This window comes from Lepidochelys kempii, chromosome 7 (assembly GCF_965140265.1).
Source record: "Lepidochelys kempii isolate rLepKem1 chromosome 7, rLepKem1.hap2, whole genome shotgun sequence".
Lineage (NCBI taxonomy): Eukaryota > Metazoa > Chordata > Testudines > Cheloniidae > Lepidochelys > Lepidochelys kempii.
Window position 1 is genome coordinate 24059659 of NC_133262.1, and position 206803 is coordinate 24266461.

Here is a 206803-nt window from a genome sequence, read left to right on the forward strand (position 1 = left end):
TCTGCAGTCCCATTGTGGCCATTTCCTATTTTCTTTCTGTATAGGCCATTGGGACAGCCTGAGTTTTCTTTACAATCATACACGGTTCTGTTATTCTAGGCTTAAAAGCCAGCTGCTGATTTCACATGGTTATTTTTAAAGGCTTCATTTCAGGGGGTGCAGTTCCCCTCTGAGTAAAGCTTGCATTCCCATTCAAAGCTTAAAGGAGGAAATATGAATGTTTCACACTGTTGATGTATTTTTTTTAAAATGAATCCCTTCCCTCATGTTGAAAGTTGTAGTCCAGTGCATGAGCCACACCAAAGCAGTAAAGCGTTCCTGTCTCACAGAGCTCACCATAACTGTCTGAGTATAATATAGAAAAATAGAATACTCAACTAAGACAGGTGGTGGTGCTCATAGTTGGAATATTTTAGCTAGACACTCCAAACTGGAAATAAAACGCAAATTTTTAAAAGTGATGAGTTATTAACTATTGGAAGAATGTATCAGGGGATGTGGTGGATTCTCCATCATTTGAAATCTTTTAATCAGAACTGGATGTCTTTCTAAAAACCAGGCTCTAGTTCAACCCCAAGAGCTTTTCCATTCCTGCCTTGCCCAAGAAATACCACTACTGTTTCCTGGCATCATGAACCCATCTACGGCACACCCCCAAAATAGCAGTAATGCATCCCACAGATGACTTTGCTCCTCTTATCGACCTCTTGAATAGCTCTAACAGTCTTCTGGATTGTGTCAGGATTGTTGCAGGCAAGCAAGGACTAACTAGTAATACCTCACAGTTTGTTTATATTGCTCCTTTCCCCCAAAGCAGTTTACTAGGTTATGTACTGGGATTATCTCATCCACCACTAGGGTGCAACATGACAGCTGTTGAAGAGAGCACAGTAATACTAAACAATGTAGGAATATGAAAAAACATACTATATCCTATGTAAACTACAGGGGAAATTAAGGAAAGCAGAATGGAATTAATCAAGTCGAATTTGGCCAAGACTCTGCGGTTAGCAGACTGGCTCTTGTAAAAAAACACCATGGGATTGTTAATGACCAAACGAAATCATGACTTAATTTGTACATCTCATTCTAACAGATGGCACCAGCCATACAGCACAGCACCTCCTATCATGTTGGCACATTTGTTCAGTGCTGACTCAGAGACAAGGGCATTACTTACCGAACCACTGAAACTTTACACTACCTTTGCAGGTGAGTCATCAAGGACTAGTTCTGATCCAGCCCAGCCCTTCTTAACTTGTGAGATTCAAGATTTGACTGGGTCACAGCACCAGCTGATATGGCTATAAGTCAGACAGTGCTGGGTGGGATCATTTAGTCCTTTAAACAAATGGGGTGGTCAGCCACCCTGAGCTGTGGATTGCTTCATCATCTTCTGCAGTTATCCTAACTTGGATTCAAAGTGCTTTCAAAAAGAAGCCTGGTATGTTATGAATCTACCTACAGATCTTATTGTCAAAGTTAGTGGTGTTTTACCTGAAGTTGCCTCCCAATGGCATACTGTTTTGTTCACCTCCCTGATCCCCTAAATCAAGAAGTGCATAGGAAGTCTGTTCAAGGGCATGTAGCCTGACACCGTAGCTCTGCTTTAATGCCTGCTGAGAAAATATGTAATAAGAAATGTACTTACTGTAGAGTAAGTAGTCCTCAGAGAACATGGCAATGTCTGGGATAAACTCCAGCTAGTTTGAGTACAGTTTCTCTTTCTGGTCTGTCCTTTACTTGTTCTGTGTAAATGGCCTGTGTACTTTGTACCAGTGTGTCAGCCCCAGCTCTGTGCTGTTATCTCAAAACCTCACTGAAGAAGTTGGAGTCAGGGTCCAACAGGGAAACCGGACACTTCACAGTTACACACAGTTGCATTCATCACTTGTAAAAGCCAGCAATTCTGCTAGATCTCTTGCTGGTGTGGGGACCCAGACAAGACATCAGAGGCAGGGAGTCCGATCCATTGCTGATGTAAACTGGTGTAACTTCATTTCTTTCAATGGACCAGTGTTGAGTTGTCTCATTTTTTGAGATGATCCCTCTCTGTGAATTACCCTGCCTTTCATTTTTATTTCTGTACACTGACCCCTGAATTTGGTCAAGGAAGGCTGGGCACAGCTGCTTCTAAAGCTCATCAGTGCTGTACCTGGGTCAGCCAGGGAGCAGTGGTTCAAGGGCTTAGCACATTTTATCCATGTGGAACTAAAACAAACTCCATGGGGTACTGCAGTAACCTTAGGGACTCCTACCCCTCTTCCTCTCTCATCTCACCCTGGTCCATCAGTAAAACACCAAGGCCCATTTCCCTCTCCAGATGGTTGACTTCAGGGGTGACCTTGGGACAACTTCATTTTCTTAGGGTTCTATACATGGTAAGGTGTTCTGTGTTTGTAAGATTTGACGTGCTTGTACTAAGTGACTATAGAAATGCATGACCCCTTAGGGTGTAAGGGTCTTCCGGCCTATTAAAGATGTAGCAAGATGTGGAGTGACAGGATAGTCCAAAGTGTTGTAAAGAAATCAGATCGGATTTGAAAATGCCACTTTTTACTGTACATATCACACGTCTGTCTGTACATTCTCTGCAGAATTGTTCAGGGTGGTAAATAAAGCTTTATTTAAAGAAAAAAATGGTCTTTAACACAGACACAAATGGAGAGGGAAATATATTCAAGAAGTTTCATTTCAAATTTCTTGAAGATGTTATCTTTAAAACTTATCAGCAGTTTGCTGTATTGTCTAGAAAAAGCTCAGCTGTAGTTGAGTCACATGAAACTACGCTACACCTGCAGCTTAAGGGTTCACTGTAAAGAGAAAAAAGCAATGGGCCTATTTCTGATAGAACACTGATGTAAATCAGGAGTGACTCCTCTGAAGTTAATGGCGATACCCCGATATGATAAGAGAAAAATCAGACCTCCTCTATTTAAAAACAAACACTTTTCCCTCCATGGTCCTAACAACACCAAAGATTATTAAAACAAATAATTCCATTGTTTCTGTTTACTAACTTTTAGCCTTTCACTCAGATTGGCACAGTAAAACTCTCCCAGGCAGTTTCACTTTCTGATTCTTCACACTCCTGCACTAGTGTGGATGGCTTGAGTTTGTGTTTCCAAAACTACAGGGGAGAATGTTTAAATATAAAAATAACTTGTTCTCATTGAAATGAAGAGATCAGGAAATTTCTCTGTATACTAAGTTGTGTGAAATTCATAATTTTTTTGGTAGGGGGACCAAACTACCTGCTAGTGATCTTTTTACACATGAAACTATGGTTATGTTGACTATAAGGAACAGAGGGGTACTATTTATTTAATGTTACCTCTTTGCCTGTTCTGCATTGTCTAGTAACACTGATGCATCCCACATGTGTCATGTTCTGACAGAAGCCAAGATAATCACACAGAAGAAATACCTGCAGGAGCCGTTGGATTTGAAAAATGCTCTGTAAAACACTAACTACTCCAGAGACCCAGTTCCTCACTTTTTTATTTCTAGCTTTTTCTTGGGGCTCCATCATTGTAGCATCTGAACATATCAGATATTAATAATGTTATCCTCACAACACCCTGTGAGGTAGGGAAATATTATTATTGAAATTGACACACAAAGAAAGGGACTAAGGGTCTTTTCCAAGGTTGCTATGGAGGGAGTCTGTAGAACAGCTGGGAATAGACAGGAGGTCTCCTGAATTCCAGTGCAGAGCCTCAATAACAAGACCATTCTTCCTCTGGATACACCTAACTTAGATGCCAACTCGCTCAGTTCAACAAAATGCCATCACTAAATTAATAACAAGTCAAATTCTGAGACCCTTACACAGTTTTTACTGGGTTTTCCTGAACAAGGACAGAATAAAAGCCTCAGTATTTTGCACATTAATAATACACAATTACAAACTGGGTTTCATCCGTATATCAGCGCAGCATTTATAAAAGTGGGTCAGCATCTTTATCCCCGTATTACAGATGTGGAACTGAGGCAGAGAAGGGACATGACTTGACCAATGTCACACAGTGAGTTAATGGCAATTGCTTGCATGGACAAGTAAAATTAGGAAAGTATTTATGTATGTTTAAGAGTCCTGCTTGTGGCTTCAGTTCTTGAAAGTGACTCCCATTTCCTTGCATGTTCCTCCTCCTCCTCCTCTATAGTAGTGGCTGCTAGTAGACGTAACTAAGCTGTGCAACAAAGAGCCTGGGCATCTGTAGAAGCGGCTGAACAAAAAGAGGTGGTGCTGGCTCCATGTGAATAGCCAGCTTTCTGTGAACCACAGATCACAATGGGAGAATCCTTGTGCTAGACCACATCTGTGCTACAGAGATTTCCAAATTCAGCTGAATCTGACTGCTGTAGCTTTTCTGAATTGGAACGAGATTTATTTTCTGCGTCCAATTTGTGCCATGAGCTCTGCGTTGGCTGCTGCTTTGGCCCGCATCTGCTTAGCTTTGGCTAGGTCTATCAGGATTTTCAGGATATGGGTGGGGACATCAAGTGATAGGGAGAACTTGGTCCCAGGGCTGCTCTTTTTGACGATCATGGCTTTCTTGTGGCTGAGTGAAGGCAGCAAGGAAAGCGTCCTCTTGGCTGACTCCTCCAGTAATGCCCAACGTGTTTCCTTGTGGCTAGACCCAGCCTCGTCACCACTACTATGGCGACTTCCATTTGCTACTGAGAGGCCCTTAGCACCAAGCAGGTTCAGGATCTTGCTGTTTTCCATGGTTTCTCTGCTCACCGGGTTGTCTCTCTTCTCAGGGCCAGTTTGGTGAAAGTTTGTTTCAGCATCATAGATATTCTGAAGCATCTCACGCCCCATTTTCTTAGAGGCTCTTGCTGGAGCCCAGGACAGAATCAGGAAGCTCAGTAACACTAAGATTCTGTGGCAGGGCATCATCTAGGAAATCTGCAAATGAACATGCAGTGCACTTTCAGTAATGAGCAGGGGCCATTCCATGGAAAATCAACAGGCTGTGTACAGAAAGAAAGTGTCTTTACACATGTTATAGCTGCAAATCCTTGTCCCGTATCAGCCATGTAACATTCTGCAAAAGGGGGATTTTCTTTTAACTGACATTAACTTGTTTTGCTGCCAGCTGCACCCAAAATGTTTAGCAGCAGAGCAGTCACATTCTATCTGCATGCAGCTGGCAGGTGCATACTGTCTGGTTGTGCCTCAACAGATGCCTACTTGTTAGTGGTGAGTGAAGTGATTTGTGTGTGTTTTGTATATCGCTTTGTAAAGTGCATTGGGACCTCAGGAATAAAGGCACTAGAGCAATGTAAAATACCATGCAGGTAAGAAAGATATAGAAAGCCAAGGATGTGGTTGAGACAAGGCCCCTGCTCCATCTCTACATGTGCGGATTCCTGTCTGTTATGGGGGAAATCTTGGGGGAAGGTGCTCTTCAAAGCAGCTCTGTGGCTATTTTGTGTTGCTTCACCAGTGCAAAGCAGCTGGAGCTAAGGATCTGGCCCATTACCTACAACTTACATTGCTTCTCGTATAGTATGGAGAAAGGGGCGAAAAGCACCTTAGACAAATGGAGGGCCAAAAAATCATGTTTTGAGAATGACAAAGCCCAACATATTTAGGGCTGCAAATGAGTCCTTAGAGCTAGTGAGAAGTGCCGGGCACCCTGCGTCAATGGGTTGCAAATCCTCAGAGTTTGAGGGATACCTTTGGGTAAGTGGCTGGGGTTTTAAAAATATATTATTTCAAGTCTTTCTTCAAAATAAAGATTTGCCGTTTTTGTACCAAGATGTTTGATTGAGTTCATCTCTGCCGAAAGCTTGCCTAGCATTTCAAGGGAGTTTGAGGGACACTGATAGGGTGGAGGCAAATCCCTTTCAGTTTGCTGCCGTCTAGGAGGCAGGAATTAGCCTGTCTGTTTAATGTATGGTCACTGGGAATGCACTGATCTTCCTTTCCAGGTGGGAATGCTAGCAATGCCTAGGTCTGTCTGCATGGGAGTTGCTCACCACTGTTCTAGGTACATCCAGGCAAAATGCCCCTGCTTTGCTTCCAGACATGATAGGTGCATCCCAGATAGAACACACATACTGTCCTGCCCAGTGTACCAGGAACATCCAAGTAAAACACTTCTACTATGCTGGCAAACATACCAGGTATGCTCACATCTGGGATTTAGTCTGTTCATGGCCTAGGCCAAAAGTGACATAATCTGGGACTATCCCCTTAAACACAAATCTTATGGGGGACTAGTCCATCACCTCCCCCAGCTCCAAAGGGCAAACATTTTGCCCATTTAACACTTATTTTACAACTTTTATTTTCACCACAATCTTTTTAAAGGTTATTGGCTTGTTAATGGAGGAGACAGTTCCCTATTGTTTTTACGTATGTTGTTTAGGCAGTTAGTTCCTTTGCCCATTACTGATGCTTCCTCTTCTGACAAACCCCAGAATGCAGAGAACATCCCTCCCCCCACCCCCAAACAGACCTTTGGAAAGTCTTTTTCCTAGGCAGCCTCCGAGAATTTGCCAAAGTTATCTGCAATGATTTATTTCTAGGGGGAAAGGCAGAGAAATCCCTCCTCACTTCCAAACTGCCACCTCATTGTAAATGCTCTGTACCCGCCCACACTTTCCCCCAGCCACGGAACACCCTCTCCCCTTCCCCCACAGTTGACATTTTAATTTGTAGTTAGCGTGCAAGGTGCTATTTAGCCCAGTCTGCCTCCAGCCCTTTGTGGCCTCCTCCCATCAGCAATTTCACAGAGACCCTCCTGGGAATTTCTAGCCAAAGAGGGTTCGAAGCTTGATTTTTTGGCAGCATTAGAGAGGGGAGAATTGGAAGGTTCGCTGGTGAGGTGTATGCCACAACTTTACCTTTGGGCCCTAAATGCTGAGGAATGTAGTTAGGCTGGGCAGGACTTCTGGGATGAACGGGTTGGGGAGGTAATGGACAGTAAGGTAACATTTCAATGGATTGGGACATTCCAGTTACCATCCCTTTTCCTTGTGATGTTGTTAGCTGATCTTCATGGTATTTTTGCATTTTTTTTTTCCTGATTAAAATGTTAATTTCCTCTTGGTTTCATGCCCTTTATCTATTCCATTAGCCAAGGAAATAAGCTTGAAAAACCTTTTCAGATTGGATCATGTCAGTTTAGGGAATTTATCTCAGGGTGGCAAAATAACAAGCGGAAGGGGCTATTAGATATTTCCCATGACTAAAAACTTATGATCTTTCCTTTGAACATTAAATTGGAAATTAAAAATGCAAATCTAAAGATTTTTTTAGGCTCCCTTACCCTCATGCAATCTATTCTTGATACCCATTTCCCTATGATGCAATCATCTATGTTTTCTGGGGCACAACCTAACAGACTGGTTAACTAAGGCAACAAGAGATTAAGTAATTTACGTAAAATCATACGAGTCAGTGGCGGGAATAGAACTCAAGTCCTGTCTTCTAGGCACCTGCTATAACCACTGATCACAGTGTTTTGTATAGCCAAGTATAGAACCTGTCTCTTGATGTCCAGTCCCTTCTGTTCTAAACACCAGACCCCACTCCATACAAGTTAGTCACTTGTATCTCACAAGAAAGAGCTTAAATTGATCCTCCACAAACATAGCTACCCTCACCTTGAATTTCTCTAGTCATTGGCCCAGAACTACCCATGGCAGTTGCCACACATCCCCAAACTCATGTATCAGTCCCCCAAGTTTGAAAAAGAATTGAAGAGACCTTGTGCTATGGATGCAGCCATGGCCACACATATCATTGTATAAGTGATGGGATCAGGAAATATTCCAAAAAGGTGATTGCCTTATAAGCACCACATTGGGGAAAGATCACCTATCAGACTGACCTTCCCATCAAGACCTTTCCCTAATATCCAGGTTGCATTTGTTCTTCTTTTAACTTTAGTTCTTTATTCTTCATTTTAGCACCAGGGGGTCAGTGGGGTTAAATCTCCCTTGTGCTAGATTGTAATCCTGCAGGCATTTTTGTATCTTTAATTCTGTCACATTTTGCATAATTGGTTTTGCAGATTGAGTTCCCTCAATGTATCCTGTTCAGTCAGACACTCAAATCCCAGCACTGTTTTACTGAAGCTAGATGACTTGCTCGACTGTTAAGAATTCCTAGATCCCCAGGACAGGTTCGAACAAGTGGTTAGATGTCAGATTTCCATTTTCTGTATGGTCTCACGGGTACATTTGCCCAAGAAACAGGAGAAGGAGCTAAAAATCACATTTGCTGATTGTGTAAAACCAATTTCTCATAATCTCTCTCTCAATTCAATCTTAAGCATTTTAAATACATGGCAGGAGCCAGGTGCCAGAGACACAAATTAAAAGCATATATTCTCTCCCAGAGGATTATACTCTATCACTTAAATTAGACCCTTAATTTATTGTAAAGTTTGAAATCTCACCTTTCCCAGTAGAACCTTCTCCTGCCAGCCGTCTCCCGTTCAAATACAACTTTGTACAACGTCAACAAACTAGTCACACTCCACTGAAGTTAGCAGAGAGAATGGCTGAGTTAGGAGCCTCTTGCAAGTGCTGCCTCTGTGTAAGGGCAGCACACTCTCTTCATTCAGCTCCAGACTCCTGGGCTCTTATTGTCACCCCAGTGCTGTCTCCTCCTCCTCCTCCTCCTCCTGCCCTGAGGCTGGGTATGACATGGGGTGAAGACGGTGTTAATGAGAATTTTGCCTCAGTACAGATGAGATCATCTCAGAAGGGCAAGGGGGGCATGCTTGCCCCCTTCCCCGGCTCCCCAGCAGCACAATGAGAGTGTTTCAGGGTATTCTGGGAATGTGATGCAGCGGAGTATTAATTATTTCATGTTTGACTATCAAGATGATTTTTCCATTTAATTGAGCACTCCTGCTCCTATCATCCTTGTTTAATCATGTGAGGCGGGGGAAAAACACACATGCCAAAGCCTCAGGGAAGTATCAGTGACGCTTCTGGATAAGTGACAGTCTCAGACATCAAATATATATCATGCTGTAAAAGGTTTTCTGATTTTTAAATGTGCTGCTTTGGAGCCAGCAGCCTGGAGCCTCCTGGCTGCAGTGATGTTACTGTGATATGCTGGCAAGTGGTGCATATCACATCTCTGGGTGCTTATCCCTTGTAAGTAACAGTACTTTGCATGGCTATAGCATCTCAAAGCACTTTACAAACAATCCATTTACCCACACAACATGCCCCACCCCCCTTACATGGGTCTCATCTTCATTTGTTGATGGGGAAACTGAGGCCCAGAGAGGTGACAGGGCTTGCTGAGTGGGGCATGAGGACTCAGGAGTCATAGTCCCCAGTTCCCTGGTCTAATAATTATTAAGTCAAATTATTACTGCACTGGGCAGGAGACGGACTGGATAACCCAACAGGACTTTTCTAGCTCTTCTCTGGTTATTTGCACATTTCTAAGACACCTATCACTGTAATATGTAGGCACCATTATCTACGTTTAGAACAACAGGGCCTTCAAATTCCTATCCCCTCTCCACAGATTGCACTTACTGGCTCCTGAGCCGTTCAGCTGGCATAGTTAATTGCAGCAGCAGTGTTGCTGGGGCCCTTCCACAGCTTATTTGTCGGGCTGAAGTCTTCTGAAAGAGAGGAGTCTGTGAAGGTTGCAAGACTCATGCTTAGCTTGATTATTGGTGATGCAGAGTTTCACAGACAAGGGCCTCTACCAAAAACGCCAAGCTCTCATGAATTGAGACTTGCACTTGGTCAGCCACACATCATCCCCAGAGACCAATGCAATCACGGTTGGATATGTAGGGAGAGGTGTCTGTGAGTCAAGATACAGCCCAGAAAGACTTCAGAGAAAAGGGCTAGGAGCAGACACAAAATTGACTTGGAAGCCATCACAGAGCTTGGGTATGATGTGCCCTCATCTAGTCCTTATGCCTAGTGGGAGGAGTCTGCGTGCTGAAGCCCTGGCATTCCTAGGCAGCCTTCTGGGTCAGCCCAAGTTCAAGGTGAGTTCGTTAGCCCCCTAAGCAATGCTCTGTTTATCAGCTTTAGTGAGGAGGAAGGCTCAGATCAGCCTCTTTCACTGCTGAACTATGGATGGGGGAACGGACAACTGGGATCCTCCCTGCCAGTTACTGTATGAGCTTTAGGAGGGCACTTTACAAACAATACCACCACAGTCTGGCAAGGATAGAAAGCGGCTGGATGCCAGCCCCTGGCTTCTTATGTGAAATGAGTTGGTGTGTCTTCAGCCTAGTGTCAATTGGTGTTGCAGAATCACCACCACCACCACCAAGTTGGCATTAACTGGCACCTCTGTTAGCAGGCTCAGCCACCATCTGACCCCCAAAGAGCCCGTGTGACTGAACTCCCCTCTCACCACTAGAGGGGGCCCTGTTGAGGTTCAAGCTGAGACACACACACAGTGGTGGGGATAGATGGGGGAAGTTTGCCTTTTTGCTGCCCAAGCAAGTAAGCTATTCTTTTGATACGTGGGAATGAGTCTCTATCGCCATCAAGCCAGCACCATCCACTCCACCAGCAGAAATTCATATCCCCCCCGGCCCCAACCTATTTCAGCCTGCAGCCCTGCCTCCGCTGAGGTCAGCCAGTGAACACTGAGCACATCAGGAGCCCAGCAGAGGGTGAAGCCAGCTCCAGGGCATCAATTATGGGTAGGGCCCTACCAAATTCACAGTCCATTTTGGCCAAATTCAGGGTCATAGGACTTTAAAAATCATAAATTTCATGATTTCAGATATTTAAATCTGAACGTTCACGCTGTTGTAACTGGGAGGGGTCCTGACCCAACTCTGAAGGCAGCAGCGCATAAGGGTGGCATGGTATGGTATTGCTGACTGGCTACTGGTGGGGCGCCGCCTTCAGAGCTGAGCACCTGGCCAGCAGCCACTGCTCTCCGGCCACCCAGCTCTGAAGGCAGCGCAGTAGGAAGGGTGGCAATACCGTGACCCCCCCACAATAACCGTGCCACCCCACCAATCGTTTTTTTGGGTTGGGACCCTAGTTTGAAAAATGCTGGCCTCCCTCCTGAAATCAGTATCGTAGAGCGTAAAAACACACACAAGACCAGATCTCATGGGGAGACCAGATTTCACTGTCCAGGATGCATTTTTCACGGCCATGAATTTGGTAGGGCCCTAATTATGGGATGAGGCTGCTGACAGCAATCAGTCACAGTCACACTCATGCACAATGGGACAAAGCCAGTTGTGAATGAATGGATCTGCTTTGCCTGGCCAGTTACTCCTGCCACACGCACACGGGGGTCTTTGTTTGATGCTATTAATAACCGTGTTCTGCGGCTTAGGCCTGGCAGGCTTCGGGCTGTGTTAGGGACCACTGAACAGCGCCCAGGGCTCCCCACTCAGAGGCTGACTGGAAGTTGAGTTGATGGGATTGCAATGACGCATGCATTGGGATACCCCTTGCTGAGCCAGCTCTCGCCCAGGCCAGGCTGGAAGTGTGCCAGGCTCAGATATCCAGCAGCCAGAGTCACGCCCTAGGCCACACTGGGCAGAGATGGGTTATTTTTAGACATTTTCGGTTTAGTTTGGGTTTTGTTGAGTGGGGGCTGTGCCCAGCACGGGAGTGGAGTAGGGAGATGGTGGCTGCTAGAATGAGCCCAGTGCTGCTAGAATGAGTTGAGGTTGCATAGGACAGGCAGGTCCTTCGGTACAGTGGGTGCTAAAGCAGCAGGATCTGAGCCTCGGGTCCTGTGGAGTCTCCCTTTACTGGTAAACAAGTGCAAAGTGCTCTGACAGGACACGGAGCAAGAGACTCCTGCGTTATACTGCCATCTCTGATATTGCCCCCTTCTGTGGCTCTGGGCAAGTTACTTTCCCTTTCTATGCCTCGGTTTCCTCTTCTATAACAAGGGACAGCAGATACCTGTGGATGCCTCACAGTCGGGTGTTAGGGGCAATTTGTTCATGTCTGTAAAGTGCTCTGAAGATTAAGTCTACTATAGACTCAACCATTTGGTTGCAGAGTAAGCACTGCACAGAGGCCACGGAGTGGCTGGACTGGGGGAATTGTAGGGTAAGAGACCAGAACCTCACTCTGCTCCCATATGGGTTAAAGACTCTGCTGGAAGCACAGGGCAATGGGTGGATTCTTCCTTGGTGTGTCCAGGAACTGTTTGGGACCCTGTTTCATCCTTTGCACAGGCTGCTTTCCAGCTCTCCTCCCATTCTCAGTGCTGAGCCCAACACAGAAACCTGCCTCGTTGATGCCTCTCACCTCTGCAGGTAATAGAGAATCTTGTGTTGTCGCTTACAGGGTCTGTCATGGTCCTATGGCTTTCATTGTTGGCCTTTAGCGAGGGCTGGATTCATTTATGTACCAACAGCCTGTCCTGCTTTACTAGCTGAAGCCACAAAGAGGGCAGGAGAAACAATGCAGGGAACAGAGGCCTTCCTTATCAAGTGAAATCTGCCTGCCAGCTCGTCAGAGCAGCTGAAATTAGACTGAAGGCATGGATTCATATAAAGCATCGGGAACATTATGCAGAGCCACAATCGCAGTGACACAGCATGTGCTGGACACATTAGCATTGTAGCTCTCATGCCCTAGCCCTTGCTGATGACTAAGTTGCTGATGCGGGCAGAGTGTCACCCAGGAAGTCACATGCTTGGTCATGTGAGTGAGGTGCGCAGCACTGCTGAGTGGGGCCAGAGCGCAATACTAACCTTAGTGGGCTAGTTTCTGTAATTAGCTGGCTGCGACTGTAAAGACACGCCAAAGAGGCAGAAATGACCATCATCCACTCGACAGTTTGCTGGGTGAATGTCATTTGGCATGGCACCCGCTCTGGATTCCTCAGCAATAAACCCCACATGACAAGGGTCATGTCCTCACAGCCTTGGGGCCAAAGTGTGTGCACCAGGGAGGAGGTTACCAAGTGCAGCCTTCTCGGAGCTGCAGCGAAAGACCCTGCTTTTGCTCAGAAGATAAGACTGCACGAGTCTCACTACTGACTGCACCCTGGGCACCAGAAAATGAGTGGGGAGAGCTGGCACATTTTTCTGTTATTGTAGGGTTGCTCCCAGATGCTAGACTGCATTTACTGGTCAGTTATTGAAGGGAAAATTGCAAGAGTTGGATCATCTTAGTAGAGTTGCATGTGAGCACCAGGCACTTATGTTGGTTTGCTATCATCAGGTCACTTATGAGTCATGGCTTTTTATATAACAAGGAAAAAACAAATTTAAGTTTGTTTTTTTCAAAGAAATAAAAACAGAGCAACAAAGATTTAGATGGACTTTGTAAACAGACTTAAGAACAAAGATTAGGCGTATTTTGGGCCAACAAAACTTCAGTGGTTACTCTTTCAAAAATAATTTCAGCCTTGGTGAAAGGCCTTGAAAGAGAGCAGATCCTCTCCCATTTAGTTAACTTAAAATGGGGATGCTCGCCAGCAAAATGGACAATTAGCATTTGATTCTGGTGCTGTAATGCCCACTCCCTGGCCTGGGCATACTCCATGGAACTCTGAGGGATGACAGGCTATGTCGATCATTTCATTGCAGCTGACTGATGACAAGTGTATACTCCTGAACCCAGACAGATGGGTTTTGCTTCTTTTCAGCCAGTCGCAGTAGCAAGTTTAGGCTTGTGCATCAAATTGGGAACAATCCTCACATACTCTCTGTGGGGCTCTTTAATGGCAGCTGAGAGTCTTGGCACCAACTTGCTCCTCTCTATTAGAGGCCAGAAAGCAAAAGGGCTGGATAAAGTGATGGAGAGAGACACAAACATTTCTAAAGGCCCCAAAATTCCAGTAAGTGAAAAGTGCAGATACAGTGTGACGTAGCGATGAGCAAGAGGTTCTGGGGTGGGTAGGGAGAGGCACAGCATTAACAGACAGACTGGTAAGCCCAACAGAAATGAGGTATCACAAACTTTTATTTGCCAGATTTTGAGTTTTTGCACCATGTCACGAGAGGCACTTGACAGAAAAACAACAACCAAACATGACTTGCATCTAGATTCTGCAGGACCAGTTCAACATCAGGCTCAAGGACAAGCCTTGTACAGTGTGTACCTGAGCAACTGGAGTGACACAATGTAACACGCTCTGGATGGTGCTGCGAGCTGCCTGCTTTGCTTACATCGCAAGCAGATTGAGCAGCTACAAAAGCAACAGAGGGTGGGAGGCTGCGATTGTAGTGACCCTTCTCTGAATCTATCCAGACAAATCTTCCTAAAGTCACTGCCAGGCAGGGTGGTATTTTTGCCTCTTTCACAGCTGTTGAGAGGTGACACGGAAGTGAAACTTACCACTGGATGCTGACAAACACGTCCCCAAAAAAGATGCAGGGAACATGCTGATAAGTTAAGTTTATCTTTAGTAATGATCTACAGCAAGGCCACGCGGGCCCAGATGTAAGGAGGATGGTGGTTCTCCATTTCCAAGGGACCTTTATGGAAAAGCTGTAAGATTGTGCAAGAACGACAATGGAAACATTGCACAGTGCTGGATACCTGTGAAAGCACTGGGCACTGACTCAGGCATCCCACGGGAGTGAGCAATCCATGCAGGCTGGGAGAAGGTCTGTCCTCAACCGAGTCAGATGTTTTAGTGCCCATTACTGTAACAGGGGGCTTCTCACTCACACCCATGCTTTGAAGATCTAAGCCTGACAACTTCAGAGGAAGTTGCTGGAAGCATCACAGCACAATTCCGGCCAGCTGGGCAGGTGACATGACACGTCAGCAACTCTAAGATATTGCCGATTACTTAGGGCTGCGTCAGGAGCCAAGACCTCAGAACTGTACTCTCTTATTAAAAGAATATCACAAATAATGCCCTCACCAAGCCAATTGGTATTAGCATCACTAGGGTATATGGGCCATTACCAGAAAACACAGTAGTAGTAGTCGTCTTTAGAGAGGATCTGAACTGTAATCAAAATGGAGATCTACAGTCAATGCACTGAGATCACAACAGTGCTGCACACACACACATCTTCCCAGGCATAGTTCTTACTTTGTACTGTTCAACAGCAAGTCTCTCCCGCCACACGAAGCCAGGCACTTGAAACACCAGTCACATTTCCCTCAGCTACACCTGTTGCAAGCCACGCCACAGGAACATGACCCGATGACTACAGAAACAATCTTTTAGAGCCACAATGTGGCTCCCTAACTTCTGTCCAGCCAGTGAAATCTCTCTGTGCCTGTGTCTTAGCCCAGGATGTTTCCTCACTAGCGATCATTACAATAACTGCATCAGATTCAAATTACCGCAACTTTAAATGACACCTCCTTTGCATTCAGACACACAGACACATGTTGTATACATATATACACACACACACACTGCAGCAATATATAGATATCATATATACACCCACCCATTGGCATGGTTTCAGATGTGACGGTTACCCTCATTTCCCTTTTCAGAACAGCTGTGTAAAGATGGGAGGTTTGTATTGGCACTTTACATAACTGAAAGAGAGTGCGAGTATGTCCAACTGTGGGCACAGTGTTTTGGGTGGGGAAAAGGGCAATGGTATAAAACCGGGATTGCAAACAGTCTTTACAAAGCTTTTTAAAATGCCGTATGATGGCAGGAACTTACAAGAGCATAGCACCATCCTCAGTGTTTCCCTGATTATTCTCATAACAAGGTTCAGCACCACTGGGTTAAAGAAAAGCATTGTTAAAATGGGTGTGGATCAATGTGCATCATACAGACAAATCCACACACACACGTAGACTTAAACACGCTCTGGCCTTTGTTTAGGTTTCTCCCAGTGCTGTCACTCTTGCTTGAGAATATTGGTTACTGTTCAGGATTAAGGTGAAACTTTTTCAAATGAAATTTATTTTGGGCGGAGGCGGGGAATGTTTCCTTTAACGGGTCTGTTGCTCTTTCACAGCTGCCTATGCCTCCCCCAGTGGCATAACAAGCACAGACGTTACAGCCTTTACCGCTGTGAAGCCCCCGCCTGGAACCTGAGAGGTTAAGTCAATTAGTAATTAAATAAAAATCATGATTTTCCAAATCCCAAGTCTCTACATGATGTCAACTTTGCAAATGGTCCCGACTAGAGTTTTTCTGGAATCCAAAATTAAATTTTTTCAACATCCTGATTTCTTTTCTTTAATCGGAGGTCTTGGATATTCCCAGGGACCTCTGTAAAATCACCTTTGCCTGGGTACAAAATTGCACTGGCGGTCCAGGCCAGGTGTGAATTGCATTTCCCAGCTGTTTTATACCAACTGAATGTTTGCAGGCATCAAGCAGTACACAGTGCAGGGGAGCAGCGCACGGGAGATGTAGCTAACATCCAGGATTTGGTGGAGGCCAGCAGGAAAGTGCCTTGAACAAGCCCCACCCATCACCCTTAGTTACTATAAAATGGTTTGTTTTGATGATGGCGAATGGAGTGTGCAAACAGTCTGGTCCTACCGGAGCATGGAGGTCTGAGATACCAACCAGGTCCTTTCCTTTGGCAAATGCTGTTCTGGAGCAGAACAGATTTCTTGGGGATCCAGAGGGAAATGCATGGACCAGGAGAGAGAGGCTGATCTCCGCTGCCAAGCCGTAAGCCACATTTTGCTATTTGCCACGTGCTTGTCTGTGAGGGCTTCTGAGCATGGAGCTAAGAGAAGAGTTATGCTGAGAATGGTGGAATTGCCTAGAGAGAAGGTCCCTTCTGGCTCAGGCTCTCGCTGGGGCTCGAGGAGAACTGACACCTGGCCAGTTTCTTCCAAGCCATGAGATCACATCTCTAAGATTCAAGGGCTGCCCAACTGGGTTGTGTTTCCTCCTCTCTGATACAGTCCAATTGCCTGGGATATGCCAGGAGAGGAGGGCAGCCTGTATGTTCTGTTCCTTTGGCAGCCCCAAGGGCGGAATTGCCAACAGCCCAACGAGTCCCCCCAAAAGACAAACAGCAAGAGAAAAGAAAGCACAACGCTACAAACCACGAAGAAGTATTTCCAGTGCCTGGGGGATGGGAGGGGACAGTTTCCAGGCAGAAACCAAGAAGATTTTATCCTTTGGAGAATTGACATCATGCAAACTTTGGCACTGAATCCAGGGGCTTTGTGCCTTTATGCTGCCATTCACAGCTGTGCTCACTGAGTGAGTGGGTCGCCAATTCCACAGGAGCAGTTTGGCTAGGAGACAGTCAAGCTGGCTAGTCCATTTCACAAGCAGTGGCCCACAGGCCTGTGAACCAGAAATAAAGCAAGTGGCAATACGAACAGGTTTGGTCTGGCTAATGCATTCTGTGTGTTCTTAGTCAGCATCAAATAAATTAAAAAGCTCTAATTCAGAACTGTTGGCTTTTTAAAGAGGTTACAGCTATTTTTTTCCATTTGATAAAAATTTCACCTTAATTTAAAAATAATAAAAAAAAGTAAAACCACGAGCAACACAAATACTCATTATGAAATAGCACCAGGTCTCTGCTCCGGCAAGCTGGCATGCGGGGCAATGCTGCAGGGAGCAGAGATGGCAACAAGGAGAGTCTCAGACCAAACACACCATGTGTGGCCAGGACCTGGGGCAGGCCCAGGGTAGGTTCCCCTGTAAGAGTCTTTCACTCAGAGGGCAGGTGGGGTCTTCTCTCCCTTTGGTCAGTTTCCCCCCGGACGGGAAAACCCCACTAAAACAGGGCAGTTTATGCATTCCTCTTTCCATCAGACGTGTTGTCAGCAGCAATTTGGACATCTGCAGAAAAAGAGGAAAGGGTGGTGAAAGCAGACGACTGGGAGTCAGGACCCCTACACCCCAGCATCTAGACACACTGGTGTTACAGCCTGCCCGTTTTCACCGACATTCTGGGCTGAATCAGCACAAAGGGACATTTACTGTCCTAGATTTATTGGCAATGGAGAGGAGCGGCACTGCTGGTCCCCTACCTGAATCTGCCTGGTGCCTGCATTGGAGATCACAGTCCTCCTTGGTGTAGAAACGGTTGAGGTTCCCCCTGCAGCCGCTGTAGATGAAAGGCCGGCACTCTGCCACTTTTTGGTTATAATACCACCTGAGTGTGAATCTGCTGCAGTCTCCCTCGTCCAGGGGCAAGCTGCATGGGTCAGCTGGGAGGGGAAAAAAGTGAACAGAGTTGCTGGTTAGGTTCCCTGGGGCTGAGGGAAAAAAGAGATCAATGCTTAAAAATCTGCTCTGACATCATACCTAGCAAAACATCATCAGAAGACATTAGGATGCCTCTTGCCCTTCAGAACCCAAGGCGAACCCCCAGTAAGGTACCGCTAGAGAGAAATGGAAAGGAGCCAGATGGGATTGGCAGTTTTATATGTGAATGGAAGACACTTAAACATTTTGCATTGGTCAGACCTCTGTGGAAAGGAAAACGGAGGCATACCACCTCACTGATTTAATGGCTGAATGCCAAACTGATTCAACTCTGGAAAGCAATGGTATCTGCACTGTGTTCACACCCGCTGAAAGGGAAGACGTGTTGTCTGTGCTGCAAAACCACAATGTATTTTCTAACAAGCCACGAAAGTCACCCTTGGCTGACTCAAAATCATTACAGAAAGACCACAGCCACCTCCCAGCAGAGCTACAGGGCCACTGGCAAGGTTCAGGAACAAACTTGTACAGAAATACAAAGCATGTTAGACCTGGGAGTAATTAAAGAGTCTGACAGCTTTTGGGTACCACCTGTGGTCTTGGTCCCTAAGAAAGATATCACTGTAAGGTTTTGTGTTGATTACAGATAACTCAGGGTGGGCACAGTACTAGATGCTTATCCTATGTCTAGAATAGGTGATATGCTAGATATCTTAAGCAAAGCTAAAAGATCTCAGCTTTTTTGATTTGGCAGAGATTATTGAAATATTCCCTTAAATGAGGCTGCACAGAAGAACGCCACTTTCATCACTGACAGGGCTCTCTGAGTTCACAATGTTACCATTTGGGATAATTAATGCAGGGGCCACCTTTCAGAGGCTTTCAGCCAAGTGTTAAATGGTTCAGAGGTTTGCAAGGGCCTATGTCAATGACATTGCAGTGTTTGGCAACATTTGTGCTGAACACAAAAAACACTTACAAATGGTGCTGCCAAAGCTCAAAAAGGGAGGTCTACCCATAAAAGCCTCTTAAGTGTCAAATTGGAGCAGCCAGAGTTCCTTATTTGGGACACTGGGTAGGGAGAAGACAAATATCTCCTGAACCCTTGAAAGTTGAAACCACAGTAAATTGGTCTGTACCCAAACCAAAAAACAGGTTCAATCTTTCATAGGTCTGGTAAACTATTACAGAAGGTTTGTGTATCTGCAATCACAGGCCTATGTAAAAAGACAAAGCCTAACAAAGTTGTATGGACAAAGGCAGGTAAGAGAATTTTGATCAGCTAAAGAAAGTCTTGTCTGAAAAAGCCCCTTCTAGCTAGTCCAGATTTTGATAAAATGTTTGAACTGTGCACAGATGCATCAGACCCTGGGTTAAGGCCTATCCTGATGCAGACAGGGTAAACAACAAGAAACACCCCATTGCTTTCTTAAGCAAGAAATTATTCTGTCATAAAGAAAGTATGTTATGCAATTGTGTGAACAGTCAAGCAGTTTAGGCCCTATCTTCTTAACAGGAAGTTCAGAGTTTTAAGGAATCATTATCTGTTGATCTGGTTAAACAAAATTAAGGCTCAAATTCCAAGCTTCTGCACTAGAGATTTATACTACAAGAACTTGATATGAAGATTGTGCATACCAAGGGAGAAGAAAACATGGTGGTAGATGCCCTGTCCGGGAAAGAGGGCCCTGACCTGCTGCCTCCAGGTCAGCCAGTGGCTAACCCTACTGCAGCTTTGTAAGGATGGAGGTCTGATGAAATACACCCCTGTATTCACACCCTATGCACTATTGTAATCATCTTTGTATAAGGTATGCCTTGTAAGGTATCATTTCAAAACTCAATTTGCTGGTCAGTACTGTCCAGATAAAATATGTGTGGAAACACTGTATGTGAAGTTGTAAGTGTTACACTACACCCTATATTTGTCATAGTAATATTATGATGATACGATTATGGCATAATTATGATGCATTTTGTAAAAGATGGGTCATGTAAGGTGTCATTGGAAAAGTTATAATTTGCTGGTTATGATTATCCTATTTGTATGCATGTATCATTTTTGTATCTGAAGTGATGAATACTGACTATGGATCCGAATTTCAAATGGGATTACTCTGGAAGACACCCACAGCCAGCCTTTCAGGTACAACAATGAAGAAACATGACAGTTAATAGGTCATCAGCAAAGACAATGGGCTGTGGAATAGCTTAACCTTCCTGTGGATGTTTCAGCCAACCTGTAAGTAATGGCTGCTATGACTCTGCAAGGGCATGTGACCAGACCACATTTCTCTAGACTCCATTTTGGGTGCCTGTATTTTTCCACAAACTGGGCTGGGAACTGTTTTTGGCACAAAGGGTTCCTGCCATATGGAATAGCTATATAAGGCAGGGAGTGACATCATCTGTTGTTCTTCACTCCCCCACAACTCAATACCTGAGAGAAGCTCCAAAAGAAAAGGACTTGGAGCGGGGGTGGGGATCCCACGCTGCAAAGCAAGTGCAGCTTGTGCCTTGAGAATCTGTAAGACTGCTTGTATCATCAGTCAAGGTGAGAAATTGTTAATTCAAATCCTATTCTTCTAGTATGTTAATCTTAATTTGCTATAATTTATACGCACTTAAAATCTATCTTTTTGTAGTTAATAAACTTGTTTTATATTTTAACCTAAACCAGTGTGCCTTTAAGTGTCTGGGGAAAAACCTCCGCTTAGTTACCACAAGTGTGCATACTCCTCTCCCTACTGAGTGAGAGGCGAACTGAGTGAGAGGCGAACTGAGTAATAAATTCATATTGGTCGGGATTTTGGTCTGGGCAGAACAGCTCCTTCGTTCGAGGCTGGGAGAAATCTTGGCTGTAGCCTTTCTATTGTTGGTTCATGCAATGGCTGGTCAAAGCCTGCATGTAACTGCGGCTGGGTGTGTCCCTGCCTGTGGAAGTGTAAGACCCGGAGTTGTCTAGAGCTTGTCACAGCAGCAGTGTGAGAGGGAGCCCAGGCTGATCAGTCAGAGGGCTCAGTGGTACCCCAGTTCCAGGTGGCACTCTGGGGGGAACCCATCACAATAAGGTTCCCCTGTATCATGTTAAGAGTGCATGTTCAAGACCCACGTAGCAGCAAACTGGTCAAACAGGCCTGCTGGGAACAAATAAGTGTATGTTTGCCTTAATTTGCATTTAAGCAGTAAACAGAGTCATCAAGCAGGAAGGGAAAACAAAGGAAGCTTAAACATATAGGAAAAACAGCAGGGAACATCCTGCCCCACAGATGCCGTCTCCTACTTCTCACCTGGAAAATGTTTTTCAAGAGAGGGACAAACTATAAAAAGAAGGGTCAAACACCCCAGGACACCACCTCTTTCTCTCTCCCTCCGTCTGTCTCTAGCATTGCTCCTAAGATGACCAAAAAAACCAGCTGTTGGACTCTGGGGGTGGGGCATGTTAACATTGCTGGAAGCATGTGGTGAGAAATTTTGCTTGAATCTAATATAGTTTGTTAAGTTAGGCACTAGTAGGCGTTTTATCTTTATTTCTCTGGTAACCATTTCTGACTTTTATGACTCAATAGTTGTACTCACTTAAAATCTATCCCTTTGTAGTTTATAATCTTGATTTACTGTTTTATCTAATCCAGTGTGTTTAAATTGAAGTGTCTGGGTAACTCTATTTAAGATAATAAGCCAATATATTATTCCCTTAAAGGAATAACGGACTTAAAATATTTGTACAGTCCAGGAGAGGGTGGGCAGTACAGGACATACATTTATGGGGGGAAATCCAGGACTGAGGGCACGTTGGGGTCACTCCGCAGTAGAAGCAAAGCTGATGAGAGCCAGGGTGTAACTGGCAAGGTGTGGCTTGCATGCAGTTTGTGAGCAGCCCAGGTGGGAGCTACTTCAGCAAGGTATTGTAAGGCACGCAAGGTTGCATGGCAAGGATGACGCAGGCCCTCACTGGTCTGAATCGTTCCCCGATATGTCACAATACCGTCTCACCTAAACCTGAAGGTCAGTACCTGGATCCTATGGTGACTCGCACTACGTCAGCACTTTGGATAGCTTTCTCAGCCCTGAACCCTGATACTAAGATTCGCATCTGCTGGATAAACCACCAGCTCTTGAAAGCCTATGTGATCCATCCCTATGCTTCAAACCTTGTACTGGATTGGTAGCCAAAGCACTGTCAGAGAACCAAATGCAACTGCTGATCACCCTCACCTTTACTGTGGCTCTAAAACAGGGACAGGCAAACTTTTTGGCCCGAGGGCCACATCTGGATATGGAAATTGTACAGCGGACCACGAATGCTCACGAAATTGGGGCTTGGGGTCAGAAATGAGGAGTTCAGGATGCAGGTGGGGGCTCTGGGCTGGGGCAGAGGGTTCGGATGCAGGTGGAGGGTGAGGGCTCTGGCTGGGGATGCAGGCTCTGGGGTGCAGGAGGATGGGACAAAGGGGTTTGGAGGGCAGGAGGGGGATCAGGGCTGGGGTGCTGGAGGGGGTCAGGGGTGCAGACTCCGGGCAGCGTTTACCTCAAGCAGCTCCTGGAAGCAGTGGCATATCCCCACTCCGGCTCCTATGTGGCGGTGCGGCCAGGTGCGCACTGCCCCATCCACAGGCGCTGCCCCTGCAGCTCCCATTGGCCGCGGTTGCCAGCCAATGGGAGCTGCGGGGCGGTGCTTGGGGCAGGGTCAACATGCGGAACCCCCTGGCTGCTCCTATGCATAGGAGCCGGAGAGCGCACATGCCGCTGCTTCCAGGAGCCGCGCAGAGCCATGGCACACGTGGAATGGGGCAAGCCATGAACTCCGCTCACCGGCAGGAACTCAAGGGCCAGAATAAAATGTCTGGAGGGCCGGATGTGGCCCCTAGGCAGTAGTTTGCCCACGTCTGCTCTAACAGATGCCACAATGCAGTGCTGTGATCTGGATATTTGAAGCATTGCAGTTTGGGACCTGTAGTCTCTCTCTGGGTGGCTGCTATCTGCTCCATTTCATGCAAATTAAAAGAAACATTGCTTTTAGCAACGTGCCAATATGATCTTTGCTGTACTGTACTAGATGCTTAGTATTTAGGGCATTGCTGTTTCTGGGAGGGGTAAGAATCCTCTATAGAATCCTCATTAACAACATGGCAGGGCACAGAGACTATAAGAGGAGGATCTTTGTTTTCCACCCAAAGATTTCCTTTTTCTTCCTTCCTTCTGCACAGTACAAAGAGTTTTATTCACTCAGCCATGATTGGACACTTAACAGTTGGGAGACCGGCACCATCTCCTCCCTGCAAAAAAAATGCCAGATCTCTACCACACTACTCAGGGGTCACTGTTAGCACAGACCACTAAACTTATTAGTCACTTTACTGGGAGGTGGGAGAAAAAAATCAGATGAACAGTTTCAAAAGAGGGTGGAGGGGGAGAGTGGTGGCTCCCCCTTGTGATAGGAGAGTTATCAGGCAGGTCTGCTTCTTACCTGCCTCAGAGGTCTCTCTCCTCTGCTGGCCGTGCTCAGGAGCTGCCCTGGGGATGATCACTTTTACAAACAGAAGTAAAGTACTTGTTTAGGAAGTCCTTGTTTGCCAGAGGAGAAGCCTCCTAAACCTGACTTCCCATATGTGAAGAAGAAGTGGAAAGGCTAATGGATGGACTGTGGGTTCAGGAAAACCTCTGGGTTTATTTCACAGAGGCAGTGCAAGATAGGAGGATGAGTGGGTCATATTCCAGAGCTGGCTTGCCCACAAGTATCAGGAATGAAAGGCGGAAGATGCTGGCTCCCCTGAACTGTAACAAAGCCCTCTCCCTGGCCACACCATGCACAGGTCACCTGCCCTTTCACCTCAAGATCAGAAGTCACAAAAATGGGGTCCCAACTTGCATGGGGACAAATCGCAACACGTAAGCAGCAGAGTTGCTTGAAAATCCTTCAGAACTTAACTATTGTACATCATTACTATGCTATCTCCTCTCTTGGTGGCAACCTTGTGGTCCTCCTTTTTGCTGGAGCTTTCTGTTGGAATCTACTTTTCATGAGACAGGGAAGTCCTGGAACCCTTGTGAAATACCTTCAGGGACCAAATTTCCACACCCAAATAGCCTTAGAGAATATCAGCAGCTTCAGACCTTAGAGAGAAGTCTTTTTCTCCTGATTATCCAACACCATTCAGTGAGGTCTCCATAAATGGCAGTTTCAGAGTCATCACGCTTCCCATCAGATGTGGCATCTACAGTCCATGCCAAAATTATGGCTAAGTCCTGGGCTCATCTACAAGAATCTAGGCAACTAGCTCTTAAATCATATTTCTAACGTGTCCCAAAGCAGGGCATAAAGGCTTCCTTTCTTCCTCTTTCAGGTTACAAGGACTTCTTTTCTGCCCCATTGATTTGGGAGGTGTCCACCTTGTTGCTGTATTACAAGAGTTGATTTTACTAAATTGCAATTACAATGCACGCGGGTTTTGAATTTTAAATGCAGGATACATAAGCTAAGGTTTCACATAAAATACTACCACCGAGCATATTTAACAGGAGGATCCCGCCTTTTTTTCTGAAGAGGCCACTTCTGTTGTGCCTGAGAAGGAGTTCGGCCTCCATGGCCCAATGAGCCCTTGGCTTCTCCGTCACAAGTGAGATCAAGCTGGAAAATGTTTGCAGCTGTGCTGTGATTTTGTTTTGTGGATGCTTGTCCACTAAGAACTGGACAGAGATCCACCCACTCCTTTCACATAGGCTGCCAAACACCCTTCAGATGGTAACAACTTCCACTGGGCAGGCTGGGCACAGTGACTGAGAGGTGAAAGGCTCCGTATCCTGTTCCCACCTCACATGCCAGCCAGCCTCACTGCAGGAAGCAGTCACGCACATCGACTTTACCGACCCCTAATGACTAGGTTAGAAAGGCAGAGGACCACATAAAACCAAGTCTGCTTCTTTTTCTCTGCTCCCCCCTCCACCCCCACCCCCACCCCGAGAGTGCTGGAGGGTCTCATTTTCCTCAGAGCTGTCGGAAGGTTAAGGAAACTCACCATCACTCAGCATGGTGCTCTCTGTCCCATCAGCTTCCAGGCTCTCTTCATAGTCCTCCATTGCGTAGACATGCTCGTACTCAGGGTCATTTGTGTTCACAACATGCACCTCGTGCCCTGGAAAATAACACCGGCCATATCAGAAGGGCCACAGGACAGGAAAGTGCAGGGTGGGAAGGGCAGGTGGATGAGGTCACTGGGCTAGTTGCCCGAGCCATGTGGGAATTCATCCCTCATCATTCCTAGGATGACGACAATTAGCCTGCAGCTTTGATCCTGGGAGCAGATTCAGTAACAGGCCTGGTCAACATGCCACTGAGTTGCCTGGCTGGTGCACTGGCTTGTTTGCACAAAGGTAGCCGGAGGGAGAGGAGTTGGCTGCACTGCTCAGTAACTAACCGTGCCACAGGGGTCACTTCCCTGAAGGTGCAGCGTCACAGCACAGGGACCGGTGTGGCTACAGCTACACTAGAACATGTTGTGCTCATTTTACTGGGATGGACACTATGCCTGGAAAACAGATACAAAATGTTCTAGAGCAGACAAGGGGTGTGTGGGGGCAGGACACAGGGAAGCGAAGAGGCTGTCACCGAAAATGCTAACAATTAAATAAATGGGGAATGAACACCCTCTCTGGAGACTTATCTCTGCAAATCTCTCTGTGCCCTATCTCAACGGGACAACAGAGAAGCTGGAAAAGGAGCTAGAGGGAGGATTTGTGCCACCTTCACTTACTACTGGATGCAATTCAGGTTTAGATGTTTACCCACCAACCTATGCTGCTTTACCAGCCATGCTGTAGCATCTGGCCAATCAATCCTTCCAGTCATTCTACACACTTGCCTTCACATTCCCATCATTCTTCAGACATTCCCTCTTCCCATTCCTTTCACCCCCTCTACCTATGAGCCCATCCATTCATCTACTCTCCATCCATATTCACTCATCCACGCACCCGTCATCCTGGACATTCACACACCCATTACATTCACATACCCTTCCATAAGCCATGTGACCATCCTGCAGTATCTATCCAAGCCATACACTTACTCCTCTACTCAGTCACTGTTTATCTTTCCATGAACCTACCCATTCATCCTGAGCACCTTGTGCACTCCAGCTGTTTGATAAACAACACTCCCTTCATTCTGCACATCACTCTCACTCGCCTGTCCCTCTGATCAGTTGATCCAAAGGTGGTTGGGGTTTGACATCATAGCAAAGACATCCCTATATGTTCTGTGTCATTGTGAGAATGCAGATGCCCTTCATTAAGTCATAATACAATGGCCCATATCTAGGTGCATCTTAGCATTAAGGTAATAAATAGCCAGAACTCTACTTTTAAATGGCCTGCAGCTGCCTTAGGTTCTCTGAGTTACTGTTACAGAAGGTGGGTATTGCAATCCCTTGGTACCCGCAAGTGAAGGACATTGTAATGGCAGAGCTTCCATGCAGGACTCACAAAGTCAGCACTGGAGAACGATTATGATGACAGGGCACAAAGAGACAAGACTCACCCTCCTCTTCTTCAGCGTGTGACAACTTAAGCACAGGGACTAGATGAGCATTAACAGACAGGAATGGTTGGGTGGATGGATAGTTGGGGAGAAGACCTAAGAGAGGCAAGGACACAGCACAGACATCAAACAGGACATAAGAATGACTGACATGGCTCCCCTCCCCCCGACAAGTCACGGGCTAATGCTCAAGAGCAGCATCAGTACTGTCCACTTCCAAGACTGCTAACAGCCAGACAGACATGGTGCAAAACTAGCATTGCGTTGGAGACCTAAGGGAAGAAATAGGCATTATGGAGAGAAGCACCATAGACGGGCAGGTCTGGACCACCTCTTGCGGCTCGCCATTGGACACTGAACAGCAGCACTTTGTTTGCATCAGCCCTGGCCTGTGGCATAATCTATGTAATTGTATCCTCCTGCCTCTGATGGGACAGGACCTCCTGGGACAGAGGCTAAATAGAAAAATTCACCCTACTGACTTCACTGCAAGGTGATGGCAATATAGATGCTGGAAATACCAGCAGAAAGAGACCTATAGGCAGGATGCATGCACAAAGGGAGATATATTCTCTTCAGATTCCCTTCATCCTAATCCACCCAATCCCCTCAGCAGAACTGGGCTTCCTGGAGCGGGCAGACATGCTCTTGAACACAGCCCTTGGTGAGTTAGAGTTTGAACAATATACAAAAACAACAAGGCAGCTGTCAAACACCAGTGGAGGACAAGACAGGACACAGACGAGCACAGCAAAGGTCTTCCCAGATATGAGGCAGGCTCACTCATGGCTCTGGATGAGGCATGTGGTCACAGATTCTACACACAAATAGGAAGGTACTACAGGAATGCTGAGAAGCCTATGAACACTGTGCCCTGTACGAATGATGCCTCCAATACTAAACTCAGCCTTTCCCCAGCTTGGTACAGCCTGCTGGGTCTGGCTGGAAACAGTGTGGAATTATCTACTAGAAGATAATCTCTCTCACTCTCTCTTGCCATTCAAGGATGGAGTCTGCTTGGCTCTGCTCTGGACCGGTTTGGCATGGGTGGTTTAGAAAGATGCTCTGCTTTCTCAATCACCTGTTCTGCCGTGATCCTGATTTCCTCTGGTATTTCTTCTTCCTCTCCTGGAAGATTTATGTCTGTTCCTTGCATGTGTCCCCCATCCTCCTTTGAGAACAATCAGGCAAATAATTCATTTCATGTTTGCCCAAACATTACCTACCTCTGCGTCATAGCTCCTCCTTGCCAGGCTTACACTGCTGGCTGCCCTGCTGGCCTCCTCTTCCCTACAATCTTCAGCTGTTTTTTTACCATTTCTGGGAACCTGCTATGAAACCCTCCTTCCTCCTTCCCCTTCGCTTTCCTCACCAGCCCTCTCTTCCCTTCTCTTCCCTTCCCTTCCCCCACTCACCTCTCTCTTCCTCCCCTGATCCACACCAGGCTCAGCCCTTGTGCAGGAACAGATCTTACCCCGGATGAGTCTGTCAATGTCCTTGTCCCATCTTATTCTCCTTACTCTAGTGCAGGGGTCGGCAACCTTTCAGAAGTGATGTGCCGAGTCTTCATTTATTCACTTTCATTTAAGGTTTCACGTGCCGGTAATACATTTTAACGTTTTTTAGAAAGTCTCTCTCTGTAAGTCTATATATTATATAACTAAACTATTGTCGTATTGTAAAGTAAACAAGGTTTTCAAAATGTTTAAGAAGCTTCATTTAAAATTAAATTAAAATGTTGACCTTATGCTGCCGGCCAGCTCAGCCTGCTGATGGTCTGGGGTTCTGTTCACCTAGGCCAGCAGCGGGCTCAGGGGGGCTGGTGGCCGGGACCCCAGCTGGCAAGGGGCCGGCAGCCAGAACCCTAGACCGGCAGTGGGCTGAGTGTCTCAGCCCGCTGCCACTCAGGGGTTCCATCCGCTGGCTCCTGCCAGCCGGGATCCCAGCTGCAGGACCTGCTCAGCCTGCTGCCGGTCTGGGGTCCCGGCCCTGCCCACATACAGTGGGTACCTACCTTCTCCCTGGTTCTGGCCATTCTCTTCCTCTCTCTCTGCACTGAGCTGAGGGTGGGAGTGAAGGAGCAGGCTGGGGGTTGGGGTGTAGGGTCTGGCCAGGTGCTAGAATGAGGAAGGGGGCTCAGGGTTGGGGCAGGAGGTTTGGGTGTGGAGCACTTACCTGGACAGCTCCCATTTGGTGCGAGGGATGCAGGTGGGAATGTGGGGGGTGGGGAAGGTGCAGGAGCTCCCATTTGGTGCTCAGGGTGGGAATGTGGGGGTGCAAGAGTCAGGATGTGGGGGGGTGCATTGGGTGTGGGGGGCCTGGGTATGGGGGGGTACAAGAATCAGGGCATGGGGTGTGGGGGGCTTGGGTATGTGTGGGGGTGCCAGAGTTAGGGCTGGGGTTGTGGGGGGTGGATGAAGGAGTCAAGCAGAGGGCTGGGAGAGAGGGGCAGGAAGCCAGCACACTGCGGAAAGAGACAGGGGAGCCGGCAGGACCAAGCTTCTGCCCCCTGCCCCCGTGGGATGGGGTGGGGAGCAGAGAAGAGCGGGCCAGGCAGGGCCAGGCCGAATTGGATTTTTAATGGCACGTGTGCCATACGTTGCCGACCCCTGCTCTAGTGTATTTGCTATAGTGATTCCTCAGTCCTGGCTTGCACAATAATTGTTCTTTTACAGGCTTGTTACCATGTATTTGGTGCCTTGGTATCACAAGTATTGGCTTCTCCAGGCACGACTACCCATAAGTTACTCTGCCCACTGGCAGTCTGTTCAAAGTGAGTCGGGGAGAGCCGCATTAGACCCTGGGTCCAGAGAAGGGATGGCTGCTGTGACTCTCTGTTTGCTAATCTTGGCGTAGCATGTCAGATGCTGTCTCAGGTTGGTTGGGGACGCCCAGTGCAGCACTCTCCTTTTGCCATCAGATGCTTGGCCACGCATTCCTGTCCGGCCTCTGAAGTTTGGCTTTGAAACTGCCCTATTGGCAGTTCTAGGCTTGGAGTCTACTGAGTCCTCCTTGCCTATAGAGATTCGCTCCCTGGTGCTACCCCCTCAGAATCCCCACCGCACTCACTGACACCCCGAGTGCTGCCAGACGTGAGACCTTGCTGAGGAATGTTTCAAACTGCAGCATGTCACTCATCACCTCTTCTGCCCTTGCTACCCCAGTTTCCATTATCTCCTGCTCCTGGCCTAGTCAGTCACCCTCAAGGACAGCTCCCCTACCAACCCAGCCACTCTCGCCAAATCTCCTAGGGCTCAATGCCAAACCAGCATCTCCACAGGGCTGCCTCTTCTGTTGGCAATCTGCCAACGTGGCTGGTGCTACAGGGCTGAGCTAGCTGCATGTGACCTTCCAGGACGGGCCATGACCCGTTCGTGAAACCTGCTACATATCTGGGAGAATGGACCTGCTCGTCAATGACAGGGCTGCTGCTCAGCACTGCAAACTGTGCATCCTTTAATCCCAAAGGGGTTACAAGAAATCAGTGCTCACGTGGTTCAGAAGAGGAGAACTGCCCGCCGCAAGCTGTGTGGAGAGAAAGAGAGAAAAGAGGAGGTTAATCCATGGGGAAAGCCTTCTCTAGCATCCTGGCACTTGGCACAGACCTGCCCCACCACCAGGTATCAGGAAAGGGACATACTAGATTGATAGGCCCCTAACACTTGCACGGGGCTTGCACATTGTACTCTGAACACCTCCAGATGTGGGAGTCATGGTACATGCAACTTAACCAAAAGAAGGAGAGAGGAAGGAACAAAGGGACAGAGGGCAGAGTAGGAGACAGTGAAGGAGACAATTTTATTTACCAGTTTCTGCCCAAGGAGCCCTGGTAGTGATAAGAGATCAGAGCCGGGGTGCTGCTGAGAAGTCAGTCAGCCCCAAGTGGAAGGTGAAGCCTCACTTACCGCAGTGCTGACTCATTTCCTGCCTGACAAATGCACGGATCTCTTGTTCCTGCAGAGAAAACCAAGGGAATGAAGAGAGGGAAGAGATGCCTTCCGGCCCCCCCCAGCCCATCATGAGCCTGTCTCAGCTGCTTTGGGGATCACAGGGAAAAGAGCAGTCTCCCCCCACTCCAACAATCCAACATTTGAGCCAGACCTGGAGGGAAACCGTAAAGGGGAAAAAGGCCTCAAGCCTGCCATGCAGGAAGGCAGAACTCAAGGGCCAGTCCCAGCCCCTGGGAGAGGGAAGTATCCCACTTCTCTGACTGACTGCACAGTAGCACGGATGTGTTGTCATTGTGGGTCAGGGCTTTGCTCCAAGACCTCAGGGAGCTCTCTTCTCACCGTCATGCCAGGGTCCCCCTTCTCTCCTCTCGAGCCTTCGAGTCCTGGATTCCCCTGAAAACAAGCCAAATGGGAAATCAAGAGGCGTGCTACATGGTCAGCAACTCCCTGAGCCAGGAGACACCCACCCTCTGCAGAACCCTGTCAACCCCCTAGGAAGCTCTCCTCTTCACCTGACGGGGGCGGGGTTCAAGGTACAGCGAATACATCCAGGCAGAGCCAAGCATTCAGCCAGGCAATGCACATCCAATGGGTCAGAAACATGCTTACACACCTGATCTCCTCTCTCTCCTGGAATCCCAGGGACACCTCGGGTCCCTACAGTCGACTCCCCTGGGGGGCCTCTTTCACCCTGCAGCAGGAAAATACACACTGAGACACTGGCCGGCAAGGGGAGTTCTAGGATTGGGCCATCCAGAGAAGGGCAGTAACTACCATCCCCCACACGCCCCAGAGCTCCCTCTTGCAGGGAATGGGGCTGTTCCCTAGACGCGGCTCTAAACGAGCTGGTACACATGACAGTCTCACTTATTTCGAGAGAGATTTCTCAGCCGCTTCCAAAACATTAGACTCTTCTGCTTTCATCTCCCTATCCCCAGTGAGAAGCCCTCAAAGGCTGGTCCCCGTGCCCTTGTAGGTGAGAACTGTCCCCTAGGGGAGCAATCCAGCCTGATCAAAGATGCAGCTCTGGGGAGAGACATCACGCATGGTGACCTCGGGCTGGGTTCAGGGCAGCCCTGAAGCTGATCTTGTGGGTGAATGGGAGGTCATGAAATAGCAGTGCTCCAGAATACAGCCAGAATGAACACACTGCACCCCCACGGGGCACTTCCATCTCAGGGTCGGAGGCATGCTGCTAGCATTCATTAATGAACCCCACCGGCCCTGGGAGGCAAGGAAATCATCCCAGAGATACAGAGAGAGGTTACGAGACTGACCTGAGTCAACGCGTGAGCCAGTGACAGAGCTGGGAATAGACCTCAGGAGTCTGACTCCCAGCTCCCTGCTCTAACCAGTGAGTAACACTGCCGTCTAACCAGTGAGTAACACTGCCTGTCACTCTAACAGCCTCTGCACATCACTCGCGCGGCACCGTTCATCAATTCAGAAGGTGGATGGAGCTGATCCTGCTTGAACAGAGTCTAACTACCACCTCCTTGCTGCCTGCTAACTGCAGGCAGATCCGGGACCTGCTCACTGCCCTGGGATGGGGATATGACCAGGCAGAACTGAAACAGACGGGAGGGGAAGGGGAACTGCTTCCTCCATCCTGTGCCTGCCAAGGGACCCCTGCAAGCTCACTCTCGCCCTTCATGTGGTCTCTTGTTCCTGAATACTGCACGGAAAAGGGGTGGTTGCTCCCTCTCAGACACTGGTGCCTTTGCTGCCAGGGCTGGGAGTGCACTGGGGTTTGTCATCCAGTTTTGGTTTCCTTGTGGAGTTCCGGGGACAGGAGCTCGCCACCTGCTGGCCATTCAAGGGCAACACTGTCCTGGTCTGGAGGGGTGGGTAGAAGCTGTAGGGAAATGGCCATGCAGAGTGGGGAAGAGGTTCTTACCTTCTGCCCTTGAATCCCCTCAGGGCCCTTAGGGCCAACGCTACCTGGTGGGCCGGGTGGGCCAGGTGCTCCATCATTGCCCCTAGGGCCTGGGGAGCCAATAATGCCTCGAGCACCCTGAGAAAAGAGGCAGGGGTTAGGAAGGGCATGACCCACACTGGGCAGTACAAACTGGGAGTGTGACAGACTGGCACCTTGGCCCACGCCGAGTCAATCTCCCGCAGCACTGACCTGCTCTATACCCTTTGAGATAGGCGTCGTCTATTGACAGAGAAGTGTGGCCAACACTCACAACGTCATCACAAGACCCAGCATATCTGAGGGTTTTCTTAGAACCCCAGCTCCTGACATTCTGTGATTACGTGAGAATTTCAACTTGCTTTTTAAAAAGAGTGAGGGCCTCGCCCTCCTGGTTGCAGAGAGAAGCTGAAGAAGGTGTCCTGAGTGCGTCCTTAAGGCCCCCCAAACCAGAAGGTAAAGAACCCAACATTTAGTCATTTAAAAAAAAGCCAGTTTTTCAGCCAATCTTGGAATTTTTTTACGGCTTGACGCCTGATTTTTGAACCCTTGGGGATGGCCATACAGCATAGATGCTCTACCCCCACCCCCATCACCCCCGCCCCCCAAGCTGCAGGACAGCCATGGATCTGTGGGGAGGCACCAGACGGTGCCAGTTGTCAGTGGGAGAATTGCAGCTATTCTCCATCAGGCCTGTGACTGCTCTCACCAGCTGGGAGTTCTAACAGTGAACTGACCTTGCTCCACTCCCACTTTTGCTACAGCCTGAAGCACCGGTTCTGCCATGCCAGAATCCTCTGGAAGGGAGGATGTTGAGGAGTTTCAAGTCAGTGCTGAGACCCGTGTCTTGGTTAGAGAATCACGGTTCCCCAGCTGGCCAGGCATATCCTTACACCCTACTGGACACGTCAGTGTCCAGCTCTAGTTAACAGGCAACGAGCTACTGATGGTCAGCGTCTGAAAACTGTCCAGCAATTAGCAAGTCGGGGCACCAGAGCTTTGCCATCATGCTGGGGTTTGCCGCAGCAGCAGAGGGCTCCTGTGGGGAAGTTTCCAAACTCCTAAGCATTTAGGTATAAGCCCTGATCCCACCAACACAAGCTTCAAGGGCACTGAGTTTGGCCCTTAGTAAAGCACAACTCACCCGGTCTCCTTTCTCTCCCTGGTCTCCTTTGGCTCCCTGCTGACCATCAAATCCCCTGTCACCCTGGGAAGGCAAAGAACAAGGTGTTTTTTCTAGCGAGATTTGGGGTAGGGACACTGGCGGATTACAGTTTTGTGGGGCCAGAGCAGGGCACCATTTCTGGGACACTGCCCTGGGGAGCAGGGTCGGGGCCCAGGGGCTTGCCCCACTCTGCCAGCCTGATGCTCCAGCCGGGGAGTGGGGTCAGGGCTCAGGGGCTTACCCCGCTCCACCTGCCTGGCGCCCCAGCTAGGGAGTGCTGTCAGGGCACGGAGGCTTGCCCCACTCCGCAGGAGCGCTGGATGGGCGAAGCGGGTTGGGGCACAGGGTTGCTCATTTTCCAGGGCCCCCCAGTTGGCTGGGGTCCCTGGGATCAGGCCCCATGGGCCCAGTGGCTAACCCACAACTGGGTAGAGGTGCCATTGTCAGGTGATCTTGGGCCCCAAATGTCAGGTTTGTACAGAGTCTAACAGCAGTTAGGTTAGAAACATTATGTCCCAGCATCTAATTACTTCCCAATGCTCACTGAGTGCACTGGAAAGGGCTGCAGGGTCATCTTAATGCAGAGCCTCTGGCCGCTTTGGAGCCTCTATTAGCAGCACTGGAGAAATCCCACTGTCTGCACATAACATGGGCACGTGCTGTGGCGTGCTATTAATCAACAGTCAGTGAGGCAGCTCTGGCCAAGGAAGGCCATGATCTGAAGAGAGTGATCAGCAAGCCCCACAGCAGCCCCTCATCCACAGGCCTCACTCCACCACCCCAAACATTATTGCTCTTTAATCCCTACCTTGGGTCCCATGAGACCTTCTTTCCCGGGGATTCCTGGGGTTCCAGGCATGCCCAGCTCTCCCTAGGAAAACAAACCAGATGTTCATTCTGGCCAGTCCAGATGTGCTCGCATCACATTGCCCTTGGAGCCAGCTGGGTGCACTTACCAGCTCGCCCTTCCTTCCTGGAAGTCCCATTCGGCCTGGAATCCCTGGATCCCCCTAGAGCAGACAGAAGGAGACACAGGTCAGTGGGAGACAGCAGTGTAATGGAGAACCAGACTGGACAGTGCCCTAGCCCCTCCATACTGGGCTCATGTCTAGAGCACAGACTGCTTTACTGAGGGAGTTATATCTAGCCCGTGGCTTCCTGGCCCTCCTCTACTCCAAAGGAAGCCAGTCCACTGAGCAGTGCTCTGGGCGATGCCACACAGCTCCGCCCGCCCATGGACTCGCCCCTCCTGGGGTTCAGTTCCAGTTGGGGGTTGCTGCACCGTACAACCCCAGGGCTCCAAAGGGGTGGGGTTGAGGGTCCCCCCGCCTTCCTCAATCTCCTCAGTAGCCTCCACAGCATCCCGGGGGCCCTCCAGTGCTGCAGGGCAGGGCTGATACTTGGGGCTTCTCAAAGACCCCTCCCTCGTCGGCTACACAGACCCCCGCTGGTGGCTCAGAGGGCCAGTGCTGGTCTAACAGAGCTCAGTTCCATAGCACCCCAGCCCCTCAGCCAAGTGACACGACCAGGCTGCCCTGGGGCTGAGACTGGGCCCAGAATTAGCTCCACTGGGTTCTACCAGATGGGGATTGAACTGTCACCACTTCCCATAAGCCTCTTGGCCCCCAGGGCAGCCTTTATTCCCTTGGAAGCCCTTAAGCATCAGTCATTTCCCCAGGGATCCATTCAGCTCCGCAGGGAGCACAGGGCTCTTGGGCGGCTCCACTGGCAAGTCCCAACGCACTGTCGTCCCACCTTCCATTAGCGTGGTGGCTCTGCCGCCTCTGGAACCAAGCCTCCCCACCTCTGCTGTCTGGCTGGAGAAGGGGAGTCACCTGTGCAGACCCGTGAACACTCACCTTCTCCCCCTTATCTCCATCCTGGCCACAGGCGCCTTTCGGTCCCCGATCCCCCTGCAGTGAAGAGAGACGTCACAACACCGCTCCATGACCCGCTTCGACACTAACCCCTGGGGCAGTGGGCTGGTTTTGCAGACAGGGTCTATGCTGGGTGTCAGGTATCGGGGGGAGAAATTCAGGCTATCAAGGCCATCAATGTCTTGCAGCTGATGCCACTGAACCCATTCTTGGGAGGCTACGCTGCCCCCTTGGAAAGACCCCACTGCATCCGAGCCCATTCCCAGGGCCAATTAGGTGGCCTGGGGGTTCCCTGACATTGATCCTGAATGCACACGGGGGGTTCCTCTCTCCCCAAGGTGCTTGGTCCCAAGACACTGCCATGAGTGGGCTCAGTGTCCCTCTGGTCTGCCCTAGGGCTACGTTTGGCCCAGGCAGGCAGGCTCTCTCAGGGTCACAGGAGGACAGACAGACACAGGAAATGCCCACCTTAGGGCCTCGCATTCCCAGTGGCCCTATGTCCCCTTTCTCCCCTCTTGTTCCTGGGATTCCATCCTTTCCTGGCAGGCCCTGGAGAAAGAGGAAAACACAGAGTGACTCTCGGGCTTTGCTCTTGGACAATGGGCAAGAAACAGCAGCAAAGGACAGTTCCTCACCGACTCTCCGGGGTCTCCCGATTCGCCAACTTCACCCTGGAAAGGCAAACACACCAGGTCAGGGACGGAGGGGCTGAGTGCCTGAGTGACGCCCACGTGTACATGCCAGGATGGGGACAGCAGATGTTCTGGCAGGCCTGTGTGCACACGCACTTGCCGGCACACCTACATCTGCGCACAAGTGGCACATGCAGGGCTGTGCACACCTGTGGCTATTCTTACCTTCTGGCCCCCAGGGCCGCGTGCTCCTGGGAAGCCTGTAGAGCCCTTCTCCCCTTGCTCGCCTCTTCCTCCCTGCGGGTGAAAGCACACATCAGTGCACAGCCTGAGGAAAACTCCCCCTGCTCACAGCAGGCAGCTGGAGTGACAGAACCAGCTTTTGAAATTATATTAGGTTCTAAAAAAAGGTCCCCAAATGAGAGAAATAAAATGTCCCTGATTTGCTTCCCCCACCACAGTGACTCACTAGCCAACTCCCCTCCTGGTCAGACTGATGCACCTCCAGGAAAGCAGGTGTCCAGAGGCCACTCTCTGCTGAGCACCCCACCACTGCCAGTGGGATCGGGGAGCTGGCGCTGGCCAGTACAGGGTGCCCCTGAGCCATCAGCAGAGTATAATGCAGGTTGGGACCAAGCCTGTTCCGTCACATCTCGGCCCGTTCCCCTGTAGTCTCCAGTGACACGCCCCTCTCTCGTTCTCCTCCTTGCCAGTCTCCATTCCATAACCAGGGCCTGCAGCTCCCACTGCCGCCAGCCCAAAGCCCCTTCTCTCTCAATGGCTGCGCTCACAGCAAGCAAAGGGCACAAAGCATCCAGCTCCTAGCTCCTGGGGCCAGCTGTGCTCCACAGTGCCCAGTCATCACAGCACCTGCTCTCAGTCCTGCCAAGCCTTCAGTGCTCTCTGTGGCTTCTCCCAAGCCTCTGGGACAGCTTTCAGACAGGCATGCTCCCATACCTGCCTGTCCTCCAGCTGCTCGCTCACGTACCTTCTCTCCTGGGAGGCCCGGGTCACCCTTGTCACCTTTCTCCCCTTCCATCCCCTTCAGGCCACGGTCTCCCTGGGCAGGGAAAAGAGCGGAGGGTGCAGGGAGTCAGCCCCTGACAGCACAGGGAGGATGACCCATAGGTGGGATTCAGAGAACAGCAAGGCACACATTGGGACTGGAGGGGAGATTCCTGGGGTGGAGTCTGGTCTGTCTGGCTAAAGCGACATGGAGACTTGGGGGAGGAGGTACACAGGGGAAGTGTCTGCTGAGATCTGGGGTGTGAACCCCAAGGCAGGGGCAGGTCACGTGCAGTGCGGACTGAACCCCAAGGCAAGAGAGGATCATGGCAGGGGGATGCGAAGGGACGGACCTAGCAGCTACAGGTTCAATAGCAGGAAATACCTCCAGGCTGATGAATCTCAAAGCATCCTGGGAACAGCCCACTCTGGGCCCTGGGCAATGGGCCCCTTCAGTGGTTTTCAAACTTTCTGAGCCAACCCGCACTTGGAGTTATAATTTTTGGTTGCACCCCGCCAACCCAGACAAAAATAGTCCCAATGCATGCCCCTCCCCACGAGGGTTTTCAGGGTGGGGGAAGGCTCATGTGATGGTCTCTGGGGGTAGAGCCAGCGCTGGGCACAGAGGCTGCTGGGAACAGAAATCAGCGCAGCCGCGGTGGATGTTGACACTGACCTGTAGGCTGGGTGGCTCGCTGAGGTGCGTCAGGGGGTGGAGATGGTGTGGGGCTGGCTTGAGCCCCACTGTGCAGGGCTGGCCCAAGCCGCCTGGCGTCGCTGCTCACCCCCCCAAAACGTTCCTCCACACCCCCCTAGGGGGTGCACCCCACAGTTTGAAAACCTCTGCTCTATGGGGTAGGGCTCTTACCGGCTCCCCCTTGTTCCCCCGGACTCCAGCCGGCCCCTCCACAATGACAGTATCACCCTGCACATGGGGAAAAACAAACAAACCACACGGCAGCCAATGAGAGGTCAAAATAAACCACAGACCCACTGACCCATGCTGCAGTTTGCAATCCCATGGGTTTAAACAGGCTCATGTGCCCAAGGGCCATCAGCTGCTGCCCTCAAGCCAGTCAAGAGTCCAGCTCACACCCTACATGCACCACTGTGGTGCATGGCAGACGGCTTCCCACGCCGCCGGAGACCAAGGACCTACACAGCCCAGCAGTGAGAAACCCAGGGTTACGGGAGCAGCCCCAGGGCTAAGGACTGTCCAGTCAGGGCAAAGCCAAAGCTGGCCACTAGCACTGGAAGGGTTCACGTAGGTGGACCTGCTGTGGCAGCATTTGGGCAGGAGCACCTGGTGTGCAGGCGGCAGATGGAAAAGCTCTGTGCGCTGCAGCTTTGCCAGCACAGAATTACTTTTTCACCTTCCTCTGGGGACTGGCTCAGACAGTCCCAGGTCTGAAGGCAAGTGGGCCTTTCTGGTGTGGCAGTTGGGGCTAGAGGTCAGCCAATGAGCCCCTAGCAGCATGTAAATGGGGAACTCACCTTGTCTCCTTTGGGCCCCATAGCTCCAATGTCTCCCTAGAAGGGAAGAGAGCGTTGGTGAGAAACATGCCTCGCACAGGGACATGTGGGTCTCACGACTGTCAGGCCACTACCAAACCCGAGGGCCTCCCTCAGAGCATCAGGGAGACCAGCCAGAACCCAGACCCTCAGAGGGGAGGAGAGTGGTTGGAAGGAGCCCCAAACCTGGGGCCTTGGGGACCCCAAACCTAGGGAAGTTCATGGGGTCCTGAGAGGCATGAGTGGAGGGCTCAGGATCAGAGAGAAACGGGTTCATACCTGACTTTATTAGAACTAGGAACTGGGAGAAATGAGAGCAAGAGGGAGAACAGGCCATGAGCTCCCCTGGAGAGGAGACAGCCCCTGGTCAGGCAGCAGCCCAAGCAGGCTGGGGGGTGAAATCCAGGGGCAGCTCTGGGCAATACCCTGCCTGACCCCATCCCATCAGCGTGGGATTGTACCCCATGGGCAGGTGCTTGTACTTCAATAGCAGCCTGACGGAGGGGGAGGTGGGAGAAGACTCCCCTCCCCCGGCCCCACCGCTCCCCACCAGTAGGTTGCTTACTTTGTCACCTCGCTCCCCTCGGTTTCCGGGAGGCCCCTAAAGGGAAAAGAGAAGGGGAATCACTGGCGAGCGGGAGCCAATCCCAGCCCCTGGTTAAAGAGCAAGGCAAAGGGAGGAGGAAGGTATTTACCGCAGGCCCACGATCTCCCTCCAGCCCTGGGCGCCCGTCTTCACCCTGCCGAGGAGGAAAAGAGCACAGTGAGACAGAGCACAGGGCCGGGAATGGGAGAGCTGGGCCCTGAGGGCACAGCGGGTCAATTCCATAGCCTGCTATCCTGATCCATGGTGAGGGGGGTGAGAGGCAAAGCCCCAGAGCAGTGACCTCGGCCTTGGGGAGGGTCCTGGGCACAGGATGCCTCCAGGGTACCCATTTGTGGGCTTTCCGCAGCCCCAGCCAGGGTGTGCGCCAAGGGGGCGCTCTCCTCAGGGAGATGGGCTCAAAAGTGTCTTCTCCATCTCTAACCTCCAAGACTGCTCCACATACCCCTGGCCCATGAAGAGCCGTGTCAGTATCCCAAAGACACAAGGCCTGGTAGAGTCCCCAGTGCTGCAGGGGAGCACAGGCCGTGCTCCCCACTGCTGTACCGCAGGCTGGAAAGTCTTTCTGGCCCCATGGGATCGATGCGCTTGTCCCCTCACACACAGCAGTGCTGGGGAGAGGGGTGGGTTAGCGTGGTCTGCACTCACAGCTGGGGGAGGCTATAAGGGAGATACGTACCCGTGGCCCTGGGTCTCCTCGCTCACCTCTAGGGCCCGGCTGTCCAGCCCCCACGTTCCCCTACAGGGCAGAGAGACAGAGCATTAGTGATGCTGTAGCTAACAAGAGCATTCTCTGAATGAGCCGAGGTAAGCAGCAATCCTGCACACCTTGCCCAAAAGGCCAAGTCAGGCACTACCCGGGCCCTGCTGGATCCAGCCACTGGCTGCCCCTTTCCACGCCCTCTGCCTGCTCACTTTGTCCCAGCTCTGGGAATCTTCAGCATTATGGTCCATGGGACACTGCCCTGCACTAGGGTTGCCAACCCTCCAGGATTGGCCGGGAGTCTCCAGGAATTAAAGATGAATCTTTAATTAAAGATTATGCCATGTGATGAAACCTCCAGGAATACATCCAAACAAAATTGGCCACTCTACCCTGCACATACATGAGATTGCATGTCTTGACAACCAGACATGTGGCGAAGCCGGAAAGCCATGGCCTCTCCTCGCTGCTCCCTTGGTGCTCAGAGGTTTCCATGTGCGGGTCAGGATCCTCATCCCTGCACCCCTAGGGATGCTGCTGTCTGTTGGCTGCTTGAAGGGGATCCGGCTCTGCTTGCCCATGCCCTCAAACTGGGAAGTCAGGTCATGCAACAGGACAGGAGCTCATTTGCTCCTTGGTACCTGTACTGTAACAGCATTGCCAGCCCCAGGATCAACCGATGGGGCCTGGCACCACAGTCACACCCTACAACAGGCTTCTTCAGAGAAAAGCGACTGCACCAGAGGCCAGAGGAAGAGAGAAGAACGGCCTTTGCAAATGGGTCAGAGATACACTTGGCCCCAAGGACTCCCCCTGTAGGTAGCTCTGAGATGTCCCTGTACCTCCGTCTATCAACATCACAAGCCCAGAAGCCGCACTGGGGGAGAAAAGTCTGGATTCCTCCAGAGACCCATCCCCCAAAGGGGGACAGGTGTTATTTGAAGGCAATAGGGAACATCCACCAAGCAAGAAAAAGAACACTCTAGCTGTGGCCCTTGGAGAATACATGCCCTTCTCCCGCACTCCAGGAGCCACAGGAGGCTGGCGCAGTAAGGGTTAAAGCAGAGCCTACCTTGTCACCCTTCAGTCCTGGGATGCCTTGTGCCCCCTGAAACAAGAGAGACAGATCAGTGGACCAGGCCCAGCCTGGGGGCCTCTGAAGCAATCCCCGCGGGCTTGCTATATCACAGGATACAGAGATCAGTGCTGCCCTGGTCTAGGTGCCAACCACAATTACACCAAGGAGAGGGGTCAGACCTTGGCCATGTCACTTGTACGACTCACCTCACTTCCCTTTCATTTGTCTGGCCCTGGGTAGCACTAGTGGAACAGGAGGTTAACACAAGAGAACAAGCAGATGGAGGGAGTTTTAGTTGAAGAAATGCAGATAGTCATCTGTCCAGCCATCCCTCCCCAACCCCAACCCACTCAAGGGAATAGTTCAATGATACTCATGTAAGCCTCTCACCCAGCTCTGAATCTGGATGCAAAGCTGCTCTGGCTCCAGTCCACAGGGAGACCCCTAAGGGCGTCTGCACTGGGATAAGCAAGAGATTTTTCTGTCACCCAAAGGTGAACCCCATGCTTGGAGGTGAGGGCTGGAAGATCTCACACAATCCTTGGGACTGTGTGTGCAAGTGATGAGCAAGAGTCACAGCTATATGCGTAAGCTGACATCGTGCCCACACTGTGGCAGTGGCCCAGGTGAATTAGACACCCAGCCTGCCTGCTTTTGGGCACTTGACCTTTTAAATCCCTCCCTTTGCAGCTGTGCAAAGTGGCATTGGCTTGGGTTTCAGTGGCCTCTCTCCTGGCCCAGGGCAGCTGCCTGTCACCTCCTACACTATTCATTTGCTCCCCGGAGAGCTTGGCAGTTTGACTTCTCTTGCCTGCTGCTCTGTCAGGGCAGCAGGCTCTTTCCAGCACCCTGCCCAGTTCTCCCTCCCCGAGGCTGTGCAGGGCACCTTCAGAAAGACACAGGCAGAGGCTTAGTTAGGGGGAGCAATAGCTGCACCTCCTGGAAACCATCTTCCTCCTCCTGGCTACACACCCAGCACTCTAGGCCCCAGGTGCCCAACACTCACCGCTGGCCCTGGGGGCCCTGGGGGCCCTGGTGATCCAGAGGTACCATCTCTTCCAGGGAAGCCAATCAAACCCTAGCAAGAAAAATACATCAGTCAAGAGAGGCCTTAGCCATGATGAGGCCCCACTTCACAGCTAGCGACGGCCCAGGAGTGGCCTTGGCTGTAAAGGGAGCACAGTTAAGGCCTCTCCATGGCAGAGGTCAAGCCCCAGGGCCCTGGGGCATCTCTCTTCACCGAGCCCCCCATGGCAGAGCTCACACTCAGGGCACCAGGCAACTGCAAGTGCTCTCGTGGGAGGGGAACTGTGCAGCTCAGGGTAAACTCCGAGGTCCTGCCAGGAAAGAGAGCCCAGTTCAGTGCAGGGAGGAGTGAGTGGAGAAAGGACATTTAATCCTTCAAGGGGGGTGCTGCAGACTCTCTGCACGTCGCAGGAGGGAGCTGATGGAAGCTGCTTTGCTGGAGCATACTTCACACTGGGTCGGAGAAAGCGCTGCAGGGAAAAGTCTGTTGGGGGTAGCCAGGATGGTCCTACATGGGCTTTTCCCTTGCTTCTTTCATCGACCCCTTGCACTCCGGCAGCAGGAGGCCTGCCTGCCGGCACCAAGGAGTCCAGGACAGGAAGCCTCAGGGCTCTGGAACATCTCATGGACTCATCCAGTGGCCTCCCTTTGTAATCTGGCTCCCCTGCATGAACCTCCAGGGCCAGGCCCAGGGAAGAAGCTGAGGCAGCTGGACAGTCATGCTGCTGCACTGGCCCTTGGTGCTGAGCAGTATGTGCTGTTGGGGCGAGTGGTCCAAGTGGCTGTGCTTTAGCAGGGGTGAGATGGGCCAGAGCTCAGGGCCGGATGGTAACTGCACCTCTTACCCTCTCTCCTGGAGGTCCTGGTGGGCCTGGCTGTCCATTTTCTGCCCTCAGACCTGGCTGGCCGGGGGTCCCTGCAATGCCTGGCAAGCCCGGGGATCCTGGTGGGCCAGGTAAGCCAGTGTCGCCCTGGAGGGGAGAGAGAAGTGCTGCTGAGCCTGCTGCTGGGGAAGGACTCCCCCGATGCCAGACTGATGAGAAAGGAGCAGTGGGATGGGGCCCACGCTCCTCAGGGGACTTCAATTTCAGTCTGGAGGGAAATGCAGTACTCTAGCAGGGCAGAGCACTCAGCCCTGGGGGGAAGGAATGAAATGGAGGTGGGCTCAGCCAAACACCCACATGCTGAGGGTGGGCAGAAGCAGGGAAAAGGATCTCAGGCCTATACAGGTAGGCAGCACAAAAGTGAGGGGGTCAGGCCTGTATATGGAGGATGGCTGGCGTTGGAGTGGAGACATACTGATCCCAGCACTTGCCCGCTCTGCGGTTACACTGGGGTAGCTGGCTTTCCCTGGGTGTGCATAGCGGAGGGAGAGGCAGGTAATTTTCATTGGTAACTGGGCGCTGAAGATCTCTGCTGGGGGATTGGTTTGGAACCAGGAGTAGAGTGTCCCAGCTCTTCAGGGTCTCCAGGAGGAGCTGTCCAGCACCCGTGGTGCTGATGCCAAATGAGCTCTGTAAGCACCCGTGTCTCTCAGCCCTGAAGCTGTGAGGGGCAAGGTAGGCGGGGGGAGTGGGGGGATCCAGCCCTTCCTGTCCTGCTTCTAGAGTGGGTCCTGCCACCTCCCCATCTAGAGCTGTCCTGTGACTCACTCAAAGGGCCTGGAGAATCTACCAAATAATCAATTTCCCATGAAGGGGGAGATTATGGGTGTCTTGCTCGTGTTCACAGTATTCACAGTATTTCCTGGCTTGGCTGCGAGTCTGTGGGCTGGACAGGTCACACACAGCAGGAGACAGCAACGCTGAGCAGGGAGCAGTGCCAAGGCCAGCATGTGGCGTTTCACTCCATGTTTTAAGTTGATAACAATAATAATATGCACCTTCCAAGCAGGTGTTTAACAACAGAGGGCAAGTGTCATTAACCCCATTATACAAAAAGGGAGACAGGCACAGAGCCAGGGAAGAGGCTTGGCCCAAGTCACTCAGCAAGCCAGAAGCAGAAGCAGGAAGAGAACCCAGGAGTTCTGATTCCCAGACTCCCCGTATGACTAAGGAGAGATTCTCTGTGCTAACAAAGTCTTAGGAGATGTTACCTTCAAACCTTGAGGCCCATCTTGTCCAGGGGGTCCCTGCAGGCCAATGCCAACTGAACCCTGAATGGTGCAGATGGAATAGAAATGGTAAGTCATGCCCCATGGAGGGGCAGAGGGGTGGATACATAGGGACATACAGGAGTTAGGAGTGGATGGGAATGGGACAGAATTATCCTCCAGTTAGCTATGCCCAAGCTGGTGACTAAGCACGGTTGAAATCTATGGCTGTTCACTGGGAGGCCTCAGTCAGTCCCTAGTGGGAAAGTGGCCACATCACAAGAACCTCACCAGCACACCCTGTCAGTCACAGAACAGGGTGCGTTCAGCTTGTGGTCCCTGGAGAATAAACTCCCCTCTCAGCCTTGGGGGGGTCCCGCCAGGACAGGAATGAGACACACACACTGTGACAGCCATTTCCACAGCCATGAACACTACAGTCACTGTTAAACAATGCAAGAAGAGCTCTGATTAGCCCATTTACATCAGCCTTTCACCCAGCCAAACACCAAGCAGAGCAGGCCAGCTCGTCCCAGTAATTCTGAACACACAGCTGGCGGCTGCTCCTGCTCCCAAGAGCTCTCTCCCTGTCTCGTGCTGACTCAGAGACCTGCCCTTCTCACTGCTGCCACAATCTTCCCTGCTCCTCAGCCACCAGCACATGACAATCAAACTGCAAGGGAGATACCTCAGGTATATGAACCCGAATGCCATACGGAAGGTAACGAGTGACAGATGGGTGTTTGAGCCACCAAGTACTGCTAAACGCATCCCGTTCTGGGACTGACAGGGCATACCAGTGAGTTCTAGGCTCAGTACACTGGAGCCCAAGTTCCGGGGCTGCTACTTACCTTTTCCCCTTTGACTCCAGGGGATCCTCTGGCTCCCTGTTAAAATACAAGCACAGGAAACAATGAAGAAAAACCATGCTCTGCTCACGTACACATTTGAGGGCATGCACACACACTGTATACCATTTTTCAGAACTAGATTACAATACACCAAGGTAGCCTTTCCCTGGAGCCAGATCTCAGACACGCTGGAGCTGCCCCATGCTCAGAGGTTTACTATGGTAAAGGCCAGGGCTTCCCATTCAGGTGGGGCAATGAAACAAATCAAAACCGCTCATATACTCCAGTGCTGGGCCCAGGACAAGAACCTGAACAGTACCAAGGGGGGGTTGAGCAGGTGGGCAGGGGAAGAGCCTCCCCCAGCCTCTAACACTGGGCCTGGACTCAGCATTCCTACAGTGGGGATCCCAGCCATTCCCAACACCCCATCTACGTGGTACTTACATCTTCCCCAGGGTCTCCAGGCTCCCCCTGTCTTCCAGGCTCCCCCTGGCAGGAAGAAAGAGAGTGAGACTCACCAATGGGGATTGAAATGGATCAGGTCACAAAGGCACCATGAGCCATCACAGGAAGGTGGCTAAGAGTGGAAGCCCCTCCCTGCACTGGGGTGTGAGGAAGTTCCTCACCTTCTCTCCCCTGGGGCCCGGTAAGCCTCGCTCGCCCTTGGCACCCTGCAGGTAGAGAGCAGAGTTAGTGTTTGGCTTTGGGCACAGAGTCTGAGATATAACAGTGGGAAGGAACATGAAAGGCCAACTTACCGGTTCACCCAGCAGGTTCCCTTCAATCCCTCCGGGGGCGCCCTATACAGCAACACACAAAGGCTCAGCACGTCAGGCATCCCTCCTGTGCTCCCTGCATCCCAACCCCTTTCCCATCCTGAGCTGACATCTGGCCTCCCTTCTTCCACTGATCCTGGTCACCCCAAACCATCACTCCTGGTGCAGCCTGGGATCCCTGTGCTCCTGCTCAGACGCTGGAGTGGCTGAAGAGACACCGGGAAACTGGCACTGGACAAGCCAGAGCAGATGCAGCTCATGGCGCATGGGCAGCATGGCACTGAGAAAGCCCTGCACCAAAGGGCTGGTCACTCACTCCAGGCTGTTCCAGCCCCACCCTCTCCCTTTGTAGCTTTTACTGGGCTCTAACAACATTATTAGTAATGCAATTTCTGGGTCAGAGTTGGAAAAAGAACCCAGAAGTCCTGGCTCCTAGTCCCCACACTCCCCCTCTGAAGCTTTCTGTGCAGATTTCTCCTGAGCTAACCCCCAAGCCTCTTACCTTCTCGCCTTTCATCCCAGGAGGACCGACAATCGCCTAGAGACAGGGAAGGGGAAATATGGACATTTAACAAAAGAGTGACATCAGGGACTGAGGGAAGTTTCTCACTTCAAGGGCCAGGGTAGGAAGTGAGTGAATCACACAAAGGAGGACAGCAAGACAGCACAATGATAAGCATCGTTGCTTGGTCTATGGCTTAGGCAGGGGGATACAGACTCCCTACCCCCGTGTGGAAGGGCTGTCCAGCCCTGCTGAACCCCGGCTGCTGTCACCATTTCCTCACCGGGTAAGCTATAAAGTGATTAAAGGTCCCGACACCATCCCCATATGGGACCTGCGTTCAGAATTCCGGCAGCAGGGGATGTTGGGGTTGGGGGGGGGGCCTCTCCACAGCCCTGGAGAGGGGCCAGCTCAGCCCACCCCACCCAGCAGAGCTGGGCTTTGAATGCGTTACTCCCACCTTCAGAAGGAAAATCCACTGAAAGGAGCTAGTAACCTACCACAGCTGGCTCAGAAAATGAGCCAAGGGAGATAGGAGAACGTCTCACACACCTGTCCTGGGAGCCCGGCGTCCCCTGGCTCTCCTTTAGGTCCGGCAGGGCCTGCGGGTCCTGGCACACCCTGTCATGCAATCAACACAGCTGTTAGGCTTGGCCTGAGATGGACATGATGGGTGCTGCTCTGCCCCAACTCCATGCTCCCTTGGCTGCTCTGCCATCACCAGCTCCCTCAGGAGGTGGGGCCACCACAGAGGTAACCTGGCAGATCATACACGGCTGCTGACTTAGCTCTCTTCCATACCACACTCCCAGGGGTTGAATTTAACGTACTCTTCCACACACCATGCTGCCATGGAAAATCTAAACCATGCTGAATTCAAAGCCAAGCTTTCAGTGCCGATCAGAGGTGCCACATCCCCTGGAATTTGTGGTTTGATGAGACCTCCTGTGTCATCCAAACTGGGCTAGAGTCACTGGGGCATCCAGCTGCACAGACAGATGTAGAACAACTCCTGATCCACATGGTCTCCAGTGCCAGACACACAATGGGAGGGAAGGGCAGAGAGGCTCAGTGCAGCAGGATTGTGGCATTTCTAACTCCTCTGTCACCCAAGTATCTGGGGAATGCTGCCATTCCCCTTCCTGCTGGAGCTCACTGTAGCAGACACACATGCCCTGCCAGCGCCTGTGTGGGACATACCATTTTCCCAGGCAGCCCTGGTTCTCCCTCCTTCCCTGGCACTCCATCTCTCCCCGGCACTCCAGGCTTTCCAGTCTCACCCTAGAAAACAGGAATGGAACAGCTGGAATTATCACAGGGAGAGAGAAGTAGACAGCACTGCTGACAATCCACTCCACAGCTAGCATCTCTATCGGACTCCTCCTGCCACTTCCAGGCCTCGGAGAAGGGCTACCTGGATCCTGCCCACTCAGCTAAGGGAGGCCCTGCTCTGCCAAATGGATGTGTACACAAAGGCAAAAGTTGCCAAGAGAAGAGATGCCAGTGGCAGGACATTGGAAGGGCCATACGCAAAGCCAGGCAGGTTGGGAAAGGCAATTCATACCCCCCATGGCAGCAAGGGAGTTATCGGGCACTGTGAACAAGCAATGCTCACCACTTGTCCTGGCAATCCTTGGGTGCCCTGCGGCCCCTGTTGGAAAACAAACACAATCAGGAATCAAAGGCAATGAAGGAGGAATTGCAAATCTCCCACCCTGGGCAGCAGCACAGAGACCATTCAAACTCTGCTCCCTGATGGCACCCAAATGGGAGAGAACCACACCAACTACCTACCACAAGGCCAGGGGGGCCTGAGGGGCCTGGGAGGCCGACGCTTCCCTGGGGCCCAGGCAAGCCCTGCAATGGAACAAAGAGGCATGTGTTAGAGACCAGGGGAAGCCTCTCCCTAGGATAGTGGGTCTCCCACTGACAGCATCAACCCCCAGGCAGTCACTCTGCAGGCTCCCAGGCCTTGGCCTGACACGGAATCAGGACACACCAGTTGTCCCCTGAGGAAAGGGCCCAGCACTCCCTTTAGGGCAGGTGTGTACACACTGGGTAAGGTCCCAGAAGTGCCTAAGATCAGGCCAGAGCCAGCCTGACTGGGGACGGGGCACAGAGGGCAGGGCATGGCAGAGCTACTCACTCGAATGCCGGAGCCAGGCTCACCCACATCTCCCTGCAATAAGAGAGTCTGTTACAAACCCGCACTGGACAGGTAAAACAATCCCAGATTCAGCTGCAGGTGTCCATGAGGCCTCAAGCCAGCGTGCACGGGCATGTGGGTAAGTGGGTAGACGCCCACCCACGGACGGGGGCAGGTACCCCCCAGGGTGCTCTCTGCAAAGACACACTCAGTGTCTCCCAGCCCTGGACTGCTGCTCTTTCCCTTCCATGGGCTTTGTCCTCGCCATTACTTTCCTACATTCAGCCCTGGGCTCACTGCGCTGACTCCAGGAACATGTCCCAAGGTGAATTTGGTCCATTACTGTGACTCACGCTCCCCTCACCTACTTGGCTGGAGAAGTGGAGCCTCCCCTGCTGTCACCCCTTCCCCATGTCCCTTGTGCTATGGAGTGCCCAAAGGCTCCAGCCAGTCTCTCCTGCAAGCCTCCCCCTCACTCTTTCCATAATGTGGGACAACGCCATGTAGGCCTTCCAAACATGTGGCAACCCTTTAAGGGGACAGCCTGCATCTCACACACACTGTGACCACAGTGGCCAGGGGACGGTGTAACGCATAGGTGTGCAGTACTTGACCTGGAATCAGATCCTTGCAATCCCGGGTCTAAGCGGGGTAGCAAAGCCCTCCAGCTAGCACAGCATTCTGCATGCTCTGCAGCTCCACCCCCTCTGGCTTGCTCAGGGATGTGCCTATCACCCAAGCCTCATGCGTGGCCCTCTCTCAGCCCACATGCAGCTCTGCATGGAACCTGGTGCTCCCGGCAGCTGGAGGCCTTCCCCAGTGGATGCACAAGCCACGCTTGCGGGTTTCGTATCGATTCATTGATCTGCAGTGCTTCCTCCAGCTAACTCAGCCTCCTGGAGTCCCGAAGCCGAGCAAAGGCAGCAGGACTCCAGCTTCCTCTGGCCAGAGGTTCCAGCCTCCAGCGGGTTGGAAGCTGCTGCTGTCTGGGATGTACCTTTATTCCAGGTGGGCCCTGAGCGCCTGGTGCTCCAACAAGCCCCTGTAAGGAAAGAGAAGATGGTTATCCCAGGTACAGCTAGAGCTCAGCAGTGCAACTGAGCCGGTTCTGGAGCGCAGCACGAACAGCACTGAGGTGTTTCCTGTTTGGTTCACTGCCTTGTAATCTGCCACACACACAAAAGCCCTGTTTAACATCCTGGGCTCAGGGCTCCGCATCTCCCTAGCCCTGTAATACCACAGAGGGCTGTACCTCCGGCTCTGCAGGACATCATCTCTTGCAGGCCCCGTGGGGAGGGTTGGCAGGGAGGTGAATACTGAAAGAAAATGCTTTGTGTGCCTCTGGCAGCTCCAATGGATGTCACTGGGATTCTATTTTCTGTTCCCCTTTCTCAGTATAAGCTCTGTGCTGGGCTGACATCTCATGCCAGCAGGTTTCAGCCTCCAGGAACCATCTGGACTCTACTATGCATGTTGGGGTTGAGGCACTGGCAGATTCCCCCACGCCACCCGAGATGTGGCTCTGATACACACACGGCCATAGACAACAGAAGGTACAGCAGGCTGGTGTTACTTACAGCTGTGCCTGGTGGCCCTGGATCTCCCTGGTTGCCCTGCAGGACAGGAGAGAGATTGTTAGTGCTGGATGGGGGCTCTGATCACCTCTTGCCATTGCAGAGGCTAGATAGGCCAACTGACTTCTGGGTTTAACTGAGTTTTGGTTGGATCAGTATTCTTTAAAAAGGGTTGAGCTCTGGACTGAGTTATCCTCATGTGAAGTGTCCCTGCCACCATACCATAGCCCCCTCTCACGGCCCTGCCAAAGGAGGGAAGTTGCACTCAGCGGGCGACAGGGTTGCACCCACACTCTCCACACGCTGTTGTGCATGTCACACCGTGTCTGGGACGATATGGGCAGCAGTGCAAACCCAGCCTGCTTTAGGTGATTTACAACCAGGGCCAGGCACAGACAGACAGGATTTTAATCCTCTCACTTTATCTGCTGTCGGCACTTCTTAACCAGCTGTGCGCTACATAGTCCGTCATTCTGGGCCTTGCTCTAGCACCATTATCCAATGATCGCTGAGCTCTTTACACCTGTGAGGAGCCTCAGAGTCACTAGCCCCATTTTACAGATGGGGCAACTGAGGGCCAGGAGAGAGTAAGTGACTTGCCCGAAGTTGTGAGTCAGAACCAGGACTAGAACCCATATTTCTGGAATCCCAGTCCCTGCTCTAACCTCCAGATTCCCGATCTCTGCCTCCCTGTGAAAAGATTACAATGCAGACTGCTCCTGAAAGCAGAAACGCCCCAGACTCTGCAGGAGAAGGATGTACTTGCTACATGCAGAAGGGGCCCAAGACAAGAGGGGAAGGCAATCACCTACCGGTCGGCCTAGAATTCCGGGAAAGCCTGGCATACCCTGCAAAGAGGCAATTCAAAGCCGGAGAATTAGCGAAACCACAGCAGCCCCTGAAGCAGCCCCAGTTCGGGCCTGGCCTTCTACACAATATGATGCCAAGACAGAGCTGCTGCACAGGATAGACAGAGAGCTGGGGAAGCCAACCTCAGCCAGGGCCCAGAACCAAGGCCTACCATGAAGGGTTACTTACAGCTGGGCCGGGAGGCCCTCTAAAGCCCTGCGGGCCCTGGATGGAAGGGAAGGACACAAAATGACAACACGTGAGCTGGCAGCAAAACGTCACAGTGGGGAATGCTGCTCATGGGGGTGCAAAGGGACTGGAACAGCGATGCTGGCACCTTGTGCAGGAGGGTTTGCTGCACAGCTAGTGTCTCCCGCTGGTTAATGCCGGCAGACGTGTCCCAAGAACAAACTGGGGGCTGTCCGGGGTCCCCCACCAGCTCGATCACAGTCAGCACCGGGTACCTGTTCCAAACCCTCCCGGCACCGAGAGCACCAAGATACAGCACGACAAACAGAACAAAGGCAGCTGGTTTGGGGGCCCTTAGACATGTGCTGAGCCCTAGTCTCTCCTCCCTGCCTGAATCACATCCTGTCTCCCTGTGCTGGCAAAGGGCACCTCACCCACCTGCACGTGGGCCAGTGATGGTCTCAGCCATGCCCGCTCAGTATCCTGAATCCCTGCCGGCCCAGGGAATTGTCCCACAAACGTTCCAGAGAGCCCAGCTGTGGCACTGGGGAACTGGCAGTGTACTGGGGTGCTGGCATGTCTCGCGAGAGCCGCCCTGTGTCTGCAGCTGGGAATGACAACCTCCGCCCGCTAAACCCCCCGACACAGGGACTCTGGCTCCTGAGAAAACCCCAAGTGACCAACTCACTCCTCTCTGAGCAGCCTCCCAGCCAGCCTGTCACACACTCCTCCGGCCTCCCCATTTCCATGCGCTCCCTCCCACACCCCGCACTCCCAGGCTGACGCTTCCTTCCTTTACTCACCGGTTTCCCTTCCGGCCCAGCAAGGCCTCTTTCTCCTGGGAGGCCCTAAAGCAAACAAGGCAAGGAACAGACAGTAAAAAACAGGCACCGAGGGGTTAAAACTCTTGGAAGCACTGAGCCCCCAGCTCTGCTGAAGCACCTCATTCTAGCCCTGGCTGATCCAGCCTTAACACCACCCCCAGCCCTGCCAATGCACATTAACCCCCCCTGTGCTAGACCAGCCTCGCCCCCCCAGCTCTGCCAACACACGCCAGCCTGTCAGTGCAGCCTCGCCCCCCCGAGCTCTGCCAATGAACCTCAGTCCCAGCCCTGCTGCTGCTCCAGTGGTTCTGGTCCCACTAGCGGTACTCACCGGGCTGCCATCCCTGCCTTTCTCGCCAGCTTCTCCTCTCTCCCCCTTCTGCCCAGGTTCACCCTGCAATTGGGACATGCAGCACGTCACAAAGACCGGCAGGAAATCACCATGACCCATCCCAACCCAAGATCCTCTCCGGTCCAGGGCAGGGGGAGGCTCACCCGCTGGAATATTGATCTGTTTGCTCCCTGAGGGGAGGCCAGAGTCCCCCCATCTCCCTAGTGCTGCCCAGCTCTTTGGGGAGGGGGACCTCACATGGGGACATAAGGTCTCAGCACAGCCCAGCCTTGGGCATTTATTGGAAATCGGCAGGGGAACTAGCTCCTATGGCTGCATAGGGAGTGGGGCTCATGCCATAGTAAAGCGCAGGGTAACAGAAGCGCTCATGCTCCTTTGTTTATATGTAGGGCCTACAGGATAATGTGGACTTTTCCTTCTTTTTGAAAGAATAAATCCAGCATGATTGTGTGTGGAAGCTGCTGGCTTGACAGCCCTGGGGCTGAAGTCCACTGTTTATATGCTGAACAGGCAGTGGCCAGGCCAGCTTCCCCCGCACACCATCACCTGCTGACATGCTTTACACTTGCCCTGGAGGGCCCCCCTCGGGAGATGCAAGTTCTCTCTCCATGGACCACTCAGACTTAGCCTGAGGAGCTGCCATTGCCAGGAAAGAACCATTCCAATGGGATGATGAGCCACCAGTAATGCCTTGGCAGGGCACTGGAGCCTGGATTCCAACACAGAAGGGCCAGCTCCAGAGACCTGGGCCTGCTGAGCAGTGGTGCAGCCAGACAAAAGGATAGCGAGAGAGAAGCTGAGGGATCAAAGACAGAGTCAAGTGCCCCAGGCAGAGGAGATCCCCCGATGTGAGCGAGACAGAGTCAGAGAGGAAGCTGGTGAAGTGCAGGTGCCAGAAGACTTACTATACTCAGACCTTATCTCCTTTGGGTCCTCTCTCGCCATCCACAGCGGGCTCTCCCTGCACAGGAGAGAAGTTAGTATCAGAAAGCCCTGGCTCAAACCACAGACAGTCAGTCACCCGGCTCTAACCGTTGGACACACGCCCTCACAGAGCAGGGAATAGAACCCTGGAGCCTTGGCTCCAGACCACTCTCTCCCTACATCTCTCCTGAGTGGCAGCTGCCACCTCCTTCCCCAATCCAGAAGTACACAGCATTGCTGCCTCTGCTCCAAGCCCCACCATTGTTCCCACTTCGTGTTTCATTCACATTTTGTCCCATTTCACATTTTGTCCCATTTGCTGCTTTGTTCCCTTGAAAGTACATTGATGGTTGTGGCACCAATGATGTCACCAGGGTGGGCTGAGCTCACCGTACCACAGTGTCCGTTTCCAAACTGGGCTGAAGGGAGACCCTGGTTTGGGAAATAAGGAGCTTATGGGGTGATCCCTATAACATTATAAACAGGGATCATTTCACCCACCACTGAAATGCAGCCACCTCTGGGCCAGGGGGGCTGCTGAATATCACACAGCACATTCACAAGAGTCTATGAAGGAGAATCTCTTAGCCAACTGGAAGTACAGGAGGAATCTAGGCACGCCCTGCTCCACACAGGAGTCTGGCCAGGACACAACGGTTAAACCCACGCTTGTGCGGTAAGTGCCATTAGCTCTCTGACGACCACAAAGGACCTCGAACATCCCACCGGAAACGCAGCAACGCAGCACCTCTTAGCACCATGCTGGGGCACTGGGCCAAATTCAGGGAGAGGGAAGAGTTACCAGCTCCATGTCCTGCAGCACCCTGGGAGATCTGGGGAGACAGGGGTACTGTGCGGTGCTGGGTGAAGTTGGTGATGGTGACAGACAGAGGGTCTCGTGGTTCCTTTGGGCCTTAAACTCTGACTGAGACATGGGTACAGACAGGGCTCCTCTCTCCTCCTTGGCACTAACCTTGGCTCCCTTGGGTCCTGTGGGTCCACGCTCTCCCGGAAGACCAGAGAGGCTCCCTTCCACCACATCTGCCTGGAGACACAAGAGCACAGTGAGAGGCAGCAGCCCAGGGCCAGCAACTCTGCTGCCAACAGCACTGGGAACCCTCCATGGGAACCTGGTTTCTTACAGGGCACCTGCCAACCCCTCTCCCCACATGCCCTGGGTAAGATTCCTGTTTGTCCCCTGGAGCCACAGGAACTGCCAAACCAGATCGGACTGATGGGTCCTTCTTGTCCACGGGCCAATGGCCAGACCCAGCTGCTTCAGAGGAAGGTACAAGAAACCCCATAATGGGCAGCTCTGGAAGAACCTACCCAGCCTCTTCCAGCCCTGGGCATGGAGTGGCTGGCTGATGCTGTGAAGCAGCAGGGCTCGTACCTCCTCTATGTTCTGTACTAGATTAATAGACCTGGGTGCCCCTTAGACCCACTGGGTCTGGAACGTCCCTTTCGGGGCCACATCCAGAGTTCAGAGCTGACTGTCACTGGTGGCCTCCTCTAGAACCCATGCAGAGATGTGCTGATCCTGTTAGATGGGTCTGAGGGAGACCAATCCTGCCAGGTCTCAGGGGTCTTCCCATGGCACCTGCTAGCTAAAAGGACAGGTCCTGGGGCAATTTGCCCCAGCTGCTGTCTCCTAGTTCAACTGGGGCTGCGCAATGGCGAGGCCCCTGCTAAACAGAGTGATGTTAGTCACCTGGTTGCTGCCTGCAGTGGCTTCCCGACACCTGTGTCTGAGCTGCCTGAAGAGCAGGACCCCATGATAACACGGGACAGTAGGGACTCAAAGGCCCAAGGCCTGGGGAGGGTGGGGGTTGCATAGGAGCTGCCCTGTGTCACAGTGGCTCTGTCTCAGTTCTGGCCAAAGAGCGATGGACAAGGCTGTCTAGACCCAAGCATCTCCCAGGGGCAGGAGGCTGTGGGGCAGCATGGGGCACTCCCTTTCCCAACAGCTCAGCACATGGCCTTCACAGCTCTCCCGTCCCGGTCAGCCCAAGGAGCAGGGGAGTCAGGTCCTTTGCAGATGGCCCAGAGCCAAACAAGTCAAGAGGGTCATGTGCCACAACCTCCACGCACCCAAACCCCTCTGGTTCCAGTGGGCAGACCTGGACGACACTGCCAGGTGGGGACTTACTCACCTTGGGTCCTGGGGGCCCTGGAGGACCCTGCACACCATCTCTGCCCTGAGACAAGACAAACAGGACATGGATCAAAGTCCCAGATGATCCCCCAGAGGGCAGAGCGGAAGCCATCCCCGGGGGGAGACAGCCCCTCGCCCACAGTTCCAAGAGAAGGCAGCCCCTGTACACTGACCCTGCAGCAACACCCCAAGGGGGAAGGGTTGGGAGGAGGTGAAGGACTGTCCTTTATGCACCTCTTGGCCCGTTCTCCCCACCCTAGTTTGGGCCCAAGATCACAGGGACCTTCCATTCTGTGCCCCACAGTCAGTGCTGGGGCCTCCTCCCTTCAGGGCCGTGGGCACTGTCTCTGATCCCAGCCCTCCCAGGCGCCACCTGCTAGCCCAAAGCACAACACGTGTGGACGATGGTACTGCAGCACTGTCAAACACCTTCCCTGCTGGTGCACGTGCCAGCCAGCTGGGGGCTTCTCTGTGTGCCCTGCGGATTCCTGCTGGATTTAGGGTGGGGCTACACGAGGAGCCACTGGACTTTGAATCATCAGTAATATGCGTGGGGGGGTACAGAAGACAGCACCCCTGCCCCATGTCTTTGGAATCTAGCCCCATGGCCACAGGCTACATGCAACCGATGGCCTCTGTACCCCAATGGAATAATCCTGAGCCCCCTAAGTCAGAGGGTCAGTTTCCCCTACTGGCAATCTTGCATGCACGTGCAGGCACGGGCAGTAATAGCTGCCTCTGATCCCACAGAGATACAGATCGTGGCATGTTTTCCAGCTGTGGAGAGTGCATGATATGGAAAGGTGCAGCAGGCTGCGTGCCTGGTGGGTCCAGGCCTCACTCACCGGCTCTCCCCGATCGCCCTTCTCGCCCCGATCGCCCTGCAAAGCAAAGGTGGGGCCAGGTCAGCAGTGCTGTCTCAGGAGTTCGGTTCTGCTCCCTCCTCCCCTCCCCAGCAAGGGTCAGTAAATGCCACAGGAGGGCCCCAGCTGACAGCTTTCAGAGCAGTCTCACCGGGAGCCTGAGACAGGACTAGGGGCCCTCAAGCAGCTGAGGTCCTCGCCTGGAAACCAATAGTCTGGTCACTGTGCAGCAGAGTCCTCTCAAAAGGATCCTTTCCCCCTGCACAACCTCCTCAAAAAGGCTCCTAAATCCCTGGGCTGCTCCCACCCACAGAGGCACCAGTTGAGCCTGAGAGAACAGCCATGGCAGGCAGGTGTCGCCACATCCTTGGGTTTCAGGGGAGAGGGGTAGGGAGGGAAGCCCCCTCCATCCCTGTTCCATCCCCTAGCAGCTTCACGCACTGGGCCAGCTGCATAACTGGCCACCACTGACCTTCCAATCCTTGTTCCCTCTTTCCCACGTCTCACTCACCTTCTCGCCAGGCCTGCCAGCCTCTCCAAGCTCCCCGGCCCGGCCCGGCACCCCTGGGATTCCAGGCTTGCCAGGCTCCCCTGCCTGGCCAGGTGGCCCCTCTGGACCTCGCTCTCCGATGGCACGTCCCATGGGGCCTTGAGGGCCAGCAGGGCCTTGGTCTCCTTTGTCGCCCTTGGGCCCTCTCTCTCCAGGAAAGCCCATCACACCCTGAAAGAAACACACCACAACTCAGCTAGTCCGAGGACTGGCGCCAGCAGGTGAGATGAAATGATGGGGAAGCTCATGGTCTGAGAATGGATGGACAGCATTGGAGATGGAGTGCTGCTAGTGGATAGACAGGCTTCCTTCATGTGTTGCCCCGTCAATGGGTTTCAGCCCTGGCTTGGAGGGAGCCCTTTGGGGCCAGCGGGGAGTTCAGTCTCTAGCCAGCAAGAGGCTAAGTCCGGGCTGGCTGCCAGTGGAGCACTGGGCACAGGAGGCAGGAAAGTCTCGCTCAGTCTTGGGCAGCACCAACAGGCTAGGGTTGCACTTTCTAATGGAGTGTGATGGCAGGACTGTGCATGGGGAGACAAGGGTTAACCAGCAGGGCCCAGAAGCAGCATGAAGCAGATCTATGAAGTGGCTGGAACTGGAAAGCCCCAGTGAGGAAGGCAGCTCCCCAGAGGAGATGTTGCTGAGATTCATTGTATCTCTGAGCTCTGAGGCAGAGAGAACCAGGGAGCCATCGGGATTTCCCACCCCCCTCCCCCCAATCTTCCCCAGGAGACAGGGGACTCCAAAGCCATGTGTGTGAGAGTCCTGAGGAGAAGGGGCTAGGGACTCAACATGTCTCCTCTCCCGAGGAAAGAAGGAACCTGAGGAGCTGTTTGCTTGGCCCTGTCCACCGAGGGACTCAGAGAGGCTTGATTTAACCCAGGCCTGAAGTGGGGCCCATTGGGACCAGGTATAGAGCAACCCCTAAGAAGGGCAGTGTTTTATTTCTCTGGGTGCTGGCTGAAGGATCCCTCGCCCACAAGGGGCAGCAGAGAGGCTCCAGAGGAACTCACCACCTACCCTCCGTACCTGCCCCAACCCTCTGTTGGTGGCTCCACCTTACCTCTTTGCCTGGAGGTCCCCTCTCCCCTGAGTCTCCCCTGTCGCCTTTTTGGCCTCTCCGGCGGTCAGGGTAGGGCAGGAATGGATCGGTGCTCCCGTCATAGGCTCCAGTGATCTCTCTGAGCGAGGCAATCTGAGAGAGACAGAGCGCGGTAATCACAACAGAGGGCAACGGAGGGAAGTCCCAGACCGTGGGTTGGGGGAGGGATAATCTATCCAGGCTCTGCGCCCCCTGACAGAGGGACAACCGGGACAGTCCATACAGCCCTGAGCAAGTGCTTCTCGATCCCACCACTGCACAAGAACAGGGTCCCCAATGAATACAGACAAACATGCTGGGATCCCATGATTTGTTGGGGGAAGATCAGTGCCAGGGACAGAGAATGGTAGGTCTGACCTTCACACTCGGATAACTTCTCCCCCTGGCACACATGGGAACGATACCATCATAACACCCTGCAGCCATGGCCTACCACTGCCAAAAGCCTGCCACCAGCAGAACTGCTGGGATACCAGGCAGATGCCGGCCAGAGCCCCTGGCCTTCCCCACCACTACCCCATGGCCCAGTGGCTGGGGACCCTAGGCTTTCACTCCCTCTCCCCTCCCCAGCTGCATCAGCCAGTATCCCAACCTTCCCCACAGCACATGCTCGATGGCTCTGGCTTCTCTCTCGGTTGTGCACTCACCAGGCCCTGGTCTCCTCCACCCATGAGCCTATTGGCCAGGGCTCTGGCATCCCCCTATATCTCAGTCTCCCCTTGTTCCTCACCCACCCTGACCAGGCTCAGGCCTCCCTCCTGCTGGTTTCTTAATGGCCAGGGACAGTGTCCCCACCCCAAGTCCCGTGTTTCCCCTTCCCCTTTACAGATGCCCTGTGAGCAGAGCTGGCTGTTGCTTTGCTTCCTACCTTAATCCCATAGGCTTCCAGAGCACGTTCAACGTTCTACGAACAGCAAGGGAAAGACAATGAGAACAAAAAGAGGGGCAGCCCCCAGACAGGGTTGCTGAGGCATAACCCCAACCCCCAACACTGCCAGCTGTGAGACTCCAGGGCCTTAACCCTCCCCACATCTGCCAGGGCTGAACTGGTTGCACCAGCAGATGCCCAGGTTATTTTGCGGGTGTAAGTAGCTTCCCCACTCTGAGATGGAAGGGACTGGCCCCACACAGTGACTTACCGAGACCGTCCCAGGCTCACCACGCTGTCCAGGATCCCCGGGTCTGCCCTAGTCACCATGAGAAGAAGCAGAATGACACCAGATTAGAACAGTTCTGCTCACTGACCACCTGGCCACGTCACATAGAAACCCCAGGGAAGGAAGCAGCAGGAGTTGGGGGGCTGACCTAGTGAATGCGGGGGAGAGAGAATCCTCCCCATCCGGGAGGACAGGCCTGAGATCTCACCCATCAGTTAGTGCGATGACACCGTTCACAGGTCACTACTGCACTCTCCCTGGTACTGCAGGTCTTACACAGGCCCCGATCAACTGCCTTCGTAAAATACGCAATCACTTGCATTAACTCTTCATACCTTGCATACCCTTCATACCTGCTGCAACCAGAGTCTGCTAATTCTCCAGCAGTGTCACACTCAGAAAGTGAGTGCTTGCCTGAACTACCCAGGGGACTGGATTAGCCCATCAGCTAGAGGGAAGACGCAGTAGTGACTTCTACCCCAGGGACACGTGGGAGCCCACAGCACGTTGGGTTAGCTATTTGGATATCAAAGTCCATTTTACACTGCCCCCATTTTCACTGGGCTGCAGGCATTTGTATTAACGCAGAACCACCTAAGCAAAGCCGTCGGGGAAGATGGAGATTGGGACAGCTGAGGCGGTTAGCACCGTAGGAGGTGGTTTGGAATTGTGAAATAGCAAGAGCTTCAGACAGATTTTGCTGCTAAAATGATCAGCAGGGAAAGAGATACTATGTTGCTATTAAATTGACCTCATTAAGTTCCAGAGTTAAACACAGGATCGAGATGAGTGGGGCAGAGTTCTTTCAGGCTGGCATTGCTGCATCGGCTATGCTCGGGTCACACTCCCAAGCATTTCTTCACAGTCACCGGGGCTAGGAGAAGGCTCCCTTGGCAATGAGAATGAACACTGCAGGGCAGTGTTCTGCTGCAGGGGTGGACTCAACAGGCCTATAATCACCCTGTTCTTCCTGCTCCCAAGTGGCAGTGACTGGCAAGGGTCTATTTATCTCAGCTGATGGAGCTGCTCCAGAGTCCCAGAGCTGCATTCAGAGGGGATACAGAGGGGCTGACCAAGCTCTGGGTTCCCCCGCACACACCCCAAAGGACATTGCACTGTGGGGAGGGGAGGACTCAGCGCTGGTGGATCACCCCAGGCAGTGCTGGGTATTCACCTGTTCTCCTTTGGATCCAGCCTCTCCTCGGTCGCCCTGAAACAGAACAAGAGGAGTCAGGATCCCCTCCAGCCCTGCGATGGGAGAGTAAAACCCCAGAGGAAGAGTTCAGCCCCGCCTCCTCTGGAAGAGCCCCCACTTAGGCCTAGGCTGAAGTGATACAGCTCGGGGAGGGCCCTGGGGAGGAACAGTGCCAAGGTGCTGGAGGAAGGGCAGATACCCAAGTTCCCTCCCCAGACAGGTGGGTGAACACACGAACCAGTGCTCCATCCCCAGCTAGCCCAGCACATGGGCTCTGCAGCCTCAGAGAACTTCCACCTGGAACCAAGTCTGGGCCAGACATGCTGGGAACCCCCACTGGCCTATTGCAAAGCCTATGGCACCCCAGAGAATGTGGGCAGAGCTCCCTTACCATTCACACCTGGGCCCCACTGCTCTCCACGCAGGCCCCCCAGGAAGCACCTTAGTCCCTCCTAGCCCCCAGCTCCTCCAAAGAAGACAGCTCACAGGAGGACACAAAGCCACACCCACCAGCTGGACACAGTGGGAAAGGGGCTCAGGGAGCTCACAGGATTAACCCTTGAGGGCCCAGAAGTCTGTGCTCTGGCATAGCAAGCCAGCCCCTCTCCAAGTGGGGTCTGCCAGGAGAGGCTGTTCTGCTCTGTTCATTTTCCAGTGGCCTGATGGGGGCTGGGAAAACACTCACCTTTTGTCCAGCCACCCCGGCGAGGCCTGGAGCACCCTGGAAGGAATAGAAGAAATGTGAGCAGACCGTGGACCTGCAAGTAGCGGGAGAGCAGCTTCACTACCAATGGGTGGGGTCCGCAGGCACTCCCAGGGCTGGGGAGAGGAGGCCACGCAGCTTGGGGTGTCTGTGAGCACTGAGACTGGGAGGAGGAGCCCACTCAAGCTGGGGTACTTTCCCTGCCCCGGGGTCTGCCCCCTGAGGCAGGTCAGCAGTCCAATCCCAAGTGGTCCTGCATGGCTGGAAGGAGCTTGTAGCTGCAGCTGGAGAGGAACAGGATTTCCCCAAGGAATCAGAGAGGGATCCAGGGTATCCATGCCATGGCACAATGAGCCATTACTCTGCTGTCCAGACCCTGGCATCTCTGGACTTGGCCAGGTCTGTACTCCAAGCTCAGCCATGGGCATATCATCTAGTGGCTAGAGCAGGGTCTGGGAGACAGGAGTCCTAGGCTCTGAGCTCAGTGTGATTTTGGGCCAGTCTTCTCTTCTCTCCTCTGTCTCTCCACTCCCCCAGCTAGTGCTCTCCCCACCCCCAGTTCCCATGCAGGCTATGGGGCTCCATTCCCAAATGACCATGGGCACAGCAAGCCATGCCAAGCAGCTGGTATTAGGAGTATTATTCTGGAGGTTACACACCTGGCCTGGGGGTCCAACCTGCCCAGGTACACCGGGGACACCAGGGGGTCCCAAGGGGCCTGGTGCCCCACGGTCTCCTCGCTCGCCCTTGGGGCCTTCTTGACCCTGCCAAAGAAGAACAGACGCATCACCATCTGGTGCTGTTCCCCCTGGCCATCACCCCACATTCCTCCTTACCCTCACCCCCTCCCAGCTGGGAGGGCTACAGAGAGGTACTGCAGCCAGACGCCTGCTGAAAGGCCCGTCACTGTCAAAGAGTGCCAGCAACCTGGGGTGCCAGCAGAAGGCATGTACCTCCCCTTGGCACTAGCACCACTTGCTGTGGGTGGGGGCACCAACTGGGAGCAGGCCAGCCTCTTTTAGCGACGCTTTAATGGAGGTGCCAAAAAAGGTGCCCAAGAAACAGCTAGGGCCTGTAAGCAATGGAGTCACTGAGGCCCCAGTCCCACCCTGATCCACTCCCACCCATCAGTATCTCATTAGCCAGAGCTGGAGCCCCCTCTGCCCTTTCCAGCTCAGCAGAGCCTGCCATCTAAACCCAAGCCTCTATAAGCCGGGGAGCATAGGCCAGAAGGCGCAGCTCCCTTCATACAGTGTGTGGTGGGGGGAGGCCTGAGGACACCGCCTGCACTCCCCTCCCCTGCCGGTGGGTAAAGGTCCTGATGCACTGGATCACTACCGACCACCCCTGCCTGCCTATGGGCAGCAAGCTGGGGAGACCCATCAGAGTTGCCCCCAGGTTTGCTAGATGGGGTCTCTGCCACTGGCATCATCCAGACGGTGCAGCCCCCAGTGTGATGGATTATCGGAGCAGAGAGAAGGGCCTAACTGACTGTGTAGGCAGCACATGGAAGAGTCACATGTGGAGCCACCAAACACAGACAGACCCTGCACCAAGCCCCTAGGCTGGGGGGCAATTTGTGACTGAGGTAAATCCAGGGCAGGTGGAGGAAAGGAGCCGAGGGAAAATCATAGGTACTTACGTCTCTGCCAGGGGCTCCAGCTTCTCCTTTGTCCCCCTAATCAGGAAAAGCCAAGAGAAAATGGCTACATTACAGCCTCATTCCATTTCCAAATGAGACAGTCAAAGGGACTCAGGTAGGGCCCAGCCACTGCGTCCGCCTGCCCTGCCCCCACTGAGGCAGGAACCCTCGCCCAGAGCCTGGGTCTGTCTTCCCAATGGCCCCTCTCCTGTAGCCAGCAAGGTCTGAGACTGCTACTTAGTGGGGAGGAAGTAACATCAGGCCTGACCTCACCCACCCCTCCTGCTGGGTAAGCAAAGCTGGAGCAGCCCAGAGCTGCATGTTGGCACCAGGAGGAAATGCATGGTGAGAGGTGCCTGGCAGTGACAATGGAGCAGCAGGAGAGTCGGTTACCCAGGGGAACCCCACCTGCTAGGCCGCTCGCAGGCCTGCCTAGAAAAGGGGGCTGGCTAGTCCAGGGGAGAGGGGCACTTGAGCTCATTACCTTCCTCCCATCTTCTCCTGGAGTCCCATCTTCTCCCTAGGAGGATAGAAACCATTAGTCAAAGCCCTGTTCCACACAGGCCCTGCACACTAGGGGGCTGGGCCTTGGGCAGGTGTGGGGAGAGAGCCCAGATCAGACTGTCACCTCCCCACTGGGGAGCACAATACATCCCCTTGGATCCCCCAGCCCTCCTGACATCTGCCACACAGTCCTCAGATGAGCCAGGCTCCCTCAGGGCTAGTGGAGCTGAGGAATGGTGGGCAGCAGGGAGATGGCAGACTCTGGCCCTGGTGGTTACCCATTGCACACTGGGTGCCCCACATAGGAGGGTTGGGGAGAACCCACACTCTGGGCTTGGGAAGCCCTTTGTTATGCCCCTTTGACAACCCATCAGTGGAAGATCCTGGCAAGCTGAGGATCTGTTACAGGGGTTGCCAATATTTGGTCTGTCGGGGGCGGGGGGCGCAGCGGCACCAGCGTCTGATAAGGAGCCCTCTGCCTGCGTTCAGTACAGTCTCAAGGACGCTATAGCTTTACAGGCAGCAGTCTCTTCCTCGGTCCCCACACCATTGCCAGCACAGCTCCCTCTCGCCTGGGCGGGTCCTTGCATGTCAGGCCTAGAGACCCTGCCCACCACAGCCAGGAGCTGCCCTTCTCCAGCAGAGGCTGGCTCCTTTACTCACGTTCTTCCCATTCAGGCCGGGTTTGCCGTCGTCTCCGGGTTTGCCCTGGAAGGAAGCACAGGCTGTTAGGAGAGTGAGGGGCCTTCCCCGTGCCTGAGACGGCAGCAGGCTCCTCTGCAGGCCCCCTCTGGGCTCACCCTGACCCGCAGTGTGGCTGGAGTCCAATGCTGTCATACCACAGGGCAGCAGCTCCTAGGGGAGGCTGGGTCAGGATACCTGCCTTCGCTGTGACCCTGCCCAGAGAGTGATTAGCTGGGGCATGGCAGCCGACTGGAGAGAGCCAGACCCAGGCGAATAGCATGGGCTGAGCTGGCAGAGCAACCAGCCAAACGGGGCCGCTGGGAGCTAAGGGCTGCCAGGAGCTAAGGCTGCCCTAAACCCTCCTGAGAGATCAGAAAGTTCTGGGCAAGCAGGCCTCACATCAGACTTGGGTCAGGCTGCTCAGGGCAAAATGATGGGCCAATGGGGCAGCATGAGTCCTGGGAACAGGCCTCCCACAGCATCTGGGACATGGTGTGGGGCAGGGTCAAACCCCTCAGGTCAGGTGCATAAGGGTGAGTGGAGACCATGGATGAGAGGCTGCTGGAGAGCAGGAGTGACCTCATAAGGAAGCCCCTGGTAGGGAGGCAAGGCAGGTGGTGGGTTATCTGGGGCCCTGCCAGTGCAGGGCAACACCAGAGGAGATGCAGGGAACAGCCAGCAGGGATGGCCCACAACAGTCAACCAAACTACTTACAGCCAAGCCTGGTGGTCCCGGGGGGCCGATGGCTCCTGGGGCACCTTGCTCCCCTCGTAGGCCTGGCAGCCCCTGCAACAATAAAAGATCAGGTGAGATGCAGATCCCAGCTGGGTCACAGGCAGACACGAGGGGCAGCAGCTCAGCAACAAGGGGAGAGGAGGACTGGTGATTGTAGGGGTAAGCAGTGCTCTCGGGCCAGGGACTCTGCAGGGTCAGATGGCCCCCGGGACAGCTCCACCATGCTCAGGATTTCAACACACAGCTCCAGGCCTTGGGCCCACAGGGTAAAGCATCAGTTGCTGGTCAGAGGAAGGATACTGGAATGGATGGACCCCTGTGACAGGGAGGTGGGGCACAGAGCTAGCTGAACCAGTGCTTTGCTCTGGTGACTCCTGGGCCCATTGCTGCAGTGTTATTCAGATACTGGCCTCGTGCATGAGACTTCGGGGTGCCCCAGGGAAAGCGGGGAAGCCCCCTGCCTTGTGTGACCCACCACCCCTCAGAATCAGGAGCTCCATACTTACATCTCGGCCAGGATCACCCTGCTTGCCTGGGTCACCCTAGAAAAACAACAGAACATGGCCATGATCATTGGGGCTGGGCTCACGCCTGTCAGGGTACTGCCGGGGGGCTCCAGAGAGGCCTGGCTCATTTCACGGCATGAAAGCAGGAGAGGTCACCACCACACAGGCACCTCTGCTAATAGGGCCCCTAGACTCACTGGAAGGGAGCAGCAGCCACCCAGGGAAACCCAGCAGCACCCCTGAGCTAGCCCGGCAGCAGGCACTCGGGGGGCACAGACACAAATGAGCACAGAGCACCACATGGCTCAGCAACATAGACCCTCCCTCTAGGCACCGACTCAAATCCAGCTCAGGCTCCATGGGCTCTGTGGCTGAAGTGAACGAGCTGATGGTCTCCATCTAGGTCCTCAAGGACAGATGCCTGCACTACAGAGCCACCATCACAGCTGGCACTAACTGGTGCCGTTATTGGCATCTCAGCAGAGAGGCCAAGGATTGGGTGGGTCACCCTAGAGACTGCACTTCCCTCCCACCCTGGGGGTGTTACTCCAGGGTGTGCTGGTACGGCTGGGGCAGCTGTCAGCCTGTATGCAGAGAGCCCCACATGGCCCTGCTAGGCAATGCCTTCTCCTGCCTTCCTACCACAACCCTCAATATTGAGGTAGCTCCTTCAGCTACAGCGGGGGTCCTGGAGCCTGGGCAAGGGGTCTCCTGGGCACCTGCACAAGCTGCTGTCGTGGCAACGCTATCAGGGGGCAGGTCACGCTGCTGGGGGCATGTTACATGGTTAGTGGGACCTGGCGATACACCAATACTCCGGTTAGTGGCTCTCCTTGCAGGGAGCAGAGCCTCTCCTAGGCCCCTCTGAGGGGCAGCCTCACGCAAGAAGGATGGGACCCCGCAGCGAGGCCACACTTACCCTTTGCCCCGCGGGGCCCATTTGCCCAGGTTTGCCATCCAACCCGTTCCGGCCATCCAGCCCCGGAGGGCCTCTGTCTCCCTGAAAGAGAACCAGGCAGTGACAGCTTTGCCCCGAGGCGCCCCTGTTCCGACCTCCCCCGAGAGTCCACCAGTGGGGCAAGCAGCAGCATTAGCCGGGAGAACGGATGGTGCAGCACCGGATGCAGTGGAAGTAAGGACCCTCCAGCAACAGTGCTGCAGGCCAACCCTTCGGCCCTCAAGCTGGATGCCCCCTCCCTGCCCCCTGCAGATGGGCATGCTGCACTCTGCACCCCTCACCCGGGACTGCGAGCACAGGCCAAGCAGCAGGGATATATCCCTCCTTCCCCACGAACAAGGCAAAGAGGCCCTGCCGGTTGCGGGTCCTGGTGAGAGCTCCACTTATAGACATGGTACGGCCCAATGGGGCCCCTCCAACACACCCCAGCTCCACCCTCCCACCCACCCCATGCTGGGCCCAGGCAGACCTGGCATGTCTCGTGGAAGTGAGGCTCTTACCTTGTCTCCTGATTGGCCTCGGTCTCCAGGGTCACCCTGAAGGGTACGAAACAGAAGAGAACACGGCTGATCACAAGGTGAGGGGCAGAGCCAGCCAAAGCTCCCCAGCACCTGGGTGGGGAGCAGAAAGTGCTGCATCCCTCCAGAGCAGCAGAGAGGAAAGGGAACAGGGACTCACCCGAGCTCCGGGGGGGCCTCTGGGGCCTTCGATCCCCTGCAAGAGGAAGGAGATGGTTCTGCTCCAGGAGTGTCAGGAGGAGATGTCTGGGGCCCACTTTCCCCCATATATTCATCACCCTGCCCCTCACTACATGAATACCTGAGAGATGACCCAGTTCTCTGTGCAGGCTCTCCCCACATGCACACGCTCCCCAGAGGTACCAGCCCCCAGCATGCTCCCTTCTTATGTGCACCTATGCCGCAAACCCAGCGCTACAGACTCCCCAACCCCTGCAATACACCCCCCCTCCCAATGCAGCCTCCCCACGCTCACTGCTCTCCTGGCAGGCATTCCCCCATCCCCCACATGGGCATCCCTTCCCAACGAGACAGCCGCCCTTATTCTGTGCTCCCAGGAGCTACACCCAGACCCCCAGCTCCCTCTGCCACACCCCCCATCCCTCCCTTAGAGCTTGGCTTGCAGAGACTTTCAATCCAAGGGCATTTCAGTTCCAAGCGGCACCTCCTGAGACAGATACTCCCAGGCACTAGCACTTACCCTCTCTCCAGGCAGGCCAGGTACCCCGGCCTCGCCCTTCGGACCCTTCATCCCGTCCTCTCCAGGGTCCCCTGGCTCCCCCTGAAATGGAAACAGCCAATCAGAACAGATTAGACACAGGACCACTGACATTCAGTGTTTTCAGGCAGGTGGACCAGCTCTGTCACTCCCCTGGAACTAGATTGTCCTGTATCCTCCTCCAGGTGCACCCCCAGAGCCTAAGCCCAAGTGAGCCATGCCCCTGCCAGGCAGGGAGGGAACAGTTCCACTCCAGGACAGGTGTGGTCCATACTGCAGAGTCCTGAGTGGTACCAGAACATACAGAGTGCTAGGCTACAGCCCAGCCTCAGGCCTGGGGCCCTCAGCTGGGCTGTCCCACTCCTGCAGAGAGAGGGCAGCTCCACCGCGCTCATCCTACGGCAGCCCTCAGGAGATAGTAGCAGCGTTACCTTCTCGCCTCTCTCTCCAATTCCTCCTACAGCTCCTGAATCGACCTGTAGGGAAGAGAGGGGTCACATGCTATGGGGCCCAGGGCACAAACCCAACACAACCAGGGCAGGGACAAAGAAATGCTGAGCTTACTATTCGTCCTGGGGGTCCAGGCAGCCCCTGCAGAGAAGAAGAGAGAGCCCAGCATTAATAGAGGCCTCCAGGACATCTTCACAGACAGCCCAAGACACAGCAGCACCCTGTGGGGGCAGGGGGAAAGCTCTGCAGGGCTCCAAACCACCTTAGACATAGAAGAGCTAAACAAGAGCTTTGGGAGCCCCCACCCAGCATGGAGCCTGAATGGAGCCCAAGCTCCACATCTTGCCCTGAATCAAGAAGCTGCACTGGCAGGTTCTCATGGCCAGGACCAGCTGCGAAGGGGTGGCAACTGGTGCAAGCTTCTCCACGCTGCCCCCTTGCCCTCACCTGGCCCATCTCTGGGGACCAGCTAGCCTTTGGGTACTCTGCTGAGACTGCCCATTAGAGACTGGGCGAGACATCAGGCTTAGCACATCAACTTAGCTGCCAGCACTGCTAGCCTGGGCTGGCTCCAAACCAGAGACCTGGAAGGGAAAGATCATCAAACCCAGGTGCCATCGTCTGAGCTTGGGATACTTGTGCAGGGTCTGGGCGAGCATGAGGGAGGACACGCGCAGGCCCGGGCAGCACCACACGGGCCAGGGCAAATCAGTAAGTATACAAGTAAGTCTGCGTCTTTGTGGGGTGAGCGTGCAACAGGAGCAGGGGTGTGCGCATGGAGCATGCAATGGACACCCTGAGCCTGCAGTGGCTCCTCTCAGAGGATAGCGATCCCCCTACATGCCTGGATTTCCATTGTGTGTGGGTCATGGTGGTGCTCCTGTGCCCTGTTTGCAGCCCTCTAGGTGTGACACAGGCAGCCCTAGCCTCACCCTACTGCAGTGCCCCAAGGAGAAGGGTCTGTGTGGGGGTGGAGAACCCCCAGGCTGAGCACTAAATGCTTCATTCCAAGCATGGCAGAAGGGGGTGCAGCTACTCACCGGTTCCCCGCGGTCGCCCTTGGCCCCTGGTACTCCAGGACTGCCCTGCAAGGAGAGAAGGGACACAGTGAGGGGAGGGGAGAGTCAGGCAGCCGGCTGCTGGGGAAGGAGGAGGTGGGCTGCAAGTTGGGAACTTACATTTCTGCCATCATCGCCTGGGTCTCCCTGGTCACCCTTCTCCCCGGGGAGGCCACGGTTTCCTGGTGGGCCCTGGTGGAGAGACAGCAGGTGAGGCAGAGCACTATGGTGACCCCCACGCTGGAGTGAGAGGCTGGGGAGCCCAGACCCAAGGAACAGGGCTGGGGAGGAGCAGTTAAGGAGCAGGGGCCAGGCAGAGGCCCCTCCAAGAGGTCCATGGGACACGCAGCGATGGTGCTGTTGCCCCTACAGAGGCTGGAATTCACCAGGCTCCCCAAGAGTGGAGGGTACCCAGCAGCCCGGGCGGGGACAAACTCTACTGTAACATCATTCCCCCAGGCTGCGCCTTCTGGAGTTCACCCCAGTCAGTATCTCGGCTGCTGTCTTGCCCTCAGGCAGCACACAGGGCTCAGCTGGGCCCTTTCTGCAGCTCCCCACTCACATGAGCTCGGGGAGCACGACAGCATGGAGTCCCATGGAGGGGCAGCATTTTGTCCATCCTCATGTCCCCACTCATTCCCAGCAACCCTGGCCCCTTGGGGAGCCCACATGCAGGCCTCCCATGATCTCTTCCTCCCCGCCACCCCACGGGATACACCCCTCACAGCCCCCTCACTTACCCGTGGGCCCCGGTCTCCAGGTTTGCCAGGCTGACCCGGCTCTCCCTGAGAGGGAAAGAGAGGGAAGTAAGAGAATGATGGGAAAAGCCAAGTGTGGCCAAGCAGGGGAGGGGCATTGCCACAAAGCGACAGACTGATCACTTACCAGGGTCCCCTCATCACCCTTCTCACCACGTTCACCCTGCAGCACACACAAGAGAAAAAGAGAGTTACCAGTAATCTTCCCTGACCAACAAAACAGAGTCACCCACTCAGTGCACCCTGTGTGCAAACCCAGCACCCTAAATATCTCCATATGCACAAGCCCCCGTCTCCCTGGAACATGCCTCCACTCCACACAGCCCCTGCCATCACCCTGAACACATCTCTACTCGCTACACCCCCAGGAACACACCTCCCCTCGATACACCGCCAGGACTACTCCTCCCCTCCACACAGCCCCCACCATCACTCCGAACACTCCTCCACTCGGCACACTCCTCCACGCCACACAGCCTCCTCCCCAGGCATATGCCTCCACATAACCCCACCCACACCAGCCCCTCAAACGAACCTCCACCCGATACACTCCACTGCACACAGCCCCCTCAAATACCTCTTGGATCCCCTGTTAAAAATAGCCTGTTGATGTTGTCATGACAATCTGGCACAGGGTCTCCATGGAAACTCCACCATGTTGTATAATCACTGTGGCCAGAAACAGGCTCTCCACCAGCAGGAACTGTCTGAGGCAACAGTCAGAACTGTAGACCCAAGAGCCCCATCTGCCTGCTCATGGGCACCCTGGAATGCACCCAGGTCATGCCCTCCTCATCCAGAGCACCTCTACATTACCTCCTTCCCTCGCAGGCCCATCTGCCCTGGAGCTCCTGGTCTCCCCAGCTCCCCCTTCTCACCGGGTTCCCCTGGGTCACCCTGGACAAGAGAAAAATCACAGCAGAGAGAGGAGAGGCTGAGTCAATGTACAACCAGTTGGCTACAACCCAGCACCCAGCTAAGAGAGCCCCAACCCACAGCACCCATGTGAACAGTGTAGAACAAGAGGAGCCCACCAACACACCCCACAGTAACCAGTGAGCCCCCCCGCCACACAAACAGTGAATGCCCAGAGGCACCTTCCCTCCCCCTCACACAACACAACCCCCACACATGCAGGGCAGGGCAGGGCGAGCCCCGCTCACAACACAGCATCCATGCAAATGGGGCAAGTAGTAAGGAACCCCTCCTCCCATAGGACAGCACCTGCGGAGAGGAGCCCAGTGCACACACACAACGCAGTTCTCAGGGCAGCCAGGCAGAGGAGCCCTCCCCGCACCCCCCATCACCCCACAGAGCCATTACCTTTGGGCCACTCTTGCCAGTGAGGCCGACAATCCCCTGGTTGACCGGAAAGAGAGAGGTTGTTATTGGTGACCTGGCTGCCTGCAGGGTCTGTGCCGCCCCCACTGGATGTGGTCTCAGGGGAGGCTGTGGGACATGGAGCAGAACTCGCGGGGCCCTGGGGACTGCTCCTGGGCCTTTCCATAGAGCCTTGCTTGCACATGGGTGGTGGGGGTGCAAGTCCCCAAATCCCTCCCACACCCAGAGTGCAGGTGAGCCAGGGCCCCACACCTGTGCAGAGATGGGCTCCCACCTGTTCTTGCACCAGCCACTTTCATATTTACCAGTGGCTCTCTAGCCCTTTACCCACCATTTTGAGGGAGAGAGGGGCACAGCCCTGGGCTGATCGATGCCACCCCAGCAACCCTGGCCCGAAGGATAGAGACCAAGCAACTCCCTCCTCACAGAGAGCTCTGAGTCAGACATAATCCCAGGGACAGAGACGAGTGGGAGCATAGCCCCATGGCCCTGATAGCACCTGGCCCAGGATGCAGGGCACAGCCAGCTGTGGGATGCCAGCCACAAGGCAGGCAGGCAAGACTCACCCTGTCGCCCTGTTCTCCTTTGGGGCCAGGTGGGCCAGGGACACTGAATCCAGGGGGGCCCTGAAACAAAAAGAAAAGCAGGTCAGAGCAAGGCAGGCAGGACAAGCCCTTTCCAGGCTCCTCACCTGGCCAAGCTGTGGTTCTCTCTGCGTCCCCCCAGCGATGTTACACCCAGAGAGGATGGTGTAGCCTGGCCTGCCCTCAGGGAGAGATGGATTCCAGCTCCCAGAGCACGGAGCTACACAGGCATGTTGGGGAGCCCCAAGCACAGGCCCAGATTTCAGACTCACCCCTGAAGAGCCTCTAAGCCACGGCGCACTGAGGGGCCACCTTGCGGGATGCAGCATTGGTGGCAGAGACCCTCTTTCCTACCCAGCTACGAGAGCTGTACCCCCCTGTCCCAGAGCGATCACCCTCTCCAGCGCCAAGAGCTACTCCGGTCTACTCCCAGCAGCATCCCTGCCCATCCTGAGCAGGCTGCTGGCTGCGGGACTTGGGCTTCTGCCCACTAAGTGGGGAACTGAGCCCCAGACTCACTTCAGCGAGTTGGCCCTGAGCCCGGGTCTCAGAGGGGACAGGAGAGATGGCTTTATCCCCTGGGCCCCCGCTGCCTCCGCCAGAGCTCCTGGCTGTGCTGACGGCCTAAATGATACTCACGCGGGCTCCTTTATCTCCTGCGTCTCCCCTGGGACCTGGGGCCCCCTCTGCTCCTGCAGGGCCTCTGTCACCCTGGAACAGAGGAAACAGCACCATCAGCCACACAGAGCTGATCCCCTCTGGACCCCAACACTGACCCTCCCCCCACAGGCGAGACAGAGCTGCTCACCTGCTTCCCAGGGCAACGGGGGCAGGCGGGGCTCAGGATAGGATGACACTAAAAGGAGCCGGCTGGACTGACCACAAGTGACTTGGAGCCGGCAGTGGCGGGGGGGAGGGGAGGGGGTGGAAGGAATGTGTCTGGGATACTGGAGAGAGCAGCGTCAAAGCTGCCTCTGTGCAGGTAAAGTTCCCACACTGCCCCCAGAGAAGCCAAAGCCCCCTCTGCCCCTGAGCATGGGGGCTCCAGCCTGCCTGGCCTCAGCTTTTATTACAAGAAATAAGTTTCCAGCCCTCCCAGCTGCAGAGAGCCTTCCAGTCATGAGCTGAGCACAGCCACTGCAGCGATGGCTGCCCACGTCTGCAGAGAGCCTGCTGCGATGACCCAGTGGGTGAACACCCCTGCCGATCTGACTGGAGCGGCAACTCTCAAGCCCAATGACCTCACGTGAGTGTCAACTCTAACTTTTTCACTGCTGATGATTTGAGCAGACAGAAGGGGATGGGAGTAGGAGTGACACCCTCAGGTCCTGAGAGTTGCTGCAGGAAAGGCAAGGCAGTGGGAAAAAGAGAGACATAGAACAGAGTGGGTGAAGAGGGGAACACAGGGCAGGAATATGGCAGCCTAAAGGAGGTGTGTTCTCTCACCCAAGGCTGACCCGAGTAACAAGGCACTGAGCTGATAACAGACCAACCCTAAGCTACTACACAGAGACCTGGCCTCTCCCCTCGACCTTTGGGAGCATCTCCTGGTCACTGTGGGAATGTGCCATCCTAACCAGAAACCCTGGCCCACGGAGCAGAATCAACATGTAGTTGAGCTCGCCAGCCCTGCTGGGTAACTGCCCCCTTCCTGGGTCACATCAGCCACCACCATGCCACAGGCCCAAGCCCCATGGCTGCACTCTGCCCTGCCCTAACACACAGTGCCAGCTGGGAGTGCATCTTACACACTGTACATTTGCAAAAGAACTAAGAGAGGCCCCTCCCACGCCAGCGCCCCACTTCTGGGGACAGGATCATTTTCAGTTACCTTCTCTCCTTTGACCCCAGAGACGCTGGAAGCCTGGAGGAGAAACACAAGGAGAGAAACTGCTGAAACCTGTGCACCGCTCCCTGCTGGCAAGGACACACGGAGAGAGCCCTGCCTGCCCTTCATGGGAATTGCTACGTCTCACAGCCACCAGGGGGAGCACTTCCCCTTGGCCGGGTATCCACAGAAGCAGCCTTCTGCCCATCCCCTGGCTGAGGTCAGCACTCAGGAGAAGGGTGGTGGGGTACAGAGGAAGAACCTCAACTGCTGGGTGCAATAGGACCCAGTAGGCAACGCCCCACTCCCTGAAGTGAGTTATCTCTGCACCGACCTTCCCACAAGCACCAACGCTGGGGGCCATTGTCCCAGCAACACGGTCCTGTGGTGCCTCTCCTGCCCCTTTGAGGGTCAGTATCCACCCTACGTGCTGGGAGCCCAGTAACACCCTTCCTGGCCCTCAGGAACGCAGTTTCTGCCTGGCAGAGAGGAGGCCACTTACCGGCTTTCCAGGTTCCCCAGGAGCACCTTGATCCCCCTAAGGGAAAGAATGACAAAGGCCACGGGTCAGCCATCCCGCCCAGGGGGCAGAGCCTTCCCGAGGGGCAGCAGCCCACCCTGTCCTGGGAGTGTGAGGAAGCCATCAGAGAGCCCCGCGTGCCGAGGGTCTCTCGGGATTAGTTGGATTTCCTTTGAAAGCCATGGCCCTTCAGCTTATCTGCCAGCATGGCTCACTCACCAGCCCTCTGCACCTGGCTGAGTGCTGCAGGCCAAGGTCCCCATCGGACAGCCAGGGACCCAGCTGCCATTCCTTGGGCGTTACTTATTGACAAGGAGATTCCCGAGGGGCTTGGTGCCAGACTGGAGGGTTGCGGTATTGTTTTCCCTATTGCCCCACACCACAGACTTTAAACACCCAGATCCAAAGAGCGCAAGGATTCCCCTTCCCCTGCAGCGCTGGGAACCCACGCCCAAGGGCACTGGGGCTAGTGCCAGAGACCCAGACAGTGACAACGGCCAGGAGAGTGCTGTTGCCCCAGCTGAGTGACAGAGCATCAGTGGTCCCATTCTCTGTGCCCAGTGAGCACAGATGGCACAAGTCACACAGGGAGGACATCTGCTTTCTGCCCTACCAGCTCCTCTGGCTGGAGAAGACAGGCTGGTATTGATGCGATAAGCCAAGCGGACTGCACGCAATGTCACCTCCCTCTGCAGGGCAATCCCAGCACAGGGGAAGACACCTCCTCTCTAGAGCCACCTGGGGAACATTACTTCTTCTAAGAGCTTCTCCAAGATCCAACAGCCCTGTCCACCAGTCTTGCCTATCAAGGGGGATTCCCAGCACTTCTCTCCCCCAAGACCTAGAGCCCTTCCCTTCCTACCTGGACTCCTCCTCCACTCCTCATTTAGCCTCCAGGCACTCACCAAATGCCAGTGATTAATGCAAAGGAGCAGCAGTGTGGCAGCTGACTCCTTGTCTGTTGCATTAAGGACACTGAGTATTTTCTGCACTTAGACCCAGGGTTCCTGGCCCCTGAGGCCCAGATCTGTGGGACGGACATTGACGAAGGCAACACTCGAGAGGTGCAGGCCCAGAGAAGACACGCAGAGGAAGAGAACTCTCCACATTAGGAGCAATGTTGGGGGCATGGGGGGAAAAAAATCAGTGCAGCTCAGGGGCGGGCACTGTCATCTCTCACTTCATGGATGCCCCACAAATGCTCTGCTCACCCCAAGAACTGGCTAAGTGGCCCAGCAAGCAGGCAGGATACAGGCCATGTCAAAGGGTCCCTACCTTTTCCCCTCGCGGGCCGGACGGTCCTGGCAATCCCTGTTCCAGAGATTAGAGAGACAAGAGAAGCCCATGAGAGAACTGGCAGTACCCTTGTCTATCCATGCAGGGAATGCCAGCTGCCCCAGAGACTCACGCCCCAGGCCAGAGCCAGACTGACCAAGAACCATGGATGGGACTCCAGCCCAATTTGTGCTGGGGCCCATTGCTTAGGAGCTGGAGGGAGGATCCCTGATCGCCGAACTCTCCCAGTGACTCAGTGTACTAAGCCAAGGCCTCAGCAGGGCAGTTACAGGAGGTTCCAATAGTCATTTCTGCTCCTTCTCTGTCCCCTCCACCCATCCCCTGGGCCTGTCAAGCTCAGCGGAGGGGTAGGGGAGAAAAAACACAGTGCCAGATCAGCAGGGGGCGCTGCAGCAGACACATCTCAGCACAGGCGCATTCCTGCCCAGGCTCTGTGACAGTGTGGGGCTGGCACTGCCATGTTCCACCTGGGCTAGGCGGGGTTCCCCACACTCACCTCTCTGCCTGCTGGGCCCAGGCGGCCTGGGGCTCCCGGCTCCCCCTGAAACAGGATAGAAGGTGTGAGTGGAAGCAGGACAGGCTCTGTGCACACTTGGCATGTAGAAGTGAGGAAGGACCATCACACCCCCACAGCCCAGCAGGAGCCAACCTGCACCCAGAGCACACCCCTTGCTCAGCCTCCCCACCTCACCCAGTTCTCTGCTCCTCCCCCAACCATTCCCCGGCTGGGATCACACAGCACTGCTTGATCTAAGCCTCTGGCCAGCGCTCCTGCTCTCCTGAACTGCAGGACATGGGTGGGTTTGGGGGAAGGGGACCCTTTTGGTTGTGCAGAAGCTTCCAGCATCCTGACGGAAGCACAGAGAGCAAGCGCACTGACCCGCTGCATTGGCACAATAGAAGAGCCACTCTCCCCAACCAGCTGCTGTCCCTCATGTGCTGATCAGAGGGGGCCACAAAGCTGAACAGAATGAGCCAGGGCCATGGACAGGGCTGACCCAGCTTCTCTGGCAAAAGCTGTCCTGCCTACTACCCACCCCCAGCGATCGCAGGCCCTCGGCTGTGAAAGGTTAACCCAGAGCGAACCTACCTTTGTCCCTTCCGGCCCAGGGAGTCCACGATCGCCCTGCAGAGGAAATGGAAAGAGAAAGGACATTTCAGCCGGGCGCATACTCGCTGGGGCCCCTCGGATAACCCTGCCCCCTGCAGCAGCACCCTAGCAGCCAAAGGGCACCCTCTTTGGAGACCTGGTTGAAACAGACTAGGGCAGAACATCCATCTTCTAGAGAGTCTTCTGCAGGGGTACATGGCCACAGCACAGAGCACAGTCCTGCCCATCCCAGGGCCCAGCCATCCACATCCAGTTTGTCCACGTCTCTAGCGCACCTGCAGACTGTGAGCCAGTCTGTCACTGGGGAGGCTGTTGGCAGACAGGGATGGTCACAGGGAAATCCCAGCCTCTCCCGTTCAGGGCTCCGGTTTTCTCCATCACTTCTGGGGCAGAGCTTTGGCTTGGAGCAGCAGTAACAGGCAGGGGACCAGAAAGCCCCAGGGGTGTAAACTGCAGACCCCTGTTCCCTGTGCAAAGGGGGCACTCTCGGGAGGTGGGAGCAACAGCACTCAGCCTCAGCTCAGGAGCCCCGAGTGTGGTGCCTGCTGCAGTAGGTCACCTGCTTGGTCCCAAACTCTCCTCTTGATTGGACGGGATGTCGTGACTCAACAGCACTGTCCCAAGGGCACAGGTGAGGCACTGCCCGATACCCCTGATCCCCACAGCGGAACCCTGTGCTCCAGCAAACTCTCACCTTCTCCCCTGCTTCTCCAAGCTCTCCCGGCTGCCCACGGTCTCCCTGTTACAGAAGAGATAAGTGCATCAGTGTTGGAGGGCACAAGGACCACGCCCGGCGATGGGACCTAGGTGGGAGGAGCCCCAGGGGCAGCAGAGGTCTTCTGCCTATTTCATCCTGCAGAGTTTCCAAGAGGCAGGAAGCACTGGGAGAGCAGCCAGCAGATGCCTCCTGGGGGGACCCCATGAGCAGAGTGGACTGTAGCAACTCCCCACCTGCGTGGCCCTGCCTTCACTCCCCGGCACAGGAACACACAAGAGGCTCGTGGCCTCAGCAGCTCGTTGGCTCCCGCTGACTTTCCCCACTTGAGGCTGCAGTGCTCTGTCTCAGACTGTCCCTGGGCCATCACAGGCAGAGGGTTTCTGGCCAGGAGCCCATGCACCAAAGAGCAGGGCCTGGGAGCAGTGCCCCATCACATCCAGCTTCCCCAGAGAGTTCAGGGGGAAAGGCTCAGACAGGCATCCTTGTTACAGGGCAGTGACCATGTACAGCGGGCAGGCCACCTGGGTAATAACAATTCACACTCAGCACCTCCTTCTGGGATCTCCAGGCATGTTATCCCCATGGCCCCAGGGACACAGACAGCATCCCCTCTGTTTAGAGGGGGAAACAGGTGCAGAAGGGAGGAGAAGGGGCCGTCCCAAGGTCGCAGAGCACAGGACTGCCAGAACTGGATACACCACCCATGAATCCCAACTCCCCGTCTCCACCTGAACCAGCCTTCCAGCACCCACCTTGCTTCCTTGTTCACCTGGAGGTCCTCTCGGGCCCTAGGAAAGCGAAGCAAGAATGTTACATCTCTCCACCAGGGAGTCCCTGGCAAAACCTGCTGAGGTGTGTTTTCAGGGGCGCCTGGACCTATCTCCCCGCTTGATCGGAGCGAGGTGTGAGCTGGGTTGTCTAGGGGGCAGCCCGGTGGGTCAGTGGCTGAGGAGGTTGGAATCCAGGACCCACTCCCCCACTCCTGCAGGCTTAGCCTCCGACTTCCTCAGGATACCTGTGACATGACTATTTCCTGCCCCTGTTCAGGCCCTGTTGCCGGCGGTCTGAGCCAGGGCGTGAGCAGCCCCCCAGCACTGCGCCTGCTCTGTGCACACCCCAGCTGGAAGGCTGCTTTACCAGAGCTGAGAACGGGGAGGCTCCTGGCTGAGGAGGCTTTTAGGACTGCCATTGGACTGGTGTAAGAGCAGCCAGCTGAGTACATGAGCTTCTCCACCCCGGGGCAGGGCTTGCCAAGCTGCCATCCAGCTGAGGAGAGGCAGGGCTGGCTCTAGGGAGACAGCCAGCGGAGCGCTGGCCCAGTGGGCCTCATGCAGTCTCTGATTTAGAGGCTCTCTCCTGCCCTGCTTGGGGCATGGACTCACGGGTCTAATTGGCCTTTCCCAGCTCTGACCACGTAGCCCTAGAGCGGTTCGCTGTTCCCCACTCAGGGGGCCTGCTGTTCGAGGCTCCACAGGTGCTCCATGCCAGCTGGGTTCATTCCACCAGGGCATGGCTTACCTCCTCTTAGGGGACTCACCCGATCTCCTGGGTCCCCTGGGCGACCCGGCGGCCCTGGAAAGCCTTCTTCCCCATCACCCTGGGGACAAAGAGCAAAGGAAGTGTCCAGAAAAGACAAAGGCATCATATCTCAGGGAACTTGAGGGGACAGGAGCCAGCGAGGATGGCTCCCTTGCTCCTCCAGGTTAGCAGGGTGGGATCCAGGGAAACGAGGTCACTACAAGCCACAGCAGTCTCCTACCATGTGTGCATCGCCCTGGTCATGGCATCAAGTGCCTTTGTGCAGAAGGGAGACCAGAGCACAATCCCACAGCGGACTAGGGGGTGAGGGATGGCAGCAGATCCTGTACTAGCACAGCCTGGGCTTTCCTGCAACCCCTGCCTCTCACCACAGCCACTCCTCTTACCTTGTCTCCTTTCTGTCCTGGGGGCCCAGGAGGTCCCCGTGGCCCAGGATCACCAGGCAAGCCCTGAGGAACGAGAGAGAAAGAAAGAGCTGAGACCAACCTGAGCAGCGTGGAGACCAGCCCTGAGTGACATGGCGTTCATGAGAAGCCAGCCTCAGCACAAGATTAACACTGCCCACATCTAGCAAAGGGGATTTCCCTTTCTATGGAGCCTTATTCTGTGTCTTCCCAAACTCATATCCCCCCCTAGTCCTCCTTACCCCACTTCCTCCGCACCACACACCACCAACAGAGTCACCCTCACCCCATCCCCACCCACCTCGCTCACCCATGCATCTCCACTCCCAGCCCTGGCGTGGCACGGGGAGGTACTCACCGGGGTGCCTGGCTCTCCTCCGGGAGGTACCCCATCAATCAGCCCTGGGGGGCCCTAGAGAGACAAAACACAGGGAGCTCAGATATCACGTCACACTCCTACTACCCCTCTCACCCGGCTATGCCCTGACGGCCCCACGAGCTGGCTCTGCACCCAAACACAGCCCCTCCACCCATGGGAGCGTGTCTTGGCTCAGCCCTGTGGCTAACTGGCTGCAGCTCCCACAGGCCAGCTCTCCACAGGCCAGCTCCACAATGCAGAGAGCAGAGCCCGCTGCTGCCCTGTCACAGCATTGCGGGACCCCACCAGCTGGCATGAAGGGGCAAGTGCTGCTGAGCGTCACAGCCTGTCAGCCTCCCCCAGGCCAGAGCGCAGCACGCAGGGGAAGAGCCAGGGAAGGAGGAAGGTCACTTACCCGCTCCCCTCGCTCGCCTTTCGCCCCCTGCAAGAGGAAATACACAGGGTTAAAGGGAGTGATTCCTGCACCTGGCAACCTAGTGGCCCCTGGAAACGCAATGCTCAGTGAGCTTGGTGCATTCACAGCCCAGGGCACCTGGCAGGGAAACCACAAGCAAAGATAAGCTCAGCATGATACCCACTCACCAGGAGCAGCCTCAGAATATCTGGCTTGTGTGTACACACCTGGCCAGGGACCACGGTGGAGCCACGTGTGCACGGGTGAGAGATCCACAGGCACACACAGTGTGCACACGTGGTGGGATGACGATGCACATACAGCAGGAGGCAGCAGAATCAGGGCGGCAATGGGGGCTAATTTTCATTGTGGGGGTGGATGTGTTTCCACCCCTGTAGCCAGGGAGGGTGTGAGATGGAGCATCCTGGGGAGAGGGAATGCCTGGAGAAAGGGGCTGGAGCCGAGCTGAGTGGGGAAAGGACAGCTGGGCAGACCCACATCATTTAGGGGACAGAGAAGGGTTGTTTCCCTTCCAGGACAGGACCCACTAGCTGTTGCATAAGAGCAGCAGCCAGGAAGGGGAAGAAGCAGCCAGGCGGGTGGCTGCTCTGGGTGCCCGGATTCCGTGCCACCGCAGCTGCCCTAACCGTACCGCTTCCTCAGCCTGCCATGTGCCTCCGATGCTAAGGTGAGTGCCTGCCCCACCACCTTTCCCCAGCCCCGCTGCTGCCGGCGCTTCTTCTGCAGTTCAGGCTTCTAGGTGCACACCCCAACCTGAAACCTCAGCCCACCCCAGGCCAGGCGAGCTTACCACAGGCAGGGCATGGCTGTGTGGAAGGTGCTGGGGCAGGCTGCTGTATGCATGGGGTGGGGTGGGAGCTGCATGCCCGGGGAGGCAGGGCATGGCGGGGCCTGCATGCATGGAAGGAGCTGTAGAGGGGTTGCATGGGGGCTGCCGTGCGGGCGCACGGTGTTGTGGAAGAGGCTGCTTGTGTGCATGCACAGGGGAGGGGGCACGATGTGCCTCAATCTAGCTGCCCGGGGCAGAGCCTCTGAACAGCTCCTCCCAAGCGGGAGAGGGAAACGCACCTTGACAAACTCTCCGGCAGGTCCTGACGGCCCTGGAGGTCCACTGGGCCCAGGAGGTCCTGGATCACCGACTGCTCCTCTAGGCCCAGGGTTCCCAGGCAGGCCAGGATTTCCCTAGAGAATCAGAGAGGCTTCATCAGTGCTCTGTGCTGGGAAGAAAGCGCACCACGGACTGGGGACCCTGGATTTTGGGATGAGCCACAGCAGCCAGCCATGCAGGTCTGTGAGTTTCCAGCCAGTGCTCAGGGTGTTCATATACTGCCCATACGGCCCAGCATGTCTGCGTGCAGGCTCTGCTGTAGCCTGGCACAGCTTCACCCTAGAGGCAGGGCCCCCAGTCTCTGTGGAATGGGGTTATGGCAGAAGGCCTCAGCCCTCCACGTGCTAGCAGCCCCAGAGTTGGTGGACCGGCAGCAAGGAGTCTAAGAACCTCAGTGTGAGGCCTAGAGGGTGACAGACCCAGGCAGGAATGCTGAGAGGGTTGGATCCCTGCTCATCTGGCACTGGGCAAGCCTGCGAGTCCCTCAAACCTCCACCCCTAGGCAGGGACAGCACAGAGAAGCACAGGCATAGTTTAACTTCTATATCTGGGGGGGCAGCTCCAGTCCGGCTAACGGGGCTGCGTGCGAGGGGCAAATTCCACGCCTGCCTGAGGCTTGCACTTTGGGGGGGACAATGCCCCCCCACCCTCCCAAATGACATCCATGTTGAGGAGGCCTGAGAGGGCAGGGTCCATAGAATAAGAGCTGAGCACAGATCTATTCAGAGCAGAAGTGCCCTGGGGGCACCAATCCTCGTGCAATCAGAGATTCATTGGAACGCTCCTGGTGCCACTGAACGGATTCCAGAGGCTCACACCATGGGGCTGAGAGATGCAAAGCCCCCCCTGCAGTCCCACTGTGGGTGCCAGGGCCCTGGGCTACAGGACCTCTCCTTTCGTTCCTGTACCCCAATGACCACACAGTCCAAACCTGCTTTCTATTACGTACCGGACTCCCAGGCTCCCCTTTCCGGCCAGGCAGCCTCCCTCCTCCGTTCACAATCACCCCTGGATCTCCCTACACAAAACAGAAAGCCAAACCTCAGTGCACCAGCCCAGCCCCATATACAAGCCTCAGCTTCTCTGGGAGAACACATGGCAGCTGTACAGCGACACTGTACCACGGTTCAGGACAGGCAGTGAAGAAGAAATCGGGGAAGACTGCACAGAGTCACCAGAGCTGGACTCTGGCCAGGACGTGGAGGAGAGCACCAGACTCTTGGGCAATGGGCCAGGGGACCGTTAGTGATCACAAGTGGCCAAGAACTCAGTTTTATGACTTATCCAGCAGCACAGTGCCCTCGGCACCAAGATCAAAGGAGAGCAATCCCTACTGAGTTGTTCATTTGCTCTGGAGTACTGTGGAGTCTCTGCTCCAAGCATTGAGCTGGTTCCACCCTGCTCAGCTTGGGAGCGCTGCTGTGACCCCAGTATGACGTGTGTGTAATTTACAGGGAGGTGTCTAACTGGATCTAAGGTGGAAGGCCTCCCTCTTGCCAATGCCAGAACCTGCTCACGGCAGCACTGCCTAGTAGGGCTGCGGGACACAGAGCTTGGAGGGATCAAGGGTTACATAAAGTTAGGGGGGGGAGGGGCTGTGGACCACCCCACATGGCTAGGCGCCGGCAGAGGCTGCTGCAGACAGAGCTTGCTCTCTCTCTCTTTCCAAGCGGAGCCTTTGGGATTGCCCTGCTTGGTGGGGAATCCAAGATGGTGGCCACGTTAGGCGGCACTGGACGGGATGCACCTCTACCTACCGGCTCGCCTTTCTCTCCCCGCAGCCCGGGAGGCCCCACTGGGCCCTGGTCCCCCTGGAAGGCAAAAGCAACAGTGAGCAGGGGTGCTCCAGAGCAGGGAGCAAGGCTAAAGGGGAAGCGGGAGCTCTACGTACCGGGGACCCTCTGAGGCCAGGAATGCCTTGTCTACCCTGAAAAAAAAACAAAAAAAAACCCAACAACAACAAGATGAGGAGCATCCTCCAGCCAAGGGAGCAGGAGACTGAAGCCGAGAGAGGAGGTACACACGTGGTCTGCACGCCATGCATGGAGCAAGACACAGACACAGGAACCATGGAGCAGGGTAACCGCTACAGTCCATGGCACTGAAGTTAGCCACCACAGGCAGGAGACAGCACCTGGAAGGGGATTGACACGGGGCACAACAGGGGCAATGTGGGTCTCAGAGACCCATGTAATTTGGACTTCTGCAACCCTTGTTACATGGGATGAAGCCAAGTAATAGCTCAGTGCTGCAAAGCATCATGGGAAGGGGGATGTAAATCACCCGGCAGACAAAGAACAATGGTAAATATGGCCCAAGAGGAGGAACTAGGAGGAATTACTTACCGGCTGGCCAGGGGAGCCAGAGTTGCCAGGGCGACCAGGGCTTCCTGGGATCCCATCCACTCCTGGGAATCCCTGGGAACAGAGAGGAGAATAAACCAGCAGGTCCTGGCTCTGCTCTGGCCACTGGCCTCTCCATTCCCAGCCTGGTTCACGCCCCAGAGTGAAACCCATTTATGTTCAAAGTCACCCCAGAGTGCTGATCCGTGCCAGGGCAGCCACGGGGGCTGAATTTGGGACAGGGCATCTCGGCTTAGAGGGTCCCCTCGGCTGGGATTTGGCCAAAGCTCTCACTACAGAGCCCCATTTGGACTTGCTTTTAGCTCCCCAAGGGATTCCATGGGGATAGGATCCCTCCTGGGTCCTAGTGCCAGAGAAACCCCAGAAGAAAGGGGGTTGTGAAAGATAGTTGCATCCCCAGCACCGCCAATGGCCCCAGTACCTCTGACCCAGCCTGTCCGTGCCCCTGGCACCCAGCACCGCCAATGGCCCCAGTACCTCTGACCCAGCCTGTCCGTGCCCCTGGCACCCAGCACCGCCAATGGCCCCGGTACCTCTGACCCAGCCTGTCCGTGCCCCTGGCACCCAGCACCGCCAATGGCCCCGGTACCTCTGACCCAGCCTGTCCGTGCCCCTGGCACCCAGCACCGCCAGTGGCCCCGGTACCTCTGACCCAGCGCTGTCCGTGCCCCTGGCCCCCAGCACCGCCAATGGCCCCGGTACCTCTGACCCAGCCTGTCCGTGCCCCTGGCACCCAGCACCGCCAATGGCCCCAGTACCTCTGAGCCAGCACTGTCCGTGCCCCTGGCACCCAGCACCGCCAAAGAGCCTGGTGCTCAGTGCCTTGTGCCCAGCATTGTTGGTGCTACTGGCACCCAGCACCATCAATGGGCCTAGTGCCTTGTACTCAGTGCTGTCCATGCCCCTCGTGCCCAGCACTGCCAATGGGCTTCAAGCGTCCACAAATAAGGACACCAAGGGGCTCCATAGGGGACATGGGCATGGAGGATGCACCCAGAGGGACCCTCAGGGCACCGGCTCTGAAAGAGATCAGAGTTGAACAAAGTGGATGTTCTGCCCCTACAATGCAGCCATCCAGTGCCCTGGCCCCTCCCCCCAGCGTGGGGCGTGAAGGGCACTCACTCACTCTGTCCCCCTTCTCGCCGGGCCGCTCGATGATCTCGCCTGGGGCACCCTGGGGCCCCATTGGTCCTGGGGGGCCCGGAAGCCCATTGAGGCCCTAGAAAGAACAGAGGAGAAAAAACAGCCAAGGAGAAATGACATGGGGTTATTACATGGAGATGCACCCCCGTGGTAAGGGCAGGCTCGGGGCCTTGGGAGGCCCCTCTGTGCCCATCACCCTGCAGTGCCTCCATCTCCTGCTCTCTGCATCTCTCCAAAGAAGCAGCAGGACGATTGGCTGCCACAAGAAGCTTTCCCAGGGCAGGCCAATGAGGACTCCTAAGGAGCTCAGCACAGCAGGAGGCCCAGGGAGGGGTCCCTAGATCTCCTCCTCCCTGCTTACTGGGGTGACACAGGGGCTTTGTAATAAGGCCCCCTAAAGACCCCTGCGCTACTCCTCACACAAGCCCCCACTGCGCAGAGGCCTTGGGACTGCCAGCGGCAGCACCCCTTAGCTGAGCTCCCCAACCCCAGTCTATTTCCAGGCATGCCCTGTGCCTTGGAAAGGTCCTGACTCTAACACAGGGTCTGCACCCGACCCATACTGAGTGCAGGGAGAGCTCAGCACCACAGTCCCCCCAGCCCAGGGACCCACACACAGAGGGAAGTATTACCGGGTGTCCAGGGGGGCCGGGCTGCCCCACACGTCCTTTCTGCCCCTGCACAGAGAAACAAAGACAGGAATGTATGGCCATTCCCACTCCCAGGACGCAGGCTGATCAGCAGTCAGAGCTTCTAAGTCCATCAGCTAAGCCACTAAACCAAAGTGGCCTCGCAGCCCCTGGGAGGGGAGCACCTCAGCACCCCTGTAATACTCACAATCTGGCCGGGCTCCCCCTTCTCACCCTGCAGCAAAAACAGCAAAGAGGCCAGTTAGGGGGCAGTGCAGCAACAGGCAGAAGAGCCACCCGTGAGCATCTCCACCTCCTGCACCTCGTCCAGCCATTCCCCAGGGCAGCACAGACAGCGATGGGGCTGGCCCGGCTGCACCAGGAGTCAGTGCAGAGCTGGCAGGGAAAAGCCATCACCCAGCCCACCTCTCCCCACTTTCCTGGCCAGAGGCCTGGCGCTCTCACCTCCACCCCCATGGCCCAAGGCTCTGGGCTGGAAGCAGCCCACTCCCTCTGCAGATACACCTGGGGGTGGAGTGCCCTCCCCCCAGGTGTTTGCTCACCTCCCAAGGGCACCTCAATGTCCCCTGACTCCCCACTTTACCAGAGCCTGGAGTCCTCTTTGCAGCCCCCTCTCCAGTACGCTCCCCTGCCCCAAACAAGCCTTTCACACAGCCTGATTCTTCCACGCTGCCTCCCCTCCCACCGCTCACTGCACTGATCCCCCACAATAACTCCATGCCGGCCCATCCCCCCCAGCTCCAGGGGGGCTCCCATCCCTTCCCCCCCAGCTCCAGGAGGGGTCCAGCTATCTTCAGTCGCTCTCCTGCAGCCCCCTCTTCATGGGAGGAAGCTGCAGAGGTGCTGACTGGTGTGGGACTCACCTTGGGACACTGCACCGTGCAGGGCTCCAGCTGAGGGGGAAAAATTCTGCATTAGAGAGGGCCTTGGGCAGCCATGTCAGCTCCACCCCATGCCAAGCTGCTGGGGCAGGGAGCAGCACCCCCCACCTGCAGGGGGACATTATACACATGGGCCACGGAGATGCTGCATGTGCAGGGGGAGGGGAGAGCTGCCCCCAGCCCCACGGCTTCAGTCACCTGCAGCTCCCTATGCCCCACCCGACAGCAGCTCCAACCTGGCTCTGGGATAGCTCCGGGCCTGCAGTTGTGGGCAGCCCTGGGGCTAGGGTTGCCAACTGTCTAATCACACAGACCCAAACACTCTTGCCCCACCCCTTCTCTGAGGCCATGTCCCACTCATTCCATCCTCCATCCCTTGCTCTCCCCGACCTTCACTCACTTTCACCAGGCTTCAGAGTAGCAGCCGTGTTAGTCTGTATTTGCAAAAAGAAAAGGAGTACTTGTGGCACCTTAGAGACTAACCAATTTATTTGAGCATAAGCTTTCATGAGCTACAGCCTCACGAAAGCTTATGGTCAAATAAATTGGTTAGTCTCTAAGGTGCCACAAGTACTCCTTTTCTTTTCACCAGGCTGGGGCAGGGGGCTGGGGTGCGGGCTGCAGGCTCTGGGAGGAGACTCGGAGCTGGGGCAGGGGATTGGGGTATGGGAGGGGGTGAGGGATGCAGGCTCTGGGAGGGAATTTGGATGTGGGAAGGGACTCAGGGCTGGGGCAGGGGGTTGGGGTGCAGGAGGGGGTGGCGGTTACCTCAGGCAGCTCCCAGTTGGAGGCGCAGCGGGGCTAAGGCAGGCTCTCTGCCTGCCCTGGCTCTGCACCGCTCCTGGAAGCGGCCAGCATATCCCTGCGTCCCCTGTGGGGGTGGGCAGGGGGCTCCGCATGCAGCCCCTGCCTGCAGGTACCACCCCTGCAGCTCCCACTGGCCACAGCTCCCAGTCAATGCTGGGGCAGGGGCAGCACATGGAGAACCCTCCCCCCCCAGGGGCTGCAGGAACATGCTGGCTGCTTCCGGGAGCAGCACAGAGTCAGGGCAGCCTTACCCCTGCTGCGCCACTGGACATTTAGCGGCCTAAAAATCTCCCACTTTGGCTTCAGTAGCCTCCAGGAGATAGAGATCGATTCTGGGAGACTCCCAGCAAAACCGGGAGGGTTGGCAACCCTACCTGGAGCAAGAAGGCAGTGTCCCTCTTGCAGGCCGCTCTCCCCTCTTACCCTGTCCGTGACAGTCACCCTGCAGAGGGTGCTGGCGAGCCTGTCCTCCAGCTCCGACAGGCCGGCCCTCGAATCCTTGACATAGAAAACATGGCGCGGGTCTTCACTGGTGACAATGCGGCGCAGCTGCTCGTGATCCGCCCCGTCCATGCCCACCGCCAGCACCTGGATCCCTACACAGAGCAGAAAGGAGTCTCAGGGGGCCAGCCTGGTACTAACCCCCTGGACTCACCACTCAGGGGGGTGAAGGGAAAGGGGTTAAAGGCTCTGGCACCGCAGCAAACTGCCCTGGGCAGGGGTTTTGACCAACCCAGCAGTAAAGAGGAGAGGGAGAGGGTTCCCACACAATCCCCTCCCTTCCTGTCACTCCCCACCCCTCCCCACACACACCCCTCCCTTCCCACCATTGTAAACTCCTTCCCTACCAGCCTGCCCTCTCCCTTTTTCCCCACACCTTCCCCTGCCCCCCAGCTATTGCCCGATGTGACAAAGTGGGAACATTTTCTAATACTTTTATGAGTCTGGCTGGTGCCTCGGTTTCCCCTATATGCTGAATTGTTATCTAGTGGGTAGAAAAGGACTGTTTGCTCTTGGGGCAGGCTAAGACATAGATGTGAATGGCGCCTAGCTGTCTGGGACTTATGCCCTATATCAATGGAGCATCTGAGAAGACAATGGCAAATCCAATTGCTCAGACACTGGCACTTAGCACCCGATGACCCAGAGGGAGATGGATTTTCCTGCCTCTCTTTAGGGAGGCTGAACAGCATCTCCCTAGGACGAGAACAAAGGACTGGGAAGGAGTGAGGTGGGGGATCAGAGCTGGCTGCTGGAAGGAATCTAGGCTCTCACCTGGGGTCTGATGGAGAAGATCAGACGGAGGGAAACAGACACAGCTTGAACCAAGGGGTCACTACAGCTTGGCTGGGCTCTCGACTAACCAGAACGGTCTGTGCTTTAACCTTCAGTTCTCTCGACTACCCTAAGGCCTTCCTACGCTGTGCTCCAGTTAGCGAATTAACCCAACTGTGGAAGTATCACTGCAAACACTCAGCAAGGTGCATTGATCCCCCCAAGAGCGCACAAGTCTCCCGTGGGGTCTGTCTCAGTTGGACTTGAACAATGTGAAACAGGAGAGCTGCAGGCACTGAGGACCAGTCAAAGGAGGCGGTGAAGCCGAGTGGCTTACCCTGGAGAAAGGGCGAGACCCACAGGGGGACCAGCATGCTGAAGGGGTTCCAAAGCTGGGGGTGTAGCACCAATCATGTGGGTCTGCGACACCCATCCCACCCTCTCCACCTGGCTCAAACGCCACATCCCAGCTCCAGGGATTCAGTTCTCACCTGTCGCCTTGATCTCCCTGGCCGGCCCAATGGCATCGTCACCGGAGGGGCTGTCTGCCAGCACCACCAGCACCCCTGGCACACCAGGCCGGCGCCCTGCACTGGGGCTCAGCATGTAGGTCCTGGCAAAGTTGATGGCAGCTCCTGCAGAGAGAAAGGGTATCACTACCAAGCAGGTGTGATGCCACCTCTATCTCACCCCCCATAGGGCCCTGCCACCTCCATCCCCTTCCCCATCACCACTCACCCCCACCCAAGGTTAACTCCAGAGTGGGACCCCAGCCAACTGGGAAGGTGTTCCCATGGCCTGGGGTTGCAGAGTCCAACCCGCCACTGCATAGGGCTCTCGGAGTACAGGGCCCCCTCCCTTCCTGCCCCCCCCAGACAGTGTTCTGTCCTCATCCCCTGGCACTGTGGCATCGAAGAAGCACGACACCCAAAGCTGGCATCACCCCCACCCCATAGCAGGCACCATGGGGGAGCCCAGGCTGCAGGCATGGTGCCCCTTACCCAGGGCATTGCCGCTGGGCTCCTCATAGTGCATGGTGCGGATCCGCTCCAGGACAGTGCCCAGGTCACTGGAGCGATTCAGCAGGACCCACGGGACGCTGCGGTAGCTGTAGATCACCAGGCCCACCTGGGGAAGAAAGCAAGAGGTCAGCCAGGCCACTGAGATCACAGCCATGATGTGGTCCCAGGACGGGGTGGGACCAGCCCCAGGGCGGAGGAAGGGGAGAGACAGGATGGCCCAAGGCAGCCCCCAGGGCAGGTGAAGGAACAAGGGGTATGTGTGCAGGGTGCACGTTCCACCCCTCCACATCAGTGGGGAGAACCAGAGCTCTGCTCCCAGGCCAGCCCTGCCCCCCAGTACCTGGGCGGCATCAGGGCCCAGCTGGCCCAGCGCTGAGATGGTGTTGGAGAGCAGGGCTCGGACGGCCTCGGTGCTGTAGGCACTGTCCCGGGTGCCATGCACTAGGAAGATGATGTCACCACGAGCATCCCTGCAAACTGCACAAGAGAAGGAGATGAGGGAGCCCCTGAGAGGCAGGGGGACAGGAAGAAAAGCCCAGGGCAGCTCACCTCCTGTGGGTGGGTTTGACGGAGGAGCTGCTCCCCGCACCTCTGCTCTGGAGGGCCACTCCCCTGTGTGCAGGGCAGGCTCCTGCCTGCTGCCCCACTGCTCAGGATCAGGGGCAGTGAGTGCTGAGGAAGCCTCCACAGCCACCAAAAAGACCCAAGCGGTAGCAGGCTCCAGTTGAGGCCTCACTGCCGTGCGGAGATGCCAGCTGGCTAGTGAGAGCCTCTGTCCCAACAGCGACCAGGCTGAGCCCCAAACCGCTAAGTGCCCCAATGGAGCAAGGCCCCACAGTCCAGTCCCTACCCCTCGCACAGCCGAACTGGAGCCGGACTGGTCCTGGGAGCCAGCCAGGCTGCCCTTTACCTGTGCGGTCGGTGAGGGTGGACTCCTCGCCCTTGGCGCTCCCGAACAGCGGCCGGATGGTGAAGAGGTATCTGTGCCCCAGCCGCAGCCCCGACACCTGGTGGGAAGTTGCTGACCCGGGCAGTGTCCTCTGTGTCTCGCCTCCCTCTAACCCAAACAGGGACAAGGGACCTCAGCATAGACAGGGTCTGAGGGAGATGGCCCTAGTGTGGGCCCTGCTACCCATCCCCTCTGCCTCCCACCTCTCTGCTCAGTGCTGTCTCTCTTTGAAGGGGTATTTGAACTGGGGATGGTCAAGATCCCACAGCAATGGAAACAGAGACCCTCTTTCCAGACTGGGCTCAGGCCAGAGAGCTCCACCCCATTCACCCTGCCGCAAAGCGACCCCCCAGCAGGTCCCCATTCCCAGCAGTGACCTGGCCTGTCTGGAGCAGGCTGCCAGCTGGGGGAGTTGGGCTCCTGTCCACTAAGGGGGGGCTGAGCCCCAATCTCACTTCAGTTTGCTGGCCTTGAGCCTGGGTTTCCTCTAGGGCTTTGCACAGCCTTACCAGGACTTCTGCAGACCTTGTTTTGGGCAAGCAAGGGAGTCCCAGAGGTGGGGGCTAGCTGTGGCCCAGCACGGAAGGGGGGTTCCTATCTCTTCAGGGGGGCCCTTTCTTCAGGCAGCCATGGGGCGCAGCTCCATGCAGGCTCTAGGTGTCCCTGCTGTAGCTCTGCAGCCCCAGAGGCAGCCGCGCTGGAAATCTGTTCATTACCTCGGGGCAGCTTCCAGGTGAGGAGGTAGCCAGTGGCCCCGGGAGCCGGAGTCCAGGCCAAGGTCACAGAATCATCTCGGGTCTCCGTCACCCGGAAACTGGTGACTCGGCCCAGAGGTGCTGGAAGGGCAGGAAAGAATAGGGTGTAGAGTGTGCCTCCCACTCCAGCCCAAGGGACTGGTGTCACCCCAACCCCCACCAACAGTGGGTGAGGGCGTGGGGAGCAAACCCAACCATCAGGCAAGGGAGGAGGGGTCGGGGAAGCGCACTTCTGCATTTCACCACAGGGTGGCCCCCTGGGTCCAGACATGGCTCAGCCAGACAGGGTCTCCAGGGGGCAGAACTGGGCTCCCCTTAAGAGAGACGCCCGCAAGGTAGTCTCAGACTCCAGAGAGGGCAAAACCTGTCCCATCCCACCCCCCCGATGATATGCCAGTGAACAGCCGTGGTCGGAGGTTCCCTTCCAGGCCCTCAGACCCTGCACTGGGTGAGATGGGGCTGGCCTGTGGGAGAGTTGCCCATACCAGTGTTGGCAGCGATGCCCACAGTCTCGCTCTCCCGGCTGCCCACCAGGCTGGTGATCCGGATCTCATAGCGCTCTCCCGCCTCCAGACCTTCGATGTCATAGGAGTTGACGTTGGGGGCGAGCAGCTGGCTCCTCTCTGGCCCTCCTGCCCCAGGGGAGAGACGGGGTTAAACGGGGCAGGGCGTGCCAGGAGAGCTGCGGGGAAGGTGGGGAAGGAGCTCACCATCTGCTGGCCTCCAGCTCAGGCGGTACCCGGTGCTGCCCGGCGCTGGGCTCCAGGTGAGGCGAATGCGCTGCTCCGAGGAGTCAATCACCCGCAGGTTCCCCACAGGCTGGGCTGGGGCCACCTCTGCCGCTGTGGGGCAGCAACACAGAGGGACAGGGTCAGGGGCATAGTGGTCTTGCTGCAGCTGTCAAACCAGGTGCACAGAGAGGCTCCCCACTGGGATCTGGGTGTCCTGGCTCACATGGGCAGGATGGGGAGCACTGGGCGGGGTTCCTCAGCTCTCTGTCAGGGATCGGAGAGGTTCTGGCAGGGCTGGAGCTGTGTCACAGGGCCTGGGAAGAGCTCTCTGGGCTGCATGGGCAACTCTTGCCGGGGCAGACTTGCTGCTAATTCTCTGGCACAGGCATCATCACCTCCAGCTCTCACAGGCACTGCCCACCAGCTCAGGCCACAGATCTTAGAGCAAGGAGCAGATGGGAGTTCCAGTTCCCTGCCCACACCCCGCTGGGAGGGCACTGCCCAGGGTCAGGGGACCCTGGACAATGGAAGTCACCAACTCCACCCACAGCCCAGTCTAAGCCCAGCAGGGATCCAAGACTCCCATGGCCAGGCATCAGCACCTACGTGTGGTGACGACGATGGAGACAGGGTCACCCTCGCGGTTGCCAATCAGTGCTGTGACCTTCACGGTGTAGCTGACCCCACCCTCCAGGTTGAGAATGTCAAAGGAGCTGGTGTCACCAGAAACCACCTCGCTCGACTCAGAGCCCCCTGCAAAGGAACAGAGGGTTAACATGGCACCCAGAAGGGGCAGAGCCAGCAAGGATGCCAGCCTCACTCCAGGTGCCCAGAGGGGGGGGACAGAGCCAGGCTCTCCACTAGCTGATGATGGCGAGTGATCCCATCTCATCAGGGGAGGGAGAGATTCATCTCATGATGCCCAACTCCAAGGTTTGTGCCAGTCAGAGAAGAGACTCCAGGGCTGGAGGCAAAGGCTTTCTGTCCTAAGAGCGCAAGAGGAGTGGCGTGATGGGATCTGCAGGCCAGGGCAACCACAGGATTCCCGGAGCTCCCAGCACAGCCAGGACAGAGCTGGGCAGAGGTCTGGGGATGTGGGCACCACAGGCAGCGTGTTGACCTGGCTGGGTACTTTACCATCTCGAAGGCTCCACACCACCTTGTAGGCTGTCGCCCCAGGCACTCCAACCCAGGTGACCCGGACAACATTGCTCCTGGACGAGAGGATCTTGAGGCTGGAGACCATCCCCACCTGCTCCGGAGCTGTGACAGAGGGCACACAGGAGACCTGGGTTACTAAGAGATCAGTATCGCACAGAGTCACAAGGGGCAGGGAGGAGCTACACCCTGAGGCCAGGCGAGGCCTCACCTGTTCTAGCAGCAATGGTGACAGGGCTGCCTTCCCTGCTGCCAACCAGGGCCGAGACCCCAATGACATAGACGGCCCCAGCCTGCAGCTCCTCGATGCTGAAGGAGGTCCTGTCGGCTGGCAGGACCCGGGAGATCTCCTGGCCTGCGGGAGAGAAACACAAGCTGCAGGGGTTGGATTTCATAGGCAGGGCAGGTCTGGGAGGGCGGAGCGGGCTAAGATGCTGCGGGAGGGACTGTGATGATGTGACGCAGCAGGGAGGGGGGAGTGTTGACCTGGGAATGTGCCCTGGGGATGGGAGACCTGAGAGCCTGTCACCTGAGCCAGGAGGGGGAGGGGGAGGTGACACCTCTGCCAGGAATGTGGACGGAAACTGCAGCAAGGAACCTGCTGGGTGGGTTTAGTTTCAGTTTGGGGCTGGGTGGAGGAACACAGGGAACCCCAGGGCTGGGGTCTAAGCTCCCTGCTCCCCCAGAAGGACTTGACTGAGGGGTCCTGGGTGTACCCACAAGCTCTGTTTTGGACTGTGTTCCTGTTGTCCAATAAACCTTCTGTTTTACTGGCTGGCTGAGAGTCTCAGTGAATCCCAGGAAGAGGGGTGCAGGGCCTGGACTCCCCCACACTCCGTGACAGGGACACCCCCCAGGCCAAGATGCTGCGACAACCAGGGAGGACCACGGCCAATCCAGCGGGGAGGGAATGGCAACAGCAGCTGCCATTTGGAGGTGAGCCACCAATCTGGAAGCAGCAGGGGCCAGGATTCCAGTCTGTGCTCTCCCCAGGGAGCAGCAGGATGGGGTCTCCTCAAACAATGAATGGTGGGTTAGCCAAGCACAGGCCATTGAGCATGGAATGGCCAAACCAAGCCCCACCCTGCCTGCAGCAGGCACTGGCCTGCAAATCTCCGGCAGCAGGATCTGCTCTGTGAGGCTGTAGCTTATTCCCACCTATGGCACAGCCAGTCCCGCTGGCCCTAGAATAGGTTGGGGCAGCAACATACCCCAGGCCAAAGGCACTTCAAGCTCTGGGCTGCCAGTGAGCAAGGGGGTCCTGTCACCAGCTCTAAGCAAGAAGCCAGGCACAGAAACCAGTCCCCTGCTCCAACTGCTAGATCATGCTGCAGTTTGGTGCCTCCTAGCAGAGGCAGACGGGTAACGGGGGCATCTCCCAAGGCAAGGAGCCAGTCTCGATAGTCTCACCTCAATGGCCCACCTGAGCCCACATGCATTCAGTACACCTACCATCACTCGCCCGCCATGTCAACTTGTAGCCACTCGCCCCAGGAAGCCCACTCCATGAGACCCTCAGCTGATTGGGTCTGATCTCAGCCACCCGCAGGTTGGTGACGCTGCCCACAGATGGGGGATCTGCAGGGCCGGAGACTGTGTCAGCCTGGACCCCAGAGACTTGTCTGTCATGCCCGGTCTCCGCAATCAGCCCAGCCAGAGGGCAGGAACAAATGCAGGTGCTAACCAAGGGCTGCATACCCAGAGCCTTCACTGGGAGAGCCGGACGCCCCGCAGCGGTGACACTCAGCCTCACAGGCTTGCTGGGAGAGCTGGACCATTCAGCCCAAGTGCTGAGCTAGCTTGGTGCCCCCCCAGGTGCTAAGCCATGCCCCTGCACAGGTTCCCATGCAGACGTACCCAGCTGGACAGTGATAGTGGCAGGGTCACTCTCCTGGCTGCCCACCAGGGTTGTCACCTGCACCAGGTATGTGACTCCTTCCTTCAAATCCTGCAGCTCAAAGAAATTCCGGTTGCCGGGGATGCGCCTGGTCTCCTCTGAGCCATCTGCAGCAAGGGAGAGCACTGGGGAGTTGGCCTCTGCGCCCCAGCAAGGAGCGAGGCTCCCACAGCACGGCTACTGCGGCATGGGGAAGGGCTCTCAGACACCCTGACGCTCCCAGGGGAGATGGCCCTAATGTACTGGTGCATGCCAGGCTTGCCCAGTACAAAAACCCCCATCACAGCCACCCGCAGCCATGTCCTGCTCCCCCTCATAACTCCCAACCCCTCCGCCCTGCCCAGTCACAGCTGCCTACAGGCCCTTCCCCTCTGCCCTGCTCAGTCACAGCCCCCCATTCTGCCCACCTTTTATCCGTGTTCTTCTGACGTCCCTCCAGGTGCCTCAGCAGACACCCCTGCGCAGCAGAGCTCTGCCAGGCAGAGAAGTGGGTACCAGCAGGTATGGCCCCCATACCACAGCCTATCCAACACCCATGCCCACACTCTGCAGGCCAGCTCTTACCCTGCCTGTTGGTGATCACCAGCTTGTACTCAGTGGCCCTGGGCATGGCACTCCACAGAAGCCGCACACGGCCCACACCCACAGGCACCACTTGCAGGTTGGACACGCTGCTCACTGACGGCTCTGCCATAAACACACAAGGGAACCCCCCAGTCAGAGCAAGCCCAAGGGGCCTGGACCAAAGCCTGCTCAGGGAGCAGGCATGACTGCCCCAGGGGAAAAGGGAGCGTTCCCAGCCCCTGGGCAAGGGAGATGCAGCGACCAGGCCCCCGGAGTGAGGGTAATATCGGACATAGCACGCACAGCTCATAGAGTGGGGCTGGGTGCAGTGTCCAGGGCTCATGAGCACCCCTGGGTGTCTGTTCTAGAGAGACACTGCTGGCTGTGCTGAATGCCAGCTGATGACTGCTGAGCCTGCTGCTGGGGGAGGGAGCATGGGAAAGGAGCTAGGGAAAGAGGGACCGACCCCTGTGTGAAGGGACAAGAGCCCATCTCCCACCCATGCCCCCGGCAGAGCCCCCACGGTTGCTAGTAAGAAATCCCATCTGACTGCCTGGGGCCAGCTCCATGGGAGGAGAACACTCACTCTAGCCTATCCTCCCTGGGGCCTCAGGTCCCACCCACCCACCGGGGCTAGCTGGCACTCACCGATCCGGACACTGATGGGGACGGCGCTGCCTTCACGCCTGCCAATCAGGGCTGACACACGCACTACATAGGTGACCTCCTCTCTCAGGTCCTCGAGCTCCAGCATGGTCTGGGTGCCTGGGATCTGCCTGGTCCTGTCAGTGCCATCTGCAGGGGTGACAGGAATGGGGAGGCTAAGGGCTCCCTCCAGCTCTGATGTCACATCAGCTATGACAGAGTCCCTCTGTGACATCCCTGCTACCCTCAGACCCAGGTACAAAGCACTGCACCCCCACCCACAGGGTGAGCGCACTTCCCTCAGAGCCCACTTGCATGGCCTGGAATCACACATACCATTCCATATCACCCAGCAGAGGGTGGCCACACCAGTAGGTGCCCGGCCAATGGTGCTCTGGAGGAATGCCAGGCCAGGGGTGGCTAGAGCAGCTGAGGCTAGTGGACTGGGGACTGGTAACTCCCCCCACTACTGAGCATGAGTTTGTGAACACGTGCTCCCAGTTCACGGCATCAGTTCTGTGTCACACAATTCAGCTGTAGCCTGACAAGTGCAAGAGAAACCTTCAAACTGTGACCCCAGGGTAGCAGACAGCAACGCCTGCCTGAGTCTGCCAGCAGCCTGAAACAATAGCTCAGAGGTGGGAACTGCTCTATTCACATGAGCATGTACTGTTGACACTGGAACCTAATGATAACATTGTACATGATAACTCTTAACCATTTCAGTGTTGCTTGTTTTGGCAAAAGCATCCTGCTAATGGGTTTGTGCCACTAATCCAAGCTGCCTCTTTCAATTCCCCAGGGACAAAAGTCCCAGCTGGCCCCTACCAGGCTCCCCCATCACAGCTTCAGTGCAGCCTCAACACAAGCCCGTGCAGCACACAGACAATTGAATGGAGGGACAGCGCAGAATGCACTGCAGTGAACAGCCAAATCTCAGCACCAAGGAGAAAGGGGGAAGCCGGGGGCACTGCACTGTGGGCTTTAGTCACTCACAGACTTAATGCCATCAAAACCTGCGGTCTCAGATTTAGCATCTACCTCAGAATCTCAGCCAGCTGCTCCCAAGCACTCAGCACAGGGCTAGTGCCAGCCAACTAAACAGTCAGGGCCGGCTCTAGGATTTTTGCCGCCTCAAGCAAAAACATTTTTGGCTGTCCCCGCTTTTTTTTTTTTCCCCATGTCCCCCTACCCCCAGCTCCGCCCCTTCCCAACCCCTTCCCCAAATCCCCAGCCCCGCCTCCTCCCCCGGGCGTGCCACATTCCCCCCCCCCCATTGCTTCCTGCGGCTCCCCCGCCGCAACCCCCCGCCCTAGCTCACCTCCGCTCCCCCGCTCCCCTGAACACGCCGCCGCTCCACTTCTCCCTGCTCCCTCCCCAGGCGAGGGAGAGGCAGCGTGTTCAGGGGAGCAGGCAGAGCGGAGGGGGGGGGAGGGAGCGCAGGAAGTAATGGGGGGGGGTAGAGGAACTGCTCCCCGCCCCAGTTCACCTCCACTCCGCCACCGCCGCCTCCCCCGAGCGCCGTCGCTTGGCTTCTCCTCCCTCCCTCCCAGGCTTGCCGGGCGAAACAGCTGTTTGGCGTGCGGCAAGCCTGGGAGGGAGGGAGGAGAAGCAGAGCAACAGCAGTGCGCTCAGGGGAGCGGGTGGAGGCGAGCTGGGGCGGCAGGGGCACATTTCTAGGGGCGGCATGGCCGGCGCTGGACTGCCACGCCTAGAAATGGGCGCCCCAAGCACCTGCTTGTTTTGCTGGTGCCTAGAGCCGGCCCTGTAAACAGCGAACAAGCTCCCACCCGTCCTCCCAGCAGGATCGGGAGATAGAGGACTGAAGGGCTGCTTTGCAGAAGCACTGGTGTGGGGTGGATCTCTAACTGTCTGTGCGGGGGTCATTCCCACGACTGCAGTTAGCCTCCACTGGGTAGCTAGACACCATGGTGTGTTCTCCGGGGCTCTGGCCTGTCCCACTCCCCCCACCACTGGGCCTCAGATGCCAGTCAGGAGGCAGGTGGCACTCCAGAGAGTCAGCTCTGGACGGGTCTGGAGTCCAGCCTGCAGCCACAACTCCCCTGTGGCCCCCAAGCACTGGCTCCCCGCTGGAGACTCACCCTGGGAGCTGCGCAGCACAATCTTGTACTCAGTGGCACCCGGGACCCCAGTCCAGGCCAGCCGGATCCTCTTCCCCACGGTATCAATGACCCGCAGGTCAGAAATGCTGCCCACTGGGGGCTCCGCTCCTGCAAGACAAGACAGCGCTAACGCCATGGCTCACAGCTGGGCAGGCACAGCCTGGGGACACCAAGGAGCACTGGAAGGAGGGGCAGGGCACCACAGACCTATGGAACAGTCAGAGCAGGCCTGGCAGGGCCAGGAGATCCTGCCCTCGCTCAGTCCATGGGGTTCCTGGCACCCCCGTTGCTGAATGGACGGAGGCTCCAGTGTAGGGGAAAGGGCAGGGCAGGGATCTGTTTGATCACTGTTTGCCCAGCACCCAAGTCGCTTCCTTTGAAAACCTACAGTCAAAGAGCCTCCAGGGAAGGGGGCGGGTCTTTTAGCCCCACACAGTCTGGGCCTGGCAGAGGGCCCAGCATTCAGCAATGACTCCACCCATGCTGCCATGCCACAGCCCAGCGGAGTGAGCCGGGAGAAGAGCAGGGGCCCTGTGCTGGGGATGTCACTCACTTGGAGGGCTACCCATCCCAAAAAACGCTGGTAGGATGTCACAGAGCCACTTGCATGGTGCACTGGGCACCTCTAGGCTCTGGGAACCCTCCTCTGCCCACTCCACCCAGGTGGGCCCAGGGGCGTTCACTCACCTGTCTGGGAGATGGTTACGGGTGTGGCCACCTCCCTCCCGTCATACAGGGTGTAGAGGGTAATGCGATAGTCCGTGGCTGGCTGCAGGCCGGTGAGCTGGTAGCTGTTGATGTTGGTGGGCAGGGACACAGTCTGTGGGGGGTCAGCACCTGAGAACCAGAATGGGATGGGGGGGGGGCGGAAATGAGGCAGTCACTTGCTGCTTCCCAGCCCTGAATCTCAGCACCTCTCCTCCCCTTCATCCTCCCAGGGACTCCTGCACCAGCAGCTGGATCCCCCTGAACCTGGCTGGCCTGTGAGCCAGACCTGGAGCCCAGCTGAGCCTGTGGAGATCCAGGATGGGGATCTATCACCCTACCCCCACGCAGACACAGGGCATTTCAGCCTCTCCAGTAGCCTTCCCCACTCCCTGCCCTGGGGACCTGGCCAGCCTACCTGTTGCTCTTCTCCACTCCAGCCGGTAACCACGGGCATCGCGGATGATATTCCAGGCCACCTGGATGGAAGTTGGGCCCAGAATGACGGTCCTCAGGGACTGGACTATGCCTGTTTCTAGAGGAAGGAGAGACAGGCGGCCAGGCTGAGCTCAGCGGAATGAAGGCTCTCGACAGAGCCTGGCGCCCACCGAAGGGAAACACTTAGGCTTCCAAATCCATCTCTCAAGCTGAGCCTAAAGTTGGGCACCCCGCCAGAGTAGCCTTTTGGGAAGTGAGGTGGTGGGCCTCAGTCCAGTACCCACCACCACAGCTGTCGCTAATTACTCCCCAGCTGGGCTGCATACCCTCCCCAAGGGAGGGTCCTTCCCTGGCAGCTCATGGGGGAAGCCAGCTCTGGCACTGCCTTGGCGGAGCCTGCTCTGAGTAGGGATTCAGTCTGCAGGGCTGGCAAGCTGGAGGGCTGCACTGGCAAGAGAGCCACTATGCCAAGAGAGGGGATGAAGAGCCAGGCCTGGAACAACTGACGCTCCCAGCCAGAAAAAGACACAGGGAAAAATAACTCCCCATCTCCCTCTGCTTTAGAATGTGTCCAGAAATATCTGTGCCATGGGGGCACTCCCAGGGCTGAGCCCCCCCTTACAATAGGGGCCTCCCTCCCCAGAGACCTGTGGGAAAGGAAAGGCCACGGTGCCCTGGCCTGGAGAATGGCATTAACCCCCTGGAGACCCGGCCAAGGGCACCAGGGATGGTACTGCTGGGGGCAACCAGCAGGGGTACTGTCAGGACTGTTTCTGCAGGAGCAGCCCCAGTCCCAGCCTCCTCCCCACTCGACTGTAGGTGCCACCTCATCCCGCTTTGTGGACATTACAAAGCGCTCTCTCAGCCAGGATCCCTTCAGTACCATATCAATCCGCACCCAGCCACACCGGGATGCAGAGCTGCTGTCTCCCCCTGTGCATCGCTCTCCCATGAGAGGGTCACCAGCCAAGCCTGGGGCCATGTGCATTGCTAGTACTTTGTGCTGCCCCAGCTGCTTGTCCTGTCAGCCCTCTGGACATTCTCAGAGCATAAGCTCTTGGGGCCTTGACCTCTCTCTTCATTGCATGTCCATGGGTGTTTATCTGCGTGACACAAGAATCTCTTCTTGCCAACTAGCAAGGAGCACAGAGGGGGTGCACAGGGCTTATGGGGATCTCCTGGATCTGGTACATAACTTCTAGTTCACCAAAGAGTGCCGTGCGAGGTCACAAACAAAAGCCAGTGTCGCACTCATCATCAGTATCGGGAAACGCATGTACAGAGGTTTCGTAAGAAGTTGTTATGTACATACACTGAAAATTATGTTCTCTAGGTCAAGTCAAGGGGACTGGTCATCCGCAAAGATGAAAAAACAGGTTTTCCGTCAGTCAAAAAATGTTTCTGTCTAGCTGCTTACATGGATATTAAGTATTGTCTGCTTCACATTGGGTCTCCCCTCAGCCGGCTGAACGGAATGCAGACAAAGGGTTGCAAAGGCTTCAGCGAGGAAAAAGCAACAGGAAGAAGTAAAGCGTGGGCAGGGAGAACAATACTTGAAGTGCACATGTGACGTTATGGACTTGAACTGAGACCGTATAGATCACGGTTGCAACCAAGGTCCTGCAGTGGCACCAAATCCTATATAAAGGGGGTCAAATAATAAATTTCTAAATAAGAAATAAGAAGCGATGCAATGGGTAAGACCGAGTCCGTCTGGGCAAAAATTACATTGGGGAAGAAAACTATTAGAGCCTCCCCTGGGATAGTGCTTGGGGTGTACGGATATTTGGATACTGATAGAGCCCTTTTTAATGTTTTTAATAAAGTAAATACTAATGGAAACTGCATGATCATGGGAGACTATAACTTCCCAGATATAGACTGGAGGATAAGTGCTAGTAATAATAATAGGGCTCAGATTTTCCTAGATGCGATAGCTGATGGATTCCTTCATCAAGTAGCTGCTGAACTGACTAGAGGGGATGCCATTTTAGATTTGGTTTTGGTGAGTAGTGAGGACCTCATAGAAGAAATGGTTGTAGGGGATAATCTTAGTTCAAGTGATCATGAGCTAATTCAGTTCAAACTGAACGGAAGGATAAACAGAAATAAATCTGCAACTAGGGTTTTTGATTTCAAAAGGGCTGACTTTCAAAAATTAAGGAAATTAGTTAGGGAAGTGGATTGGACTGAAGAATTTATGGATCTAAAGGCAGAGGAGGCCTGGGATTACTTTAAATCAAAGCTGCAGAAGCTACCGGAAGCCTGCATCCCGAGAAAGGGGAAAAAATTCATAGGCACAAGTTGTAGACCAAACTGGATGAGCAAGCATCTCAGAGTGGTGATTAAGAAAAAGCAGAAAGCATACAGGGAGTGGAAGATGGGAGGGATCAGCAAGGAAAGCTACTGTATTGAGGTCAGAACATGGAGGGATAAAGTGAGACAGGCTAAAAGTCAAGTAGAGTTGGACCTTGCAAAGGGAATTAAAACCAATAGTAAAAGGTTCTATAGCCATATAAATAAGAAGAAAACAAAGAAAGAAGAAGTGGGACCGCTAAACACTGAGGATGGAGTGGAGGTCAAGGATAATCTAGGCATGGCCCAATATCTAAACAAATACTTTGCCTCAGTCTTTAATAAGGCTAAAGAGGATCTTGGGAATAATGGTAGCATGACAAATGGGAATGAGGCTATGAAGGTAAATATTACCATATCTGAGGTAGAAGTGAAACTCAAACAGCTTAATGGGACTAAATCGGGGGCCCCAGATAATCTTCATCCAAGAATATTAAAGGAATTGGCACACGAAATTGCAAGCCCATTAGCAACAATTTTTAATGAATCTGTAAACTCAGGGGTTGTACCGTATGATTGGAGAATTGCTAACATAGTTCCTATTTTTAAGAAAGGGAAAAAAGTGATCCAGGTAACTATAGGCCTCTTAGTTTGACATCTGTAGTATGCAAGGTCTTGGAAAAAATTTTGAAGGAGAAGGTAGTTAAGGACATTGAAGTCAATGGTAAATGGGACAAAATACAACATGGTTTTACAAAAGGTAGATCGTGCCAAATCAACCTGATCTCCTTCTTTGAGAAAGTAACAGATTTTTTAGACAAAGGAAACGCAGTGGATCTAATTTACCTAGATTTCAGTAAGGCATCTGATACCGTGCCACATGGGGAATTATTAGTTAAATTGGAAAAGATGGGGGTCAATATGAAAATTGAAAGGTAGATAAGGAATTGGTTAAAAGGGAGACTACAACGGGTCCTAGTGAAAGGTGAATTGTCAGGTTGGAGGGAGGTTACCAGTGGAGTTCCTCAGGGATCGGTTTTGGGACCAATCTTATTTAATCTTTTTATTACTGACCTCGGCACAAAAAGTGGGAGTGTGCTAATAAAGTTTGCAGATGATACAAAGCTGGGAGGTATTGCCAATTTAGAGAAGGACCGGGAAATCATACAGGAGGATCTGGATGACCTTGTAAACTGGAGTAATAGGAATAGGATGAAATTTAATAGTGAGAAGTGTAAGGTCATGCATTTAGGGATTAATAACAAGAATTTTAGTTGTAAGCTGGGGACACATCAATTAGAAGTAACGGAGGAGGAGAAGGACCTTGGAATATTGGTTGATCATAGGATGACTATGAGCTGCCAATGTGATATGCCTGTGAAAAAAGCTAATGCGTCAGGAGAGGTATGTCCAGTAGGGATAAGGAGGTTTTAGTACCATTATACAAGGCACTGGTGAGACCTCATCTGGAATAGTGTGTACAATTCTGGTCTCCCATGTTTAAGAAGGATGAATTCAAACTGGAACAGGTACAGAGAAGGGCTACTAGGATGATCCGAGGAATGGAAAACCTGTCTTATGAAAGGAGACTCAAGGAGCTTGGCTTGTTTAGCCTAACCAAAAGAAGGTTGAGGGGAGATATGATTGCTCTCTATAAATATATCAGAGGGATAAATACCGGAGAGGGAGAGGAATTATTTAAGCTCAATACCAATGTGGACACAAGAACAAGTGGATATAAACTGGCCACCAGGAAGTTTAGACTTGAAATTAGACAAAGGTTTCCAACCATCAGAGGAGTGAAGTTTTGGAATAGCCTTCCAAGGGAAGCAGTAGGGGCAAAAGATCTATCTGGCTTTAAGATTAAACTCGATAAGTTTATGGAGGAGATGGTATGATGGGATTACATGGTTTTGGTAATTAAATATTCATGGTAAATAGGCCCAATGGCCTGTGATGGGATATTAGATGGGGTGGGATCTGAGTTACCCAGGAAAGAATTTTCTGTAGTATCTGGCTGGTGAATCTTGCCCATATGCTCAGGGTTTAGCTGATTGCCATATTTGGGGTCGGGAAGGAATTTCCTCCAGGGCAGATTGGAAGAGGCCCTGGAGGTTTTTCGTCTTCCTCTGTAGCATGGGGCACGGGGCACTTGCTGGAGGATTCTCTGCTACTTGAAATCTTTAAACCACGATTTGAGGACTTCAATAGCTCAGACATAGGTGAGAGGCTTTTTGCAGGAGTGGGTGGGTGAAATTCTGTGGCCTACATTGTGCAGGAGGTCAGACTAGATGATCATAATGGTCCCTTCTAACCATAGTATCTATGAATCGAGGTGTCCCAGAAAAGGTTATGGTTTGCTGGTTATGATTATGCAATCTGTATGTGTGTATCATTTTTATAGTTGACGTTATGAATATTGGCTCTATACTGTCTGTATTTCAAACTTATGCTTCTGTGTGACACCCCAGAAAAGTTGGTGTCAGCTCTGCTTAGCCTGCTTGATGGCCCATTAAGGACCATCAGCTGTACAACTGACCCATTGAGAGAAGGCAGACATGCCTTGTGACTCAGCAAGGTGTGCAGGGACATGCCTATGTCAGAACGCTGAGGTTTTTCCAGGCCACGTGAGAGACAGCTTGTCTTTGGAACAAAGAAAGCAGAGACCACATGGCAAGAGAATATAAAAAGCTGCTGCAGCTCCTCCATCTTGTCTCCAGTCCTGCTTCATACCTCTGGAGGGACTTTGCTACACTGAAGCTTTGAACCAAGGACTGAAAGACCCATCCCAGCTGTGGATGTCCTCCAGAGACCTGATTTGAACCTGCAGTTTATTCTACCACTGCTGCAAGCCTGAACCAAGAACTTTGCCATTACTGTGTGTAATTGATTCCATTTAACCAATTCTAGCTCTCATCCATCTCTTTTTCCTTTTATGAATAAACCTTTAGATTTTAGATTCTAAAGGATTGGCAACAGCATGATTTGTGGGTAAGATCTAACTTGTATATTGACCGGGGTCTGGGGCTTGGTGCTTTGGGATCGAGAGAACCTTTTTTCTTTTACTGGGGTACTGGTTTTCATAACCATCTGTCCCCATAACGAGTGGCACTGGTGGTGATACTGGGAAACTGGAGTGTCTAAGGGAATTGCTTGTGTGACTTGTGGTTAACCAGTGGGGTAAAACCAAAGTCTTCTCTGTCTGGCTGGTTTGGTTTGCCTTGGTGTGCATAGAAACCCCAGCCTTGGGCTGTAACTGCCCTGCTTTAAGCAATTTGTCCTGAATTGACACTCTCAGTTGGGTCCCGGCAGAACCAGCATCATTACAGCACATCAAAGATTTGCTCTAATAAAGACACCCTGGCATCCTTCACCTAGGAAGCTAACAGACCGTGAGTTTACTTCATGAAAGAAGGGTCTACATCAGGCTTGGCTGACAACACTGGAAAGCATGTTGGGCAAGATCTGCTTCTTCAGACAGGAGGAGAAGTTGTTAATGTAGTTACCTAGAAAGCTGGTGATGATTTTGTTTTGTATGTAACCATTTATTTCTGATACCCTTACTCACTATTACAGGAATCTCTGTTCTAGTTTTCATTATCAATATATCTCAGTGCTGTGTGTTAAGCAAAGTGCTGCTCCTGAGCTGACAAGCTGGTGCATACGATTCCTTTGGGAACAGCAGGCCTGGTAATTCTAGGTGGCCGGTGAATCAGGGGCCGGACGGTGCACTGCACGCTCCGAGGACTCAGGCATTGGTGTGTGCCGATTGCTACCTGTACAGAGAGCAAGACCTGCGGGGATCTGGAAGGCAGTGCTTGGGCTGCCAGTGGCTGCCGGGAGCTGATCCACAGCATGCACAGACGTGACCTCCTCATGCTAAAGACAGGTGATGGTGAGGTGCCTCGCTCCTGGGGAGTGTCACAATCGAAACAGGGCTTGGCACAATAGAGCCCTGACTGGGGCTTCTGGGTGCTACTAGAGTACAAATACTACAGTTATCCCAAAGAGCCACCAGCTTCCTGGCACAGACCCTGCCTCCCTCCCCTCAGCAGTGGGGAGCCTCTCCCATGGCCATGCACCCACCTGTTCTTCTCCTAATAGAGGCTGGGGGCCCCTCCACTTGCCCGTAGAGTGAAATGACCGTCAGCAGGTAATCTGTGTCTGGCTGCAGCCCTGTCAGCAGGTAGGAATTCTTGCTGGCATCCACATCAAATTTCCGAACGTCCTGGCCTGAGATAATCCAGAGAAAAAGGGTTTAAGGCACAATTCCAGGTCGTCCGTTCAACTGAGAGCCCCATGCAACACCAGGGACTCCACATCAGACCAGACCAACAGCCCTTCCAGTCCACTATCCCATTTCTTGATTGCACGGGGCCAGAGCCGCGCTGCTAATCCAGTATCCTTGCGTCTACGACATAGCAGATGAAGTCTAGTCTGGCATCCAGCCTCCCCCCATACACCAGGCCATACCCCAGGCCCATCTCATCAGGTTTTGGATTCTGGGCTGCCAAAGGCCAGCAAATATCCTGACACTACTCCCACACCCAGCCGTAAGTGGCTTTGTCAGTAAAATCTGTTCATGTTAATAGAGAACATGGGGGATGATTGAACAAGAAAACTCCCTGCACTCCACCCCACCTCAGGCACAGGTGACTAACATACAGGGCCTGATCCTACCCATCCTCCACAAGCAGGACTCCCAGAGTTCTATGCCAAGAGGTTTGCAGACCTGGGCCCTGCACCTGTGACCCAGATGTGTGGGCCTTCCTGGAGGGATTCAGCAATGGGCTCTGTACAGACAATGTGGCTGACCTGGCCAAGAAGCTGCGCAAACCCCAAAGCTCGTGGTGAGGTCATTTCCAGGAACACATGGACCCCTTTCAGGCTGGTGTGATTTGGCCTGGTTCTCCGTGTGTCTCGGGGCAGAAGGAGAGATCCCCAGTACTCCAAGAGCAGGGCCGCGCAGAGTCTCCCAGAGAACGGACAGAGAGCCCGGAGCATGGCCCCTCCCCACCATTCCCCCAGGCTGTTACACCCCTAGGACTGGCACAAGGCCCAGCAGGAGAGCAGGTGTGGATCTGAATTGCCTTCAGAGTGATAAAGATTCTCTTGACAGAAGTTCATCACCCCAGCCCCCTTTGCTCATTCCACCACCCCGCCCCCAAACTTTCTTCCCCTCACCCCCAACTTCTCAAGCAGCTCTGCCACCTGCCCTCCTCTTCTCCCCCTGTATGTGCTTGCCTGTCACTTGGTCCCTTTCTGTCTTGGGCATCCTGCCCAGCCCCCTGGTCCCTTTCTCCCCTCAGCATGCTGCCTCACTCGCCTCTCCTCCAGCCACTCTGGACTCTCCAGTCTCTCCACACTTCAGCAGCAGGTGCTCCAGAGAACACAGTTTGGGACCCTCTGCCCCATAATGCACCTGACTACAGACGAGTCCTGTCCCATGGGAGGGGTGTATCTGCTCTGCTGGAAGAAAGGCATGCCAGCCCCCCACCCACACCCACCCACTCCTTAGAGCCTGCACCACAGCTCAGCACCCCACCATCCAGCCAGAAGGTCTAGAGAACCGTGTCCACCGTTCAGTCTACAGCACCCTGCCACTGGTTTTTGGGATGGGGAGAGAGCTCTAGTTAGTCCGGTAGACTTACCTGAGGGGAGCCCCCAGGAGACCCGGTATCCAGTAGCTCCACTCACACCCCGCCAGGTCACCAGCATTCTCTGCTGGGAGATGTTCTGAACCGACAGCTGCTGCACCCCTTCCAAACGCACTGGAGGGAGAGGGAATCAAACAAAACACAACCATGGCACAAATGTGAGACCCAGAGAGCTCAGCCTCCATGCAACCTGCAAGGCAGCCAAATATACTGCAGAGTCCAGCCCAGCCCAGCCCAGCCCCACTTCTGCATTGCCAGCTCACATAAGAGACACAATAACCTTAACTCTGCCCCTAAATAAGCACAGTTCCCTTCACCGGTAATCTCAAAATATAAATACCCCACAAAACTCTTCAGAAAAATACACCCAGGAATGATGCATGTGCACTTCATGGACATGCACCAATCAGCTTCAAATGCAAGTCCACACACATGCATTATTTTAAAAGTGGATTGCGTCACATAAACCATATATCCAATACTAGTCTCAAAATACATCAGAGATACTTTACCAAAAAATTCTATGCTCAGGTGATTAGAGAGAGAGAGAGAGATCAAAATCACTTCTTCATTTAAAAATCCCCGGGTCAAAGTGAAGGGTGTTATGCTGCATCTGAGATATGCACGTTTTGTACTTGACCTGAGTTAGATATGGTTGAAAAAACACGAGCTAACAATTTCACAACATGTGGGAGTGGTGTTCATTTCACCGGGTTCGAAGTGGGCCCATTTTCCAGTTTGCCTGACACTTTTCACACAGCTGGATTGACATTTTTATCGAAAGCGTTTTAGAAATGTTTTGCCTATTGAAAACCATGGTTCCTTCCTGGAAACCAGGATTTTGGCAAAGAGAAAATGTTGATGATGATTTTGAGAACTATGTTGATAGAGTTTTTATAAAAATATGGAGAAAAGTCCTATGAAAAACTAACATTTCAATAATCGGACAATTATTTTACAAAAAAAAAAAGAAAGTTCCTTTTTAAAAAAAAAGAAATAAAAAGTCATTTTTGGCCAGAAGAAAACCCAGTCAGATGCCCTCTGGCAGCCCCAGGCTCTGGCTGTCTGAGCAGATGGTACTTACGGGTTCGGCCAGTTAGCTGGGCCGGCGCTGCCGTCTGCCGCTGGGAGATAGGCTGAAGTGTGACCATGTAGTCAGTGTTGGGGCGCAGATTGCTGAGTGTGACAGACACAGCGTTGGCCCCCAGGCTCATTTCCTCCGCTTGAGCCTCACCTGGGATGGGCACAGACAGCGAGGCATGAGTGGGGCCCAGCACGAGGGGGGACTATCCATTGGAAGGCAGGGGGCTCTGGTGCTGCCGGACACCACCCCAGCCTTGGGCAGGCTGCAGAACACAAGCTATGTGGGGCTTCAGACAGGCCTTTCCTTCATGCAGTAGGTCAGGACTGGAACACTCTGGTGCCCAGGTGGGTTGGCGAGGGGGAGCACGTGCAGGCACGTGCAGCACAGAACACACTTGGCCTCCCACACGTGTGCAAGCACATGGCTAGCAGCATGAGCAGACATGCTGTGTGCGCTCAGTACGTTCAGCCCAGCTCTGTGCCCCCATTCCCAGCAGCAGGGCTCAGCCAGTGCAAGAAGCTAAACAAAGATCAGGGGCTCAACCCAACCAGGCAGGGCTGGGAAAAGGGAGCAAGGGCCCTGCTTGCACTCCCTGGCAGGGAGCTGTAGGCAAGTCCTGGCACTCCCTTGCAGATGCCATGAAAGGAGGGGAAGATGGCAGGGAAATCTCCACACACAGTTCTAAGCTGGCCCCCTCAGTTAGGCACGGGGTCTGAGCAGGGCACAGGGGTGGTTCAGATGAGCTCAGCAGTGGTTTTGTGCCCTCAGGGCTAGCATTCTCTGCTGGGGAGATGCACTGCCATGGCAGCCGGGTGTGGCAGCATGTAGGGTGAGGCGCACTGGGAGTGCTGCCAGGGCCACATGCACTGGGATGGCTGCAGGCTGGGGAGGGGCAGCTCCAGGTGCAGCTTCCTACAGAAAATAGCACTGGGGTGGGGGGCTTGAAACCATCTATACCCCTGCCCAAACCCCAGCATGCTCAGAGAGCCCCTGTACACACACACACTCTTCTGAGCACACACTGTACCCCATGTACATACCTCCACATGTACACCCCCAGCACATGTACTGATCTCCTCCCGTACACACAAACCAGTCCTGTACACCCACACCCCAGGACACCCACCCAACCCCTTCCAACCCCCTCCCCCCTGCCACACACACACACACAGGATATACAGAAGCACCTGGGCCCACACATTCCCCCACAACAAATACAGCTGCAGCGAGAGGAGAGCTGGGGCTGGAATCCGCTCTCACCTATGGGGTGCCTGGGCTTCACTCGGCCACGTGAACGCCACACACCACATCACAGAGATCCTGGCAGCACCACCCACCCCCTTTGGGCACAGTGGATGCCCTGCACTGATCCCGGCACAGCACGGCCTCCCATGGGAACAAGAGGCCATTCAACTGGCTCTGTGTCTGCCTGCCTCAGAGGGAGTTCATACGTCACAGCTGTCTGCTCCCTGGGGTTTGTGGCTAACAAAGTTGCTGGACAGACAGGGTGTGGGGAGGAGGTGGTGCAGCCAAAGAGCGAAGGGAGCAGAGATCCGTGCTCGCTGATTTTCCTCCAACCCTCCCACTCAGCCGAGTCCTAGGGCAGTGGAGAAAGGCCTGCCCAGGCTTGGATTCCCCTGCCCTCCTGGAATGGATCCAGGCTCCACACCCTACACATGAGGGACAAGGGTCTGTAGCTGGGCTGGCTGGCAGCTCTCCTGTGGCAGAGAACACAGCCCAGGGGGATGTTCCCACATTGCAGAGCCACAGGAGAGGCAGCGCCTCCCCGGCCCAATCGCCCGCACTCCGCCCTCACCTCGGGCCATGTAGGTGATCCGGTAGCCCTGCAAGTTCTCCAAGACAGCTCCCCAGGCCAGTCTGAGGAAGGACGGCCCAGCCTCCACCACTCGGAAATTTGACACTCCAGACAGGGCCCCTGAAAGAGAATGGGGGCAAGGCCATCACCCTCACACACTCCTGCCCCAGAGAGCCGCCAGCCCTTCGCGCGGGCTCAAGAGGCGCCTTGGTGCCAGGAGAAAAGCAAGCTGCCCTGGGGCGATGCAGGAGGGGACAGGGGCGGTCACTAGCCAGTCTGGGGCCAAATCCCAGCATGTTCCAGAGCAGCCCTAAAACTGTCACGCTCCCCTGGGCAGCATCCTCGGGATACTAAACCCTGACTCAAAGACTCCCCATATACAGTTCATCTCTCCGCTGCCAAGCCCACCAACGCCCCAGAGCCAACGCTATTGTGGGACCCACCAAAAACCATCAGCGCGAGAGCCCAGTGCCCGGCTCGGCAGCGGCACTCACACCCTATCAATCCCATCCCAGCACGGTCACCCAGCCACAGAATCCAAGATGGCGGCAATGATGGAGTGAGCACATGGTGAGGCCAGAGGGAGTCACCCATTCCCATGGGAAGCCTGCCAGGGTCACAGGCATGAGGAGTCCCACTCACCCCAAACTGAGCTGGAAGCGGGTCCAGCAGCCCTGTCCCATCGTTGGGTGGGCTCAGCCAGGCCCTATCCCTGTAATGGGGCCCATCCTCAGACAATAGTGCATGGACATGGTAGCTGACCTTTCTAGCCCCAGGCTGGACTCCAAGCTCACCAGGCTCTTCCATCAGGAATCCCCCTGGCTCAGAGGTCACCAGGGAGCCTCGGAGTGCAGGCTGGCTCCTGCTCTGGGCAGGTGGACGAGGTGTGGGAGTGTGGGGAGTGTCAAACGTGCTGCTTAGATGGGGAGCAGGGCAGGTTACTCACCAGTGCGTCCTTTGCCAGAGACCGACTCGCCAATGCTGTTGGCATACTGGGCGATGACAGTGACCAGATAATCCGTCCCTCCTATCAGCTGGCTCAGCACGGCACTCGTCTCCCCGGGGCTCAGGTTGACCTGTTCAAAGGCACCCAAAGGCATTCTCCTCTTCAGCCAGAGAGATCGAACACCCTGCCTGCTCACCAGCCTCCTCCTGCTGTCCAGATGGCATGGCCCACTGAGCCAGGCCCCACGGAGCAGGTGGGCTCCATATGAGATTTTGCACCATTCACTTCCCTAAGGGGTTTGGTGCTGGAGCAGGAGTCAGAGCCGCCGCCACGAGAAGCCAACAGGCTCTATTCACCCAGAGGGCAGGCTGCAGGCACACCCTTTCCAATGTGCCTCAGCCAGAGAAACCCCCTTTCCCAACAAGGGGGGGCAGCTCAGTCCCACTGGCCTCTCTGCCGAGCCTGTCCAGCAGGCGGATTTCCGGCCATAGCTGGGAAGGGAAGCTCTCACCTCTTGCATCTCTGCTGTAACTTGCTGCCCCAAGCCCGTGAGCGGCACATACTGGACTTTGTAGCCTGTGACCGGGCCACCCGCCGCAGTCCAGCGGATCCTCAGCATGTTGACCGCCTGCTCCACGAAGACCAGATTGGACGGGCCGCTGTACACCCGCGGACCTTAGGGGAAGGGAAGCAGCAGTCAAGCTCCCTGCTGGCACCCCACCTTCCCCAGGGCTGACACGCACAGAGCCACGGCGCAGACTCTAAGTCCCAGCTGCCCAACGCAGGGAGCCCGCTCGGGGACGGATGGCCTCTGCCACAGCAAAGGACGTCATCAGAAGAGAATCATGAAAACGTTCTCACTCAAACTTTCTGGGTGGGGGGGAATCAACTGGGTAGGGCAGCGACCGTGGGGCCAAAGCGAACCGACACAGCGCCCCATCACCACAAAACAATGCCACAGCGTGACATAGCACTGAGCCCTAGACGCCGGGATGTACTTCCAGGATGGGGCTCATCTCCAGAAACACAGGGGAAGGTGGAATTTAACCCTTCCATTGCAGCATCAGAAACAGCTGCGACAGCCAGTGCCCGAGACTCAGAAAGAGAAGTATCTTGCCAAGCAGAGCCAAGTGGGGAGACTGCCAAAATCCCTCAGGCTGTAGTGGTCTCGTGGGTTAGAAGGGCACAGCAGACAGGAGAGATGTGATCAAACACGGCATTCCAAAGCACGTCCAGGGCTGAGCCATCGCAGGGGGGAGGCCGAGAGCCCTAGGTGCAACACGCCCCTTACCTGTCTGCAGGACCCCTCCGGTGCTGGCACACACCCTCTGGGACACCAGCGGCAGCAGGGTGCCCAGGATCTTAAAGTCATTGACGTAGAAGAAGTAGTCCTCTGTGGGAGTGGAGGCCACACGTGTGAGCTCCGCGCGGTCTGCGTTCTTGATCCCTGTAGGGGGTGGAGAGCCAGTGAGCGGGTGAGTCTCTCTCCTAGGAATAATCCCCAGGTATGCCCTGAGCCATGTCCCCCTCCATCCACCGGCTGGCACAGTGGCACCCCCCCATTCTTACTCGCCCTAGCTGGCTGCTACAGTGTCAGACATTCACAGCGAGCTGCAGCACATGCCATGGTGTGCTGGGTTCCCGGGGCCCTTGGCCCATCGCCTCAGACTCTCCCACCTCCCACCCCCCTTGCAGTGCCCTGTAATGTCCTGCAGTGGCCAGCAAGCCAGAGCTCCCTAGCCTCACACCCCTGTGCCATCCACTCCCCCTGCCCTCCCATGCTAGAGGATCAGGCTCATTCCAGGCCTGGCCAGGTGCTTCCACTCTCATCCAGCAGCTGCACTGGCCAAGATCAGAGGACGGATGCATGGCTCTGCCTTCCTCCTAGAGCTCCCCTGCACCAAAGGGACACTTTGGCCAGCGGTGGGAGTCCTGAGCAGCCTGATGAAGGCAGACACACCCCTGGGCTCCTGGAGTCACTTACCCACAGCAAAGACCTTAGTGCCCTGAGCCTTCAGCTTCACGGACGGCTGCTCAGTGTCATCTTGAGACTTGCCATCTGTGATGAGGATGCAGACCTGCCAGGAAGGGGCAAGGGCAAGTCAGGCGGGGGCTGGCCAACTCCACACCAGCTGCCAGGCTCAACACGAGCCATGGGGCCCACCTCAGGGAGGAAGGGCCCCAAGGCCAGTGCCCCCATCTGGCTCAGCCAAAGCACAGCAGATGTGAGACTGGGACCCCCAGAAGCTGAGTTTGGAGGGGCCCACACTGGGAAGAAGGGGAGCAGCAGTCAGACAGTCCCACTGGGCTGGAGCATGTTGCCTCCCCATGGTCTCCCCTGTTATGGAGAAAGACTTGGAACTGGATAGATGTTAAACAGGGGTTCGAAGAAGAGAGGATGTAGCAACCCACCCGCTCCTGCCAAGCGCCCAGCTCTGCTCCCCTCCAGCACAGAGGGAGCCGAGTGACCGGCCTAGCCATCAGCATTCTCTGGCCCCACTGGAGGAGAACCGATAGGCCAGCGTTTTGCTCTCACATTCCCTGGCCATGGCATAAGCAGGGTCTCTCTAGAGGTACCTTTGGGACTCCAGCCCGGATCTGAGTGGGCCCAAAGAAGTTGTCAGCGATGTACCGGAGGCCGGCACCTGTGCGTGTGTTCCCGCCCTTGTAGCTCAGCTGCTGGATGGCCCTCTTCACCTCCGTCCCATTGGGATGCTGGGAGAACGTGAACTCGACCCTGGGGACAAACGCAATCCCAGGGGGATGGGGGAAAACCACAACACAGCCAACTCCCGCTCTGAGCAGGATCCCTACACAGTAACTGCATGGCCCACATGCTTCCTCAGGGGAAGCTACCAGGGCACCCACAGGGTTTCTGTAGGGGATGGGTCATTTTCCATGTATCCCTAGGGTGCGGCTCCACGGAAGCGAGGCAATGACACTACAGAGGTGGTCAGTGGGTTATCTGTAATGGGGCTCCTTAAAAAGTGTGCTAGGGGTTGCAGGGGCAATGGGGGTAATTAGATATCTTATTCTCCCCCTCCCCCTGCCCAGCCTAGGACAATGAAGGCGTTTCACTGGCTACCAAGGGGCACCGAGCACAGTGCCCATGAGCAGAGGCTGGGCCTCCTCTGTCAGTAGCAGGTGTGAGGCACTCGCAGCACTCCCTCCCCCAGCAGATAGCTCTGCGGCCACTCCAAGCATCCCGAGCTCCCTTGGCAACTGGAACCCCAGGAGCCACCCCCAGGAGCACAGAGAGGCGCCCCCACCAGGGACAGGGCTGCAGGAGCCTCCCGCACCCCGTGTGCCTGGCAGGGGGGAACAGGACCATTGGGACTCACCTGGGGTCGTCGCTGTACTGCACTGCCCCGAATCGCACCGCGCTCTCACCGACCACATGGACAAAGGGCCTGACCAGGTCCTCCATGAAGGCTCGGATCATGCGGAAGTTGGCCCTCCCAATGCTGGAGGATCCATCCACCAGGAACACGATGTCGGCCGCATAGACATTGATGCATGTCCCTGCAAAGCAACCATCAGCAGCTCAGGGCTGACTCCCTTTGTCCCAGCATGCGAGGGCCAGAGGGAACTGTCCCAGCCCTGCCATGGAAGCTCCCTCTGCTGATTTAGCCCTTCCAGCCTCTTACCCCAGGAGCCCTCACTCCTCCCACAGAGAGCTCTAAGACTGCCAGAGTCCATGAGTCAGGGCAAGGAAGCCCAGACCTCAGGGCCACATTCTCTAGCAAGGAGACAGGTTCAGTGCCAGAGGCCATGACAGCCTATCCCTCTATAGGAGTTTCAGGGCCAAGCGGGTGTGGAGCAGACAGGGCCAAGCAGGTGTGGAGCAGACAGGGCCAAGCGGGCAGGGGTGGGGATATCCCATGAATACGCAGGGGATGAGCACTGCCAGCAGCCAGTGCTTGTGGGCTGACAGCTCCCCGAGGGCTCACTGACTAGAGGCCCCCTTAGCAGAGAACACAATGGATTTTCTCAGACTAGTACCCCATTCCTCCCTGCCAACCACAGGCCTTGCAAAGGGGCCAGGGACTCACCAGCGAGGCAGCAGCTGCCCCTCCCCTGGGAATCACTCCAGCCTCTCACACATCCCACATTCCTTCAGGGATAAGTCCCTGCCAAGAGGCAGCTGGGACTCCAGGTCCTATATGGGCTGACAGAGGCAGCTCCATCACCCAGGACCATGCATCCTTCCTCCTCCTCCCCCCCTCATGCCACAAGCATAGGTGCTGGAGCTCGGGGTGCACCGCACCCCCTGGCTTGAAGTGGTTTCCATGGGTTTACAGTTTGGTTCAATAGCTCTCAGCACCCCCACTGTACAAATTGTTCCAGCACCCCTGGCCACAAACCTCCTCTGAATGTCAGCACAGGGCACCTCCCAGCCTCCCCCAGGATAAAACCCCTGGGCCCCTCCATGCCCCAGCTCATGGGAGGGGGCAGTCATCAAGCCTATGGAGGAAGGGAGAGACACCAACTCCCAGGCTGAGCATCAGGGAAGCGCAGTCTACACCCTGGAGCAGAACAAACCCGCAAGGAGCCCTCTGGCCTATCCCAAGAGCACAGGGGCGGCAGCAAGTCAGCAAGGGAGATGCTGCACTTCCCCCACTCGCAGTTCTGAGGGTTGCCAGCTGCCTAATAATCACACAAACCCAAACACCCTTGCCCCACCCCTGCCCCAAGGCCCCACGGCTGCCCCGCCCCTTCTCCAAGGCCCCGCCCCTACTCACTCCATCCCCCCTCCCTCGCTCTCCCGCACCGTCACCAGGCTGGGACAGGGGGTTGGAGTGCAGGAATGGGTGCGGGCTCTGGACTGACGGGTTGGGCCAGGAGATTCAGAGTGTGGAAAGGGGCTCTGCGCTGAGCCTGGGGCAGAGGGTTGGGGTGCAGGAGGGGGTGTGGGCTCTGGGAGGGAGTTTGGGTGTAGGAGGGGGTTCAGGGCTGGGGCAGGGGGTTGAGATGCATGCAGGAGGGGGTGCAGGATGTAGGCTCCGGCTGGGCAGTGCTTACCTTGGGCAGCTGCTGGGAAGCAGATGGCATGTCCAGCTCCTAGGCTCAGGGGTGGCCAGGCGACTCTGTGCACTGCCCTCACCCCAAGTGCCGGCTCCACAGCTCCCATTGGCCACTGTTCCTGGCCAATGAGAGCTGCAGAGTCAGCACTCAGAGTGGAGGCAGCATGCAGAGACCCCCTGGATGCCCCTGTGCCTAGAAGCTGGACATGCCGTTCACTCTGGGAGCTGCGCAGAGCCAGGGCAGGCAGGGAGCCTGCCTTAGCCCCGCTGTGCCGCCAGACTTTTAGCAGCCTAAAATCTCCCGGATTGGCTTCAATAGCCTCCAAGAGATGGAGGGTTGGCAACCCTAACAGTCCTCGTTTCAGGGACGGGGGCTCTCAGTCTGGGGATCTAGCCCTTATCCCCTCCAAGGAGGGGACCTCCCAGGTGGTGCTGAGAGTGGGATTCCAACCTGACCTTCTGTAGGGAGCAAGCAAGATCCTGACAGCTCACAGGTGGGGCCAGGAGCTGAGCACTGGACAAGCCCCACTTCACCTTGCACATCAGCAAGCATGGTGGGGTGGGGTGGTGGGCCAATAGAGATACCAGAAAGGCATGAGCCGGAGAACTGCAGAGAGCAGCAGATTTGTGACACCTAACTATGCAACAGCATGCCATGCTCCAGGCAGACATCCCAACCACAGACACAGAGGCCAGCCTCGAGGCAGCAGGGGCGCAGAGATCCTCTACTCTAGATCATTTCTCTGCCCCATCCAGTCCTGTGTCCGGCATGTGGGGACTTGGGGAACCATGAACCACTCAACAAAGTCTGTGTCCCATCCCCTCCCCCACATACACCCCACCCACCAGACCCAGTACAATTCAGCATGGTGACGACTCAGATCTGCCTGGGCAGCCTGCCAGCGAATCTGTGCTGGGAGGAGACACCTGGTATCGGACTACAGGGCACAGGCTGGTTTGAGGGGTGGAGCTGGGACCAGTCTGAATTCACCCTCCCAGCTGACTATGTGGGCCAAATGCCCCCATCTTCCCTCCCCCAGCTTCTCTGGGGCCACGCATTGTTTCCAGCAAACCCAGTGATGGTGCCACAAATGGGCCCAGCCCCCAGCCCTTGCCTCACATACCCCCACCCTCCCCACCCCCTTGGAGAACTCAGACAGCACCAACCTTGGTTTCTTTTTTGTGCCGTAACTGGTGCTGGAGCTAGGAGCAGAGCGAGGAGCAGGATCCACCCTCTCATCATGGGAGCCTGCAAGACATAACAAGTGGGAAGAGTGGATGCCCACCAGGGAACAGGAAAACCAATGGGGGGCTCATGTCTCAGCAAAGCAATGGGATGGGGGCAGAGACAAAGCTGAGTTTCATGGAAAAAGCCCACCGGACCCTCCCAGACACCTTACCCCACAGCAGGGGTTGCCACATTAGGCCAGTGGCCTGTCTCTGATCAGTGGCCAGATACAAGAAACCCCCCTAGTGAACACTTATGAAAACCTCCCCCAAGGGAAGTGCCTACTAACCCCAGGTGGTTGGTTCAGGGCCTGAAGCAGGCATTTTTATGCCGAGTAACCGTGGACACTCTTATTGTCGATATAAAGGTCTAATCTGGGTTTGAATTGTGCTGAGTTCTGGGCCACAACGACCCCTCCTGGCAGCAGGTTCTCCAGATTCACTGGGTTGAAAAGTGTTTCCTTTGGTAAGTTCTAAACAAGCTGGCGTTCAGTTTCCCTTGGCCGGCCCTATGTTCTTGTGCCAGGAGGCAGGGTGTATAGGCGACCCAATCTGCCATCTCTAAACCAGTCACTATTTTGCATACGTCTAGAGCAGTGTTTTTCCAACCCATGGGGGCAGGAGTGTCACACAGCGCTGCCAATTTCATTGCATTCTGAAGCTCCCCTCGCCTGGCACATCCAGACCCTTCATGGTCAAGTTTTCTCTGGCAGCCTCTGACCACATGCACATACTGAGGCAGCTCAGCATTGCTACCTTCGATACTCTGACTTCTGTAGCCAATGTAAGTGATGGAAGGGGATCACCAACAGTTGTTATTTCGGGTATGGGGTCACTACCTCAGAAGGCTGCGAAACACCAGGGGAGAGCATCCCTGTTCTCTGAAATACAATGTCCCCATCATGTCACCTCTCCGTGGGCAGCCTCTCCCCATTGCTGGATCCTTTCTGAGGTTGCCAGAACCGAAAACACATTCCAGTTGACATGTTAGTACTCATTTACATGGAGGCATCCTAGTCCTTGCAGCATTATTATTATTCAATATTGTCTCCTAGCCCACTCCTTATGCACCTTGCCATTCGGTTTGCTTTTTCTGATAGTCAGATATCTCAGAGCTGTCCACAGTGCCATACATGACTTTTCCCTGAGCTGTCACAGTTCATTTAGAACCCAGCAACAGGTGTGATTCATTCAAATGATTCCCTCCAGTGTGCATTAATTCACTCAAGCTGAAGGGCAACAAATTTAACTGCTAAAAAAAACCCACTGTTAATCTATGGGACTTGCTGATGCAGGATATTACAGAGGAAAGTAGTTTAGGAAGATTCCACTAAGGGTTAGACATTTATCTGAAGAAGAACAGCATCTGCAGTGACACCAGCTGGGACAAAGACTACCCCAAGGGCCATTGATCCTGATGCTTCAGGAAATAGAGTTATCACCAGCTTGAGTAGGTGAGTGAAGAAATCTCTACCCCAGGATAATGCTGTGCACTTATGCATAGGCCTGGGTGTGGGAGGGACAATTTCTTTTCTATCAAAAGCACCATCCCCCATTGGCCTCTAGAGAAGAGCAGGTAATGGTCTAGACGGACCCTCCATCCCTCCTGCAGTCAGACACCAGACATGACAGGCTGTTGGGCCCACTCCAGTATAACATTCCCCATACTGCTCTGGCACCATAGGAAAGAGCTAGACTACTACAGAATTGGCTTGTTTTTATGTCCCTTTCACTTATTTCTCTCTGTTTGAGCTCTTCCGTGTCCCAGCCCGGACCCCAGCAACCCGGAAACAGAGCAGAGAGATTGGCAGCAGCGCAGAGACTGGGGGAACTCACGGAGGGGCGAGAAAGGATGACACCTGGCACCAAGGGCTCCCTGGAACTTTGGTGGCAGTTTGTAAGAGCTCCCATTTCCCCGAGCATTGCACCCCAAGATGGAGAATAGAGAGAGGCTGCAGTAACCATCATTAAAGGCAGAGGGTAACTGCAAGCTAAACCCATCCCCCACCATGTACCAATCCTCTCCCCTACCCCACCTCGGGCTTCAAGCATCCACTAATGCCCATAAAGGGGATACTGAGGCTTGCTTTGCACACAGCGTTGCACTGGTTTGACTAATGGGGGATGTTGCACTGGTTTAGATGAACTGGTGCAGCCCCATGTGGACACACTCCCATTGGAGTGGTCCGCTATTAACTGATGTGAGCCAGATTTAAACACAGACAGATTGAAAGCCACATCCAAAGCTTCCCCAGTTTAAATTGTCCCACGGTTGGTGAAACGGGTAGGAGTTCAGCCTGAGGACGAGCCCGCGGAAGGCAGCAAGAGCCCAGCCCATTTGGGGAGGAAACTCTCCCCCGCACTTAGCTTCTCTCATTTGCCTTGAGTTCAGAGCTGGCGAAAGGCCTGACTGACAGCCTGGCTGATACTTGGGCCTCACACTGCACTTTTCCACTGCTAGCTCTCAAAGGGGACGGTCAGCAGCGTTCTTATCTCCATTGTGCAGAGGGGAAGGACACACAGCGAGTCAGCATCAGTGCTGGCAATGGAACCCAGGTCTTCCCACTGCCCCATGCTCTACCCATGGGACCGTGTTGCCTCCCCGCAGAGCAGCCAGCAGCAGTGCAAGCTTTACCCAACACTCCCTTCCCCCTGCCCCCCCACCCCCGAGCCAGTGGGCCTTAGCCATGTCATACAGGGATCTGCTCGAGGGGGCAGAGGGGCGTTTGTTCTCTGCATCTCAGCCCTGGGCTCTGGGATCCTTCCCTCTAGAGCAGCTTGTGCAGTTCTGCATAGAGCTGTAAAAGGGAGATGCCTTGACAGGGCCCAGGGAATGAGTCAGATGGACCTGGGCTGCGTTATTGCATGTTGCAGTGGTTTGGTGAGGAGCCTGGAGTGCCGCACATGTGGTGCCATCCAGAACAGGGAGGACAGGTATTGGCAGAGCCAGCCAAAGAGGAGGGGAAACTCCTCTCAGACCAGGGGGCTCCCTTCCAACATGGGCTGAACACATGCCTGGAATCCAGGCCCATCAAAACTCTGCAGCTGGCAGAGGCTCACATGAATTAACGATGGGGGGCACTGCTTCTCTTGCCCCCACAGCTGATGAACACCAGATCGTACCCCAAAGTCCACAGCTGGGGCAGAAGAGCTGTCAGTGCTGCAGGCCAGGAGTGATGGGAACTTCTCTACAAATCTGCACTGGCAGAAGCCTGGGAATCGAGGGCTCTCATGCAATGCAAATGGGGCTCTTGCTCCTCCCTCTAACATGTAGCTGGAGTAGTGCAGCCCTGAGACAGCTAAGGAGGGTCATTGCACCCTCAGCAATGCAGAGTCCAGCTTTCCAATGGGGACAGAGGCATAGCCAGGGCTGAGGGCCCACACATGCTAGCCATCACTTTCCACCTCTTGCTTCAGCTGCACAGGAGCCCCACACCCCTTCTGCTCCTAGGCAAAACCAAGCAGGTGCTTTCCCCCATGAGACTAAGCAGGGTCTAGAGACTAACAAAGTAGATCAAACCAGAGACACCTGAAAGTAAGAGCTTTTGGGGCACCGACAAACCCTGCCCAACACAGCCAGGCCAGATCAGATGCCCCCTCCTCACTGAGCTGAGACAATCCCAATGAATCCAAACAGGAGAGAGTCCAGGCTCACTTACACATCTGTGATCTGTCTCCCCAGGATTCCCATTGACACCAACAGGAGGTGGGGGGTGGAGGGGAGGAATGCAGGGGAAGAGGGCAGAGAAAGTGAGGGGCAAAGGACAGGAGGCAGGGGTAGAGGCACAGGTCCCCTGTTGGAGCTTTTAATTAGCAAAGCCAGCACCCCTGATTCCAGCCCCAATGAGGAGGGGCCACCTCTCCAGCATGGCACAACTCTGTCCCCCTGGGAAGGAGAGAAGCCAAGTTTCAGCAGGACATGGGTGCCCCAGCGCCAGGGAGAGGGGAACGGGCAGGGCAGGTTCCCCTGGCAGAAGTGTCACTGCACACACTCACACCAAGGCAGCGAGCTAACAACCCCACGCCGGCCTGCCAACCTCAGGCCTTCCTGCTTCCCAGCGGCCATTCCCAGCTCTCTCCAACCAGGCTGTGTACACCCAGGAGTGCAAGTGTGCAGCTGTGAGCGTACGACAGCATGAGCGTGCGCTGTTCTGACCCTCAGAGGATGAGTGGATGGTTGTGGTTGCAATGCAAGTATGTGATTGTGCATAGTTGAGAGCGCAAGCACGCACAGCGGCGTGAGCGTGCAGTAGTGTGCACTGCTATGAGTGTGAATACTTGGGCGGGATCCCTTCGGATCTTACCTCTCCTGTTTCCTCCCTGTAACTGTTTGTTAACGGTTGCCCGGCTGACGTCCCTCTCCCCTCGCGTGTTCCAGGGCCCAGTGAAAGTCAAGGCAAACCCAGAGCCTGAGAGAGATGCTCCAAGGAGCTCTGTAACCTGTCCCTTCCCCAAACCCCTGCCAGCTCCAGAGTGGAGAGTCAGCTCAGCTGTCCAGGATGCATTGCCCCTTCCTGCCTCCCCATCCCCATCTTTTGGCCCCTGTCCCTCACCAGGCCCAGGTAAGCAGTTCCCCTGACATACCCTGGGACAAGCTTTATACAGGGAGCTGCAACAGGATGGGGACCACACCACCAGTGCACACTGGCTAAGCTTCCCACTCAGGGCAGCTCCCCCCATCTCCCCACGGAACTGGTCTCCTGCCCGGGAGGCCCTGTCGGGGGGACTCTGTTCGGACCCAAGACCACCCTTCTGCTGGGTGCCTGCAAAGCCACGGTGCATCCAAAGAGCTCCCAGACCGCGCGGGGCGGGGAAATGGGCAGAGGCTGCAGGGGCAGCGCGTGGGAGGGGAACTGGAGCGAAGGGGAAGCCGCAGCGGATGAACGGACCAGACCAGGGGTTTCCCCTGGAAAGTTCCCAGCGCTGGTGAAGAGGGAACCGTGTGTCCAGGGCGCTCTGGGGCTAGGGAGACTCCTGCTGGGGCTGTTCCCCGCCCTGGAGAGGGGCAGAGGGGGACACGGGCAGAGGCGCACGAGAGACAAGCCCGGCTGCACAGAGAGGCCCTGGGATTCCCCGGGGGCGCCCAGCCACCTGGTTCCCGTCGCAGCCCTGCAGCTGCTGCCCCCGCCCGGGCTCCCGCAGGGAGCGGCGCGGCGTTACCTGCTGCCCGCCAGCATACTCCGCAAATCCCGGCTCTCACGCCCCTGGGAGCCGGGCTGGGAGCCGGGCTGGGACCCGGCGGGCGCTCGGCTCCGGCCCCTCAGCGAGATCGCCGCGCTCCTTGCCCGCCACGCATCGGGGAGGAAACTCCCGAGGCTCCCCGAGCAGTGGAGAGGGAGGCTGGAGAGAGTCTCGGAGAAGCTGCTGCCAGGGGGGGCCGGTTCCTGCCTCCTTCCGGCTCCTGCCTCTCTCCTCCGTGCCCCCAGAGCCCCTCCACCAGTAAGCCGGGGCCCCAGCTTTTGGGCAAAGCGCTGCAGGCTGCACCCCCGGCCCAGCCCCTGCTCCCGCGGCAGCCAATGGCCACCCGGCCCTCCCAGGTGCAAGGGGCTGCTCCCCTGCTCGCGTGTCAGGGCGCTGGGAGTGGAGCTCAGCCGGCCACACCCGGGACGGGAGCCTGCAGCTCCAAGCGGGACACCGGGCCTTCCCTGCCGAGGAAAACGGGACATCCCCTTTGAGGGACAGCGATGGCCTTTGATCTAGCAGAGCAACTGAGCCGGGGCGGTGAATGGGGCAGATGGTGGCCACTGGAGGCTGGGTCCTGGCCCACACTGGTGGAGACCGAAGGGGCCGTAAGAAGCAAGGATGGGTCTCTGCTCAGATCCTTCTTTGGCCAGATCAGCCCACAGCTCCTTGTGGGTCGGGGGCTGAGGAGACTGCACCCACCTCGGGACCCCAACAGGCAGGGCTGGTACACATAGACTCAGCACCCCCCCACACGCACACCCGCCCCCGGAAAGGCTGGTTGACAAAATGAACATTTCCCAGAGAACTTTCCCTTGGCTGGAAATGTTTCGGATTCCTTAATGAAAAATCAGCACTCAGCTTTTATAGTCAAACTATCTAGGTTCTGTTAACACTTGGGGGGTTGGGTTTTTCACCGCTCAGCATCTTTCCCCAGAAAGGTTTTTGACAACTGAAAAAATGTAGGCATTTGGGTTCCGTTTTTGTTGAAAAACTGGAAAAATTCACTAGAAATTCGGGGGGGGGGTGATTTATTTTTGGTTCAAATTTCCCATGAAATATTGGCATTTGGGGCCAGCTTTAACTAGAGGGTCCCCCAGGTCAGGGCAAAGGTGCACTGGTCGTTTCCCCCCACACACTAATCTGGACGGGGTGAGAATCATAGAACTGGAGAGGTCACCTAGTCCAGTCCTCTGCATTCATGGCAGGACTAAGTATTATCTAGACCATTCCTGACAGGTGTTTGTCTAACCTGCTCTTAAAAATCCCCAACCTCCATAGGCAATTTATTCCAGTGTTTAAGCAGTGCTGGCCCCTCCTCCCCATCCCAGAGCAAGGACCTAGGATAGTCAGTTGGGAGAGTTCTTTGGGCTTTCAAATCCCACTTCACCCCACAGTGCCGGGTTTGCAATGGTGCCCGTGGCTCCATGGAACCAGGCCATGCTCAGAAGGGGCCCAGGCCTGCTCTGCTTGCACTGTGCCCTGAGATCCCGCCAGCCTGCTGGCTCCCCTGCACACACATAATTGCTCCTCTCAGGAGGGTTCCTCTCCACCCCCTGGCCCTATCTGCTGGCTTCTCGCTGCCCCCTGGCTGGACCCAGTACACCTCTGGCTCCGGGCAGTCTCTGCTTCCCAACACCTGTGGGGCTTTGCCTGTCTCCCTAGAGCTGAACCGCCTGGAGACTGGTGTAGAAGCCTGGCCAGTCTTGGCCAGTTGGGGCAGGGGGACAGTGTGGGGGGCTTGGCTGGGCCCCTTCATGCAAGTGGGTCCTGAGGGAGCCTGGCTGATCACACCACTCCCAAGGGGCCAGAGTGATTTCCCACCCCGGGACCAGCCCTGGCTGCACCGCTGGCTCAGCCCAGCAGACACAGTCACCTCCCAGCAGGGGTGGTGAGTGTGGCCGGGAGGCAGGACATGGGGGAGTGGGTCTCTGGAGGGCCAGGTGTGTGTGTGTGTGTGTGCTGGGCTGTGAGGGGGCGGGGAAGATCTCTGTGTGTTGGGGCACTAAGGAGTGGGGGTTCTGTGGGGGAGGCTGTGGGCAGGGGGCCCTGGGCAGGGGTGATGAACAGGGTGCTGTGCAATTGTGGCACAGTCCTTGGGGGGCCCTGAGCATAGCAGGTCTGGGGGGGCTCTGGCCATAGGAAATTGGGGCAGGGTTCCGGTGTTGGGTGGGAGGGCTGTGTGGCATGGCATGGCATGGCATGGCATGGGCCCACCCCTGCCATATAACCTCACAAAGGATAATCAGGTAGTTCTGTCTGTCCAGTAGAGCCAGCCCATTTGGCCACACAAACGGAGTCGACACTGGCCACATTTGAAACAATAGACTGAGAAACCCGAGGCCACTGACTCCATCAGCTCTGTGCCCTGCCTGGAAGAAGCCAGTAGCTGATGTTCTTGGGGAATGTGTAACCTGCCCATTATGCAGCTGGCTCATTGTGTAATACTGTACATTATGTGTATGTGTGGGGAGGGGGGTCTTCCTGACCCTTGCTGTGAGCAGTTTATGTATTAGAGCATGAAGATTGATTCTCCTCTCATTTTAGTTACAAATCTTACGGATCGGCGTAACATTATCCAGCTGCATTTTCAATCCAGGCACCGGGAAGTTGCTCAGCGAGAGACAGCCAGCAACTTTTCTAAGCCAAATCCCAGCAAGAGAGACTGGATCCGTTCTGCTTCTGGTGTAAATCCCTGGCTCTCGTGAGCTAACCCAGCCTGGGGCTTCTTGGCCTAATGCTAAAATAAAATGTAATCAAGTTACCCCACCAGAACAATCCTGTCTCCCCTTCCCTCCCTTACCCAGTCAGAACAACAGTCCGTCCAGACCAGGGTCTACTTCACTAGGTATTTCCACGGTGCTCCCACCCCTGCAGTACTTAAGCACTTCAGGGACTCACAACTAGGAGCGTCAAGTGTTCTGTAGCCCTGGTCATGGTAGATCAGACTGATTAGCCCATCTAGGCCAGTTTCCTGTCTCCAGCAAAAGCCAGTACCAGATGCTTCAGAGGAAGGTGCAAGAATCCATACAACGCCACTGTATGTACTATCCTTTCCTACAGGAAGACGGGACAGTGTGGTCAGCTAATGCTCTGAGTCAGGCAGGGGACTCAGAGCTGTCTGGGGAATGTGCATTATCTGCTTTTAAATCCAATTCACCGTGCACCCCTGGTGATTTTGCATTGGGTTGTCTGTCCATTACAGTTCCACATGACCAGTCCTATAAGGAAAAAGGCACCTTTCAAAACTATTGCTGTAGGGTATGATTCAACCTCAGTCCCTGCGATAAAGCAATGCTAGCTCCCCCCACCCTTGGCTCTCTAGGGCAGCAGGCTCACTCCAGGCACTTTGCCCTTTGACTCCAGCACTCCCAGCTTCTGCCTTGTGAACTAAAGGGAAGCTCAGCTGGAAGAGACGGGACTGACAGGCAGGTTTGAGGCAGGTTAACCAGCAGAGGGCGGTGGGGCCAACACCTCACTGCAGCATGAGGTGATCAGGTATCATCCTGCTCTCCTCACAAGCAGAGAATTACCAGTCATCTGCCTTTGGGCCCCCAAGTCAGTTAGCACTCTGCCTCCCCACCCACCAGACACCACCTAACATGGAGAATTAGACCCCCCGCAGCCCGCACCAACTGGAGATCAGCACATGGCTCCATGCCCACACCGCTGGGCTGCCATTCATTATGTAGAAGCATGTAGAGGCTCCGGCTCCAGACTAGGAGCCCATTATGCTACAAGGAACCTTGAGGAGAGGCCATTCCCTGCCCTCCAGGAGCTCTGTGTCCAGTTCATGAGAAGGCTAGAAAGACCCCACTTGGTTTCAAAGCAATTCCCAGGGTCCCTTTTAAAGCACCTCTGCCTTGGGAGTTTCCACAAAGGCGATTAAAGGGCCCAGGACCCCACCAGACAGGACAGGCTACTTCGATCACTCCAGCAGCACGGAAGGTTAATTCTCCATTGAACTTTCATTGGACCATTTGACCAACCCCTGACTGCCCCCATTCCGCGGGCACCAGTGTACTGCATGGCTAAAAGCCCTCTCCTGAGCCTGGCATGCTCCAGAGGGCAGTCTGGACAGGGCTGTACCAGGCTGCAAGGGGGAATGGAGCCACAGAAGGGCTGGACTGGGTAAGTCCCATCCTCCTGATCTGGTCCTAGCCATGACTTTGCAAGCCTGGTAAAGTTCAGCAGGAGCTAGAGACATCAGCCATCCTGGGCTGCCTGGCATTGGCCCAAGTGGCTTTGCTGTTCCCATCCCGTCAAGGGAGTCTGGGGAGTTCCGGGAGCCTCGGCTGCAGCCCCGCTCACATACTCAGATCGGTTCAGCCACCAGAGAGAGTCACCAGAGAAATGTCTTCAACAAACAAACAGCCGGCGGGACGGCTCCAGCATTTAATTAGATTATCCAGAATGACCACCGGAAAGAAAACAAACAGGAGATGCTGGGGCTCCCAGGCTGCTCAGTTCCCAGCAGTGTGCACACTGGCCAGGAAGCCAGGGGCCTCTCTTCCCCACATCCCTCAACACTGGGACAAAGGGTCACACACCTAATCAAAGGAACAACTTCTTATGTAACTTGCAGTTAACCCATGGAACTCACTGCTGCAGGATATTACAGAACACCACAGAGTACATTTCAAAACAGAATTAAACACTATCAGAGACAGGCTGCCCTTGGTTCTGTATGGCAGGATGGAGAAAACTAGACTAGATGGTTCCCATGTGGCAACTCCTATGGAGAATGGTGCTGGGTTACTGTGCAACCAGCCCTAGACATGCGAGTCCTGGAATCTTAGCTTTCGGAAAGGCCAGGTGCAGAGGGAGACTAATGATCAAGATTAGTCCATGATGAGGGGCATTGTGGAGCTGTTATGGGGAACATCACTGACCTCGGGACCCCAGAGGGCATGCTCAGTTTTCCAGGCTGTTGAGCTTGTGTTAAGTCTCATAGGGAGCCAAACTGAGAGGAGATGGGCTATGGAATTCCCTACTGGGCTGGACTAGTGATCCAGCGAGCAGGTATCCCGCCTCCTACAGTGCCAGCACTGTCTGCTCCAAAAACCCTACAGCAGGCAGCTCTGGGATACCCTGCCCACAGGGAAGGCTCTTCCCAACACCAGGCAGTTAGTGGCTGGGCTGTGCCCTGGGGCAGGAGGGCTTGGATCTCTTCTCTAGCATAATTGGGAACATTCTCATCACCTGACAAACATCAGCTCCTTTTGGGGATCTTCTGCCCTCCCCACCCCAAAGGGTATCCCTCTAGTCAATCCCCCTCCCCCCACAGTGCATTTAAGGGCACCCCCAAATGCTGCGTCGTGTTTCCAGTCCTGTTACCACCCCATGGCTTCTCTCTGGCTTAGCTGCTCGTCTCCTCTATCGTGGGTCCCACCCCAGCAGGGCAAGAACCCAATGGCTTCTCCCCACACTACAGCAGCTCAGGGCAGGCTGCATCTCAGAAACAGCTTCATTGGTGCCACACCTTCCCAGCAGGTACCAAGCCACCTCCCTCCTCCTCCTCCTCCTCCTCCTCCAGGCCTTTGGTATACCTGTGTCCTCACCTCCTCTCTTGGAGACACAGATCCTGCAGGCTCAGGAACTCCCCCTTCCACTCCTTCAAGAGCGATAAGCAGGTCCACGTGCATCTTCCAGCAGGGGGTGGAGGCCCATTACCCTGAGTAGCACCATGGAACCCCACAGCCAAAGCACCTTCAAAGCTGTGTCAATGGATCAGTGCTACGCACTTGGGGCCTTCTGCCCTCGCAGAGATGCAGCCTGCCCTGGGCTCCTGAAGCACTTTTCCAGACACATAGTTTCAAAGGCCGGGGAGGGGCTGCCATCTCCCAGCTCCCTCTTAAAGGCACAGCACCAAGAGCACCCCATGCCACCTCATTAGCACGTCTTTGCATATAGACCTGTGTTCAGTCCCCTCCCCCACACAGTCAGTAGCTCCAGGGCTGGTGGCCTTTAGCTTCCCTTGTTGACTAAGCTCTGGGTGGGCCTGGCTCTGGGTGTTGAGGTGGCTAACAGCACAAACACACACACTGCACCATGCTCTGTAATCAGGGTGATCCCTGTGCCCTCCTCCCATCTGCCATCCAAATGGGAGCAGCCTCCTTCTCAGCAGCCTGTCCAATGAAGGCAGGGGAGCCTGCCCCAATTAGAAGAGGGGCTTCATTAAACAAGGAGCAGAGGCAGCTGCCAAGAGCTCTGAGGCTGGCCCCAGGCCCAGAACAGGAGTGGTAGATTCATTGAGAGGGGGATTGCCTAGATGTGATGGCTGAAACAGCTCAGAATTTGACACCCCCCCATCGCTGATGTCCATGGGGCAGCCACAGTAAAGGGTTCAGTGCCTGGCAGCAGTGCGCATCTCCACAGCATGGCGTTTACCCGTGTCCTCATGGCCCTGCTTGTGGACACAGATCCTCCAGGCTCAGGAGAAGCACTGCTGGGAATTGTGGTGTCGCGGTGGGGGGAAGGTGTGTGCCAAGAGAGGGGCCTCATGCTCTTCTCAGAAGCTGCCAGGAGCCAAGGGCATCCCAGCTCCCAGTGGAAGGGAGTCCTGGCTGAGGGCCTGCTGCTGTGAAAGCGCTGCTCCTGGCTGCTCTGAGAGTCACCCCGGGCTCTGCCAGCCACCACGGGGTCCAAGAAACCAGCTGGCATGGCAAGGCTTGGCCAGGTGCCCACGCACAGCAGGGGCTTTGTAGAGAGGGAAGAGGCCTTGCAGCATCTGGATGGCATCACTGCAGAGCGCAGCACAAGCCACACAGCCTACAAGAGAAGGGGCATGGGCCTGCACAGGTGCTGCATCACAACTGACTCAGACCCCATGCAGAGTGGACGGAGGCCCCCAGGCCAGGCCACATCTTCCAGAGTAGCCCCAGCAGCCCCTCTGTGCCAGTGGCATCACAGTTTCAGTGTGGGAGCAGCCCAGCAGCCCCTCTAGGCCAGTGTCCTGCAGTGCTAGGACAGACTGGGGAGCCATCTCCGCTAGCAGCAGTGGCTGGCGACAGAAAGTCAGAAGGGGGATAGCAGTGGCTCTGAGTTGTGAGGATCCCAGGGCAAACCCCAGAGAGCTGAGTGTCCCCACCCCATCAGGGCCACAGGAGATGGGGGGCTGCAGCAGGCAGCCCGTGCTGCTTTCCTAGTCACCAGATCAGATGCTTCATGACCCCCACCACAGCGGTGCCAGGAAAGGAATCCTGCATGTGGCCTCAAGGCCCAATGGCTCCCTTCTGCAGAGGGAGGGCACCAGGTGTGAATGACTCACCATGCTCCTCCTTCCCCTGCCCCCTCCCTAGCGTTCCTCCAACTGCCAAAGCCAGGAAGGGAAAGGTATGCGTCGTCATCAACCTGCCCCATCTCTCCCCTTAAACCCCCCCACCATCCTGCCTCCTGCCAGGCATGTCAGTCGAAGCGCAGTCGCTCCGGGGCCCGGATACCTCACCGGGAGAGGAACTCGAGGAATCTGCCTGCAGGCAGCTTGCATGCCTCCCTGCTCCACAGGGACTCAGCAATGGGCCCGTGGAGCGAGAGCCACACACTCGGAACAGGGCGACTACTGGGCAGCTGGTGCTGGCATCAGACCCTCCCTTCATCAGCCTTTGGAGCTCCCTTGGGTTGGGTTAGGTCAGCCCCCACCCACCCATTCTAGCCCTGGGACCCCACACAGCTCTGCCAGTGCCCCTCTGTTCACACCCCCAGAACCTCCCCCCAGCTATTCTAGCTCTGGGACCCCACATAGCTCTGCCCGTGCCCCTCCGTCCACACCCACAGCATGCCCCCTGGCTATCCCAGCCCCAATCTTGCTATGCAGCTCCGTTGATTCGGACCCTCCTATCCCATGCACATGGGGCTAGACAGGGACTGGAGCATGCTCAGGGAATGCTGGTCAAAGTTCTACTGGATGGGGGGCAGGAGGGCGAGCTGGACTCCAGCTGCTGTGCCCCAAGGAGCTGAGCATGGCATGTGCTCTCTCCCCCTCCCCCTTGGCGTGTCACTGAGCAGAGCAGGGAAGGGGATGAGCCAGCTGGGCAGTGGCTGAGATGGGAGCTCTGAGCTGTGAGGGACCTGAGGCCATTTGTCCTGTACCTCCCACTAGCCCAGGGGTACTGCCTGCAGCACAGGTGTAGCCAGACTGGGGCTGAGGAGGGACTCATCGTGCCCTTTTCCCTGCTAATATCAAGTGGAAAGAAAAGCCCCTGATGCTCCCTGCTCAGGCCTCACCTCCATGGAACAACTTCCCCTGGGCTCCAGTCTTCGTTCCCCACAACTGAGCTGGGAAAGGCCTTAGGGGCAGGCGGGGCAGCCATGCAGAGCTCCCAGAGACACACGGCTAGCGCACTCACTGTGCCATCTATTATCCAGAGAACCCCCATTACAAAGTGGGAGCCCTGTCTGGCTCAGCTGCTACCCATAGCCCTCATGAAGAGCCAGGGGTAAGCCTTGGCTGCAGGACCCTCACACAGGGAGCCGGGGGGCTAAGGCGTTCTATGCGGCTGGCTGAGATCGGGGAGGGAGAGGGGGCTGTGACTCATGCTCAGTGTAGTCAGAAAAGGGCCCTTCTCTGTCAGTCTGCATTCACCTGCTCACTGCACCAACCCCAGCAGCTTCCCTTCAACACCTTGTTTCCTTCTGTTCACCAGGTGGTTCCCCCTCGCAGTTCTTCTGTCTATGCTCCTGCCCAGGGGAACAGAGCAAACCCAGGACTGTGCCTGCTGGGCCACCACCGATGACTGGGGCCAGGGGGTCCCGCATGGCAGCAGAGCTGCAGTCGCTGTCCTTCCCTCTGTGCCTACAGTTAGCTCCTCCCCACTGCAATCCCTCGAGTCCCCCAACCACCAGTGGACTAGCAGACAGAATCGAGCCATGCAGATGCCTATGCCAGGGCAGCACCTGGCACGCCCTGGGCACTGCATATGTGGGTCTTGGCCTAAGACCGTACACTCAGACCCTTGGTTACTGCAGTAATGGGCGTGAGGTAAGGGCGGGGATACTGGGCTGGCCACGCTCACTGAGTGGACTGGACTGGTTTCCATGCTGTTCCTGTGGGCCCAGAGCCTTGGGGAAGGGAGGTTTCAGACAGCACCTTGTAGGCCAGGGTTAAGGCTTCCTGGCTGGGAGTGGGCTCAGCTGAGCCATGTTGCACCCTCCAAGCAAGGCTGTGCAGGCTGCAGTTGCTCTGGGCTAAGCTGGGAACTATGCGGGAGCAGCTTGGGGCAGGGACACTAATTCTCTCACACAAGCAATGACAGGAAGGCGCTACACTGCCAGAGTGAGACATAGGGAGGAGGAGGGTGCACAGAGTATGCCGGGTGGAAAGGGGCTCACAGCTCAGCTTACATTGGTGCCAGAAAGCTTCTGCAGTGGTAATTACTGCAGAGCGAGGAGCAAGGTGAGAAAATTAAAGGGAGCAGAGACACCACTTCCCTTTCTGTAGGGGCTGCTCACCTAATTGCACCCCTGCTTAGAATCCACAGGCCTCACCCTCCACCACCCCCAGCTCGTCTGGTTCCAACCTGCCCCAGTTTGCAGCGCAGCAGCAGGCAGGGACCCCTACCATATTCAAGCTGCTGATGGGATCTCTCCCTCCTGCTGCAGAGAAGAGGGTAGGCAGTGGTGGCTCCCCTGGACCAGTAAGGCTGGGGGTCTTGCCAACCCTGTTGTGAATTAGACACATTACCAGCTTTACCCACAGCTGCAAACAGGCTGTGCGTGTCAATTTCAGCTACTCCCCTTCTCTGTTAACAGTCTCCCCAGCCCGACAGGAGCCAAAGCTAGGTAGGAAAATCCAGCAGCAACCAAACAGGTACTAAAAAATAACTACCTACCAGTTACTTTCTGCCTGGCAGGTCTGCTGCCTTCCCACCTGTCTGTAACACAGTCATTAAAGTCTCAATGATGGTCTGTGTATCTGCTCCACAGAACTTGTGGTAACGGGCCAGATTGTCAAATGTCTGCCCCCAATATGCATGAGCAATTACCATAACTGCACATGCAGATCATGCCCTTGCACTTACAGCTGGTTAATTAGGCCCATTTGTACACACAGTTATTTTATTTGGGCACATTATTGCACACCTGGTTTTGGAAATCGGGCCTACAGCCCTAGTAATTGCATCTATAAATGGCCATTGAGACATAACTAGTTATAATTTCTGCGACTGTGTGTGCAATGACATCAATCACATGTGTCCATCAGGCACATGCACACTGATAAGACAAATCCGGCGCAATTCCTGCAGGTTTCTCCACCAGTGCTCTTGAAGGTCAGGGGACTGCTCCCTGCCCTGGGGACACTGGAGAGGACAGCACGGAAGAGGACAGAGGGAAAAGCTCCATTTTCCCCCACCTCTCCATAAGGGTAGAGGACTCCTGGTTGAAATGCCAGGGAGGATAATTCCAGGACAAACACGTCCCCACACTGCCCTTAGTGTGCTTACAAATGCACAGAACAAAGCCTACGGGGTTAACTCCATGCAATTTCCCTAACACTGGCCTTTACAAACAGCACCAGAGGTCGTGTGCAGTCATGCCCAAGCTTTCCAGCACATTCTTCCTGCAGTAGCAGCAGCCAACCTTCCCACCCACTCACCCTTCAGAGAAAAGACCCTCCCCCTCCCACCAAGGATTGAGCAAAATCAGGCAAGAGGCCCAATTTTCTACAGGGAAGGTGGCTAGTGACCTACAGCAGAATGGTTCCCAGCGGGGAAGTGGGAGCTTGCTTAGAGCTATAGTGGGGACAATAGCAGGACATGGGTTTGGTCTGGCCTCAGAACAAGGGTCCTTTGCTTCTTCCTCATATCCAGCCTGCAGCAAAACTTTGCCCTTATTTCAGATAGGCAGATAACAGTCAGCTCAGATCCCCTCACCCCCAAAGCATAGAGCTGACCACATTCCCACTACAGGTCACACAGTGCCCTGCCTCTCTCAGGAGACTAAACAACCCACCTAGAGAAGAGGAGCCATGAAGGAGAGTCCTTATGGCCTGTACCAGAGGGCTCCCTTGTGAGGAACAGGGACTTTCTAAAGCGCACAGCACTGGATGATCTCTGCCCTCACTGAAACCAATCCAAGTTTTCCCTCTGCACCCAGAGCACAAGAGAGAGAGAGTGCCTGTCACACGTTTCTGCATCTCAGGCCTAGCTGTCCGTGGGGGAGAGGAGGGAGCCTCTTGGGGCTGGCTGGTGGGACTCGGAGGTGCAGACTGGCAGGATGCAAAGATGCTGGCCCTACAGCAACAAGCGGCAATAATGGCATCTGTTCAGTGAGAGGGAAGGGACAGCAGCAATGCTGGGCCCCGGCCTCCTGCTCGCCCCAGCCATGCCTGAGCTGAGCTGTGATCTTCACAGTGAGAACATCTGTCTCCAGGTGGGGGAGCGCAGTGGGTAGATTGGTCACCTTCCACCTCCACAGCCAGAGGGCTGTCCAGGCGAGGTGCCCTGTGTGTACAGCACCCAGAACAATGGCGGCCCAGGCCTAGCTGGGGGCAGTTGGGGCCAGGGCCAAGGCCAGGCTGGTGGAGATGAATCCTTGCCAGTGAATGTAACGGCATCCTTGGTCCTTGCCCTCCTACTGCTGGCTCAGAGGAGGGGAGGCAGGGTCACCTCAGGAGACACTGGCTTAGTGCGAGCTGAGCTGGTGAGTGGTATTAATACTTTGGGCTCTCACCTGCAGCCCAGAGTTCCCCTGTGCTCTTCATTTCCCTGGCCCTGGCCTGGGCACTAGTACTACAAACACACTTACTGTCCAGCCCCCAGGGCTCCTCTTTGCCTCACCACCATGGAGCTCTCCCCCAGCCCCAGCCCCCAGCTGCCTGTAGTCCAGCTCCCCCCTGCTGCAGCTTGGCACAGCCAGCAGCTGCACGCCAAGCCTGCGCCAGGCAGGAAGGCAGCTAGCCCCTTGCCAGGCAGCCGTCCCCCTCGGGGCTTGCACTGATTCCAGGAGACTCACCAAGGCTGGTAGGAGGGAGGCCCAGAGCAGACAGTGACTCACGCCAGGCAGTGGAGATCATGTACGGATGCTGCGTCAGGGCAGCCCTCGGCTTGGGATCCCCACTGCTGGGCAAACGCAGACACAGCTGCCGAGCCCCTGGCGGGGAACGGCCTCGTTAACCCCCAGCAAGGCTCCAAGCCTTGCCAATGGCTGACACTGCGTATGGGAGGAACCAAGAGCAGCCACAGAAATAGCTCTGGGCTCCTCAGCACCTGGGAAACTATGGCCTGAATGGTATGGGCTGAATGGGAAACAAGCCCCTGGAAGCTCTGAGCCAGTGCCCAGCCCCATGCTGCAGCTCTGTTATGATACCCAGAGAGCCCTTATTCAGCCCCCAGAGCCATGTGCTCTATTACCTTGAGATCCCTTCCCCCAGCTGGACAGCTGCAGTGAGGGTAGAGACCAGCTGTCACAGCTGTGGGGAGTGTGAGGACAGGGGGAGGTGCCTCCTTTCCCCTCCCATCACTTGGGTGCCCCTGATAGCAGTAATGCTGTGGGACAGAACAAAGCAGGGAGCCCCCATGGTGCTCTCCCTGCCTGCCCGCCCTTCCGGCTGTCCCCAACACACTGTGACGCTGCACACCTGAGACAAAGGGGCCTGGAGCTGCCCTGCATGCCAGATTTGCAGGCGTGGGGGCAGTGCCAGGGATCCAGGAACCCCAGCCCTAGCACAGGAGGGTCCTGGACTCCTTGAGCTCCTGGGTGGGCAGCTCCAGCATTGCCTGGCACACGGCAGGGCATTTCCCAGCACTGCAGCTTCTCCAGAGCAGGGGATGGGCAGCCCCTGAACCTTATCTCCTCTGCCTGTTCCAGAAGGATGGTGACCATAACGGGGAGGCTGTGGAGGAAAGGGGAAGTGTTTCAGTGCTCCGGCAGGGACATTAGAGACCCTGGGGCAGGTGGGCAAATCCAATAGGGAGGCTATTCCCTGCTCTCTCTGATGCTCTGAAGCAGATGGTATCGGCTCCGGCAGGAGACCGGGCTGATGGGCCAGTGACCTGCTCTGACACGGCATCTCACATCTTCCTGGCTGGGGCTTAGATGCAACTTGGCCGCAGAGTCTATTAGAGGGGAAACAAAGTGACCTCGTCTAAGGTCAGTGAGCAGAGGAAGTGGGGCGAGCCGCAGGGCCAGGACAGAGATGGCCAGAGAAGGGAGCTGCAGAATCTGTGCTTTGCCTCAGGGGCTCGTTGGGACATGCTCCAGGAATGTCTCCAGAGCACTTCCCAGCCCCTGGAGCTCCCCCAGCAGGGCTACCTCACCCGCTTGCTCTGCTGAGAGCAGGCCCGGCAGAAGAGTCACTCTCCCAGAATGAAGGATTCACTCCAGCTGGAGCCAGCTTAGAATTGGGGGAGCCACTCCAGAAAAGAGCCTGTCTTCACAAACCGGCTGCTCCCCAAGGCAGCCTGCAGTACATTCGGGGAGAGCAAGAGAACGCAGTCATGTGTCCAGGGCCTGACAGTGCGGGCTCGGAGCTCCGCCCAGTGGGAAGGGGAGAATCTCCTAGACATCCCTAAGGGTCTCTCCTTGCACTTGGCTGTGGGACAAAGCAAAGGGCCTGCAATCAGCCTCAGGGTCATAGCTCTTCCCTGCCCCACTGTTAAAGCTCCCACGCTAAGAACTGCCAGCTGAGCCAAGTGCTCTGCATGCAGAACACTCTCCTACCCCTGAAGCATGGTGGGGAGACCGCATGGCTGCTGTGTGTCACTCCCCAGCAGCGTGCCTCAGCCCAGCTGGAGCACAGGTAATCTCCTCTCCGGCCATGAGTGCATCTAAGCCAAGGAAAGAGATATCCCACAACACAATAGAGGCTACTGCCAGGAAGCAGCCACAGAGGGTGCATTCTAGCACATGGCACGCCGCTCATTGGAAGTGACACACCTGGCACTGTCAGCAGCCTGTTGCCAAGCATCTGGGGGTCTGAACTGGCATTTTCCCACTCATCTTCTCCCAAGAAGCCTGTCTGGTCTATTACAGCTACTAACCAAGTCAATGCAACATGCTAGGAGCCGCTCTCTCCCTCTGAGAATCAAGGCTGGTGTTCTGCTGATGCATTTCTGTGTCTGGGGCCCGTGCGGGGTAAGAGGGCTCAGTGCACCATTCAGGGCTGGAGGAATTTTAAGCCCACTTGGCCATTTCCTGGCAGGCCCAGCCCCCCAGGGGCTCTTGGACAAGCCCTCACCAGCCCACACTTCCCAGGGGCCCAGAAGCTATGGCAAAGCAGCTTTTCTTCTCATAAACTCTTGAGTCTGGAGTTCCAGAGGCAGCCAAACTGACATCCCAGACAGGCAAAACACTGACCTGTGGCTCCAGACCAGCTTCTCCCTGGCCACCTAAAGAACCTCCTACAGGCCTCACTGCCCAGGCTCCTCCTCCCCCCAGAAGATGTTTACCGTGCTCAGCACTGAGAGCTATCAAACAAGGCTGAGGAGCCTAGCCCAACCTCAGTCAGACAAGCCAGCTCAAGTTCAATGTGGGACTGGTTTGGCCGAAGATGCAGGGCCCCAGCCCTGCTGTCTGGGGGGGGGAAGAGTAGCAGGAGGGACAGTACTGATGGCAATAGTTAGAGGGCTGCTTCTGTGCATCGGAGGGTACTTCAGGCCTGGATCCATCACTGCCTGTCATTATGGAAATGGGAGCCATGACCTGGAATCGTGGGCCTGGTTCCACTGCTGTACAGCAGCTGGAGTCGTTCCCACCTGTGCAGAGTGCAGGCTGGATGCTGCCACGCTGATCTGGCCATGCTTTACACCCACTCTGCCTAAACCGGGTGCCAGGCAGTGCAGCCCAGAGGGTTGCCCCAACAGTGAGGGTGGGTAGCTACAGGTCAGATGGAGAAGCAAAGTGAAAACCAGGCTCTTTGGGAGCCGACATTTCCCAGGGCACATGAACTGCTGTTTGAGGTCAGCAAACCTGGGGCTGCCAGGAGCACCGGCTGATTTCAGCATTAGCTACTAGGTTCCCGCTGCAAGCGCTTACACTGTGGCGGGCACTAGAAAGGAACAATAATAAGAGAAATGCTGCTGCAGGAGTCGTCCGAGCCCTACCTACTGCCAGGAATCAGCATGCGGGGCACGAACTCAGGCGACGGCACCGTATGGGTGCTGCAAGCTGCGGCCAGCGTGCCCCTGGGAAATTCTGACCCTTTGCCAGCTGGGTGGGCAGACACAATCCACCACTGACTGTAGCTGCTGAATCATGGGAGACAGAGAGGGGGCATGCAAATGAGGGTTCCCCTCCCCCCAAGCAGAGCACACATCCTCCCCCTGCCAGGTGACAGATCTTGAGTGAGTCAGTATGGAGGACCTGGCAAGTGCTTGAGGCTGGGGTCCCAGCTCAGAACAGCTGGGCTGCTCTCTGCCATTGTTCAGATCTCTCAGAAGCTCTGCCAGCCAGCAAGGGGGAGAGGAGCCAGTGCTTGGCAAAGGCCTGGCAGAGCAAGAATAGAAACAGGGATTGTTTGGGCAGGCGCTTCCCAAAACTCCATTCCAAAGGATCCAACAGTGACAACCCCACTAACTGCCCCTGCAAGGCAGGGTTTGTGTCTGGCTCTGGGCTCCTCCCATTTAGCAGGCTCCAGCAGCCAGTACCCTCTCCTGCCCCGGCTGTGAACCTCACCCCAGTCCTGTGGCCAGAGCTTGCCAGCCCCTCAGAGCATGCGGGGGGGAGGGAACGGAGGGTGGACTCACGTATGTGTGCTGGGTGCTGCCAGGCCTCCCTCTCCCTTGTCGGGAGCCTCCCTTCTCCCTCCCTTAAGCCTGGAAATGCTCCTTCCTCCGTCCTGGTCTGTCTGCAGCCAGCACAGCACGGGGAGCTGGGGGCTGTTCTCAGGCAGATATTTGGGTCTCCTAGGTAACGAGCCATCTTCACTGGAAACATCCAGGCCTGGCACCGCTCTGTTTCTGCCAAGCAGGCTGCGCCCTTTCACTGCAACAGCGGGGTCTGGAGACTGGCCCCTCCTCAGCCCAGATTCAGAGCACAGCTGGGTTGGAGCGCACACGTGGGGCAGTGCTCTTCTGTGCAAATGCACGTGACTTTGGTTCTTGTGCTTGTTTGTGGACGTGCGCATGGGTCCGTGTGCAACCCCCTCTCCCCCATGGGGGGGTTAGTACGTGGGGCAGTGCACATGCACTGAACAGTGTGTGAGTGTGCACATGTGTGGCTGTGCGGACGAGGCAGGTTGGTGTGGAGGGGCCTGTTTGCTGCTCAGGGCCAATTCCATGCAGGAGAGCTCCCCAGGAGAGCTCTGCCTTTCTACCCTCTGCTGAGCGCAAGCATAGCACAGACCCTGCTCTGGTAACCTCATGGGCCAGATTCAGGGCAGAGGAGCGAGGTGCAGGCATCTCAGGAGCCAGCTGGAGAGGCCAGGGCTTTCACTCAAGGAGCCAGGCTGAGCAGAGGTCACTGGTGCTGCTGTAACCAGTTTGGGTTCATACTCTGGGCTCCCTGCCAGGAACTGCCTGACACACCAGCCCCTGAGGAGAGGAGAGGCTCCCTGGGCAGCCAGCTCCCTCGCTCCCCAGGCCTGAGAGGAGGGACCAGCTTGCAGTGCAGCACAGCGTGCGAATGCAGGCAGCGAGGGAAGGCGGGTTCGGGGGGTCCTGCAGCAGGCAGCGAGGAAAGGCAGCCCAAGAGCCAGGGACATGGGGAGTACCAGTGCCGGCTGTAACTCCCCTGGGGACAGTGGGCCATGCTACAGTCGTGCCAGGCCTCCCCTCAGTCCGTCTTCCAACTAGACGGGCAGGGACCACCCACGCAGTTGAGCAGTGTGAGGCTCATCCCAGAGGAATCTGCCATATCAACAAAGCGTTCAGGAAAACTCTCCTCCCCCGGCCCGCGCCCCTGCACCACCTCGGCAGGACGAGCACCCCGGTGCACGCGCTGTTTTGTTTTCAGCAGCTGTTCCTGTGGAAAGCGTCTGGCTCGACAAAGCAGCTAGAGAAAGGCTGGTGGCAGGAGAAGGAAGAGCAGAGTGGGGGGATAACCGCAGGGCTTGGCTACCCCTCTGATACGCACAGTGTAACAAGCACAGCCTTTGTCTGCTTTCCACCAGGCTAAGGACCCCAAAGCACAGCACTCCCTGAGTGGGGCTGGGGGGCAGCAGTGCTGTGAAAGACAGCACTGCAGCCGCCGTAGCCTCAGAGCAGATCCAGCAGCACGGCAGTCTCCGCTCCGTGCTGCGCCACGCCAATATGGGCTCAGCCCTGTCCTGGAGAGGGAAGCAGCAGTCATCTCCACGCCTCTTTCAATCCTTTGTCACTCAGCTGAGGGTGCCTACAAGGGGGCCCACTGTGCCAGGGCTGGGATATGGACACCTGCCCAATGCCCATTCTGGACTGATCCACCCACTCCTTTCACACGAGCTGCCAGACAGCCTCACTGATGGGCCACTGCAGACGGGGAACAGAAACACGAGGGGATTCCTCTGAGCCATTCAGCTCCTTCAACAAGGTAGCCAGGCAAAGTGGCCATGTGGAGGTCATGCAGCACCTCCCGCCACTACCCTAAGACAGATTAGAAAAGTGTCCCCCACCCTAGGGAGCGGCGGGGGGTTGCTGTGCACTGAGAGGGATCCATGCCCCAGGACTGGAAGGGCCAGCGTTTCACTGGGGTGTTCAGGCCTTCGGCAGCAACGCTAACACCCCATCTGCAAGAGCAGGGAGTAAGGGTACGTTGACAGAGGTTGTCTGAACAACTGCCCAGGCTATCGAGCATCCACTGAAAATCCTGCCTCACAAGCCCTTGGGCAGAAGAGCGACTGATCCCCTTTGCTTAGCAGCACGTACCTAGGTACCTAACTAGCCTCTGTTGCTGCTGGATCTGCGCACTCAGGCCCTGTCCAGGGACGCACAGGTTAGAAACTGCACAGCTCCGCCTCTTAATTACTGATGTGCTGCAAGAGGGATACGTTCTGTACCAGACGGGGCGGCTCACCAGGTGGGTCAGACCCACGGCAGCTCTGCAGGGAAGGTGCAGCGGGCTTGGCTGGCCCAGATAAATATGACTAACAGTACTTATCAGACCATAAAAGGGAAACTCTTGCCTCTAAAAGGCAGCTTAATTAGCAGCCTTGAGGGCACTTTGGCACTGCTTGAATTAAAGCTGAACAGACAAACCCTGTCTCTCGAGGCAAGCATGCTCCGTGGACCTGTTTTATAGGCAGCATAGGGTGCCAAGTTGCTGGCTCCTGTCCCAGGGTACAGGCATGTTTAGTGCAGGATGAACGGCTCTGTGCTAGTCCTTGTACCTCACTTGCTGCCATGCAGGGAAATGAGGTGCAGGAAACCAAGAGATTGGGAACTGACTGTGAGTGGGGTGAGCAAGGAGGGACAGGCGTCTTGGCCAGTATGGCCATTAAGTCAGCTGAGCTGCTGTGGTGGGTTGTTTGGGATCTTATGGGGCAGCAAGGGGATTAAGTTCTTGGGCAAATGTTAGTGCTTATAAAAATGAGGGAGTGACAGAGCTAGCTGGAGTCAGGCACAGCACACAGCTCTGCTGGCGCCCCTTGCTCCTGGCCTGTTGCACCACCGTTATTCTAGGTCCCCCATACCTCGGTCGATGCCCCTCGGTCCTGCTGCTGTTCCACTCCCAGAGCTCCCCTTGTGCAGAGACCTGCAATGCTCTGCAATTGGGCCAGGCTTTACGGATGCAAACAAACAGCCCCAAGAGTTAGGCTGAGCCCCCGCGCCCCAAACTCATTGCACAGAAAGCCAAACGCAGACTGGAAATAAGGTTTCTGGCCTTTGTGGATGCAGCCTTTTACATATGGGACATGGCTTGTAAGCACCCATCTCAGCTGGTGGCAGCTGTGATCAGGATTAACCCACTAGCCCCTCAGCAACAGCTGTGTATCTGGTGTGTCATCTCATTCCAAGACTGGACCTGTGTGGCTCTCACGCAAGAGCTCTCCCAACAAGGACAGCACAGAGGGGCTGCAAGGAAACAGGCAGGAGGAGCATAAGGGAGAGGAGTTCTCTGCGGCCCCTGCAGCCAGGAAAACATGAATGAATCCAGCTGCAACCGCTCATTCATTCAGACTTGTGTAGGCTGCAGCTTCGTATCTGCAGAGCGTGACTCAACACGCGTCCTGGCTGAGGCAGGGGCCGGTGTCCAATTCAGCAGCTGGGCCAGGGAGCCGGCTCTGACAATGCCGTCCCAAGAGCTGCATTCCTTCTAGACCTACGTAGCCTGATAGCCACTCCTGCTGTACAACCCAGCCCACTGGTAGCAAACCTCAGGACACAGCCACTTAGCGCACCCCTGCAGGACCCTGAGCCATGAGCATGGTGGTGTGAGTTAGACACGCTGCCCCCTCCCCAGGCCACAGCTCAGCTGTAGGCAGGAATAAGGGCAGCTGTTTAGGCCAATAGCCAGAAGAAGGCCTGCTACCTCCTGGCTAGCCCAGGCAGGGCCCCTCAGAGAAGTGATGACAACCACCACCTTACCTTCCACTAGTGCAGGGGTAGGCAAGCTATGGCATGCATGCCAAAGGCGGCACGCGAGCTGATTTTCAGTGGCACTCACACTGCCCGGGTCCTGGCCACCGGTCCGGGGGGGGCTCTGCATTTTAAATTTAATTTTAAATGAAGCTTCTTAAACATTTTTGAAACCTTATTTGTTTTACATACAACAATAGTTATGTATTATAGACTTATAGAAAGAGACCTTCTAAAAATATTAAAATGTATCACTGGCATGCGAAACCTTAAATTAGAGTGAATAAATGAACACTCGGCCCACCACTTCTGAAAGATTGCCGACCCCTGCACTAGTGTCTTATGTCTCAAAGTAACCCAGAGCCGTTCCAGGTTGCTCCCATCACCACACACACATACACGAGGGAGATAGAGCCTGGATCAGTGCCCCAGGAATCCATTTCTGTCACAGGCTCAGGTGGGTCTTAGGCCTGAGGGCAGTGGGTTATGGCCCCCTCTGGAGCCTGGGAGTACAGAGGCGTGATGCCAGCTTGCCCTTCCTCTGGGGTTGACTGCACTCATCCCAACATGATGGCCGCAGGGGGAGAGGCGGGGTAAGGAAAGCCCTCGAGAGTCAATAACGGACTTTGCAGTGAGGCCTGGGTTGGTGCATTGGGTCCCATCCCATCTCATCCCCAGAGACGCAGTTCAGCCCAGGGGAGCGAGGTGGCTGGAGCTGCTGTCACCTGGTACAGCAGTTCAGAGTTACACAGGAGTGTCAGGGTCCGGCCTCAGCACTGCATGGGGAGGCTGGGTTGCCGATGGAGGTACGGTGCAGGATGGGATGGCCCTCAGGCACTCAAGCCCTTCCCTTTGTGTGTGCAACAGGATGTGACCAGACACCCCTTCAGATGACTCACTGTGTGCGCATCGCTGCAGTTCCACCTTGCCCCAGGCTTTCGGTGGCATCCACAGGCAACAGCTCTAGCAAACCAAAAGAAAGTTTGCCCCCAGCCGAGCTGGAAGCTGAGCTCAGCCCAGCCGCATGGTGGTGTAGGCAGGTCTTACACCCACCAGCTGCAGGAAGAGGGCTCTGACATTCAAAGCATGCAAATATAGTTGATTGAGAAAGCAGGCAGCCCCTGGGAGCTGGAGAGGAGGAGCTCTTCCCCTTGGTGCTGAGGGTCTGGCCCAGGAGATTGATGGCCTAAGTGCATGGCAGTGGAGCTGTGAGGATCTCTTTGAACATGTGTGCATGCGGGAGGAGAGGACTCCGCATCTGGGTTAACTCCAGTGCCAGATCTGGATTTCCCTGCCTTTGAAAGCTGTAAGCGGCAGGTCAGCTCCTTGCTTGGTTTACGTGGCCTAAGCCAAGTCTAAGGAGCAACATCTGCCTCCCACTACCTCCAGGATGCAGCACAGGGCCCTGGCCCAGCTGGTTATCCTCTGAGTGAGATTGCAGGAATTGCACGCCCCTGCCTTGAAGGCTGCTCTGGCTAGGTTTAAGATTCCTGCCTGCCCACGCAGCCCTGCAGCGCCCCACGCTGCTCACAGGCCCAAGGAATCACCACAGCTCCAGATCATGGGGGCTTGGGCATGACTTAGGGGGTTGGAGAAACTCCTATTAGGGCAGTTCTGAGGCAGGGCCCATGGGTGTCACATTGGGCCCTTTGCCAATACCCTAGCTGTTGGGTAAAAACCAAAGTGGCCTTTAGAAGCAGCTGGCACCTGTGGAAAAGCAAAGGGGCTCCTCTTTTCTTTTAGGCAGCTCTCACTGTGCCCCAATGAACAGGCTGGAAGGAGCTGTTCCCCATTCTGCTTCCCAATTCACTCTCCACCCTGCTCTGGAGCCAGGAGTTGCCATAGACCACGGGGTGGTGAGCGTTGGTGTGCTTTGAATAGACCTGCAACAAGCAGAGCTCTCCCTAAACCCTGCTGTTATGGGCCCTGCTGGCAGGCATGGGGGGAGGGGAAGATGCTCCAGGACTCCTGCTCCAGCCCCTGGACCTTGGGGGAAGAGTAACACCGCAATGGTGAACGCAAGAGGGAAATTAAAGGAAGTGAGGGAGCTAATGAATGGAATTGAATGAAGGGGGAAGCTGCCCTCCTAGGTTAAACTGGAGCTCAGCAGCCATTCATCCTGCACCAGAAGGAAAGGACAGCAAAGTGCTGAGCCTGGGAATCTGGAGCCGTGCCCCGTGTGCAGCTAGTGCCTGTACTTTACTAGCTGCTTGGCTTCCTGGGGCAGTAATGAGTTCGACTGAGATTTATGATGATCTTATTCAGGAGCTGGGTATTTTTCCCCAGAACCATGGCACTGGGCAGTTTTCCAGATGCCAGAACACAGGGCTGGTGCATTCCCATGTTGGAAGGGAAGGCTGGTTACTACGAATCGTATTTAGAGCTTGCAGGAGCCAGTGCAGCCTCTGCTGCTCCTGCACTAACTCCATACTTGCCAAGATACAGAGGTGGTGGCACTGGGTGCTCAGTGCCAGCCTCCTCTAGCAGCAGAATGCCAGGGGCTGGGAAGGGGAGCAGTCCTATGACCTCATTTCTATAGCACCTGCCCTTTGGAGACGTTTACAGCATTTCATGAGGGATTGAAATAACGTTCCCCGTAATTTATAAACAAACCCTTCCAACCTTTCTGGTGCAGCGCTTGGAGCCCAGCAGCCAGAGCAGCCCTGTACTCCCACACAAACAGGAAGAGAGGGGGAAGGGGTATATGGAGGCAGGCCTGCTCCCCTACAGAAATTCTCTGGCTAGGTGCCCCAAGGTGGGAAGGGTCATGCCCTCGCTAGTTTCCAGCGGGCAACGTCGCGGATTTCTTCACACATGCCGCTGGCAGGCCCAGTGTTAGAGGGGAGAGCTACCTTCTTTTGTTTGGCCTCCAAGGGAATTCTGGGTAACCCAGACTGTGAGACCAGAGGCACTGGTGCCTCCTGCTAGTCTACAAAACCCCCATCCAGTAACAGGTTTCCAGAGGAGTTGACAGATCCACGTGACACAGGAAAAATTCACACAATTCACGCACTTTAACGTCCACAGACACCGCCTCCACTCTCCAATTGCCTCAGTCCTGACCTCTGGGGACTGGGAAGGGCATTCAGTCGCCACAGCCCGTCCAAGTCTTCTGCACAGTCTGCCAAGATGATGGCCAGTTACTACCAGCAGCGTTGGCTTTGTGACGAGGAAGCCTCCGAACCACCAACTTATCTCACAGGCTAGCAAAACAGCCAGGAGATGGTTCTGGCTTTGGACCACTATCATCTTAGGCTGGATTAGAACTGGCCTACTAGGGTAAAAGGTTCCATATCTCATTCCAAGATCAGCCATTCCCCCCTTTTATTACTGACTTACAGATCTCTGTTGAACAGTTCAGTGTTATCACATTGTAACTGCTCAATGGTGTACCTGCTTCTCCTGCAAACATATTTCAGGCTTCACATTGTGGATCCAGTAATTCAATAAAATCACCTCAGGACCCACTGCAGTTTATGGTGAAAGCCCCATTTTTAACAAAGGTAGATCCTAGTGTGACGAAGTGGGACTGTTCTTAATGTTTCCTCTGAATAACGTGGGGGTGCCTCAGTTTCTCCTATGCAGTTCTTAAGTATCGAGGGGGTGGGATAAGGGTGTATGATCATTGCAGAGCCCTAGAGGGCAGGTGTGTCAGGGGTCTGGACACAGAGAATGGCCGACACCCTGTTTCCTGGCAACTGATGGCCTGGGCCCCCCCCGCAAGGTGAGAGCTAAAGAGTTAGAGAACAAAGGATCAGGTGACCTCCTGGCCCGGGAAAGGGACAAAGCCCAGAGGAGAAGGGGCTGGAGAGAGTTTCAGTTTTGGGGCTGGCTGGGACATGGAGTGAAGTGCAGATGTGGTTGTCTGGCTCACTGCCCCCCAAAATGGATCCAGCTGAGGGGTGCCGTTCTCTGCACCTGCAAGCTCTGTTTTAGACCATGTTCCTGTCGTCTAATAAACCTCTGTTTTACTGGCTGGCTGAGAGTCACGTCTGTCTGCGAAGTTGGGGTGCAGGACCCTCTGGCTTCCCCAGGAGCCCTGCCTGAGCGGACTTGCTGTGGGAAGCTCACGGAGGGGTAGAGGATGCTGAATGCTCCGAGGTCAGACCCAGGAAGGTAGAAGCTGTGTGTCTTGAAGACAGGCTGCTCACAGAAAGGAGACTTCCCCAGAGTCCTGACTGGCTTCGCAGGGAGCATTTCCACAGCATCGCCTGGGGACTCCGTGACACCTAGTTTGACCCCAAAAGCTTAGAACGTGTTCTTCAGTTCTCTGTACCAACAGGTGTCTAGTACTCAGTGGCCCCAGGTACCTATGTCATTACAATTCATAATTTGTGTAAGTCAACCAGCGAGTATGGTGACAGGCACTTTAGAAAGCAGCTTAATGGTAAGCATGAGGAGCATGCCCTCACATGGATCTGAACAGGATAGCCATTGCACCACATTGTAACAACAGGACACTTGACCTGAGATAGGCAGGGACACATCCAATGTTAGCATACACGCCTAGAATGCAACGTATCCTATAGGAAGCTTCAGGAAAGAGGGTATTTTTAAAAAGTCCCATGGAGAGGATGACTAGCAAACTGGTCAGAGATCAAACCCAGGAGAAGGTTGCTCTGATAGTAGAACAAGGAGGTCTCTGCCAGAGATTTGCTGCAGCCATTTCATAGATGGGGCAGAGCAGGCACATAGATGGTGCATGCTTCTTTGCAGCAAGGCTGCTTTTCCAGCCAAAAATAGAGTTCTGCATTTTCACACCACTAACCTGCCTATTAACACATGGTATTGGGAAATAGGAGGATCCCCACCCATGAATCCAGCTGTTTTTTGTTACAGCAGTAGTCATTTCACACATCAGCAGCTTATATAAGCCCTCATCAGAGCCTAAGATAAAGTTTTTATGGTCATTAGGCAATCAAAGCAGCTGAAGTACTGGGCTAAGGTGGCAGAGAGAGAAGCAACCCCTCAGGTTTCCCAGGAAAGTCTGCGTCTCTTGCTCCCACCCAATGAGACAAGAATATACAGCAGCAAGCACAGCCGCCCATAGTACTGTAGTGAAGGGACCCAGGTGGTGTTTAAGGAGATTTATGAAGTTGGCATGACAAGGCATGTCCCAAGTGTTCTGCCTTCGGAGGCTGGTTCTTCTGTTCATCCTTCAGTTTTTTGGAGGGGTGCCCATGCAAGAAGAAAGGACAAAAGACCTACCTTGCCCCACCAGGATGAATGTCTGTCACCTCCCATGCACAGCCCCATCCAAGGTGGCCTCATACTGCCACAAAATAGACAGACCACATCACCCCGCTCGGCTGTTTTGCCAGCAGCATATTTGATTGCCTGGCTGGGGTGTGGGGCTTTGGAGAGTTTTTCTTTCCTTAGGAAGTGGCTGGCAAATGCAGCACCATGGCATCCACTTTGACTGACAATTTTTTGTACTTGCTTACTTCCCCTCATTGGAGGAACTTGAGTGAGTCCTTCACTCTAACAGCCATAAGCCGGCTGGAACAGTATGGGGTGCTAGACCACATCCAAGGACCATACAGTCAGACCAGCCCAACACCTTGGCTGGAATGTAATGCTGAACAGTGATTACATGGCTTGCAACACAAATTCACACCCAGACAGGATTTCTGTGCTGGTGCATGAACTTAGGCCTCTTTCAATGTCTTAACTAACGGAGGAGAGGAACAGCTTCTCCTGCATGTCTGAACCTCTTGATGCAGTATCCAAGATCTCCATCATTCCCCAAAGCAGCAGACAAAACCCTGCCTTCAGAAAACAAGGGCCACTGACTAACTCACATGAGACTTCTCCCAACCTGAGCTAGAGTTGCTTTGCTGAGGCCGTGTCGCTGAAAGTCACGCAGTGTAAATGCTGTTTGTCGGCACTTTTGCCAATCAAATACTTCCATGCCCTGAGTGGGGTTCCTGTTGTCGACAGGAGAGCGCTCCTGCCGACAACGAGCTGTTTACACTGCCACTTGCTGCGGCAAAGCTTTTGGCTTTTAGAGGAAAAGGGGTTAAGCATCTCTGAAGGACAAAATTGTCGTCATTCAATTGGCAGTGTAGACAAAGCTTAACTCATCATCAAATCCTGCTCCTTCGGACGCCTGGAAACCCAGGTGCCAGCTTCAGACATGAGGTCTCTAGTAGAGAAATCCATGGCTCACACTCCTGTCCCTTTAAGCAGCTGCATGCACCAGACTGCACTGGGAGATGTTTATATTACAATGTCACAACAGCCCTGCCAAGTTCCGCACATCTGGAGTCTAAGTACACAAAGCCGGGAAGAGCAGGTCTGGGAGTCACAGCATCCCAAGGAGTGTCTTCTGCTCTGCAGTCCCCAGGGTTAGGGGCATTAGTACTAGTGCCACGTGGATCCCAGAAAGTTGGGTTATGCATCAAGAGGCAGATACTTAGGCAGAGCTTAGCAGATGCTTTGGTCTTAGCCTCTCGAGAACCAGCACGCTGGAGATTGCCGATTGACCCTTCTTGGATTTGTCTAGGCTGCACATCTCTGGGGAGAAGCTGCTTCTGTGGATCTTGTGTCACTTCTACTCCCAGTCGAAGGGAGAGGCAGCGGCACCCCTGCAAATACTAACTGACCCAGCTTCCGTGCACCTAAGGAAGGCTGGGTTTTATTTCCTATAACCCTGCTCCCTTCCCACTTTAACTGCTGCAGGAGCTTCCCCTTTGCCAGAATTCATTCAACAATCCAATACCTCACTTATCTATGCATCAATAGCATCCCAAATCAGTGTTTTGTGAGTGGACCATGCCTTCTGACCTTTGACCTCTGCTGAAAAACAATCTTGCTTGTGGCTGCCTGGCAAGGAACCAGACAAAAATCCTTCAGGGATTTGAAGGAAAATCTTCCATAATAAGCAACATCATGCTCACACTGCAACTAGAGCTGCTTATTGTCCTATTACATCCTTGACAGAGGAAAAGGATGCTGTTTCTTGTAGCAGTTGAGCTACCAGGCTGCAACTGCTGAGGTTAAGGAGTGAAATGTGTTAAATCACTAGCCTAGCCAAGCAGAACAGTAGCCACTCTTCCCGTTGGGCAGCACCCCACCCTGCACTGTCTGAACAGAGCCTTTGGGGGCACTGCTAGCAGCCCAGGTGAAGACTCTCACTTTGAAATCTTCCCTGTAATGCCTGTCCCGCTCAGGCCAGGATCTATAGCAATGGCTCATCCCCTGTTCTGGACTACCATCTCCAACCTAGAACCTCTTACTCCCTGTAGTGCCTCAGGCAGTGAGTGGCTGGCTGTATCACTCTACCTGCAGGATGGGAAGAAAGCCTTTCCATTCGTACAGCTCGCACAGCGTGTCTGTTTGCTCCTGAACCACCCAAAGGAATCCAGTACTAATCCAGCCAAGCTTTGTGGCACACCTGAGACTGGGATTGCAGCTGTCACTTTTGACATGAAGGAAGTGAACAATGTCACTTGAGAACATAAGGCTGCCACCTAAGAGAACCTCCCCTTCCAAGGGCCAGCCTTCTACATCAGCATGAGAGCAGGAATTACCAAACAGCCCCTTGGCCCTGGCCAGCATGCTGAGCCCCTGGGAAGGTGTCAATCCCACAGTCCCCCCTCTGGCTAAACTACAAATAGCTTTGATAGACCTCAAAGCAGAAGGTGCCCATCCAGGCATCCTCAGCTGAGAGAAAGATCTTAATGCTAGGCCTAGGGGGACAGCGGGGAGATAAGTTTAAGCAGAGAGGAAGAGAAATGAGGAACCTCCGTAGAGAGCAGCTGAAGAGAGAAAAGCAGAATTCTTAAGTCCCAGTATTACTCCTTTCCCCAGCCAATAGTAAGTACTGAGGAAAGGCAGAGACTGAAACCAAATCTTGCCCTTGAGCTGCACGTTGCCCCATCCCAAATCAACTACACAAGGACAGTGGGTGGGGCTGGGACATAGCTGGTAGTCAGGCTCGAGAAGACCCGTTCTCTGCCTCTCTCTCTCTCCTCCAAACTACCAGACACTCTACATCAGCATCTCTTTTTTCCCCAAGAAGGATCATTTCTGCTCCAAGCAAGTCTAGGATACTGAAACTATCCCTTACGAACCAGAGCTCAGAAGCTGGGGACACTCCCAAGACTAGCTCCAGCACTGATTTCTTGCCAGTTTTTGTAGTGTGTGGGAGAAGTGAGATTTAGTGACTCTGCATCAGGAGTTAGCAGAGCCTGCAGGTTCCTAGGAGTTAATGGGTCATATAGCACATTGCTAGGGGGGCACATCTTTGAGGACTTCACAGCTCAGATCATCCAAGTGCTCATTCACTGTGGTGCAGCCAAATGCAAGCCGCAGTAACACATCTACTAAAGAAAGCCCTAATGCGAGGAGCTAGTTCATTCACTCCAACAGAACAAGTGGAAGCAGGCCAGACCTACAGCTCCATCTAGGTACTTAGATGGCTTCATCACCAGAGTGCCTCAGTCAATGCATTTGTAACTTCAACACCCCTGAGTGGTAGCAATGTATAATCCCCATTGCACAGATGGGAATGGAATCACAAGGTGCTTTAAGTAATTTGGCTAAGGTCACACAGGAAGTCTGGCTGAGCCAGGAAGTGAATCTAGTCTCCCATCCACTAGCCCATCTTCCTCCCCACCCAGCTCACAGGAGAGCAGCATGTGACTGCAAAGGGGTTGACACTTCGCATGTGCATTTTTGACCTCAGCCATATTAAGAGAGTAGCTTCAATAAAGGTTAATCGACCAATAAGCCAGGTACTTTTGAGTGGTAGCGACATGGGCTTCCCAGCCATACTGTTTCATGAGAGCTCTCTCCCACCTGATTAGCTTTCCTCTTCGCTCCATTACTGGCCATGGCCTGGCTCTCACCCAATCAAAAGCTGCTGGCTATATGCCATGGCACCTTAAACTAGCCACACAAGGCTCCAGAAGCCTGGGGGACAGAGGGAGGGAGAGCACACAAGGAGAAGCTGTTCCTTAAACCTGTCCACATTGCTGTTAAGGCGGCTAATTCAGTTACAGTACTGTCCATGCTGGGAACAGGAGTGTTCACTGAGCATAAGCTTGACAGAACTGTACTAAAGACCCTTCCTAGTGGAGTCTGAACATGTTTGAGCTTGCAAAGCATAGATGAACTGTGTTCCCATTTTAAACCCTGTTCGTATTTGAACAGATTAGAACTGTGCTAAACACTGGCTCCCTGCAGGCCTGATTCTCCTCACCCATAGCAAGCATCAGGAGTGGTTCTCCATCAGCAGCAGCAGAGGGAAGCTGGTAGAAAATAGAGAACCAGGCTCAGAGGATTAAGACTCTTCTTCCAAAAGCTCTCCAGAATACAAGGGAACCAAGAACAAAGGCAGCTCTCTGCAGCTCCAGGGTTCCCTAAGGACAAGCACAGCTGCATATCTATGATTAGTGTCAACAGTAATTTCCAAGGGGGGATAACTGAGTTCAGGTAAGGTAATTACAGACAATTGGTTGCTATGGACCATCCCTTGGCAAGAGATGGGTATTCCAAAAAGTCAGCTCTCACATATCAAAGAAGCTGCTTGTTCCAAAGGCAGATCCACCCTGCACATCTGAGGGTCTGGTTCCCTGGTCTCCAGTGTTCACATGCTGTTCTATAGCAGAGGGAAGCATAGGCAGAGAATACTGTACGCTATCCTGGATACCTCTGAATTCTCTCATTTCCTAGCAAAGCACAGCAATGAAGGAATTTATTTAAAACATTGGTTCTCAGACTCATTTAATCAGGCCCCCCTTTTTTGTGTCTGTAGTCAGTCATTTACGCCCGCCCACCCCAAGTACATATACCACCACCCAGCTCTGAAGGCAGAACAGAGAGCAGCAGCTATTGGCCGGGTGCCCAGCTCTGAAGGCAGCGCTGCCCAGCGGCACGTAAGTAAGGGAGGCAATGTGAAAAGTGATATTTGTTAATATCACTTTCCACAACAAACTTAGTGCCCCACTGCCATCCTTCTGTGCTGCTGTTGCCACTCCAGGGCTGACAACCCCCAAGTGAGGGACTGGGGGAGGGCAGCCTGAGTGGCAGGGCTCCAGCTGTCCCCTTTATTCCCCACTTCCTGGGTGTGCATGGCCTTTCTGCACAGCCCCAGCCACCCAGGGCTGACAGCCAGAGCATGTTTGTTTTTTTTTAAAATTATTATTTAAAAAAAGAGGGCAGCAGCTCCGTTGACACATTCCCATGCCTCCCCTGGGAGGCCCATCCCATAGTTTGAGAATGGCTGATTTAGAGGTATTGTTCAGCTAAATCACCATCAAGGGGCATAGGGGAGAGAAGGCAACTGTGCACAACTATGCAAAGGGCATAAGCATCAAAAAGGGAGCACTATTTAGAGTGGAGGAAGGGGCTGTAACTAGGAGTAATGGGAGAAAATGAAACAGGGAAAAGTTTAGAGAGAGTATTAGAACAACATTAGCAGCATGGTCCAATAGACTGCAGAGTAATCTTCCAAGGCAAGTAGCTAAAAATCATTTAACTCATTGAAAACTAGACTGGTCAAAGCCCTGCAGAACAATCCTGCATTGTCTGGGGGATGGAAGACTGATTATGTCATCCAGGCCCTCTCTAATTTATCTGAAATTGCCCTGTTCCACAGGGTGTTCCCGCTCCTTCCTCTACTTGATGCCACTGTCCCACACTAGCCCTTGGAACTTGGGAGGTGGGGGGAAGGAGAGAGATGAGCCTCTCTCACACTTTCAAGATACGCTGGTTATGCAAGATGTTTCCAAATGTGGATTTTCTCAGATTGAGGCTGCCCTGATGGGGCAGCACAGAGCAGTATTAGTAACAGGGACCCTGCCAACCACTTCAGAGTTGACACAGAAGAGTCCAGATGTCAAGTATATTGGGACTGGATTATTCAGCAACTCATTCTCAAGCCTCTTGTAAGAGTCTGAGCAAAAATCCATTGCAAGCCAGTAAGCAGAGGATTGAATTCCCATCACTCTAGGCTCCAATATCAACCATCCCTATGTTCTCTACCAGGCTGCTTCTGTCTAAAGGTTGCACACAAAGGACAAAAAGGTTAGTTGTGCAGTGAATAAATCCCTTTATTTTCTTTACAGCTGGTGGGCTGCTCAAGACACCATCAGCATTTCTAAAAGCCCTGATCGCCAAAGCATGCAGACACACTGGGGAACCTACAGACAAATACTGTTTCAACAATCCTCAGCCAAACCAGCAGCAAGAAGATTTCCCCATACTGCCTTGTAGCTAACAGGTAGTTCTTTCCAAAGAAGATAGCTCTAGTGAAGAGAAACTATGTGAAGGGTTACATAAATGGATTCCCATTTGCCCACCTTACAGCTGTCCTCTTCTACCTCCCACCAACTACAAAGCTTGCTGGCAGTATTAGACTCAACCAGCTCACCTAGCCCAGCTACAGGGCAGATGCAGCTAGGGAAGGCAACAAAGAGGGTTAGGGTCTAATTGCAGCCATAAACAGAGGTGGAATTGTTTATTGGTCCTACAAGGTTTCAGGCAAAAGGGAGCAGGTTATTAAGTGTTCTGGGATTTAGATGTGTGTCTAACAAGCTAGAACTTGCAATGTTAGTTTCAGTTCAAACTGCATCAAGAATATTTAACAGTTTCAAACATGCCTAATACATGCAATGAGTTCAGAAACACCAATTCTCATTAAGAATCCAGATTTGGCACAAGTTGCTTAGCTCACTGGATTAGTCTTGAATTCGATGACTAACTCTTGGAAGATTTTACATTTTAAAATCCACTTGTCAGGGCAATGTCTAGAAATTAAGTGAGAATTCAATGAATATTTATATCCACAGAACAAAACTTTAAATGAAAAAACATGTTGCAATTTAAGAACAGAGAAATTGTGAGCTAGCGCCACCTCGTGGGAAGTATCTGCGTTACCACTGTGCAAAGCTTTTCAGCAAAAAGTGCTATTTGGGTCAATGAACATTTCACACTGGTGTTGATGCTGATGTTTTTCAATTCACCAAATATTCTGAAGAGTTTTAGTTTCTATTTGATCTGAAACTCCTAGCAAACTAAAACAAACAGTTATTGGCACAGTTCTAATTTGCCCCTCCATATTGTATATTTTCAGTCTGACCATACAGTCAGCTTTCCACAGATATCCTGTGAATTTCATGCCTGTGAAAGATGCTGGACTGACAACACAGGAGCTGGGTGGCTAGTGGAGACCAACCAGGTATAGCAAAAAGCAGGATAAGTTTCCTCCACTCTGCCCTGAATGCCCACCTCAACCCAACACAGACTCCAGGGATAAGATAGTTCAGTCTCCATGGTGCAGTCAGTTCTTGGCCTCTCAAACACTGTTAAAGATAGGACTGATTATTAGTGGTTTGTCTGATGGGGACACTTATCTATTTAGTTTCTGTTTAGGTCCTAATCATTTCACACAGAACAAGGACATCAACCAGTAACAAGTTTTGATCAATACTGACTTAGCCCACATTTAACCATCAGCCTCAAGATGAAGGGTCCTGAACCCCATTCTCAAGCCTCTGTGCCATTAGACACCCATTTTCCTCTCCTTTACCAGTAGGACTAGTGCACAGGGGCCCCAGTCAGATCAGCGCCCCTGGTGCCAAACACTGTGCACAAACAGTAAAACCATAGTGCCTCGAAGAGTTGTACCACGCTACTGTTGAACCACAGCAGTGTGTACATCATGTGCCCAGTGGCATCCTGACAGCCTTCCTCCAGAGGAACAAACTACTTGTACCTGGACTAGAAATGAGAGCTCTGAGCCAAAGTGGAGGCGGTGTGTGCGCACACATTGGTACGCTACCGCAGTTCAGAGGCTCTCTCTGAAAAGAATCTGAATGGACAGGAATGCTGGTGCACTCTTGGAAATAAGGAGGTGGGAAGTGAGCTGAGAACTTGGATCCAAATCACTCATTCTAGAGAAACAAGCCACAATTTCGACCTCTCGCCTAGGCCAAGCTGTCTGCTCAAGTGATGCTGTTCATAGCTTAGGACTCGCGGGTAGTGAAGCTTGGTGTGTCTGACTCACAGGAAAGAGCAAAAGACTTGAATCAATACAGTTAAGTTTCATCACAGAGCACAAGGCTACCACTCTCCTTACATGTACTGCCCAATTGGATGGCAGCTCTATCACTTTCGCTCCTGATCTTTGTGGCTGTTCAAATGCTGATGCTTGCTGGGTAGCAGCAGAGCAGATGAACTTGTTTCTGAAAGCAAAATTTTAGTCCAAGGTTGCCCCTTGACTCAGGGCACAGAGAAATAAAATACTAAGCAACCCCTTGGGTGAAGCCAGCTAATCTGTGCCCATCAAAAAGGTGCCGGTGAGTAACAGTTCTGTTTGTAGGCACTGTAAAGAGGCGCAAGGAAGAGCTGTATTAAGGAAGAGTGAAAATTAGAGACATTCATCTTTCTGTTCTAGCCTGGTGCCACAGAACGAGAGACCAGTGTCAAAGGTGTCTCTGCAGGCTATGGCAGTGACTGAACAGCAAACACAGAGTGCAATCCCACAGCGAAGGGAAGCAAAACATTTTTTTCCATTTTCCTTCAAGGGAAGAAGGAACTTTGGAGCATTTATAGAAACTGACAAGAGGCCCAAATATCAAAAGGCTTTGCAAGATTCCTTCTCCATGGCCCTCCTCAATGCACCCCAATCCAGACCAACAGCGTCCCTGTTGGTCTTCAGCCACCTGCGTGTTATACTGGTCTGCAAAGGTGAAAGGCAAGAGCAATGACTCCAGGCATCACTTAACTCAGTATACCCTATCACAGCCCAGCTACTAAAGTTGCATTTTTGCCAGTGCTAATGCTGGTCCAGTGTGTCACCAACTTGGAGAGGTTCATGAAAGAACTTCCACCCCACACCTAGCCAACAGTGGCACTTTGCCATAAACACCCATGAGAGCCAACTCCATTTAAATTATATTTATTTGGCTCGGTTAGTTTTAACAGTTAAGACAAATGTTTGTACAGCGCTTACAGCAAGGTCCATCTTGCCACTGCCACACAGGAGATTCAGACACAGATCCACCCCTTGGGAGCACCATCCCAGCCCAAGACGTCTCCATTTCCATTCTGCAGGAGGCACAGCCTAGAAACGGAGCCAGTACATGGCGCTGCGGATCCGGTTGTAGTCTGGGAGCTGTTCGATGGGACCTGAGTAGGCAGAGGAGAATTAGTCACTTAGAATAAAGTGAAGAGATCCACCGTCAGCTTCTCAATTCTATTGCTCTCTGATCCAATGATGCCACCACACAGACTCAAATCCTTACATTAAAACCTCAGTCCAACAGTAGGAAGAAACAAGTCTATAAAGACAGTTTAACTGGACAGTGGTTTTTAACACTATTTCCCATTTGTCTTGGAAACCCCTTTTCTTATAGCTCCCCTTTGAAGATTCAAACTTAATCTTGGAGATCACTGTGCGGAGGAGGGGAATCCACCAGGCCCTTAAGGGAGGGAAGATGCTTGGGCAAGTTTTCCAAGGGGAACATCTCCTTGGCCGACAGACAGACATGGCAGAGTAGCACTGCAAGGAGTCCAGCCCATTGATTCTTACATTGACTGATGTCACCACAGAGTAAGGAGATGACATTTGGCGGGCACTATTGCGGACCCCACTCAGATTGAAACTCCATTGTTAATCACATCTCTGTAGCCTGTAACAGAGTGGGAGGCTAGCCAGCAGCCCAAAGCCATTGTCTTAGCAGCTGTACCTAACTAGATTTTCAAAACATACTCTGATGAACATGCTTCAGCATATCGATGCACAAAGGCAGGGGAGACAGTAGTGAAGTTACCAGAAGGGTAAATTAGAGGGAGAAAAGCCAGAACTACAAAATTACTTTATACAGAAAACTGCCAGAGATCCACCAAGCAGACACCTTGCTCTCCATTATAAACAAAGACTCAACAATGTTGGTTGCTTTTCAACCTGTGCGTATAACCAGGTCACTTACCTACTGCTGCAACTGCTGGGCATTTGTCATAGATGTATTTGCTGCAGACCTCCTGTACCATCCTGGCATCCACAGCCTAACAGGAAATGACAAGAACAGGCAACAAATCATGTTTCTGATAGACACACATTTACACAAACTAAAAGCCACTCACTCAACTACCACACAATCAGACTGCCAAAGACCAAGAGATTTGACCCTTTCTGCTTATCTGTTCAATATGATGCTGCTTTGAAGTTATTTGGCTACTTGTCTGCCAGGACAGCTTACAGTCTCCATGAGAAATTCCTCTTGGCAGGATATGGAAACCCGTTCCGGTCTATGTAACTAAAGTCCCTCAAGTTATGTATCAGATGTAGTGCTCCACAAGTGCCAGAGATTGCACACACAGGGCCAGGCAACGAAGCTCCTTATTATATGGCTCTTGCAAGACTGCACCCACTATGTATCTTACAGAGGGAGCTTGGGGATAAGTATTAAAAATGAGGGAGTCTGACAAATCAACTTAGAAGTGAAGATTAAGAGTTCAACAAGAGCCATACTTGACCAGAAGGAAGAGTCAGCACAAGGGGAGCCTTTAGGGAAGATCCCCTGAAATACCTGTTAAAGAACACTTCCCTCTCAATATTACTCTAATGCTGCAATAGCAAAGCCAAATGGATAAGCAAAGGAGAACTTTATGAACCAGCTTTCTGCTCATGAGTAAAATATTCTGGGTGGAATCTCTCAAACCATTTCTAGTTCCGGCTTCTGGTTAGAGAGGGTTTAACTGGCATATACTCACTGAAACCTTTCCGGCTGAAACTGTATCCTGGCCACCTCCTCAGAGGTGGATTCACTCAAATGAGGCACATCACTAATGCTATAGGCACGCAAGTCACTTAACATGGTTATATGTTGTACTACTAACCTACAAGGGACGAACCAGCATCTAGACCTAGGGTGCAGGAAGGTGGTGTGACAACACAGAACACAAGTATAGCCTTATTTTGGCAATTCCACGATACATATATTTCAGTTGTTTAACACTGACCCTGCCTCTGACTTGCCAGGATAAACAGTCTAACTAAACAGGTAAGTGCCTTAGATGCCCAGTTTCTCAGCAGCAAGTTTTATGCCCAGTAACAAACACCTGGAGTAAGGTTAATGGGGCTCCCGTAACAACTGATACGTACAGCAATTCTGGCATCCCACTCAGCTAAAGATATACGGCGTCCATAGTTCAAAAGATGACTCCCAATATTTTCACATAAAGGTGTGGTACCTGGGAAAGATGTAGAGATTCGTTAGGAAAGACCTCACGTTTTGAGCAAGACAGTCAAAGGCCTTCCAACACATCACAGCTAACGTTATGTTTATGTCCTGGAAGTCATGGAATCTGTGACTTCCAGAGACCTCTGACACATTCTCTGCTTCAGCCCCAGCGCTGCAGGACTCTGGAGCTGGCAGCCAGCGGGGCCCTGGCCAGGATTCTGGCGACAGCAGCAATAGGGGGCCCCCTGCAAGGTTGCAGTGACAGACTCCTGAGGAGGCCCTTTCTCAGGGTTCCAATGACAGGTGACAGCCTCGCATGGGGGATGCCTTGGGCGAGTGGCTGGGGGTGCCCCATTTTCTCTTTGGGAAATATGGTCACCTTGTAGCTCCCAGCTGCCATGGGTGGAGGGAAACCCCCCCCCCCCTGCAGTTTCCAGCTGCTGCCAGCAGCGTGGGGAACCCCACAGCTGAGAGCCACCACGGTGGCAGGGGAAACCATGGAGCCAAAGCAGCAAAAGTCAGACAGGTCACGGCTTCTGTGAATTTTTGTTTATTGCCCATGACCTGTCCATGACTTTTAGTAAAAGTAACCATGACAAAATCCTAGCCTTAGTCATAGCATGACCACCAGTTTGGAAAAAAGTATGCAAGCAGCCCATACCATTAGCCAGCTTCCAATAACCCAGCACCCACGTGCTCCTTTAGTAGGCCATCCCAGGCAGCTCCAGTGGGGAACAGAGAAATGCATTATGACTTCCACCTCTGGAGACCATGGTTCACACCTAACTTGGGTCATAACTGAAATCAGCTTGATGGTCTCAACCTTGCCCTTGGTCGGCATCACAAGGGTGGTGCCTAATTTGTTTTGGCACTGCCACCTTTGCTCAGGAGAGACCCATGGATTCAGGATAGCATGGAGCGTTACAGACTAGGATTCAGAATTAACAAAGCTGGGGTGGTAACCTAGGACAGAAACAGAGGATACGCCAGGTCAGGGCTGAGGAGCAACCTTGCACACTGCTTGCCAGTAGCACCTTGCTTCTAGCCAGAGCTCCTCCTTTCCAGGAAGGCCAGAACTTGGAGCTGTTAAAAAATGCAAAGCAGCTGTTCCTTAGATTAGAACATACCATCCAGCTGAGCCACCAGGGCATTCCGTAGGATGTTCTTGGCTCTCTTCACCTCCCCATCTGTTGCACTGGTGCACAGACGCATCCTGAACAGGAATCAGAAGGAATAAGGGGCTCTCAAAGACATTCCACTAGTACAAGATGAGAAGCGATTACCTCCACCCACATTTATTTTGAACACTGCCCCTCGATTTTCAACCTCTTATACAAACTGAATACTAGGTCTTCAACCCTCTTGCTACTAACTAATACACCAAGAACTAACCTTCCCCATGTATTGTTCAGAGTGGCTAAGAACTCAACAACAAGTAGCACAGAAAACTGACAGCTGACTGAAGCAAGCTCAATGCAAGTCTAGTCAGAGCATACATGGGGGGAAATGACAAATACCTTACCCGAGCAGTCACAATTGGGAGCACCTCAATGGCAGGTGTGTCACTCCAACTTGGCAGCAACAAGAAAGCAAAGGGACCAGGGCATGCTGCCAGCTGTTAGTCCTGTTATAAACTTCAATCACTCACAATCTCTGCTGCTAGGGTTGTTAAGGGTTGCAAAATGGGAGTCAGTCACTGACCACTGTCAAGGGATTCCAATTCCTGAGGGTTCTGTGCAGTTTGGTAGGTTTCCTACAAGTCTTACATCCCTTTCTCCCACCCAGTGTATTTAGATAGCAACCTCGCGGGGGCAAGGACTGTTTCCTGCTCTATGCGTACAGTTCCTAGCACAGGGGGCTTCTCCAATTCTGGTTGTAGCCTCTAGGCACTGCTGGAAGACACATCAAACTCTAAGAAAGACTAAACAATGTAACGTGCCTTTACATTGCCTCCTGGCAATGAATGGTCTCCAGCACCAAGGCATTTACCAGTCAGTCAACAGGACTCAGACTGTGCATTATGTATCACCAGGTCACCTTTCTTAAGTGTAACATGATGAACAGACTGTGCCTTTCACATGCTCTGGGAAAGGCAACCTTGTTTGGGGATAAGAGACCCCAACACTAGAACAACCTCTAATGCACCAAAACAAACAGGGACCACAGCCATCATTCAGGGAGGTCAGGGGGATAAAACTAGAACAATGGGGTGAGATTAAGACAAAGGAAGATTCAGGTGGGATATGAGGAGTCATTTCTCTTACAGCCTGAAGAGTTTCTTCTCAAGGTAAGTTGTGGAAGCCGCACAGGAAAGGATTAACATGAGATAAAACTCTAGAAAGCACAGGACTCTTCTTGACAGTATGTGGGCTTGAACTTTGTAGGATACAATAAGTTCTCTGCTAGATCTAGTCTCCATAATAGGGACTGATTACATGCAGCAAATCACACTCACCACTCTCCCTGAGCAAAATGCAGTGTATCTTCTATGTTCAGAGCATCAGAAACAAAATGGAGTCCAAAGAGGCCTGTGTCAGAGTAGCAAGTGTTGAAGGTCTGGAAACTTTGACAGAGTTTATTCTCTACTGCAATTGTAGCCAGCCTGCTGGATTGATTCTGCACATAAGTAAACACCCTCAGTGATTCAAATGCTCACCTTTCCTTTGACAGTTCAAATGCCTCCCCCTGAGTGGTTATAGGGTTAGAAGAGCAAACAAGGTACAGAGCTCAGGGGGGCACTCCAGGCTCTACCCTACAGAGATGACAAGCTTTCATGGTAGAAAGAGTGTACAGCCTGCTGAACGCTTTTACATCTCACTAAACTTCCTCCTTTCCCAGCACTGCACTCTGAAGGTGGTACTTGGTACCATTCCAGAAGGGTACCACAAGAAAAGTGGGGGGATATAGGGAGTAGGTGGCCTGAAATTAGAGTGGACTATACTACAGGCATGCCCTGCCAGAGGGAGTCTCTATACAGAGATAAGAGAGGTGTACATTGGGTTTTAAACAGGTCCTCACCACACTGCAGTTGTAAGATGTGCCTGTGTCTTAGGGATACACATTACCCTGCCCTGCTTAAATACTATCACCACTAAATGAACATTTCATTGTTGCATCACAGGACAAGTTTACGGAAAGGATACTCAGGGGTGCGAGCACCTTGCTGGGAGTTGTCCTACTCAGTCCTATTCTATATTGCTGAGGATCTGCTGTGCAGCAATCCTCTCTGAGAAAGCTGCATATAGCTCTCCAGAGACAGCTAGCAGGACCTCCTTGCCACACCCCATCCAGCCCAAGAGGTGTCCCAGATCAGCCCTGGTCAGCATTTCTATCCTGCCTTCTGGATTCACAAACTCCATTTCATGGGAACATTTCATAATTCAATATTATACATAACAGCTTCCCGCTCAAGGAGATCATAATGTTAAGTCACTACAGCTGACTCAACGCCATGCTCCCAAGTTTCTTACCTTACCACCACCAAAGGTGCGGTCATAGTGCCCTATGATGAAGTTAGCTACAAGAAGGGGAATATTGTCTGGATTGGACCATCCTGGGCCCTCCACTGCAATAGCAACATGAGCCAAGGGTAAGGCGTCATCTCTGACACGGATCTGAAAAACATCAAGGGGCATGGTAAGAGCAGAGTGAGCATTGTGGCCTTCTCTCCAGGGTCTTATACAAAGCATGGGTTGATAAATTAGGGGATTTGGTGTGGTCATGGGCAAGATCAGCTAGCCTTTCACCTTTAAGTTCTTGTATGTAATGTCCCATTCACATCACCAGATGCATCTGGTTTCTAGACTCCATTAGGTCATAGATGAAAGTACTAGCCTCAATAAGTTCCTAGGGGATTTTGATCACATCTACAACCAAAACATTTCTGCAAGACTGGCAGAGCTCAGTAGGGGTCTCAAGACTAGAACAGCGGGGCCTGCTGTTGGTCAGGACTGAGGTGCCATCTACTCACATAAAGAAAACATACAAGTTTACACAGAGATTTCATCCCCTAAGTGACCAGGGGATAATGTCACAAAGGTATGCTTTGTACTCAAAGCAATCTGCTGTTGCTGAGAAGAATTTACCTCACTCCCAGTGAAACGGCAGGGTGGGGGGATGGGCACCGCATCCTCCGTGTATTCAAAGGGAACTCCACTCAAGTGCTGCCTAGCAAGGTCTACCAATTCTGTGTGGGAAACACCTGGAAAGGGGAACAGAAGGTACAAGAAATCAGTACAGCTGCTTGAGCCTCTGAAATGCAAGGAAGAAAAAAAAATATTATGTTCCATATAACAGAAAAGAGCCTGAGAGAGACCACTTTGGAGTCTAAACATCAATTTTAAAATATCAAGACTTCCTAGAGCATTGTTTCTCAAACACGGCCACCATGGCTGCCTTTTCTTGTGGCCACAGCCTCCTTGGTGGTGATGGGGGGCGGGGGAGGTGAAACCGCAGCTCCTCCCCTGGGGCTGCCAGTAGTGATTGGGCCCTGCCCCACTCTGAAACCAGAAATGCCAGAGGAACAGGCAGCTGGTGTGAGTTCCCCACATATCCTGCGAGTAGTGGGGCTCAGGCTTCAGCCCTGGGGTGGCGGGCTCTGGTCATGGGCTCTACCCACATGGCAGTGGGCTCTATTCCCAGGCTCACCACTCCCCCCTGTTGCCCTGGTCCCCACTGCCTCCTCCAGCCCTGGGCTCCGGCTGCATGGCAGCGGGCTCCATCCCCCAGGCTCTGGCCAAATGGCTCCAGGATCTGGCCCCAGCTGGGCGGTGGGTGCTGGCCTCCGGCTCACCACCCCGTGCCCGTCGCCCTGGGCCCCGCTGCCTTCTCCATCCATGGGCTCCAGCAGCAGGCTCATCCTATCTCCATCATCCCTGGCCCCCATTGCACCCTCCAACCCCGGACTTCAGCTGCACAGCAGCAGTCTCTGGTCCTCGGCCCCAGGTGCTGGCCCCCCACTGCTTCCTTACCTACCTCCCCAGAGAGGGCTTAATTTAGCCCCAGTAAGCTGGGAGCTGAATAAATCTGCCATGAAAAGTGATATCTGTATGTTAGTTAATATCACTTTTCACTGCCTGCCACCCAGCTAATAAATCTTAAAAAAAAACAACGGAAGACAAGAACACGCAAAGCACCTTATTTTTGTTTCTTTTCTGTTTAGGTCCAGTAAAGAACAGAGACAACGGTACATTACTTTTATTACTGAGTTTGAAAATAACCCCTACACAAATCACAATGCTTTGGACATGTATATGTGCATATTTGTTTGTTTTTCCTACAGTTAATTAAGTATTTTAGGAAAAATTGTCAGCAGCCACCAGCAAGAGTTGGTGGCTGCACTCTGAGGCCACCAAAAATTTTGTTGAGAGAACCCCGCTCCTAGAGTCCCAGAAAACTAGCACTTACCTCCAGCAGCTGCGAGGACCATGCGAGGGGCCTTGTAGTGAGTGTCAATGTAGGCGGCTAGATCTGCACGAGTCAGACGCCTAAAGAGCATACACAACATTTTAATATCCCAACAATCCAAGTATGGAGGAGATAGGTTGAGCTGTGAGGGCTGGGTGGTCAGGGAAGGCAGGTACTCAATACAACGGAAGAGACAACACTCCCTTGGTTATAGTAAGAACATCTCCTGGGAATCGGTCATCTAGCCCTCCCCTGTGCTGTACCCTGGAGACCACAATGCTTAGGGAATTGGGACTAGGATACTGAACCTTTCACTTCTATGTCTCCAGTTCAAATCCAGCCTATATCACTTGTGACCAGAAATCATTACTTTCCAATGGTTGTTTAGTAGCCTATGTGAAGTGACGTGATCTCTATCTACTTGCTAATGGGTAAGTGTCCATGGTCAAGGCCACCACCATAATGGCACTCCTAGCTGGTGATCTCAGAGGCACCACAGACTAGATACAGGAGAGGGCTGCACTCTTGGCCTAAACAGTCAATCCCCCCTAGTTAGGGCTGAGGCACAATGGTGGAGAATATGTGAGAGAAGCTTGTGTAGCACTGCTCGCCCTAGGATCAGGCCTAGTACAACAGGACTTCAAACTCCAAAATTGATAATACAGCATCCATCACCAGCAGTGGGAAGCACAGAGTCAAGGCAAAAATTGTAAGTCTATGGTGAACAGATCAGCCACGTGTATAGCACTACCTGCTGCGTGCAAATGGGTAGGGTTGGCTTGCCTTCCTTGTGCAAATACTTTTGTTGCTGATGTGCTTTACTAGCAAAGACCTTTCCACCCTCACTGCACACAGTTGCATGTAGTTGTGGTTATGCAGCTCCCTTTTTATCAAGTTCAGTGATCCATAACAGGAACTGTGTGCTCCCAAGCATTGTGTGTTAGCGGAAGGAGGACTGTCTTTGGGTGTATATCATACTCCAGACCTAAAAGAGTGGATTTGCTGCTCACTTGATGTTCTCAGTGGTTCCCTCGACAGTGCGGCTCAGGGCAGTGCCTTGGAAAGCAGTCGCATGAAGATAGTCAAAGACTACATCTGTCAAGTTGCTGTCAATTTCCTGCAGCTCCTGAAGGATGGTGCTCCGTTCCTTCTCGATCTCAGAATCCTCTAGGCTGCAGTTCTGCACAATGTCAGCCAGAATCTCGACAGCTATAATACACACACACAATTTCAGCAATTTCTTTACCTGGCCACTACAGACTGCAGCAAGAAACTGAAGACAGGTCATAATCTGGAGAAGGAAGGGGTATGGACTGAAATAAACACTCTACCAAGACTCAGCAAAAAAGGGGGAATGTAGGAGACCATGATGGGATAGGGTATGTGGGGCAAAATGGGCTAACATACTAGCTGTTCACCTAGGTTCAAGTCTCCATCGGGTCACAAAACAGATAAAATTGAATGGTTTCAATAGGTAGAAATTTCAACATTAAAAATCATTTCTCATCTTGGCATAACAACATTTTGCTTTTCAGAGGCATTATAAGACTGGTACAGGAATTACATAGCAGTTCAGGGGTTCCGTACGCTGGCAATGCAGTGTGGGTGCCTAAAACTGGAAGAGATGAGGCTGCATGTCAGGAGTCAAATGTGTAGGACACTTGCAAAAAACTTGCTATGTCTATGGTTTGTCATAGCTAGTCCTGTAGGTCCTTGCTCTTGTGGGAAAATACTACTTCCCAAAAGACACATGAAATCTGCATATGGCAGCAAGGAGCTGCACTGAAAACAGAACCCACAGGAGCTCCATTGAGCATTTCTGACCGTTAATCATAGAATCATAGAATATCAGGGTTGGAAGGGACCCCAGAAGGTCATCTAGTCCAACCCCCTGCTCAAAGCAGGACCAATTCCCAGTTAAATCATCCCAGCCAGGGCTTTGTCAAGCCTGACCTTAAAAACCTCTAAGGAAGGAGATTCTACCACCTCCCTAGGTAATGCATTCCAGTGTTTCACCACCCTCTCAGTGAAAAAGTTTTTCCTAATATCCAATCTAAACCTCCCCCACTGCAACTTGAGACCATTACTCCTTGTTCCGTCATCTGCTACCATTGAGAACAGTCTAGAGCCATCCTCTTTGGAACCCCCTTTCAGGTAGTTGAAAGCAGCTATCAAATCCCCCCTCATTCTTCTCTTCTGCAGGCTAAACAATCCCAGCTCCCTCAGCCTCTCCTCATAACTCATGTGTTCCAGTCCCCTAATCATTTTTGTTGCCCTTCGCTGGACTCTCTCCAATTTACCCACATCCTTCTTGAAGTGTGGGGCCCAAAACTGGACACAGTACTCCAGATGAGGCCTCACCAATGTCGAATAGAGGGGAACGATCACGTCCCTCGATCTGCTCGCTATGCCCCTACTTATACATCCCAAAATGCCATTGGCCTTCTTGGCAACAAGGGCACACTGCTGACTCATATCCAGCTTCTCGTCCACAGTCACCCTAGGTCCTTTTCCGCAGAACTGCTGCCTAGCCATTCGGTCCCTAGTCTGTAGCTGTGCATTGGGTTCTTCCGTCCTAAGTGCAGGACCCTGCACTTATCCTTATTGAACCTCATCAGATTTCTTAACTGAGTTAACTGAGTTAACGCTACCCATCTTCCCAAACCTCACAGTACGGCAAAGGATGATCAAAGTCACTCTCTCACCCAGCAACATTATTAAAGGCTATATACAGAACAGTAGTATGGTAGGCCGCAAAGGCTTATTTTAGAAGAATATGAAGCTGAAGGCTTGAGCACCATTCCATGACTATATGCTCATCAATTAACTATTCAGGATCTGCAAATGCTCAGATTCCCTGGGTACTAAGTGAATCATAGCCTTGGAGTCCCTGCTTTATCCCACTGGCACATAACAAGAGACATTAAAAACAAACAAACCAAAACTAATATTTCTCTGCCCTCAAGCTCTTGATCAGAGACTTAATAGACCAATGGTCACACTACCTCTGGGCAGGTCTTTGGACAGGGCTTTCATGAAGTAGGCAGTCTGCTCCCGGGAGGTATAACAGTTGAGGTGAGCACCCATACTCTCCACTTCCTTTTCAAAAGTGGCACAAGGACGTTTCTTTGTGCCCTAAAAGAAACAAATGTAGCTAGAAATTGGTTAGGTTTTTCCCTGACAACTAAAGAACTAAATTAATGACACAGATCTTCACAGAACTCAGGGTGCCATTTTAGAAGTAGCTATGTTTCATTCCCATCAGATGCCAATAGGTACTTACTAATTAGGACAAATGTAATTTTCAGAATGCCCTAAAATGCTTGTCACCATGAAGTGAGGCTGATCTCCCAGTGAAAGCTACCATAGTATGGCTACTATTCAGCAGGAAGGCCTGCTTGCACTAAAAAAGTGCTGCTCAGCAGGTGGCTGCATTATTAAAAGGCTAGAGACACTCAGCCATAAGGAAAGTTATTTACAGCACTGTTTATTTAATGTGGGCTAAATACTAATACAAGTTTTCTACACTGGTTTCTCCAGTAAATGAGTTACCCCAATATTAGCAGGTTTCAGAGTAACAGCCGTGTTAGTCTGTATTCGCAAAAAGAAAAGGAGTACTCGTGGCACCTTAGAGACTAAGCAATTTGAGCATAAGCTTTCGTGAGCTACAAAATCTGATGAAGTGAGCTGTTGAGCATAAACTTTCGTGAGCTACAGCTCACTTCATCGGATTTTGTAGCTCACGAAAGCTTATGCTCAAATAAATTGCTTAGTCTCTAAGGTGCCACAAGTACTCCTTTTCTTTTCCCCAATATTAGCAGTAAGTCTCCAACTTGTCATATATCCAAATTGTGAGCAACTTCCTTTGCCACAAACTACACGAGTAGCAAAGCAAGAGTGCTTCATTTTTAGTAATTTTCATATATTTACACACACAATTCATATAAATAAAAATAAAATTACTGATGTTAAGTTTAAATAAATTAGGGTTCTTTTTTTTTTTTTTTAAAAAGTGGGCTAAATTTGCATTGTTTAAAATACTTAACTGCATAGAAAAATTGTTCTGGAAGTTCAGGAGTTCGTCACAAGGACCTCTGCACACCCTTCTTGTATGCAGCGCACTGCCATTGATTTTCATGCCACTGACTGGTAAATTCGCTGTTCAGAGCCAGTTAATATTATCCCATGACTAGCATGGGAAACACTAGAGAGAGTTAGGCACGTAAATCCCCTGGGTAGTGGCAAGAGTAGAGTCCCCTGAACACTGACTATGGGAGTCAGTACAAAGATTCAGAGGAACAGCCGTGTTAGTCTGTATTCACAAAAAGAAAAGGAGTACTTGTGGCACCTTAGAGACTAACCAATTTATTTGAGCAGTAGCTCACGAAAGCTCATGCTCAAATAAATTGGTTAGTCTCTAAGGTGCCACAAGTACTCCTTTTCTTTTTACAAAGATTCAGTGCACATTCACAGATAAAATGCCTTTTTAACAGAGAGGGCAGCTTGAACTTTTATTTTGCCCTCATAGGTACCTAAAAAAGCCCCTTATTTGTATTACAGTGGAATCCAGAGGTCCAGATCAGGATTGGGATCCCATTCTGCTAAGCAATATGACAAACAAGAACACTTCCTGCCCTGAAGAGCTTAAGCTCATTTTCCTTCTAACTTACACAAAAAGGTGTGTTCATGCTTTGGTGCCCACACATCTTAAGCAGTGGCAAGTGGAAGAAGTCCAATTTTCTAACATGTATTTGACCCACAGGAATCAGAACCACATATAAATTAAAGTCAGACAGAAAAGCTCAGAGCCCAGAGTGATAGTTCAATCGTAAGTAGTTGCATAGGGTCAATTCCCATGAAAAGTACCAGACCTAGCACATCATCTCACCTTGAATGCCAGATGTTCCACAAAGTATCCTGCTCCATTGTTCTTCTCACTTTCGTAACGGCTACCTACCCCAATCCACACACCCACCTAACAGAAGATAGATGAGGTGAATAAATACAATTAGGAAATACAACTAGCAAAATATGCAAGTTTCCTGTCACTAAGTGTAACACCTGGAGTTTAAGACAACCCCACTGCTAGTACCAGGACATGCCCTTCAATGCTGGTGGCAGTGTAAGTATATATTTTTTTTTAAATAATCTAGTCTATTTATACCATTTACCTTGCCACATAAGAGAATAATTTTCAGAATTTTATCAAAGATGTATTAAGCAATGAATGGCTGTCAGAGTTAAGCGTAAGTAAGTCTGAAAGCTACTTCCATGCAAACGCAGGTGGGAGATCTGGGCAGAGCATGAGAGCATCAATGGACTTTTGAGACATTTGTCGACTCATTCCAAAGCAAGTTGTGCCTTTTATTTAAGCTCCAGTTTGCCTAGAGCCACAGACAAGTAAACACAAATGGCTGAATCTCTGCTGCTAACCTTGGTTCCAACACGGGCTTTGAAAGACTAGTACATTACCTGAACTAAGTTAACAGTGATCATGGGATGATTCCAAACCCATCTTAAACTTACTGTGCACGTAGGCTGGCCGGATTCCTCAGAAGCCACACGGAGGCCATTATCCAGAGAGGTAACTTGCGTCTCTGGAATGTTATGGAGTGCCTGGGCATAGGTAGCTGCACCTCGATTTCTCCCCAAACTCATCAAGGCTGGCTAAAGAGAAAGCCACCATCAAACAGCAACTCACTATAGTACAGAGCTACCAACATATAGATTGCCAAGAGTCACATGACGGTGCAGACATAATAAACTAATCCAGCAGAACACAGTTTCACTTGCTAAAGCTTTCCCACAGTAGGTCCCTAACCATTAACATATATATTTTAAATTATAAGATCTGCCAGTTTCTGAGATCTCTGGATACATGAGCATGGGGGTGGGGGGGGCGATCTTCACAGGTTGAAGGGAAAAGGATGAGAGCAATCAAGTGGGCTCAAGGCAAACCCCAGAAGCAGGAGTTTGGAAGTGGTCCCATTGTTAGGCATTCTTAACATAAATTGAGATCTTTTGCAGGGCTTTAACCTCATCCCAAAATCATAATCTACACCATGGGTCTCCAGAGACTGATATCTGTACCTCTTTACTTTTCTTTCCTATGCTAAGATTTGGGACAGATAAGCAATGAGAGTTTATGTTGTCCTTCAGGTTTGTATATCCCCATTTATCAAACACTCATCTCACAAAGTATATATCTTGGTAGATCTGTACCAAGTGTACAGTGTACATACATCCTCTCCATTGTAGGGATAACACAATGAAAGCGATACATTATAAGCAGCCACTGTAAAGAATCAAGATCTATGTATTTACAATATATGTAGCAGATTAAAATCAACTATGTCACTTCAGATTCAAAGCCCTTACCCGTTCTTTCAGCTTCAGCATAGAGCAACACCACTTATTATTGAGGTTAAGATTTTGTCTCAGTTATTTTTAGTAAAATTCAAGTACAGGTCACAGGCAACAAATAAAAATTCACAGACTCCCATGACCTGTCCCTGACTTTTATTAAAGATGATGGAGACAAAATGGGGCTGATGGCAGGGGGAGGACCGAAGTGTGTATGGCGAGGGTAAGAGGAGATGAGATCCCAAGCACCACTGTGGAAGATGGGGGGGGATCCCCCAGCACAGCTTAAGGCTCAGGTCCACTTCCCCACCCCCAGTTCTAACTGGCCATGAATCAGTAAGATAAACAAATTAAGACAGACTTACTCCACAAGCAACAACAAACATGGTAGAAATGGGTCTTCAGGAAGCTTTTGAATGTAGAAAGGGAAAAGGCCTTGCAGACCAGCTCATTTTTAGAGATGAGCATGGAATAAGGCATGCAGATACTCATAGGAGAATCAGACAAAAAGAGAGTTGAGGGTGGTATCACCAGCAGAAGAGGCAATAGATGGGCAACACAAAATATGGGCCAATAAGAAGGGAAGGGTGAAGAATTATGCAGAGATCTGAAAACAAAGACAAGAAGTCCTTACTTGATATGGAGGAGAAGATAGATTCAAAGGGTGAGAATTATTTTCTCCAATTTTTTTACATTTAATTTGTGTGACAAAGTGGAAATTTTATGTAATAGTTTTGTGAATCCTGTGTACCTCCGTTTCCCCTATATTTTGTATGGCTATGGGGTGGGGGAGGATGGACGACCATTTGGTCTCAGGGCAAGCTAGGCCCAGAAATACATTAGGAAATTACATCAGTATAACTACATTGCTCAGGGGTGTGGAAAATCCACACCCCTAAGTGACGCAGTTAAACCAACCTAACCCCCAGTGTAGACAGCGCTAATTTGACAGAATTCTCACGTTTACAAAGCTACTGCCTCTCAGGGAGGTGGATTAACTAACCTGACTGGAGAAGCCCTCCCTGTCAGCATAGGTAGTGTCTTCACTGAAGTACTATAGCAGCACAGCTGTGCTGTCAGAGACATAAGAGAATGTTGACAAGTGTCTGAGCTTGAAGGGGTCAGAAGACTGACAAGGGGTTAAAAGACTGACATGGCCAACCCCATATCAATGGCAAATCCAATCACCAGAACACTGACACCCAGCAACCAAGGACCCACAGAAAGATGGCTTTCCCCACTTCTCAGCAGGAAAGCAAAGCAAAATCCCACAGGTCGAGAACAAAGGACCGTGGGTGGGTTAAGAGTTGGCTGCTGGAAGGAGCAAGGGCTCTCACCTGAAAATGACCAGGGAGGTCAGATGGCTAAAGAGAGACACAGCCTGAACATGAGGGTTCACAACAGCTTGGCTGGGCTCTGGACTAACCAGAATGGACTTGAACTATGCTTTAAACTTCAGTTCTCTATGCTAATTTAAGGACTTCCAGTGCTGTGCTCCAGTTCAGCAGTAAACCTGAGTGTTTTGATCGTACTGTTTGAGCATCCCTGTAAATACCTGGGGAGGTGCATTAATTCCTGAAAAGCATAAAAGTCTCTACCAGGGGTTTCCCTCAGGTGGACTTGGTGAACAGAGCTCACAGTATGAAGTAGGAGTGCTGAAGCCACAGAGGTTCAGTCTAAAGAGGTGGCATAGCCTGCTCTGAAGGAAGAGCAAGACCTGTACATGGTCTACCACACTGAACAGGTTCCTCCTGGAGATTGCTCCAAAGCAGCACTGCTGTGGATCTGTGACAGTTTGTTCTGTGCATTTTGACAGTATTTTCCATTGTCTGCTACATTGTTTTGTCTAGATAACTGGCTCTTACCCATGTGGATTCTGCACTCAGCAAAAGGGGAAAATTTTCAAAATAGGAAAACATAACTGCAAAACTAAAGAGTTCGGCAGGGGGACTCAGGGCAGGTGTAGCACCTGAAGCTACTTTGAACTGATTTTTAAAAACTGATTGACATTATGCTGACACTGTCATGGTTGAATGATTGGACCTTTGCTGTGGTGGGCTCTAGGAGGTGGAACTTGCTCCCTGCTGAAATTCCCCTATTTAAAATAATCATAATACTGTCAGAATAAAGAGTTGTTGCTTTAACTATCCCTGCTACATCTGTATTACTATTTTCCTCTTTCATCCATTTTCCTCTCTCAACTACAATTTGTTAAGCTTTTACGGGCTTGTCTTAATAGTTTTAAAATCATTTTATTCAATAGAACCCCAAATTGGATAGAAGGATTTCCTTGGATTATGAACCTCAAAACAGAAGGTGCAGTACTCTGCTCCCCCACAGCATCAGAAACGGTACCCAGTTTTAACATACACTAAATGACTTTAGTCAGGAAACAAATGTCTACTTATAGATGCCAACTAGTTGTCTGGTTAAGACTAGCGTCTTAGCCAGAGACCTTCTACTACACAGGAGCAAAGCCTCCCTAATGTATACAGCATCCCAGCACAAACATGGGAACTGGGCACGCTTCAACAAGCGGCTATACGAGCTTTTAAACTTCTTTGACGCTACCGGGATGTATAGGTGCTGGAAGTAGGGGTGCTGCAGCACCCTCCAGCCGGAAGAGGTTTCCATCATGTACAGGGTTTACAAGTTTGGTTCAATGGCTCTCAGCACCTGCACTGCACAAGCTGTTCCAGGGCCGCTGGCTGTATCCCTGCCGGGTGGGCAGGGGCCGTGTAGGATTCAGCCGCCCGCAGGTGCGGCGTTGGCGCTCTGGGTAAGACTGATCGAACAGCAAGAAGCAACGCGAGCAGCCGCGCTCCTTCGCCAGCTCCCAAGCGAAGCCCGCAGGCTGGCTAGGTCCGGCCGCGGGTGTACCGGGGCTCTCGGCAGTAGGGGAAGCGGAATCCGACCGGGCGGAGTTTGGAGCCCGAAGGAAGGGCCCGCTTGCCTCGGACCAGCCAGCGCGGCAACACGCCCCCCCCCCCCCCGACAGCAGCGCCCTGTCCCTCCCCCAACGGGCACGGCTCCTCCGGCCAGCCCCGCGCACCCCGCTCCGGGGGAAGGTCACTGCGAACAGGGACCCTGCCGAGGAACGGCCCCCGCACCGCACTCCCCATCCCTTAGCCCAGCCGCAGCGGGGGGGTGGGGGGGCGCAGACAGAGCCAGGCCTGGGCCACTACCGGTCCCCAGGGCCTCGCCGTCCTTGTGACCTTCCCGGCGGCCAAGGCGGCTGGGCCTGCCCCGGCCCCATCCGCATCCCCTCCCCCAGGCCCCGGCGGGGCAGAGGCGCGCGGCCACTCACCGAGGAGCGGGGGCCCCGCAGAAGGGTTCGGCCCGCGGCACAGCCGGCCCGACACACCGAGGAGGCCGCCATCTTATCCCCTCACCCCTACCGAGGCCGAACTGACCCCGAGCGGAGAGAAAAAGACGCATGCGCAGGAAGACGAGCCCTAAAAGCACAGGAGCGCACGCGCAAGTAGGCAAATTGCCGGGCGATACGCATGCGCAGGGACAGACGCTCGCATGGGCGGAGACTGGGACAGCTGTCTAGAGCAGAAAGGCGCATGCACAGAAATGGGTCTAGCGAGGCTGAGACCGTGTTGCGCCCTCTGTTGGTTGGAGGCCGATGCCGATGAGAAACTGTTCTCAGCCGGCGGGGCGGGTCCTTCCTTACCCGGGCAAATAAGGGCGCAGGGAGGGATCGCACTGGGCACGCGGCCCTGCCCCTTCGGGGCACCGGCTTGCTGCAGCCCATGAGCCCCTGCCCGGTTGGACGAGCCCCACCCTCCCAAGGGGGGGTGGATACCTACAGCCTGGGGCAGATAAGCCCTTGCCCTTGCTCATGCAGCCCCGTAGGAACTGGGCAGGGGCAAGGCTAGTCTCCTGCTAAGCCTTGGGCTCCCCTGGCCAGGCTTCCAGCAGGCCCCTGCCAGTGACAGGCCATAGGAGGGAAGCACCTGCTGCTTCTTGCTGGCCTTGCTCTGCATGGTCCAGTCTGCAGGCAGGAAACTCATCAACCCAGAGCCAGGGCCGGATTAACCTTTTGTGGGCCTCTATGGGGGCAAAGGGGCATGGTGCGAGGGGGCAGGGGCATTGGTCCCAGAGCGAGGGGCTGTTGGATCATATTAAAGAAGTTCTGTATTAAAATCACAAATGAGTTTGATTCCCCATAGTTTAAATTCCAGGGTATTACTAATGAAGAGGTCTCTTGGTTTTTGGTACTGTTTCTCTCCCTCTATGTGTGAAACCTGCAAGCTGCTAATTGTGTTAGTACATTCTAAGACAGAGTCTGTTCTCAAAGCAATTCACAGAGAGAGAGACTCAAAGCAATACTCTAACAACAGAAACAGCACCCAGAGACTCCCTGCCCTTTTGTTGTATTAACCATTGTGATTAAAATAGAGATAGAGGATGTATGTGGATGGATGCTTGGTGTGGATAATAACTGAATGATCAGGGAGGTGCCAGCCTAAGAATCCAGTGTCCATCGGCTGAAGAAGGCGTCAAGTGGAAATAACCAGAGGACCCCCGGAGGGTAGACTGGAATCCACCCAACAGCCTCAAGAATGGGAGAACCAAAGAACAAGATAACATCTAGCAGCACGGAGCTGTCAGGAATGTGCTATCTGCTGATTGATTCAGCAACAGCATGATGAAGCAATTCCCATAGACTGGCATAAGAAGAAATTCCTATAAAAATAGACTCTAAAAAGTGAGAACTTTGGGGTCTGATTCTGCAAACCAACTTCCAGGAGCATCGGATGAGCATCTGACAAGGCCCTGCTCCCTCCTCATGTCCAGGCCACCTGGCCAGTGGCTTAGCATGAGCAACTCTAAGGCTGGTAACTATGATAACAACCTTGCAGAACCTGTGTGTGTGTGTGTGTGTTTGTATGAATGAATGTGTGACTAAATATGAGATTGAATGGAATGTTATAACTATAACTAACTGCTTACTATGATTCTTTCTGTATTCACAATAAATGTGGTATTTTGCCTTTTTCCCTTTAATAAGATCCTGCTGGTTTTTATTTTATTGCTATAACAGGGCCGCCCAGGAACGATGGGGCCCAGCCCAGGGTGGACGCGCTCTGCCCAGTTCAGCGCAAGGGCAATGTTTACAAACCAGCAGCTGCCAGATGCACACTGGCCTGCCTGGCCCTTTTCTGCACCACACACCCCTCCACCACCCAGTCCCCCCAACTCCTTATGCCCAGCACTTATGCAAAGCCCCCGACTCCCAACAACTGCACAGCACCCCATAAAGACCCCCCATTGCCCAGTGTCCCCTCCCCTGCACCCTGCCCCCCAGCTGCATTCACTGGCCTCACTGGGAGATGATTGTGTCCGCTGGGCTGAGCCGACAGTGCACCTGGGGCAAATCAGGGATCACTGTGGCCTCTCGGGAGAGGAATGATCAGTCAGGGCGGAGTGGCAGCATGTCCGGCCTGGGCTGGGCTCCCTCAGGGCTCAGTCCTGAGCCACCTGAACTCCCACCTCTTCCCCTACTGGCTGAGACCAGCTCAGCCTCTGCACCGGTCCCAGGTGGCTCAGCCCTGGGGAGATGGGAAGGGCCACACAGATGGCAGGCAGCAGAGACTGTTCGGAGCTAGAGCCACACTGGGGAGTGGGGCAGACCCCTAGGATGCAATCCCCAAGAGCCCACCCAGCCTGACTGTGCCCACTGGCCCCGTGGCCAGTAGCCCTGCTCAGCCGCATAGTGAAGCCTAGCTGCTGGGTGGCGAGCCCCCTACAGGTGAGCGGGACCCGCTGGCTGGGAGCCACTCACACAGCAAGGCCTGGGCCCTGGACTTCCCTGGGCGAGGTGCCAGACCCAGCCATGTGGATGGATTAGACAGGTCCATAATAGGCCCTTTCTCAGTGTGGGCTTGGCACTATTGTAAACCCGGTTCTGCTCAGAGCTCAGCTGCTCCCTCTCCCGCACCTCCTACCAGTCAGCACTGAGTCAGGCCCCAAGGCATTACCTCCATCAGTTTATCTCCTGCTGACAAAATACTCAGTCGTGTATAAAGCTGCAGTAGAATGAGGCAAGCTTTCCAAACAGTGTTGGAGCCAAGCAGGATGTGAGTCAAGCCCCAGCAGTTTGGGTCAGGTTGAGCTGTTTTTTGAGCACATTAATTTTGTATTTAATCTGGTCACTCATACCCTGTTGCTCTCTGTGCTTCTTAGTGGCTGTTCCAAAGCCGGAGTGGCCGTGGCACCAGCTAGCATTAGCCTTCTTAAAACAAAGTCAAGCAATTGCAAAAAGTATTCAGAGAGCCTGGCAGAATAAGGCCATGATTATAAATAAGGTAGGCCAAAAGGACATAGTATTTAACAGTGGCTATAACGATGAAATCTGATGAAATGGTCAGCACTGACATGGATTTGAGGCTAGCCCTGACAAATGTCACATTAATAAATGACAAAAATAGCTGCTTTGTGTAACAACACAATTTATTGAGAAATATTCATAGGTGATGGGCTTTAAGTCAGATCATGTTTTCAAATTAAGTCTTAGAAGTGGAACATGAATCAGGCTAGATACTAGTTAATTATCAGAACTAATTCCTGCTTTCTGTCAACTCCTTTACAGGTCTAATAGTCTATTCACTGACTAAACACATTTTTCAGGTCCTGTATTTACTAGATGCATTAAGCTGCAGAGTTCTTCAAAGGAAGTGGTGGGGCTTGGACACTTGAAAATATTCTGTAGGAACAATCCTGTCCTGGGCAGCTAATGGACTGGATAATCTAAAAGGTCTTTTCCTTTTCTGGCATCTATGATTTTCTAAAGCACTACAAAATGTACAGTATTGATAATAAATAGTAAGCAATACCGCTATGTCACTGAATGAACCCCTGTATTCACACCCTACACAACTGTAATAATCTTTGTACAAAATATGCCTCGTGAAGTATCATTTGAAAACTAATAACTCGATCAATAATGTCATGGTGAAGTGTATGTAGTAACATTATATGGAAAGTTATGAATATAAGCTGAAGTTATGACTGAAATGTGTTTATCAGACAAGTTTGAGGAGCAGGTAAACCAGTTTCTCAAAGGCAAAGGACAAACTGACACCTCTAGCCAGGGGCAGGGCCGGCTCCAGGCACCAGCTTTCCAAGCAGGTGCTTGGGGCGGCAATTAGAATGGGGCCGCAGTCCATGTCCCGCAGTGGCAATTCGGCAGCAGCTCCGCCGCTTTTCCTGGAGCAGCAGCTTTTGGGCGGCAATTCGGCAGCGACTGCTTGGGGCGGCAAAATTGCTAGACCCACCCCGGCCAGGGGTCATTAAAGTTGATTGGCAATCACTGGTCAAGTGGCCATTCTTTGGCAGTGAAGGGGGGCAGTAACAGACCAATTTACATTTTAACCAACACCACAGAACCTCTTTCACAGCTCCATCCTCATAGCTGGAAGGAATTTCATCTAGGGGTAACTCTCAGGAAAATGCATTTCAAAGGGCAACCAGCCTATAAAAGGGGGGGGGGGAACACCCCAGATACATTCACTCTCTCTCACTCGCTTTTTCAGCTGAGAAGATAAAGGAACCTTTGAACTCTGAGAAAGGCTCTACTTGAAAATTTAGTCAGCCCTGGTGCTGGGAACATTTGGTAAGAATTTACCTTAAACCAAGTCTAGTTTGTTTAAGTTTAGTTACTAGAAAGTGATTTATCTTTATTTCTGTTGTAACCATTTCTGACTTTAATACCTTTAACTTGTACTCACTGAAAATCTCCCTCTTTGTAACTAAATAAACTTGTTTTATTCTTTATTCTAATCTAATCCAGTATTGTGTTTAAACTGAACTGTTTGGTAACTCCAGTTAAAGTAGCAACTGTTGTACGTTTACCTCGTACAGGGACAACAGACAAATATCTGGACTGTCCAGTAAAGGGCTGTATGGTGCCGAGCACACATTCTTTGGGGAAAATCCAGGACTGGGAGTGAGTTGGAATCACCCTGCAAGTGGTAACCAATTCTGGTGGAAGCCAGGGTGTGGCTGGAGCGTGCTGGCAGGCTGCAGCTATACACAGACACTCAGGCTGTGACCTGCGTGCTGTTTGTGAGGGGCCCAGACTGGGAGTTTCAGCAAAGCATTGTGAGGCACCCAAGGTTGCAGGGCAGGTGATGACAGCCCCTTACTGGTCTGGATTGCACGCCAGAGAGTGATACTCTGATTTTACTGTTCTCTCTCTATCATAAAATCTGTGCATAGTCACAGCTTGCCCCATGTGGCAAGGTTGGATTTTGCTCTTGGTTATTTTACCCACAAAGTTGGAAATGGGATGCAGGGAGGGGACAAAATCTTAGCCTCCAGACTGCGGGCTGGTTCAGTATTGCTCTTTGCAGGAAGTTTTGCACTGTCAATAGAACTGTTGTCTATTTCTATTGAAAAGCATCATCTAATTAAACAGTCAAGTGGAAAACTCTCAAGTGCAGCTTCTCTCCAGTGATATTTCATAAGAATGGCCACACTGGGTCAGACCAAAGGTCCATCTAGCCCAGTATCCTGTCTTCTGCCAGTGGCCAATGCCACGTGCCTCAGAGGGAATGAACAGAACAGGTAATCATCAAGTGATCCATCCTGTCACTCATTCCCAGCTTCTGGCAAACAGAGACTAGGGACACCATCACTCAAAGGAAAGAGCCGCACACGCACACAGACACAATCAGAGATGGTTCCTGGGTCTGAGGGGATTCACAGGGTCAGAAAATCTTGTGTGTGAAGTGGATTCATAAGCCCGTGAGATCCCAGATCTCCTGTGTCTGGAGAAGATTCCCAGCAGAAGGAAATTTCATCTTTGAGATAGATTCCCAGTTTGTCCAGTAGCTAAGTGGGGTCCCAAGGGCAGATGATCTCAGGTCTCCAGTGCCCAAAGCAGATCCTTAGCAGTAGGAGATCTTGTGTCTGCTAGATTCCCAGTGGCAGGGAATCCCATGTCACCTGCCCTTGTAAAAATCAGCCAGCTCAAAGAGTCCTCTGGAAACATGCCTTGGTGGCTCCCTCTCACCTGTTCAGCTCCTGGGGACAGTAGATGCTATTTCTGGTGGCTACAGTTTAGTGCTGGAATAAGTCTAAAAAGTCAAATAATAATAAGAGATTGGTTTGGTTTCCCCAACTCCCTGGAATAACTCCACATTCCCGTGGCTTCCCCACCACCACCTGAAGGCTCTGCATTGTGATGAAAGTGGGGTGCAGCTCATTAACATTGTTCTGTTCATCAGCCAGCAGGAGGGGACCGAGACCAATGTGATGTGTTCCCAGCTCTGACTGGCCTAAAGAATGGGTCTCTCTCTCCCGCAGGAGCTGGGTTTTTTCTCTCGGCAGGTCTCCTAGTCCCTGCTGACTCAAGGATTTCGGGACATGCACTTGATTTCCTTGCATGGCTGCATGTGCAGTAGCCCAGAAGGCCATCTGAATGGGGTAGTGTTAATGAAGGAGTCTGCTCAGAGGTCTGCATAACTGAGAAGCAATTAAGAAAAAGGACAGCAGATATAGTGGTGGTGGTGGAGAGAGAGCACATTGGCTAGGCAAGGATGGGTAGAGGAGGCACACACGCTGGCATGGCTGGTGGAGAGAAGCATGCCGGCCAGCAACTGGCAACAAATGCTGCTTTCACATCTGTAAACCTGGTGGACTACCAAGGAGACTGTTTTTCCCTAAGTGAAGCAGAAAGACTGTGCTTACTGTGACCGGCTGTGGCATGTTCTGTCCCTTCCCCCTGGTGACATAGGTAATAGCATCGTGCACGGAGGCAAAGAGGTGGTGCTTGGTGATGGTTTGGCTGAAGAAGTTGCCCTTTTCCAGCTGGTCAATGACAGAAGCTGAGGGGGAAAGAAGGTGGCACAATAACACCAGGACATCCTAGAGTGAAAGCATGAGGACTGGCTGAGGTGCCCAGCCTTGACCCCCACCCTCCACACACAGAACCACCTCTCTTTTTCTTCGCTTTTTACTGTTTGCCTTGGGGATTCTTTGCTTTGGGAAGTGCTGGCAAAATTATCCAAGCTGGAATTCAGGGAAACAGGAATGCTCCCCTGGATGTGGTCTCTGTTCTGGGGTATAAACGGACTCTGGCATTGCACCTTGGGAATTATGCCTACATGTAAGGGCTTTGGCTGATCTCCTGAATGGGGCTTGGGAAAGATTCCCCATGCACACACGCCGGCTCAAATTCAGCTATGGCAGAAGCTGATGTCAACACGAGTCACCTCAGAGGGATTTACAGCAGGTCTGAATTTGGTCCCTAACATGGGATCTGAACTATTAGTCACACTGGGTTTGAAACCAGTTCTGTGAGCAGTTTCCATCTGGGTAACATCTGAGGCTGGTATGATGTGGAGAGGAGAGGAGGCAAGGGAAGGTGAAACCAGAAGGAAGAAGGGGATTTCAGTGCAACAAGATACATCCTCCTGAAGGGAGGACTTGCTATCAAATGGAGGGTCTACAGTTTTGCTGCACCCGAGCTTTGAGGCCTCCTTACCATGGCAGCCAACAAGAAACACATCCACTTCTATCTCCCGGAAATCTCTGAATATCTGCAATGGACACAAGCACAAAGAGATGAGTCGAGCCCCTCCACAGACTCCTGTCTCTGGGGGCCATGCCCCATGCCCAGCAGCAGCAACACACGCAGAATTGGATGGGGTATGAGGTTACTAGCCAGCTGCCCCAAAGCAGCCCCAGATGTCCCCTTGGCCCCCTTTGTGCCCGCTGCTCGTTGATACCACTGACCTGGAGCCAATCTCCTGTGGGCTAGCAGGCTGCCTGGAAGACAAGTTAGGGATGTGAAACATACTCTACATCTTGTTGCCCAATTTACAGTTGACAGGCCTGGGCAAACAAGGTGATGCAGAAGATGTTAAAATGCCAATATGAGGGAGTGGGTGTGTATGTTTGAGAGAACAGCTCCTCTGTCACACACAGCAATGGCTCAGAGGTAGGGGTGGTGGGTGATGGGATTAGGGAGGGGATGGGGACAGGTTGGAGCCAGTGTCTGGTGAGATTTCACCTTAGCTGGTAGCAGAAGAACAGCGCTGAGGCACTCAACTTCCCAGCACTGGGTGTCTGAATGCTCCCAATTTGCAGAGCTCTGTAGGAGAGTCCCCAGGGCAGTTGTGCCTGGGACATTTTCCCTGCCTTTCCCCTTACGTTCTTTAGGATCTTTATGCAGACAGTATCCACAAAGTTGACGGGGGTGAAGTCCAGTATGAGGGAGTGCAGCTCGGGCTTTTTGAGACCTAAAGACTCCAGGGTGGGTTCATTGAAGGCTTTTTGGGTGCTGCTGGCTTGGAGCTCCAACTCTATCTCGCTTCCATTGGAGTCAACCACTGCAGGGCCAGATCCATTGCAGTGACTCCCCAGCTCCTGTGGGGAAGAAAACAGTCCCGCCCCCCCTGCATCAAATGAGATTATGGCATTCCTCAGGGAGCACCTCAGCCAATAGCAGACGAGCGTCAACTGACTGACTGCACCGTATCAGCGTAGGTGGCAGCAAGAAAGAGGTCTGGAAAATATCTATTTCCAATGTTGAGAAACAAGGCTTTGAAATGAGACATTAAACGGAGGCCCTGACCCCTACTGACACCAATCACCCCAGCACATGTCAGAGTGGAGTGGGAGGTGGCCCAAGCCCTAGATTAGTGACATATCTTATTCCCCAGGTGTCTGGGGAGGAGGAAGGGCCGAGGGCTGGGAGGGTTTTGTTGCTTGCTAATGGAGGGTTTGTGTTAATGGTAGAGAAGACCATTGTGGTTGAGATTTTACCATGACATTCAACTATGTCAGGCACTGTGGGTATGGGTTGAGTGAGGGCTTGGGTTTTTAAAGATCAACATAGATAAATACCTGCGTATTGGTCTCCATGTCAATATTTACAAAGCCAAAGTCATTGCTGCTGGGGTCAGATGCCTCTGAGAGCTTGAGGGTAGTTTTCTGTTACCAAAACCAGATGGGGACAGAGAACGTTAAAGAGGGGTTGGTGTAGCTGCATGGCCCACATCACCCCACAGGAGGCTTGTCAACCCCAGCAAGGAGGTTTGGAACAACGTAGGTTACAACATAAAAGCAGAACCTGATTCAGTCCAGTGAGCCACCTAGTCCAGTCTCTGATCATGGGCAGGTCAACAGAAGGTATAAAGCTGCCAGAGTGGACATTTCTGGAATAACTTGCCCATGGGGGAGGTTTCTTTCCTAGCCCAGTGTGACGAAGTGGGACTGTTCTTAATGTTTCCTCTGAATAGTGTGGGGGTGCCTCAGTTTCCCCTGTGCAGTTCTTAAGTATCTAGGTGGTGGGGTAAGGGTGTATGATCATGGCAGAGCCCTAGAGGGCAGGTGTGTGCAGGGGTCTGGACACAGAGAATGGCCGACACCCTCTTTCCTGGCAACTGATGGCCTGGGCCCTTCCCCCCTGCAAGGTGAGAGCTAAAGGGTTGGAGAACAAAGGAATCAGGTGACCTCCTGGCCCAGGAAAGGGACAAAGCCCAGAGGAGGAGGGGCTGGAGGGAGTTTCAGTTTGGGGCTGGCTGGGACCTGGAGTGAAGTGCAGACGTGGTTGTCTGGCTCACTGCCCCCCAAAATGGATCCAGCTGAGGGGTCCTGATCTCTGCACCTACAAGCTCTGTTTTAGACCATGTTCCTGTCGTCTAATAAACCTCTGTTTTACTGGCTGGCTGAGAGTCACGTCTGACTGCGAAGTTGGGGTGCAGGACCCTCTGGCTTCCCCAGGAGCCCCGCCTGAGCAGACTCGCTGTGGGAAGCGCACTGAGGGGCAGAGGAAGCTGAATGCTCCGAGGTCAGACCCAGGAAGGTGGAAGCTGTGTGAGCTGTGTGTCCTGAAGACAGGCTGCTCACAGGAAGGCGACTGCTCCAGTTTCCTGACTGGCTTCATGGGGAGCAGTTTCAGAGCATCGCCCAGGGACTCCGTGACAACTGGTGGCAGAGGTGGGATCTACTGCACCCCGTGGATGGCGCTTCCTGCAGTAAGTGACTGGGGAGCAGTAAAATGAAGGGGGATTGATGGGGACCAGGCGTGCTGAAGATTCAGAGAGAGAGACAGTTTCAGGAGGCGGTTAACTCCTGGGAGTGTGTGACCAGAGAGAAGGACTTTTGCAGTAACAGGGTTCCCCTGGGGATTGCAGCGAGTGGTCCCAGGGGCGGAGGAGTCTGCAGCTCGACCTGGCAAAGAGGTGGTGACCTTGAGAAGGGCTGGCACACTAGGGGTTCTCCCTGGAAACCGTGGGGAGCTGAGAGCACACAGGCCTGTGAGTCCACAACAACTTGGGAAGAGCGGAGTGATGGCCTGTCACCATCTCCTTAAGAAGGACATTATAACCCTGTGCAGAAAGAGAGGGTTGAGCATTGGAAAGCTCACCAAAGCAGAGTTAATCAAGCAGCTGGAGTAGTAGCCAGGCATCCCCAAGACTCCTGTCCCCGACCAGATGAGGGTCTTCACGATCGGGTTCCCCATTGGGGGATCTGAGATGCATGGGATTTGAGCTAAGTTCAAGAGAGCAAGGGGACTGTGAGAGACAACAAAAGCCTGAGAAAGAGCTGCAGCAGCAGCATGAACTGGCCGTGGTGGAGCGGAGAAGCATAGGGGACCTCCCAGGGGTGAGTGGGGATAGACCCCGGGGGGCCAGTTCCGCAGGGAACCTCAAGACTAAATTGCTGCCCATGGTTAAGGAGGCGGGGGGGGGATGTGGATGCCCACCTCACTGCCTTTGAGCAGGCTGGAGATTTGAACCAGGGGGACCCTGCGGAAAAGCCCCGGTGTCTAGCTCCCGTGCTGGGTCCCAAGGCCATAGACTCCCGTCAGCCAGATGGGTGGGGTGGTGGACAGGCTCCCACTCCTGATCCCAACCTATATGTCTGTGTGGAGTTTCCTGGGGTCAGGCCCCTCGGATCCCCAGGGGGAGTGGAAGGTGATGGTCAATGGGAAGACATTCCTGGGGTGGCAAGATCCTGGGACAGAGAGAACTGTTGTCAGGCCCTGGGTGGTGCAGCCTCAGATGCTGAGGGGCTGTGTGAGCTGGGTGAGGGTCCCAGGGGCAAAGCCCCTCGCCCTGCCTATGGCCCAGATCCCTGTGCAGACACAGGAGGGGTCGGGTTGGCTGGTTGCTGGGGTTCTCCAGGACATCAGCTGCGAGACCCTGTTGTGGGGTGACTGTGTCTCTTTGGGACAGGATCCAGGCCTTGTTCTTGTAATTCCCAAGGGTTTGAATTTGAATCCAGGGAACCAATCGGTGGAGAGGGAAATGGTCAGTGAAAATGCAGATGACCTGGCTGGCAGCAGGGAGGAGCCGCTAGGCTCAGGCTACCTGCCTGCCTGTAACCAGACCCCTAGGGCTCCCCGCCCCCTTGCACAACGGAGAGGGGGCTCACGCTGGCTCTGATGCAGTGAGGAAAGCAGCAAAGCTCGCTGCCTACCCCCACTGGGTCAGCAAGGGCAGCGCTGAGCACGGTGGGAGCTGAGACCCCAGTTGAGTGGGGGGAGACACAGGCAGGGCAGGGTATCTGTTGGGAGCGGCAAGGTGCTTGGTAAGGAAAGTTTGGATGAGCCTAGGCAGCCTTGTGAGATGATGGCTTTGTCTAGTCAGCAGGGTGGGAAGGCAAGGAGAGTGGAGGATGAGTGTCTCTGGACCTTACCTGTTAGCTGGATGGAGAATTGTGACAGTGAAGGAAACGTGCCTGTGTTTGTCAGGGGTATTGACTTGCCTATGGAGGGAGCTACCCTGATCTCCAAGCAGTTGTCTGTGACCAGCCTTGTGTGCCGGGACAAGGGGAATGAGATCCCAAGCTGTGTGTCTGGGAAAGGAGAAAGTGTGTCTGGCTCTTCTTTATCTGTGGAGCAGACAGAAGGGGCCTTTCAGCTTGTGATGGTTGAGGGTAGTGCAGTTGTCTCAGAGTTTGTTCTGGATTCAGCTAAAGCCCAGGAAGGGAATGGCCCTAAGTTTGTGTCTGCTCAGGAGAATGGCCTTGTAACTAGGTCGCATCCAGTTAGTGTCTATGTAAAATCCCAGAGACCAGACAATTCTGGTGCTTGTATTTTGCCTCTTGCTAGTGTGTGGCTGGGAAAGGGTGTAGCAACTCTGTCTGATCAGGGTGAGATCCTAGCCAGGGCACAAGGAGAGCATGAAGGTGATGAGATTGTGTTACCTACTGAGGGTCTGGAAACCTGTAGCAAGAAGGAAAAGATTCCTGAACTTGTGTGTGGCAAAGGGAAGGAGAATGCTTCTGACCTTTTATCTAGGACGTCTGTAAGTTTGCCTGAAAGGGGATTGTGTAGGAATCCGCCGGATGGGCCGGAGGTAATTCTGGATGTAAGGGAGACCCAGAAAGCATCTGTTGTTGCTCAGGAAAGTGTTCCTCTAGAGCAAGCCCTAGGTGAAGAGGGTAAGAGCAGAATTTCTGTGAGAGGTGAATTGTTGCATAGAAAAGCCCTAGGAAAAGGAATCCTCATGGAGTCTTTGCAAGCAGTTTACTGCAACTGAAGGGTGTGAAAGTGATTTAATCAAGAAAGTTTCAGTTCCTAACAGCCAGAAATTTTCTGTTGTGAATGGATCCACTGACTTTCCTGTTGAAAGATCCAGTGTGGATAGCTCTGAGAAGGTCTCAGATGAAGTGAAAGCTGTTAAGAAAGTTAAACAGTCCGAAAACCAAGTGGCTGTGTTTGGCCAGCTTGTTGGGGAGAAGACCCAATCTCAGTTTGACCCCTTGGGGTTTTGGGGTGGCCAAAGGGCACGGGCCGCATAAACCTTCCCACATGTGGCCTGCGAGTGCTATCGACCACCCCCGACCTAAGGGAAGGCATGAAACTGGAAGGGCCTGGTGTAACTCCTACCAAGGAATAGGAGAGATGCTGGGGCATCCATGGGAACGTTGGTGGCTTCAAACTTCCCCAGGTCACCGACTAAAGTGACCCTGCTCAGTTCGATCTCGAAGGGGGGAGAGATGTGACGAAGTGGGACTGTTCTTAATGTTTCCTCTGAATAGTGTGGGGGTGCCTCAGTTTCTCCTGTGCAGTTCTTAAGTATCTAGGTGGTGGGGTAAGGGTGTATGATCATTGCAGAGCCCTAGAGGGCAGGTGTGTGCAGGGGTCTGGACACAGAGAATGGCCGACACCCTCTTTCCTGGCAACTGATGGCCTGGGCCCTTCCCCCCTGCAAGGTGAGAGCTAAAGGGTTGGAGAACAAAGGAATCAGGTGACCTCCTGGCCCGGGAAAGGGACAAAGCCCAGAGGAGGAAGGGCTGGAGGGAGTTTCAGTTTGGGGCTGGCTGGGACCTGGAGTGAAGTGCAGACGTGGTTGTCTGGCTCACTGCCCCCCAAAATGGACCTAGCTGAGGGGTCCTGATCTCTGCACCTACAAGCTCTGTTTTAGACCATGTTCCTGTCGTCTAATAAACCTCTGTTTTACTGGCTGGCTGAGAGTCACGTCTGACTGCGAAGTTGGGGTGCAGGACCCTCTGGCTTCCCCAGGAGCCCCGGCTGAGCAGACTCGCTGTGGGAAGCACACCGAGGGGCAGAGGATGCTGAATGCTCGGAGGTCAGACCCAGGAAGGTGGAAGCTGTGTGAGCTTTGTGTCCTGAAGACAGGCTGCTCACAGGAAGGCGACTGCCCCAGAGTCCTGACTGGCTTCATGGAGAGCAGTTTCAGAGCATCGCTCGGGGACTCCATGACACCCAGTATACAGTGGTTGGCTTTATCCATCCTAAGATTTCGTTTGCTGTTAGGACTGCCCTTGTGCAATGAGAGGAGGTTTTCGCTGAGCTGTCTGCAATGGCAGCTAGCTGCCTACACCCACCCCCCATTCTCTCCCCTACGAATATTACCATTAGTAAATATATTCTACACCAGGCCTAGAGTGGAAGCTTCTGGGGCACCCCACTGCTAACATTTGCAATATGGAAAATTGATCATTTTTTCAGGAGAAGTGGTGGAGAGAGGACTGGACCTGGGTTCTATTCCTGGTTCTGCCACTTGCCTGCTGTGTGACCTGAGGCAAGTCACAGCTATGTGCCTCAGGTTCCCCACGTATAAAATGGGAGTAAAGATCTGACCTCCTCTGTGAAGTGCTTTGAGATCTTCAGCCAGTTTTGATCAATGACAGAACTTTAGCTCACCCTATGACAACTTAGGGTCCCTAATGGCCTCTTCTGAGAGAATTTGCCTTTTGAAAGTCCAAATAACTTTTGCCAACTGAGTCTCCTTTATTTGCTCTTTACTTGACACACTCAAAGGATTCTAATAAATTAGAGAGGCATGGTTTTCTCTACAGATGCTGTGCTGGTCTGTTCCCATCATATCATGTCCATGTAGGGGGTGTATAAGTCACTCTTTAATTATTTGTCCTGGCACTGAGTTAGGTTCATTAGTTTGGAATTCTCAAGATCACACCTTGCACTTGTTTCTAATAGCTGACCACTCACCAAATGTGAGTGAATCAGTGAATCACTGGCTCCTTAATTATTAACACTAGTAGCCTCCTCCCCAACCTTGGACACAACTCCAGTGTCAGGTGGTTCCCTAGGATTTCTCTTCCATGCCTGATGGCTCCAATCAGAGTACAGATGCCTGTCAGGCTCAGGAACATTCCCCAGGGGCCAAGGCCTACCCTTGGGTTCCCCAGTAGGGAAAGATGAGCCATTTCCAGTGTGGGTCCATCTTTGATTCTGAAGAGTAGGGACAGCCAGTTATGTCTCAAGAGAGGGATTAGGGAAAGAGAGGGAGAAGTGGGGGCAGGGAGGAATGGAGACCTCGGAAGAGGGAGTGAGACGAGAGAAAGAGGAAGGAGGAGACCAAGAGAGATGTGTACGGAGAGAGGAGGATGAGGATATGGTTGAAGGGAAGGAGAAAGAGACAGACTGGAGGGAACCCCAGAAGGAAGGTTCTGGGAGGGATAGGATACAGAAGGACCTAGACAAATTGGAGGATTGGGCCAAAAGAAATCTGATGAGGTTCAATAAGGATAAGTGCAGGGTCCTGCACTTAGGACGGAAGAACCCAATGCACAGCTACAGACTAGGGACCGAATGGCTAGGCAGCAGTTCTGCGGAAAAGGACCTAGGGGTGACTGTGGACGAGAAGCTGGATATGAGTCAGCAGTGTGCCCTTGTTGCCAAGAAGGCCAATGGCATTTTGGGATGCATAAGTAGGGGCATAGCGAGCAGATCGAGGGACGTGATCGTTCCCCTCTATTCGACATTGGTGAGGCCTCATCTGGAGTACTGTGTCCAGTTTTGGGCCCCACACTTCAAGAAGGATGTGGGTAAATTGGAGAGAGTCCAGCGAAGGGCAACAAAAATGATTAGGGGACTGGAACACATGAGTTATGAGGAGAGGCTGAGGGAGCTGGGATTGTTTAGCCTGCAGAAGAGAAGAATGAGGGGGGATTTGATAGCTGCTTTCAACTACCTGAAAGGGGGTTCCAAAGAGGATGGCTCTAGACTGTTCTCAATGGTAGCAGATGACAGAACGAGGAGTAATGGTCTCAAGTTGCAGTGGGGGAGGTTTAGATTGGATATTAGGAAAAACTTTTTCACTGAGAGGGTGGTGAAACACTGGAATGCATTACCTAGGGAGGTGGTAGAATCTCCTTCCTTAGAGGTTTTTAAGGTCAGGCTTGACAAAGCCCTGGCTGGGATGATTTAACTGGGAATTGGTCCTGCTTTGAGCAGGGGGTTGGACTAGATGACCTTCTGGGGTCCCTTCCAACCCTGATATTCTATGATTCTAAGCATTTGGCAGAGAACCTTTTTCTTCTTTGTCTCTTCCTTCTTGTCCTTCTCCTGCTGCTTCTTCTGTTTCTTGAGGGCTTTCTTCTTCTTCCCAATGAGGTAATCGACATTAATGCCACTCTGCAAAAGATACAGCTCCCTGGGATACGGAAGCCACTGACCTGCTGTCTCCCAACCCACTTCCCAGTGCAGGGAGTCCCTGCAGCTGTTCCTGCACAGAATGGAGCTCTCTCCCTCCACAGTCTTTTCTTGGCTTCTGGGAACAGGAGAGCTTGGAGCACTGATTAACTGTGGGAACAGAGCCCAGGAGCAGGAGAGGAAGGGTTGGCTTGCAGTTTATGCAATGGACTGGGCCTCAGGAGAGCGGGGTTCAATTCCTCCCTTGGGCCTGTGTCTCAGTTCCCCGCCTACCTCAGAAGGGTGCTGTGAGGAGAACATTGCTGGTGTGTGAGATGTTCCAACACTATGAGGATAGAGGCCATATTAGCCCCTCGCTAGATCCACTACATACTGGGGAAGGGAGAACCCCTGCACTGTAGCATGAGAGCAGAGAGAATCAGGACTGTGCAGCTGTGCTGCTCTCCCAGCTAGACTGGAGAATAGCACCCCAGGCCTGAGATGACCTCCTGGCCAAGGTACTGGAGACCAGGCTGTAGAGAGGTCAGGCCTTGCCCCAGAGTGTGCTACGTGAACCCATCTCTGCCCCTGCCTCACCTTCTCCTTCAGGGCCTCTGCATACAGCTCAGCGTTGGCAAAATACACTGTGGCAGAAGAGCGGAAAATCTTTACACCTGGAATTTCCTCAGTCTGGAAACAAAGGCATGGAGGAAGTTGTGGGAGGGACACTGCCTCAAAGAGGTGGGGGCTATTCTGGGTCGTGGGGGCTGGAGGGGGATCAGTAATAGGGAGAGCTTGAGACATCACAGAAAAGCAAAGCCACGCCCCACAGTATCTCTGGGCTCCCCTCCTCCTCAGCTCCCTCCTGAGGGCTCCCCATTCTCCTGCCGCTCCACCTCAGGTACTTGGAACTGCTTCCCTCACAGCAACCCTTAGAGCAGTGATTCTCAACCAGGGATACGTATAGCACTGGGGGTATACAGAGGTCTTCCAAGGAGTATATCAACTCATCTAGATATTTGCCTCGTTTTACAACAGGCTACATAAAAAGCACTAGTGAAGTCAGTACTAACTAAAATTTCATACAATGACTTGTTTATAGTGCTCTATATATTATACACTGAAAATGTAAGTACGATATTTATATTCCAATCACTTTATTTTATAATTATATGATAAAAATGAGAAAGTCAGCCATTTTTCAGTGATAGTGTGCTGTGACACTTTTGTATATTTATGTTCGATTTTGTAAGTAGTTTTTAAGGGAGGTAAAACTTGGGGCAGGCAAGACGAATCAGATCCCTGAAAGGGGTACAGTAGTCTGGAAAGGTTGAGAACCCCTGCTTTAGAGCCCCCAAAGTCCCTACAGGGTCCCACCATTAGCAATGCCTGCAGCTTACACAGCTGAACTGGAAGGGGACCTGGCTTTCTAGGGGTTTGTAAAGTGCCAGGCACACTCCCAGTGCTCTGGACAGGAGGAGCTCCCCCTCCCCAGCGGGAAGGGAAAGTGGCATCCAGTCCCTGAAGGCCAGTACTCACAGGCACAGATAGACAGGGAATCCCCAGCTCCTTCTGGGAAGGACAATGCCTGGGAAGGACTTTAACCCTTTTACTCCTGGATGTGCCCCATCTCGGCTCCCCTGGCTGCTCATGGCAGATTTGGCCCCAGTATCCTGATTTGCCTAATACATTCAGCAGCAGCAAAGGAGCTGGTCTGTCTTCCTTCATGGGTCCCCTCTGGCCACTCCCTCAACTATCTCACCACCTGCTTGTACCTTGTTATATTCCACCATGTCTCTGTAGATGTCTGTGTTGGAAACCTGCCCCAGGATGGAGTAGCGGGGCCTGAGGGGAGACAGAGAAAGAGAGCAGGGTTAGCAAAGGTACTGTCTATCCCTCGGGGAGTGATGCTGTGCCTTACACGCAAAGTATTGCCCCAGTGACCTGGTGGTGATATAAGACTGACAGAGCCATGCTGTGAGAGGGCAAAGTAGTGCTAAACCAGGCTAAAGCCTTGTGTGCGCCCATGAGCTGCAATTAGTTATTTGATTCATCCCTGGGTGGTGAAGGTGGGCAGGGGTACAGAATTAATAGCAACTTTTCAGCAAATGGGCTTCTCGGACTGTGCTGATGTCATCAGCGGTTCATATGTGCCTATTAGCAGCCTCCTGTGGTGTACACACGAGTATACAGACAGGGCTGGGTACTACTAGTCGCTCAGTAGCACTTACTGGAGCACAGAGGGAGGTGCATGGTATATGGGGACAGTGCTACTCACAGCTGGGTCCGAAAGATGACTGTGAGCAGGGCAAACGCCACAGAGACCCCCAGCCCCATGTCTAGGTTCAGAAGGAGGGTGGCCACGAAGGTCACGAGCCAGATGAGCTGTAGCAGACAAAGGCAGGATAAGTGCTGGGGAAGAGGAACAGGTTTGTGGTAGACACTGGCTATTTTGGTGTGACGTTCACTAATGCACTGGCCATCACTGCCAATGCTGATGCTGCCATGCAGTCCCAGGGAGAGCTGTACTGTGGGAGGGACCTTCCTTCAGAGGAGATGTTAAAACAAGGCCCTGCCTGCTTGTCTCTAGTGGGAATCCAGGGTGGAAGTTAGAGATCCCAGGATGCCCTATGAAAAGGGGACGCCAGTGTCCTGGCTGGCATCCCCGCTTTGTTAAAAGCGCCCTCTCTGATGTACCAAGAGGGATAAGCTCATGCTGAGTGCAGATTGGCTATTGCATTTGCCTGCAGAGTCTCTGTGCTGCTGGGATCCAGTTCCCTGCTCTGAATCCTGTGGGGATCTGGTTCCCTGCTCCGAAGCCCCCAGGGCTGCAGCAAGGTGAAAGCAGAGATGGGCTTGAGCCATGGAGGTTAGATTTGGATCCAGATAGCTTGAGTTCTAGTTCAGGCCCATTGCAGAAAGAGGCCTGCACTGTGAGGTCCAGAATCTGGTCCCTGTGGTTTGGGGTTCAGAGTCAGAGTCCTGGTTCTGACAAATTTCTATGGCCCAAATTCTATACTCAGTTGGTTCAAGCCTGGCAAGTTTCCTGGGGGAACTGCCACCTCCCTTACTAAGGGGCTGCCAGGAGCCAGATCAGGGCAGCACTGAGGACTTGCCCTTTTTGTGCCCTCCAAAGGCAGAGCCCTATGGGGCTTGTGTTAGGGGAATCAGGCCCCATGGTCCAAGGCCCATGAAGGCCAGTTGTGTTCCTTACCAGATCTATGCGATTGGACCTCCATAGCATGCAGAGGTCTGTGAACTGCTTGAACATGCCCTTCAGGTTCACAATGACGATGGCAGCTAAGATGGCCTGGAAGAGAAATCCCCAAAGCTGTAAGCATCAGCGGGCACTGATGGCTCCAGGGGCCTGCGTTTCCCACAAGCACCTGCCTGAACAGAAAAGGGTAGCCCTTCCCCACTATTACTCTGTCCCTCCACATGGGACCTGACCTGACGGCAGAGCAAACACTGAGTGAGGAAGCTCAGGCTTTGACCCCCAGTTCAGTGATTCAGCTAAAGTGAGGGAGGGATAGAAAGGAAATGCTGCCAAGGAAACAATGACCTGCCAGTGGAAGGTGAGACCTAGGGCATTCCCTTTTGCAGAGACCATTGAGTCAAACAACACAGCTGGATTTTTAAAGGCAGAAATGAAGCGATGGTAATTAACAACCCCCCCTGTAATTAAGGGAGCTGTGGTAATGCAAAGGGGACTCTAGCCTCATGCAGCAGAATACTTGTCAAAACCATAAGGGTAGCCTAAAATTCCTCCTTACCTGTAAGGGGTTAAGAAGCTCAAATAACCTGGTTGACACCTGACCAAAGGAACCAATGGGGACAAAAGATACTTTCAAATCTGGGTTGGGGAGAGAGGGTTTGTTTTGGGTTCTTTGTTTCTGTGGCTGTTCTCTTGGGACTGAGAGAGGCCAGACACAAATCCATCTTCTCCAACCCATCCTAATCCACGTCTCCAATATTGCAACCAGTATAGGTAAGCCAGGCAAGGCGGATTAGTTTATCTTTTGTTTTGCTTGTGAATTTTCCCTGTGCTAAGAGGGAGGTTTATTCCTGTTTTCTGTACCTTGAATTTTCCCTGTGCTAAGAGGGAGGTTTATTCCTGTTTTCTGTAACTTTAAGGTTTTGCCCAGAGGGGAATCCTCTGTGTTTTGAATCTGAATACCCTGTAAAGTATTTTCCATCCTGATTTTACAGAGATTATTTTTACCTTTCTTTTTTTCTTTTTAATAAAATCTTTCTTTTAAAAACCTGACTGATTTTTCCATTGTTCCAAGACCCAGGGGTTTGGGTCTTTGATCATTGTGTAACCAATTGGTTAAGATATTATTCTCAAGCCTCCCTAGGATAGGGGGTGTAAAGGCTTGGGGGGATTGCTGGGGGAAGAGGAACTCCAAGTGGTCCTTTTCCCTGGTTCTTTGTTAAATCACTTGGTGGTGGCAGCATACCTCAGTCCAAGGACAAATAGAGATTTGTGCCTTGGGGAAGTTTTTAACCTAACCTGGTAGAAATAAGCTTAGGGGGTCTTTCATGTGGGTCCCCACATCTGTACCCTAGAGTTCAGAGTGGGGAGGGAACTATGACAGTGCTAGCTGGACTCCTGCAGGAGTCAGGATGGGAGCATTTCTCTGTGTGTCACTGCATCACACAACTGGATAGAAGGGTTATGGATGGTTTATCTGTCATCCTGTGGTGCCTCGAATGCCGGATAGTGCTAGAGGAGGGACACTGTAATAGATGCACCAATGATCTGATCCAGTGCGTCGGAGGAGGATACTAGACAGGATGCATGGACCAATGATCTGATCCAGTGTGGCAGGGGAGGATACTTGGGAGGATGGACCAACTACGGGAACTCACTTGTCCCTATATTTTTATTGGGCTTGTGACCCATTTTTGTCCTTCATGGGCTGATCTATAAGTGGTGCCAGTGGCTGTAATGGGCCTGGAGACTCAGGGTAACTGTACAGACGGACGAAGAGGCAGGAAGGCAGGCAGAGGCAGGCAGGGCTAGGACAATACGTACTTTGGGTAGGTCTTGGAAGAGCTGCCCAATCTTCAAAATGGTCACCAAGATGAGAAGTGAGGCGATAACCCCGGCCACCTGGAGACGAGAGAGGAGAGATCAGTGAGAGAAGGGTGTGCATGGACATTTCCAGCTCCCATGCAGAGACACCACCTGTATGTTGTGCCTGAGGTAATGGGCACCATGCTGGCCCCAGAGAGAGCATGCTGGGCGAAAAGGGGATGCGGGCAAGCTCATGTAGGAAGGTGTCTGGCCGGTGATCCAGCATGTCCCCCTTAGGCCCTCTCTCATGTTCCCATCAGCTCTGCAAGTGCCAGAGCAAATGACAGGCAGCCCTTGCCCTGCGGGTGGGAGTTATTTATGAGAATTGCCCCACTGCCCCCAGCTCTCTGCTCCCAAAGGAGCATCAAAAACAATTAACCCTTTAACTACTCATTTGGTCTGGCAGATGATCCAGCCCATGAATGGTGGGTAATTACCGCCCATCCACTGCCCACTGTCACCATAGGTTAACACCCTACCTGGTTTTCAACAACACCTTCCTGGGGTTTTCCCAGTCAGGCCAGAGATGATAGGGGAAGCTTCCTTGCCTCATGATGGAATCCTCCAGGATTCCTCAGGGCTGAAATTAACGGGAATACCAGCCTTATGGGACTCACCTGACTGTTTCCTCCAGTGGCCTCCTGCACCAGGGTCCGGGACATGGAGCAGCTGATGCTGAAGCACTGGAAAAAGCCGCCTACGAAATTACAAATCCCCAAGGCGAACAGCTCCTGCAAGGGGCAAAGCAGTGTGAGGGGTCAGGAACTGCATGGAGGCTCCAGCCCTTGCTGGGCAAAGCAGAGCAGGCCCCCGCCTGGTGTCATGAGAGACCCCGAAGAGAGGGATGGGCACTGCTCAGACTCAGATTCCTGGGGAGTGCAGGTGTCGATGACAAAAACAAAGAATAAAAAAATAAAAAAAAAAAAGGGAAGAGAGGCTGGAGGGGAGAGCCCAGAGCGTAGTGGGGTCCTCACCTGGTTACTGTTCACCTTGTAGCCATGCTTCAGGGCAAAGATCTTGCCCATGGAGATGGAGATGGCATAGCCCACCACGGCGATGGCAAAGGCATTGCCCACCACCTGCCCAAAGTAGCTGACATTGGGAGCCACTGGTGGTTTCATCCTGCAGCCAAGAAAAGGAAACCTGGCTGGAAAACGGCATTCCCTAAGGGATGACAGCCTGCTCCCCCAGCACAGCCCTGCCGCGCCATCCCCATGTCACAGAGGCTGTAGCAGAAAAACGTAACATTCTCTGCCCATAATGAAGTGCCTGCTAAAGAGCCCAGGCTGCACCCTCACTCACCCACTGGGGATGTTGCCCACAACAGCAATCCCAAACTTGGCCTTCAGGCCAGCTCCATAGGAGATCCCCGTGGAGACGACGATCTGAAAAGAAGGCACGGTGTGAGGCAGAGTGTCCCTGCCATGCAACCCCCATGAGCCTGATAGAGAACAGCAGATGCGTGCAGGGGTCTGTGCAGGGCCCTCCTTGGAGGGGATCAATGAAAGGGGCCAGCCTAGCTGAAAACCCCAGACTGGTGGGTAGAGCCCACAAGCAGCTAAGTGCATCCCCCCAACCAAGGGAAGAGCCCCAGGTCCAAGAATCAGACAAAAAAGAAATAAACCAGACCAGGAGCACTTTGAAATGAACCAGACCAGGTGAAGGGTTTCAGGAGGGGATGGGATGGGGACAGTGAGCAGAGAACCCCAGATAGAGCCCACGGCCCCATGGAGTAGGCAAGGGCAGCTGAGTCTCCATGACCCATTTCACCCAGAGACAAGCAGGGGCCACTCAGGTCTGGTTGTGAGTTTGGGCTGAAGAGGGGCTGGCTGTCCAATAGGAACTGAACTCATTATGCACCGCCAACAGGCACTGCTAGCCTGGGCCAGATTTAACTCGGGGACCTGCAGATGGAAGGCGATAGGGCTGCCCTTCTGGGCTATGAATGCAATTGTCACCCCTGGGGCCAGTGGATTTGCTGGCTGAGAGACCTGGCTCTGGGTGCTCCCAGCTGCACCTCTCCTGGCAGCTGATGTAAGAGGAGCCCATCAGCAGCCCTGACCCTGGCACAGCCCCTGCTAGCGAAAACTGCTCTCCTTGGACCACTGGTTTTCAGACTTTTTGTATTGTGACCCCTTTCACACAGCAAGCCTCTGAGTGTGATCCCCCCCATACATTGAAAACAGAGGGGGGGGATTCATTTAATTTAATGGAGGCTCGGGGCTGTCAGCCCCATAGAGCTGACAGCTCGCAATCCCCACGTCACCACCTTGCAACCTCAAGGTGTCATGACCTCCAGTTTGAGAACCCATGCTTTGGACAATCCCAGGGAAATCTCAGCCAGAGACAGCCCACTCCCTGGCCGGCCCCAGCACACACCCGCTGGGGGAAGCATTCTAGGAAAACCGGGGCTTGCATCTGGAACACCAGCAGTGAAACTAAGCCAAAACCTGGCCATCTTTGGGCCACGCTGCCTAACCTACCCAAGTGCCAAAACCTCCCGACCTCACCAGAGGAGACGAAACACTAGCATGAGGGAGAAAGGGGCAGCCACTAAACAACAACCAGTACAGGCACCCAGCAGAGAGCCGAGACCCTGTTCTGTGGGGTGACAGCCTGCCCTGTGCGGAGTCCCATGGGGCTGGGGTCTCTGAATGCCATGCAGTTCGTGACACGCCCCTCCTTACCATGATGAATTCTATTGGGATGGGCATGGGGAGCTTGGAGGCGAACTTGGCACTGAGCATCTTGACAGGGAGGATGGTGACCATGGCGATCAGGTTAGTGACCAGGGCGCCCACGTTGGTCTGTGGCAGCTTGGTGCAGATCTCAATGAAGGCCTACAGGGAGAGGAGGAGGGGAAACCATGACACCGAATCCGTTCAGGAGACAGAGCCCCGGTGCAGAGGGGCCACCCACTGGCTACGTCCCGTGGAATCAGAGAGCATCAGTACGTGCCCACGTTCACATCTCGGCACTGGCTGTGCTATCCCCCGGGCAGGGGTCCTGTCATCCCCTGTGTACATTTGGCAGCTCGCACAGAGTGGGCCTGTAGTGGCTGGGGTCGCCAAGCACTAGTGCGATACAGTAAGTAATACAGACTGCATACCCATAGGGTGCTGCACTGGCCACATCCCAAGGAAAACCAGCCCGAGAAAGCCCAGTCACTGCCTGATCCCAGTGAACACCCAGAGAGCACTACTCGCCTGGGAGTTCTAGGGGAATCCCAGCTGCTGAAGAGCCCCCCCATCCCATATAGCCCCAATGCAGACCCCATCAACCCTGGTCTGGCCTCAGCACAGGTCCCTATTAGCAAACACTGCTCCCCTTGGAAATCCCAGCCCAGTCTGACCCCAGCAAACCCCATTAGCAAACGTTGCTCCTCTGGGAAAGTGGCAGGACTGGATTCTTCCATGGTTAAGAGATTTATCAGAAAACGTTAGTGGCAGCATCCAAAATCCTGGGGGCGGCAGATCCCCTGCTGGTGTATGTGGTCATAGCTCCACTGAAGCCAATGGATCCCACTGAAGTCCATGCAGCTATGACCATTGACATCAGCTGAGGAACTGGTTATATAAAATATGAGGAGCTTGGTCCCTTTCCATGTGACTAAGATCTGGCACATGACACCTATTTACCAATCAGCTGCCAGCAGTTTGGGTTGGTTCACAGCTTTCATAGAATCATAGAGTTGGAAGGGACCTCAGGAGATCATTTTGTCCAACCCCCTGCTCAAAGCAGGACCAATCCTCAATTTTTGCCCCAGATCCGTAAATGGCCCCCTCAAGGATTGAACTCACAACCCTGGGTTTAGCAGGCAAATGCTCAAACCACTGAGCTATCTCTCCAGTAAATACAGAATTTTGTCCCTATCAGATGTTCCTTCATTTTATGGATGGAACAAGTGGACCATATCCTGACCTCCTGATTCAGGCAAATTCCCATGAAAGTCAACAAGAGTAAAACTGAGGGAGGAGGGGACCAGTGTTTGGCCCTTAAGAATATCTGCACTCATCAGTCTAATTTGTCACTGGGGATCCCCAGGGGTTCTCCAAACTGTGTGCAGCCCCAGAGAATGTTTTTGTGCACCCACACCTCTTGTCTGAAAGTGTTCTGTAACAGGAGATGTAGGATCAGCGCTGGAATAGTTAAATCCCCCCATCCCCACCTGCCACCTGCCCTAGCTGGGCTCTACTTACAGCGAACATGGAAAATGGCCCTGACTGCTCAGCCACCTCCACCCCAAAGACGTACTTCAGCTGGGAGACCAGCACGTGGACGGCAGCGGCTGTGGTGTAGCCCCGCACCAAGGGCTCGGACAGGTAGGTGACCACAAATCCGAACTGCAGCATCCCCAGGGCTATCTGGAAAGAGACCCAGCAATTGTCGGCAACCAACTTCCTCTCGTAGGGTTCTCACCCCGACGTCAGCCTCGTCTGGGAATGGTGGGGCATAACTAAACATAAGGGTCGCCTTGGTCAGAACTACAAGGCTTGGGGGACAAACTACAACTTCAAGGCTGCCACCTCTTTCAGTTTTCCTGAGGAACAAATAGAACACTTGTATTTTTGCCCCAACAGCCTTGCTTGCCCTGCAAATTCAGTGGGACAGAACTTGCAAGGGTCTGTGCTGGGAGGGCCAGCCCAGGGGGCACCCAAGCTGCACAACTGTGGTTTGTGCTCAGGGCAGTCCATGCAGCAGAGTACACAGGGAGGCTGAATGACATCTCTAGCACTTGACCAGGTGGCTGTTTGGGGTAGCAACCTTTGGAAAGGATGGGGGACAACACAGAAGTCTGGTGTGCTGGGCAGAACCTGGGACCCCTGGTTCCCAGGCTGGTGGGACTGAGAGTGGAGATCTCACTTCACACACCATGCTGATTGGCCTAGCCACAAGCGAAGCAGGAATCAGCCTCAGGGAGGGACAGTGTCCCCAATCCTGCTCTGGGAGGGGCTCACAAACATCACCAGGGGGCTGCAGTGAGCCCAGCCTCTGGACTGGTGCCAGGATGGACCCTTCAGGAATCAGCTGCGTGGCATCTCCCCGAGGACCAGCTCGAGGTCTCCAAGGGTAAGTACAGCTTCTGCCCTTCAGGTAGTGCCCAGCCACTGAGAGACATGATGTGAGCAGCAGGGCTGGTCTTGGTGCTGGGGGGTGGAGGAGGAATGCCCCCTGCCCATGCTGTTCACCTGCCCTGGGGGGGGAAATGGGAGCAGCTGAGGCCCAAAGGAGGAAAACAGAGCAGGGAGCATGAGCCCAGCAGCACAGAGAGGTCAGGCCTGGTCAGGGACAGATGAGAGATAGGCATGGCCCTCTCTGACTTGGATCTGTCAGTGTCCCAGGGTGTACTGACCACCTCCACCCCTTGAACACTGGCTCTGCCCATCCACCAGCCTTTGGAAACAACCCAGCCGGGATCCTGGCCCAGTCTCCTGCCTCCCCCAGAGCACCCTGCTCACCTGGAAGACACCCACCAGCACGGTGAGTGTAGCCACTAGTTCCACCCTGGCGCTGTCTCTCCTTGCCTCGTTGAGGACTGTCTCATTCGTGCCATTGACCGGATCCATGAAGTTGCTGTTGGGCATCAGCGAGCCTGTCACGCTGCCGATCATGATGGAGATGACAGCGAAGGGACCTGCGTGGAGGCACATGGTGAGGTCATGGAAGTCGTCAACTCAGGCCTGTGCCCTGGCAGATGATGCGTAGCCGAGACCTGCCCACCCTGCATCCTCTTGAGAGCGGGGTCACACCCAGGGTGTCTCTGCTTATCACCAGTGGAGGGGCTCCCTCGTGTAGCCAGCACAGCTACCCAGCTGCTCACTCATCTGGATCTGGCTCACGGCGTCACGCTGAGCGCTCAGCTAGGGATGTGCAAGAATCGCCCACAGGGGGCGTGTGGCTGCTGGCACAGCGACTGCTGAACGCTTTTTGTGTGGGCAGAGAGAGGGCTGTGCGCAAACTCCTCCAGTCCTGGGGGGAGGACGCGAACCTGGCCAGTTCCCTGGCAGTGGTGAATGTGTGGGCCTGAGTCTGAGCTGTGAGCATAGGCCAGGGGGAGGTTCCTGCTTTTCATGCTCTACGCTCCTGGCTCTGGCCACTTTTGTTTCCTTGCCGATGCAGGAGTGCAAGGTTCCCACAGGCCCCTGCCCTGGGCACCCCCAGCTCACCCACAAGCCACCCATCCTGGGCACCTCTAGTTCACCCACGGCTCACCCACAGCCCCCTGTTCCCCCTCACCCACAGCCCCCCATCCTGGGGACCCTGGCTCACCCCAATCGCCCAACTGCCTGCTCACCCACTGAGATGTGCCTAGATGTCCCAAACAGGAAGTACAGGACGACAGGATATAAGGATGTATAGAGGCCGGTGACGGGAGGCACCCCTGCCAGGAGTGCATAGGCCAAACCTAGACACAGAAATGCAGGCAGGAGAGTTACTAGAGGCTCCCCCACATCACCTACACCCCCACCCCAGCTCCTCACCCTCCCACATCCCATGCACAGCTCCCCCCAGCTCCCCACCCTCCCTGTCCCATGCACACCCCACCCCAGCTCCCTGTCCCTTTCCACACACACTAACACCAGACCCACCGCACTCTACACCCACCCCTGCGCCCACCCATACACATGAACCCCTAAAGATATATTCCTCCCCCATGCCTACAGCATGTACCGCAGGGCTACAGCCTTTGGCCCACAGGCGAAAGGGATGAGAGACGCCTGGCTGCGCCCCAGAGCGATCACCCCCAGACGAATGTGTTTGCAGGCACTCCCATGGCAGAGGTGGGGGCTGTGGTACTTACCCTGGGGGAGGTGCATGATTCCCACACTGAACCCCGAGGCAATATCACCGAGGACCCAGTCTCTGACTGGGTACCGGGGCAGCCAGCTCAGGACCGGCAGGAACCGGAAGAGAAGGGACTTGGCAGCGCCACATGAGCACCTGGGGGAGGGTGGGAAAGCCACGACTGAGGAGAACGTTCTAGGCTGCACTAGGGCCCTACAGAGTCAGGCAGGCTGGAGTAAGGGGCTCCGTGCCCCGGCAGAGTCCTCCCCTGCCTGAGCTGGGGTCTAGCCCCGCAGTAAATGCATTGAGAGCACTCTGATATCAGCTAAAGTCCATCCTAAACACCCCCTGTGGGACTCCTGGACTCCCTCCCAGTGCCTCCCTCTGAGGGGCCCCTTCAGTAGGGACTGGAGAACCAAACTGCAGCTTTAGAAACACCTTGCCAAGTCCGCGTGCAGTGGTGGCAAAGGCCCATGCAGACTACTGGCCCAGGGCCTCCCTGGCCTTCCTGTCCCTTCGGCCCTGGGGCTGGCCAGGGGCCCAGCATGCGCTGGGGGGATGCCTGGCGCACAGCACTCTCCACCTGGCTGGCACTCGGCTGTGTGTGGAGTCAAGGAATAACAGCTCCTGCGCCCCAGAGGGCATGGGCCAAAGGGCAAGCATGGCATGGGTGCATCCCAGCCCCAGGGGCTGGTGCCTTTACACCCCTTCTCCGGCTCCAGCTTTGGGGCCTGGTGCTGGGCAGTCCCAAACACAGTGCTCGCTCCTGGGGACAAGAGCCATTTCGGCCCTGGGCCCCTGCATATGGATGGGGCAGGAGACAGTGGGAGACTGGCTAGGCGAAGGCAAAGCACCCTGCCAGGGTCGTAAAACCCCTATCAGCAACCCACAGGGCGGTAACACTGTCCCCCTTGTGCCACTTCCCCCTGTCCAGTGACTGGGAAGGGGTGTGAAGCGCCCCCTACCTTACGTCCCAGACCCTGCTGCAGAGAGAGGGCCGCGGAGCCTGGGTTCTCGGTGCCATCTCCTCGAGCTCAGCCTCGCTCAGAACCTCGCGGTCCGCCAGGGATGCCCAGGGGCGGTGCCGCAGCTCGCTCTGCTCCATCGCCACAGCACCAACCCCAGCTGCGCTCCTGCGCGACCTTCAGGCTGAGACGAGAAGGGGAGATGGGCTGAGTGCTGGCAGTGCTACTGTCCCATGGGGGACGCCTGTCCCTGCCCATGCTCTGCTGCCACTGCTTGGAGGCCAGGTCGGCCCTGTGTGCGGGAGAGGCCCTCTGGCACAGCACCCAGGCCACTGGTGCCCCTCAGGGAGCTGTTTCCCCTCAAGCTGAGGAACTGTGCCAGTCTCCACCGCCCCATCACCAGCTAAAGCCAGAGTCTAAAGCTGCTGAGGGATCCAGTGGGTTGGTGTGACCTGGCACACACCCACAGTTAGACTCTGACCCCAGGAGCCAAGGAGAGACCCAGCCTTTGGGAGCTCCCAGAAGCCATGGGGGGCCAGGAGAGAGCCAGGGTTCAGTGGGGGTGCAGGGAGCTCAGCAGTGCTGGGGGCAGCGCAGCATGGACCTGCTGTCTGGGGAGGACACCGGTAGGCAGACTCACTTTGGGGGCACTGGGGCAGGGCATTCAGGAGCAGAACTACTCCCTTGGAGCAGCCCTAGGCGACTAGCAGTGTAGATGGATCTAGGCCCTGCCTCTTCAGGCTGCTGGTGCTGTGACTCCCCTGCACCTTATGATTAGGGGGCACAAGGCACCAGGATTTGGCAGGGGGAGCTCCCTGCCTCTCTCCCACTCCTGTTCCTGCACCAGAATCTGGGCCCAAATCTCACCCCCTGGAACACTGCAGCCCAGGCGCCACGTCACTGCAGGGCTCCAGGCTGGAGTCGGTGCCGAGCCCAGCCTGCTCCCTCAGTCTGATTCTGCAAGGAAGTTGCAGCCCGATGCTCATTACCTCACAGCTGGCTGCTTTGGAAATGATTCTGCTGTCCCAGGTCCTGGTGGCTGAGGAGGAGCAGCAGCTGGGCTGAGAGGAGTGCGAGGGGGTGGTCCTTGGGCAAATCCAGAGTGATTCTGGGCTGCATCCTGGCTACAGTGTGGGCCCTACACTCACTGCCGTCTTTGCAGTCCCTGGCATAGGGGCAGGCCCAGGGGCTGGAGGGTGCATGATCAGTGTGCTATGTATTCCAGCTATTCTGGACTAGGGGATGGTCCGTTGGGGATCACTGCATCCCGAGTGCAAGTGCAAACACCCCAGTGGGTGGCTGCTCCGTCTAGCGTATGCCAGCAGTCACTGTTTGTCCTTAAGAGGCCAGGAACAGGCTCCCTGCAGCCAGTCCAGCGCCACAGGACCGTCCCGTGCTGAGCCTGCACCTTCAGACTTTGTACTTTTCACATGACGGGTTTTTGTTCTCAGCAAAAGTAACTGACTTTCTAGGCAAAACAGGCAGCCATTGGTGGGTTACCCATCCCCTCCCCTCAGACACACACGTACAGCTGTGTACCTATACCCTCCATCCCCTCCCCTCAGACACATACAGCTGTGTACCTATAGCCTCTACCCCCTATCCTCAGACACACACGTACAGCTGTGTTCCCATACCCTCCATCCCCATCCCCCAGACACACATGTATAGCTGTGTACCTATTCCCTCATCTGCCCCCCCATATACACACATGTACAGCTGTGTACCTACACCCTCTGCCACCGCCAGCCATACATGTACAGCTGTTATACCTCCACACCTGCCCCTCAGACACATACATGTACAGCTGTGTATCCATACCCACTGCGCCCCTTCCCTCAGATGCATACAGATACAGCTGTGATCCCATACCCTCCACCCTTGGCCCTAAGTCTCACACATGCACAGCTGCATACTTATACCCACCCTCAACACATACATACAGCTGTGTACCTAAATCCACACCTCCCAGACACTCACATGTCCAGCTGTGTACCTATACCCTCCCCCCCGCATGTTCAGATAGACAAGTGGATGCACATATGCTTGCACACACCCCTCTCCAGTCAGAATTAGCAAGGATTTTAGTTGCCAGGTGAGTTCAGTGCTGGTGAAAGGGGCCAGAGCGGCAACCCTGGAGTCTCCATTTCTGAAGGCAGAGCCTGGCTTCCCTGGAGGAGTCATGGGAGGGATAGGCACAGCCAGCCATTGGCATCCGTTGCCATTGTTAAGCCCTGGCTGCAGGGTGGTGGGAGGTGCAGCAGGCCCTGCTCCCAAGAGCGACTGTTTGTCTCTTGGCCCTGGGCTCAGTCCGCTGCTCCATTTCACACAGGCCAGACCTCGGGTAGGTGGGAGACGCCCAGTCAGAGGGCAGGCCCCAGAGGAATGAGGCAGAGCCCATTGGGCTGTGGGAGTGGCAAGGCCTGGCCAATCTCCTCTCCTTGCTCTGAGCCCCTCGTGAGACCCCCTGCCCACACACACAGCAGCAAATGAGCTCAGCCCTTCGCCCAAGGCGTGATCCCTGCTCAAGGTTTAGAGCTACAGCCACCAAGGAGAGCTTGGCCTGCGCAGCTCCCCAGGGGCCTCGCAGGGCTACAATAGCAGTGCGGCCATTCCTGCTCTGGCTGGTGCCTGGGCTCTGAAACCCAGCCAGCATGGGGAGGGGAGATAGAAGGGTTCTCGGAGCCTGAGTGGGAACAGCTATGCTATTTTTAGCACAATTGTGCGAGCCCAGGGTAACCACCCATCCTTTATGTAAGGGGCATCCCTGCACAGCAAGCACAGCGCAGGCTGGGGTTGGCGTTAGGGTCCACAGCTGCCTGTGGGGCACAGCGCAGCCCCAAATAGCTGGGCATGATGTACTGTGTCTGCCCGCAGGCAGCCCCCCAGCGTGCCCTCCGCTGGGGACCTGGAGGAGGGCAGTGTCACCAGCTGGGACGTTCTCCAGGGACCCTCTTCGTACAGCAGTCAGGCCCCTTGCTTTCACACCAGCATCCCAGTGAAGGCAGTTGCAGCAGGGCACGGTGGGGATACTTCCCTGCGGTGCCCCGGCTCCTCGCAGTGACAGGGCTGATCAAGGAAGTGGGCTATTTCCTTCCCAGCCAGCCTAGCTCAGGGAGAGCCTAACCCATCCGTCCCGTGGGGCTGGGCAGAGCCAGCTCTCCGTGCTCAGGGTCTGATGGCACGTCTAAACTGCACACACACCCCCATCCTGGCGGCGAGACGCAGAGGCCAGGTCTATGGACTGGGACTCCTGGGGCTTGCGAAGGGTGAGCCCCTTTTGTGTGTGTGTGTGGGGGGGGGATAGAAATAAAGGGAAACCACATGAGGGACAAGGGTTTATTTTATGGGCGGTTTTAGGGAAACCCCATTTTCCTCAGCACATTGTGTATTTTTTCCTCAAGTGTACATTCCTACTGCCCTCCACTACACCGTACAAGTCTCACAAGCTTCAATTTAATGTTAAAACGGTGCAGGAGGTCCCTTAAAATAAAGGATGGGTGGTTACCCTAGGCTCGCACTACGGTGCTAAAAATAGCAGCGTAGCTGTCCCCACTCGGGCTCGGAGAGCCCTTCCCGGCTGGATTTCAGAGCCCAGGCGCCAGCCCAAGGGGGAATGGTAGCACGGCTACTTTAGGCTGGGGTCTCCTGCCTAGGAGCCTTGCTCTAGTGGGTCGTGTGCCAAACGTCACTACTGCCTGGTTGCTCTGGCAGAGGCCAGGGGCCAAAGTGGGACACATCACAACAGCTGCATGACAACTCCCTGACAACCCCTCCGCACACAAATCCACCATCTGCACCTAGGGATCTCGTACCCCATGGAGACGGGAGCATAGCCCCCATGACTGCTAACGGGGTGTCCCACCTCCCATGATTTGGGGCACAGCCCCAGGGACAGGTAATGGAGTTGCTCTGTGCACACTCAGCTCGGATACAGTGAAGCTGAGACCCGGATGAGCTGCTCCTGGTGCTATGCTGAGATGGCTGGAGCAATTCTCCTGCTGGGTGAGGTGCCCCTCTGCCCTGTGGCTAGTTGCAGCTCTCCCCCTCACCGGAAGAAGACTCTCTCCCGCGATTGCTGGTGCTTACCTGATGTGGGGTGCGAGCTGCTGTGCCTGACAGCCCTCCAGTGAAGTGTACACTCTCCTTCCCACTATTAATACTTGACTGTGATCTTTGAGACACCACTCCCCCCACCACCCTCCTTTGCCTGCCAAGAGGGCACCATAGCCTCATGTGTCAATAGGTTTAAAGGGGCAAACCCTGAAAGTGCAGTTGCCAGGCTGGGGGCCCCTAGGTGGGCAATCAGGCCTCAAGGAGACTAGCACAGAGGTCTGTGGGTCATCTACAGGGGGATGCCTCCCTGAAATCCCTTCCCTCACTGCACACCCTCCCATGCCTCTGTCATGGCCCCACAGCACAGCTGCCTCAGGAGAGCTGGGTGGAGAACCTTGAAGCCTACCAATGTGGCACCTCAATCAGCCACAGGGTGGCGCTACCGAGCACAGCCCTGTGCTTCCATGATAGGGTAACCAGATGTCTGCATATTAGGGGCTTTGTCTTATCTGTGTGTAAGGGGGACTGTTGCCCCTTACTAACATTCAGTGGGGGTGTTTTAGTTGCTAGCTCCCAGTACTAAAAGGGGGAAGGGTCGATGGGGAATCAGGACCCTGAGGCTGACAGTGCCTCTGAACAATGGGGAGAGGCCGATGCTCCAGGTCAGCCTGAATGACAGGGCAGGCAGGTGAATCAGGGAGTCAGGAGGCCAGGGAGGTCCCGTCTGCCGTGTGAGCTGGAACTGCCTGGGTCAGACAGAGTGGGGACAGCTAAGAAGAAAGCAGGGGCCTGAGCTGAGCTGGGGAGCAGAGCTGTGCCAGATCCAGAGGCACAGTCCAGAGAGAGCAGACTTGCCCTGGGAGCAGAGCTGCAGCAACCAGAGCCAGAGGGGCCAGAGAAGCAGCCCAGGGAGCTGGAGGCAGAGCAGCAGCTGGGGCTGAGGCAGTCCACAGCCAGGTGTCGTGAGCAGCTGGGGAGAGCCGGGGGGACCCTGGGCAGTGGGCCCAGCACAGGGAGACGCCTCAGCCAGGAGGCTCTGCAGGCCAGACTGGAAGGGGGATTTGTAACCCTGACAGGGCGGAGGCAACGCTGGGAAGAAGGGCCCTGCCACCTAGAGCCTGTGGCCACCGCCAGAGCGAGTGTCCAACCCACAGCATCCCTGCAGCACAGCCAGGGTCTGAGAAGGCATCCTGGGATTTACAAGGAACAGACTGTGAACTGCCCGGACATTCCAGAGACACTGTTTGTGATGTTCCCTGCCTCAGAGCGGGGTGATGTGTTTCCTTAACCTTTCCCATTTTCCCTTATTCTTTTTAAAATTAATTAATTGTTGATTAAATAACTTGCATTTGCTTCAAATTGTATGTAATGATCAGTAGGTCAGAGAAGTGCCCAGTGCAGAGAGAGTATCCCAGAGTGGGGACACCCTAGCCCCTGTCCTAGGTGACCACAGCAGGGTTGGGGGTTGAGCCCCCCAGGAATCCTGGGCCCAGCCTTGTTGGGGTTATGAGGACTCTGCCAGACAGGAGAGTAGAAGGGGAGTCCTCAAGGGCAGGGAGGCCACTGGGTAAAGGAAGTGGGAGTAAGGACTCAGATCCTTTCTCTAGCCACTTCACCGGGGTAGTGCAGAAGCTAGGAAAGTTCCCCACAATAGTGGGACTATTCCCCCACTTACATATG

The 206803-nt window shown here is 53.9% G+C and overlaps 3 protein-coding genes across 17 annotated transcripts; all 3 read right to left on the reverse strand.

The window, feature by feature from the left end:
- Positions 1-4745: 4745 nt before the first annotated feature.
- Positions 4746-138249, reverse strand: COL7A1 (collagen type VII alpha 1 chain). 9 transcript variants are annotated; one of them, XR_012159789.1, is made up of 125 exons: positions 127538-127629; positions 116736-116817; positions 113886-114066; positions 113122-113281; positions 112529-112622; positions 111836-111991; positions 111056-111219; positions 110545-110674; positions 109599-109718; positions 107783-107932; positions 106693-106812; positions 105128-105274; positions 98727-98843; positions 98291-98440; positions 97583-97711; positions 95484-95630; positions 94836-94958; positions 94232-94378; positions 93827-93952; positions 92586-92729; positions 92354-92479; positions 91823-91969; positions 91196-91327; positions 90971-91117; positions 90447-90566; positions 89692-89838; positions 89122-89258; positions 88761-88887; positions 88251-88394; positions 86908-87080; positions 85660-85689; positions 84984-85010; positions 84779-84823; positions 84130-84222; positions 82986-83057; positions 82532-82567; positions 82398-82451; positions 81590-81658; positions 80601-80714; positions 79512-79538; positions 79097-79150; positions 78721-78783; positions 78333-78392; positions 77548-77583; positions 76772-76816; positions 76057-76092; positions 75463-75507; positions 74946-74981; positions 73653-73688; positions 73154-73186; positions 71962-72033; positions 71305-71364; positions 70721-70756; positions 70214-70294; positions 69525-69560; positions 69380-69424; positions 68760-68831; positions 68622-68666; positions 67696-67722; positions 67563-67607; positions 67114-67194; positions 66574-66609; positions 66396-66431; positions 65857-65937; positions 64938-64973; positions 64411-64482; positions 63675-63719; positions 62992-63027; positions 62508-62543; positions 61525-61629; positions 60848-60883; positions 60142-60177; positions 58950-58997; positions 58679-58714; positions 57772-57903; positions 56673-56882; positions 56144-56179; positions 55297-55341; positions 54117-54188; positions 53136-53180; positions 52199-52261; positions 51847-51891; positions 50818-50853; positions 50009-50044; positions 49429-49473; positions 48432-48464; positions 48080-48142; positions 47901-47936; positions 47486-47566; positions 46838-46906; positions 46286-46321; positions 45766-45807; positions 45634-45678; positions 45452-45496; positions 45008-45043; positions 44160-44219; positions 42910-43035; positions 42045-42116; positions 41033-41068; positions 39937-39996; positions 39349-39393; positions 39219-39254; positions 38636-38671; positions 38010-38066; positions 37125-37196; positions 36362-36433; positions 36140-36175; positions 35973-36053; positions 35487-35540; positions 34584-34637; positions 34436-34498; positions 33607-33669; positions 32445-32561; positions 31161-31238; positions 30887-30940; positions 30503-30551; positions 30090-30122; positions 27679-27768; positions 26598-26693; positions 25078-25194; positions 17881-18060; positions 17504-17689; positions 9523-9611; positions 8421-8659; positions 4746-4915 (listed from the first exon to the last, which is right to left on the reverse strand). XR_012159789.1 is itself a non-coding variant. In XM_073351408.1 (122 exons), the coding sequence occupies exons 2-122, from the start codon at positions 116809-116811 to the stop codon at positions 17640-17642; spliced, it is 9369 nt and encodes a 3122-aa protein (XP_073207509.1). In that variant the 5' UTR covers positions 116812-116817; positions 137660-138249; the 3' UTR covers positions 13891-17639. The 9 variants fall into 9 exon arrangements, 7 of the variants coding, with proteins under 7 accessions (XP_073207509.1, XP_073207507.1, XP_073207510.1 ...); XR_012159788.1 differs by having other exon boundaries at positions 4746-4980; XM_073351408.1 differs by lacking the exons at positions 4746-4915; positions 8421-8659; positions 9523-9611; positions 127538-127629 and adding an exon at positions 137660-138249 and having other exon boundaries at positions 13891-17689.
- Positions 138250-155296: 17047 nt separating this feature from the next.
- On the reverse strand, positions 155297-172812 carry UQCRC1 (ubiquinol-cytochrome c reductase core protein 1). Its single transcript, XM_073351414.1, has 13 exons — positions 172676-172812; positions 168532-168672; positions 167894-167980; positions 166011-166140; positions 164016-164214; positions 163006-163085; positions 161685-161800; positions 161070-161213; positions 160055-160215; positions 158727-158812; positions 157521-157609; positions 156346-156421; positions 155297-155542 (listed from the first exon to the last, which is right to left on the reverse strand). The coding sequence occupies exons 1-13, from the start codon at positions 172745-172747 to the stop codon at positions 155478-155480; spliced, it is 1446 nt and encodes a 481-aa protein (XP_073207515.1). The 5' UTR covers positions 172748-172812; the 3' UTR covers positions 155297-155477.
- Positions 172813-175816: 3004 nt separating this feature from the next.
- SLC26A6 (solute carrier family 26 member 6) lies at positions 175817-205223 on the reverse strand. 7 transcript variants are annotated; one of them, XM_073351422.1, is made up of 21 exons: positions 205157-205223; positions 201068-201251; positions 200119-200258; positions 199612-199722; positions 198776-198951; positions 197516-197680; positions 196004-196156; positions 194619-194701; positions 194291-194438; positions 193934-194047; positions 193275-193352; positions 191451-191546; positions 190515-190621; positions 190012-190081; positions 188834-188926; positions 188135-188239; positions 181231-181317; positions 180535-180750; positions 179867-179921; positions 179071-179207; positions 175817-178457 (listed from the first exon to the last, which is right to left on the reverse strand). In XM_073351422.1, the coding sequence occupies exons 2-21, from the start codon at positions 201205-201207 to the stop codon at positions 178434-178436; spliced, it is 2298 nt and encodes a 765-aa protein (XP_073207523.1). In that variant the 5' UTR covers positions 201208-201251; positions 205157-205223; the 3' UTR covers positions 175817-178433. The 7 variants fall into 7 exon arrangements, with proteins under 7 accessions (XP_073207523.1, XP_073207521.1, XP_073207522.1 ...); XM_073351420.1 differs by having other exon boundaries at positions 190515-190648; XM_073351421.1 differs by lacking the exon at positions 205157-205223 and adding an exon at positions 202057-202359 and having other exon boundaries at positions 190515-190648.
- Between the last annotated feature and the right edge of the window lie 1580 nt (positions 205224-206803).

Bases quoted from the DNA above. Each gene is read 5' to 3' on its own strand.
- SLC26A6 (XM_073351420.1), bottom strand. From the start codon at position 201,207: ATGGAGCAGAGCGAGCTGCGGCACCGCCCCTGGGCATCCCTGGCGGAC. The intron at 199,723-200,118 runs GTAAGTACCACA...TTCTGTGTCTAG, and splicing joins AATCATGCACCTCCCCCAGG to GTTTGGCCTATGCACTCCTG. The intron at 179,208-179,866 runs GTAAGGAGGCCT...TTTCCCCCTCAG, and splicing joins GTTTCTTGTTGGCTGCCATG to CTTCTGTCATTGACCAGCTG.
- COL7A1 (XM_073351406.1), bottom strand. From the start codon at position 127,621: ATGCACGTGGACCTGCTTATCGCTCTTGAAGGAGTGGAAGGGGGAGTT. The intron at 81,659-82,397 runs GTAGGTAGAGGT...TGTTTTGTGTAG, and splicing joins GGGGAGAGAAAGGCGAGCCG to GGAGATCCAGGGGTGATTGT. The intron at 27,769-30,089 runs GTGAGCACTGAT...TTGTTCTCAAAG, and splicing joins GTTCTCCTCTTCTGAACCAC to GAGGATGGGGGACACATGCA.
- UQCRC1 (XM_073351414.1), bottom strand. From the start codon at position 172,747: ATGGCGGCCTCCTCGGTGTGTCGGGCCGGCTGTGCCGCGGGCCGAACC. The intron at 161,214-161,684 runs GTAAATTCTTCT...GATGTTTTTCAG, and splicing joins GCCGTTTCACTGGGAGTGAG to ATCCGTGTCAGAGATGACGC. The intron at 156,422-157,520 runs GTACGTATCAGT...ATTTCCTGTTAG, and splicing joins AGTGGGATGCCAGAATTGCT to GCTGTGGATGCCAGGATGGT.